We start from the raw sequence: 267971 nt of genomic DNA, 5'->3' as shown, positions 1-267971 counted from the left end.
GCCTGGGGGTCCGGCAGAGCGCGCTGTAGCGGCGGGGTGGGGGTGGGTCCTGGCCTGGGGGTCCGGCAGAGCGCGCTGTAGCGGCGGGGTGGGGGTGGGGGTGGGTCCTGGCCTGGGGGTCCGGCGGGGTGGGGGGAGGAAATGTCTATTGTCTAATGTCTTTTGTGTTGTTTGCTGTGTTTTTATTTTCTACTTGGTATCTTGTATTTTGTATTTATTAGTTAAGTTTTGGTCTGTATTTATTATTTCTTATTATCTTGTCATTATTATTATTATTATTATTATTATTATTATTATTATTATTATTATTATTATTATTATTATTATTATTATTGTTATTGTTGTTGTTGTTGTTGTTGTTGTTGTTGTTGATGTTGATGATGTGTTGTCAAAAGAAAATTGAAAATAGAAAATCTGATACAAAAATAAAAAAAAAACATTTAAAGCAGCACTATGGAAGATTAGCAGATAAGAGAAAACGGTGACAAAAAAGACATGTGTTCCATGACCTGCCCGACCAGAGAGGTGTGTATTGGCAGTTTCACTGTGTTTCATACGCTGCTGCTGGGAGGGTTTTCTCTAGTTCGGCCCGACTCCATGATGTAGCTTCCCGAGCAGCAATATTTTTTCATGAAAAAAGTTATATAATGCAGGTTTAAACCCGAAACATGGACATAACAGGACAACATGGAACAATACGTTTTCATATCAACTCTCTTTAAAACACATAAAACACACGCACCACATTTTAAATTTCAATCCACAGATTATACATCACTCACACTTGGGATTCTAATATTAACAGATGTTCTAAATGCTTTGGGGAACATCTCGTGTCTGCCTCTCTAACGTGTTCCTCCGCGCCCCCCCCCCCTCCCCTCCGCGCCCCCTGCCCTCCCCACTGTCCCCAGGCGCGTCAGTCCCTGGAGAAGGCCAAGACGGTGCTGGAGGAGGAGAGGCTCAACCTGTCCTCGGAGCTCAAGACGCTGCAGGGGGGCCGTGTGGAGAGCGAGAGGGGCCGCAAGAGGGCCGAGGGCCAGCTGCTGGAGCTCAGCGCCCGCCTGGCGCAGGCCGACCGGGAGAGGGAGGAGAGGGAGGAGCGGGTGCACAAGCTACAGGTGAGACGCGCGCCTGGCGCAGGCCGACCGGGAGCGGGAGGAGAGGGAGGAGCGGGTGCACAAGCTACAGGTGAGACGGGACGTGTGCGGGGATTCCTAGTGGTACCATGACATCGTAATGTCCTGAGCGGACACATGTATGTAGTATATTGGATGTAGCGTGTGTGTGTGTGTGTGTGTGTGTGTGTGTGTGTGTGTGTGTGTGTGTGTGTGTGTGTGTGTGTGTGTGGTGTGTGTGTGTGTGTGTGTGTGTGTGTGTGTGTGTGTGTGTGTGTGTGTGTGTGTGTGTGTGTGTGTGTGTGTGTGTGTGTGTGTGTGTGTGTGTGTGTGTGTGTGTGTGTTGCACTGTATGTGAGGTCCTGTTGTCCTTGTGCCATGTGTTTCAGTATATATATACGTTTATTGTCAAATAAAGTGATTGTTATGAATGTCTTCCTGTTTCCTCTCTCTTCCAGTGTGAGATTGAGTCCACCTCCAGCAACCTCACCTCTTCTGACTCCAAGTCTCTCCGCCTCACCAAGGAGGTCAGCGGTCTGGAGAGCCAACTGCATGACACACAGGTAACCACACACACACACACACACACACACACACACACACACACACACACGCACACGCACACACTCACACACACACAGCCATCTGTTCATGAGTTGTGGGGATATTCCATAGACTTACATGTATTCCCTAATTCCTTATCCTAACCATAACCATACATTTGGTCCCACCAATGGTAGGACAACATCGACACGCACATACACAAGTATGCACACACACACACACACACACACACACACACACACACACACACACACACTTCCATCCCCCTCTGTTACACATTGTCCTCTGTTCTGTCCCCCTCTCTCTCTCTCTCTCTCTCTCTCTCTCTCAGGAAATGCTGCAGGATGAGACTCGTCAGAAGCTGGCTCTGAGCTCCAGGGTGCGTTCTCTGGAGGAGGAGAGGAACGGACTGATGGAGAGAGTGGAGGAGGAGGAGGAGAGGGCCAAGGAGCTGACCAGGCAGATCCAGACCCACACTCAGCAGGTAGACTAGAGAGAGTCCTTAACACTTTGAGTGTCGCACGTATCGCTTATCTATACCCCTAGATTGCCAGCTTGATAGTCGTTTCCACAGTCGTTTCACTATGTTTGCGAAGCTGTGTGTGTGTTCTGTATTATAGCTGTGGAGACATGGTGTGACAAACATTACTTGTAGTGCAACATGGGAATAATAGTTTGTTTCCACACGCTGTAGTTTGTAGTTTATTACACGCTAAACATCGCGCATTTCCAAGATAATACAGTATTTTTTCATAGATCGCGAAATAAAACGCGTTATGTGCAATAAGCCCAAACCGATCTGGTTGATCCCCTGAAACCCCAAATACTCCCAAAAGGTATATGACATGTATATATGTACCTTCACAAAATCATCAGGGGGGGGGGGGTCGTTTTAACTCAAAACTGTGATCGTGTTTGCCGAGCATGTTTTTCGTCCGGTGAAACACAGAACTGTGATCGTTAGAAAAACACGTTTCAGATTCAGTAAAATAGACATAGAATGTACCTTACCTTAGCCAGAAGGTATTCCAAGAAGAAGAATTCCAAGTGATCGCATCGCCATCACGATTACCAGTGTTATGTCTATACACGCTTCGATGGTGAAATACGCTTAGGCAAGGAATTTCGAGGCGATCAATGTGAATTTCTGTTCAAGCGGGAGGAGCCACTACCAAGGGGGGGGGGGGGCTGTGTATCAACCCCAACCATTGCAGTTCAGACACGGACGATACTGCCACCTGGTGATAGATCGGCATTGCAGTTCTAGTGTATGTGAATGTGCCGCAGTGATGCAGATCGCTCCGGGCAAGTAAAAAGATCAAACAATCCAAAAACGTAATATCTCGTTTTTGGCACTCAGCGCTTGTCGAGCAAACACGTGATTTTCCGTTTTTGGCACAGAATGTGTTAAAGGTGAAAGGGGTGTCGACATTCACAAAATACTTCTCTAAATCTACGCTTTATATGGATCAGTACTCTTTGGCTGATACTTAATGTTTAGGATTCAGAATTGGTATGGGCAGGGGGAAGAGTGGTCTCCTTCCTACATCGCCTTCTACTTTGTTCTGTGTTCCAGGGAATGTATCCATCCATGTTGTATACTAAGTAATAATAAGTGTGGTGGAACCGAACTCATCAATTATGTCGTAGACGGATCATCATGATCAATAATAGGTTTTTATAGTGAAACTATATACAAAGTGCATATTGTAGATTTAATGAGCTTGGGCTAAGAGGAGTGCTCCCATGTGGCCGGCTGGGAGACACTGAGGGGGAGAAGGGGACGCCTAAATATTAAAGGCAACCAACTTGCGTCTAGCCACGGCGACGCGGCAGCAGCAGAGCGGAGCGGCAGCATTATGTAGCAGTAATCCCCCCTCTTTTAACATCGACAACTAGCTCAACTGGTAGCGCCGCCTTGCTGTGGATCCTGCGGTCAGTTTTTTTTTTTTTTTTTTTTACGTGCATTCTTTCGCCGGTTAAGTTTAGGCAGGTTAACTTTAAGCATTGTTTCGGAGTTGGTTAAGGTTAGAAGGGTTAAGTTTAGGCGCTGTTAAGGAGCTGGTTAAGGTTAGAGTTTGTCTTAGAGAATGGCAATAGAATGCAGCCTATTTCCGCGCTGCAGCTCTCTCGCGCTGCCGCGGTCACATGGGCGTAGTGGCCAATCAGAGAAACGCTAAACACAAGTTGGTTGCCTAAAATATTCACGCGAAGGGGACACCTAGCTTTAGAGAGGGGCGGGGCCGTAGCCCCTTGGCTCGCACCAAGGTGTGCGATATAAGCTGTTGTTTTGGGGCAACCAGAAGGGATTCCTCATCACAAGCCCCTCCTTCCCTCCGTCCCTTCTCCCTCCAGCTGGCCGAGTTGCGCAAGCAGTCGGAGGAGGTGAACGCAGCCGTGGAGGCCGGGGAGGAGACGCGCAGGAGGCTCCAGAGGGAGCTGGACCAGGCCGTGCAGAGGGAGCGACAGAAGGAGGAGGAGAGGGAGCGGGTGGAGAGGCAGAGGGAGAGGCTCCGGGAGGAGATCGAGGACATGACCCTGGCCCTGCAGAGAGAGAGGCAGAACTGCGCCGCCCTGGAGAAGAGGCAGAAGAAGTTTGACCAGGTGAGCGTCCAGGTTAAAGGCCCCTATCCGTAATCCAAAATGCAACAAAAAAAGAAATGGGAATGGAGACATGTTCTCGTTCTCTTGTTGATTGACTGAGCTCTTGATACAAGGACTCGCACTGTACAAGAGGTACGCACGTTTTTAGATGTCTTCGCTGCATTTTAGATTGTTTGCATACATTGGTGCAATCTTCCCCGCCATCGAAATGAGCAACGATCTGCCCTTGAGCAAGTCACTCAAGCGAAAAAAAAAATCCTCCCTTCGTGACCCCTGACCTCTAACCCTTGCCCACTCCACCTCAGTGCCTGGCGGAGGAGAAGGCGGTGAGCGCCCGGCTGGCGGAGGAGAGGGACCGAGCGGAGGCCGACAGCAGGGAGAAGGAGACCCGCTCTCTGGCGCTGGCACGAGCCCTGCAGGTGAGCCGCACCGCTACTCCAGGGGTTCCCAAACTTTTCAGGCCGGGACCCAGAAAATAAGGCGTCAGAGAGCCGCGGCCCAATGCACATCGTCTGGCTTTTTTTTTTCTTTTTTTTTTGCCAGGCGACCGATTTTTTTAAGCCAGATATCACTTCAATCCCATTAAGTTAGTTCAAGTTAGTTATTCATTTATATGTGCTATTTATGAGAGGGCTAACTTGTTGCAAAATAATAATGATAATAATAATAGCCTCATTAAAATACTATACTGCTTCGGTTGTTTTCAGCGTTTTATGTGCATAATCTGTTATTTAGTTTGAAATGTTCGTTGAAATAAGTAGATTTTTCGTTTTTGTTTATTTATTAAGTTAATATAAAACCATATACCGGTAGTCACATTTTAGAATACAATATAATAGAATTTTAGAATACAACTAGAAACACTGTCCTGGCCTGCTTCTAAGTTCAGTGGCCTGACAAACATTTTTATTTTTATTTTTTATTTTTTTAAATCATCTCGCGGCCCTCCCGTGGCTGCTCCCCGACTTTGGGAACCACTGCTCTACTCTACGCTCTCGGTTAACGTCATATAAAGTATCCTAATCTCTGCTGTTCCAATCAGGCTGTGCCCATTGGCCCTGAGCTTGTGTTTGTCCAGCATCAGTTCTGGAATTCATCTGATGATAACAGTGTGGTTGTGTTGCTGTGTGTGTAGGAGGCCCAGGACCAGAGGGAGGAGTTGGAGAGGGCCAACAAGCAGCTACGTCTGGACATGGAACAGCTAGTCAACCAACAGGATGACGTCGGCAAGAGTGTAGGAATCTCCACTTTTCTCTCTCTCTCTCTCTCTATTCCTCTCCCTCTTGTTGTTTTCTCCGTCTCCGTCCTTCTGTCGTCCCCGTGTTGTTCACCCTCTCGTCTCCTCGTGCCCGTCGCCAGGTGCACGAGCTGGAGCGCTCCCGGAGGGCCCTGGAGACGGAGGCCCAGAATCTGCGAACTCAGACCCAGGAGCTGGAGGAGGAGCTGGGGGAGGCGGAGAACTCCCGGCTGAGGCTGGAGGTGACCCTGCAGGCCCTCCGGGCTCAGTTCGAGCGGGAGATCAGCGCTAAGGAGGAGAAGGGAGAGGAGAAGAGGAGATCCCTCAGCAAACAGGTACAGGAGGGAGGGACGAGGGCCTAGGTTCACGTCAATGTTCTGGATACCAGCGGTCTTACATGGGATAATGTGTCTATATGCATTCTCATGCACATAAGGAAATGGAATATTGGGAGTATTACTATGGAAACGCGGACCATAAAACCCAACAGTAGACGGTAGACGCTATAAGGTGTTTACATGCCTTAACATCCTGGCTAGTATCTGCACATCCCAGCAATGGTTTCTCCAAGTCAGGATATGAGCTTATCCTGGTTATTATAAACAGAATATGGTGTTTAGATGCTAAATTTTGCATATGGAATTATCTTGAGTATCCCAAATAATATTGGAATATTAATGTGCATGTAAACACACCCCCCCCCCAGGTGAGGGAGTTGGAGGGCCAGCTGGAGGAGGAGAAGACTCAGCGCTCTCAGGCCCTGGTCATCAAGAAGCAACTGGAGGTGGAGCTACAGGAGGCGGAGGCCCAGGTGGAGGCAGCCAATCGTGGCAGGGAGGAGGGGATCAGGCAGCTACGGAGGTTACAGGTAAGCGGGAAAACCCCAGCTCTCTCTCTCTCTCTCTCTCTCTCTCTCTCTCTCTCTCTCTCTCTCTCTCTCCAGTGATCATCTGTTCAAGTCTACATGCTGTATTCTAAAAGTAGGATATATGGTACAAAGGGGCGTGGCCTCTCCCTGGCGTCTCGAAGGGGAGGCGGGAGAACCCCATCAGCTGTCTTGTGTCTCGGCGTTAGCGGGAACGTTTGAGAGACTTGGTCTGCAGGTCGGGAAGTGTTGGTCCGGACGACGCTGGCCGTTTAGACTCCGAGCCCACTTTCTTCATTCATGTCCACTGACTTCATTCTAAAACGTGTGCCCGTGTGTCTCAGACTCAGATGAAGGATGTCCTCCGTGAGCTGGACGAGAGCAAGTTGGCTCGTGACGAGGTGGTGGCCCAGTCCAAAGACAGCGAGAAGCGCCTGCAGACCCTGGAGGCTGAACTGGTGCAGCTCACTGAGTGTGTGTGTGTGTGTGTGTGTGTGTGTGTGTGTGTGTGTGTGTGTGTGTGTGTGTGTGTGTGTGTGTGTGTGTGTGTGTGTGTGTGTGTGTGTGTGTGTGTGTGTGTGTGTGTGTGTGTGTGTGTGTGTGTGTGTGTGTGTGTGTGTGTGTGTGTGTGTGTGTGTGTGTGTGTGTGTGTGTGTGTGTGTGTGTGTGTGTGTGTGTGTGTGTGTGTGTGTGTGTCAGGGCGGCTGACCCCTATTAGTCGAATAGTCGACTAATCGATCGAAAGGAGCCGTAGTCGACTGCCAACCTCTTAGTCGAATAAAAAAAATTTTTTTAAATGATTATTATTATTATTTATTTTTTTATCATTCTTTCCAAAAGAAAAGAGGCCTAGAAGCGTGGCTAACGCTAATGGCACGCATACCAGAGGCTAACTGCCTACGAAAACAGGCACAGAGGCACTGAAAGAGGATTTCACCCGTCTAATGAACACACTAGACTAGACAAATATCAAGATGTATCCATCAGTGGACCAATTGCATGCTTTTGCAGAGGACAAGAAGCCTTCCATCAGACATTAAGCACCCCCCCACAGCCCAAATATACTTTTTTTTTTTCAATACTTTTTTTTTCATAGTCGACTAATAGTCGACTGTCTGCTAATTTTGGCCAATCATAGTCGACTATCCAAATCCTTAGTCGGGGACAGCCCTAGTGTGTCTGTGTCTGTGATAATGTCTTACACATCGGTAGAGATACCTGATGAAGGTCGGGTGACTGAAATGTAGTACTCAATCAAACCGAGCATGAGTCAAGTCTTCAAGACGTTACTCTTTTGACGCACACCTGTCCAAGACATACAGCTGTGTGGTGTTTGCCATTGTGTGAACCTCTACTATGGTATTGCTCCTCTCTGTCTGTAGGAGCTGTCTGTGTCTGAGAGACTGAGGAGACAAGCGCAGCAGGAGAGAGACGAGGTGGCTGACGAGATGGTCAACAGCAGCTCCGGAAAGTCAGTATCTCCACTTGCTGCGGACTTCCTGTGTGCTGTGTCTGTGTGTATTGAGGTTACTAATGGTGTGTGTGTGTGTGTGTGTGTGTGTGTGTGTGTGTGTGTGTGTGTGTGTGTGTGTGTGTACTGCCTCCTCTCCTTCCTCCCTCCTCTCCTTCCTCCCTCCCTCCTCTCCTTCATCCCTCCTCTCCTTCCTCCCTCCTCTCCTTCCTCCTTCCTCCCTTCTCTCCTTCCTCCCTCCTCTCCTTCCTCCCTCCTCTCCTTCCTCCCTCCTCTCCTCCCTCCCTCCTCTCCTTCATCCCTCCTCTCCTCCCTCCCTCCTCTCCTTCATCCCTCCTCTCCTTCCTCCCTTCTCTCCTTCCTCCTTCCTCTCCTTCCTCCCTCCTCTCCTTCCTCCCTCCCTCCTCCCCTTCCTCCCTCCTCTCCTCCCTCCCTCCTCTCCTTCATCCCTCCTCTCCTTCCTCCCTCCTCTCCTTCCTCCCTCCTCTCCTTCCTCCCTCCTCCCCTTCCTCCCTCCTCTCCTTCCTCCCTCCCTCCTCCCCTTCCTCCCTACTCTCCTCCTCCCCTTCCTCCCTCCTCTCCTCCCTCCCTCCTCTCCTTCATCCCTCCTCTCCTTCCTCCCTCCTCTCCTTCCTCCCTCCTCTCCTTCCTCCCTTCTCTCCTTCCTCCCTTCTCTCCTTCCTCCCTCCTCTCCTTCCTCCCTCCTCTCCTTCCTCCCTCCCTCCTCTCCTCCCTCCCTCCTCTCCTCTCCTCCCTCCCTCCCTCCTCTCCTTCATCCCTCCTCTCCTTCCTCCTTCCTCCCTTCTCTCCTTCCTCCCTCCTCTCCTTCCTCCCTCCTCTCCTTCCTCCCTCCCTCCTCTCCTCCCTCCCTCCTCTCCTTCATCCCTCCTCTCCTTCCTCCCTTCTCTCCTTCCTCCCTCCTCTCCTTCCTCCCTCCTCTCCTTCCTCCCTCCCTCCTCCCCTTCCTCCCTCCTCTCCTCCCTCCCTCCTCTCCTTCATCCCTCCTCTCCTTCCTCCCTCCTCTCCTTCCTCCCTCCTCTCCTTCCTCCCTCCTCCCCTTCCTCCCTCTTCTTTCTTCCTCCTTCCTCCCTCCTCTCCTTCCTCCCTCCCTGTGTGTGTGTGTGTGTGTGTGTGTGTGTGTGTGTGTGTGTGTGTGTGTGTGTGTGTGTGTGTTCTCAGGTCAGCACTGTGTGAGGAGAAGCGCAGGTTGGATGCCCGGGTCACTCAGCTGGAGGAGGAGTTGGAGGAGGAACAGACTAACTCTGAACTGATGGCAGAGAGACAGAGGAAGACGGCTCTGCAGGTACACACACACATAGATATCTATAGAACACTAGATAGCTTAAGGCGGAGTCACCAGCGTCACTGAACCACCGCCATCTTGCTCCAGTTAGCCTTGAGTGAGAGTGAGTGAGCTGCACAGACAAAAATACTCATAACTCGCTGAAATATTGACGGATTTACAAACGGGTTGGTTTGCTATAAACATCAAAGATGTAGTTATGATACTGCATACTTATAAATAAAAAAAATTAAATGTTTTTTTTTACAAACCGCTTGAATCATAGCCACGTTAATAATGCTTGTAATAAACCAAACCGTTTGTAAATCCGTCAATATTTCAGCGAGTTATGAGTATTTTTGTCTGTGCAGCTCACTCACTCTCACTCAAGGCTAACTGGAGCAAGATGGCGGCGGTTCAGTGACGTCGCTCTCCATTGGCCGGCAGCGCGGGCAAGCTATCTAGTGTTCTATAGATATCTATGCACACACACAAATACTTACATTTGTAGTACATAGACTATACTGTATATCTGGTTTTATCTCTCCTCTATTCTATCACTGTCTTCTAACACCTCAACACACACACACACACACACTATACTCTCACAGCTGACCCTGTGTTGTTTATCCAAGGTGGAGACAATGACGGTGCAGCTGCAGGGAGAGCGCACTCTGGGCCAGAAGGCGGAGGGCCAGCGGGAGCTGCTGGAGAGGCAGAACAAGGACCTGAAGAGCAGGCTGGGGGAGATGGAGGGAGCCGTCAGGGGCAAACACAGGCTCAGTGTCGCCGCCCTGGAGGCCAAGATAGACTCCATGGAGGAGCAACTGGAGCAGGAGAGACAGTGAGGGACACACACAGACACACACACACACACACACTCACTCACACACACACATGCACACATTCTGGCCCACCCAGTCACACACAAGTGTGTGCGTACACACACACACACACACACAAGCACACACACAGTATTTCTAGCTTCTTACATTTCTCAGCAGAATATGACACGTATCACACGCATGCATTATTATGCCATTTGGTGAATGCTTTTTATCCAAACCACCGTAGTAGTAGCAGGAGTAGATACAGCTTTAGCATTGGATGACCCCCAGAGGGAACCCCTTCACACTGGCAGCGTTATTTAGTGCCACGCCTACTCATTGAGCTACATATGACCACACAGTCCACAGATACTATGCTTATCCTCTCTCTCTCTCTCTCTCTCTCTCTCTCTCTCTCTCTCTCTCTCTCTCAGGGAGCGAGCAATGGCCAACAAACTAGTGCGGAAGACAGAGAAGAAACTAAAGGAGGTGATGATGCAGGCGGAGGACGAGAGGAGACATGCAGACCAGTACAGAGAACAGGTCGGTAAAGACCAAGACATGTTGACCTGTATAGAACAGACCAGTACAGAGAACAGGTCGGTAAAGACCAAGACATGTTGACCTGTATAGAACAGGATTTACACTCCACTTCAAAGGTCACTTCAATAAATGATGTGCTTTAGGTCAGAGACCTTCATCAGAGTGAAGTTCTCTTCTTTAGTGACTGTGTTCTGCTTCCAGGACCATGTCCCTTTCACGTGTATGATCTCAAGATTTAGAAAATAGACAATAGAAATTTGAAGCAAAACATTCAGTAAAAACGTCCTCCATACTTGAAAGCCGGCCGGCTTGTCACGTCGCCTCCCTCATTATAGAGTGCCATACAATATACCTTCACACAGTAGAGAAAAGTAAAACATACATACACATACTAGTGTACATAGCCTCGCCCTCCACACATAAATATACAGGCTCAATGGCCTGATCAAAGTCTGTCAGACAATATTAACCCTATTAAAACAAGTATGCGTTTGATATGGTGTGTGCAGTTCTGTTTAAAGAAAGAACTAATTAAAGAAATAGGAGTTGACGGGAATGGCTGAGTCTATGAGTTTAACCAATAGGCGTTTCTCTACATGGTTTTTGAAAGAGGATAGGCTGGCAAAACCAGTGGGAATGGAATGACAAAGTATTGGGACCCTGTTAGAGATCCCTAATTAGGCATTCAATGTTCTAGTCCTAGGAAGATGGAGTTTGAAGCGATTTCTCCTGGCTGGGACAATTGAGATTTTTGTTTGAAAATAGGGCGCAGGATCCTTTAAAAAAAGCCTATGAAGAAACAGAGCAATCTGTTTGTTTATTTAAAACACAATTAAGAATGGCCCAATTTGCTAAATGAGGAGCTGTGTGATCCCTGTATCCTGCACAAAATACTGTTCTGATAAATAGTTCTGTAGACAGGGAATCGTTTGCAGTTTTGTATGATGGGTACAATATTGCAGTCACTAATAAATTGGTAAATCATGGACATAATACAAACATAGTGTTGTGTTATGATTCAGCAAATATCTAACATAGCCAGTTATCCCTATTGGATCTACCTACCTAAATGTTTATTGTAAGTGATTTGTAGTGCTGAATTTCCCTCAGGATCACTTCTACTTCTATTAAGATTTTTGCAATTTTATTTGAGATTATTTATTTGAGCCTTCCAAGTAAGCTTGTCATCTATTTTTAATCCGAGGTATCAAGGACTTGTTTGGTTTGGCTTTTGGTTGTTGTCTTTGAAGGTAATTTTGTTTCCTTGAAATTCAGTTTTAGCCATTTTAATATTTTGACACTATTCCTTATTTACAATTGATGCGAGTTTAGTTTACCCAGGTCTCAGTGTGAATAAAATATACTTGTGTCATCTGCAAATAATAATTTTGATATTAAGTGGGATCATTTATGTAAATAAAAAAAACAGGGGACCAAGAATGGATTCTTGTGGTACACCACATTTGATATTGAGAGGAGCAGAATGAATTAACATGCTGACTTCGATCACTAAGAAGTTTTGAATTTTGATAACTGAACATTCTGTCTTTCCTTACTACTGGCCATTGAAAGCTATTGGGTGGTAAAAGTCTAACAGAGAATTTTGAGAAAACATTGCAAAAACGTTCTGCTTTTTCGGGTGTGCTTTAGTCTATCAAGGTCAACCTGTCATACAAGGGGTAGTGGCATAGGATTCAGGTGCAGACAAACGAGGCAGGTGGACGGTGTTTAATAACAAAAATATAAAGTTGAGAGGAAAAAATACAGAGAACAGAAACGCACTGGAGAGACAAAAGAGACAAAAAAAAGACTAGACTTCCTAAGGATTCTTACATGTAACCATTGGCATGAAACATAAAACACCTACCAGGAGACACTGAACATAGACAATGGACCAGCACAGAGAACAAGAAACAAGGAACTGAAATACACAGGAGCAAATGACAAACAAGAAACACCTGCGATGATTACAACTAGAGACACATGGGAGGGGAAACAGACTGACAAAGAACTACAGGAAACGGACAAATAATGACAAGGGGAGAGGCAGAGCAAGGGAGAACAGTCCGTGGACAGGCAGGAAGGGCAGAACATTACACAACTTATATTTAAGCATTACATCACGCGCAGGAGTGGTTTGTGAACAATAAACCATGCCTAGGGGTGGTCGTTAGTTAGGCATGGTTTATTTTTCACAAATCACGACTGCAAGTGGTGTAATGCTTTTATACAACTGCCACATTCATCCAACCTTATTGCTATACAATAAACACACATTAATCGAAGATTTATTGAAAAAACCATCCGCCAGAAAAAGTAGTTCCCAAAAAAGAAAAAAATAGAAATTGCCTCCATGTGGAAGCAGCTCGGAAGTGCATCCAACTGTTCTCAGTAGGACATCCAACCAACTAACACATCCAACTGCCTTTCAACTAAGACATCCAACCAACTAACACATCCAACTGCCTTTCAACTAAGACATCCAACCAACTAACACATCCAACTGCCTTTCAACTAAGACATCCAACCAACTAACACATCCAACTTTTCTTTAGTTTTTAATTATGAAGTTAGTGGTTGTTATTGGAATGATTGATTGAGCTAGTCTTCCTTCCACACAGAAAGACAACAGAAAACACAAAACATAACAACATGAGATACATATGACAATCACAATTAACAATGATAATCTAAAAACAGTAAAACATTGTAGACATCATTATCAACATCAGAATATTTTGCTCACATATTTAAGTAGTGCATTCTCAGGTGGTATTTGAAAGACACTTTACTATTCAATTTACTTATGTTCAGTGGGCAGTTATTCCAATGATTGATGGCAGGATAAACAACAGTCCTCTTTAAAGCATTTGATTTTGGACGTGGTAACATAATCTGTCCATCATCAGCTGACCTAGTAAAATAAGAATGAACCTGACTGCATCTGACAATTTGTTTGTATAAGAAAACAGGTTGAGATGAAAAGACAGTGTTCCTGAAAAATGTAACTGTTGAAAACCAGCCTATTCTCTACCGTTAACCATGAGAGTTGCCGGTGCATTTGGTTTTTAGTGCCTTTGAGGTGCTTTGGTACCATGAGGTGCAAGCATAGTCATAGTACCCTTGAATGAGTGCTCCTGTCAGAGTCTTCAGGGTATTCAGGCCGTCTGGAATGTTAAGTGTCACCACACCTATCCATTGACGGTCGGCCGACCCCAGCCCCCCCACACACACACAGGTACACAGGGAAAAAAATAAAGGCTAAAAATAAATTTATTTAAATAAATAAAAATAATGTGTCGACTGGTCTGGGAAGGCACAGCCTGCCCCAGCCTTACACACCCTATGTCTCCGCTCTCCGCTCCCTCTACAAAGTCGAACGGCGGAGTGATGTGATTCGGTTGTGGGCGGGTCCTGGGACCAGGAGCGTGGATTGTGAAGGATAAATACGTGTAAATGGACTGTTTCAGCCAATCAGAATCGAGAAATTTGCATGCCGTTGTATAACAGCACATACCGTCATGTGAACCCAACATGCAGCTATAATTGTGCGTCAGGGCGCAAAGAGAGTGTTGAAAAGATCACCCCCAAACGAGTGATTTATCCTGCTCAATCCTAATCCTAATCCAAACCCAGCATCTGCAAGTGAGAGGGGCGGATATGGGGGGGGTTATCCCCCCCCCCCCCCCCCCCCAGCCCCAAAATATAATCCATCATCTACTGGAGAGATATTGACTCCCCTCCCAAAACACCATCGTCGATAATCTTGCTCAGATTTAATCTCGCTGGTCCTGATCCTGATCGGTCCTCCTGTTTGTGGAGTAATCTCACTCTCTCTCTCTCTCTCTCCCTCTATTCACCCCTTCTCCTTCTCTTCCCTTGTTTTCTTCCCGTCCACTTCCTCCTCAACCCCCACTCCACCCGACCTGACCTCCGCCCTACCCGCATTGTTTTCCCAAATCCTTCTCCATCCACTTTTTCCTCTCCATCGACCGACCATCCTTACTACCCCCCCTTCCCCTCTCTCTTTCTCTCTCTCTCTCTCTCCCTCCTCTCCACCCACCACCTCCCCTGCCAGTTGGACAAGTCTATGGGCCGTCTGAGGCAGCTGAAGAGGCAGCTGGAGGAGGTGGAGGAGGAGAACTCTCGCTCCAACGCCCAGAGGAGGAAACTCCAGAGGGAGCTGGAGGAGATGAGCGATGGCAGCCAGAGCATGACGAGGGAGATCACCGCCCTGCGCAGCCAGCTCAGGTACGTGCGTGTGCGTGCGTGTGTGTGTGTGTGTGTGTGTGTGTGTGTGTGTGTGTGTGTGTGTGTGTGTGTGTGTGTGTGTGTTAGTGATGGGCACAGTTATTTGAATATTCGCCTATTGGAAATGACCGGTATTAAATCAATTTAACAAATAGGATTTCGTTTCTTTATTTATTTGACTACTGTCGTGATTATGATTGTTTGTTTCCTCGCCTTCAGGCTACATTATGAGTGTGTTAACCACGTTTTTAAATAGAATATTCAAATATATGTCTTCAAATGCCCATCTGTTTGTGTGTCTGTCTGTGTGTGTGTGTGTGTGTGTGTGTGTCTGTCTGTCTGTCTGTCTGTCTGTCTGTCTGTCTGTCTGTCTGTCTGTCTGTCTGTCTGTCTGTCTGTCTGTCTGTCTGTCTGTCTGTCTGTCTGTCTGTCTGTGTTTGTATCTGTGTTGTCATGCTTGCGTGACATACGTGAATCAGGTGAGAGTTGGAAAAGAGAGCTATCGGTCCTCAGTTGTCATGTTTTGATTTGACCCCCATTAACATTATGTTTGTTTGACGTTTTGTTTGTGTTTGTGTTTTGTTTTGTTGCGTCCGTTTGTGTGTCTGTCTCACACTGACACCCTGTGTCCATCTGTCTGTCTGCCTCACATCACCACTCAGCATCCCAGACTGGAGGCCGGAGAAGTAGGTCACTGTGTGTGTGTGTGTGTGTGTGTGTGTGTGTGTGTGTGTGTGTGTGTGTGTGTGTGTGTGTGTGTGTGTGTGTGTGTGTGTGTGTGTGTGTGTGTGTGTGTGTGTGTGTGTGTGTGTGTGTGTGTGTGTGTGTGTGTGTGTGTGTGTGTGTGTGTGTGTGTGTGTGTGTGTGTGTGTGTGTGTGTGTGTGTGTGTGTGTGTGTGTGTGTGTGTGTGTGTGCGCGTGCGCATGTATGCGTACGTACGTGTGTGTGTGTGTGTATGTACAGTATGTACGTACGTGTGTGTATGTACAGTATGTACGTATGTACATACGTGTGTGTGTACGTATGTATGTATGAGTGTGTGTGTGTGTGTGTGTCCACACATGCACATGTGTTTTGCTGGCTTTCCTCTTGCTTGTCTTGCTGTGTGATTCATCACTAGCTTGGTTCAGTAACACATGTTAATACTGTAGTTTCTTTGTGTAGACTAGACAACAGTGATGTCCCATAAGTCGTCGTTTGTTTCACCACCTCAAAGCGCTATTCAGATCTTGTCCTCAAGAGGCCAGTATTGTGCTGTCTTCTGCTCTTATTTGGTTGATTGATTATGTGATGAAGTTAGAGAGAGTAATGAAGCATACCTTCCTGCCCTGGAGAGAAACCACTGCTTCTCTTCTCATCTGTCCAGGTTGGAGAGACAGGCCTGTCTGCCTCACTCCCATCATTTAATTTCATTTGTATTTGTTCCGTTCACGGCAATGCACAGCTGCACAAAAGCACAACAGCATAATTTCTTAATACCTCCCAATTTGCACATTCCAAGAGTGAAAAAGGAGCAGGGAGAAGAAAATAGTATTTTGCCTGCCTCTTACTCAAAACAATAAATAAACAATAGAAATAGATTACACATATTACAATTGCACATATTTAACAAGCAATACGTACAATAACATGACAAAGAAAGAAATTTGTCATAGGGAAAGCTATTACCCATCAACTTCATAAAGTCTAATTGTTTTTTCTTTATACATTTTCTTGAACTGAAAGATATTCCTACAACTCTTTAAATCATTCTGTAGAGAATTCCACAGTTTTATGCCGCATACTGAAATACACATCTGCTTTAAAGTAGTCTGTGCATACCGATGCTTAAAATTCCTCACTCCATTATGAGAGTATTGTTCTCCACCCGTGTAGGGTACTGGGCACGCTTAAACGAGCACAGGCTCTATGACATCGCAGGCGGGGCAGAGTGTGTGCAGCTTGGTGAGAATATCAACCACTAGAGCAGCAAAGGGATGATATGTTTCATTACTCTTTAAAAGAACACGACAGCATTTTGGGAAATTACCTTATCGTCTTCTCCAGAGAGAGACAAGAAGATAGATACCAGTTTCCTCTCTGTGCGTTCAGTAGAAAGCTATCTGGCTGCACGTTAGCCTAGCTTAGCACAATGAATGGAAGCGGACAGTGCCGGTTAGCCTAGGCATTGTCCAACTAACACCTCTCCCGAAGGCTACCCGTCACTGTCCGCCTCCATTCATTGTGCTAAGCTAGGCTAACGTGCAGCCCAGATAGCTTTCTACTGAACGCGCACAGAGAGGAAACTGGTATCTATCTTCTTGTCTCTCTCTGGCGAAGAAGGTAAGCTAATTTCCCAAAATGTTGGCGTGTTCCTTTAATGAAATAGTTGATTTCCTTCTTTAGTTTTAGATTGCATCCCATGGGGTCCTTTCCACTGAAGCTTAATTCCCGCACACGCTGCACACGCTGGGTACTAGCAACAACCAGGACGTAACACGCACTCTCCCTTTTCCAGGCGCGCTCCGTTGCCCCTGGCGATGCGTGGACGCAGAGCCCTGGTGGACGACCTCTCGTTGGAGAACTCTGACTCGGAGGAGCCCCCCGCCTCGCCGACGCCCTCCACTGGGCCCCCAGGGACGCCCTCCTCAGAACACAGCATGGAGCCTCCGCCACCCTACAGCCTCAACAACACCGAGTGACCCTCAAGACGGACACACGCACACAGAAACACACACACACACACACACACATACACGGACACACACACACATACACACACACACACACATACATGCCCTCTCACAGCTTCACCCATTTCGAGGCAAAGGAGTGGCGGATGCATACAGTACATACTATATAGTACATGAAAACAGACGGATATATATACCTTCACATAGATGTACACAGTGTTGAGGATACACACATCAAACACAAACACACACAAAACTGACCGCTTAAACCCAGTCCAGTCTTTACGATATTGCCCACTTTTTACAAGACGGGGCAGAGAACACGCACATATTTACACCAACCAATACCAAGAGAAGATAAGAAGACAACAGCTGGAAGTGGCATTTAGTCTCAGAGGAGAGTGAAGTAGAGCAAAACGCATAGACTGTAAAATTCTATGTAATGTAATAGTTCTGGGAAGAAAAACGACATCCCCCAGAATTCCACGGGGGGGGGAGCTAACCACATCAGCAGAGCCGACCTCTTATTTCACGATGCTGTACAACGCTTTAAAAAGAAACGGCAGATAACCATGCAGCTGCCAAACCTCTTAGGAGCTATTTCAATATTAAGCCATGTTTAACTCTTAGAGGAGGACCATTAGAATTTGTACAATCTACCTAATTCCACAAAGGGCTGCTGGAAGAGAGCATGAAAGGGTTAAAGACAATCTTCATTCAGGAGAGGTCATTGAGCAAGACGAGAGTGTGTCTCACACGCACGTGGTGCAGGAGGGTCTTGCCCCGTGCGTCTTACTCAAGTGTGTGAAAGACAATGGACCTGTCTCAAAACCCTGCCCCTTTTCTTGATCCTCCAATCACAACTGTCGCTTACCTCGGACAAACTTGGTTTGTCCGAGGTAAGCGGCAGTTGTGATTGGAGGATCAAGAAAAGAGGGCAGGGTTTGAGACAGGTCCATTGAACATCTTTGTATTTTGGTAAGTTTAAAAGAAAATCACCATCAATTTCTGAGGTTTCTCTCACTCACGTGTGTGAATTTGAAGCAATGCAACTTACAAATGTGATTGGGATCAAAAATGAAAGAAAATATTTTAAGAAATACTTCCGATTTTAGTGAGAGAGAGAGAGAGCGAGAGAGAGAGAGCAGGAAAAGAGTAATCTTGATATTGTATACGCAACTAAGATGAAGCCAGCATCAACTTTTGTTTTTGTTTTTTATTTTAGAAAATGGTTTGATGGGAAGCATTACTCTAACCTTAGATTAGTGTCGATGGGCAACTTGTTGCCTCCCATTCCCATGACATAGAAATTAACTTTCCATATCATGTGTCATAATGATAATAATGACACCAACCGTTATATCAATTTCATACATAATCATTGCAAAAAGCAAATGAAAAAGCAGCCTACAGTCAGGCTTGAGCTCGTCACTGGTTCATCTAACTGACCTCTTTCAATAGATTAGATCCAGAATATAGCTAGCTATTACAATAGATAGTATTAGATAGTTTCTTTAAAGTCTTAACATATTGCTTCTTGACTACGGGCGGCTGAATTGATGTAACTAATATCAATCTGAATATGAGTATAACCTTAAGTTATTGATCACTGGTTGTTGTTATTTTCTTTTGTATGATTCTGTCTTGTAGGCAAACATGTGGTTACCACTGGTATTGATGTTGGGCTGGGCCTCAAATATTATAGTCTTGACGGCGTGAATCTGACGCCATCAGGTCCTCAAGGTGGTAGACCTGAGTGTAGTTCAAACCATTGTTACCTGGTCAGCCGTGCGGCCTTCGGACCTGAGAGCTGTATTTCCCAGACCCTGTCTGAATGGCCGGTGGATGACTATATTTATCTGGTTTTAGGTCATTATTGATGTGGAACAGAGATGTTTGCTGTATAATTTTTATTTTATCGTATTGTTTTGGGAGGGGAAGAGTATTAATTGAAGAATAAGAAGTGTATGGAGACAGGTTTGCATCATGATGAAACAACTTTTAACGCTAGCTAGAAATAACCCATGGAGAACTTCCGTATGTCACTGTACGGTTTGACACAAAGCAGAAGGCGTTATGAAAGTGGATACATTTTGTCTTGAGATTTTTTTAACATATGCATCACTTTTTTGTTGTTGTTGTTGTGATCAAGCATATTGTACATTGTAATAATGATTTTTATTGATTAACCGTGTAAAATATTAATCAAAAAAAGCTTTTGTTTTTAACCAAATGGTGGGCGTATGGATGAGAAAAGGGACTTAAAATGTGTAGTAGACTAGTAGATTAGTACAGTGTAGTGTAGAGGACCGGAGTAGAGACTGGTTTGATTTTCCGCTAACTTCCAGAGACGGTCTGGAGAAATGTGCTGGGAGGCACGGAAAATTCCGTTTCTACTCACACTTCCTCCATAGAAGATTTTAGAACAACTGAGCATGAGGCTGGCAGTTATTTCAAATAGTAGTAGTATTTTAGACTAGGAGGGGCATTGGAGGCAATGAGGGAAGAATTGTCCAAAAAGACTTTTTTTTCATGAAACGAGTGACAAGCAGATCGCTGATATGGAATGTTCTTTTTTTTCTTCTCAATTCAAGCTCAAAAGAAAACATAAGATTTGAGTGATGTGTCCACGCACAGGTATTTGGTTCAGTGCTGCCCATATTCACTGATCGAACCTTGTAATTTTTAGAGTTTTAGAATATAGACTATTTTCTTTTTAAAAACCTGGCCTTGTAGATTGTTTCCCTTTGGAGAAAATCATCTTCATTTCCATTGCATGTTTTTATTTCTCATTTGACAACGAAATATGTTTATTTTTTATTCCCACTAGCACCTGTTATGCCTGACACAGTTTTAATTCAGGGGGGGGATAATGTGATGTTTTATAGACACAAGATATACAGGAACAACGTCTTAATAAGCCGGGACAGTATGCTGCTCACGTTTCTAAAAACATTACATGTAGAGTAGTTCTGCTTTTTTAGTTCTAAGGGGGAATGAAGCTGATGAAACAAAAGGTTGTGTTGCTCAGATCACAGTGGTGTTTGTAGAATTGTTCTTGAGGAGAGGTTCCGTTCTGGAAATATCTTGGGCACAGATTATGCTTTTGGTTTATATACCATTGGTTATATACAGAAACCTGTAGTGTTCGGAAATCAGGGTTGTCTGTTGTTATTAAAATGGTTATCTTTGTTTCGCTCCCTCTTAGATCCATTACAGTACATACAAGTATTGTAGAAATAAGTATGTGGTACTCAATTGGCCTATCAAGCTCCGCCCTCTTTTATTTATCCTCCAATCACAACTGCTGCTTCGCTTGGACAATTGGAGGATCAAGAATAGAGGGCGAGGCTTGAGATAGGTCAATTGAGCAGCATTGCAAGATATTATTGGCACAGAGGAAAACTGAAAGAGAGTAAGCCTGTGTACCTACAACACAGATGAAACTGAAAGACAGTAAGCCTGTGTACTTTACAGTACAACAATTAAGTGCTCTGGCTTAATATCCATTGTGTCTCCATATTCTTTTTTTTAGACATATTGTGCTACTCTTTCTTTTGCCAAGCCAGGTTCATTGTGATTCAATGTCTAGTAACAGATGAATGAAGAAAGTTTACAGTGAGGGATAATTGGGTTAAGAATGAGTTTGTATTTGACTACTGAACAACGACATATATTTTATTCCCTTTGAAAGCTCTTTATGTATTTTTTTTTCTTTCGTTCTTTTGGCTGTATATGTAAAGGATTCTGTCCGAAGGTTTTTTTTTTGTTTTAGTTTTTTTGTTGTTTCTGTGTAAATGCTGCACTTTACGCACCACCAGAGGGCACCAGACGCACCCAGGCAGACATCATGGGTACATTGCATCGTCTCTGCCAAGTTAAGAGAGCTCCGTGACATGGACGAGTGACTGTCAGCTGAGCTGGTATCACAATCGGGATACATTGTCTTAATGTCTTATCACTTAACTGTTTTCTCCGTTTTTAGATGACAAAACGCCATGTCCCTTGTCTAAATATGGTGTTCAGGACGACACGTCACAGTAGGTCATAGAAGTCATGAGGCGAATGGAATAAACTGCTGGAACGACAACTGATCTTTCCGTCTGTAGCGAGAGAAACGCCTGGTGCTTCTTCAAAGGTGTTTTTATTTCTTTATTTTTATTTTTTTCTTGCTCTGTTTATGGCTACTGTGGAACTTGAAAACATTGGAAATGTGTTGTTTATTAGCCTTTTTTTGTTTGTTTTATGATGCTGTAATTATAAAACATCTGACTGGGGTTAACTTTAATATATGTCGTTGGTTTTGATCTCTGTGTGTTCGGTTTTTTTGTTTTAGAAGAGGGACACCCACAGCGCACATACACAAACTGCATTTTTCATTGTTTATTTAAATAATGAATATTTAACAGCAATATCAACTATAATATTTCACTTTAACAGGAAACCACTGTATAGTTACTTCACACAACTTTTTAAACAAACACAGCCTTTTTTCACAGCTTGAGTGGCAGACAGCCTCTTTAAAACAAACACTGTCCAGAATCTAGGTTCAATAAATAAGACAAAAAAAATGCCCCCTCTCTAGCACTCCCGTGACAAGCTGTCCTCGAGGATGTCTGTGAACAACCAATCATCCTCAAGGGGCGGGGTTAGTACGGGATGGCGGTGAGGGTTCTGAGTAGGGGCGGAGAAAGACTGAGCCACACCCTCGAATGGTGTACACTTTTGATTACCTCCACCTAACAGCATAAAGGAAGTCTTGTGTTGAGGACACTGGCATGTATTGGAGTCATAATGGCAACTCGTGGAGGTGGAGAGGAGGTTTGGGCAGATGTCTACACCTTGGAATGACTTCAAGCAGGTGACCTCTGTCTCTCTTGCTTGTCTACTTTCATTCACCACCACACCCTGTGAGAACCTCTGGTCACTCACAAAGTTGTCTATAGTCGATCCCTGATACTCAGAACATCCATATTCCTGAGAATATCCGTGCCCATACCCATATACTCCTTTCCCACAGTCCTGATGTTGCACCTCAGATCTACAATTACTGCTACTGCTGTGGATCTCCATATTTTCCATAAAGCTCTCTGATTGGTCCAGACATGTGATGTCATCAGTGTGCGCATTACCACCCATTCCCCCAGCAACACCCTGACAATCCTCCCAAATGCTTTCAAAGTAGGCCTCAGCATCCATGCAGCCTCCGAAGTCCCCATCATCAACGTCAGACTCCAACAGAGCCATCATATCCACCTGCTGGCTCTCTGCCATGTCAGCCCTGTTGTTCCTGGTCTGTGTACAAACTGAGACATCTGTGAACATCTGGATCGCAAAGTCACAGGAATCGAGAGACAATGGAGAGAGCTCTGGGGAGTCCGGGTTCTGACTGAGCTGAATAATGTCTGGGTTTGAGTCGTGGTTGAATTGTGTGTTGTGTTTCTCTTTGATGCTTTCAATCCAGCTGTATAGACCCTGTTCTGCCAGGGTGTCCTTTGCTTTAACTGGCCTTTCATCACTGATGCACCTCGTCTGAGAGAGCTCCCCCCTGTGGTAAAAGTCTGTCTGTTCTGATGAGCTCAGTGATATGAATTCAACCAGACTGTGTCTTCTGCCCCTCTCCCGGGTCTGTTGGTATGTTCCCCCGTCCTGGTTGTTAATTCTAGAAGCGAAGGTATTGTTCAGGTCCATGTGTGATATCGGGTCAGACTTACAAAGGTCTCCTGGGTCTGGCTGCTTCCTTTTACACACCTGGGTTTTGTGTGAGCCAGGGGAGAGGCCAGGCTTTGACACTGTGGTCATTTCTGTATCGCTGATTGTCGTTTGAGCTTCCTCAGAGGTGCCGTCTGATTGGTTGGGTGTCTCTGGCTCATGCAGTGGTAAAGAGGGGTGTTTTTTCACATCCTCCGTTGAGAAAAGAACAGACGCAATCCGGTGGTTTGCTGCCTCTATCTCCGCAAACTTCCTGTGGAGAGAGACAGGTGGGAGAGTGGTCAGATAAGATGACATCTTGGAACAACAGCAGTCCACTCCCCTTTAGTATTTGTTTCCTTTACAGAGACAGTAGGAAGGCTGAGAGGAAGACAGAGTAGGGGAGACATGGGAGATACAGCTCTTTATTGAGGCAGTTGGAAAGCTGAGGGGAAGACAGTAGGGGAGACACAGGAGAGAAGGTTCTTTATTGAGAAGGAAGGACGGCTGAGAGGAAGACAAGAGTAGGGGAGACACAGGAGAAAATGTTCTTTATTGAGACAGTAGGAAGGCTGGGGGGAAGACAGAGTAGGGGAGACACAGGAGAGAAGGTTCCTTATTGAGGCGGTTGGAAAGCTAAGAGGAAGACAGTAGGGGAGACACCGGAGAGAAGGTTCTGGGGGGATTTATTCAGGGGTACTTATGGTTCCTGAGGCTGGGGTCTTAACCACTACACCACCTTTGGGCATGAACAACAGCATGCTGTAGCATCTAAAGGCTTTAATAAGAACAACATGTTGGCAGAGATAGATAGACAGGTAGGTAGGTAGGTAGATACATAACAGCGCAGCAAGCGTTGCACATGCAAGGTGCCAACCTGCTCATCGGGAGGAATTAGGGGTTAAGTGTCTTGCTCAAGGACACATCGACACGCTGCCCGGGAGGAGCGGGAATCGAACCGGGAATCTCCGGATTGCCAGACGACTGCTCTACCTCCCGAGCCACTGTCGCCCCCATAGATAGATAGATAGATAGATAGATAGATAGATAGATAGATAGATAGATAGATAGATAGATAGATAGATAGATAGATAGATAGATAGATAGATAGATAGATAGATAGATAGATAGATAGATAGATAGATAGATAGATAGATAGATAGATAGATAGATAGATAGATAGATAGATAGATAGATAGATAGATAGATAGATAGATAGATAGATAGATAGATAGATAGATAGATAGACAGACAGACAGGCAGGCAGGCAGGCAGGCAGACAGACAGACAGACAGATAGATAGATAGATAGATAGATAGATAGATAGATAGATAGATAGATAGATAGATAGATAGATAGATAGATAGATAGATAGATAGATAGATAGATAGATAGATAGATACCTACACACCTTTGGATCATGTTGTGCAGAAAGCGCCGGTGATTGACCCGCCGCTTTGATGGCCGTTTTTTTCGGGGCTTCTGAAGCGTCCTCATCATGTGACCTGCAGCTGATGTTACAAAGGTGAAGAGGTCGCGACCCCAGGGCACACCTCGCTCCAGCTCAAGTTCAAGGACCGCGGAGCCGGACGGTCGCATTATGGCTGGGAAGAGAGAAGACGAGAGCTGAGAAGAAGATTAACTGAGAGTAAGACTGAAGGTGAAAGAGGAGGTAAGGAGGTAGGATTTAGGGAAGAGTTGATGGTGAGGGAAGGTGTTAGGAAAAGATAGAGCAAATTAGGAATTAGGGAGGTAGACACGTAAGGACCACCATTAAAGGACTTTAAACGGCACACAGGTATGGAGACTTTGACTAACTAATTCATGTTCCCCTCTCATTAATGTCGATTTAGATTTTTCTTTTATTAATTCAGGTTTGGTCATGGTTTCAGCAATGTGCTTTTAGTACAAAGTAGATTTCAGCCAGAGAGTTATAACGATATGTAGAACTAATTTTAACCCAAAATGCCACTGAAGCCCTTTGGGCTCCAAGCTCTGACATTACACAGAGTGATGCGACCATGAATCATAGCAAATTAATCTCATTCTGATCTATACAAATCACTGTGAACATAAAAAAAGAGAAAACAACGGACCCTTCAAACATAAACTTGACGGTAACCCAAGTGATTAAAGATGAATGGAGATGAGCACAAACAAGTCCCTCTGTTGAACATATATAGCTATATCTGTCCTAAGAAGTGCATCACATCAACAGGCAGGTGAGAGAAGCATTTTCAAAAGTAATTATTATAGGACACACATAAATTACCAATAGCAATAGAATCATTCAGAGCTGTAACAGGTGTGAAGATACCCATGTTATTTCTGGACATCCTATCAGAACCATATAACTATAATACAGAATATCATCAGTGTTGTGTTTTATCTCTTGAATTTTATAATATGTCTTGTGCCCTTATGTGTATGGTCTCTCTTCGTTGCCGTGCAGTGTACTACAATTAGCCCCTGGGGCAAAAACAAATAGACTTCTCTTATCATTGAATAAATAAATAAATAGGAACCCTGAGTATGATCTGCTACCCCTAATTACATGTAATTTTACACAAAGAACAGAAAAACATGCTTACCTTTATGTTGCTTTGGCTGCTGCGTATCAGTCTGCAAACTACAATGAGGATTCAGCTTGAGGCAGATAGACTAGTATACAGAAAGAGGAGTGGTTTTTGATTGTAATTGTGTGTGTGCGTGTGTGCGTATATATGCATGCATGTGTATGTGTGTGTGTGTGTGTGTGCGCGCACGCACATGTGTGCACTAAGTTAAATGGCATAAACATTCAATGCAAATTCATAAATTCCCTTTTCTGGGAAATTGAATAGGATCCAATTTGACAAACTGAGAGTGGGATTGTGAAGGAGTGAGAAGCTATGTGAGAGACATTGAAAAGAAAATGGCAATTATCTGAGGAGTCAAGCGCTTGTGACGGTGGGGCCACATGTCCCCATTGTGTGACACACTGAAGGCAGCTCTTTAAGTAAAGGTACACAACAAAAGCACCAGTTGAGGCGGTTAACAAGCCCTTAATTGATCAACTTAGACTCTTGGCCCTAATTATCACATTCTCAGATCGAAGAGCAACAGTAGCACGGTTGCTAGTGTCTGTAATTGCCCTTTTCAATTCGGTCACGCCTTCCAAGTACAGAATTTTAAATGTCTATGGCAGCGAGAGGGGGCTGATTGGGTGAATAGGTTTCTTCACAAAACTGAGAGAGAGAGAGAGAGAGAGAGAGAGAGAGAGAGAGAGAGAGAGAGAGCGGATACAGCATGCAATCGAATTAACCAATTAAATTGGGTGAGCATAGTGACACCAATTATACACACCAAGGGAGCCTGTTTGTGACTATGAATGTGATTTGACTTGAGATGGTCTAATATATTTGATGTTATACATGATCCTTTTTAATTGTCATGTTGCTTTGTTTACTTTTTGTCAATCGTTGACTGTGAATAGTGACCCTCTTCTGATGTGAACCAGCGTTCTGCTCTCCACACTCGTATGTAAGCACAAGGCTTAGTAAACCAAGCTCCATGTTGGAAGAGAAGGAGCCAGAGGGGAGCAGCATGGCAGCTATTTATAGTTACACCACATGTGTCTCAGGCCAAAGGGGTCAGCGTCCTACTCTACTCTCTGCTCTCACATTTGCACTTATTGGGGCACATTTTCTTTGGTAAGTGACAACAACAATATTAACAACAACAACAACAACCATCTTTCACATGTTTCACAGGCAAAGGGAGAAAATACTAAAGTGAAAATTCATATTTGCTTAGAAATATTGGCTATAGCTTACATTAAGACTATAATCTTCTCTATGTCTAAATGGCTAAACTCAGAAATACGGCGTCATGTGTGTAATGTGTTCATTAATACTGGAGCTTCGTACAATTATGCTGGCCTACGGCCAGGCAGGACCAGGGCAATAGAAATGACCCATTGCTCTCACTCCACTGTTTCTTTTAAACCAGCAAATGCCTTGTGTGTCACTTTGATCACATGTGGGCCTTTCTCATACTCCTCATCAGGGAGCTGATAAAGCCTTATCACACATTCTCTCCGAGACGGTGGAAGAACTTTGACCGGCCGAGAAGGCCTCCCTCTCCTCTGGATTTGACTCTCACCGGCTGACTGAATTTCACTCATCCCCCTCCTCATCCCCCTCCTCATCGTCATCCGGAACCAATCAGAATAGAGCTTGTGTCTCAGCTACTTTGATCATTTAAGAAGTGAAGGAGAAGAGCTGGGTCTAAAGGTAGGTTTGACATATTTTTTTACTTGAAGCACTGGATTAGAGCAGAATATCACAACTGCTGTATTATAATTTCCTATATTTACCTATATAACATACAACATAGCTGAGTACACTATATGCATTCCTACCATCATTTATCATCTCATTGGTTTCACTTTAATTTTTTTTTATCTTTCCCCTCATATCATAGATGCAACACATAAATTCTATTGTATGAAATCCCCAACCTTTCTCCTCCTGAACAGTGACACCTTGTGGCTGAAGTCAACGGTATTCTGTGGTCTACAACAAGTAACACTGATGCTTTGTTTCCCTAATTGCTCAGCTGTCCTACAATGAGTCGAGTCTGGGCCTTGGTCAAGGCTCACCCATACATCAGTAATGTGGCAGGATACACAACGCTGTTCGCGTCCGCTGACCTCATACAGCAGAGCATGCTGGGAGGGAAACCTGCTAAAGACTCCAAATCAGGGGACTCACAGCAGCCCTATAACAGAGCGGGTATTGACTGGTCCCAGACGGCCCGTGTGGCGCTCGTTGGGTTCTGTTTCCATGCCAACTTCAACTACCAGTGGCTGAGGGTGCTGGAGAGGTTGCTGCCAGGGGGAGGAGTCAAGAGGATATCTGGGAAAGTTGTTCTGGATCAGCTGGTTGGAGCTCCTGCCACAATCAGTGCCTTTTTCATAGGTGAGTGCTACAAAGTGTATTCAGACCTATACTATAATAACAGTACATACTTTTTACAATTCCATACTACATTGCAGGGTTTAGATTCCATTTTACTCTCAGTGAGACATAACAGTGTTGCTGTGTTTGGCTGGATGTTCATTATGTCCATCTTTCAGGTCTAAGCCTGCTAGAAAACAGAGAGGACCCACTGGAAGAGTGGAGGCAGTCATTTTGGACCTCATACAAGGTACACACTTTTTTTTTTTATCCACTTTTTTCTCCCATTTTCTATATTTTCTCCCATCCCAATTTCGTATCATCCAATTCAACCCTCCCCTGTCACGAACGCTGTTTCTTGCCTCCCACAAGCCGGCTGCAATGTGGACTAAGTCATACATAGCACAAGTCCCCTCCGGTACTTGAGGTAACAGCAGTCGCATCTTTTCACCTGCGCGGCTCGATCTCTCAGTGGCGAGGAGTAACGCGTGGGAGGCTCACGCTGCCCCCGACACTTCCTGATTCTACTGCGCAGGCGCACCAACCGACCTGTAGGAGTCGCTGTCCACAACGCCCGATCCCCACCCATCAGTTTCCCACCCCCTAGTACGGCCAATGTGTATTAGTATGAACGACCAGCTAAACTGAAAGCAATGTGGAGCGCTGGGCTCGAACAGGCGAGCCCAGCGTCTCCGCATTCGTGGCGAGCGCCTTGCCCACTACGCCACGTAGCCGCCCATACAAGGTACACACTTGTCACAGGTACAGTAAAAGTGGAACAGTCACTAGGTACTAGCAGGCACTCCGCACTCAGCAACTGTCCTCCGACAGCCTCGAACCGTGAACCTTCCGCTCACCAGCACCACGTCACGTGACCATGTATGTTAAACACCTCGGCCTTGTCCATTCAGCCACATGAAAAGGATCCAATTCAGGTGGTGAAGTGGAGGGTATTTAACTTAGGAGTGAGTTTACACCGAGGGGCTGCCATCACAAGGTTACAACCCTGTTACACTCAGCCCTCTACACTCACTCCACACTCCACACCGCCCCCAGCTGGAGAGCTGGGCTCAACCATACTATCCGGGTCATGGCACCACTTGTAACGGTGGTCACTATAGGTACTAGCAGGCACTTCGCCCTGAGCACCTGTCCACCGATAGCCCCGATCCGCGAACCTTCCGCTCACCAGCACCATATATGACCATGTATGTTAAACACCACGGCCTTATCCATTCAGCCACATGAAAAGGATCCAATTCAGGTGGCAAGGTGGAGGGTATTTAATTTGTGTGTGAGTTTACAGCAAGGGGATGCCATTGCAAGGTTTTAACCTTGTTACAGTAGTACTATACACATTGTTAAACAAAACAATAAATCATTAAATCATGTCTCTATCTTCCTCTCTGTCTGGCAGACTGGAGTGGTCTATTGGTCAACAATGCAGGTAAAACAATCTTTCAAATCCCATTATCATATAGGGGTCATTTTATGTGATTGTGTAAAGCAGAGAGAATTTCCACTCTAAAATTGAAGAGTATAATATATATATACGTATACACACACACACACACACACACACACACACACACACACACACACACACACACACACACACACACACACACACACACACACACACACACACTACAGGAGGCTACATGCATTTCGGACTCCTCCTTAACTGTATACAAGTACTCTTATGTAAGTATTATTCTGTGTAAACACAAGTGCATATGGGTGTTTTATTTCATTTTCATTGTGGAATGAGTGTGTAGACCAGCCTACATGCAACTTGTACTTTGCATTTCAAGTGATTCTGGTTGGTCCACCTTATAAACGTTCCCACTTTTCTCAGGCGGTGAATTTTTCCCTGGTTCCCCCAGTGGCACGGACAGCTTTTGTGGGAGGCATCTCTCTCGGGTGGACTGTCTTCCTATGCCATTTCAGACAGTGGCAGGGACACAGTGACACAGGACCCTCATCTCAATGACGCAAGCCTGAACTGGATCAATAAAGAATAGATTGTCTTTTGTCTTGTGTATTTCATTTGAAAATATTCTGGAAAATAATCTGATCTAATTATAATATCTAGATATCAGGACAAAATCATGCCTACGGGTTCATGTCATTATCCTGTTTTGGGAAACTGGAGGAGGTGACAAGGGATGTTGGGACACTTTAATAAGAATGTCCATAGGTTTCTAAACTTTGGTTTGGGGCCCAAAATGGGTCCTGAGACAATCACTGGTGGGTCTTCACATTTTTATATTATTAATATTATTATTATTATTCCAAGATTCAATTTACAATAAAACAAATATATAAATCTAAACTCGTCCATAAAAAAAATAAAAAGGTTTTGTTCTTTTCAATTTGCAAATAGGTAAATTATATTTACCCATAAGTATGACAATATTATGTAATTCTGAAGATTGTGGAAGTATGGATGGATCTTCAAAATGAGTAGATCCGAGCAAAAAAGACAAAATCCTGGTTGGGTCTATTGTTGACTGTTGTTACGCGTTTATTTCACTAGGGGCAGTCGCCTAAATGGAGGATACTATCATTTGACCCCAGCATGGAAGTGCACGCTAAGTAACCAATCAGAGACTCGTGATTGTGGAGATGTTTTTATCGCGAGACGACGGCTCTTCCTGTTCCCTTTTCGCCCTGAGTCCAAGATGGTAGGTGAAGCTAAACCAAATTGTATACACGCTAGTGAAACTATCCAAGGCCATCCTCTCGTATAGTTTCACAATTTCAACCATTAAACAACGTAGTCACTGTCGATATCGTTTGCTTGAAAATCACATCATAATTTTGTCTTATTTTACCATCTTGATACATATTATACCCCACTGCCGTCGGCATCGGTCGTCTCGCGCCGCCAGAGTGCGGATAGACTAATTAAATGTGATACTATTTCTTCTTCTATCTGAATAAACAATAACTGCATTTAAAAACATGTTTATGGTGTTACCAGTCATTACATACGAGTTATTCACCCTCGTCGGCGTGTGTGTGTGTACGAGTGCTGCTCTCTAAGCCAAAGCATACCGTTCTGTCAACGTGTGAATCGGATCATGTTGGTTAAAGACAAGTTTGATGTTCTTTCATCTGTTAAGTGTCGTCGGCGATAGTCTCGTCTGTCTTAGCCTTGTTTGATATTGTTTATTTGTATCGTTAGCTGTTAGCTTGCGCGCCCAGTGTTGGATAGCATCAAAGTTATTATTATTACGTACTGTAGTTGACTTCGTTGCCACCAGAGCGAGTATGACGTTTGATTGAAGTCCAGTTGAACTTGGCCGACACTGTACTGATGATGCGACATGTTTTGCAAACCAGGGAGTCGACATCAGACACAACAAGGACCGCAAGGTCCACAGGAAGGAGCCAAAGAGCCAGGACATCTACCTGAGGCTCCTGGTCAAGGTAAGTCCAGTTCAGCTGCCTCACGCACCTCTTTAGACTAATGGTTTGTCATGGCATTGATTGATTGAAAACTGTATTAACAGATTGCAGAATGGGTACAGTAGTAGTACAGTTCAATACATACAATTGTTAAGGGGATGCAGACCAGAGAGAGACTTTGGTCTTGTTTACATCAGGGTCCCCCATTTTCAATTAATCGTAACATATATGACATACAGTCTGCTACATCTATGCATTAAAAAAAATTCAGGAGTCTTCTGCAACCAAATTCTGCAATTCCTTATGGACATGTGAAAAAAATTACACACTATCCCTTCCCCACAGCTGTACAGGTTCCTGGCCCGTCGCTCCACTGCTCCCTTCAACAAGGTGGTCCTCAGAAGGCTCTTCATGAGCCGGACCCACAGGCCTCCCCTCTCCATCTCTCGCTTGGTGAGTCTCGTAACGTTTCCTCTCCTACCCTCGGTATTATAATTAAGTCGGTATCCCCCATTGTGCTACATCAAACACTGAGTGTAAAGCCCTTCCAAACAGACAGCAAAACTGTACGATGTTATTAGACTGTGCCGTGGCAGAATTTGGGACTTAATAACATCCATACATGTGCTGCCCTTTCAAAAAAGCACTTTCTTTGTCTGGTCAGGGCACAGTGCTGCTGTCGGGTGATGATTTAACTATGATCTGTGTGCTGCATTGTTTTTTTGAATTACTAATTAGATGTGTGAAAGTTGTACAGGTCAGAGCATTGGTGCACATGCAGAATCTGGACAGGGACTCTGCTTGTATTTTGTAATGCAGTTGTCATGGTGCTACTCCATTCAAAATGTTCTGTTCTCCCCTTTCAAAAAAGCACTTGCTTTCTCTGGTCAGTTACTGGGCAAGTTGTCGTAGAAAGGAATAGCGAGATCATCATTGTGGGTGAGATGGCGGCGACTTACTATGGCTGACTAATCTCAATCAGTGATGGGACAGATTAATCTGCTGGTGATATCTAGACTGAGCTCAGATCTCTGTCGTCTCTACTGAGTAGTAGGGCTGGGCGATATGGCCTAAATATGATATCACGATATTTTCTGACCTTTCGGCGATACACGATACACATCACGATGTTTTTCCTTTTTTCCCCAAACAATTCATTATGAGGCTTACCAAGACAGTATTTGAGTTTGCAAGCGAACATTAAAGACAAAAGACTCATGCATTTAGCATTTTTATATTAGATTTAGATGATTGGATTCTTATATTATATATTTAGCATTTTAGCCTTTCGTTTTTTAGATTATATATTAGATTTAGATTATTAGATTACATATTGTAACTATTTATTTATTTACATGTATGTAATGTATACATTTATTATTTGAACGGCTTAAGGCTATATCTGTACTTGATGTTTGTTTGTTGTGTTGCATACTTGAAATAAACTTCAATCAAATCAAACCCCCCCCTTAAAAACAAAAACCTGTGTTTAAACTAGCCATCTATAAAACATCATGCTAAAACTGAAACAAATGTCCTACTCCCCAAACATGACTCGGTTATCCAATAGTGCTGCTGCTTTTTATTTTGTTAAAATCTTTTAGTTAATAAGACTAAAAGACTACAATATATATGACTACAAGGGCCAGAAGCCGACTTCATGACGGCTTCCTGTCCTCTCATTCCATTTCCGGTTTTCTGGTTAACGTTACATTTTCAACAACAGATTGCTGCTAATTAAACACTTCATGGAAACGGAGTAATGTTAACGTTATGTCGAGTTCATACGTGTAGTGTAGTATGAACTCGACATAACGTTAACATTACTGTGTCCACTGTTGCGTCGCAGATAGATGGTACACCGTTAGCTCTGTAGCTAATCCGCTCATGGACTAACTTACCGATAGCAGTACTGTTAACGTCGGAGCTTACTCCTGGGTTTCAGGGGGCATCCCTAGCACCGAGCCACCGCCTCTCTGTCTCTGGCTAGGTGTGTGCGTGTAGATGACGTACATTTGGGCAAGTGTGTGTGTGACTGACTTTTTTTTTTCCTGCGAGAGGGAGAGTCGAGAGGGAGAGGAAAGCATTTAGCACTGCGCTTGTAAGGTCGCTTTCACATATAGTTTTGGTGGACTCTGCGGTTCTGGTGGTGAAGTTGCAACATTGTTGCATTCTTCATTTGGTTCGCCTGCGTTCACATAGCAATCTGTCAGGCGCACCGAACTATCTGAACAATGTTACGCGGTCGAAAAGGGCGCTTGTCTATTGGACAGTGGAAATGTGTGTGTGGCTGCGAGCCCGTGTGTGCGTGCGTGTGTGGACTGCAAGCCCTCCAGATCAGCGGAGGCGAGTATTGACGTGGCATTGATCCAATGCCGTGCGCCTCGGTAATAATAATAAGCCGCGTTTTTTCTTCCTTCTTCCCAAGATGCACAGTTAGATAGATATAGATGGATACCGTACTTTTCGCACTATAAGCCGCAGCAGCTAAATTGAATGATGTGTACATATATAAGCCGCACTAGACTATAAGCCGCAGGTGTTTTTTTTAATGTTTAATTACCATATGTAATTAGCATTGGGACACAATACTGTCTGACAAATAACAAGAATTAACTCATTTACAAGTTGTATTAAGTTTAGCAAATAAGGGAACAGATAAATAACATTTCAATGCAGTCAAAATCTATATTTTGATTTTTACATTTTCGGGTTTGGTCACGTCGAGTCACATATAAGCCGCACCGTTATATAAGCCGCAGGGTCGAAAAATGGGGGGGAAAAGCCGCGGCTTATAGTCCGAAAAGTACGGTAGATAGATAGAGATAGATGCAGTGTGCTTGTTTTGCAGTGAGTGCTGCGAGCAGTGGTAATAATAATCACTTCCTATACTTGGTTCGCGTTTGGTCCGATGAAGCGAACCGAGACCGACGTTTTCAGGCGGACCAGAGTTCGCCTGCTTGGTCCGCAGACCGAGTTCGACGCGCATTCACACAAACGGCCCCTGTGTGAAAGCGACCTAAGTCTCATCTCAGCCGCGGCGGCCTCTAACGCGAGGGCAAAAATCACGATATCCACGATACGTTAAAAAAAATTATCGTTAATGAACTGTACCCGATATTTATATAATATCGTCATATCGCCCAGCTCTACTGAGTAGTGTTCAGTGAACCAGTCATGTATTTAAAGGAACACGCCAACATTATGGGAAATGTGCTCTCTGTGCGTTCAGTGGAAAGCTATCCGGCTGCACAGATTAATGGCAGTGGATACGGACCAGTAGCCTACCTTAAAACTCTGTGTGTTTTGGGCCAACAGCTAGGCTGGCTGGTCCGTATCTGCTTCAGATCACACCAAACCCCAATGATATTCATATCAGGATAATTGCCTGGATTTCCCCCTGTTAACATAGATCTGTTCACGTGTGCAAAATGATGAATAATCCAACTGTACAATGTTTTTAGACTCTGCCTTGACAGAAGTTGGGACTTGATAACATGCATAAGTTGGGCATAACTGAGGTGAAATGACAAGATGGTACAGATCAGGGTTCGAAATTAACGGGGGCTCGGGGCAAAATGCCCTTGAAAATGGACAAAATGCCCCCGAAATTCAGTTAAGGGGGGCAGAAAATGCCCCCGACAGTTTACTAATTATATATATAATTATATATATGATCTACAGTGCGAGCATTTCCCTTGTATTTGCCCCTAATATTAATAATATGTGTGTGTGCGCCACCCGGAAAAATTATTTACTCGAGACGAGTGACGATTACAAAACAGCTCCGCTGTTATAATAGTCCCACATTACACAAGGCGCATAAACGTCCAATCACAGTAGCGCCCGAAAACAAAGTCACGGTACCGGCTTAGGCAAGTTATACATTCAGAATCAGACAACGCAAAAAAATCAGCCAGCCATGAAGCCCATTCATTTTTATTTTGAGCAAAAGAGAGACGAGGAGAAAGAGAGGAATCCGGCTGACATGGCTTTTGAAGTGATATTCGCACGTGTTTTTGCGGGTCCAGTCCCCACGGTATGTTGACAGAATTCGCAAAACACCTTATCGACTGAAGCATAAAAGTCATTAGGATACTGCTCTGCTCTGAATTTAGGGCTTAGTGGGGAATTTCTTCCGACGTTAACGTTAACGACGCACCGAAGCAGCTAGACCATTTCTCCGTGTTGTGTGTAACACGCAGCGGTCCCCGCCTCCTCCCTCCTTGCAACAAACGTTCCACCCAAAAACGGAATTTCTATTTCATAATGAATTAAATAATTGTATAAAGAATTTTCAATGTTCTGTCATCTAATAATATATTCCATTACCTTTCCTATCTGTATCAAAGTCAAACTGTTGGTATCATAACAACACTACAACATACAAAAGCAGCTTGACAACCGATATCCTTTGCGTTTGATTGATTGAAAACTTTATTAACAGATTGCAGAATGGGTACAATACAGTACAGCTCAATACACACAAGTTAAGGGGATGCAGACCAGAGAAAGACTTTCGTCTTGTTTACATCAGGGTCCCCCATTTTCAATTCATAGTGTGCACACGCACAGTATAATGCATGAGATAAATAGTTAATAAACTCTGTGTTACTTGAACAATTTTCACTGTGCTCCTAAATTTCTTTGTGTGCTCCTAAATTTTTATTTAGATTTTATTTATTAACATTTTATTTAGGAGCACATGTGCTCCTTGGGAAAAAGGTTAGCGTAGAGCCCTATATATGGAGACATTAACATTACATTATCAAACATAGGGACGAAGACTGTAAAAAAAAGTGTCAACAATGTTTTATAATCCTTATGTTAATTTTCATCATAAAAATGCAGTGCCCCCGAAATACAAAAAAAAGCCCCCGAAAATCAATTAAGGGGGGCAAAAAAAGCCCTTGAAAAAAAATGTTAATTTCTAACCCTGGTACAGATAGAGACTCTATTCACTAGCTGGATCAAACTAAACAAATGACTTCCTACTCTCTCCCTTTTAAAATGTAACTCAGTGTTATATGTTTACCATCAGACTAATTTTGCTTTGTGACATTTAGAATTTATAATAGTCTTTCAGTCAGATGTGTCTTTCTTTGGATGTGTGAGCTGATGATTGTCTATGTAGTTGCGATGCTGAGGAACATGACCTAATTGTGTCAATAGAATTATCATGACTCCTCACACACCAACCAATATGTCACAATGCCACAGCTGTTATTTCATGATAATCACCGGTTTAGTCACCGGTGTTTGCTGACCAGGATGTCAGTGATTGAAGACGGGTTATATTAATGGAGTACAGTGTCATTCATTACATCCCTACAGTGAATTTGTCACCCCTAACGCTAGGGTCCCGTTATTGACCACAAACTCACTCATGCTCGCTAATTTCCTTCACGTTTAGGGGGTGGGTGGTCCATCAGTTCAAATGGAAAAAGAAAAATCATTGCTGATGCTGCACATGTGACATAACATCTGCTCTCGGATTTGTGTTCACTCTTGCAAGGGGGGAGAAAGGTGAAAAAGTTGGAACTCGTTGATGAATAAAAACAAAAGCAAAGCAACAGTGAGACTAGGGGTGGGACAATACATCGATCCAGATCGATATATCGATCTATTATCAATAATCAAATAGGATCGACGCAACGTAAAAAGATCGATTCATATTGCGATACTCTTATTTTGAAAATCCCTGCGAGTCATATCCGCCGGCGCCCAGTATTGTGAAACTCCGTGTAGACATTACAGCAGTGTTTGCGTCTGCTGTAAAGCACTACAGAGCGTCTATTTTGCGAGCCGATATAAGTCTGTGCAGTTTTTTCCCCGCAACGGGTCAAATGCATATAACAGGCGTTGCATCGTCGCCATTCCTTTCTGCCAACGTCGCGTTAAATATCTAAATTAACGTCGCGTTGGCTGCTTAAAAGCTAAGCAGCTAACCGTGAGAGAGAACAGGAGAGTGGAGGGGGGACTTGGAAGGAGGAGGGGTGGGGGCTGTGGGGGACTGTGTCTGTGTGTGTCTGTGTGTGTGTGTTAAAGCTCAATATATAAAAACAAAAGTGAACAGGAGGTCTATTTGTATTAAAAACAATAGATTGTTTTTCATTTAAATGTCTGGAAGAGCTCAAAAATAAATACATCAATTGATATTTCAGTAGCCTTTTTTTAGTTGATCTAAATGTGACTGATTGTGTTAAATGGGCACATAATATCGCCTCATCGATCGCAGGCACCTGAATTGAATCGTATCGTATCGTGGCAGACTTTGTGATATCGGCAAATATCGTATCGTTGTTAGGGGTGGGACGATACATCGATCCAGATCGATACATCGATGTAATTATCAACGATCGAATCGGATCGATGCGATGTAATAAGATCGATTCATATCGATACTCTTATTTTGAAAATCCTGTGGCGAGTCTCATAACTGATTGTGTTAAATGGGCATATGATATCATCTCATATCGATCGCAGGCACCTGAATCTAATCGTATCGTATTGTATCGTGAGAGACTTTGTGATATCGGCAAATATCCTATCGTTGTCCAAAGAATCGATATCGTATCGTATCATGATGAAACTGGTGATTCCCACCCCTAATCGTTGTCCAAAGAATCGATATCGTATCGTATCGTGATGAAACTGATGATTCCCACCCCTAAGTGAGACCCTAGCAAAACTGATCACTGGAATTTTGTCGGCAGTCCATCCTTCTTAACATGGTTGTTTGTCCGAGGTAAGCGACAGTTGTGATTGGAGGATCAAGAAAAGGGGCAGGGTTTGCGATAGGTCCATTGAGATGCCAGCCTTCAGTCTGACTCTGCTCATTTCCCTGCCGAACAGATTCGCAAGATGAAACTGGCTGGTCGTGAGAACAGAACCGCTGTGATCGTGGGAACTGTCACTGATGATGTTAGGATTCAGGACATCCCCAAGCTCAAGGTAAAGGATGTGTATAGAGTTGCTTGACTCATTAATTTCATAGCGCATTTCATTCATTCTTGAAATAACAAGCAAATTCTATACCACTAAACCACGCAACCAATTGGAATCAGGGAAATTGTCTTAATCCACTATTCATTCATTTGAAATTGTGTAAGCAATGCTGCCTCAATGAAGTGACTGATTGATTGAACATTTTATTAACAGATTGCAGAATGGGTACAGTACAGCTCAACACACAATTGTTAACGCTATCAGTGCCGGCCTTGTTTTCCTTCTTACCCCCTTGAATGCCATCATCCACTTCAATTTTAGCGTTAAAAACGCATAATCTATGTTTTAAATTATGGCATATGTGTCTAATCTGCCCGTCGCTTATCAATGACTTGTTTGCAGTCAACATTGTCGAAATGGATTGTTTTTTAATCTGTTCATATCCTTTTTATAGCATTTTGAAAAGCTATCGTTCTCTCAAATGTCTGGAAAATTGAAAGATTCCCCCATAAACGGCATTTATTGGAATATTCTCGAATACACTAGACACTAGGGCTGTCTTAAATACTTCGAAGCTTCGTTCGATGCGCATGGGCTTCGAATATGAAAATAAAATTCGATTGTGTAAAAAAAGAAAAATAGATTTTTTTTAATTTTTTTTTTTTTTTGCAAAATCAACTCTGCCTCTCTTTGTTAATTACAACAAGCAATGCTGTTATTTAAGATGAGGTCGGACTCAGCACTGACAGATTTGTGTTCATTGTGCTGCTTTTATAAAGCCTCAAATGATGGCTTACAATATTTCATGGAAGCAAAGTGTTTAGTTTGTCTAAGATTTAAAAAGGTTTAAACTTTACAGCACTGACAAAGTTGACAAGTCCCACAAATTTTTTTTCTTTTTCGAAGCTTCGAATTAAAATTGAATCTCGGCCCCAAAGCTTCGAATTCCAAAGAAAATCGAAGAGGTCAGCCCTAGACACGTTGTCATTTGTCGGCCTATTTATATCGTTTTCAAATAAACGCTAGATTATCGATAGTATATGTGTACTTATGCACGCTATAGAAGCGGGCTGAAAAATCTATTCTCATTTCCTCAACATCATACACGTCACACACGGCACATGCTGATATCTCAGTGAATACAGCTCTGATTATCCTAAAACTGGTAACATAGACTCCTTACCTTAGATCAGATGTTCTCCAAAAAGATTATTCCAATTCCTGATCGCCATTCCAAATATCGATCGCGTTTATTGATTGATTATTGGCTGCTGTAAATATATATTCCACGCTGCTTTCCAACTCGCGATCACTTCCATGTTCATCAGACGGCTTGCCAGCGCTCCACCTCCACAGATCCAGCAGTATAATCAAATGGCCTACAGTTACACAGGGATAGACGATAGGGGGCGGTATTTTCCCATATGAGCTCCTAGAGGGTCTGCTGTACCAACGGGAGACTCTGTTGATGAAATATGAATTCCCCCATTTTCAATTCATCATAACATATGACAAATGACATGCATGACATACAGATAGACAGTACTGCTACATCTATACATTTATGACCTACCAGATTTACAAATACAGTACTGTTTGTGATACAAAGAGTTTAAAAAAAAAAAGAGTATATACATTGACGAAGAAACTACATTGGAGGAGGTGGGGTGAGGGGCGGGGGAACTGTACATTGGAGGTAGGTAGATGGGGGGGGGGGGGGGGGGGGGTGTAACTGTACATTGGATTATCGACGAAACCTTACTTGGTTCCAAGAAGAGGGTCTCGTGTATTACTGGGTTAGGACAGTGGCGAGGCTTTGTAATGTCCGTGGGCAGGATTTCAGTTCAACACCATCATACTGGATATTAAGACTATGTAAAGTTCTTGTCTTTTGTCCTTCAGGTGTAAAGTTATTGTCCTGTCTTTTGTCCTTCAAGGTGTGCGCTCTGAAGGTGACAGACGGTGCCCGCCGCAGGATCCTCAAGTCAGGAGGCCAGGTCATGACCTTTGACCAGCTGGCTCTGGCTGCCCCCAAAGGACAGGGCACAGTGCTGCTGTCAGGTGATGATTTAACTATGATCTGTGTGCTGCATTGATTTTAGAATTACTAATTAGATGTGTACTACAGTGAAAGATGTACAGGTCAGAGCATTGATGCACATGCAGAATCTGGACAGGGACTCTGCTTGTATTTTGTAATGCAGTTGTCATGGTGCTACTCCATTCAAAATGTTCTGTTCTCTCCTTTCAAAAAAGCACTTGCTTTCTCTGGTCAGTGACTGGGCAAGTTGTCGTAGAAAGGAATAGCGAGATCATCACTGTGGGTGAGATGGCGGCGACTTACTATGGCTGACTAATCTCAATCAGTGATGGGACAGATTAATCTGCTGGTGAAATCTAGACTGAGCTCAGATCTGTGAACCAGCTAAAGAAATAGCATTTTCTTCTTGCCCATTTGTTTGTCATCCGATAGTGAAGACTAATTGCTAAATGTATGCATTTTCAATTTTTAACATACATCACGAGTAAGGACTGGTAGTGTGGCTGGGATTGATGGTTCTAAAAAAGTCAGCTTTTGTTTAGATGCCCTAATCTAAAAACGCATTGCTGTTCTGGGAATTGTATGGGAACAGAGTAGAAGAATAAACTCTTAAAGCCAAGATCGACTTCTATGTGGACTGCTGTGGCTCATCTTTCTCGCCGTGGCTTTCGGCGCTAGCTATGCTACCCTGTAACCCTTGGCGAAGCATTGGCGCCACTTATAAAGTTTGCTTTATTTCAACATTTTTCACACTGCTCAGCCATTTCCATGTAGCAGGGAGCTGAGGGTAAACTAAACACTGCATTTAGGAAGGACTTGAGTACTCCAGGGCTGTACGCTAAGCTTTTTCACTAGGCACAGTTGCCGATCACTGTTATTTAGATCTATTGCTATTATATTTGTGCCTGTCGCTTATCAATGACTTGTTTGCAGTCAACGTTGTCGAAACGGATTGTTTTTTAATCGGTTCATTTTCGTTTTATAGCATTTTGAAAAGCCCTCGTTTTTCAGGAAATGTAGATTCCGTGATAAAAGACATTTACTGGAATATTCTAGCATACACAAACGCGTTGTAATTTTTTGGCCTATTTATGAATTGTTTTCAAATTAACACTAGATTATCGATAGTATGTGTACTTATGTACGCTATAGAGGCGGGCTGAAAAATCGATTCTCTCATTTCCTAATCAGCGATCACAGCCACACACGCATAGGGCAAACGCTCATATCTCTGTGAAAACAGCTCTGATTATTTTAAGACTGGTAAAATAAATTCCTTACCTGAGATCAGATGTTATCAAAAAATATTATTCCAATTCCTGATCGCCATTCCAAATATCGATCACGCTTATTGATTACAGTGTTGGGTCCTGTAAATACATAATCCACGCGTTTTCCGGGCCGCCTATAGCTTATTCCCACCGGAAGAGTGCTGCCGAGTGCTTCCGCGTTTTCCCTGATTGGCTGCGACACGCCCCGCGGCAGCCGCAGAGCGGAGTGGCAGAGCTTGCGGCATTATGTAGCCGTAATCCCTGATGTTTTTCATTCGACGCTTAGCTCAACTGGCAGCGCTGCGGTCCGTTGGTGACAAGTTCGAATCCCTTCAATTTTTTGTTTTTGTTTTTAGCGTGCATTCTTTCGCCGGTTAAGTTTAGGCATGTTAACTTTAAGCATTGTTTCGGAGTTGGTTATGGTTATGGTTAGGCATTGTTTCGGAGTTGGTTATGGTTAGAAGGGTTAAGTTTAGGCGCTGTTAAGGAGCTGGTTAAGGTTAGAGTTTGTCTTAGAGAATGGCAATAGACAGCCTATTTCCGCGCTGCAGCGCGAGGCAATAGACAGCCTATTTCCGCGCTGCAGCTCTCTCGCGCTGCCGTGGTCACATGGGCGTCATGGCCAATCAGAGAAAATGCGGAAGCACGCGACGCACTCTTCCGCTGGGAATAAGCTACACGCTTCCGGGCCGGCGAGCACAATCAATCCTTCAGTTGGCTTGACGGAAAAGTAAAATGAGCAAACTGGCCACCCCCCCTACATCAGTGTAAAGTAATGGGGTGCAGTACCACAGGGAGAGACGATAGGGGGCGGTATCTTCCCAATTGAGACTCTGCAGCACTAACCCGAGGCTCGATTGATGAAATATGAATTCAAATCGCCAATAATATATATAAAAAAAAAAAAAAAAAAGCTATATAGCGTCAGTGGCATTCAAAGGTCGGCATGAACTAACGACAAAACGCGTCCGTGGCACTCAATGTGTCAATATTCCATATTTATACCGTCTAGTTGCTTGCTTCTGACCACCTCCCTCAGCGAGTGCACACACACATGTACTGTATACAGTACGTGTCAAATGAATCGTTCCAGCAAAGTAGGCTTTGTCAAGACTGAACGACTGTGCGCTTGTTAAGAGCATGCATTAAAGCATTCCGTCTCCAGACGGATTTCCGTCAATTTGATTGGGGAGATCCGTCCATTTGATTCGCAGTCTGACGGAAGTATTTGCATGATTTGTAGATGCATACAGATTGAAACAAAATTGAGCCAATCAGAGGCGCCAAATATGGAAAAGGGCTTTTTTTTCCTATCGCGCCAAGCAGTCATCATCACTCAGCGACTCCAGAGACGGGTCGCCTTTTTTGCAGCCTCACGCGTCAACTGCTTGTTTACCAACGTCACAGCCACCACGCTGCTTGCACTCGCTGCTATATACCGATTAGCTAACGTTAGCTTAATAGCGTCTGTTAAATGGAAGGAGTAAGCCGGCCACTAAAAAGAGAACCCACCGCGGGGTTCTCAGATGAAAAGGATCAGCCGGACCACCTAACAAAAAGTTTCGAGAGGAGAGGACGTTTGAAGAGACTGGCTAGGCAGCGCTACTGGGGGCTGTAGTGGTGAGTTAACTTGTTCCGTGTGCCGCAACGATGTCAAAAAGAAAAACAGAAACAACACGTTTGTCATTGTCGTGTTACTTCACAGTACAATATGTGAGTCCCCTGCTGTGGTTGTGAGTATACGTTTATTAGCTTAACTCCGTAGCAACATCACACAGGTGTATCTGTAGACCGTCTCCTCCCCACCGTATATATTCTCTCTGTCAGGATCTATGGGTAACATTACTGTATATTTGCATATCGTATATGTCACAAATGTAACAGTACTATATACCTGTAGTATGTCCCTATGCCATAAATGTCATGATGTCAATGGCATGCATGTCATAAATGTCACTGAATTGAAAATGGGGGACCCTGATGTAAACAAGACAAACGTCTTTCTCTGGTCTGCATCCCCTTAACAATTGTGTGTATTGAGCCATACTGTATTGTACCCATTCTGCAATCGGTTAAATATTGATTGATTGTTATAACGGATTGCAGAATGGGTACAATACAGTACAGCTCAATACACACAATTGTCAAGGGGTTGCAGACCAGAGAAAGACTTTCCTCTTTACATCAGGGTCCCCCATTTTCAATTCATCATAACATATATGACATACATGACATACAGATAGATAATACTGCTACATCTATACATTTATGACGTACCAGATTTACACAGTATTGTTTGTGATACAATAAGAGTCTAAAAAAGAGAGCATATACATTTGACGAAGAAACTGTACATTGGAGGAGGTTGGGTGGAGGGGGGGGGGACTGTACATTGGAGGTGGTTGGGGAGGGAAGGGTTGGGTAGGCGGGGTGGGGGGGTAACTGTACATTGGATTATCGACGAAACCGAAACAAGTAGGCTCCCTTAAAACGCCAACGCTATTAAAAAGAAATACAGTGGAGGTTAAAATAAGAATATGACTTGGCCTGAAAAAAATTTCAGTCAGGAGATTTTTTTTTGCTTTAATCCCTGTAAGAGCCAATCGTGCAGTAGGTTGGAAAATACCGGTTAAGCAGCCACTCATCTGGCTCGGCAAATAGATCTAGAGTCTGAATATCTCCGCATAAAAGCCTGGCTGGCAGTGCGCATGGTACAGTGCGTGCTCCAAGTCAGACTGGATGGCATATCCATCCATCTTTCTCTCTCAAATCCATTCTGAGAATGGAATGCAGTGCCCGCGACGCGGGTCAAAGTCAGTTGTTTTATTTTTACTGTTTGCATACGAGGTCGTCCGCAAATGTTCTTGATAACAATCTAGTGGTCCGCATAAACAAGAAGTTTGGGAACCACTGATATAGACTATCTCTAAATATGTGTTCTATATGCGTATGGCCTGGGCGGCCAGAGCATCCAACTGTCCTAACAGCAATATATAATCCATTTCAGACAGAACGTTATAATAATTATTATTGAAAAGTTCTGGATTTTTTAAGTCGTATTTGGGGGCAATTGACCAATGGTAGGCTTATTACCTCCACAATGGGGGAGCAGGCAAAGGATCACAAAATTCCAACAAACGGGTTCTAAATAAGTAATCAAAGAAGGAGAAGAGAACAGGGTTTGAATTTGGGAGAGGAAACAAAGATGGAAGGTGGATTAGTAACTTTTTAAGTAAACAAGCTTTCACTATTACTTAAACCAGTGGTTCCCAAAGTCGGGGTCGCGACCCAAAGGTGGGCCGCGAGCAGACACGGGAGGGCCGCGAGATGATTTAAAATCCATTTTTTTTTTTTTTTTGTCAGGCCACTGAACTTAGAAGCAGGCCAGGACAGTGTTTCTAGTTGTATTCTAAAATTCTATTCTATTGTATTCTAAAATGTGACTATATGGTTTCAGGGTGTCCGCGGATCCTTAAAAAGTCTTAAAAGGTCTTAAATTTGTTTATCAATTATTAAGGCCTTAGTTTGTCTTAAAATGAAAACAACCGAAGCAACAATAGTATTTTAATGAGGCTATTATTATTATTATTATTATTTTGCAACAAATTAGCCCTCTCATAAATAGCACATATAAATGAATAACTAACTTGAACTAACTTAATAGGATTGAAGTGATATTTGGCTTAAAAAATCGGTCACCTGGGAAAAAAATTTAATAAAATGAAGCCTGACTATGTGCATTGGGCCGCGGCTCTCTGACGCCTTATTCTCTGGGTCCCGGCCTGAAAAGTTTGGGAACCCCTGACTTAAACGATCATTTGAGTGATTGCGTAACAGTTGAGTGCCAAGAGAAACGTTCCTTGAAATCTAGCCTTTTTAGAAGGTTCCATAAACTGCTGTCAGATTAATAGAATTGTCTTGGGGGACTTGCTATTCATTCTCGTTCCAGCATGTAATGGCGTTTGCAACCTGCTTTTTATATAAAACAAACAGTGTCTGGGTAAACTTTCTGCAGACTTGGGCATCGTGTGTCAGTTTACACATTGGTTCCTCAGATCCGACAGCTTTAACGCTTGACTCTTAATTGAATGTGGCTAAACTAAATAAAACACTAGGGAAGCTGATTACTTTTTCATCCTTTTGGGTTTATTTCTTAAATGGCTTTTATTTTTGTCCTTCAAATTTTCTTGATGTCTAGAGCTTCAAACGTTTCATACGCCAGAGTGTGCACTGTCAGCAATACATACTCCTACCTGCCCCTCACAATTTCATGTGGACACAATGGCTTCAGACAGCAATTCAATTTAATGATACAGGAGGAGCCAAAACTGTGTCTGTCTGACTGAGCCTGACTGCTGAGTGACACAGCCTGTACAACTGTAACTAGACCACCTAAATAGACTAATAGAATATTAAACTAGGAAATTACCATAATATGTGCTCTTTAAATTAACTGATCTCCCATTTTTTCCCCTCCAGGACCCCGCAAGGGCAGAGAGGTGTACAGGCACTTTGGAAAAGCCCCTGGAACCCCCCACAGCCACACCAAGTAAGTGTCGAGCTTTAACTTAACTACTCCATTCAAAATGTTCTGTTCTCCCCTTTCAAAAAAGCACTTGCTTTGTCTGGTCAGTGAGTGACTGGGTGAGTTGTCGTAGAAAGGAATAGCGATCATCACTGTGGGTGAGATTGTGGCGACTTACTATGGCTGACTAATCTCAATCAGTGATGGGACAGATGAATCTGCTGGTGAAATCTAGACTGTGAGGCTGTGAGCTCAGATCTCTGTTGTCTCTACAGCGTAGTGTTCATTGAACCAGTTGTGTATTTAAATGTGCGTTCAGTGGAAAGCTATCCGGCTGCACAGATCAATGGCAGTGGATACGGACCAGTAGCCTACCTTAAAACTCTGTGTGTTTGGCCAACAGCTAGGCTGGCTGGTCCGTATCTGCTTCCATTCATTTGTAGGAGAAGTATTGTAAACTATTAGACTAACCTTAGAGCTCTGACGGATCACGCCAAACCTAAATGAAATTCATATCAAGATTCAACAGGTTTATTTGTCACATACATACCAGGGCATACAGTGAAATGGGGGTGGTCATGCCCGCATCGATTGTGCAATAATACAATAATAAAATAAAAGGATAATCGCCTGGATTCCCCCCTCCCGTTAACATAGATCTTTGTCTAGCACAGTCTCTGGAGCGTAACCGAAAGAAGCATTTTGTATAAAAGTATTCTGTACTTCTGTATGACAACCAGAGCATGTGAGCGGCGCGGGGAGTGGAGCGGGTGGTTTTGAAGTGAGCGGCGGAGTGGGTTTTAAAATGGGTCGGTGCGACTTCCGGAGCAAGAGTTCTCCTCCGCTCCGGGCCGCTCACAGTGGTTTAAAGGGGAACTATTTTACTATTTCTTTCACTATTTGGGCACTTTTACACAATTCCTGTGAGTTTATGGAACACATCTGTAATTATAATTTTTTTTAATTCATTGTTTTGTATTTCTAATCAAGTCCTCAAAAACAGCATTTTTCTACCTCAAGATCTCGAGCCGTTTTGAGGCTGGGCTCCTAAACCACTGTGTGGCCTGATGGCATCTGCCACATTATTATGCAGCTGAGTCTCTCTGACATCACAAATCGGCACATTTTCAGATGACTCAGTTCAGTGAGGGTGAATATTGTGAGAGGAGAATAGGAAGAATGCGCCAATATGAGAATTAGAGACATAGATCATATTAATATAAGTCCACATAGCTAGGAAACAATGCTAAACACTGAAAAAGGCCATTTATAAGATAGTTCCCCTTTAACACTGATGTAATATACATGTAGTACAATGCCAAAGCAACAGGTGGCGATGTACAAACATGAAGGCCATTTTCAACCAATGAGAAGGGTGAACAGTCACTCGCATCCTGCTAGACCAAAGTATATTCCACCGTTGTTGTTGTTAGCTTACATGCTAACGTGAATGGCAGCGACCATAGCATTGTGGCTAGGCTAGCTACCATCGCTTAGTAGAGCTAGTTGAATGGATATTACGTTATTTAACATTGCAGAATGGGTACAATTACAATACGGCTCAATACAAACAATTGTTAAGGGGCCCAGGGGGTGTAGACTGTTGTAGTTTGGTCAAATCAAGCTAATTTACATCGAGCTGTGGAGCGGGGAGCACTTGATTCGTAAATGAAGGTGAGCTAGCGGAGAGCGACTTGGGGGCGGGGTCAACATGAGCGATTAGCGGAGCGGAACAAGCCGTCTAGAGCGAAGAGCGGATTTCTCGCCCGCGCCGATCCGCTCACATGCTCTGATGACAACTAATAAAAACTTGAAACATGCAAAATGATGAATAATCAAATTGCTGTTCGACACATTGAACTGCATGATAATGTAAAGCATGTGAAACCATGACTGTTCAAATAACACCCCCTCAGATATCAAGATCTAATTTTGAGAGAAGTTAACATAATTGTGCGTGCAATGATATGATTTAAGTTCATCACAATATGATAATATTGATCACCAAACTTAAGCTAAACCCTCATTGGTGATAACTAATACTAAGATGACATAAATAAAAAAGAAATCTGTTCTCATCCAATGGATTATATTACAATATTTACCGCTGCAGTATAATTTTTTTATGCAAACTATATATATATATAAATAAAAAAACATAATTGATAGTGGTATTGTATACATACCTTTCCATATATCCATTACTAATAAAATACCCAGCCCCTTTGATGAACATTGTTGCTCAGCTGATAGAGTTGTGCCCTTCCTGATGGCTTGTCGTACAGAACTTGTAAGTCGCTTTGGATAAAAGCGTCAGCTAAATGACTAAATGTAAATGTAAATGTAAGCCCCCTTTATGGTGTTGAATTGTGGTTCTAACGTTTTGCAGTGGCAATAATAATCATTTTGGAGTTGAGCTAATGGTAGTAAATTGTGTGGGCATGTCATGCTAATTCACTTTAGAAATTATATTTTAGAAGCTTGACTGTGAAGAATGGAACTAACTAATGAAACTTAGCCTCCACAGATTAAGCCATTGATTAATGTCAACCTAGATGATTTTATATTGTATACAGATTGTAGTTTATGTCTTGGGTTTATCTTCATGTAAATTTTGCACCTAATTTATCGTCTCTTCTTTCCAGGCCCTACATCCGCTCCAAGGGAAGGAAATTCGAAATGGCTCGTGGTCGCAGGGCCAGCCGTGGTTACAAGAACTAGTGTCTGTCTTTTTCCCCCATGCAATCAGATGGAAATAAAGATTGGCTGTACAAAATCAATGTATTTTGTTTTCTTTTCATTATCTGCTAATACTGTTCCAGATAACTAATGTATAGCATGGAAGGTATTGATGAGGTGATTAGCTCAATATTGGAATAGAAGACACTGATTTACAGAAGGGGAAAGGGCCAATAACTCAAAGGGATCAAAATAAAACTACCTTCCACATGCTCCCTCACTTAAAGAACCAGTGGTTAATTCAGTCAGCAAAAGCTTGTTATGGAATGTTAATGTTGGGAGTCTTTTTTCTGCTTAAGATGTACAGTATAATTATGTTATAACTTGTGCACCCGCTCTGAGCACAGCCAACTCTGTATGTTGAGTGGCATGGCCCTCTGTTCATTGACAGGAGATGTTAAATTAGTATAATACATGAAGCTTTCAAATGTAAACAAATTAATAGGACCAGTGTGATTAATTGCTCTCGGAGATTAATATTGGCTAACTGCTAGTAGGTGTTATCAGTTGCTATGTTTTTGAACCACTAACTAAATTGGAGCAAAGTTCAATTACTTGTTTGTGGACTATCTAGCTGATATCCTTTACAACTGATGGCCCATCTAGCTGATATCCTTTACAACTGATGGGCTAATCGGTGTAACCCAGGTAGATAATGCAATCTATTCAGGGAAACCAATAAAGATATCTGAAATTGGTTGATTATGATATCCAGGGGGATGGTGATCTAATTTCACATCAACTAAAATACGAGATTGAAAAACAATTCTACTGAATATTTAATTAATCAGCTATTCGGTATGCAGACGTTCCTGTTTGGCATTCCTACAAGTTTGCAGACGACACCACTGTCGGCAACAATGACGAGACGTGTACAGAGGAGGTCCAGTACCTAGCTCAGTGGTGTGCTAATAACCTGGCCCTCGACACCAAAAAAAAACGAAGGAGATTGTGGTGGACTTCAGGAAAAATAAAACGCCATGCACAGCCCCATCCACATCAATGGAGAGGAGCTTGAGTGGGTCTGTAGTTTCAAATTCCTGGCAGTCCACATCTCTTGAGGACGGTGACCTGTCCTGGACCACCACCACCTCGACCCTGGTCAAGAAGGCCCACAAACGAGCGCCTCTTTTTCCTGAGGAAGTTGGCCAAACTCCACCTACCCCCTCCTGTGCTAGCAAACTTTTATCGCTGTCCAACGCATCACCAAGACCCCCCCCCCCCCCATATCATCAATCTATGAGAAGCGGTGCTCACGGAGAGCACGGAACATCATCAAAGACGCTTCTCGCCCCAACCATGGACTTCACCCGCCTGCGGGGTACTCTGGGGCACGCTACCACAGCCTCCCAGGCAGAACCAACAGGACCACGAATAGTTTCTGCCCCTCAGCTGTCAGACTTCGGAATCAAAACTACTTAGCCACTGCACCTCACTCTATACCTGTGTATATAGCCATATTTTATGTAGACTTTATTTGAATTATTATTTTGTATTCTCACCATTGCACTTTACTGTACAGTTTTATTTATGTCTTATATTGCAACTGACTGTCGATTGTCACATCCTGGTTGGACGTACACAATCTTGTTGCACTGTCTTGTACTGTGTAATGACAATAAAGTGAATCTAATCTAATCTACATTTGACGCACAGTTAGTGTGTCAAGTGATCCTCTGTCAATGATTTGGAGAAAGTAGATGTTAGATAATACGACGGCCCGGAAGAAAATACTTACATTTATTTTTAGGTTGTGGGGAGTGTTTAAGGTTAGCGTTATTATGGATTGGTTTATAAACTACTTTTAAAGTTAAAATGAAGACTACTTGAGATTTTGCAGTTTTGGCCAAACACCGATTACCACATCCGATCTAGCATCAACCACCATTGGAGAATGTCGGTGGGTGTTGTTGCAATGTTTTCCTTATAGTCATTGGACTTCCTCTCCGCCGCTCAAACTCCCGTGGTCCCGCCCCCTGGCCTCAGACACTTCCTGAGCGCAGCAGAGCTGTTCGGAGAGGGACCAGGGGCAGCCAGCCAGCAAAATGAGGTAATTTAAACTTTTCCGTCTTGTCTTTTGACCGCGTTGTTAGATAAGCAACATTTTCACCTTCTTTGGCTCAGCCTTTTGTTAAAATAAATGCCAACAGATGGTTAGATATTTGAGTAGGAAACGGGGGCTCCGTAACACTAAGTTACTCCACCACACGTTTTACAATCAAAGCCAGAAGAGATCACAGTTGGAATGAACGTTGTAACCACCGGCTGGTTAGCTTGTGGTCGGAATCAAATCTGAGGTAAAAACACGCGGAACCAGTTTTGTTTTATTGATAGATATATCTGGCTTCATCAAAACTTCTCCGAAGATAAAGTTTGAAAAGCTTAATCATATAGCGACCGTTAAATCAGGGACTACTACTGGAGCTAGCTCTGTGCTAACTGGTGTCCGTTAGCAGCGACAACTACAGTGACGTTAGTTAGCTTAACGTTTACCAAGTGATCTGCTCGACGTGACAGTTTACTAGCTGATCAACAGACTGTATTACAGCAAACAGTTGGCAAGGAGGACTGAGAACGTTAGTTAACTCTAGTTACACTAGCTATTCGGTGGCTTGGGTCCGGACGGAATGGTCATCGTTGTGGTTAAAGGTTGACTTGTCAACAAGCTAACGTTAGCTGGCTGAGTGGTTTTGATTGATTAATTGAAAACTTTATTAACAGATTGCAGAATGGGTACAGTACAGCTCAATACATACAATTGTTAAGGGGATGCAGACCAGAGAAAGACTTTCGTCTTGTTTACATCAGGGTCCCCCATTTTCAATTCATCGTAACATATATGACATACAGATAGACAGTACTGCTACATCTATACATTTATGACATACCAGATTTGCAATTACAGTACTGTTTGTGATACAAAAAGAGCCCAGAAAAAGAGAGTATATACATTTGACGTAGAAACTGTACATTGGATTGGGTAGGTGGGGGTGGGGGGGGACTGTACATTGGAGGTGGTTGGGTGGGGGGGGGGGGGGGGGGGGGGGGGTTGGGTAGGACGGAGTGGGGGGGGGGGGGGGGCACTGTACAACTGTACAAACAAAACTGTACATTGGATTATTGACGAGACCATATTTGGTAATTTACTGTACATTGGAGGGGGTTGTGTTCAGACATTTACAGGGGCCAGTTTCGAGTTGCAGTCTCCCTTAGGTGTTTTTTTTAGAGTGTTTTTGAAAGTGGGTAGTGATTCACATTCCTTTACAGCTTTGGGTAGGGCATTCCACATTGATGTGGCATAATTGCGAAACGTGTTTAGTCCCTTGTTTGAGCCGAATCTGGGTTTAACATGATTTGTGGAGCTCCCTCTGGTGTTGTGATCGTGGTATTCACTGACCTTTTGGGAAGTATTTTGACATGTACATGGGTACCTTGGTCGTGTAGTGTATCTTGTAGACCAGGTCCATTGCAAGTTGCTGTACTCTGTCGTCTACTCTAAGCCATCCTAGGTTGTCAAAGTGGGCAGGGGTGAGGTGGGTTCTAGGAGTAAGGTCAAGCAGTAGTCTGACCAGTTTGTTTTGAGATGTTTGTAATTTTGTTTTTAGCGCCTTTGAGGTGCTTTGGTACCATGAGGTGCAAGCATAGTCGTAGTACCCTTGAATGAGTGCTCCTGCTAGAGTCTTCAGGGTATTCTTGTTTACCAGTGAGGAGATCCGGTACAAGAATCGAGTTCGTTGGTTGACTTTTTTTTATTACATTGGATGCCATTTTGTCACAGGAAAGATTTGCCTCTAGGATGGAACCCAGGTAGGTAATATCTTCTTTCCTTGTGACAATATTGTCACCCACTGTAACTGAGAAGCCGTCGGTCTTGCTGAGTTTGTTATTTGAACCGAAGAGAATGGACTCTGTTTTGCCCATGTGTAATGATAGTTTATCAGCGAGCCATATGCAGATTTTGCCTAGTTCTGAGCTGAGGGTTTTTTCAACCTGTAACTTGTTCTTGTCAGAGACCAGCAGGGCTGAGTCGTCCGCAAACAGGAACAAGTTGCAGTCACAAGCTGACGACATGTCATTTGCATAAATTAGGAACAGTAGCGGACCTAGTATGCTTCCTTGTGGAACACCACAGCTTACTGTGAGGGGGGGGGATAGGGTACCGTTTACCTCCACCATCTGCTCTCTCCCCTCCAGGTAGGATTGCATCCAGCTCACTGATAGACTATCAAAACCAATTGCTTTTAGCTTGTCAATCAGAATGGTGTGATTGACAGTGTCGAAGGCCTTTTGTAGGTCCAGCATGACCATGCCGCAGTATTTGCCCGCGTCCACCTCTTGTTTGATGTGGTCGTTTAAATAGAGAAGGCATGTGTCAGTGGAGTGGGATGTTCTGAAGCCAGATTGGAATTCGTAGATTCGATTTTTTTCCGCAAGGTATTTTTCGACCTGTTCGTATAAAAATTTTTCCATGACTTTCGAGATGGAGGTAAGGATAGAAACAGGGCGGTAGTTGCCTGGGTCTAATTTACTGCCTTTTTTGTGCAGAGGGGTCACTCGCAATTTTGAAGTCCTTGGGGACGTGTCCCTGTTTTATGGAGAGGTTTATTATGTGTGTGATGACTGGGGTGATGGCGGCTGCTGAGTCTCTGAGGAATTTGGAGGGGATGTTGTCATGGCCAGAGGCCTTGTTGGGTTGGAGGGCGCTCAGTTTTTTGAGTACCTCATCTGTTGTTACCATTTCCAGTTTGAAGTCGTCTTTGTGGACCCCTAGGTTCTTGTAGTATGCTGTAGTATGGTAACTGTAACTGCAGGAGTGTCATAGTGTAATTCTAGTTAGCTGCAGCGGTGATGTCATAATAGAACCGGGTATAACAGGCTAGAATGCCCTGGAACATTGTGATGTCATAATAGATCGCCCATAGTGTATAAATAGGGATTCCCTATAAGGTTCGTTCCTTCACTTCTCCACCATCTTCAGACAAGCCACATCGACACCAGAGCTCCATAACTGTCCTCTCATATTGCATGCAGTCAACAAGGTACGTTTGGGGCCGTAATGCGCTTGTAGTTAAGTTCATTGGGTTAACAACCACCCTTGCAACGAATAAATTGTATGTATGTTGTTATGGTTTGATCCGTGATTGATTGTATTTCATGTATGTTTTCACAGTTTTACGGTTCGGAATAAAGATGTTCTCTTCGAACGGAAATAAAGCCAATCAGTAAACATCAAAGACGAGTTGCTTCATCATTGCAAGAGAGACAGTTACAGTAAAACTTGTATGCACCACGATGACCGTGCAATTCTAGACCATCGAACATCCACAACCTTCCGGAACATTCTAGAACCTCGAACATCCACAACCTTCATGTTAATGTCAACTAGTAGAAGTGAAGTTGAGTCCGTTAGATAGGTTAACTCGTAGACAAGTTGTCTGCTTCTTGTGGGCTAAGCTAGTAGTGGTCATTGTTGTGTTTTCAGTTCCACCCACCGAAAATGTGCCTAAAATATTCCCCAGTCACTATGAATTGAAAATGAGGGACTCTGATGTAAACAAGACGAAAGTCTCTCTCTGGTCTGCATCCCCTTAACAATTGTGTGTATTGAGCCGTACTGTATTGTACCTATTCTGCAATCTGTTTAATAAAGTTTTCAATCAATCAGTCACTCATTGTGTTTGAGACTAAAGCAGCCCTGACTGACATTACTGCTCTGTGTCCCGCCCTGCTGCGCCTCAAGGACGCGAGGTGTAACAATGGGCATGAGAGAGAGAGAGAGGGGGCTGTTTCGTTTATCAAACCTGGACATCGGTCAACTTAGTATTGATTTCGCCTGCAGCACTGCACCTTACATAATGTTTCCTGGCTAGTATTATTATCCCTTGCTCGGGTCTTGCATCCAAAGTTGGTAACTTACCACCACATGACATTACAATTTGACACTAGTTGGAAGTCGCATGTAGACATTTTTAGTCGAGTAACAAATTACATTGCAAAATTGTGCCGAGCATCTAGTCATTTACACACCAGCCTATTAGCAGTCAAATTTAATAATGATTACATGGAAACTGAGGGGGTGTGTGGGTGGGTCGGGGTGTTGGTTGGTGTAGTGGCAGGCTGGTGCTGCATGGGAAACAAAAAGTAGTTTTTTATTTTATTTTTTATTGTAGGCCTGGTTAGTTTTATTTGTCACATACACACAATGTACAAGTACAGTGGTAGGGAATTGCCTCCCTGTGCACATGCTCCCAGACTGTGGACATATAGTATGGAATAATTCTAATAAACAACAAAACTCTTTCATAAAAAAAAAAAAAAAACTCAAAGTGGAGAACATTTCAAGACTAAAATCGAGATCAGTATGGCAATAGTTTAGAGTAAATGTGCATTATGTTCAATTGAGTAATGTGTAAATTAACATGGATGTATCGACAGTCGGGCGGCTACGTGGCGTAGTGGGCAAGGCACTCGCCACGAAATGCTGGAGACGCTGGGCTCGTCAGTTCGAGCCCAGCGCTCCACATTTGCTTTCAGTTTAGCTGGTCGTCCACAGTAATACACATTGGCCGTATTACTGGGAGGGAAACTGAAGGGTGGGGATCGGGCGTTGTGGACAGCGACTCCTACAGGTCGGTTGGTGCGCCTGCGCAGTAGAATCAGGAAGTGTCGGGGGCAGCGTGAGCCTCCTCGCCACTGAGAGATCGAGCTGCGCAGGTGAAAAGATGCGTCTACTGTTACCTCAAGTACCGGAGGGGACTTGTGCTATGTATGACTTAGTCCACATTGCAGCCGGCTTGTGGGAGGCAAGAAACAGCGTCCGTGACAGGGGAGGGTTGAATTGGATGATACGAAAATTGGGATGGGAGAAAATATAGAAAATGGGAGAAAAAATGGATGTATCGACAGTCATTCAGTAATTATACAGCCAGGTACTAGTCAGTCCCTATTTAGTGGCTTGAGCTTATCTGTGTCGCCTTATGCTGCGGTAGCGATTGTTCCAAGGCCTAACAAAATTAATAGTTGGTTTCCGGTTGCCGACCGACCCTGCCGATTTAGGTGCGACCCAATATATTTTATGAGTTTAAAAAAAAAAACATAAAAAAAAAAACCTTTTTTTTAATAAAGTTTCATATAAATCTTAGTCAAACATTTAGTATTATGGATATTAAACATGCTGGCAGAGTACATGCATCCATGTTGTTGTGAACATTTTAATTAAATAAAGAAATTCCCTATCCATAGTCGCCGTGGGAAAGAATAAAATAAGAAAATAAAATAAATTCCCTACCTACCTACCCATGGCCAAACTGACAACCAACAGGAAACCAACAATATATTTTACTTTGCCCAATTGTAACCATCTCTATAATCACAATTCTTGTGGGATCGCAAACCTCTCTGGACAAAACCTGAACGATATGGCCAACCTATCATAATCATATCAACATATAATATTGCAATATATTTCTTAGTTTTCATGATATTGGACTATTTCGTTTTCCTGTACAAATTACAATGTGATATGACTTTCTTTCATGTCGTTATCTTAAAGGAAAACTCCAACATTTTGGGAAATTAGCTTATTTAATATCTTCCCTGGAGTTAGACAAGAAGATGCATACCTTTTTCTTCTCTGTGCATGCAGTAGGCTTAGGGAACGCCTGCACCGTTAGCGTAGCTTTAGCTTAGCTTCATCACTGGAAGTGGGGCAGTCCTTTACCCTGAAGTTCCCTACAGTCACGAAATACACTCCAACTACAACTCCAAAACGTTCCTGTAAACATGTTGTGACCTGTGTATTTACCACGTGGAGAAATAAAAAATAATTGAATTCGACATTTACGTTTTCTAAGCAAATATACTCTGAACAATTTTTTGCCGAACCACTCCTCTCTGGGCGCAGTGATTTCACGCAACGCAGTACTACTTTCTAACGTGACGCCAGTGTTTGTTTACATTTTCATAATATTTCATTCAAAGGATCCGAACCGATTGAAGTTTATGGATACCATGCCTTCAAATCCTCTTACCTTGACGAACGAACCTAAACTAACGTTACAACTAACCTAAAGTTAGTTGGGCGGTCAGGTGGCGTAGCGGAGATTGCGTTCGTCACCAACGCTGGGTTCGCGTGTTCGAATCCAGCTCCCGGCGTTGTCACCAGCTTGGCTGGCCGTTCACACTAATACAATTGGTAGTATTAGGGGGTGGGGAAAGCTGGCGGGTGGGTCCTTGGCGTTGTGGACAGCGACCCCTACAGTTCGGTCGGGGCGCCTGCTCAGCGAGGGGAGGATCTGGAGAGCGGTAGTGCGGCCTCCCACACGTTACACTCTCCCAGTGAGAATCTGCGCGGCCAGGCTGGCTGCCGGCTGGCTGCACATGCGTCGGAGGAAAGCATGTGACAGTCTCCGGCCTCTCGGACCAACAGTAGGGGAAAGTGCGCAACAACCGGGAGGGGGGTTGGGAATTGGCATAACGACTAACAGTGGGATGGGAGAAAAATCGGAAAAAAGGAGGGGGGGAAAGATTAAAAAAAAAACGAAAGTTAGTTTAGGTTCGTGTTAACGTTAGATAATGTACAAAATAAACGTATTTCCGGTGCTTTAGACGTCGCTCTTTTATTTTGAAACCCCCCGACCGGAAGTATAGTAGATGCTTCGTTGTCTGCTTTAGTGTCCGGTTCTGTGTTTGTTGGTTTTCGTTAGCTAGCAGCATTTCAACACCAGCCATGGGAATACTGTTTTCTAAATTGTGGAGGCTTTTAATCATCAAGGTAAGAGGATTTGAAGGCATGGTATCCATAAACTTCAATCAGTTCGGATCCTTTGAATGAAATGAAAATGTAAACAAACACTGGCGTCACGTTAGAAAGTAGTACTGCGTTGCGTGAAATCACTGCGCCCAGAGAGGAGTGGTTCAGCAAAAAATTGTTCAGAGTATATTTGCTTAGAAAATGTAAATGTCGAATTCAATTATTTTTTATTTCTCCACGTGGTAAATACACAGGTCACAACATGTTTACAGGAACGTTTTGGAGTTGTATTTAGAGTGTATTTCGTGACTGTAGGGAACTTCAGGGTAAAGGACTGCCCCACTTCCAGTGATGAAGCTAAGCTACGCTAACGGTGTTGGCGTTCCCTAAGCCTACTGCATGCACAGAGAAGAAAAAGGTATGTATCTTATTGTCTAACTCAAGGGAAGATGTTAACACATTGGCGGCCACTGGGATGAGTCTAATATCACTAGAGACGACCAGCTTTTGTAAACTGACTTGGGGCTGTTTGTAGAGCTAAATCTAGGGCTGGGCGATATAACGATAATGATAAATATCGCGATATATTTTAATAATCGATATCGAGAAAAAAAATCGTTTTTTTTTTTTTTTTTATACCTGCAACAGGGCAGTTTTAAAACCAGAGACAGTGGACAGACTTGTCTTTCTTGCCTGCAACTTAAAGTAATGGCTTTGCTTGTCCAAATGACAATACTGACCAAATTCAGATTTCTTTTTCTCTTGTCCATTTATTTTGTTTGCTTTCTAATTTAAAATACATTTTGAAACCGTCTGTACACAGTAGGCTATGTGTGCTAGCAGAACTAGACTCCAGTCACGAGTCACAGTCCACCAAAAAAGCGCCAAAAGATCGAAAATAAACTAGCAGAGCCAGAACTGTTCAACTCCTCTGGAGCCACAGCCAGCAGAGAAGCCGGTTTACTTTAGCTTTTAAACCAGCTGCAGCCTGAGAACTGGAGTGTGAGGGGATGTAACACTAAAGATGGCGGCAATGACAAAGAATTGCTGCAAAATAAACATACATCTGTTGTTTAAAAAAAAAAAAAAAAAAAATTATACTTATAACTAGGGCTGGGCGATAAAACGATAACGATAACTATCGCAATAAATTATTTCCTCGAAATAAACATGAAACGTGGTCGCAAAGTTTCGATATATCGATTTCCAAGCTTGGCTCCGTTCAGCCTCGGCTCAGCACACTCACTCACAACAACCAGCGTTACGTGATGACGTGACGTGCATACGCACAACAGCTAACAACCAATCAGTGAAGGAGATGGCCTAGAGCGAACGAGATCCGGAAGGAGACCCAGAGGTACTAGGACTCACTCAACAACAAGGCTTGCTAGGCTAATTAGCTTGCACGGCGTTGTTTTATATAATTACGTGCCGAGTATGTGTGTGTTTTGAATTCTGAGGCCACGTTTAAGTAGTGTGGGGTATACAGTGGACGTCGTTTCAATATATTGTGGCGGAAGAGTATTTTAGTGTAATATTTAGCACATTGTCATGGAATACACCACTTATAAACAACAGGCTAGCTAGGCTAATTAGCTTGCACGGCGTTGTTTTATATATTTACGTGCCGAGTATGTGTGTGTTTTGAATTCTGAGGCCACGTTTAAGGGTGGGGTATACAGTGGACGTCGTTTCAATATATTGTGGCGGAAGAGTTTTAGTGTCATATTTATTGTCATGAGATGCTCCGCTTGTCGGCTACTGTTAACGTGCGCGGACTGATGACGACATCAACTCGACTTGAGACATTCGCAGCAGCATAAGAAGTTAATTAAACTTGACAGACATTATATCGACGATAATTATCGATATCGAATTATATGAAAATAATTTTATAATTTTATCGCAATAACGTTTTTGGTCATATCGCCCAGCCCTACTTATAACAATTCGATAATTATCGATATCGAGAAATCAAATAAAATTATCATATAGTTATCGCGATATGATTTTTTTTCCATATCGCCCAGCCCTAGCTAAATCTATACTTTATAGTATTGCTATCTGTCCATTCTCATTGTCAATTGAGTCCATAAACCGTCCCTTCAAAATGGCGTAAAGAAAAAAAAATCATCAATACGTTCTCATTTTATAGCGCCGTGAATATAAGCGTTATACGGCATTTGGTCTAGTATATTTCCCGGAAGGCTAGATAAAGGGCTAATAGCTACTAACGTTATATCCAATGGCATTTCCGTTATACATAAGCTACAGTTAAAACTCAAACTGCATATGATCGGCATGATCCTCAAGCATGTATTCATGAAAGGGGGGGCGAGGGACGTTGTTTCTTATTATTGATTACCAATAACCGTGTTCGTCTAAGTAGCCACATACGCTGATCGTATCGTATCATAACAAGGCTCGATCGGGCTGTAATTTACGTGAAAAAGATCTTACCATGAGCCGGTTGGATCCCCCTGAGCATTTCCCCGTTATCGATCGCCATCTGGTAGATCGATATGTCCATTGGCTGATGATAAATCCCCTTATTGCATAGTGAAATCCACGATCCAAAACGTAATCCAAGCTACAGGCTGCACATCCAGAATCCAGCTAACTGAAAACTCCATTGAAAGTAAAAAAAAAAAGAATGCTCCGTTCAGCCACAGGGCACACTGCATTATCGCCCCTAAGAGGATCTGGCCTGTATTGCACTTTGGCGAATTCAAAGAGTAGGGTACATCTGCAGTGCAGCTCGGCGACCTTGAATAGGTTATTAAAATGGAATAAAAGCCAAAATAACTTGCCACAGATATATCCGTGCTTCTGTCCACAACGGGTGGAATCGAAACACGTATATATCCGTTGTTCGTCCCCAATGTGTTAAATAAGCTAATTTCCCAAAATGTTGGAGTTTTCCTTTAACGCAATTGTCATGGTGTTATTTTAAATTGTCTATTTTCTTTTCCTCTTTTTTTTTTATAACGATGCAAGGAAAACGATTTTGATTATCTTGACATAGGGAAAATGTAACGCCGTACACAAAAAAGAACACTACAAAATGAAGAAAACAACATTCCAAAAAAGGCAACATTCCTGCTAGAGAAACATGACTCGTACAGTAGAGAAACATGACTTGTACAGTAGAGAAACATGACTCGTACAGTAGAGAAACATGACTCGTACAGTAGAGAAACATGACTTGTACAATGGCCATTTACAACAATGGTCTAATGACGAAGTCCTCATTAAGGCCCAGTATGCCCTGCATCAGCATTTCCACTAGAAAATATTTGGTGCCGGTTCAAGTGTCCAGGGAGATTTGAATGTCTCGGACAAATGGGATAAATTCTGGTAAAATATTATCTGTGTTTAATATTAAGCTTATTGCAATAACGTTATACCTGTCCTGATGCTCCATTTTTAATAATTAACATTACATTTCCTTCACTCTGTCTGAACTCTTTCCACTCGTGGAACGGCATATTTCTTGAGAAAAAAGTGTTTTGGTCCAGCCAGGTTCTAAGTGTTTTGGACTTCTGTTTCAGCTGCAAAAACCAACACTTTTACTGGACATGCGTTACTTGGTAACCAAATAAAAATAAGAATGAATAATTTTCACAGGGCATTATGACCAGAGATTTAAATATCAACAGATTTTCTTCTGGTAAAAAAAACAGGAATTACCGGATAACGGAAACCCTGCCCAGTGTATGTATCCAGACAATAGTTCACATTTAGGAGCATAGTTAATGCCCCCCCCCCTCATCCATAGTTAATGGATGTTTTATTACCTCAATCTCCATGTATCTTGAGTGTGGAAGTGTCGTGTTTTACGTAGGAAAAATGTACAGACACGGCACTAGGTCACATTATTTCTAATGGTACTGCAGTGTTCAGTGATTGTAAAATGTCATACCTTTGCACAGATATACCCTCATATTCTATAATACATATCCCAGCCATACAATGATGTCAGCAAGCTTTCATTTCCATCATCATGTGGTGTCTTGACTATTGAGCAAGGATTTTGGAGGATGTGTGATTCTGAGTCACTGCATTTCACAAAGACATGGCTGAAGCCAAGGATATACATCACCTTCTTGCTTGCCTCATCATCCAACCACAATCCCTTCTGATCATGAGTATAAAACCCTACTTCTGTTTCTAATTGTGATGCGAGACTGAGACACGCAACCTTTTCAACAGTTAAAATCAAGTGCCGCCTGGGAGGCACATAATGAGTCCATATAAGATATTCCTTTATTGATCCCCATGGGGAAGTTCAGGTTTCATGTTTGACCATCCTGCCCACTCTGTGACACACCATGTCATAGATGCTAAGCTAATTGACCTATCTCAAAATCCTGCCCTATTTTTTCTTTTTCTTCCAATCGGACAGCAACAGTTTTGATTGGAGGATCAAGAAAAGAGTTTGCGTCTGAGCCGCCACTAGGGGCAGAGTGACTAAACCGTGAGTGAAGAACACTCATAGAGGAGCCTTGTGGCTCTAATAAGAGAGAATAAAAACCGTTGTTAAATTTTGGGACTAATAAGTTATTGATTGTCCTTTTCTTCCTCTTCTATCCAGGAACAAACACCAATGGGAAGGAACATGAGACATGACTCTTTGAACTTTGAACTCAAGACACTAACATGACATAACACAAGACGTCGCCTGGAAGCGTCTCTTTGTTGTTTTTTTTGTTTGTTTTATTTTTGTTTGTCTAGTCCTCTGTCCGTCCCACGTAGTGTCCATTCCTGATAACGGAGGACAAATCAGGCCTATAGGATTATTAGGCTATTATTTGTTTTGATGAAACTAATCTCACTGTTCAGAGGACTGGAGCTCACAGCCACTCATCTCTTCTTCTGCATGTCATTGAAGTTGAGGATAAACATCAATGGAGGTGTCTGAGAATTTGTGGCATTAGTGGTATTCTGACCAGCACTTGACGCACACTATTCCACAGCGATCTTGTGCTTAAGTGAAATTGCTTTAGCCTCCTTGTCCAAGCAAGGTGTGTTTATTTTTTTCCCTTTTCTTTTTGTCTTATTCATACTTCATTAATTTTCAGATGCAACTTAAACTGTTTTAAATTGTGCCCTCTTTTGATTTGATTTATTTAAATAGTTTTTGTTGACGTTAAGTATCCTAGTTGTCTTAAGTGTAAGCTAGCTGCACTATATTATCGATCATCACAACCAGTGGTTTTGAACTGTAATTTAAACACATCTTTATTTGTTCTTTTTACAATCTTTGTCTCAAACACTTATGTTTCAATGGCCTGTCTAATACTGGACAAGGTGAAATGTTGAGGTGTGTCTCTATGATGGGATATTTTGTAGTTCTGTTTATCCATTATTTGTTAATTGCCGGTGCTGAGGAACTATATGAGCCGGCAGTATTTTAGAGCAAGTTTTGATTAGATGAGTTTTGTACCTCAGACAAGTCTCACCCCTACTGAGTTGACACTCTAACAGAAGCACCTTCATCTGGAAGATGGACTACTACTAAAATTGACAGATGGATTAAAAAACCCTGAACCTGATTTGTTGTTTGTCATTGTCTCTTGAAATCGAGCACTGAAGAGGAAGAATGATTTCGATGGGGGTTTCAGGGATAGACATTTCAGACTGATGCAAAAGACACATTTTGGGCATCCAAGCAAACCGCGAGGAGCTGCCTAATTCCATCGTCCCTGAGTCTCCAGTCGTGTGAAACACACACTAGCCGTCCACTTGTTAAAAACAAATATCTGTCTTCGTTCCTTCACCCACGAAAACCTTGTCCCGTCCCAAGCAGCGGGGATGCGAACCCCAGACCCTCCCATGCCTTCCCCAGCCGAGGCCCTCCTTCACGCACAGTTTGCAGGCTGGGGAACGGGCAGTAACGGCAACGGTAACAGCTGTCCCAACAGCCCCGGGGGTCCGGGGGGGCTCTCTCCAGCCGCCTCCCCCACCCCGTCTCCGGCCTCCAACTATGCCCTGACTCTCACCCACACCCACATACACGTCCAGCGCTTGTCGCCACGCTCTGGGAAGGAGGCTCGTCTCCTGCTGCCCCTGACAGAGCTGGCGGGCTGCAGCTGCCCTCGTTCCCCCGCTCCCCCCCTCTTGGTGCTGTACTGGTATCCCCCCGGAAAGAGGCGGAAAGGGGTGTCTCGACGGAGGCAGGTGAGGGCCTACCTGGCAGAGAGCCGTGCCGAGGCCGAGCGGTGGTCCATAGCCGTGCAGTGTCTGCTCAGAGGGGTGACCGTCACCGCCGACACAGGTGAGTACGTCCGTGTGTCGCATGTTAATGTCTTCTTGACTAATAGTGCTGTTAACTGTGCTTACATTTGCGCTTGCTTTTTGATATTCTCTTTCTGCATTCAGCCGATGTTGTTCACAGCATTTCGTTAAAATGAACGATATTTGTAATGTTAGGCCAGAAGAGGAAGGTGCAGGCTGTGTCTTTTGCTGAAGCCTAATGGCAATTTTAAGGATTCACTCCTACAGTCAATTGGCTTAGTTTGTCTCCATACAAATTAATGTCTTTTTATTTGTTTTTGTTATGTGTGCACTGTGCAGCCAATCTTGGGTAATTTGTACATTGGCCAAGACCTAAACGGCACACATGTTTGACACAGGTTCACGTGTTCTTCTGTTAAACTATTATATCTCACAGTAGAGTCACTGGGGATGTTTGGATTTTCTAGTACAAGATTTAACGGGGATTAATACTAATAATTACACCCTAATTGGCTGTGAGATTTATTTTAGCCCCCTAGTCAGAATTTGGGTTTGTTTTGAGCGAATGGATTATTATCTCTAATGCGTTTCTTTCCTCTCTCACACTCTTATCTGTCCTGCACACACATGGTCTGTATCGTTGGTGTCAAATGTAGAGTCCGAGAGGGTGGGTCTGCAGCAGCTTCCCACCCCTCCCATCACACCCTATTCCCCAGAACCCCCCCCCCCCCCCCCCCCATAAACCAAACGGATACTGTAGCAAGGCCAGTGTTTACCCTCCGTCTACGTCCGTCACCACTACCCCACATGCTGTACATAATATATCACCAACTGTCCCTGCATCTCCATGTTCATCGTCTTCCTGTCTCTTCCTTCCCCTCCTTAAAAGAAATTGTTTATAGACGAAATCGTTACCGCCCCCTCTCTACTCCACCATTAGGACTGTGGGCAATGTACTGACATCTATTTATATATAGTGATACATTTTTTGTCGCATTGTGGGACGTTAAATGAACGACAAAGTAAATATGAAGTCCCGATTTCTTACAAAAATTACTTGAGTGTTCATTGTCGTGCTGTATATCGCACGCTTCCCGCTGTGACGGACCATATCGCCATCCCTCTGTCACCCCCGTCGCCCCCACCATCACGTCTCCTTGCCTTCCCCTATATCCGTTCATATCAGTAATTTTCCCCCTTTCTTCTGCCCCCCCTTTCTTCTGTCCTTTGTCTTTCCTTATCCAGTCCTGCCAGCCCCCCGTCCCCCTGTCTCCCTTCTCATTAGTTGTGTCTGCCTCGTTCACACTCTGATGCAGTCTCTCTCTCTCCTGTTTTCCACAGTTTTGTCAGATTACTCTCTCGTGTCTATCTCTCGTGTCTGTCTCCTCTATCTCTCGTGTCTGTCTCCTCTATCTCGTGTCTGTCTCTATCTCTCGTGTCTGTCTCCTCTATCTCTCGTGTCTGTCTCCTCTATCTCGTGTCTGTCTCTATCTCTCGTGTCTGTCTCCTCTATCTCTCGTGTCTGTCTCCTATCTCTCGTGTCTGTCTCTTATCTCTCGTGTCTGTCTCCTCTATCTCGTGTCTGTCTCTATCTCTCGTGTCTGTCTCCTCTATCTCTCGTGTCTGTCTCTATCTCTCGTGTCTGTCTCCTCTATCTCTCGTGTCTGTCTCCTCTATCTCTCGTGTCTGTCTCCTCTATCTCTCGTGTCTGTCTCCTCTATCTCGTGTCTGTCTCTATCTCTCGTGTCTGTCTCCTCTATCTCTCGTGTCTGTCTCCTCTATCTCGTGTCTGTCTCTATCTCTCGTGTCTGTCTCCTCTATCTCTCGTGTCTGTCTCCTCTCTATCTCTCGTGTCTGTCTCCTCTATCTCTCGTGTCTGTCTCCTCTATCTCGTGTCTGTCTCTATCTCTCGTGTCTGTCTGTCTCTATCTCGTGTCTGTCTCTATCTCGTGTCTGTCTCCTCTATCTCTCGTGTCTGTCTCCTCTATCTCTCGTGTCTGTCTCCTCTATCTCTCGTGTCTGTCTCCTCTATCTCTCGTGTCTGTCTCCTCTATCTCTCGTGTCTGTCTCCTCTATCTCTCGTGTCGGTCTCCTCTATCTCTCGTGTCTGTCTCCTCTATCTCTCGTGTCTGTCTCCTCTATCTCTCGTGTCTGTCTCCTCTATCTCTCGTGTCTGTCTCCTCTATCTCTCGTGTCTGTCTCCTCTATCTCTCGTGTCTGTCTCCTCTATCTCTCGTGTCTGTCTCCTCTATCTCGTGTCTCCTCTATCTCTCGTGTCTGTCTCCTCTATCTCTCGTGTCTGTCTCCTCTATCTCTCGTGTCTGTCTCCTCTATCTCTCGTGTCTGTCTCCTCTCTATCTCTCGTGTCTGTCTCCTCTATCTCTCGTGTCTGTCTCCTCTATCTCTCGTGTCTGTCTCTATCTCTCGTGTCTGTCTCCTCTATCTCTCGTGTCTGTCTCCTCTATCTCTCGTGTCTGTCTCCTCTATCTCTCGTGTCTGTCTCCTCTCTATCTCTCGTGTCTGTCTCCTCTATCTCTCGTGTCTGTCTCTATCTCTCGTGTCTGTCTCCTCTATCTCTCGTGTCTGTCTCCTCTATCTCTCGTGTCTGTCTCCTCTATCTCTCGTGTCTGTCTCCTCTATCTCTCGTGTCTGTCTCCTCTATCTCTCGTGTCTGTCTCTATCTCTCGTGTCTGTCTCCTCTATCTCTCGTGTCTGTCTCTATCTCTCGTGTCTGTCTCCTCTATCTCTCGTGTCTGTCTCTATCTCTCGTGTCTGTCTCCTCTATCTCTCGTGTCTGTCTCTATCTCTCGTGTCTGTCTCCTCTATCTCTCGTGTCTGTCTCCTCTATCTCTCGTGTCTGTCTCCTCTATCTCTCGTGTCTGTCTCCTCTATCTCTCGTGTCTGTCTCTATCTCTCGTGTCTGTCTCCTCTATCTCTCGTGTCTGTCTCCTCTATCTCTCGTGTCTGTCTCCTCTATCTCTCGTGTCTGTCTCTATCTCTCGTGTCTGTCTCTATCTCTCGTGTCTGTCTCCTCTATCTCTCGTGTCTGTCTCCTCTCTATCTCTCGTGTCTGTCTCCTCTATCTCTCGTGTCTGTCTCCTCTATCTCTCGTGTCTGTCTCCTCTCTATCTCTCGTGTGTCTCCTCTATCTCTCGTGTCTGTCTCTTATCTCTCGTGTCGGTCTCCTCTATCTCTCGTGTCTGTCTCCTCTATCTCTCGTGTCTGTCTCCTCTATCTCTCGTGTCTGTCTCCTCTCTATCTCTCGTGTGTCTCCTCTATCTCTCGTGTCTGTCTCTTATCTCTCGTGTCTGTCTCCACTCTATCTCGCATGTATGTTCCCTCTCTGGCTCTTGTGTCTCTCCCCTCTTTCTCTTGTGTCTGTCCCCTCGTTCTGTTTTCTTTCCCCCCACTGTCTCACATCTGTCCCCCTCTCTCGTGTCTGTCCCCTCCCTGTCTCATGTTTGTCTCCCTGTTTCTTCTGTCTCTCTCGTGTGTGTCCCCTCTCTCGTGTCTGTCCCCTCTGTTTCCCATGTATTTTCCTTGTTTCCTCTCTGGCTCTTGTGTCTCTCCCATCTTTATCTTCTGTCTGTCCCATTTCTCTCTCTTGTGTCTGTCCCCTCTCCGTTTTCTTTCCCCCCACTGTCACGTCTGTCCACCTCATGTCTGTCCCCTCTCTGTCTCATGTTTGTCCCCCTCTCTGTCTCATGTTTGTCCCCCTCTCTGTCTCATGTTTGTCCCCCCCCTCTCTCTCATGTTTGTCCCCCTCTCTGTCTCATGTTTGTCCCCCTCTCTGTCTCATGTCTGTCCCCTCCTCTCTCTCATGTTTGTCCCCCCCTCTCTCTCCTGTTTGTCCCCCCCTCTCTCTCCTGTTTGTCCCCCCCTCTCTCTCATGTTTGTCCTGTTTGTCCCCCCCTCTCTCTCATGTTTGGCCCCCCCTCTCTCTCATGTTTGTCCCCTCTCTGTCTGTCCTTTCTGTCTCGTAACACACTGTGCTACTTAGGGATGCACCGATATGAAAATTGGCCACCGATTGTTCAACTAACACTATCGGCCGATACCGATATTTGTATATTTGTATATAAGTTTTTTTTTTTTTTTTTTTTTTAATGAAACTACTGTATATTTGTATGTGTATGTTTGTATTTGTAGGCCTCTTTACTTACTTAAAAAAAAGGAAACATCAAGAAATATGTTTATGGTATTAATTCCACCATGCCATGTAGCACTATTTCTCTCCCAGTATCGTCTGGCGGCCTGCAGATGGATACTATTCTCTCAACCAGAGCTCTCAGCCAATGCAATAGAACCATTTTGTTTGACAGTCGATTCGGCCAATTACGCCACACCGCTAGCACCCACCTCCTGCTGTTCTTACCACCAATCGGCAAGCGTTTATTCATTTTCTACTTTCGGGCATGCCGCCATTGATCTGCTTGCGACTCGAGAGCACAACAAACTTAACGTAGCTAATACCTTAGCTGCCCGGCCCGCCGACCAGCGCTCCACAGCATGACCAAATGAGACATAATGATTTTACTGCAACAAATGTTATAATAAAACAAAGCCTTTCTATACATTTGTCTGGTTGAAAACTTTATTAACATTGCAGAATGGGTAGTTTGGTACGGAATGAGCAACGGAATGGAACTGAGCTATGAACGGAATAATGCCTTGCTTACTTGCTGTGTTCGGGTAAATAATATGCTGATGTTATATTGAACGTGTAACACTAACTATATAACGTTATTAACTAACTAGCTACCGTACCGGGAGCTCACGTTGATGCCTGGATGGTGCTAACTAACTAGCTACCGTACCGGGAGCTCACGTTGATGCCTGGATGGTGCTAACTAACTAGCTACCGTACCGGGAGCTCACGTTGATGCCTGGATGGCGCTAACTAACTAGTAGTGGGTAGTTGGGTACGGAATGAGCAACGGAATGGAACTGAGCTATGAACGGACTCGGAGTAATGCCTTGCTGCTATGGGTAATAATAATATGCTGATGTTATTGTCCGTGTAACACTAACTATATAACGTTAATGCCACAAAACGAATGCCTTGTTAATCATAAGTAGTAACTTTGATGCAGTAGCTTGTGTGTGTGTGTGGGGGACGGCGGGCGTTGTGCAGGTAGGTCGCGAGTGAACTTTTTTTTTTTTGCCTTTTGACGCTACACAAATTGATGGTTATTTATTGGCGACTGCTATCGGCACATTTGAGCTTATCGGCCGATAGGCCGATTGCAGTCAACAAGGCACTTATCGGCCGATACCGATACCTGACCGATATATCGGTGCACCCCTAGTGCTACTGGATAGATGGGCCTTGTGCTGGGTGTGAAGTTTAGGACGTTTAGGCTACTGCGTACCGCTCTGTCCACACAGCTTACTTCACCTGTTTAGGCTGCTGCGTACCGCTCTGTCCACACAGCTTACTTCACCTGTTTAGGCTGCTTAACGCTCTGTCCACACAGCTTACTTCACCTGTTTAGGCTGCTTAACGCTCTGTCCACACAGCTTACTTCACCTGTTTAGGCTGCTGCTTAACGCTCTGTCCACACAGCTTACTTCACCTGTTTAGGCTGCTGCGTAATGCTCTGTCCACACAGCTTACTTCACCTGTTTAGGCTGCGTAATGCTCTGTCCACACAGCTTACTTCACCTGTTTAGGCTGCTGTGTAATGCTCTGTCCACACAGCTTACTTCACCTGTTTAGGCTGCTTAACGCTCTGTCCACACAGCTTACTTCACCTGTTTAGGCTGCTGTTTAACGCTCTGTCCACACAGCTTACTTCACCTGTTTAGGCTGCTTAACGCTCTGTCCACACAGCTTACTTCACCTGTTTAGGCTGCTGCTTAACGCTCTGTCCACACAGCTTACTTCACCTGTTTAGGCTGCTGCTTAACGCTCTGTCCACACGGCTTACTTCACCTGTTTAGGCTGCTGCTTAACGCTCTGTCCACACAGCTTACTTCACCTGTTTAGGCTGCTTAACGCTCTGTCCACACAGCTTACTTCACCTGTTTAGGCTGCTGCTTAACGCTCTGTCCACACAGCTTACTTCACCTGTTTAGGCTGTGTAACGCTCTGTCCACACAGCTTACTTCACCTGTTTAGGCTGTTTAACGCTCTGTCCACACAGCTTACTTCACCTGTTTAGGCTGCTGCTTAACGCTCTGTCCACACAGCTTACTTCACCTGTTTAGGCTGCGTAACGCTCTGTCCACACAGCTTACTTCACCTGTTTAGGCTGCTGTTTAACGCTCTGTCCACACAGCTTACTTCACCTGTTTAGGCTGCTTAACGCTCTGTCCACACAGCTTACTTCACCTGTTTAGGCTGCTGCTTAACGCTCTGTCCACACAGCTTACTTCACCTGTTTAGGCTGCTGCTTAACGCTCTGTCCACACAGCTTACTTCACCTGTTTAGGCTGCTGCTTAACGCTCTGTCCACACAGCTTACTTCACCTGTTTAGGCTGCTTAACGCTCTGTCCACACAGCTTACTTCACCTGTTTAGGCTGCTGCTTAACGCTCTGTCCACACAGCTTACTTCACCTGTTTAGGCTGTGTAACGCTCTGTCCACACAGCTTACTTCACCTGTTTAGGCTGTTTAACGCTCTGTCCACACAGCTTACTTCACCTGTTTAGGCTGCTGCTTAACGCTCTGTCCACACAGCTTACTTCACCTGTTTAGGCTGCGTAACGCTCTGTCCACACAGCTTACTTCACCTGTTTAGGCTGCTGTTTAACGCTCTGTCCACACAGCTTACTTCACCTGTTTAGGCTGCTTAACGCTCTGTCCACACAGCTTACTTCACCTGTTTAGGCTGCGTAATGCTCTGTCCACACAGCTTACTTCACCTGTTTAGGCTGTTTAACGCTCTGTCCACACAGCTTACTTCACCTGTTTAGGCTGCTGTTTAACGCTCTGTCCACACAGCTTACTTCACCTGTTTAGGCTGCTGCTTAACGCTCTGTCCACACAGCTTACTTCACCTGTTTAGGCTGTGTAACGCTCTGTCCACACAGCTTACTTCACCTGTTTAGGCTGCTGCGTAACGCTCTGTCCACACAGCTTACTTCACCTGTTTAGGCTGCTTAACGCTCTGTCCACACAGCTTACTTCACCTGTTTAGGCTGCTTAACGCTCTGTCCACACAGCTTACTTCACCTGTTTAGGCTGCTTAACGCTCTGTCCACACAGCTTACTTCACCTGTTTAGGCTGCTTAACGCTCTGTCCACACAGCTTACTTCACCTGTTTAGGCTGCGTAACGCTCTGTCCACACGGCTTACTTCACCTGTTTAGGCTGCGTAACGCTCTGTCCACACAGCTTACTTCACCTGTTTAGGCTGCGTAACGCTCTGTCCACACAGCTTACTTCACCTGTTTAGGCTGCTGTTTAACGCTCTGTCCACACAGCTTACTTCACCTGTTTAGGCTGCTGCTTAACGCTCTGTCCACACAGCTTACTTCACCTGTTTAGGCTGCTGCTTAACGCTCTGTCCACACAGCTTACTTCACCTGTTTAGGCTGCTGCTTAACGCTCTGTCCACACAGCTTACTTCACCTGTTTAGGCTGCTGCTTAACGCTCTGTCCACACAGCTTACTTCACCTGTTTAGGCTGCTTAACGCTCTGTCCACACAGCTTACTTCACCTGTTTAGGCTGCTGCTTAACGCTCTGTCCACACAGCTTACTTCACCTGTTTAGGCTGCGTAACGCTCTGTCCACACAGCTTACTTCACCTGTTTAAGCTGCTGTTTAACGCTCTGTCCACACAGCTTACTTCACCTGTTTAGGCTGCTTAACGCTCTGTCCACACAGCTTACTTCACCTGTTTAGGCTGCGTAATGCTCTGTCCACACAGCTTACTTCACCTGTTTAGGCTGCTTAACGCTCTGTCCACACAGCTTACTTCACCTGTTTAGGCTGTTTAACGCTCTGTCCACACAGCTTACTTCACCTGTTTAGGCTGCTGTTTAACGCTCTGTCCACACAGCTTACTTCACCTGTTTAGGCTGCTGCTTAACGCTCTGTCCACACAGCTTACTTCACCTGTTTAGGCTGTGTAACGCTCTGTCCACACAGCTTACTTCACCTGTTTAGGCTGTTTAACGCTCTGTCCACACAGCTTACTTCACCTGTTTAGGCTGCTGCGTAACGCTCTGTCCACACAGCTTACTTCACCTGTTTAGGCTGCTTAACGCTCTGTCCACACAGCTTACTTCACCTGTTTAGGCTGCTTAACGCTCTGTCCACACAGCTTACTTCACCTGTTTAGGCTGCTTAACGCTCTGTCCACACAGCTTACTTCACCTGTTTAGGCTGCTTAACGCTCTGTCCACACAGCTTACTTCACCTGTTTAGGCTGCGTAACGCTCTGTCCACACGGCTTACTTCACCTGTTTAGGCTGCGTAACGCTCTGTCCACACAGCTTACTTCACCTGTTTAGGCTGCGTAACGCTCTGTCCACACAGCTTACTCCACCTGTTTAGGCTGCTTAACGCTCTGTCCACACAGCTTACTTCACCTGTTTAGGCTGCTGCTTAACGCTCTGTCCACACAGCTTACTTCACCTGTTTAGGCTGCGTAACGCTCTGTCCACACAGCTTACTTCACCTGTTTAGGCTGCTTAACGCTCTGTCCACACAGCTTACTTCACCTGTTTAGGCTGCGTAACGCTCTGTCCACACAGCTTACTTTACCTGTTTAGGCTGCGTAACGCTCTGTCCACACAGCTTACTTTACCTGTTTAGGCTGCTTAACGCTCTGTCCACACAGCTTACTTCACCTGTTTAGGCTGCGTAATGCTCTGTCCACACAGCTTACTTTACCTGTTTAGGCTGCTGCTTAACGCTCTGTCCACACAGCTTACTTCACCTGTTTAGGCTGCGTAACGCTCTGTCCACACAGCTTACTTCACCTGTTTAGGCTGCGTAACGCTCTGTCCACACAGCTTACTTCACCTGTTTAGGCTGCGTAACGCTCTGTCCACACAGCTTACTTCACCTGTTTAGGCTGCGTAACGCTCTGTCCACACAGCTTACTTCACCTGTTTAGGCTGCGTAACGCTCTGTCCACACAGCTTACTTTACCTGTTTAGGCTGCTGCTTAACGCTCTGTCCACACAGCTTACTTCACCTGTTTAGGCTGCTTAACGCTCTGTCCACACAGCTTACTTTACCTGTTTAGGCTGCTGCTTAACGCTCTGTCCACACAGCTTACTTCACCTGTTTAGGCTGCGTAACGCTCTGTCCACACAGCTTACTTTACCTGTTTAGGCTGCTTAACGCTCTGTCCACACAGCTTACTTCACCTGTTTAGGCTGCGTAATGCTCTGTCCACACAGCTTACTTTACCTGTTTAGGCTGCTGCTTAACGCTCTGTCCACACAGCTTACTTCACCTGTTTAGGCTGCGTAACGCTATGTCCACACAGCTTACTTCACCTGTTTAGGCTGCGTAACGCTCTGTCCACACAGCTTACTTCACCTGTTTAGGCTGCGTAACGCTCTGTCCACACAGCTTACTTCACCTGTTTAGGCTGCGTAACGCTCTGTCCACACAGCTTACTTCACCTGTTTAGGCTGCTTAACGCTCTGTCCACACAGCTTACTTTACCTGTTTAGGCTGCTGCTTAACGCTCTGTCCACACAGCTTACTTCACCTGTTTAGGCTGCGTAACGCTCTGTCCACACAGCTTACTTCACCTGTTTAGGCTGCGTAACGCTCTGTCCACACAGCTTACTTCACCTGTTTAGGCTGTTTAACGCTCTGTCCACACAGCTTACTTTACCTGTTTAGGCTGCTGCTTAACGCTCTGTCCACACAGCTTACTTCACCTGTTTAGGCTGCTTAACGCTCTGTCCACACAGCTTACTTCACCTGTTTAGGCTGCGTAACGCTCTGTCCACACAGCTTACTTCACCTGTTTAGGCTGCGTAACGCTCTGTCCACACAGCTTACTTCACCTGTTTAGGCTGCTTAACGCTCTGTCCACACAGCTTACTTTACCTGTTTAGGCTGTTTAACGCTCTGTCCACACAGCTTACTTTACCTGTTTAGGCTGCGTAACGCTCTGTCCACACAGCTTACTTCACCTGTGTGTGTGAACGGCTACGTCGCTGAACTGCTGCGGCTCTGCGCATGTTGTGTTCCACTCAGTCAGATGTCATCACTGCTGCGGTGCTGCTACTGCCGGCCCCATCTCTCTACACTGAGTTTGCCCATCAATTAATAGAATGTTTCATGTCATCCATCCTTTTTTTTTTTTTATCCACTTTTTCTCCCATTTTTCTATATTTTTCTCCCATCCCAATTTCGTATCATCCAATTCAACCCTCCCCTGTCATGAACGCTGTTTCTTGCCTCCCACAAGCCGGCTGCAATGTGGACTAAGTCATACATAGCACAAGTCCCCTCCGGTACTTGAGGTAACAGCAGTCGCATCTTTTCACCTGCGCAGCTCGATCTCTCAGTGTCGAGGAGTAACGCGTGGGAGGCTCACGCTGCCCCCGACACTTCCTGATTCTACTGCGCAGGCGCACCAACCGACCTGTAGGAGACGCTGTCCACAACGCCCGATCACCACCCATCAGTTTCCCTCCCCGTAATACGGCCAATGTGTATTACTGCGGACGACCAGCTAAACTGAAAACAATGTGGAGAGCTGGATTCGAACACGCGAACCCAGCGTCTCCACATTGGTGGCGAGTGCCTTGCCCACTACACCACCTAGCCGCCCTCATGTCATCCATCCTTAATGAGCGGTCTGAAAAGTGAAGTTGTAACCAGAAAGCAGCCACGTTATTTGAGTTTTTCCCTCGTTCAGAGCAAGAGAGGGGGAGAGGAATGGAAAACGACTGCCCTTCACCTGATGTTCTATTAACTTATTAACATGATACAATCATAGCTTACATTTCTAGTACACATGTAGTCCCCACTTTCTCCTTTGATAACACACAATGTTATCTGTGACATAATCTACAGATAAAGACATTGAAGCTATAGCGAAAGGTGTCAAGAGAACCGCGTGCGTCGCGCAGAAGAAATAGGCTCCAGTGCCAAAAGTCTAGATGACACGCTGCCGCAGTGTGGCTTGAGCTGTGTGGCTGCTCTAATCTGTTAACACTTTCAGTGCCACCAGGGGGCGCACGACTTGGTGCTTGAATGCCACCATCCACTTCAATGTTAACGTTAATATCGCCTAATCTATGTTTTAAATTATGTGTCTAATCTGCCAGTCGCTTATCAAAGAATCATTTTCCAGTCAGTGCTGTCGAGGCAGATTGGTTTTTTATCGCTTCATTTCCGTTTGAGAGCATTTTGAAAAGCACCCGTTTTGAGGTAAAAAAAAAACAGCCCATTCTGGGCCATTCTGTGATAATCGTCTTTTACTGGAATATTCCAGAACGTTGATATTTGTCGGCCTATTTATGAATCGTTTTCAAATAAACGCTAGATGATCAATATTATACGTACACGCACGCCCATTCGAGCCGCGCGCTGATAATAGCCGTTTTCATTTCCTCATGGATTTTACAGTGAAACCGATAGAGCACATTTCACAAAACAGCTTATATCTTCATCAAAACGAGTCTGATTATCCTAACACTGATAACATAGATTCCTTACCTGACATCAGATGGTATCCAACTGGTATATTCCAATTCCTGATCACCATTAGAAAAAATCGATAAGTGTATAGATCTAACGTGTATACAGTAGAACTCATGATTCCGCGGGGCTCAGAGGATCCATAATGAACTCTGGTAACCCCGGCTGCATCAGTGGACTGGAAAATGTGGAGTACAGGATTTTTTCCCCCATCCATTTTCATTGAGTCCATTCCAAAATCCCTGATGTCATCTGGGAGACGATAGGGGGCGCTTTTTTCCACATCTGATCGCCGGCGGCTCTTGGGTAGGCTAGGGTAGGCTTGCGTGATGCAATATGATTTCAGATCGCTTAAAAAAAAAGTTCTTTCAACGTAACTGTTATAAATCCGAGAAAACTCCTGAGTGGCAATCAAAGTGTTAACATGGGTGCTGAAGTGAAAAGCAAAGTTCTGCGGCATACGCTGCTCAGGTAGGCGTTGTGTCCTGGGTCTAATTCTTGGTTTTTCGTAGTCATCTAACCCCCTACCTGCATCTGCACATCGGTAATATACCAAAAAGAAGGCATCCTAGTGCTAGACAGCAGTTTCTTTCTCCTATAGTGTCATACCTGTGTAGATGAAGGACAGTATAGAAATTAGTAGGGCAGGCTTTCTTTGTGCCCTTGGTTTTCTGTTGCTGTACAATGCTGTACCTCTGGTTGATTGGGTACAGGATGATTCACCTCTGTACACAACAAACCCTTTAAGATTCCCTGTGATTGGGCGGCTGATTGGCGCAGTGGGCAAGGCGCTTGCCTCTAACGCAGGAGACGCTGGGTTCAAGCCCAGCTCTCGGCGTTGCTACCGGCCGGTCGTTCATACTAACACAATTGGCAAGTGTTAAGAGGGTGTGAAAGCCGGTGGGTAGGGATTGGACGTTGTGGACAGCGACTCCTACAGGTCTGTTTGGTGACGCCGGTGCGGCGGAAGCAGTAAGTAGCGGGGGCAGCGTGAGCCTCCCACGTGTTACTCCTCGCCACAGAGAGTTCGAGCTGCTGCGGTGAAAAGATGCGACAGGCTGCCTCCTCGTGTACCGGAGGGGACACGTGATGCAAGGCTTCTGTCCTCACTACAACCGACATGTTGGGGAGGGAAGAATTGTATAATACGAAATTGGGATGGGAAAAAAATTGAAAATGGGGAGAAAAAGTGGATTTAAAAAAAAGAAATCCCTGTGATCAGGGTTCCTACAGGGTCTTAAAAAGTTCTAAATGTTACTTGTGATGTCTGTTTTTTTTCCTATGCCTCGGGAATTGAGTGCAGTGCCTTTTTTTTATTATATATATTTATTTTTTTATAGTATTTTCAGCTTTTTTGGTCAACGCAGGACCTTTTGGCCACACAGGACCGACAGAGGAGAGAGGGTGAAACGGGAGGGGAAGACATATGGCCACCGGGTCGGGGAATCGAACCCGGGGCGACCGATTCGCGACTCAGCGCGCTATGTGGTGTGCTACTGGGGCGCCCTGCGTGCAGTGCCTTTTTGTATTTTTCCACAAAAGTTCTATCAGAATTCCAAATGTTGTGCAGAATACTCAAGAGCAGCGATGTTGTGCAGAATACTCAAGAGCAGCGATGTTGTGCAGAATACTCAGTGTTGTGCAGAATACTCAGTGTTGTGCAGAATACTCAACAGCAACAATGTTGTGCAGAATACTCAACGGCAACAATGTTGTGCAGAATACTCAACAGCAACAGTGTTGTGCAGAATACTCAACAGCAACAATGTTGTGCAGAATACTCAACAGCAACAATGTTGTGCAGAATACTCAACAGCAACAATGTTGTGCAGAATACTCAACAGCAACAATGTTGTGCAGAATGAATTAGTTCCCAAGGAGTGGAAATTAAACCATTTTAATGGTTCGATGCACTCAAGATCCAGGGCTCTGCAACACTGTACTGATGATAGCTTAGCTGACGTCCCAGTGGGCTTGTTTGCCAGACCAGTGCAGTAAAGTAACCACTAATTGAGTCCTATTTACTGCCTGAAGTTACGTTATGTGTTTTCTAATGGAGATTTTGTTTTGTTGTTTTTCTGCCTCTTCAATTTCCAGAATTTTCCAGAAGTCTGCTACCTCGTCCCCGTCGGCTGCTGCTATTGGTCAACCCCTTCAGTGGTAGGGGCCAGGCTATGCAGTGGTGTCAGACTCACATCCTGCCAATGATCAGAGAGGCTAACATCAGCTATAACTTGATACAGACAGGTAACATGCATCAGAATAACCACTGGTCTACATAGTATTTGTGTATACTGTAGACATGTAGTGTATTATAGTCTACTACTGTTTTATCATAATTTTGCACTGTACGTGAGTACCTGTCGGCCTTGTACCACGTGTGCCAATATTTACTATATCATTGACATATGTTAATATGTCTCTGTGCTTATAAAACCAGGACATCTTCATTGTTATTTGGCAACTAAAGTAACTTATGATACTGCCATGGCCTTCACTCAGACAGATCATTAGGTCCCATTAAAAACAAGTGTTTGTGTGCCGTTCTCTCCTCAGAGCGCCAGAACCACGCCAGGGAGCTCATCAAAGAGGTGTCTCTCCCAGAGTGGGACGGCATCGTCATCATCTCTGGAGACGGCCTGTTGCATGAGGTGAGTCGTGAGACCTGCCGCTGATCTAGGACCAGCTGCATGAGGACAGTCATGAGACCTGACGCTGATCTAGGACCAGCTGCATGAGGACAGTCATGAGACCTGACGCTGATCTAGGACCAGCTGCATGAGGACAGTCATGAGACCTGACGCTGATCTAGGACCAGCTGCATGAGGACAGTCATGAGACCTGACGCTGATCTAGGACCAGCTGCATGAGGACAGTCATGAGACCTGACGCTGATCTAGGACCAGCTGCATGAGGACAGTCATGAGACCTGATGCCGATTATGCTGCATTTGTGTGGATTCAGGCAGACGGAATGATTTTAGTGGATGAGAATACCAGTAACTGTAGACTGCATTGCTGTTCAAATGTTTTAACTCTTCGCTGTCCTCCGCAGCGGAATTTACTACCAGATGTTACGTGACTACAATGTACCTGAAGAAACCGTGTTACCAATTAGAAGCTGATCATTTTGGTGCAACAACACATGGATTTATAATATGATCAGAGCCTGAAATCTTACTGAGATTTTGCTATGAAAAAAAGCTGACATAAGACAGCCGATAAACAGCTGAGCAGAATACCAGGAAATATATGGAAAGTCTGTTATGCTATATTATTAACTAGCATTAGCGGATAACGAGCCTTCTTGAAGAGCAAAGTCACCGTTAGCTAGCTTGCTGGTAAACAATACCAACACCATAGCAACATGCCTTTCTCTTGTCCTGTTTTTAATTTCTCTTTCCCACACCATCCTAAAAGTGCCATTACTGCCTGAATGGCACTGAATGCATTATGCTGAGCCAATCGGGTCTCAGATCAGCACTCCACTTGAAGATCAATCAATCAAATCAATCAAGCAAATTGATTTGTATAGCACATTTAAACATGACACTTGTCAACCAAAGTGCTTCACAGTGAGTCGCATAGCAAGAAAAGAAAGTACTCAAGTATAAAATAAATAGAAAATATAAACAACCAAACGGAACAACACGTCAAAACAAACGATGCTTGATGAATACATGCCTTGACTGCTGTTGAAAATGAGTGTATACAACACTTTGGGTAAAGAGACACTTGTTGTCGGCGTCGCTCTCTTTTTATAGCTCGAGTATAGTATGCAGTAAAGCCAGACGGATCAATCGGACAATATGAATTGCCCAATATGAGCAATATATTTGTATCACTGTGTTGTCGTTGCCCCCAGACACGGCAACCAAAGAATTCCTATCAGGCAATAATATCGCCCTATAATTTAGGGATGGGCAAAACCCACAAGATTACTATTCGATAGTCACTGGGAACTATTCGATTACTAAGCGAAATGTATAATTTAACGAATATTTGAAAATCGATGCCCATCCCTACTATATAAATCAAGAGTTTCATAAGCATAATTTCTTTGTAGTTCTGGACGTATAGCTGCCTATACGAGCGCTCCATCCAGTAATGTGACTTTAATCCCATCAACATCACTGTGTGCCCTCTGGGAACCATCAACTAGGCTTGTCAGATTTGCTCGTAAACACAGAGGTGATTTCATCATCACGTGTCTTCTGTGTATTCGTACACACGCTATTTAGATGCATGCCTTTGGGGCTGAGGCTGTGTTAATGAGGGCAATGGAGTGATCGCAACACAGAGGCTTAATTTTCTGCAGTTAAACCGTCTGTTGGAAGATTTGAGTAAATGTCAGATGTTGGGTAAAAAGTGACTGCCCAGCTATGCATTAGAAAGATTAACCCTAGACCAACTAAGTAGGCTGTGCCAGACGTAATTGGAAGTAATTTAAAATGTGTGCACTGGTATCTTTTTTTTTTTTTTTTTTTTTTTGTCTTTTCCCCCCTCCATTTTCCTCCGATTTTCTCCCATCCCAATGTTAGTCGTATGCCAATTCCCAGTCCCTTCCTGGTCGCTGCGCACTTACCCCCCACAGTCAGATCATCTGGGAGAGTGGAGGCTACCACGTGCTTCCTCCGACACACGTCCAGCCAATCACCGCTTCTTTTCACCTGGCAGCGCGGATTCTCATCGAGAGGGCGTAGCGTGTGGGAGGACCACACTATCCCCCTCACGTCCAATCCGCGCTTAGCAGGCGCCCCGACCGAACTGTAGGAGTCGCTGTTTACAACGACCCGGACCCACCCCGCCAGCTTCTCCCACCCTCTAATACAGCCAATTGTATTAGTGCAGACGGCCAGCCAAGCTGGTGACAACCCCGGAGCTGTGAGCTGGATTCGAACAGGCGAATCCAGCTCACAGCTCCGGGGCTGGTGACGAGCGCAATCTCCGCTCGGCCACCTAACCACTGGTATCTATTTCTATATAAAGACATTGTTGGAGATCTTCCCCCTTATATCACTTCATGATTGGACTTGGCCGTATCATTACTCGCTCCAATGATCGACTTACAGAGTTTACACTGAACTTGGGAACTCTGCTTTTAGCCTCTGTGCCCACGACACGCCAGTCTTTTACCCTCTGTGCCCCCGACACGCCTCTGTGCCCCCGACACGCCATAGTCTTTTAGCCTCTGTGCCCCCGACACGCCATAGTCTTTTAGCCTCTGTGCCCCCGACACGCCTCTGTGCCCCCGACACGCCTCTGTGCCCCCGACACGCCTCTGTGCCCCCGACACGCCATAGTCTTTTAGCCTCTGTGCCCCCGACACGCCATAGTCTTTTAGCCTCTGTGCCCCCGACACGCCATAGTCTTTTAGCCTCTGTGCCCCCGACACGCCATAGTCTTTTAGCCTCTGTGCCCCCGACACGCCTCTGTGCCCCCGACACGCCATAGTCTTTTAGCCTCTGTGCCCCCGACACGCCTCTGTGCCCCCGACACGCCATAGTCTTTTAGCCTCTGTGCCCCCGACACGCCTCTGTGCCCCCGACACGCCATAGTCTTTTAGCCTCTGTGCCCCCGACACGCCTCTGTGCCCCCGACACGCCATAGTCTTTTAGCCTCTGTGCCCCCGACACGCCTCTGTGCCCCCGACACGCCTCTGTGCCCCCGACACGCCTCTGTGCCCCCGACACGCCTCTGTGCCCCCGACACGCCTCTGTGCCCCCGACACGCCTCTGTGCCCCCGACACGCCTCTGTGCCCCCGACACGCCTCTGTGCCCCCGACACGCCTCTGTGCCCCCGACACGCCATAGTCTTTTAGCCTCTGTGCCCCCGACACGCCTCTGTGCCCCCGACACGCCTCTGTGCCCCCGACACGCCTCTGTGCCCCCGACACGCCTCTGTGCCCCCGACACGCCATAGTCTTTTAGCCTCTGTGCCCCCGACACGCCATAGTCTTTTAGCCTCTGTGCCCCCGACACGCCATAGTCTTTTAGCCTCTGTGCCCCCGACACGCCTCTGTGCCCCCGACACGCCTCTGTGCCCCCGACACGCCTCTGTGCCCCCGACACGCCTCTGTGCCCCCGACACGCCATAGTCTTTTAGCCTCTGTGCCCCCGACACGCCATAGTCTTTTAGCCTCTGTGCCCCCGACACGCCATAGTCTTTTAGCCTCTGTGCCCCCGACACGCCTCTGTGCCCCCGACACGCCTCTGTGCCCCCGACACGCCTCTGTGCCCCCGACACGCCTCTGTGCCCCCGACACGCCATAGTCTTTTAGCCTCTGTGCCCCCGACACGCCTCTGTGCCCCCGACACGCCATAGTCTTTTAGCCTCTGTGCCCCCGACACGCCTCTGTGCCCCCGACACGCCTCTGTGCCCCCGACACGCCTCTGTGCCCCCGACACGCCTCTGTGCCCCCGACACGCCTCTGTGCCCCCGACACGCCATAGTCTTTTAGCCTCTGTGCCCCCGACACGCCTCTGTGCCCCCGACACGCCTCTGTGCCCCCGACACGCCTCTGTGCCCCCGACACGCCTCTGTGCCCCCGACACGCCTCTGTGCCCCCGACACGCCTCTGTGCCCCCGACACGCCATAGTCTTGCAATGTATCTTAAAACTCAATACTTTAGTATCCTAATATTTCACCAGTCTGCAGTTGTTTTTAATAGTTTGACTGTATTTCTCAACATCATTTGAAAAGAAAGTATCTGCAGATATATCCAACATTTTAAGGATATTTAAACATAGTTTTAGCCCGTTTACTAATCGGCTCACTTATTACATTAACCTCCGATCCTTTTCCTGAGCGTAGCTTAGCTTTTTTTATTTATTAATTAATGTTATTTATATATACTGTGTGTATATATATATATATATATATATATATATATATATATAATGTGAACATTATGGTTATAATCCATAGAATTACAGCGAAGGAACCTACAGAAAATGATCTCCTGGTCATGCTAACAAATTGGTTGCTCTTTAGAATTAATTGAATTAAATATATATATTATTTTTATAATTTTTCATATTTATATTAGATGGGTTTGCAATTATTTCTGCTTATGATACAATAAAAGGTTTATGTTTCTATCAGTATATGACATGGTAAATAGTAAATACATCCTGTGCAAATAACTCCTATATTTCCATTTTATCCCTGTTAATTCCAATATTCCCGTTAATTCCCATGGAAAGTTTCCACCTTTGAATATTCCCGAAACTTTACAACCCTAGGTTCATCACCATACCAGTAAACTTCCAAATATAGAAATCGGTATCTGAGCCAAAGAGATTTGATCAGTCTAGTATGAATGGCTTAATGTGTATTGATTAATGCATCTGTCTGAATGTCTTTTATGGCTTTCAGGTCATAAATGGCCTGATGGAGCGCTCTGACTGGGAACAAGCAATAAAAACGCCTGTGGGCATTTTACCCTGCGGCTCTGGCAATGCCCTCGCTGGCTCTATCAACCACCACGCAGGGTAAGTCTTTTTCCTCTTTCTCCTCTGAAAAGGTCATAGTTTATCTTACCAGGGTGTGCGTCTCTGAGCTGAGTCATCTCTTGATCTCGGCTCGTGATACGTTTCTCAATGTGGGTCTAGATAAACACTCATTAAGTTCTGTGACGACATGAGGTTCTAATCTGGCGTAACCTTAGGACTTGAGCGCTTTCATTTCCCGAAATTAGTTCTTATCCCCATCGTATCTCTGCACCAGCTTTTCTGCTGAATCATTGGACCTAATTGTGTAACAGGGCTCTCCTTTTCTATGCCCTTTTATGTCCTACCGCTCTCTGAAATGGGAAGCTTTTAGATAGTATTGTGTTGTTTTATTCAACTGAAATGGGAAGTGTTTAGATAGTATTGGCTAGGGTCGCACGATACACCGATACTAGGTGTCTCTATACCCGGCCGTTAAAAACGTTCCAGTATTATTAGTATTAATCCTTTTGGAATAATAGCCCGATGCCATATTTTTCGATGAGTTGAGTGGATGCATGATGCATGACTGGAGCAGTTCGTGTGTGAGAGTGCAGACTTTGCATAGTGGGCATGTCAACTATCAGCTGAACACTCGCCAAAGCAGTTTTCCATATTGTCTGTTTGTGATTCTGCTTAAAGCCAGGACTCGATGGTGTGAGTGCTTCACTTGCATTTGTGATATTTAGGAGCACGAAAATTATACTAAAGATTATATCAAGCTGACAGTTCGATGACCTAAACTAACGTTGGCTACTAATGTCAACCAAGCTGGTTCCAAAACAGTTCAACTAATCCTGGAGCCGCTCACAGTGGAGTTAAGTTTCGTTTTCCAATAGTGAGGATAATCTTATCACCTGTGCTGGCACAAGCACTAACATAGCACACGCACACTCCCACTTCCGATCCGTGCAATAATATTCACAGGGGTATATATATTGTCATTTGAAACAAATTACCAATGCATTCTCCCGTGGGATTATGCCCCCCTCCCCGCAGCGAAATTAATTAGTCTCCCTCTCTATGTCTCTCTCTGTCTGCCAGTGCAGACTGTGGGTGACTGTCACTCAAAGCGCTTTGTGAGTATGGGCGGAGCCCAGCCCAAAACAGCTTGAAATCTTGAAGTGGAAAAATGCTGATTTAGAGTACTTGATTAGAAATACAAAACAATGAATTTTTTTTTACAGATGTGTACAATTGCCCAAATAAATAGTGAAAGAAATTGTAAAACAGTTCCCCATAAGTTTCTACAGTGTTAAAATATAACAATTATTTTATAAATGTTCCATGTTCTGTCATTTAATATTATATTCCGTTACTTTTCCTGATGTTTTAGGTTTTTGCCGTGGTATTGATTTAAAACCGGTATCACGATACTTAGGCTGGTATCGGTATCAAAGCCAAATTTTGGTATTGTGACACTAGTATTGGGTTTATTCAACTGAAATGGGAATCTTTTAGATAGTATTGATCATAGTGGGAACAGGGTGGAAAGGAACCCAACCTGAGCATGATATAAGAGACACTGTAGAGACTTGGGGTTCGATTTCTGTTGTCAGCGGTACCTCCGAACACAATGGTAGTGTTTGCTGGGAATCCACTGGGAAGCCGGTGAGTTATTAGTCCTGGTCATTGCAATAGCGACTCCTACTGGTCAGTCTGCCTGCCTGTTCAGCAGAGAGGGGGTCTGGAGGAGATGGCGTGAATCTCCACACGCATTATGCTCTCCCTGTGAAACTCTTTGCTGTCTGGGGAGGCATATGGTAGTCTACACAGTCCCCAGACCGACAGTAGGGCAGCGCAACGACCAGAAGGGAATTGGCATAATGACCAAATTGGGGGATGGGAAAAGAAATAGAAAGGCAAAAAAAAATCTAACAAAGGGTGGACAAGTAATTTTTTCTTCCTCCCAACAAAAAGGAAAATGGTGTTCTCTGTCATGACCTAGATATCTATATATCTCTAAATGGATGACTCTGTCTTGACCAGTTGTGTGTAGCCTTCTCTTTATCTTTATTGACAGGTGATGCGGAATCATTTAACCAGATTATTGACTGAGGCGGTCTTTGATTAAGGATATAATTGACTGACAGAATGACATGTTACAACATGGAGAGACCTATCTTACAGCAATGGAGCCCTAGCCTAGATCTCTAAAGAATGGCGAGCTAACAAAGTTATTTATACATGATGGTAGATTGACAGACTATAAGAGAATGACGTAGAAGGCTCTGTACATAAGTTGTAGGCTATGTGTGTTGTGTCTATAATGGGGAGAGGTTATATGTGTGTGTGTGTGTGTGTTGGTAAATTTCCCTGTCAACAGGAGATGTTTTTTTTTCCAAAGACATTAAATATCTAGAGAGTAGTTTCCATCTACACAGTAGACCCAATGTGGCCTCACGACTAGCGTGCCAAGTTCACTTGTTTTCTACCCAGAATACAACATTGCTTCTTCCTCGTTAGAGATTGAACGGTGGTTGAAATAACGGAAATTTAACATTTGACTGCCACTTAGTAGAAAGAGTGATGGGGATCAATCGCCTCATTATAGAATAAATCTGGAACCTTTTAGGTGTGAGAACAGCCGGTCGACCTATCTCAAACCCTGCCCTCTTTTCTTGACCGACCAATCACAACTGTTGTCTGAGGGTGAGAGGGTGGGGCTTGAGATTCCTTCTAAGCTGAGGGTCAGTATCCATCATAAGTGCTCACTCTTCCCATCCGTGTTTTTTCCCCACTTCTCTCTCAGCTATGATATGTGCCTTCGAGAGCCCCTCCTCCTGAACTGCAGCTTTCTGCTCTGTCGAGGCGGGGTCCGTCCCATGGACCTGGTCTCCGTGACAACAAGCCCCGCCCCCTCCCACAATGGCCGTACCTCTGGTCCCAGAAGACTGTTCTCCTTCCTCTCCGTTGCCTGGGGGTTTGTGTCTGATGTAGACATCGAGAGTGAGAGGTAGGTGCATGAGAGGCAGTACCCGCTGTCCACTTGTTACTTGGTGTAGAGGCAGTACCCGCTGTCCACTTGTTACTTGGTGTAGAGGCAGTACCCGCTGTCCACTTGTTACTTGGTGCATGAGAGGCAGTACCCGCTGTCCACTTGTTACTTGGTGTAGAGGCAGTACCCGCTGTCCACTTGTTACTTGGTGCATGAGAGGCAGTACCCGCTGTCCACTTGTTACTTGGTGTAGAGGCAGTACCCGCTGTCCACTTGTTACTTGGTGCATGAGAGGCAGTACCCGCTGTCCACTTGTTACTTGGTGTAGAGGCAGTACCCGCTGTCCACTTGTTACTTGGTGTAGAGGCAGTACCCGCTGTCCACTTGTTACTTGGTGTAGAGGCAGTACCCGCTGTCCACTTGTTACTTGGTGTAGAGGCAGTACCCGCTGTCCACTTGTTACTTGGTGTAGAGGCAGTACCCGCTGTCCACTTGTTACTTGGTGTAGAGGCAGTACCCACTGTCCACTTGTTACTTGGTGCATGAGAGGCAGTACCCGCTGTCCACTTGTTACTTGGTGCATGAGAGGCAGTACCCGCTGTCCACTTGTTACTTGGTGTAGAGGCAGTACCCACTGTCCACTTGTTACTTGGTGCATGAGAGGCAGTACCCGCTGTCCACTTGTTACTTGGTGTAGAGGCAGTACCCACTGTCCACTTGGTGTAGAGGCAGTACCCGCTGTCCACTTGTTACTTGGTGTAGAGGCAGTACCCGCTGTCCACTTGTTACTTGGTGCATTAGAGGCAGTACCCGCTGTCCACTTGTTACTTGGTGTAGAGGCAGTACCCACTGTCCACTTGTTACTTGGTGCATGAGAGGCAGTACCCGCTGTCCACTTGTTACTTGGTGTAGAGGCAGTACCCACTGTCCACTTGTTACTTGGTGTAGAGGCAGTACCCGCTGTCCACTTGTTACTTGGTGTAGAGGCAGTACCCGCTGTCCACTTGTTACTTGGTGTAGAGGCAGTACCCACTGTCCACTTGTTACTTGGTGTAGAGGCAGTACCCGCTGTCCACTTGTTACTTGGTGTAGAGGCAGTACCCGCTGTCCACTTGTTACTTGGTGCATTAGAGGCAGTACCCACTGTCCACTTGTTACTTGGTGTAGAGGCAGTACCCGCTGTCCACTTGTTACTTGGTGTAGAGGCAGTACCCGCTGTCCACTTGTTACTTGGTGTAGAGGCAGTACCCGCTGTCCACTTGTTACTTGGTGCATGAGAGGCAGTACCCGCTGTCCACTTGTTACTTGGTGTAGAGGCAGTACCCGCTGTCCACTTGTTACTTGGTGCATGAGAGGCAGTACCCGCTGTCCACTTGTTACTTGGTGTAGAGGCAGTACCCGCTGTCCACTTGTTACTTGGTGCATTAGAGGCAGTACCCGCTGTCCACTTGTTACTTGGTGTAGAGGCAGTACCCGCTGTCCACTTGTTACTTGGTGTAGAGGCAGTACCCACTGTCCACTTGTTACTTGGTGTAGAGGCAGTACCCACTGTCCACTTGTTACTTGGTGTAGAGGCAGTACCCGCTGTCCACTTGTTACTTGGTGCATGAGAGGCAGTACCCACTGTCCACTTGTTACTTGGTGCATTAGAGGCAGTACCCACTGTCCACTTGTTACTTGGTGCATGAGAGGCAGTACCCGCTGTCCACTTGTTACTTGGTGTAGAGGCAGTACCCACTGTCCACTTGTTACTTGGTGTAGAGGCAGTACCCGCTGTCCACTTGTTACTTGGTGCATGAGAGGCAGTACCCACTGTCCACTTGTTACTTGGTGTAGAGGCAGTACCCGCTGTCCACTTGTTACTTGGTGTAGAGGCAGTACCCGCTGTCCACTTGTTACTTGGTGTAGAGGCAGTACCCGCTGTCCACTTGTTACTTGGTGTAGAGGCAGTACCCGCTGTCCACTTGTTACTTGGTGTAGAGGCAGTACCTGCTGTCCACTTGTTACTTTGTGTAGAGGCAGTACCCGCTGTCCACTTGTTACTTGGTGTAGAGGCAGTACCCACTGTCCACTTGTTACTTGGTGCATGAGAGGCAGTACCCGCTGTCCACTTGTTACTTGGTGTAGAGGCAGTACCTGCTGTCCACTTGTTACTTTGTGTAGAGGCAGTACCCACTGTCCACTTGTTACTTGGTGTAGAGGCAGTACCCACTGTCCACTTGTTACTTGGTGTAGAGGCAGTACCCGCTGTCCACTTGTTACTTGGTGTAGAGGCAGTACCCACTGTCCACTTGTTACTTGGTGTAGAGGCAGTACCCGCTGTCCACTTGTTACTTGGTGTAGAGGCAGTACCCGCTGTCCACTTGTTACTTGGTGTAGAGGCAGTACCCACTGTCCACTTGTTACTTGGTGCATGAGAGGCAGTACCCGCTGTCCACTTGTTACTTGGTGTAGAGGCAGTACCCGCTGTCCACTTGTTACTTGGTGTAGAGGCAGTACCCACTGTCCACTTGTTACTTGGTGTAGAGGCAGTACCCGCTGTCCACTTGTTACTTGGTGCATTAGAGGCAGTACCCGCTGTCCACTTGTTACTTGGTGTAGAGGCAGTACCCGCTGTCCACTTGTTACTTGGTGCATTAGAGGCAGTACCCGCTGTCCACTTGTTACTTGGTGTAGAGGCAGTACCCACTGTCCACTTGTTACTTGGTGCATTAGAGGCAGTACCCGCTGTCCACTTGTTACTTGGTGCATTAGAGGCAGTACCCGCTGTCCACTTGTTACTTGGTGTAGAGGCAGTACCCACTGTCCACTTGTTACTTGGTGTAGAGGCAGTACCCGCTGTCCACTTGTTACTTGGTGTAGAGGCAGTACCCGCTGTCCACTTGTTACTTGGTGTAGAGGCAGTACCCGCTGTCCACTTGTTACTTGGTGTAGAGGCAGTACCCGCTGTCCACTTGTTACTTGGTGCATGAGAGGCAGTACCCACTGTCCACTTGTTACTCGTAGGAACATCAGTACTTCATCCTCATTCATTCAACAGCGGTGGGCCACCGCATCAAGACCACTACTGCTAGAGAGAAATGGGAAATTTACAAATGTAGTGCTACAGCCTGCACCAGAACCACAATTAGAATGCATTGCAGACTTCTGTTCCAGCCTATAGCATAAACGCACCTTATTGCACGGGTCACATGTAATGCTGATGACGAAGCCATTTCATTGTTATCCTCATGATCAGAGATGGTGACTGACCTGCTGTCCACTGAACTTCTCCTGTTCCAGATATCGTGGCCTGGGCTCTGCGCGCTTCACCCTGGGAACCCTGGTGCGCATAGCCTCCCTCCGCTCCTACAAAGGTCGCCTGTCCTACCTGCCCCCCTCGGCTCCCACCGTCACCTCGCCGGACTCCTCCCCCCCCCCGCCCAGGAGGCCGCTCTCCCGCAGCATCACGGAGGGCCTCGACGCCTTCTGCCGAACCCCCATCCACCGCACCAGCTCCGACATGGGCATCAGCGAGCAGAGGAGCCTACGTAAAAGCGACCGGGAGAGGGAACGAGAGCTGGAGAGGCAGAAGGAGAGGGAGAGGAGAAGGGAGAGGGCCCGGGGAGGAGGCACCGGGGTAGTGAGGGCCAGCAGTCTAGCGGAGGACAGGGAGAGGGAGATGGAGCTTGAGGGGGAGGTCGAGATGGAAGGAGAGGAGGAGAGGTCGGGCACGAGTTCCGAGTCGAATGAGAGGCTAGCGGGGACCAAGGAGGAAAGGGAAGATGAGGGAAGAGTGGAGCAAGACTCCAGTGAGATGGAGGAGGAAGAGAGGGGGAAAGATGGAGAGAGCAGCTGTGGTTCTGTAGAGAGGGTGGTGCAGGCCAGAGAGCAGGGGGGCGAGAGCCAGGGGGTAGACGTGGGCAGAGAGGCTGATGAGGAGCCAGATGATTGTTGCACCTACCCAGAAAACCTTCAAGAAGCTAGACCGGCACTGAGGAAGAACTCTGCCCCCTCGAGCCAGATAGCAAACGACCTCTTGAACCAGACCCTGAACCGAGAGGCTGACCCGGTGTCCACAGAGTCCTACGGGGTGGAGGACATGGATCTGAACGGGACCTACTTCCAGAGGGAGCCCTACCAAATGGACATTGCCCGCGAACGAGCCCTCACCATCTCCTCTCCTTTCCGCCACTCTCCCTTCTCCTACAAGCCCAAGTCCCTGGACCAAAACCAGAATGCCTCCCGCCCCAGACCCCTCTCCCTCCTCCAGCACTCCCATTCCAACTCTCTCCCTCCCAAACTCCCCTCCCTCTCTCTCTCTCTTTCGCCCACACCTCCGTCCTCCCCTTCGTGTTCCTCCCCCCACTCCTCGTCCTACCTCGTCCCGCGGCCCAACACCCCCAACTCCGCCTCTCCCTCGCCCTCTTTCCGCACGCCGCCGTCCTTCAACTTTGACATTGCCGATCCAGCCGGAGCCAAGACCCGTCCTTTTGTCTCGCTGCCTTTCCAGTCCCCCAGCGATGACCTGCTGCCCCCACTGGACCAGCCCCTCCCCACCCGTGACTGGGTCACCATTGAGGGGGACTTTGTCTTGGTCCTAGCCCTCTACCAGACCCACCTGGGCGCTGACCTTCACGCTGCCCCCCAGGCCCGGTTTGACGACGGCCTCATCCACCTGACCTTTGTCCGGGCGGGCATCTCCAGGGCCACCCTGCTCAGGCTGTTCTTCGCCATGGAGAGGGGCACCCATCATTCCCTTAGCTCTCCGTACGTGAGCCATGTTTCATGCAGGGCCTTCAGACTGCAGCCTCTGTCCACACGGGGAACACTGACGGTGGACGGTGAACTGGTGCCCTACGGGCCTCTACAGGCACAGGTGAGCCACGGGACAGATGTTGTTTGGCACTCGCTGTACTAGTCCTGCAGAACTATCCTACCGTGTGTGGTCCTCCTAGTTTGTATCTCGGCACCAACATAGCTAAGGTTAGGGGTTTGATTCCCGCGAGGACCACTCATTCTAAAAGTACATATTCTCATGGTACTGATGTCTGTTTGCCATTTAATTAAGTCACGGATAACTGATCTGTGAAGCCAAGCAAAAATGTATATCTTCCAATCCATGCAGATCTTGGCTCGTGTCAGGCTGTTAAATAACCGTGGTGTGTGATATCTGTCTCTGTGTGGGGGGGGGGGGGGGGGGGGGAAGAAATGTTAGACATGCTCCGAAGGATTCAAACACATCAGGCTGTTGTGTTGAAGAGCCTAACTAGTTTGTCGGGGTTATATAACCAGAAGGCTGTAGTGTAGGTCACTGTTACATGGTGCTGCCTCCGCCTCCCTGTCAGCAGATCAAGGCTGCGTCTTTAGTTTATACTTTGTCTAAATCTCTTTACAAAAAAAAAAAAATAGATATTGGGTACATATAGCTGATGTATGTTTTCTGTACAAAGTGTTAATGCCTGTGGTTTGACGTCAATTGTAAACCCATCAGTGGTATTAATTTAGTTTTCTGTTCAATAATCCCCTACAGGTCCACCCCTCCATGGCCCGGCTCATCGTTGGCGACTCTGGGGTGAAGATTACCAGATTCTGACATGGGATTTGTTGAGGCGATGACGAGCAGATACAGCTGCACTCTCCTGAATTACGTAATCTCTGTCGCCATCTATATAATTCAGAGGGAAAGAGGGGGGGGGGGGGGAACAACCTCTGAGAAATAGCCTGGATTGCAGTAACTGCTTCTCTGGGGTTTAGTAAAAAAGGGATCACGCACGGAGCCACGCGTCGGGCGCCGCATGACTGTAAGGATTAATATAGCGAATTGAAAATGCGCGCCTCGTTGCACAGCTGTTGGATTACGCTCCGTTTACCCTGAGAAGCGTGAAGACGGCACAGCCTGGGATAACACGAGGGGAAACAACCGAATGTTTGTTTTGTTCCTTTTTGTTTATTTTTTACAGACGGTGCATGTGTTGGATGTATACATTGTAGTATGCATGCATGCAAGAGAAGCACTACCTGAAATTCTGCCTTATAACGAGAGAGAAGGAACAGAATCAAATCCAAGACTAAAGCTGTTGGACAAGAATGTTCAAAAGAACAAAGTTTATAGGGCCCCCCCCCCCCCCCCCCATACACACGTGCCCCATCCCCCAGTCCGTCCGTTTAACAGAACCTCCGTCCTTGGTATGAACGCCTTATCCGCCACTGGACTTTTGCCCTTTTTTCTTACTTGCATAAGGCGTCTAAATCTCCTTACTCAGCAAATCTCCAGCCACGTATCTCGAGTGTCCGTCCGCCATACAGAAATACCATAGAGATACCGTAGAACCCTCTCACACCATTCTATTCTCGAGTATGCATCAGTAGACAGAAGATGGGGGGGTGGGGGGTATAAGTAAACCCTAAAGACTTTTTCTCATTGAAAATGCCAGTCATTTTAGAACAACACTGAAAGATTTTTTTCACGGGTATTGCAGTAGTAAGATCAGTGGAACTGTTGAGCAGTGTCCATTAAGGATGTTTTTCTTTGCATAATCTGCCTGTTTTTCTTAGCAAATGGATGCATGATGATGTTAATGTCAATGATATCAGACTATTAATTTTACAAAATGTTGGACACAAAATTGCTTGAACAAAGCAAGCTTCTTTGTCAGTGGTTTTTGATGGTGAGTTTTGAAGAAATCCACACTATTACCCCTCAACACTAGTAACACCATTTTCTTTTCCAGAAATGGTCACTTCCTTGTGAGAATCTGCCTTGAAAAGTGTAATCGGAAGATTTATTTTAATATATATACCTCTATTGTTGTAAATTAAGCCAGTCTTACGAAGTATTTTAGTGGATTTGGAACGGAACGGAAAATCAGAACATCGGACTTGAGTTGTAGATTTTAGATGGACCTAAACAACAATAACAAACCAGAGCCAGTTGCAGAAAATAGATAGCTAAATAGCTATTATTGGACAAGATAAAAAAATACCACAACAAAGCCCCAATCCAGGATGTTCTGAGTTTATCAATGGTGGGCATTGATGAAGCTGCCAAGACGCCCTCTGGGCTTTTCAAGGAGTCTGCGATGCAACGAGCACAGCATTCCTCTCCTGTTATCACAGGTAGCCTGCTGTAATGCGGATTCCTTCTAGCCACTACCTTCCTGTCTTTGGCAAAACCATACCACTGCCCTGGTGAACGTTGACTACTCGTATGACTCTCGTATTGAGCGGCTAAAAGCCGCCAATGAAGAAAATACTGGTGTAAGAACGGCTACATCTAGCTAGCTACGCTGTGCTAACGTTAGTTGGTTAGGATAGTAATGGCTAGAAGGCATCCACATTACAGCCGGCTGCCTCTGACCACAGAAGAACAACACTTTCATGTTGTTGACGGGCCTACGGCCATGTCCAGACGAAACCGATTTCGGTCGTGTCGGTCAAAGTATTTGATCATATGCACCTTTTATCCACACGGAACTGCGTTCTGGCAGCCTGAAGACGCTATTTTCTGAAACCGGCTTTCAGAGTGCGCAATTCTGAAGACTCTCCCCTTGCGTCGCCATCTTTACAAGCGATACGAGTCTTTTCCTGAACCGTTGACGCGATAGCTCACCTCTCCCTTACCCCGTGTGTGCAAACTCCCACATCACAACAACAATGGCATCGTACAGAGTGCATAAGTTGAGTGGCAGCGTGCTGCAACACCAATACTAATACTAGACTGAAAAACGGCTGAGTACATCTCCTGTTCTGAGACAGACACAAACACACACACTGGAGAGAGGGGAGGATGCAATACACGATACTAGCTAGAGATTAGCATCACATAGCTGGCCTTTTTCTGAAAACCCAAGTAGTAGCCAAGCACATATTGTTCCATAGCATATGCCTTCAGTTGATCATGACAAATCCTCTCTTACCTTGATGATTAAAAAGCCTCCATAATTTAGGAAATAGTATTCCCATGGCTGGTGTTGAGCTGTAGCCAGCCAGCTAGCGTTGATTCAAAATGCTATCAACATTGAATAGCTAACCAACTAAATACAATAGACAGTGGTATCTTGAGGTAACGTTAAATACAGACAACGTTTGCTAGTCGAAATGACTGGATACAGGGACAAGTTAAACATCAATCAATTACTTTAATACAACACAGGTAGTTTGAGCCGCAGTCTCTCTCTCTCTCCACTCCTTTGGAAACTAATGTTATGTTAGCTCAAAATCACAGAACCGGACGATAACGGACAACGATAACACTTCCGGACGGGATTTTCTAAATAAAAGAGCGACGTCTAAAACAGGAAATACATTTATTTTGTAAATTTGTGGCACACACTTAATTCTTGAGACGTTTTCGTTTTTACGGAAACCTTTTTTTAAATGAAAACGAAAAATATCAAAATCGTTTTCGTCTGGACAAGGCACAGACTCTTGTAGAAACCTAAATTACATCACTGCAGGTTTCATGAATGCCTGCCATTATGGATAGAAACTGTAGATTTATTTTAAGTGGTAGGACTTTTAAGATCCCACCATCGCTGATGGTTCAAGCAATGTTTACAAATGAATAGAAACGCAAGCATTTGCAGCTTAATATGTATTCTTATTCTACACTCAGTTTTAGTTCATAAAACTATTTTTAGTCACATACTGTTAAACCTTGTAGCAAGAACTCAATCAATCTATTTGAGAGTGAAGATTTCAAACCAGTAAACTTAACATCAACAGAACCAGAAGTGGGCTGATCTATATTTCAGTCCAGATTGGACCTTCAACTTAAAACATGACCCATGATCTCTTTGAAATCTTAAAAAGGCCCAATCAGTGATCCAAACATAATCAAATGGGGGCCCCACCACCAGTAAAACAAAAGGCCATGCAGATGATTTTTTTTACATCGTTAATGTTTATAAACACAGGAGCAACACAGACCTGTATTCAGATTCACAACGGGTTAAGAAAGTTCCATCTACTGATCAAACTCCTCAAGAATGTGTGTGAATATACTCCACATTGATATTGACCCCCCCCCCCCCCCCCCCCCCAAAAGAAATCATGGATTGGAGCTTTAAAGACTGGTTCCAAATAATGACATGCTCTCAAGCGAAAAACACGACGACCCCACAAGGAGAAATGGTGTGAACTTTGACACGTTGAATGATTGAATTCAGGATCATAGAATTACTACCTATGGTCAAAACAAAGGATAAGTAGGGAATTATTTCTTATGAGCATGTATCAATCGGTAACACAATGTTTGGAACGCCTAGAACGCCTAGACCTATTTTACAGAGTGCCCCTCGTGGGCTAACATATCGATCATGTCTGGACCAATCGATGCCCCTGTGTTCTTTGCCATCAGATTTTGGCTATTGATCCTAAACTGGCCATTAGAAGCCAGTACAAAATGCCTTGTTCGCCAGACTAGTACCTGAACACTATGTTGCTGTGCGCTCAGGCTCTGCCCTCTTTTCTAGATCCTCCAATCACAACTGTTTCTTTTGGAGGATCAAGAAGATTGGGCGGAGCTTTGAGATGGGTTATTTAAACAGAGAATTACGAATCTGGGTCAGTATATTTAGAAAATGCAAGTTTCTTTATACATTTTGAATTGAATTATTACAAAAACTGTTTACTCTAAATTTTAAGAGATTAGTCATGACAATGGGAACCTGCTGCTGGACCTTTTGGTTGTCTATGGCCACCGTTTGGACCACAATGTTTTAGAGCAATTTGATATGACAATGTTGGGGTGTAACCCCTTTAATTGATAATGCCAGTAAGATGTGTTGTCTATAGTTGACTGCCTGTAATGAAATTGTAATTACTAAAATGAAAAAATATATAATATACATATATAATGTACAGTTCATAGTTATATATGGTTTTGAATAAATTTAACTCTGAAAGTTTGAGCAAAGTCTCTACTCTGCTTTCGTCTTTGTTTTTGAATGAAAACACCAACATGTTTCCTTCTGTATATCCGAGTGTGACATTTCCTTTTCCTTTATGATTTCAAAAACGGAAAATAGCTCTTTATCAACAACATTCTTTAGATATGTAATACCATTGTTTAACATGGGCCTGGATGTGTGTACACTGACCTGTTTGTCTGCTGTTTGACCTGTACACACTGGTTACAATGCCTTGTTTTAAGTTATAGGAACATACTTATCATTTCATTGAGCTGTAATTAACACAACACAAGGATTCAATGTCTCCGATGACATCACTGGTGGCCATATTCAAACTAATTTACTCTCAACTTGTCAAATTAAATGAAAGTGCAAAACTTCAAGAGTTTTGAATGTAGGGCGGCTAAGTGGCGCAGTGGGCAAGGCGCTCACCACTAACGCAGTAGATGCTGGGTTCGAGCCCAGCTCTCTGCGTTGCTTCCGGCTTGGCTGGTCGTTCATACTAATACAATTGGCAGTATTAGGGGGTGGGAAAGCCGGTGGGTGGGGATCGGACGTTGTGGACAGCGACTCCTACAGGTCGGTTGGTGCGCCTGTACAGCAGAATCAGGAAGCAACGGGGGCAGCGTGAGCCTCCCACGTGTTACTCCTCGCCACTGAGATCGCGCTGTGCAGGTGAAAAGATGTGACTGCTGCCTCCTCCTGATGCAAGGCTTGGTCCACATTGCAGCCGACCAGTGGGAGGCATGGTCTAACAACGTTCGAGACAGGGAAGGGTAGAATTGGATAATACGAAATTGGAATGGGAGAAAAAATAGAAAAATGGGGAGAAAAAGTAGATAAAAAAAATAGTTTTGAATGTGATTTTATGTGCAAAATAAATTAGCATTTTTTTTTCTTGTTTGTGAAGTGACCCTTTAACATCATTGTCTCATGTTTCACCAATACACACTGATCAACCTGTCATTGTCTCCTGTTTCACTAGTACACTGATCAATCTGTCATTGTCTGCTGTTTCACCAGTACACTGATCAACCTGTCATTGTCTCCTGTTTCACTAGTACACTGATCAACCTGTCATTGTCTCATGTTTCACCAATACACACTGATCAACCTGTCATTGTCTCCTGTTTCACTAGTACACTGATCAACCTGTCATTGTCTCCTGTTTCACTAGTACACTGATCAACCTGTCATTGTCTCCTGTTTCACTAGTACACTGATCAACCTGTCATTGTCTCCTGTTTCACTTGTACACACTGATCAATCTGTCATTGTCTGCTGTTTCACCAGTACACATTGGTTACCCTGTTGTCTCCTGGGTCAATCCGTTGCAATATAAAGAACTTCCATGACATCTTACTATTATTGCCCATTAGACCATCATATCTTTCCTTCCTTCTCTTGGCATTTTAACACATCTCACCAAAAACAAAGGAGAGTGAGAGACGGGAATAGCTTGCCCTTGTCGACCGGATCGACCAATCATGTACGTGGACAGATCTTCATGATCAATATAAATGTAAGTCAGACGAATAAAACACAAGTTGTGTGAGTGAATGTGTCAAATATGAGGAACAAATTGTAAACAACAATGTGGAACGCCCTACCCACAGCTGTAAAGGAATGTGAATCACTACCCACCTTCAAAACCTCTCTAAAAGAGCACCTACGGGAGACTGCAATCCGAAACTGGCCCCTGTAAATGTCCAAACCCAACCCCCTCCAATGTACAGTTCCCCCCACCCCGCCTACCCAACCCAACCCCCCACCCACCCAACCACCTCCAATGTACAGTTTCCCTACCCAACCGCCAATGTACAGTTTCTTCCCCCTCAAATGTATATACTCTCTTTTTTAGACTCTTCTTGTATCAAAAACAGTACTGTATTTGTAAATCTGGTATGTCATAAATGTATAGATGTAGCAGTACTGTCTATCTGTATATCTATATGTTATGATGAATTGAAAATGGGGGACCCTGATGTAAACAAGACGAAAGTCTTTCTCTGGTCTGCATCCCCTTAACAATTGTGTGTATTGAGCTGTACTGTATTGTACCCATTCTGCAATCTGTTAAAAAAAATTCAATCAAGCATTTCACTGTATGCTTGTATGCCGTGACAAATAAAACTCTTGACTTGAATCAGTCTGGCCACCGGAAGCACATCACCGGGAAAGGGGGGGGGGGGTGATATAATAGTCTTGTAGGCTATCTGGAATGTGGAGGGGGGAACATGGCATTCCAAGGGTGGGGGTCATGAGGGCCATTTGTCTTAATCAAAGGAATGGAGTAGCAGAGTGGTTCTTTCACACTCGCTCACTCTGAATCATCCTCATGCAATCTACATTTGCCATCATCCGTGGTCTAATGTGGCCTGTGGTATGTGGCTAAGTAAGTTGGTAGACTCGCCCACTAATCATTTTGAAAGGAGCTAAGGAACCATACTGTAGCAACCTACCCTTTGTTCTCCCTGGATGTTACAAAATAGTGGTCGGCACCTAGCTAGTGCAGTACCTGCACTTCTTGGTGTATCTGATGGAATTTGGGGTCAGAAGGTGAGAGATACATCTGTGATGACATGGAATTAAAGCAACCAGAACCCCCCTTGCAAACATGTGAAGGACGGAGCTTAATAAATACAAATATCTTGAATCTTACAGTATTAGAACACTCATGTAAAGCAGCCCAGTGTCAGTGCTTTGCCTTCAAAATAAGTGTTACAATTGTTTTGACAAAATCTTTAGCATTTGCACTCATCCCAGCACATGCTTCACATATCACACATTATCTCTGTAGGAACCAAATAACGTTTAGATAAAGATACTACAATTGTCAATATGTATTTATGATAGTTATTATTATTATTATAGCTGTATGTGTCTCCACTTCAGCAGGGTCACGGTTAGAAAAATATCGGCATTTCGTTGCTGTTTCATCTTAGAAGTAATTTATTAACCTAACCCTAACATTAACCTCACTGGAAACAAAAATATGTTGTATGATAATCGATTTTATTATAATGCATTTGAACGAAATGCGGATGGCTTCTAGCCACGACCCTGTGGCTTCAGCAGAGCACCAGAACAAAAGCTCGTCGTCACTTCCGGCATCGCCACCTCCTTTGTCCGTGGCCCACTTTCCACACGCAGGCTTGTTGTTTATTTATTTCCATCTAATTTTGAGGATATATTACACATATATCCACATTTCTCGCGTATTGAATGACAGTCGACTCCGAAATATTTATGCCTAAAAGCAAAGCGCCGAAAATGGATGAGCTGGACTACAGTAAGTATTATTGCCAACAACAGGCTCCTGTTGCAGCCGCTAACGTTAGCTGTGTCGTCTGTGTGTGTGGCTCCGTTTATTTGCTGAAATTAGATTCGTCATTCCGCGAAACGGACACATCAATTGAGATAAAAATTTATGTAATTGTGATATGGTTTGTTTTAGAAGTGTAGCCATGTAGCTGTGGCTTCGATGTAGGAAAACATGCATGTTGTTGTTGCACGTAACGCGTTGGCTAACGTTACTAGTCGGCTCATCGATGGTCCAGGTTCCAGGGAGTAGTCTGTGTGGAGGTTTGTGATGCCGGTGTTTGCTCTGTTTGGTTACCCTTTTATTATGGTGTAAATAATGTGACACATCCAGAGAACCACTGTAGCTGCTACTTGCTCTGCACGTCATGTCAAAAGACATGCGGTCCACCTATTAAATGAAGAACGCAGAGCAGACTAACTAAACGCTTAGATCTACATTGGTTCCTTCATGTGGGCGGGGTTGATGTTGAAGTGCAGCTGGCATTTTGCAGAGTAAACACAGTCGTCTGGGTTTTTTGGTTGGGCAGTCTGATTGATTGAAAACTTTATTAACAGATTGCAGAATGGGTACAGTACAGTACCAGAGAGACTTTCGTCTTGTTTACATCAGGGTCCCCCATTTTCAATTCATCATAACATATAATGACATACATGACATACAGATAGACAGTACTGCTACATCTATACATTTATGACATACCAGATTTACAAATATACAGTATTGTTTTTGATACAAGAAGAGTCTAAAAAAGTATATACATTTGAGGGGGAAGAAACTGTACATTGGAGGTGGGGGGGGGGGGGGGCTGTACATTGTGGGTACGCGGGGTGGGGGTAACTGTACATTGTATTATCGACGAAACCTTACTTGGTCCAAGAAGAGGGTCTCGTGTATTACTGGTTTAGGACATTTACTGTACATTGGAGGGGGTTGGGTTAGGACATTTACAGGGGCCAGTTTCGAATTGCAGTCTCCCGTAGGTGCTCCCTGAGAGTGGTTTTAAAAGTGGGTAGTGATTCACATTCCTTTACAGCTTTGGGTAGTGTGTTCCACATTGATGTGGCATAATTGCGAAATGTGTTTAGTCCCTTGTTTGAGCCGAATCTGGGTTTAACATGATTTGTGGAGCTCCCTCTGGTCTTGTGGTTGTGGTATTCACTGACCCTTTGGAAGTATTTTGACATGACAACCTTAGGCTATGGTTAGACTAGTGTATTCCTGGCGTTTTTTTATACGTTTTTGACGACGTTTCATGTCCTATCTACACAGAAATGCGTTTTTTGGCGTTTTTTTGTGGATACGGCTGAAACGCAAAATTGTGTTTGCGTTTGGAGATACGCAAAAAAAACGCTTCGACATCAGCGTGTAGTCAGCACGGAGCAGTTGTTGCGAAAACGCCCATGCGCAGTAGATACCATCTGCGTGCCCTTCCTGTGTACAGTGTGTGTGTTTGGGACAGAGCTCCGTGTCCCAAATAGCTTCAGCTACCATGTGTTGTCAAGTTATTGTTATAAGGACCCCAGTCCAAGCTACAACAGTCTGCATTCCCTTAACAATTGTTTGTATTGAGCCGTATTGTATTGTACCCATATGCAATATGTTAAATAAAGTTTACATCCATTCATTCTGCTAGCATTACCGATTGCATGAGCAGCTGGCTAACGTGAGCTATCAGGATTCAGACCCTGTTAGCTCAGAGTTCCTCTTTCAACTTAAGAAGCATTAAACAAAATGGCCCAGTCATCTATTCACCTTTGTTTAATACACACAGCGTTGTCTCTAATGTTATCTAACTACTGATAGCTCGCGATATCATCAGTTTTGATGCTGGCTAAGTAGCGTGAGCTAACGTTAGCTTCTAGCCACAATGCTATATTGTTATAATGGCATACTCCATTGACGTTAGCATGCAGCTAACAATGCTACAATGCTACCGATTGTTTTTTAGCCTAAACTATCCGCTCTTAGTGGTCACTTGTGTTGATGTTAGTTTTGTTTCATCAACAAATGACAGGCAGAACACACAGTGAATGTATCCGTTTTGTTTATTGCACTTTTATTAGGCTTTGCTGGAAAATTATTGCTGCATTGAGTAAAGCAAGATGGTGGCGCGGCATAGGCGCCTGCCTTATTGACATTTTCTTTTGCTGGAGCTTCCACCAGGAAGTGTATTGGCACATTCGTTCTGATTGGTTGAAATTGCCTTCATGTTTGCCACCTACTGCCACCTACTGCTTTGGCAGTGTACTACATCAGTGTGCTTGGCTGACAAAAACGAAAGTTTTTGCTTTTTTAGCGCCTTTGTTTCAAGTTCAAGTTTCAAGTTTCTTTGAGGTGCTTTGGTACCCGGAGGTGCAAGCATAGTCGTAGTACCCTTGAATGAGTGCTCCTGCCAGAGTCTTCAGGGTATTCTTGTTTACCAGAGCAGAGAGGAGATCCGGTACAAGAATCTAGTTCGTTGGTTGATTTTTTTTATTACTACATTGGATGCCATTTTGTCACAGGAAAGATTTGCCTCTAGGACAGGGCTATACGCTAAGCTTTTTCACTAGGGGCACACTTGTTTTAAAAAATTTTAAATAACAATTTTACCGTCCATTATAGTGCAAAGAAATATGTTCCTCCTGCCTCATTACTGTGGTCCTTTTATTTAACATTTAAGTGCGTTTGTTTTCGGGTTTGTATCTTTTATAATGAGAAACTGAGTGTGTAAATCACTAATAGAACAAAAACAACAAACTGTGTGTGTGTGTGTGTGCGCGCGCTTGTGTAGTGCTCCTTGAATGAGATCATCACAACACACACGCACACCATTGCATTAACCCTTTAATCGACAATGACGTGTTTAGACGTCATTCCTCGCCATGCGTAATCTGCCAATGACGTCGTACAGCGTCTTTGAGATCAATATTTCAAAAATCTGTCATGGCAATCATATTTCACCCACGGAGACTTGACGGGTGCTGTAGAGCTCCTCTCAACTCTCCAACGGTGCAAGACCGCCATCTGGTGGCCGATCGGCGAGGTGCCAAAACCGGAAGTGAGCGGCCAGAAGTGGTGCTCACCCATATTTCGTCCGGCCACTCGCTATCGCTCGCGGGACTCCAGCTTGATACACTGGATAGCGATCCGTTGCCAATAACTCGATAAACAACATGATTTGGACGTATATAGTATTATACAACCTGGAACTGGACCAACTAGATCGACATCCCATAATAGCGAACTTTCTGCTCCACGCTGATCGCCCAACGCTACGAGGAAGCTGCGGTGTGTTTCAGCGTGTTTGATTATTATTATACATACAAACTGCTCCGATCAACATATACCCATACTACATAAATGATTTAACGTCGGCCACGGACTTATAAACCCCCCCCCCCCTCCGGTCACCAGCAGATGATGAGGCATGAAGTTTAGGACCTTGTACAATTGAAATTTTTAATCTGACGTCAATCGGTATCAAACTACATTTGATGATCTAATATATGTATTTATGTCTATAACTCACGTTCTATGGAATGCTGCAGAAAACGATAAAAACATATTTATACTTTAGACCATATTTTATAGTAGGGATGGGAATTGATAGGATTTTATCGATACGATTCCATTATCGATTCTGCTTATCGATTCGATTCTTTATCGATTCTCTTATCGATACCTGATCAATTTATAATTTAAATAAATAAATTGGAAATGCAACAGAACTAAGCTGGTTAGAATAACAACATGCAACTTGACATTTCTGATTGTCATTTATTGTTGAGCCCCCATGTCAGGGGCGACAGTGGCTCGGGAGGTAGAGCAGTCGTCTGGCAATCCGGAGGTTCCCGGTTCGATTCCCGCTCCTCCCGGGCAGCGTGTCGATGTGTCCTTGAGCAAGACACTTAACCCCTAACTGCTCCCGATGAGCAGGTTGGCACCTTGCATGGTTGCCTCCACCGTCGTTGTGTGAATGTGTGAGTGAATGGGTAAAATGTAAGGAACAAATTGTAAAGCGCTTTGGATAAAAGCGCTATATAAAAATGCAGCCATTTACCATGTCAGAAAAATACAAAAACTGTAAAAAATAAAACATTAACTATTGCCTACACTTAAATAAAATAATGTATTTGAGATTCTCTTAAAATGTATTTATTTTTTTATTCTTAAACTAATTTAATCTATTGAATAACAGGTCGTTATTCCTCTGACTTCTGTCTCACACACACACACACACACACACACACACACACACACACACACACACACACACACACACACTGTTGTTGAGCTTATAGGACTAGATATTACAATCCCTTAGATAATCAGCACTTTTTTGAATGGGGTAGAGGTAAAAGCTTCACTGGGGTCTTCAGGTGGGCACCCTCCTTCATTGGTGTTTCGTTGACAGGCCCACGACACCTCCGAAGGGCTCAACGGCAACACCTGGCGTCCCAGGTGTGCCCCCCTCTGCTTTTACCCCTCGATGCTCTTCTTTCAGCTCCAAAGAAGGTTGCAAGTGACTTGGTTCCAAGTTCTCTGATGTGCTTGAATTACTTTCAGCCGGGGTACTGATGCTCGGTGGACTGTGGGTTAAATCCTGCCGCTGAGCTTCACTCGCCTGACTTGACCTTTCTCTCAGAAGATAATGGTCAATGCGAGATCCCGGCCTCACTTTCTTCAAGCACTTCATCCGGCCTTGATGTATTCGTAGGCCTCTGATGGATGTTACCTTGGACCAGCCACAGCTACATACTCTGTGCTCCTGTCCTTCAGTTGATGTGCCGATTATCTGGTTCGTCGTCGTTCCAGGGTCAGTTACCGGGTGGTCAGCCGATGAGTCATCTTCCGCCCCCGCTCTCGCAGACTCTAGGGGTGTTTTTCTCTTTAGACTTTTCGTAGCAATGAGGGGTGGCTTTTGTGCACTTAATTAAGCGACAGAGCCTGCCATCATGGATAGCTAGTCCATGACAGCCCCGTTGGGGTCTTTCCTTCCTGTCAGCTGTCTTTCCAAGCCGTCACATGGTCTTTCCCTTGTTGTCAGCTGCACTTTCACAGCAGTCACTGGATTTCTCCAGTTTATCAGTTGAGCTTATAGGACTAGATATTACAATCCCTTAGATAATCAGCACTTTTTTGAATGGGGTAGAGGTAAAAGCTTCACTGGGGTCTTCAGGTGGGCACCCTCCTTCATTGGTGTTTCGTTGACAGGCCCACGACACCTCCGAAGGGCTCAACGGCAACACCTGGCGTCCCAGGTGTGCCCCCCTCTGCTTTTACCCCTCGATGCTCTTCTTTCAGCTCCAAAGAAGGTTGCAAGTGACTTGGTTCCAAGTTCTCTGATGTGCTTGAATTACTTTCAGCCGGGGTACTGATGCTCGGTGGACTGTGGGTTAAATCCTGCCGCTGAGCTTCACTCGCCTGACTTGACCTTTCTCTCAGAAGATAATGGTCAATGCGAGATCCCGGCCTCACTTTCTTCAAGCACTTCATCCGGCCTTGATGTATTCGTAGGCCTCTGATGGATGTTACCTTGGACCAGCCACAGCTACATACTCTGTGCTCCTGTCCTTCAGTTGATGTGCCGATTATCTGGTTCGTCGTCGTTCCAGGGTCAGTTACCGGGTGGTCAGCCGATGAGTCATCTTCCGCCCCCGCTCTCGCAGACTCTAGGGGTGTTTTTCTCTTTAGACTTTTCGTAGCAATGAGGGGTGGCTTTTGTGCACTTAATTAAGCGACGGAGCCTGCCATCATGGATAGCTAGTCCATGACAGCCCCGTTGGGGTCTTTCCTTCCTGTCAGCTGTCTTTCCAAGCCGTCACATGGTCTTTCCCTTGTTGTCAGCTGCACTTTCACAGCAGTCACTGGATTTCTCCAGTTTATCAGTTGAGCTTATAGGACTAGATATTACAATCCCTTAGATAATCAGCACTTTTTTGAATGGGGTAGAGGTAAAAGCTTCACTGGGGTCTTCAGGTGGGCACCCTCCTTCATTGGTGTTTCGTTGACAGGCCCACGACACCTCCGAAGGGCTCAACGGCAACACCTGGCGTCCCAGGTGTGCCCCCCTCTGCTTTTACCCCTCGATGCTCTTCTTTCAGCTCCAAAGAAGGTTGCAAGTGACTTGGTTCCAAGTTCTCTGATGTGCTTGAATTACTTTCAGCCGGGGTACTGATGCTCGGTGGACTGTGGGTTAAATCCTGCCGCTGAGCTTCACTCGCCTGACTTGACCTTTCTCTCAGAAGATAATGGTCAATGCGAGATCCCGGCCTCACTTTCTTCAAGCACTTCATCCGGCCGTGATGTATTCGTAGGCCTCTGATGGATGTTACCTTGGACCAGCCACAGCTACATACTCTGTGCTCCTGTCCTTCAGTTGATGTGCCGATTATCTGGTTCGTCGTCGTTCCAGGGTCAGTTACCGGGTGGTCAGCCGATGAGTCATCTTCCGCCCCCGCTCTCGCAGACTCTAGGGGTGTTTTTCTCTTTAGACTTTTCGTAGCAATGAGGGGTGGCTTTTGTGCACTTAATTAAGCGACGGAGCCTGCCATCATGGATAGCTAGTCCATGACAGCCCCGTTGGGGTCTTTCCTTCCTGTCAGCTGTCTTTCCAAGCCGTCACATGGTCTTTCCCTTGTTGTCAGCTGCACTTTCACAGCAGTCACTGGATTTCTCCAGTTTATCAGTTGACACACACACACACACACACACACACACACACACACACACAGAGCTCCCTCCCCGGGCCCCTGTCCTGTAAGGTATTGGCTTGTGTTGCTACACGGACACATTTGTATGTTGCACCATGGTACTTCCTGTCTGACAGACTCAGAGTAGAGACTTAGTAAACAAACACTCCGGCTCTTATTATATGTGAACTAAAGAGTACAAGGTTTACACAACAGTCCCCACCCGCTAGGGCTGGGCGATAAAACGATAACGATAACTATCGCAATAAATTATTTCCTCGAAATAAACATGAAACGTGGTCGAAAAGTTTCGATATATCGATTTTCCAAGCTTGGATATGAGCACACGCACTAACAACCAATCGGTGAAGGAGATGGCCGATAGAGGAAGGAGACCCGGAAGGAGGTAGGACTCGGTAAACAAGGCTGGCTATGGCTAATTAGCTTGCACGCCGCTATTTCACAGGTTACCTGCCGAGTTGGTGTGTGTTTTGAATTCTGAGGGTAACTGTTATAGTAGTGTGGGGTATACGGTGGACGTCGTTGCAATGAATTGGGCAGAACAGAGTATTTTAGGGTCATTTTTTAGTACATTGTCATGAAATACTCCGCTTGGAAACGAGGCTGGCTATGGCTAATTAGCTTGCACGCCGCTATTTCACAGGTTACCTGCCGAGTTGGTGTGTGTTTTGAATTCTGAGGGTAACTGTTATAGTAGTGTGGGGTATACGGTGGACGTCGTTGCAATGAATTGGGCGGAACAGAGTATTTTAGGGTCATTTTTTAGTACATTGTCATGAAATACTCCGCTTGGAAACGGGGCTGGCTATGGCTAATTAGCTTGCACGCCGCTATTTCACAGGTTACCTGCCGAGTTGGTGTGTGTTTTGAATTCTGAGGGTAACTGTTATAGTAGTGTGGGGTATACGGTGGACGTCGTTGCAATGAATTGGGCGGAACAGAGTATTTTAGGGTCATTTTTGAGTCATGAGATACTCCGCTTGAGATACTCCGCTCTGCTAACGTGCGCGGACTGATGACGACATCAATTCGACTCTCGAGACATTCACAGCAGCAAAACAAGTGAGCCCGCGTATCGGCGCCGGGCATAATAAGTTAATTAAACTTGACAGACATTATATCGACGATAATTATCGATATCGAGTTATATGAAAATAATTTTATAATTTTATCGCGATAACGTTTTTGGTCATATCGCCCAGCCCTACCACCCGCTGTTTTATTGTATTTGTACCTGTACTATCCGCTGTCAGCTGTTTATCTCTCTTTGTGAGCTTGATTAAATAGCGTTAGCTCACGTTAGCTAGCGATAGCTCCGTGGCTAATTTTAGCTCACCCTAAACTAAATCAATGACTAGGTTCTAAACCGTTCTAAAGCATTCAAGTAGTTTTCACTGCACATAGAAGTAGCCAAACAGCGGGAGCATTTCGGGAGCATATTACCAAAACCCAGGCAATTTCGAGCCCTTAATGAATCAAATAGAGTCTGCCATGGCTACATGCTAACGCTAACATTATTGCGCAACTAGGAAAAACCTGGCAGCGATAAGGGAATCGAAAGTCACGGGAGCCACACGGTTCCAGGCATCGGCCAATTAGGAACCGGTTTTCGATTCCCATCCCTAGTTACTAGGCTTGAGTAAATTGTAATGAACCAAAGGAGAATATCAATTATATTTAAAAGATATTTTGTATCTTTGACTGTGAATAACACCATGCTAAAATTTACCAGACCTGAAAAATCTAAGCAAATGTATAAAGGGAAGATGATTAAACAGGTTTTGTAGATACAGTACTGAATTCTGCCATCTTTTTTATAATGTAAATTTCTCCACCATTTTTCATCATATTGCAACACTGTTTTTTGCTAGATGTTCACAGAAAGGTAGAGAAACTAACTGCATTCTGTTTTATGGCAATAACGTTCAGGGTTGTGGGAGATAATCCCAAAAAAGAAGAGAAATAAAAAAGTTAATCCAGAAGTCTGATGATTGACAGGGGCTGGTGTGAGCTGGGTAGGGTCATTTTTCTTTTTTTTTTCTACTTTTTTCTCCCATTTTCTATTTTTCTCCCATTCCAATTTCGTATCGTCCAATTCTACCCTCCCCTGTCTCGAACGTTGTTAGGCCATGCCTCCCACAAGCCGGCTGCAATGTGGACTAAGCCTTACATCACGTGTCCCCTCCGGTACTCGAGGAAGCAGCAGCCGCATCTTTTCACCTGCACAGCACAATCTCTCAGCGTCGGGGGTCTGCGTTTGGAGGGCACGCCGCCCCCGTCGCTTCCTGATTCTGCTGCGCCGGCGCACCAACCGACCTGTAGGAGTCACTGTCCACAACGTCCGATCCCCACCCATCAGCTTCCCACCCCCTAATACTGCCAATTGTATTAGTATGAACGACCAGCCAAGCTGATAGCAATGCGGAGAGCTAGGCTCGAACCCAGCGTCTCCTGCATTGGTGGTGAGCGCCTTGCCCACTGCACCACCTAGCCGCCCGGTAGGGTCGTTTTTCGAAATTCGAGAGGCCAGAGTCTCTTTCAAAAGACTACACTCACTTTTGGCTGCTCCACTTCCTCCTGTCAATATGCGCCGGTTTCCGACTCAATGCCCTGAGATTTCTATAATCTTATATTTCACTAATAACAGTTAAAATCATTGGTAAACAAACATGATGCTGAAAATATACACTTTTACTGTATATTTCGGGCATAAGAGGTTAAACCCTGTGACGTGAGGCCCAAATTAAAAAGACATTAGCAACTTCAGAGGGTGGGACATATAAACACATTTACTATCAAATAGCATTGTGAGGCTGAACAACAGGACCAATTGACTATACATGTGCTTAAAAAAAATTAAATAAACATTTACAGACTTTTATTTTTTTAAATGGCTAAACATGATTTTGTAATTTTGCAACCGTGGGTCTCACAGGGTACTTTTAACCCCGTGAGGCCCAAATAAAAAAGACATTAGCAACTTCAGAGGCCAGAGGGTGAGACCTATAAACACATGAAGGGTGCCGTGACTGAAAAAAAAGGTTGAGAAACGCTGGTATATGGTGTGGCTCTTTGTGGTACCACTCACTACCACAGTAATTTTTGTGGCTCTTAATCTCTGACTGGTTGGCCACCCCTGCTCTAGAACCTTGGCTCTTCACTCACTGGGCCAAATGCAGTAGAACCATGGCTCTTCACTTACTGGGCCTGGTTATTTCCACCTTTCACCAAGACTGAAATCACCCCAATTTCTGTGACTTTCTGAGAATGTCAGGATTTTAGAGAATGCTTCAGTAGATGTCCTGCGGCAAAATATGTCATTGATTTTTGTTGGCGGTGTATGGAGTGACCACACACTGCTTTTCAGGTGGATTAACCCCGACAACGGCAGCAGTGCTGTAGGAATGTCAGTTTTAGGGCTGGGCGATATGGCCAAAAAAATTATATCACAATAACGATATCATAGCACTCGATATAGCAAATTATTGATATTGTTATAAGTATTAAAAAAAAAAAAAAAAAACATCTTTAATTTTTTTTAACAGATGTATGTTTATTTTGCAGCAATTCTTTGTCGTTGCCGCCATCTTTAAAGATTTATTTTTTAGCATTTATTGCTTTTCATGGTCAGACATGACCGATAGATGAGGAGAGGATGAACGGGAGAAGAGGCGGGGAAGACATGCGACAAATGTCACCGGGAGCGGGACGTGAACCCGGGACGGCCGCGTAGGTGTGCGATGCACTAACGTGGTGCGCCACGAGGGCGCCCCTGTTGTCGCCATCTTTAGTGTTACATCCCCTCACACTCCAGTTCTCAGGCTGCAGCTGGTTTGAAAGCGAAAGTAAACAAGCTTCTCTGCTGGCTGTGGCTCCAGGGGAGTTGAACAGTTCTGGCTCTGCTAGTTTCTTTTCTATCTTTTGGCCCTTTTTTGGTGGACAAACCACAGCACATGTGCACCGTGACTCGTGACTGGAGACTAGCTCTGCTAGCACACATAGCCTACTGTGTACAGACGGTTTCAAACTATTTTAAATTAGAAAGTAAACCAAAGAGAAAAATAAATCTCAATTTGGTCAGTATTTTCACTCATTTGGACAAGCAAAGCCATTACTTTAAGTTTCAGGCAAGAAAGACAAGTCTGTCCACTGTCTCTGGTTTTAAAACTGCCCTGTTGCAGGTCAAAAAAATAAAATATATTGATTTTTCTTTTCTTTCGATATCTATTATTAAAATATATCGTGATAATTATTGTTTTATCGCCCAGCCCTAGTCAGTTTCTCTAATATCTTAATAAATTATTGCATCGTAGCTACAACTCTTATTATTCTGTCAACACTCGCATGCGTATGTTTCCCTCTCCTTTGTCTCTACTGAGTGCATGGAAGTGTTGAGGTCTTATTCGTGGACCATATCACAACTCAATAAATGGGCTGGCTGGGTAAACGCTCTAGTCTAGTACTTGTAGCTAGGTTGCTGTGACAGTGACATGCATCATCAACCTCCCTGTGTTTCCATTTGACTACACAAACTGAATGAGCAAATCAGGGACAGGTCTGTGAGTGGGAGAGAAGGACAAAGGCAGGGAGTGATTTAGAAGAAGCTCAACTATGGTTGATACAACATTGATTATTACAATGATTATCACTCACTGCTCAGTGTTGCTTCATGCTGCAGAAAACGGAAAGCAACGTTGAAGCAGCTCACTCCACCTTTGCTTTCTTCACCTGCACATAGCTGTACCTCATCTTGTTATTTATGTATTCATGGTAGTTATTTCCAAGTATTGACTCGTTCTGTCCCTTTCCCCTCTCCCCCTGTGACTTCCCACCACAGTTAGGACAGCCGAAACCCATCCAATATTTCGCCGTCGACTAAAGACACACTTCTTCAACCATTATCTAAAAAAATTTATAATAAATAAATGATTACCCTAACTAACCTTACCGTCATGCACTTGTCCTAATATACTAACCTACACTCACTGTAGCACTCAACACTTTGATGAACATTGTTACTCAGCTGATAAAGTTGTTCCCTTCCTGATGACTTGTCATGCAGAACTTGTAAGTCGCTTTGGATAACAGCGTCGGCTAAATGACAATGTGAATGTAAATGTGACTGTCTGCAGGGTAGGACTGAACATGATTTTGAATTAAAATGAATATTGCAATAAAGTAAAGCAATATTAATGTTGCAACGGCTGCAATGTGGACTTAATGTGTGCAATGTGGAAAATTATATATATATTGTAGTGCCCGGAGGAAAGAGGAATAAACGGAGGTAACGTAATGCTTGTTTAATGTACAAAGCCACGTCAGTCAACACAGAACAACAGCACATGTAATCGCCAGCACAGTAATGAATGACAACAGCGAGTGCCACCGCAATAGATGTCCCCTCTGGCCACGGTGCCAGATTAGTAGTTCCCTCCCACTACACAACATAGTCAGAGGAGAACACGAACCAATAATGTAGTCACTACAATATATATATAGTATACACATTATATACATGCAGCGAATTAGTGAGTTGTGGCAATGAGAAGTCTTTTGTTTGGCAGATGCTTCCCTTAAGCCCAGCAGTACTATATGTAAAGGCTAATGCCCGACAAGCTTACATTAGGCCTAACAAAATTAATAGTTGGTTTCAGGTTGCCGACCGACCCTGCCGATTTAGGTGCGACCCAATATATTTTATGAGTTTAAAAAAAAAAATATTAAAAAAAAAAAAACATTTTTTTTTTTTTTTTTTTTTAGAATAAAGTTTCATGGAAATCTTAGTCAAACATTTAGTATTATGGATATTAAACATGCTGGCAGAGTACATGCATCCATGTTGTTGTGAACATTTTAATTAAATAAAGAAATTCCCTATCCATAGTCGCCGTGGGAAAGAATAAAATAAAAAAATAAAATAAAATAAATTCCCTACCTACCCATGGCCAAACTGACAACCAACCTGAAACCAACTATTAATTTTGTTAGGCCTTAACATATTTTAATGGTGAGGTGAAGGCGTGAACCGTCCGATGCAAAGCAAGTTCATTAGAATATGTTTTTATTTTATTTTTCCCCCTCCTTCTTTTTTCCGATTTTCCTCCCATCCCACTGTTAGTCGTTATGCCAATTCCCAACCCCCTTCCTGGTTGTTGCGCACTTTCCCCTACTGTTGGTCCGAGAGGCCGGACACTGTCACATGCTTTCCTCCGACGCATGTGCAGCCAGCCGGCAGCCAGCCTGGCAGCGCAGACTCTCACTGGGAGAGTGTAACGTGTGGGAGGCCACACTACCTCTCACCAAATCCTACCTACGCTGAGCAGGCGCCCCGACCGAACTGTAGGGGTCGCTGTCCACAATGCCCAGGACCCACCCACGGCTCCCCTCCCCTAACTCAGCCAAACGAGTTAGTATAGCGATCAGCCCGAGCCAAGGCAATGCTGACTCTCCGGGAGTCGAGACTGCAGCCTCTTGCATTGGTGATGAGCACAATCTCCGCTACGCCACCTGACCGACCGCCCATTAGAATATGTTAAAGGGGACCTGCATTGCTATTCCTAGCACTATTTGGGCAACTTCACACAATTCCTGTGTCTATTGAACACATCTGTAAGTTTTTTCTTTTTTAAATGCATTGTTTTATATTTCTTATCAAGTACTCAAAAGCACCATTTTCCAGCCTCAGGATTTCAGGCTATTTTTGGATGGGCTCCGGCTCCGCCCATACTAGCAGAATGAGTGACAGCCACCCACCAAATAGTTCTGGCCATACTACTCTACTAACGCCAAAGTGAACCTAATACACAAACAAATATGGCTCAAGCATACTTTTTCGATACAATACAATCCACAAAGGGATGACACCGAAGCAGGTACCCATGCCATACGATTTTGGGAAAACAAATGCCCGGAAGATTAAGATTGCTCTCCCAATCCGTCTAACACACACACACACGCATGGCACTTGTACTAACGATGTTAGTTAGGAACATAATCATTAATTCACAATACACACAAGTAGGTCTACATATATACAACAAAGCACAGAGCTAAGAACGTTAGCTAAGCTAGCTTGCTCTCTCAGTCCGTCTAACAAACACACACACACGCTCGCACACACACACACAGTGCTTGCACTAACGTTAGACTGTCTTGGCGCACACACACGGAAGAGTACCGTAATACACAAACGGATGAATGAACGAGGTCCTACTGCTAATTAACTAATTACGATGTACTGTATGTACTTACTGATTCGATGCTTTCTTTCTATCTCAAAGCCTTACAGGCTTCTACTTTAGCAACAGCCAGGAAATCACGGAAGCATAAAGTCCCTCGTCTTTGCAAAAATCCAAAAACGAACTTGGTCCATTGCTGGCAAAGCACGACATCCTCAGGAAAAATTTGCAAATATGTAGCAGCTTTGCAGCCAGGAACAGCACATGGCCTGCGTGTTTTGCTCATATTATTTACGTTAGGCTAAGTCACTGCACTTTGGTCTGCTCTAGGTAGATTGTGGGCGGGCATTGGCTCCAACCACAGAGCCAATCGGATCACTATCCGCTTCCCCAGCGCCACGTGACGTCACCATGCAAGTCAAATCAGACCGACCTGATTAAATGGAGCAGGAAATGAATGACCTGAATGACGGCAATCCGCCAATATGGTATTTAGAGACACAGACACATTGATACTAACTCCTATTACTATAATACAATGCTAGAATGCTAGACACTGAAAATGCATGTCACCTTTAATGTACAGCTCAAAGGGCATTATCCCCTTTATACCACGGCCGAAGGCCAGAGATAAAATATAAAATAAAAGTAAGGAGCATTTATTCATGTTTCCATGTGTTTTGCTTTCAACTACACTTTGTTTGCCGTTCACGTAGAGCTACGTTTCTGTGGCCCAGCGGTTGAGTGCCGGAAACGTAGATCTAGGTTTTTGTCTCGTTTTTCCTTTTATTCGCTATTGCCGTTCATAATCCATCGAGGCAACTTGTGCATTCTGTACTGAATGTGTCTTGAGATCGCAGATGGTCAATACCGCGGCCTAACGCCTTGCGGCCGCAAATCGGACTTATTCCAAAAAGAATATTCCAACTGTCTGATCGCGATTTCCAGTATTGATGTCTATCTGGTCCCGGACATAATGTGGCACAACTTATCCATCAAGGGGCATTGGACGCGTTTCCAAGTGATCGTGTGAACCGCTAGACATGCCTGAACCAAAATTATGCGCCCGGAGGGGTTTAGATGTAACACAAGTGTCCAATTATCTAGCAGTCTCAGTCAATGAGTCAACTAGATGTCCCCCTTGGAAGGGTGTGGGCGAAATGACTTATACTCAAACCATTGAAACAATTCGGACTTTATAAGAATGTTCGTTTATTTGGACATTGATGTCCAGCATCCAATTCATCCTTGTTGTAATAATCACCAGGTGGTCAATTAAACAAGTGGTTAGCTTGTAGCTGATAGTTAGTAGCAGCTTACATCCAAGCATTAGTGGATAATGTTAGTAGAGGTCGATATGGTATTTGGTAATGTTCAACCAAGTCGACTTGATAATAGTTCGTTGATGGTTAGGTTGCAATTTAGCAACCGCCGGTACTTGATAGTGTAGCCAGACGTTTAGCCAGGTAACAGTTAGCCAGACGTTAGTCAGTCTGCATGTAGTTAGTCTATAGTCACAGGGCTGTACGCTAAGCTTTTTCACTAGGGGCACACTTGCCCCTAAATGAGAAATTTAGGGGCAAAGAATATTTTTTAGGGGCACATTTTTAAATAACTATTTTACCATTATAGTAGGGCTGGGCGATATGGCCTCTAAATGATATTGCGATATTTTTTGGCCATATCACGATACACAATATATATCGCAATATTTTGACATTTCCTAAAGCACTTAAAATGCTTGATTTAACCCTTTGATGCATACAGGCACGCCAATATGATGATTATAATAAGTCCCTGCAACATATGTTTGCATTATTAAACCATGAAGATGCTTTAAAAAATAATTTAATGAAAATGTACTAAGAGTAGTCTACTGACACACTAATAAAAAAATGTATTTACATCTAAGACTATTTATATAAAAACTCTTGGGTGCCCTTTTTTTGCACAGTACTGTGTTTTCTATCCACTTTAGCCAAACACACACACACACACACATATATATATATATATATATACTACTGTGAGAAAATAATAATTACACACAAAGGGATAATGGCTTATAGCAGACTTAATGATTTTAGAATATTTCAGATAATGAAATTAAATGTTTATCATCAACTATCCAGTTAGTATTTATACTGTCTGTAACGTTTGGCTACTTTAAATCATTGAATGTAGAGAGAGAGCGAGAGAGAGAGAGGGGGCGAGAACGCACAAGAGAGCCAGCCCCCCCCCCCCCCGGGTTTTGTTCTAGGTTCGCGTTTTGATCGTCTAAGCTGCCGTAGGTGATGACGTCACACTCGAATGTAAACAGGAAGAGTCAAACACGGAGATGGAAAGTGGATGATATACAGAAACGAATAACTAATAAATATGAAGTTATGTTTAAACTTCTGTTGTCAAGCGTTGTCACTTGTCAATATAACCCACCCCCTTTCCTCACTTTTCCACCGTCCCTGCTTCACTCGGGACCACCAGCTAACGTTAGCCTAAAGCTCCGCCGTCCCTGCTTCACTCGGGACCACCAGCTAACGTTAGCCCATTGCTCGTGTCAATTAAATTGCATGTTATTAAATGTCCGCGCTGGTCTGTCTAATGAAATTACAACCGCAACATTATGTCGCCTGTACAGCCCTGGTTGTAGGCTAATGTTAGTGTAGTGAAATGCGAATGAAGGGGTGAAATCACTATTCGCAAGCTTGCGAGTAGATATAATTTTTCATTCGCACCGGCCAAATTAGGGGGCAATTTGCGACGATCTCGTCGCAGCGTACAGGCCTGAGTCAGCATGTACATTCAGTCAGCGTTTAGTCAGTCAGCATACAATCAGACGTTAGTCAGTCTGCATGTAGTTAGTCTATAGTCAGCATGTACATTCAATCAGCATTTAGTCAGTCAGCATACAATCAGACGTTAGTCAGATTATTTACCTATACAAAGGAAAGGAAATAAACGGCATTAATTAGTAACTAGATATATGAATTAAAGAGAAATGCGGATATTAACACTTTGATTGCCTAAGGCTAAATTCATGATATACCTCCCTTGCCAGCTCTATTTGTCTATGGAGAAGTTCCCCTTCTTTGCAGGGCTATAACTTTTTAAATTCTATTGCTAGATTGCCATTATTAGGGCCCATTCAAGGTCCTATATGTATTGTTCATTGTGTAGCAACGTTAAACTTTTTCATTCACATATTCATAGTAAAATATGGTCTAAAGTATAAGTATGTTTTCATCTCTTTCTGCAGCTTTCTCCAGAACGTGATTTATAGCCCCAAATGCATTATATTGATGATGAAATACAGTTTGGTAGGAATCTGTGCGAGATAAAAAATTTCAATTGGACGTACTTCTAGAAGTTTCTACGTATCATCTGATGATGACCGGATGGGCGGGGGATCGTTTATAATTCCGTGGGCAGCGTTATATCATTCATCTAGTGTGGGTGATATGATCATCAGAGCAGTTTATATCGAACACGTTCAAAAATAACGCTGAATCTTACCGTATCTTCCTCGCGCCGTTGGACGATGAGCGTGGAACTGAAATATTCCTATTATGGGATGTAGAAATACGCGATCTATTTCCAGGTTGTATAATAGTATATACGTCCAAATCATGTTGTTTATCGAGTTATTGGCAACGGATCACTATGTATTGTGTCGAGATCGAGTCCCGCGACCTATAGAGAGTGCCCGGAAGTAATATGGACGATCAGCACTTCATCCACATGACTTCCTGTTTGGCGCTTCTGCCGATCGGCCACCAGATGGCGCTCTTGAACCGCTAAAGGGTTGAGAGGAGGCCAGCACTGTGTCTCAGGGCTGCGGAGGAAAAATATGATTTCGATCACAGATTTTTGAAATATTGATATTAAAGACGAGTTACGGCGTCCTCGGCAACTTGAGCATGGCGGGGAAGGACGCCTAAACACGTTTTCGGCACTTAAAGTGTTAACGGTGCATACAATGCAACGTACCGTTGGCCAGTCAAGAGTTCGCCCACGGGGCTTTTCACTTTACAGTCTAGGCTCAGAGTGTCACTTAAATAGCGCGACGCGCCGGCGCAGAGACAGCTTACCTGCTCAGAGTCGCAATACGTTCTCCAAAGTGCGTCCACTAGGCGGCACCAGATAATAATTAACTCATGCAATAAATGTATGCAATAAATGTTACTCATGATAATAATGAAGGATAATTGTTCTGAAGGTCCAGATTAACACGTTTATTATTTTGTATAACTTATATATTGTTTATAGAAGATATATATCTTTACGTCATCTGTTTGCCTAACAGTATTCTTCATTTCGCTTGTTGTAGGCCCCATCCTTGACGCTGTAGGCGCCAGAGGCGCGCCCCCTAGACATGTTTTCTAGACATGTTCAGACATGTTCAGACAAGCCCAGAGCAAGCGCATTGATTCTGTACAGGTGAACAGGCTGAGCCCAACAGGGAACCAGATAGAGTATATTGTGTAGACGGTGCAAGCAGCAGCAGCAGCAGCAGTAGCATAACAGGAAAACTAACAGAGCAAGAGTGAAAGACGTCTGGTACAGTTGTACACAGACCGATAGCAGTGTATCGTTATAGAGAGCTAATGGCTACTTAGATACAACTATAATATTGTCGAGCCATTATTGGCACAGTATAGTGAATTGTGTAAGCGAAGTAACGTGGAGAGACCTATAGTTAAACCCAGCGACGTTTGGATATAACTACTCATTGGAGACCGTCTGCGGGTTAGCTTCACGTACAAACGAAGCTAACTAGCTACCATCTATGCCAACAGGCTTTTGGATTAATAGCTATTAACCCTGCCATCGGGCGCTAGGAATACAAGGACCGGTTCCGTACGAGACCCCTTCTTCCAGCGACGACAGGATTATCCGACCAGTCTACAGTTTCTCTGGAGCAGGAGCTCTAGAGAGAACCAACCGTCTCCAGCCACCTTCTTGCTTTTCCCTGTATCGCCTCGTTTCGTCTCACTCCCTTCAGAGCTCCACCGGTCGAGTATCCGTAGTCTAGGAACCATTCGTTACCGTTGACTTTGTTGCACTGACATTCTATTATTAAAGGAGAACCGTGATAACTAATATGTATGTTTGCTATTAACATTAAACATGCTGCTTATTCAAATTGTAACCCTGTCCCCGCGCAGTCAATTGAGTGTCCGCCATTTTGTCTAACTGTACTGTCTGGCTATTAATATTCTTTAGTAGTGGTTTAATCTAACATATCTCAATACAGTCAGGGTTGTGTAGCCCCTTAGCTACAATAATAATGATAAATATATTGGGAAAAACGTCGGATAATTCTCCAACAAGCGTTCTCGATACTGCCGCCTAGCAGGTTTTGGCCAGTACTGCACTTTTTGGGTCTCTAGATGGCTTTCACTTGTAGCATATAGGTCCGTGAGTGTAATATTGATATTAACTCATTCCCCGCCGGGAATTAGACGGAGCCCGTCATAGCACTGCCATGCTTTAAAAGATAGGTGTGCGTCCAGGGCACGAAATTAACTTTTTGACTCACCGGCCAGTGGTGGGTAGATGGGAAAATTCTACCCGCCAAGCATATTTCTTACCGGCCAAAAAAAAATATGCATTTTTGTGTCACATATATACATTTTTTTCAGTACATTTCAAGTAGATAAGCTATTACGTTGAAGAATAGACACTTGAAGAGGCCAGAGTTAAATTTGTACTCTCTCTCTCTCTCTCTCTCTCTCTGAACTGAAGTGACTTCTCGCTATCTGCAAACAGCTCCACTGTCTGTGTGTATACTTAGTAGCCTCCAGATGCAGCCAGGATTCTCCGGCAATGCAGCTGGACCCTATTGGTATACTGTGCTTTGGTCAAATCACATTCAGCATGCCCTCAGCTCGAATACGCATCGAATCAATGTTATAAGACATTGATATCAGGAGCTATCTGTAGCTACTGCTAGCCGGCTAGATAACGTTAAGACAACGCCTCAGTGAACTATTTAGTTTACTGGGACATATAGAGCTAACTAGGGATGCCCCGATCACGTTTTTTGCCACCAATACCGATCACCGATCGTCTTGAGCCATATCGGCTGATACCGATCCGATACCGATCGTTTTTGATTAATAAAAAAATATATATATATTTTATATATATATATATATATATTTTTTTTTAATATATATATATTATATAATTAGACTTGTAGTTGTATTATCTGCGAGACAACGCCACCACACAACAAGTCAAAATGCTCGCTATCTCCATTGTCTGTGTGTATACTCTGCTTTGATCAAATCACATTTGGCTCTGCAGATTTACCCTAGGCTCTGCAGATATACCCTACTCCCTCAGCTATCCCTGTTTGTGTCTGCGATGCAAGCCGGGGCTCGAATACGCATCAAATGAGTGTTATAAGACATTGATATCAGGAGCTGTCTGTAGCTACTGCTAGCCGGAAATATAACGTTAAGACAACGCCTCAGTGAACTATTTAGTTGAATGGGACATTTCGTTTTGAACAGTGAGCTAAGCTAACGTGAGCTAACAGAGGTATCATACACTAGTACGACTATTGCTGGAGCATTTGTTGATATCAGGAGCTATCAGTAGCTAGCCGGCTAGATACCGTTCGGTTAGACAATGCCTCATCTAGAGCCATATGAAATCCGTTTTATTATTTTCCAAATTCCATTTAATCTTTTCCCAAATTCCATTTTTTCCGTTTTAATATTTCAGAATTCTGTATTTTGCTTTTTATGCTCATTTTACCATCAGAAATAGTGTCTAATAAGTGGGAATGAATAAATGTCCACAATTGAATAAGATATAACAGTCCATTTAATGTTTTTAAGTGCTGCAACTCAGAAATACAGTTCAATTTTACACAATATTTTTCAATTAATATTGTGACAAAATAAAAATACATATTTCAAGTGTAAACAATAGATACAGCTAGCTACTACTGACATTATCACAATGACAATGTCAGTAACCTAGCTATATCTATTATATTGTGATGAAATATAGTAATGCATAATTTAGGCACCTTTAGTTTATTTCGTTTATAAAGGACAGTGTATAATGGCAATCGTTTGCATTAAACAAATGGATGGGTGCACTAGATTTAGCAAGAAGCTATCATTTCCATCTATAGTCCTATGTACTGTAACGTTTCATAGCTATTTAAGTTTATTTAGATTATAAAGGGCAGTGTATAATGACAATCGTTTGCATTAAACAAATGGATGGGTGCACCAGATTTAGCTAGAACTTCTAGAAGCTATCATTTCCATCTATAGTCCTATAACGTTACATAGCTATTTAAGTGTATTTAGTTTATAAAGGGCAGTGTATAATGACAATCGTTTGCATTAAACAAATGGATGGGTGCACTAGATTTAGCTAGAAGCTATCATGTATTCATGTCCTAACGTTATAGCTATTTAATCACAATAGTGTCGCAAGTGTTTTTGCGGGTCCAGTCCACGGAACGTTGACAGAATTAGCAAAACACCTTATCACCGGAGGCATAAAAGTCATTAGGATACTGTTCTGCTCTGAATTGAGGGCTTATTGTGGAATTGTTTAGCTTCTTGACTATGTTAACACTGAAACAGCCAGACGCTTGAGCACCGCGGCTGTGTTGTGTGTAACACGCTGTAGCGTCCCCGCCTCCCCGGTCGCGTGTGCACCAAACGTTCCACCCAAAAACGAAATTTCAGTCCAGATTAGGCCAAATTCTGCAATATTCCACGTTTTGCAGTTGATTCCATTTTTATTTGTTAATTCCGCGATTCCGTCCGCGATTCCGTGAACGCGGATTTCATATGGCTCTAGCCTCATCATGTATTAAACTAAAAGTGAATAGTTGACTGGGTCATTTTGTAATGGTAGCTAACGTTAGCTCATGGAGGTCTCGTCCCACTAGACTAGACTAGACCCGTGTTTACATGCGTGCGGGAGGGGCTGGAGGAGGAGCAGACGCGCAGCACTGTGTGCAGCTCCCGGTGTCTGAGACAGAACTCAGCGAGTGAGATCGGTTTTGACGATCGGCGAAAAGAAAGCATTATCACCGATCGCATATTTATACTGATTATCGGCCGATAACGATCGGTGGCCGATCGATCGGGGCATCCCTAGAGCTAACGTGAGCTAACGTTGCCTACCGAGAGAACGGAGGTATTATGCACTCGACTATTGCTGGAGCATTTGTTGTATTGTATTAAACTAAAAATGAATAGTTGACTGGGTCATTGTTTAAACAGTAACGTTAGCTCACGGAGGTCCGCACTAGACTAGAGCAGACTGCCTCTGTGTTGATACGAGCAGAAGCACGGACTGGGGCGGATATGACTCGTTGCCACGTTTTTTTTCAAAATAAGAGTATCATATGAACCGAACGTTGCTAACTGCCGGAGCCATCGATATTATGACTGGAGCTGCGCTTGGGGCGGAAATGAGACCCGCACAGGATTTTCAAAATAAGAGTATCGATATGAACTACACGCCAGGTGGCGAGCAGACCTCTCATCTCAGTGTCACTCGCCAAACCAAAAATCTGCCCGCCAATGGCGGGTGGCGGGCTCCAATTTCTTGCCCTGAGTGCGTCACCTTGTTTGTAGAGCTATAACTATTCTATATTATAGCTATGGATACAATACTATGGCCCATTTGACATCACCTATCTATTGTTCAATATGTGAAAAAGTAAATTTTTCCATCCATACGTTACCGTGTTATACCGTGGTGAATATAAGTATCGTTATAGCGTGGTCTGGGGTAATTCCCGAAAGGCTGTGTTATAGCCTCATACGTGAATCCTACTCTAAGCGATGCCGTTTCTTGCCTGTACACGCTATTATTCGCAAATCAAATCTATATCATAGGCATTATGTTCCATCATGAATGCATGAAAGGGGGGGGGGGGGGTCGTTTGACTCGTTTCTGATTATTTGATTGGTAGGGATGCCCCGATCACATTTTGCCACCGATCGTCGTGAGCCATATCGGCCGATACCGATCCGATACCGATCGTTTTTGATTAAAAAAGAAATTAAAAATTATTTTATATTTTTTTTTTCTTTTTTTTTATAAAATATATATATTATATAATTAGACTTGTACTTGTATTATCTGCGAGACATCGCCACCACGCAACAAGCTCCACTGTCTGTGTGTACTCTAGTAGCCTCCAGCTACGGCCAGGATTCTCCGGAGCTGCAGCTAGACCCTATACTCGAGTAGCCTGCAGCTACGGCCAGGATTCTCCGGAGGTGCAGCTGGACCCTATTGATCATATTCAACAACATGCCCTCAGCTCGAATACGCATCGAATGAGTGTTATAAAACATTGATATCAGGAGTAGGGATGGGAATTGATAGGATTTTATCGATACGATTCCATTATCGATTCTGCTTATCGATTCGATTCTTTATCGATTCTCTTATCGATACCTGATCAATTTATAATTTAAATAAATAAATTGGAAATGCAACAGAACTAAGCTGGTTAGAATAACAACATGCAACTTGACATTTCTGATTGTCATTTATTGTTGAGCCCCCATGTCAGGGGCGACAGTGGCTCGGGAGGTAGAGCAGTCGTCTGGCAATCCGGAGGTTCCCGGTTCGATTCCCGCTCCTCCCGGGCAGCGTGTCGATGTGTCCTTGAGCAAGACACTTAACCCCTAACTGCTCCCGATGAGCAGGTTGGCACCTTGCATGGTTGCCTGCGCCGTCGTTGTGTGAATGTGTGAGTGATTGGGTAAAATGTAAGGAACAAATTGTAAAGCGCTTTGGATAAAAGCGCTATATAAAAAAGCAGCCATTTACCATGTCAGAAAAATACAAAAACTGTAAAAAATAAAACATTAACTATAGCCTACACTTAAATAAAATAATGTATTTGAGATTCTCTTAAAATGTATTTATTTTTTTATTCTTAAACTAATTTAATCTATTGAATAACAGTCGTTATTCCTGACTTCTGTCTCACACACACACACACACACACAGACACACAGACACACAGAGCTCCCTCCCCGGGCCCCTGTCCTGTAGGTATTGGCTTGTGTTGCTACACGGACACATTTGTATGTTGCACCATGGTACTTCCTGTCTGACGGACTCAGAGTAGAGACTTAGTAAATAAACAATCCGGCTCTTATTATATGTGAACTAAAGAGTACAATGTTTACACAACAGTCCCCACCCGCTGTTTTATTGTATTTGTACCTGTACTATCCGCTGTCAGCTGTTTATCTCTCTTTGTGAGCTTGATTAAATAGCGTTAGCTCACGTTAGCTAGCGATAGCTCCGCGGCTAATTTTAGCTCACCCTAAACTAAATCAATGACTTTGTTCTAAAGCATTCAAGTAGTTTTCACTGCACATAGAAGTAGCCAAACAGCGGGAGCATTTCGGGAGCATATGACCAAAAGCCAGGCAATTTCGAGCCCTTAAGGAATCAAATAGAGTCTGCCATGGCTACATGCTAACGCGCGCAACTGTAGGAAAAACCTGGCAGCGTTAAGGGAATCGAAAGTCACAGGAGCTATCTGTGGCTACTGCTGGCCGGCTATATAACGTTGATACAGCGCCTCTGTGAACTATTTAGTTCAGTGGGACATTTCGTTTTGAACAGTGAGCTGGCGTCAGCTAACATGAGCTAGCTGAGGTATCATACACGTCTCTACTAGAGTTTGCTGGAGCGTTTGTTGATGTCAGGAGCTATCGGTAGCTGGCCGGCTAGATACCGTTCGGTTAGACAATGCCTCATCATGTATTGGACTGGAAGTGAATGGTTGACTGGGTCATTTTGTAACGGTAGCTAACGTTAGCTAAGGGAGACGCCGTCCTCCCGGCTCCCGTCCCACTAGACTAGACTACTAGACCCGTGTTTACATGCGCGCGGGAGGGGCTGGAGGGAGGAGCAGACGCCGCACAGCTCCCGGTGTCTGAGACCGAACTCAGCGAGACGAGCGAGTGAGATCGGGTTTGACGATCGGCGAAAATAAAGCATTATCACAGATCACCGATCGCATATTTATACTGATTATCGGCTGATAACGATCGGTGGCCGATCGATCGGGGCATCCCTATTGATTGGCAGTAATGGCATTCGTATTGAACACTAAAAACGCTGATCAGCTGGATCGGTATAAAAGCATTGCAGGATCAAGCTAAAATTGACGTCAGATAGTCCTTACCTGTGATCGGGAGTATTCCAAAAATAATATTCCAATTTGATCGCCATCTGGTACATCCAATGTCCATTTGGTCCACGGCATAACCCACCACAACATATGGATCGGGGATATTTGACGCGCTTCAATGGAACCGCTCCATCCGCCCGACAAGGAAAAGTGAAACCGGATGGGTGCTCGATACCGCCGTCTAGCTGGATGCGGCCGGTATTGCACTTTGGCAAACTCAGACTCATTCCCTATGGTAACACGAAGGTCCCTGAATGAATAATGAATACAAATATAAAAAATAAAAAAAACGATCAAATAAAGAGTATACTCGTTGTTGCCGTTCAAGCGTCAGCTCCCAATAACGAGTAAACTCGTTGTTGGCGGGGAATGAGTTAAGATCGAATAAAAGAAAAAAACGATCTAAAAACGGATATATACGTTTATGGCGCTGAAACGTTGGCGAGCAAACACGTATATATATATATATATATATATATAACACGTGAACGTGTTAACATATTGAATAAACAATATTGTTACCCCCATATCCTTATGTCTCTTTATAAATAAGAACCGGAAATTAGTTGGTTTATTCACTGTGTCCATGGAAACAACAACAATGAAAAGACTGAACTAATAGTCCATTTACTTTTTTGATAACTATATCACTGCATAACTCATAAATGTTCAGACAAGCTTAATATTTGGTTATTTGTGATACTCTCTAATATACATCCAATTCAAAGTTATAGTCTCATTTTCTTTCAAACTAATTTGGTCATGGATGTCCAGATTTGGTACAGACTTTTACTCTCTTCGGCAGAGTTGTTTAGCAGGCTCTGATGTACAGGCCTGTCCCTACAAACCAGAATTGAGTATTGACTAGGGATGCTCCGATATTTATATCGGATATCGGCCCTGATATGACTAAAATAGCTGGATCGGGTATCGGAAGAAAAAAATATATATATATTGGATTTATTTTTTTAAATATATATATTCTTTTAATAATATAATATTATAATAAATACAATAATAAATAACAATTCAGTACATTTATATCCGTCTTAATTTGTTACATTTTGTTTCACTAAGTTAGGAAAGTAATGTTTTAAGTCAAGCCTGATGTTACCTTGCACAAAAGAATGATCCCAGTCTCTTCCACACAGTGAGGCATACAGTTTATTAATTGAACAATGGGTATCGGATCGGTACTCGGTATTGGCCGATACCCAAAGCCCAGGTATCGGTATCGGGACTGAAAAGTTGGATCTGTGCATCCCTAGTATTGACCCAGGCCATGGTATTAGGGCGAATGTTAAGAGATTGAGCAGTAGAATGTTCAGCGGAAAATATTTTCACACTCAAATACTGTAGAGCTATGGGAAGTGTAATGTAGATTTAAAGATGATGTAGGCTAGACTTAATTAAACCAACAAAAAAAACGTGGGCTATTTCTCAGCCAAAATAAGCCTACAAAGTATTTTTGTCAGTGTTGATATTGTGCAGCCCAATTGCAGGTCTGTCATAACTGTTTTCTACCGCAATTAGTTGTTTTAGATTGAATGTTTTTTAGTTTTCTGGGTCTCGGTGTGAATCGGCAGCAGCAGTAATGACTCTATTCTTCCCCTCTTCCTGCGCTGCAGTCCCTGTAGACCTGAGCCCAGAAGAGCGCTCCGAGCTGGAGGACATCCGTAGGAGGAAGGGCGCTCTGCTGCAGGAGATCCAGAGGCTCCGAGATGAACTACGAGAGGCCATTTTAGAGGTGGAGGGCCTGGAGACCAGCACAGAGGGCAGGTGAGCAGGAGACCACGTTGCATTTGCATGTTTAGATAAGAGGGTTGAAGGGCCTGGAGACTGGCACAAAGGGCAGGTGAGAGAGGGAGCACGCTGCATTTGCATGTTTAAATTAGACGTGGAGGCCTGGAGACAAACACGGATGGCAGGTGAGAGAGATCACGCTGCATTTGCATGTTTAAATAAAGGGATGATAATGATAGGGCTGACCTTAGATTATTTTTTTGGAATTCGAAGCTTCAGGGCCGAGATTCGATTTTAATTCGAAGCTTCGAAATAAAAAAGTACCGGTATATATTTATTTATTTTGATTTAAAAAAAATATATATATATGTTGTGGGACTTGTACAGCACTTTGTTCAACTTTGTCAGTGCTGTAAAGTTTAAACCTTTTTAAATCTTAGACAAACAAAACACTTTGCTTTCATGAAATATTGTAAGCTGTCATTTGAGGCTTTATGAAAAGTAGCACAATGAACACAAATCTGTCAGTGCTGAGTCCGACCTCATCTTAAATAACGAACAGCATTGCTTGTTGTAGTTAACACACAATGGCGCCCGACCACGGAGATCTCCGTGTTTCGATTCCACCCGTTGTGGACAGAAGCACGGATATATCCGTGGCAAGTTGTTATTGCTTTTATTCCATTTTAATAACCTATTCAAGGTCGCCGAGCGGCACTGCAGATTTACCCTACTCTTTGAATTCGCCAACGTGCAATACCGGCCAGATCCTCAGGGGCGCTATCGCGATAATAGAGTGTTCCCTGTGGCAGAAGTTGTCTTTTTTTTTTTATTATTATCTCTAATGTAGTTTTCTACTCATCTGAAGCGATAGCTATTGTCTGTTGCACGGATACGTTTTGAATTGCGGATTTCACTATGCAATAAGGGGATTTATCATCAGCCAATGGACATATCGATCTACCAGATGGCGATCGATAATGGGGAAATGCTCGGGGGGATCTAACCGGCTCATGGTAAGATCTTTTTCACGTAGATTACAGCCCGATTACGAGCCTTGTTATGATACGATACGATCAGCGTATGTGGCTACTTAGACGAACACGGTTATTGGTAATCAATAATAGGAAACGACGTCCCCCGCCCCCCCCCCCCCTTTCATGCATACATGCTTGAGGATCGTGCCGATCATATGCAGTTTGAGTTTTAACTGTAGCATCTGTATAACGGAAATGCCATTGGATATAACGTTAGTAACTATTAGCCCTTTATCTCGCCTCCCAGGAAATATACTAGACCAGTGGTTCTCAAACTGTGGTACGCGTACCACTAGTGGTACTTGGTGGTACTGCTGGTGGTACTTGAAAACATTTACAAAAAAGCACAATTTTTTTTTCTTTTTTTTTACTTTTTTTTTTTTATTATTATTTTTTAAACATAACATCAAATTAGACACACAGGCATTAATAGTAAACATCCAGTACAATTTTTTTTTGCAGTCAGGCCACTGAACTTAGAAGCAGGCCAGGCCAGTGTTTCTGGTTACGGTGGCGCGATAGTTAGATAACCTAAGTGGGGAACAACCAGGAGATCACTGTGACAGAGAGTAATGCAGTCTAAACAGTCATACTACATCTTTAATTCAACTTCAGCCCTGATCATAACCATTTATTTTTAGATTTTTTGTAATGTCAGATAAAAAATCTGACATTACAAAAAATCCATCAAAATCTGTGTTGCTGCTAATCATTGACACATGCCTAGCCTGTAACAATCCCCCACAGAAAAATGTACTTTGCATTTGATATATTGAAAATATTTTACTTTTTGTGTTTTTTTTAACAATAATTTGTGATGCCATCACACAAACTGGCATTTAAAGGGTAAACATTAAAAATGTATTAAATATGTTTTTTTTTTTTTTTTTTTATTTTTAATCCACTTTTTCTCCCATTTTTCTATATTTTCTCCCATCCCAATTTCGTATCATCCAATTCAACCCTCCCCTGTCACGAACGCTGTTTCTTGCCTCCCACAAGCCGGCTGCAATGTGGACTAAGTCATACATAGCACAAGTCCCCTCCGGTACTTGAGGTAACAGCAGTCGCATCTTTTCACCTGCGCAGCTCGATCTCTCAGTGTCGAGGAGTAACGCGTGGGAGGCTCACGCTGCCCCCGACACTTCCTGATTCTACTGCGCAGGCGCACCAACCGACTTGTAGGAGTCGCTTGTTCACAACGTTCGATCCCCACCCTTCAGTTTTCCCTCCCCGTAATACGGCCAATGTGTATTAGAGAGAGAGAGAGAGAGAGAGAGAGAGAGAGAGAGAGAGAGAGAGAGAGAGAGAGAGAGAGAGAGAGAGAGAGAGAGAGAGAGAGAGAGAGAGAGAGAGAGAGAGAGAGAGAGAGAGAGAGAGAGAGAGAGAGAGAGAGAGAGAGAGAGAGAGAGAGAGAGAGAGAGAGAGAGAGAGAGAGAGAGAGAGAGAGAGAGAGAGAGAGAGAGAGAGAGAGAGAGTACATTTGCTGAAATACAGTTGTTCTTAATTTTCTCACTTGCTATGTGAGAATGTTAGTTATTATGTTCTCAATGCCCCTTGCATTGTATGAGTTGTGTGGAAGAGTTTGCTAGTTCTAGTGCTATCCCTTTGTACATTGTGGCTGTGTCTGACAAAAGTTAACAATACATAATGGTATTAGGAATACATTTGCCTCCTGCGTGAACTGCGCATAGCTGAATAGACTGTATTTTAACGCCGGTCATATGGTGGTACTTGGAGAGCCAGCTACGTTCTCAGGTGGTACTTGATGTAAAAAGTTTGAGAACCACTGTACTAGACCAAATGCCGTATAACGCTTATATTCACGGCGCTATAAAATGAGAACGTATTGATGAAAAAATTCTTTCTTTAATCCATTTTGAAGGGACGGTGTATGGTCCCAATTGACAATGAGAATGGACAGATAGCAATACTATAAAGTATAGATTTAGCTCTACAAACAGCCCCACGTCTGTTTACATTTGCCGGTCCTCTAGAGATTTATTAGACTCATTCCAATGGCCCCGAATGTGTTAACAAAGAGAGGCAGAGTTGATTTAGCAAAAAAATATATATATATATTCATTTTATTTTGTATTTTTGAATAATCAAATTTTATTTTCATATTCGAATCCCATGCCCATCAAACGAAGCTTCGAAGTATTTAAGACAGCCCTAGATAATGAAATGTGCTGCCGCAGAGATCATAAACACCATAGGGTCCGTGTTACTTGTTACTGATGTCACTGCTGCAGGCTCTTGTGAAATGAACCACATTTGTACCTGAATAAACAATTTGTTCTATTGCTGTCCTATATTCTAAATGTTCCCTTCCCTCTATGCCTCCCAAAATGTTGGTATTATTGATAGAGGTGTAAAGATTCAATCCAGTTTTCGGTTAGATTCCTAATTGATTATTGGGCAACAATTCGGTGCATCATAAAATCACTTGGGCCACGGTTCGGTTTGATTCGATTTAATTTAGCAAAACAACGCGTATGAAAATGTGGCAAGATGGATTCAGCAATAATTAAATGTATGCAACTAAAACCTCACACCAAGTTATTAATTCACAATGTTGTATTAAAACAATGAAATCAAATGGATGAACACAACATTGGATTAGACAAGTTTACTGATTGATGCAGCTAGATTGCATTGATTAATTTCTACACCCCTAAATGGAGAGTCATGTGTTTTGAGCACTGTTTTGATCCATTTCTCACATCTTTGCAGTAAAACTCTACAGAAAAGCAGACATGTGGCTATGGGAAGGAAGAAGTTCAACATGGACCCTAAGAAGGTAACAATGCTTAAAGAGTAAAGAAGTAGCTCTACATTTCGACAGCCATCACTGATGCAGAGTGGTCAGTAACATGGGTCTCCCAGTCCCTCCACTCTGCAGTAAACAGAAAATAAATCTTTCTGGTATCCCTTCCCACTTCATCCAATCAGGAGAGAGAACCCTAGATATTTTAACTTTTTTCAAGAAATGTGCTTACTGCACTGGTAGACTATTTTACTTGTTTCAAGGATATATTTGCTTGAAACTAGTTTTTATTTCTTATTTTTGTCAGACCATTTCTGCAGTGTGGAGTTCTCTCTCCTGATTGCATAAAGTGGGAATGGGATACCAGAACATCTGTTTTCTGTTTACTGCAGAACGGAGGCACTGGGAGACCCATGTTACTAGCAAGACGATCTATATCAGTGATGGCTGTAGAGCTATTATTTGAACATGTACTGTATACCACTTATTTTAACAAATTAAGATGCCACTTACAGCACCTTTAATTCTTATGTTGCTATTTATTTATTCATTCCTTGCTATCATTGACACCCCCCATTCTTGCTATCATTGACACCCCTCCCCACACACTCTTTGTAGGGCATAGTGTTTCTAGTGGAGAATGAGTTGCTCAGACACACTTCAGAGGACGTTTCCCAGTTCCTCTACAAAGGAGAAGGCCTCAACAAGACTGCTATTGGAGACTACCTCGGAGAGAGGTACTGAGTCTCTTTATCTATTTCTTCATCTTTCTGACATACTTCTATATATAGTATTATATGTTATCATTTAATATATTGTTATATATTTCCTGATTCTGTTTCTCCGCTCCTGCAGAGATGACTTCAACCTCAAAGTGCTGCAGGCCTTCGTTGACCTCCATGAGTTCACTGACCTCAACCTAGTCCAGGCCCTCAGGTACACTGTGTCCACTGTTTCCACATCCTGTGTCATGCAAAGAAAAATCCCTGGCATCCTTTTTTATATTTTTTTTATTTGCAAGACTTGAGGAAAGCAATATTAAAACTGCCAACATCTCATTGACTTATATCAAGCCCGCCCTCTTTTCTTGATCCTCCAATCACAACTGACGCTTTCCCTCCCACAGGCAGTTCCTGTGGAGTTTCCGTCTGCCTGGTGAAGCCCAGAAGATAGACAGGATGATGGAGGCCTTTGCTCAGAGATACTGTCACTGCAATCCTGGCGTCTTCCAGAGCACGGGTAATGTAGAGCTAGAGACCCATATGTACAGCAGATGGCTTGAAATAGGCCCGAGCCAGGCTATTTTATTATTCAGGTTCTGGGGTGAGCCTTTATTGTTGGAACTGTCCTAGTCTTTCAACCGCCTTGTCTTCATTATGTGCCTTGTGTTTGGGCTACGCCCATATGAGATCTGGCCTATATTTATGGCTCATGTTACTGACTTTGGGATTGAACTAAAACCACATTTTACAAATCTACACAACAAATCTAAAAATGCTTTTAACTTTTAAACAAATAAGAACATTTGTTCTGTCTCATCAGAATATATAGCCATGTTCTATCAGAGCAAAAACAAGGAATGGCATTTTAACATCCTAGTGGCTTAAACATTTATTTTGCTGTTGTGAGGAATTCTACTAGTGCTTTATCAGCAGCACTTTTTCCAATAACAACATACTGTAAAAGACTAATGGCGGACAATGTTTATCGGCTGACCTATATCTGTCTAGCCCCAACTGGTAAACACAGACAGACAAACTGATAGACAGACAGACGGCGCATTGCAAACATCTCCCAGTGGGCACCGAACACCACTTCAGTACTGCGGCACTCTTGTTGCATGTGTCCGACATTCCTAACGTCCTCCCGTCTCTGCCACTCCCAGACACGTGCTACGTGCTGTCGTTCGCCATCATCATGCTGAACACCAGCCTCCACAACCCCAACGTGAGGGACAAGCCAGGCCTGGATCGCTTCATATCCATGAACAGAGGCATCAACGAGGGCGGAGACTTGCCGGAGGATCTGCTTAGGGTACGTGGAAGGATGCCGTTCTCTTTTATTGAGACGTAAGACGACACCTACTGGCTCTTTCTAGGTGCAGCTGTTGAGTGTGTGGATGATGAAAGTGTTGCTGCAGCTTGGATGTTCACTCAGTGGCCACTTTATTACGTCGGGAGTGTGCTGCTGTAGCCGGTCTCACCTCATGGTTCAAAGTGGTGTGCATTCAGAGGTGCTCTTGTGCACACCACTGGTGTCATTTAAGATTAAACTGGACTTTGAAGAAGTCTTTATTCATTGCACACATTGCAACGTAGTCATGCAGCGATACACACGCATGCATTTATTTGTTGTTTTTATTTCGCCAATTACATTTTGTCTCTGCGCTTGACCCTCCCAGTCGTCCTTCCCCCCCAAGGGCAGCCGGGAGCAGACATGGGTTGCAGCGTGGGGCAGCACCCGGGGACCAATCCAAGTGCTCCTGTCCGTCTTCGTCAGGGACACGACGGCGTTGCCGTTAGCGATCTGTTCTGCATGATTTTCCATTGGGTTTTTATCTATTCTTCTGGAGGGGAAACCCTTGCGAGCACAGCGGAGAACATGCAAACTCCACACAGAAAGGCCCGGGAGATACCCCACCTGGGTACCTGGCAACCTGGTCCCCAAGCAGGCATCGAACCCAGGACCTTCTTGCTGTGAGGCGACAGTGTTAACCAATACACTACACCACCGTGCTGCCTTTACGTGTGGTTATTTGAGTTACTGTTGCCTTCCTGTCAGCTTGAACCAGTCTGTTCTCCTCTGACCTCTCATTAAACTGCTGAACTCCTGGGATTAGGCTTGGGCAGTATAATTTTTTTTCACACCGTCATACCTTGATGACATAATACCCCGGTATATGACGGTATGACTTTCATTTTCATCAGCGGGGGGGGGGGGAGCGGAGCTAAGTTAAGTTAACAATATACTCGTTATCACCATACATAACGCTTATATTGAAACACGTTGACATTAGGGCCGTTCTTTCAACCTAAAAGTGCACTCTCTTCAACCTCGAGCCTAAATTCCTTAGCAACCCGTGTTACCAAGTGTAAACAAACGCGCTGTAAACAAACCAGCGCGCACATACGATTTCGATACACGCAGATATGAAACGAGTCATACGGAGCGTATAACAGAGGCTGACATTAGAGCAATATGACTCACAAACTCATGACAGTAGTACACAACTACACAGACGCACAAAATGTATTCTGCATTAATAATAATCAAAACCCAGCTTAAGCCATTAAACCAATGTAGTGAATCGCGAAGCCAATACGCACACACACAGTCGAACTGGAACGCTTTACCAAATATACACTACCACCAGCATTCATATCTCATACGTTCATCTTCCAATCGCTTAACCATAACATAACTTACTTACCGGGCGGTACCCAAACAACGTGTCCCTGAGTCCACATTCATGCACGAATCAATTTCAAAACGTTAGAAAAACGCTCCGTTTCCCGATTCCTCAATCATCCAATGTCTGGAAGTGGGCCCATGGTTAATAAACGGTCCATAACCGCATTCTATAGAAGAATAAGTCTTTATTTATCGTGCAGATTAACACATGCAAGATGAAAGACCCAACGGAACATGCGCGTTGCGTCACCTGCTCAGCTGTGCTCTGCTCTGACTGAGAGAGGGAAAGACAGACTGCCCTGCCCTCTGCTGGCGCGTGCTGTGCACTACAGAGTTGGCGCAGTCTGTGACGTCACGGTATTGAAAATCATACCGTCGGTATTTCGAAATACCCTGGTATACCGTAATACCGTCATACCGCCCAAGCCTACCGGGGATCTTCACGCACAACGGTCTCTAGAGTTTACAGAGAATGGTGTGGGAAAACAAAAAACACCCAGTGAGTGGCAGTTCTGTGGGCAAAAACGTCTCGTTAATGAGGGATGTCAGAGGTGAGCAGCCAGACTGGTCAAGCTGACAGGAAGGGTAAAGATGCTGTAAGTGGTATGGCTTTGTTCAAATAAATGTTAAATAGCTCTACATTCCAACAGCCATCACTGATATAGAGTGTTTGGTCAGTAACATGGGTCTCCCAGTCCCTCCGCTCTGCAGTAAACGCAAAATACAATTTCTGGTATCCTGTTCCCACCTTATCCAATCAGGTGAGTGAACTCCACACTGCAAAAATAAGAAATAAAAACTTGTTTTATGGAAATGTGTAAAATTATCTACCAGTGCAGTAAGCTAATTTGGCTTGGCAAGAGTTCTCTCTCCTGATTGGATAAAGTGGGAATGGATACAAGGAAATGTATTACCTGTTTACTGCAGAATGGAGGGACTGGGAGACTCATGTTACTGACCAAACACTGTCAGTGATGGCTGTTGGAACACTTATTTTAACAAAGCCACACCACTTGCAGCATCTTTACCCTTCCTGTCAGCTTGAACCAGTCTGGCCGCACACCTCTGACAGCTCTCATTTCGCCCACAGAACTGCCACTCACTGAGTGTTTTTAGTTTTTCCACACCATTCTCTGTAAACTCTAGAGACTTGTGCGTGAATATCCCTGGGCCCTCATTATCAATAATGCATAGAAAGTGTTCTACTTTAGTTCCTACGCACGGAATTTAGAAGATCAGGATTTATCAAACGTGCGTACACAGGTCGTACGCACACATGCACAATACCAATTGTTCTTACCGTCTATGCTCATGCGCGATTCTGAGTATTTGCATACAGAACCGCCCCTAATTAACCATATATGTTCATTAAACACCCCCATGGGAACATGCTGTTTGTGGAATGTGGAATAATGGCTTAGCAAACTAATATGAGAAACTTCACTGAGAGCGAGATCGATCATGGAGGTCATCTAACCAACAAATTGACTGTAGAAAGCATTTCGTTGTAAACAATCTTATTTGGAAACATGACACACAAAATAATAGTATTTAGCTTTTTATTTTAAACAATATTTAATCGTATGCTTTTAAATATTTGTGCGCCGGGAGCCAAGGGTGTTGAATCATAATCAGAATCAGAAAGGTCTTTATTTGCCAAGTAGCTTTCACATACAAGGAGTTTGCTTTGGTCGTTTTTGGTGCGACATTAGCGGACAGACATTAACACATTCAGCGCCAGAGGTTGAGTATGGCCGTGTGTGCCAGCGCTTTAATGAATGGGGATACATGCAGGTGTTTGCAGTGCTAAAACTATATTAAATATCATAGCTATGGATATAAAACTATTGCCCATTTGACATCGAGTATCTATCGTTCAATTTGTGAAAAAGAAAAAAAAAATGTCATCCATACATTCCCGTTTTATACCGTGGTGAATATGAGTATAGTTTGAGTAATTCTGTGTAATCCCAGGAAACGCCGCTATGCAGCGTTTAGTGCATTTCACTAGAAACCGTGCCGTTCCTCGCCTGGATCAACAATCAATCTGAAATCAACGCTATATTATCGGTATTATGTTTCATCATGCATGCATGAAAGGGTGCAAGATTGATACCATAGCCCTTACCTTGACTAGGATGTACTGCAAAAAGAATATTCCAATTATCTGATCGCCATTCCAAGTATTGATGTCGATCGTGTTGCCAAGATAATCCACCAAAGAACATGAACGGGCGGTGCTTGATTCTCCTCAATCCATGCGTTATAAACATTACTCCTGCCCGACTAGGAAAACCCGGACCAGACTTTTTAGATAGACGGACAGACCAAGCTAGAGAGTTTCCAAGGATGTGCAATACCGGCCGCAAGGCGTTAGGCGGCGGTATTGGATGTTTGCGATCTCAGACCCATTCAGGACCGCCTGCACAGGCAGGATGGATTATGAATGGAAATAGCCAATAAAAGATACAGAAACGAGAATCTTCATTTCTGGCACTGAACCGTTGGGCCACAGACACGAGAATTCTCGTGAACGGCACTGGATGTGTTAATTGTAATAATACAATAAAGAGGTGGAGTAAGATAAGTGAAATATGAACTAAGTTGAGCATAATATAATTATGAAATAAAATATAGGCCAGGGCTGTACAACTGTAAATAAAGAGGTTGAATAATATTAAATGGGATATAAACTCAATTATATATGGCACAATAGAATCTGAGAACTTTTTTTTTATCCACTTTTTGTCCTTATTTTTCTATTTTCTCCCATCCCAATTTCGTGTTTCCAATTCTCCCCTCTCCTGTCTTGAACGTTGCTCGACTATGCCCCCACTGGTTTGTTGTAGGGAGGATAGAAGCCTTGCATCACGTGTCCCCTCCGGTACATGAGGAGGCAGCCTGTCACACCTTTTCACCTCCCAGTGTGGACTCTCAGTGGCGAGGTGTAACGCATGGGAGGCTCACACTACTCCCGCTACTTCCTGTCTCTGCTGTGCAGGCGTCCCCCAACCGACCTGTAGGAGTCGCTGTCCACAACGTCCAAATCCCCACCCATCGACTTCCACCCTCTAACTCAGCCAATGCCAATTGAGTTAGTATGACGGCTGGCCCAAGCCGGAGGCAATGCTGACACCCGGAGTCGAGACCGGAGTCTCTTGCATTGGTGACGAGCGCAATCTCCGCTGTGCCACCCAGCTGCCCTAGAATCTGAGAATTTACAATAAAGATAAAATAGGAAGGGGGGGGGGGTGTCAGTGGGTCCCGAACCTTGTTGATGAGGCTCACTGCAGAGGGGAAGAAACTGTTCTTGTGGCGTGAGGTTTTGGCCCTGATGGACCAAGGTGGAGTCGGGCATGCTCAGCTGGCAGAGCTTGTCCTGTAGCAGGGCCGGGATTACTGTATTGAAAGCGGAGCTGAAATCCACAAACAGGATCCTGGTTCCTGCAGAGTTCAGGGCCCTCATTTATCAATGGTGCGTACGCACAGATATGTGCGTAAACCTTGCGTACGATCATTTCTAAGCAAAGTGTGGGACTTATCAATTTGAACGTGTGCTTGAGATTGTGCGTATATCTACGCACAGCTCAGACCGTGCGTAAATGGCCGCCCAGCGGTAGAATAATAAGACTGCAGCATGAGACAGACTTTCATGCATTAGTTTCAACACTGACGTGTTCTGTATGACCCGTAATTCATTATAGTTAATTGTAAAATAGCGACATTAGTGTAATTATTGTCAAACCCTATAAATAGCATTTGGAATAGGTATTTCCGAATGAATTCAGCCTGGTTCATAGCGTTATTATAGGAATACTCAGGGTTAGAAATAATAAAAAAAGAAATCAAGGGCTTTTTTTGCCCCCCTTAATTGATTTTCGGGGGCTTTTTTGTATTTTGGGGGCACTGAATTTTTATGATAAACGGTAGGGGTGGGACGGTTCACAAAATGGACGGTTCGGTTCGTATCACGGTTTTGGGGTCACGGTTTTCGGTTCGGTTCGATATACGTTAATTTTTATTAAAAAAGAATTTAACACTCAAATCTAAACATGCTTCTCATTTATTAAAAAAAATAAAAAGGTTTACAGTGTTACAGTCTTAAATAATGTTTGGCACACAAAGACCGAACTGACTGAAAAATATAGGCTACATTTGTCAAAGTATTAACTTAGTGCAAACAAACAATATGCTCAGCCAGCACTAGACTTTCCTTTCTTTAATATAAACACAAAAAAACAATGTCAACTATGTTTAAATTCCCTGATTGTCGGTTCTTAATGGAAAGATTCGTTTTCTGCTTGAAATTATTATGTATCTGTCTACATTTATTTAGACCGAACATTATTTAAATATTGAGTGCAACTGTGGTGGATTACGTAATTCGGTGAGTTGGAACTATCTATGGGATGGCGCAGGTCCCCACGGACATTTTAGCGTGTGGCACCTTCAGCTCCGGTCACGTTAGGAGGAGTTCATAACATCAACAAGCAGCACGAAAGTGGCAATAGTCCCGGTTGGAGTTAGTAAAACACAGTTGTATGTTAGCCTTCTTGGATGTTGAATAAACGCCTATCATTGTCTTTAAACTAGATCTGGGCATAGATAATTTTTTTTAATCTAGATTAATCTACCTGCAATCCTGGAATTAATCTAGATTAATCTAGATTAAAATGGCTCAAAAAGAAAAAATCTGCCGAAGGCGTTCAAAATAGGTGTGTTCTACCCAAATAATGACCAGAGGAGGAGATTTATCCTCTCCTCTTCATCTGAGGAGTCACTAGCTGTTCTATCTCCTTGTTCAACAGCATGAACATGTCTCTTCTTTTTGTAATTTCTTGTAGTTTGTAGTTTCTTTTAAAACCAGATTTATCGTAATTTTCTGTGCCCTTCCTTTGATGCCATTAACATTGTTACACTGATATTGACAGCTCTCTCCAGTGTCAAATCACTCTCTGTCAGTAGTTTCTTCTGTGAACCTTCATTTCTTAATCCACACACACACACACCTGTCTCTCAATGTGTCATTTAGTGAATCTCTAAATTCACAATGCTGCTGACTGGTTGCTCACACACAGACTGCTGCAGAAGCAGGTTTCTCAACAAATTCAGTGCAAGCTCAGTGTAACAGTTGCATGAATGAATGAATGAAAACGTTATTTAACAGATTGCAGAATGGGTACAATACAGTACGGCTCAATACATACAATTTTTTTTTTATCCACTTTTTCTCCCATTTTCTATATTTTCTCCCATCCCAATTTCGTATCATCCAATTCAACCCTCCCCTGTCACGAACGCTGTTTCTTGCCTCCCACAAGCCGGCTGCAATGTGGACTAAGTCATACATAGCACAAGTCCCCTCCGGTACTTGAGGTAACAGCAGTCGCATCTTTTCACCTGCGCAGCTCGATCTCTCAGTGGCGAGGAGTAACGCGTGGGAGGCTCACGCTGCCCCCGACACTTCCTGATTCTACTGCGCACCAACCGACCTGTAGGAGTCGCTGTCCACAACGCCCGATCCCCACCCATCAGTTTCCCACCCCCTAATACGGCCAATGTGTATTAGTATGAACGACCAGCTAAACTGAAAGCAATGTGGAGCGCTGGGCTCGAACAGGCGAGCCCAGCGTCTCCGCATTCGTGGCGAGCGCCTTGCCCACTACGCCACGTAGCCGCCCAATACATACAATTGTTAAGGGGATGCAGACCAGAGAAAGACGTTTGTCTTGTTTACATCAGGGTCCCCCATTTTCATTTATTTGCTCCACATTGTCATTAGCCCCTTTCGTGACTGTGATGCACTGAGTGAATCCACAGTCACTTGCTCCTCAATGGGAAACCAACCTAGATTTACCATGAAGGACTGGTTCTGGCCGAACCGTTCGTTATACAAGTATCACAGAGAAATTACAAAGGTACTCACAGTTGCATGAGGGTTTCGGACAGAGATACGGGATGGTGCGCATGCGCTGTGATCACCCAACGGCGGAAATAATGCCGTTTTGAGCAGTTTATAAAGATTATTTAAAATGTTTATTAGCAACGCAGAGCTTTCAAACCATCCCGTATCTCTGTCCGAAACCCTCATGCAACTGTGAGCACCTTTGAAACGTCTCTGTGATTCTTGTATAACGAACGGTTCAGCCAGAACCAGTCCTTCATGGTAAATCTAGGTTGGTTTCCTATTGAGGAGCAAGTGACTGTGGATTCACTCCGTGCATCACAGTCACGAAAGGGGCTACATTGTCATCAAACGGTCCAATATTTCCAATAACCCAAGCCATTTCTGTTGTAAACACTCACAATAGTCCAGTCGATCCTTCCTTTAGTGTGTAAAGTGGATTTCGTCCTCTTGTAGATGTTTCCCAGTGCCGCCCGTATCAACGTGAGCTAACATGCTAACGTTAATAATGTAAACAAAGCTTGCAACGGACTTCTTCTTTCTTGCATTGCGCAGATTCAGACGTCCTCATCGCCGAATTGTGTTATATCCTGAGGACTTCTTAACCTCACCTGTATAACAATGATTACCGGACCACTACTTTAGTTTAACACATTATTCTGACTACAGCTACAGTAGTGCAATCACTTCCTGGTACCACAGCTGGGAACTACGGCAAGTATTTAAGGACAATACAGACCCAACGTTGAGAAAAAGATTAACGGCGTCAATTATATTATCGCGCGATACTAGTCTCGCGATAACGCAGCACTTTAACGCCGTTAACGGCCCAGCTCTACTTTAAACACTCCGCCTCTCAGACTCCCATTCCTCCTCTGCTAGCTAGTAGCTATGGTAACATTTCGTTGACCGTATTAGCTGGGGCTAGTGCTACCATAGTTAAAACGTGCGTTGTGTTGTACAAACTGCTAACACTATGGCAAGATGTGTGTAGGCCTATGTAATGTTAAGGCTATGTTTTTAAAGTCGTAATGAAGATTGATTTATATTGTGCTTGCCATTTTTACACAAACTGACTAGCACCTGGCTGCAGTGCTGCTGCTGGTGCAGCCAGTGCTCACCTCTCCCGGCTCCGCCAAATGATTTTTTTTATTTGCGCGTCATCTGAACCGTACAATACACAGACACTCCATTACCGGATAAATATATATATATAATTAGTAAACTGTCGGGGGCATTTTGTGCCCCCCTTAACTGATTTTCGAGGGCATTTTGTCCATTTTCAAGGGCATTAATGCCCCAAGCCCCCGTTAATTTCGAACCCTGGGAATACTTCTCGCGGTATGCGCTGAGATGTTTACAGAGATATAGGGCAGTCTATTTGCAGAGAGAGAACATACCGCTACCAGAGACACATTCTCCTTGATTTGTACCGCAATTTGGGACCCAAATTGGAGCGTGGAACAAAACGCAGTGTTGGATGTTGTAATTTCCCCAACCCCCAACTACATACAATATCAATAATAACAGCAGACAGAGAGAGGATTTTACGCCAGGTTACCCAACATCATAGGAGCAATAGACTGTACCCGTGTAGCTTTCAAAGTTCCATCAATAAACAAATCCAGTTATGTGAACGGGATTCCACTCGGTCAATGTACAGATAATCTGCAATGCGCATTTTGGCTGATAATGTCGTTGCCGGTGGCCGGAGTCTCATTCAGGCCTAATTGTATTTAATTCAATTGTAATGTTATTAGTGGGGTATCTGTAATTAAAACATCACTTAAATGCAGATCGGGATTATCCACTGAAGCCATAATGACCAAAATCACGGGCTCAGGCGCGCACAATAGGCAGAGTTGGCCTGCTGAAAGCAGCAATTCAGTCAAGAGGATCAGACAGCCGTTTTACCCTTTACCCCAAGTCTACCCTTGCAAGGTCTTAATCTAACTTGAAAAAACCTCAACGAAAAAAGTTTGCAGTATATGTATGGTATATGGAAAATGCAAGCGAAGAATAGTGGTTACGAGTTTGTATTCTCCATTGGGTTGACAGTGTGCTTCAGCGTCATTACAGCTTAATGTCGGGTCAGCTTTTATTTCTGTCAATGTGCTGGTTCTGTAGCAGGACTGGGTCAGTCAACATCCTTGGCACCGAAGATAGTCTGCACGCTCCCTCCTTCTCAGCTAGACCTCCGTGATCAATCTCGCTCTGAAGTTTCTCATAGTTCGCTCGGCTTAGTCCATTATATCCCATGGGGGTGTGTCATTACCATATATGGATAATCATGCACGAGCATAGACTGTAAGAACAATGGTATTTATCAACACTGAGTGTGCGTACTACCTGTGCACGCACGGTTGATAAATCCCAATTTTTCTGTGCGTAGAGACATTCTAAATTCCGTGCGTAGGAATGAAAATGGAACACTTTCTACGCATTATTGATAAATGAGGGCCCAGGTGCTGGAGGACAAAGTGGAGTACCATATTGACAGCGTCGTCTACAGACCTGTTGGCTCTGTAGGCGAACTGCAGGGGGTCCATGAGAGGGTCTGTGATAGATTTGAGGTGTGTAAGCACAAGGCGCTCAAAAGACTTCATCACCACAGAGGTCAGGGCGACGGGTCTGTAGTATTTTAGGCCATGTCCAGACGAAACCGATTTTGGTCGTATCAGTCAAAGTATTTGATCGTATCGTATGCACCTTTCATCCACAGTCCACACTGAACTGCGTTCTGGCAGCCTGAAGACGCTACTTTCTGAGACCGGCTCCCAGAGTGCGCAATTCTGAAGACGCCCCCCTTGCGTCACCATCTTTACAAGCGATACGAGTCTTTTCCTGAACCGATGACGCGATAGCCCACCTCTCCCTTACCCCGCATGTGCAAACTCAGCAACATCACAACCACCGTCGACAACAGATTGACATCTCCCTTACAGTGTTACAGAAGCTATTGAGCTTGATCAGGCTTTTACAGCTAAATGTACTTTTTCTGAAAACCCAAGTAGTAGCCAAGCACATACTGTTCCATAGCATACGCCTTCAGTTGATCATGACAAATCCTCTCTTACCTTGACGATTTAAAAAGCCTCCATTCACTAAATAGTATTCCCATGGCTGGTGTTGAGCTGTAGCCAGCCAGCTAGCGTTGATGCTATGCTATCAACATTAGCTAAATAGCTAACCAACTAAATACAATAGACAGTGGTATCCTGAGGTAACGTTAAATACAGACAACTTTTGCTACAATTACAGTGGTATCCTGAGGTAACGTTAAATACAGACAGCGTTTGCTAGTCGAAAGGACTGGACACAGACAAGTTAAACATCAATCAATTAATTTAATACAACACAGGTAGTTTGAGCTGCCTCCGACCGCACCACGGGGCTATTATATTATATACAGCTTTGAGCACTCTCTCTCTCCTGCCGATTAAAATCAGCAGCTCTTCCTCCTCCTCTTCGTGTAGCTGCATTTGTGCCGCGGTGTGTCTCTGGAAACTAGCGTCAGCTCAAAAGCACATAACCGGACCACACAAGTTATCGAAAACAACGACAACACTTCCGGTTGGGGGTTTTCAAAATAAAAGGGCGACGTCTAAAACAGGAAAGACATTTATTTCGTAAATTTGTGGCACGCACTTATTTCTTGAGACGTTTTCGTTTTTACAGAAACCTTTTTTTAAATGAAAACGAAAAAGATCTAAATTGTTTTCGTCTGGACATGGCCTTAGTCCACTGGGCCTTGGCTTTTTGGGGACAGGGATTATGGTGGATTATGGTGACTGACGCAGTCCTACAGAACCAGCACATTGACAGAAATAAATGACCAGCTGACCCGACATTTGCACTGTAATGACTGAAATGAATGCGTTACTGAAGCAACCCAATGGAGAATAAAAACTCGCAACCACTATTTTGCGTTTGAGTCAAACTGCTGTATGATCCTCTTGACTGAAGGACTACAGCCCCCTCAGCATCGACGGGGCACCGGTTGAGAGAGTCAACAGCTTTAAGTACCTCGGAGCCTACATATCCGAGGACTTGACATGGACCACACACATTGACAGTGTTGTGAAGAAGGCACGACAACGCCTCTACTTCCTCAGGCGCCTAAGGAAGTTCCAAGTCAGTCAGAAGATCCTTAAGAACTTCTACTCATGTACAATTGAGAGCATCTTGACCGGCAACATCACCTCCTGGTTTGGGAATAGCACTGCACAAGACCGAAGCAGACTACAAAGAGTGACACGTTCAGCCGAACGCACAATTGGAGGGGGGCTCCCCACCCTCCAGAACATTTACAACAAGCGTTGCACGGGCAAGGCTAAGAGAATCATTAAAGACTCCAGTCACCCGAACAACTGCCTCTTTGAACTGCTGCGGTCAGGCAAGCGATACCGGAGTCTCAAGGCGAGCACAGAAAGACTCAGAAGAAGCTTCTATCCCCAGGCCATCAGGCTGCTAAACGAACAATGAATGAACACTACACAACAACAACCACCAAACGCACATAGCACACACATCCACACGCACACACTCACTTTAAACAAACACACTGTAGCACCCACTCCACACACTTTATAGCACACACCCACTTTAAACAAACACACTGTAGCACCCACTCCCCACACTTTATATTTATTGATGAAGGATTGCACTACAACTCGTACACCTTACTGTAAATTGTACCTAAAATTGTACCTCATCCCATTTCTGCTTTGCACTAGATAGTACTGTACATTAGTACACTGCATAGTAGGGCTGCAACTAATGACTAATTTGGTAGTCGACTAATCTGCCGATTATTTTTTCGATTAGTCGACTAATCGAAAACCAATGTAAACAACAACAAACAAACGAAGGATTTTTTTTTTTTATTTTTTTTTTAACACTTTGGTTGCCTAAGGTTAAATTAATGATATACCATAGATTGCCAGCGCTATTTGTCTATGGAGAAAGTCCCCTTCTTTGCAGGGCTATAACTTTTTAAATTCTATTGCTACATTGCCATTATTAGGGCCCATTCAAAGTCCTATATGTATTGTTCATTGTGTAGCAACGTTAAACTTTTTCATTCACATATTCATAGTAAAGTATGGTCTAATGTATAAGTATGTTTTCATCTCTTTCTGCAGCTTTCTCCAGAACGTGATATATAGCCCCAAATGCATTATATTGATGATGAAATACAGTTTGATGGCAATCAGCGCGATATAAAAAATTCCAACTAGACGTACTTCTAGAAGTTACTACACGTCATCTGATGTTGACCGGATGGGCGAGGGGGCGTTTATAATTCCGTGGGCAGCGTTATACCAATCATCTAATGTGGGTCAAATGTTGATAATATCAGTTATTATCGAAGACGGTAACGTTACACGCTGAAACTCACCCCAGTCTCCGCGCGCCGTTGGGCGATCATCGTCGAGTAGAAATTTTATCATTATGGGATATATTATTACCCGGTCCATCTCCAGCTTGTATAATGGTATATACGTCCAAATCATGTTGTTCATCGAGTTATTGGCAATCGATCGCTATGTAGAGTGACGAGCTAGAGTCACGGGACATGTACCGAGTGGCCGGAAGCAATACGGACGTCTAGCAAAACCTCTAATGCGCTTCCTGTTAAGCGCTTGCGCCGATCGGCCACCAGATGGCGCTCCTGAACCGCCAGAGAGCTCAGTGGGTCCTGCTGGTGGATCTCAGGCCAGCGGAGGGACATTATGAATCCGATCGCAGATTTTTGAAATATTGATATAAAGACGACGTACAGCGTCCCCCGGCAACTTTAGCATGGCCAGCAAAGACGTCTAAAGACGGCTCCCGGCAGTCAAAGTGTTAATTACCTATCTTTGTGAAAGTGGCTTCTCAGCTCTGGTCCAGCTGAAGACAGAGCAGAGGAACAGATTGGACATTGAGCATGACCTCAGAGTTGCTTGTCTACCATCACCCCAGACTTTGAGACTCTTGTCAGGACCAAACAACAACATCATAACATGATGATCCCATAGCAAATTAAAATAATGACTCATGAAACATTTGAATTTGGATCTTTAAGCCACTTTAAATGAAAATGTATTTGAAGAACAATACAGCAATCACTCGTAACAAGATAAATAAATTAAATAATACAAATTAAAGTGGAAGTGTACTTTAAATAACTTTTGTTTGTGAGAGGAGTCCGTGTGTGTGTGTATGTGTGTGTGTCTTACTCTGATCGCTGTGTGAGTGAGAGGAGTGTGTGTACTGTGTAATTTGTGTGTGTGTCTTACTCTGATCGCTGTGTGAGTGAGAGGTGTGTACTGTGTAATTTGTGTATGTGTGTCTTACTCTGATCGCTGTGTGTGAGTGAGAGGAGTGTGAATGTGTGTGTGTCTTACTCTGATTGCTGTGTGTGAGAGAGAGGAGTGTGAATGTGTGTGTGTCTTACTCTGATCGCTGTGTGTGAGTGAGAGGAGTGTGTATGTGTGTGTGTCTTACTCTGATCGCTGTGTGTGAGTGAGAGGAGTGTGTATGTGTGTGTCTTACTCTGATCGCTGTGTGTGAGTGAGAGGAGTACGTGTGTAATGTATTGTGTGTCTAGTCTGATCATCATCTCCTGCAGGGGAACAATGTTTTCAATGTCCAAAATTTGCTATGGGATCATCATGTTATGATGTTGTCTGGAACCCTGAGAAGCCACTCTCACAAAGATAGGTAGTGCACAAAAAAAAAAAAAAAAAAAAAAAAAATTAAATAAATAAAGTTTTTTTTTTATTTTTTGTTTTTTTTAATGACTAATCGACGCAACAATTTCTCGTCAACGATTTTTTATAATCGACGTCGTCGATTATGTCGACTAATCGTTGCAGCCCTACTGCATAGTATTGTATATTATATGGTAACTCAGAACATTGTACATATCTCTATACCGAACACTGTGACCTCATTTTTCTTCTTCTAAATTACATGCTATATTATGTTATTTGATACTATCTTGTCTAGCACAGTCTCTGGAGCGTAACAGTAAGAAGCATTTTGTATGAAAGTATTCTGTACTTCTGTATGACAACTATTAAAGAACTTGAACTTGAACTTGAATTGCTGCAGCGTTTGGATGTGGGTGTTCAATATCACGCTGGACCGTGCCGGTGGCCAAAGATCCCAGGGTGGAGAGGACTTGAATGTGTACGGGGGATGGAATTTGTGCGTTTTGTTCCACGCTCCAATTTGGGTCCCAAATTGCGCTACAAATCAAGGAGAATGTGTCTCGGGTGGCGGACTCTTAATACTTTAAACTGCCCTATCTTGCACACTCCCCGCGGAGCGCACCCCGTGAGAAGTATTCCGATAACGCAAGATAAACCATGCTGCATTCATTCGGAAAGACTTATTCCAAATGCTATTTATAGGGTTTGACAATAATTACACTCATGTCTCTATTTTACAATGAACTATAATTAATTATGAGCAATGTTCCCCCTAAGGTGCGCCCGTGCGCGCGCACACATGGCAAAACGCTCCCGCGCACATCTGAAATCTGTCGCGCACAGAAACGTTTGTGTAAAATATGCATGTAGTTAAATTGACTGGCGTGTTGCACCGAATACTACGGTAACCTATTGCATGTGACGTTACCAAGAGAAGCCTCGCTTTCAGTGCTTTGTGGGCGGCGCTACTGCGCGCTCACACAGACACACACACAACAGAGCAGGAAGCGGACAGATCTGACCAGCATCGCTGCCGCTGGCTCCTCATAATGCAAACGCGAAAATGTACATTACAGATTAACTGCAGAGAAAATTCCCAATTTATCGTCCCAGTCGAGACTAATTGGAAGCGGAGTGCAACGCATGCAAAGCTTGACCATATGTTTCTGTGTCTAATAAAAGTGGTGGCGATCTCAAAGCTCACATGGACACAGAAAAACATTACAAACAAAGCAGTGCGAGGCAAGAGTTTGATGGCAAAGTTGACCGAATTGATTGAAGCATGCAGCTATACAGAGAGAAAGAAAATAATTGAAAACTATTTTGATGCCTCAAAATTATGTTTTGGTTTGATAAGATGCTTGTTATGATACAATCATTCTAAGGATTATGTGTGTAATAAATTAGTTTAGTACACTAATTGCAACAAATCTGAAACTGCATAGTGCACTTTTAAATTAGTATCTTTGTGAGGTTACTGTTTTATAATTTACATTACATTGAAAAGATACAAAGATATATTTTTTAAGCTGGATTTTCTAATACAGAAGAGGTATTATTTAGAACATTACTTCATATTTTTCTTGTTATTTATTTTGTCCAGTAAGACTTGAAAATATATATTATTTTGTCATAGGTTGATTGTTATTTTCTTGAGATTTGTCAGATAGATTACTTTAGGCATTGTTGTGGCTGAAGGTTGTTTAACACAGCAGGAGACGATATTTCCAATTGTAACAAGTAGGTAATTTATTTAAGAAAAGAAGTTCTTAACAGCAGAAGCTATGGTTCGAGCAGAGGATCACCACAGCTTGAACAAAGAACACTCTAACTCTCAATCCCTCTGCTCGTCCCCTAAATCCCCTCTCAGTCCTGCCCCCCCATGACAGATATGATGACGTATCATATCATGTCAGATCTGACATGACGTACACTAAGATGATACGTAGATTTAACATCGGAGAGAGATAAGAACATTAAGAACATGAAGAGAGATAAACAAGATATGATGTACACACACGATATGATGTAAAACATTTAAGAACATTGAAGAGAGAGTGAGATGTGTGTGTGTGTGTGTATGTGTGTGTGTGTCTGTGTGTGTGTGCGTCTGCGTACAGACGTATGTGTATTGTATGTGTGTATTGTGTCACAGGGAATGTGTGTGTGTGTGTGTGTCGGTGTGTATGTCTGTGCGACTGTGTGTGTGTGCTGTGCCTGTGTGTGTGTGCTGTGTATGTGTGTGTCCGTGTGTCTGTGTGTGTGTGCTGTGCCTGTGTGTGTGTGCTGTGTATGTATGAAAGAGAGAAAAGAACAAGATATGAAAGCGATACGATGTACGAGATTACCAGCACACAACGTGCCGTACTGAAATGTCCATCTGTCCAAGTTGTTTTAAGAACGTCAGCCAGACCGTCTTTCAGCACTGCTAGTTGACCTATATTAAACTAGTCCACCCCATACACATTTTCCCCAACAGCATAATACAGCATGTTGAGTAACTTTGGTTATAGAGAGATATTATTTTGTTATATAAAATAATATAAACAATAATTTTATATCCATACAGAGGAGGCCATACTTTAAATATATTATAATGATAAGGCATCTTTGAGTAAACTTTGAGTATCATTAAGTATCTTGAGGCTGAAGGCAGTGTCTTCTTTAAAAAATAAATCACAATATGGTCACCCTTGAAGTCGCATTATAATTCACTTAATAAAATAATGACGAGTCAGCCTCCTAAAAAGACAAAAGTTAGTGACACGACTCACACCGCCCCCGCCAAAGTAAGGACTTTGCTCTGTATCGTCAATCAATGGTCAAATAAATATTTGATTAAGGAATATAATATGCCTTTTTGTATTATTTCTCGGTGTATCAGCAAAATGTGTATATTTTTATGTTAGACATTGAGGGAAATTAAGATTCTCAGATTTTTTACAAACCGCCGCTTATCAACTAACCGGTTAATCGGCAGGTGATTTATGTTGCTCAGTACTTGCTGATGTCTGCTCAGGAGGTTTGAGTGTTTGCTCAGACCGAAAAAAAAAATTAGAGGGAACATTGATTATGAGTCATACCGAACACGTCGGTGTTGAAACTCAGTGGGGCCCAACCAGTCGATCGCGATCGACAGGTAGATCGCGGGCTGATTTCAAGTAGATCTTGATTAATAAAATGAGATTATATTTTTTTGCTAAATCAACTCTGCCTCTCTTTGTTAACTACAACAAGCAATGCTGTTTGTTATTTAAGATGAGGTCGGACTCGGCACTGACAGATTTGTGTTCATTATGCTGCTTTTATAAAGCCTCAAATGACTGCTTACAATATACAATTTTGGCTGGTAGCTCTCGGGCTAGGTGGTAAATAAAAAAGTAGATCTTGGTTCAAAAAAGGTTGTGTACACACCTCTTGTCGTCTGACTCTGCGTTTTCTGTATTCCAGAATCTCTATGAAAGCATTAAGAATGAGCCTTTCAAGATCCCTGAAGACGATGGCAACGACCTGACGCACACTTTCTTCAACCCCGACAGAGAGGGCTGGCTTCTCAAGCTGGGTGAGAGGATGCCGGCCGGCAGGGTGGCGTGGTGGAAGGGGGTGTGGGTGTACCAATGTTCCGCTGAACTAATCACCGTAATGGGTTCAAAGTGTGCCGTATTTAACCACAGAACGTTACTGATGTACAGTATGTCCGTTGATGTTTCAAGTAGGGCTGACCCGGAAGCTTCGATCGCTGCCATGGTAATCGATGTCAAAATCAACTATTCTAATGCTTCGTTTTATAATAATCCAACATTCATTTTGAAAATCAGTTCTTCTTAGACATGGACAACTTTCAGAAAACTGATACTAAATGGTAAATGGCTGCATTTATATAGCGCTTTTATCCAAAACGCTTTACAATTTCTTCCTCACATTCACCAATTCACTCAGCCATTCACACACCGATGGTGGAGGTAACCATGCAAGGTGCCAACCTGCTCATCAGGAGCAATTAGGGGTAAAGTGTCTTGCTCAAGGACACATCAACACGCTGCCAGGAGGAGCGGGAATCGAACCGGGAACCTTCCGATTACCAGACGACCGCTCTACCTCCTGAGCCACTATCGCCCCCTATCTAACACAATGCATTGAAACCTTCACATGGAGGAAGAATGAAGTTTTGATTATTCCATGGCAATTACTACTGAAGCTTCGAAGCCCAATCAGGACAGCCCTAGTCATAAACTACGTTAAAAGTTTAGCTCGATTGAGGAAAAAAAATATATAGTATCAGAAGCACTATGCAATATTAACGGTGAACTGTTGATACATACTTTGCGGTACTGTACTCCGTTCTCTCTTGTGGCTTTTCTGCTGTGAAGTGCCGTCCCCTCCCCCTCTCTCCAAGGTGTACATTTAAGACCATAATAGACTGGCGATGTGTTAACGCTGAGGATGTTTCCACAGCCTTGACGCATCGGCAGCATATCGTGGTATTTAGAGACGGCCACACTGTAGCACGCCGGTGAATCAAGAGACCGGTTCAGTACCTCACTCTCTTTTGCATCACGGCAACACGTCTACAGAGCTGGTCGTTCTCTCTCTCGCACGGCAGGGGCCTGTGATTCTGTTTTTGTCACTAATATCATCTCCCTCCTTCCCTCTCCTTTTCCCCTTTCCTCTTTATCTCTCTCTCTCTCTCTCTTTCTCTCTCCTCCTGTCCTCCGAATCCTCTGGTCCCTGTTTCTGCTTCTCCCTGCGATTTCCACACTCTGCCGCTGCCGCTTGTTTCTCAGGAGGTATGTACCGGCAGAGCGCCTTACCGTTAGCCATGTTGACCCTGATCTACTGTGTAAACGTGTAGAGATGGGTTCCTCGTTCTCCTCCCTCTCTCTCCAGTCTCTCTCTCACCGACGCTCGTCTTGTGTTTCAGGGGGACGGGTGAAAACCTGGAAGCGACGATGGTTCATTCTCACAGACAACTGCCTCTACTACTTTGAATACACCACAGTGAGTCTTTGAATACACCACAGTGGGTCTTTGAATACACCAAAGTGAGTCTTTGAATACACCACAGTGGGTCTTTGAATACACCAAAGTGAGTCTTTGAATACACCACAGTGGGTCTTTGAATACACCACAGTGAGTCTTTGAATACACCACAGTGAGTCTTTGAATACACCACAGTGAGTCTTTGAATACACCACAGTGAGTCTTTGAATACACCACATTGAGTCTTTGAATACACCACAGTGAGTCTTTGAATACACCACAGTGAGTCTTTGAATACACCACAGTGAGTCTTTGAATACACCAAAGTGAGTCTTTGAATACACCACAGTGAAGGCTTGATCCACAAAGAATGGATTGCACAGAGCAAGTTGCACCCTTACTTACAATTCATTATGAATTGAAAATGGGGGACCCTGATGTAAACGAGACGAAAGTCTTTCTCTGGTCTGCATCCCCTTAACAATTGTGTGTATTGAGCCGTACTGTATTGTACCCATTCTGCAATCTGTTAATAAAATTTTCATTCAATCAATCACTGTGCAGATTGATTGATTGAATACAACATACAACTGTGTTTTACTAACTCCAACCGGGACCAGGGAGCGAAATTAACTTTTTGACTCACCGGCCAGTGGCGGGTAGATGGGAAGAGTCTACCCGCCAAGCATATTTCTTACCTGCCAAAGAATTTTTGATTAAAAAAAATATATATATATATTTTATATAAAAAATTTTTTTTTAAATAAAATATATATTATATAATCATACTTGTAGTTGTATTATCTGCGAGACATCGCCACCACGCAATAAGTCAAAATGCTTGCTATCTGCAAACAGCTCCACTGTCTGTGTGTGTATACTTGAGTAGCCTCCAGCTCCAGCAAGGATTCTCCGGCCCTGCAGCTAGACCCTATATTCAGCTAGACCCTACATTCAGCATGCAAGGATTCTCCGGCGATGCAGCTGGACCCAATTTTAACGTTACGGTTATTTGGTCAAATCACATTCAACATGCCCTCAGCTAGAATACGCATTCAATCAATGTTATAAGACATTGATATCAGGAGCTATCTGTAGCTACTGCTAGCCCGGTAGATAACGTTAAGACAATTTAGTTTACTGGGACAGATCGATCTAAGTGAGCTAGCTAACGCGAGCTAGCTAACGAGGGAACGGAGGTATTATGCAGCTCATGGAGGTCCGATCTAGACTAGAGCAGACTGCTACCATTCTGAGAGCTTAACGTTAGCACTAGAGCTGCGGGCGAGCTGCTACCATTCTGAGAGCTTAATGTTAGCACTAGATGCTGCCGGCGAGCTGCTACCATTCTGAGAGCTTAACGTTAGCAGTGGCACTAGAGCTGCGGGCCGCTCTGTGTTGATACGAGCAGAAGCCAATAGTATCCCGCTGCAGGGCTGGGCGGATATGACTCGTTGCCACGTTTTTTTTCAAAATAAGAATATCATACGAACCGAATGCTGCTAACTGCCGGCGCCATCGATATTATGACTCTAGCTGCGCTTGGGCCGGAAATGAGACCCGCACAGATTTTCAAAATAAGAGTATAGTTATGAACTACACGTCCACACGCCACACGGCGGGCAGGGCTCTCAGTGGCAAGCGCCAAAGGTAAAAACTGAGCGCCCCTGGCGGGCGGCGGGCTTTAATTTCGCCCCCTGACCGGGACTATTGCCGCTTTTCCACTCCATGTTATGAACTCCTAATGTTACCGGAGCTGAAGGTCCGTCGCGCAAAAATGTCCCTGCGGACCCCCCAACCCATGGATAGTTCCACCACAGTTGCACTCAATATTTAAATAATGTTAGTCTAAATAAATGTAGACAGATAATGTACGTATTTTAAAAATAGAATGAACAGAGCAGTATTGTTTTGAAACAGTACAGTGTGTGTGTTAGTTTGATGTATGCTGCAATTTATATTGATGGCCTTCTAATTTGTTTATTTATTTATTTTAAATAACAGACACTTTTCCCTTTGATAAGAAATCCAGCCATATTCCTTTCATTGTATTTCAAATACTGCACTTTAATTTCAAGCCAAAAACGAATCTTTCCATTAACACTTTCAGTGCCAGCAGGGGGCGCACGATTTAGTGCTTGAATGCCCACCATCCACTACAATGTTAGCGTTAATAACGCCTAATCTATGTTTTAAATTATGGCTATGTGTCTAATCTGCCCGTCGCTTATCAATGACTCGTTTTCCAGTCAACATTGTCAAAGCAGATTGTTTTTCTATCGGTGAATTTTCGTTTTATAGCATTTTGAAAAGCCCTCGTTTTCAAGGAAAATAAAAAGATTCCATGATAAACGCCCTGTACTGGAATATTCTAGAATACACAAAAACGTTGTAATTTTTCGGCCTATTTATGAATCGTTTTCAAATAAACGCTAGATTATCGATAGTATGTGTGTACGTATGCACGCTGGGGCCGTACCTCATTTCCTCAACATCACACACACACACACACACACACATAGGGGACACGTTGATATCTCAGCGAATACAACTCTGATTATTCCAAGACTGGTAAAATAGATTCCTTACCTCAGATCAGATGTTCTCCAAAAAGATCATTCCAATTCCTGATCGCCATTCCAAAAATCGATCACTACTGTCTACTATCGATTGGCTACTGTGAATATATATTCCAGGCTGATTCCCGTCCCGCGATCACTTCCATGTTGAGCAGACTGTTTGCCAGCTCAGGGAGCCAGCTGGCCCCGCCTCTACATATCACTGATCCCAGGTCAGTCTAAGCGACTGACGTGCAGTTTTCAGGGATAGACGATAGGGGGCGCTTTTTCCATTCTGAGCTGCTGATGGGGCTGGTGTACCAACTAGTGCACTGCAACCTTGCCCAGGCCCGACGGGGCCCGGCCCGGCGGGTTCGGGCTGGGTAGGGCTTTTTTTTTAATAAATAATTCGGGCTCGGCCGGGCCTGGGCACCGCCGTTTTTATTTTTTTTATTTATTTATTGCGTTTTTTTCTTTTTTTTTCATATAACTAGGGTTATAGGATAACCTTCGTTTTAAGATTCGCTTTCTCTTTTGCGCCAGAGAAACATTTGGATGTAATTACTGCAGCGCGCAGGGAGAACTCAGGGGACAAGTTCAACTCGATTGGTTGTGTTGGAATATAGCCAGTTGGCGAACGTTTTAATTTGTTCTTGGGATGTATGTAGCCGGTTTTGTTAACGGTGTTCAACGCGTTGCTGACGTCTGGTGAGTGATGTTATTATTTGCTGGGTCTCGACTCGCTACCTGTTTTGTTGTGATTTTCATTACGTTGCTCTGCTCGAAATCTGATTTCTGTTTTCTGTTTGTTTGTTTGACTGAGTAGGCTATTGTGTGTCGTGTGTGTGTGTGTCAAAGAAGATTCTATAGCCTTCAATACGTTTTACGAGGCTGATGTGCGAGTCAGAGATATAAGCGAGCACTGGGAGAGACGGCATTGCGAAACAGGCTATGTAAATGCTTCTTAGTTTTGTTTATTTATTACGTTCATATAAAACCGTGTTTCGAATATTTAAAACAAATACAAATTTTTTTATATTTTAATAATAATAATAATAATAAATTTTGTCAGGTTTTCACGTGGGCTAGGGCTTAAAATATTATTTACAGTCAGGCTTATTTTCGGGCAGGGCCTGAAGTTCACGGGCTCGGGCAGGGCTCGGGCTTTATTTCAAGGCCCTTGCAGACCACTAGTACCAACGGGAGACTCTGTTGATGAAATATGAATTCAGATCGCTAATAAAAAAATAAACCGATAATTAGCGTCGTGGGCATTCAGGCATTGGGCTGATAAAACGTCATATCACGTCGTGGGCACTGAAAGTGTTAAGAACTGACAATCAGGGAATTTAAACATTGTTGACATTGTTTATATAAAGTCTAGTGCTGGCTGAGCATATTGTTTGTTTGCACGAAGTTAATACTTTGACAAATGTAGCCTATATTTTTCAGTCAGTTCGGTCTTTGTGTGCCACACATTTTTTTATAAATGAGAAGCCTGTTTAGATTTGAGTGTTACATTTAAATTTTTTATAAAAAACAACGTATATCGAACCGAACCCAAAACCGTGACCCCAAAACCGTGATACGAACCGCACCGTCCATTTTGTGAACCGTTCCACCCCTAGTGATAAGTGGATTCCACTAAAACGCTATTATCGCGTCTTTTCCTGGGATTACTAAGAATCACAAACTATCCTCATATTCAAAACGGTATAAAACGGAAATGTATGGATGAAAAAACAATCTTTTTTTTGTATGTTGACCAGAAGCAACTCACTGACAATCGACAGTGTTATTAGACCCATAGCTATAATATAAGATATATTTTAAGCACTCGCAAATTTCGCAGTCTCCCCATTGATTAAAGCGATGGCGTTCTAGCCAGAAGGTAGACGGCGACCCCTGGCGCTGGATGAGTTAATTTGTATTTTCATGACACATTGCGTCCTTTGTTTTTGTCACTATCTTTCGTCATTGCATAATGTTCGTCATGTCCTATTCCAATTCTATTTTTTACCACCTCGTTTCACCCGTTGTGCCTCCTCTGTGGATAGCAAACTGTGTTTCAGCACTATTTGTGCCGGCTTAGCGTCAGAAAAAGCCGCGCAAACCCTTTGTGGATTTGGCCCCCAGTCTTTGAATACACCACAGAGTCTTTGAATACATCAGTGAGTCTTTGAATACACCACAGTGAGTCTTTAAATACACGTACAGTGCGGGCGCCCCAGTGGCGAACCACATAGCGTGCTCAGCCGCGACACGGCCGACCCGGGTTCGATTCCCGAACCCGTCGTTATTTGCCGAATGTCTTCCCCCCACTCTGTCTCCCATTCCTCATCTGTCTCTCACTACTGGACTGCCCAGTAGAAATAAAAGCGATAAAAACGCCAAAATATAAAATAAAATACACGTACAGTGGGTCTTTGCTTCGCTGTGTCGTCTGTGACAGGCTTTGACAGCAACACTGTCGATGCTGCTGCATCCGATACATTAAAGTTGAAAAAGAGACTGAGGGATGGGGGACCCCCCCCCCCCCCCCCGTCAGGATATAGAGTAATGTATTGATGTTGGAGTGTTAACACAGTGGGGCCAGTGTGGTGCGTAATGTATTATCTTTCATCTGTCGCTTCCCTCCATAGGACAAGGAGCCACGAGGTATTATTCCCTTGGAGAACCTTAGCATCCGTGAAGTTGAAGACCCAAGGAAACCGGTGAGTCCACATTCCCTCCTGAACACACCTGAACATTATGGTTGATTATGTACATCTGATGGCTTCCTGCAGGGGAGTCATCAACTAGTTCAAGTTAGTTGATGAAAAATTGTCTAACTAGTTGACAACACAGCTAATAGTTGCTCTCCTTGGGCTGCGTGGTCTAACTGGTTGACAACACAGCTAATAGTTGCTGTCCTTGGGCTGCGTGGTCTAACTGGTTGACTGCATGGCTAGTCGACTACTCTGCCCGCTCCCTGCTGTGTATGTAATGATGTTCATCAGAGGTTTCTTGCCTCTTCTCTCCACCAGAACTGCTTCGAGCTGTACCTCCCCAACAACCGCGGTCAGCTGATTAAGGCATGCAAGACTGAGGCGGACGGTAGAGTGGTGGAGGGGAACCATATGGTGTACCGTATCTCCGCCCCCACCCCCGAGGAGAAGGACGAGTGGATCCACAGCATCACGTATGTAGGAGGTGGAGGAGGAGGGAGGGCAGGCTGGATCCACAGCATCACGTATGTAGGAGGTGAAGGAGGAGGGAGGGCAGGCTGGATCCACAGCATCACGTATGTAGGAGGTGGAGGAGGAGGGAGGGCAGGCTGGATCCACAGCATCACATATGTAGGAGGTGGAGGAGGAGGGAGGGCAGGCTGGATCCACAGCATCACATATGTAGGAGGTGGAGGAGGAGGGAGGGCAGGCTGGATCCACAGCATCAAGTATGTAGGAGGTGGAGGAGGAGGGAGGGCAGGCTGGATCCACATCATCACATATGTAGGAGGTGGAGGAGGAGGGAGGGCAGGCTAGATCCACAGCATCAAGTATGTAGGAGGTGGAGGAGGAGGGAGGGCAGGCTGGATCCACATCATCACATATGTAGGAGGTGGAGGAGGAGGGAGGGCAGGCTGGATCCACAGCATCAAGTATGTAGGAGGTGGAGGAGGAGGGAGGGCAGGCTGGATCCACATCATCACATATGTAGGAGGTGGAGGAGGAGGGAGGGCAGGCTGGATCCACAGCATCAAGTATGTAGGAGGTGGAGGAGGAGAGAGGGCAGGCTGGATCCACATCATCAAGTATGTAGGAGGTGGAGGAGGAGAGAGGGCAGGCTGGATCCACATCATCACATATGTAGGAGGTGGAGGAGGAGGGAGGGCAGGCTGGATCCACAGCATCACATATGTAGGAGGTGGAGGAGGAGGGAGGGCAGGCTGGATCCACAGCATCAAGTATGTAGGAGGTGGAGGAGGAGGGAGGGCAGGCTGGATCCACAGCATCAAGTATGTAGGAGGTGGAGGAGGAGGGAGGGCAGGCTGGATCCACATCATCACATATGTAGGAGGTGGAGGAGGAGGGAGGGCAGGCTGGATCCACAGCATTAACACTTTGAGTGCCACGGACGCGTTTTGTCGTTAGTTCATGCCGCCAGTGGAGTGCCACCAACGACATATAGCGTTTGTTTGTCGTATTTTTTTATTTATTAGCGATTTGAATTCATATTTCATCAATCGAGCCACACGCTAGTGTTGCAGACTCTCTCTGAGCTCAATTGGGAAAATACCGCCCCCTATCGTCTCTCCCTGTGTAACTGCACCCCATTGGTTTAGACTGAGGGGAGAGTGTTGAATACTATGTACTGGGGCAGAGGGTTGAATACTATGTACTGGGGCAGAGGGTTGAATACTATGTACTGGGGCAGAGTGTTGAATACTATGTACTGGGGCAGAGGGTTGAATACTATGTACTGGGGCAGAGGGTTGAATACTATGTACTGGAGCAGAGGGTTGAATACTATGTACTGGGGCAGAGGCTTGAATACTATGTACTGGGGCAGAGGCTTGAATACTATGTACTGGGGCAGAGGGTTGAATACTATGTACTGGGGCAGAGGGTTGAATACTATGTACTGGGGCAGAGGGTTGAATACTATGTACTGGGGCAGAGGGTTGAATACTATGTACTGGGGCAGAGGGTTGAATACTATGTACTGGGGCAGAGGGTTGAATACTATGTACTGGAGCAGAGGCTTGAATACTATGTACTGGAGCAGAGGCTTGAATACTATGTACTGGGGCAGAGGGTTGAATACTATTAATTTGCGTCAGGAAACAGATGGGGGGGGGGGGGGGGGGGGGGTCCAGCCTCCTCATGTTACTTCTCCGGCAAGGCATCTGAAGAGACCCAAGTTGATCGTCGTACATATTTACAGTACCCTGCGCTGAATCAATAAACGCGATCGATATTTGGAATGGCGATCAGGATTTGGAATAATCTTTTTGGATAACATCTTATCTGAGGAAAGCAATTTATTTTACCAGTCTTGGGGTAATCGGATCTGTTTTGACCTATATATCAGCGTGTGCCCCATGTGTGTGTGCGTTGATCAGGAAATGAGAGAATAGATTTTTCAGATCGCTTCTATCGCGTGCATAAGTACACATATACTATCGATAATCTAGCGTTTATTTGAAAACGATTAATAAATAAACGTTTTTTGTGTATGCCAGAATATTCCAGTAAAGGGCGTTTATCACGGAATCTATATATTTTCCTGAAAAACGAGGGCTTTTCAAAACGCTATAAAACGGAAATGAACCGAATAAAAAAAAAAAAAAAAATAAAAAAAAATATCCGTCTCGACAATGTTGACTGCAAACAAGTAATTGATAAACGACGGGCAGATTAGACACATAGCCATCATTTTAAACAGATTATGCGTTCACAACGCTATCATTGAAGTGGGTGGTGGCATTCAACGGGGGTAAGGGAGGAGGAGGGAGGGTAACCTTGGATTGCATGTATACAGTATCACAAATAACCAAATATTAAGCTTGTCTGAACATTTAACCGGCTTATCTATTCTGCATAGAGAAACCATACCTTTATCGTTGTTTCCATGGACACGGTGAATAAACAAGGCAGCACAGACGCCGTGAAGTGAAATTATTAAACTTTTTGCAACTCATTTTTCGCTTCTTATTTATGAAGTTGACTAACGTTCTTCCCCTATCCCTCCTCTCCAGTTCTGCCGTCAGTGTTGATCCCTTCTATGAAATGCTCGCGGCCAGGAAGAAGCGTATATCCCTGAAGAAGAACAAAGAAGAGCAACCGTAGATCTTTCCCTTTATTCATCCTCTGTTCCCATCCCTCTCTTTCTCTCTCACTCTCATTTCTCATTCCGACACGGGACATCCTGTTTTTTATTTTCACCCAATCCTTCTATTTTACCTATATCAAACCCGGCCCTCTTTCGAGGGAAGCAACAGTTGTCATTGGAGGATCAAGAAAAGAGGGCGGTGCTTGATATAGGTCAATCGATTCCCCCTCTTTCCCTGTCCTCTCTCTGATGCGAGGCCTCCTTGCTATCCTGTTTATGAGACTTTTGAAAAAGGCACATTCAGAGTGAAGAACTCAAACACTGTGGCTGCCTCTACTACCTTGCTTCTTAACACGACCGCTGCAATACAACCTGACTCACTACAACCAGAGCACACTCTTCCAACCACCTCCTCTCACCACATTCCTCTCTCTCTCCCCCTCTCTCTCTCTCTCTCTCTCATTTGACATTGAAGTGAACTGTGAAATTGTGTGTCTTATTCAGGGTAGCAAGCGCGGCTCCAGTATTCATAAAGAAAAAATGCAATCTTCTTTTTGTCACGTTCACAGATGGCATCTGAATAGTCTAAAGACTTTGTTTCCTGAGATAACGGGATAGGCTGAAATCCCTATTGGAATCCTTGCTAAATTAATTAGCTTTCAGCAGTCGGCAGAGATTTGGGAATCCATTGAAGTAAACGATGCAGACTAAAAGAGCTTGAGGCTATTAAGATGATACCATCATTTTCTACACTACTCTTTATGGCATGGCTACAGTTTAGAATGTCTATATTGGCATTGATAAAAGTCACATGTACCTAAATACTGTAACCATTCTGTGAGAAATGTCACTGTTCATTGCTGTTCATATTTGCTTACAGTTTGTGTAGCCGCCTAGTTAGGTCTTAATTGAAGTATCCACTGCCCTCTCTCTCAAGGCAAATCTCGATTGCCGTACACATAATTGGCTGATACAGGAGATGAGCAAACCTCTAGTTTTTGGAGCTAGCCGCTTGCCCCGGCTTATAGAGAAAAACCCTGTCTCTTAGGAACCTTTCTGAGCAATAGTCTTGAGTCGTATCATTCTGGGTGACTTGTTATATTCCCTGTTTGATAACAGTGTCTTGCAGGGTCGTCCTCATGTCCTCTGAGTGAATATCATGGCACACGATGTAAACCGTCACGTGAACACCGGCATCTTTCTCACTATACTCGCTACTCTCTTTTTTAGACGCTAAACTTAAACCCAGGTCTATTACGCTACAGTGGGTTTCAAGAAGAAGTTACAATGGCAGCTTATTACAATGTATACTTTTCTTTTGTAAATAGATGTTAGCATAATTAGTTTACAACACACATAGAAACAATTTAATTTATTGTTCTTGTTTTTCTTTCGTTTTTTTTTATTTGTTAAAATCAGGTTTTTGTACAAGCTAGTAGCGCTACTGTAGGACTGCATGTTGAAGAATTGAGGCATCATCCATAGGTACTTGAGTATTGGGTGCATTGATTTGAGAAGTGTTAGTGTTCCCTGTTGATTCTATAAAATGACTCAGACTTGAGCTGAGGTTGGACTTGCGCTCAGCCATCGATCATATAATCCTACTAGCTTTCATTTTGATTTGGAGACGTTTGAGATATTTTCTCAGTGGGTAAGGGTCGGTTTTGTACCCCTGATTTACCCTAATATAAATGTAGAGGTTCTTGAGTGAGAACGGGCTCAGTGAAATGCAAAAGTCTATTGTTTAAAGTTTAAATTGTAGAAATGATTTAAAGAAAAGTTAAACAATGGTAAAGGCAGTAGGACTGCCACCATACACTACGACTTAAAAGGAAGTCGATTTCGAAGTGAAAATGCAACAAAACAAGGAACACTAATAAATCTTTCATTTATTATGTGCTAGTTAAATTATTCAATTGTATTGAATGAGTAACGTGTTAAAGATGAGTCTAAGCCTGACCTGCCCTTTTAGACATTTGATCATTAGCTTGTCATTGAACTGACTATTCTAGATTAAAGTAGGGAAGATAGTAGCGCTAGAGTAATTGTCTACTGCACTTTATCGATTTTTTTCTTTAGCGTTTTGCAGGCTTTACAAGTGCTGTTCTTTTGATTGACAATACTAACACTGTTTAGTGCCCTCTATTGGTGGTCAGACAGTACTGCTGTGTCCTCGAGGGTTATGCTGTAAACCGTAGAGACATGTAAATTCTGTTGCCAGCAACATAGATGAGAGATTCTGACCAAAATACTGGATTTGGTAGGCTTAATATTCACCCGATTATACCACATGTCTTTTCTCCATTGTGATGGCAAACCTTAGAGGCAGACCTTTCTCTTATTCTGATGGTGTTTTAATGTTGGAGGCAGATGGTAAAGTTCCTTGTAGTTACAGATCTAGGATTGCCTTCTACTCTTCCATTGCTTACCAAAAACATCACGGGGAAAAAAGAAAAAAACACTAAACCGATGAAGTCCTAACTTCATATACTACTATGACAATAGTGAACTAGTGCTCAAACGCTGCTTTGGCACATTACATGGACACTGTGTGGGCCTACACTTACTGGGTATTCTTGAAGTGCAAAGTTGCCAAAAATAAATAGTTGGGACATCACACCTTTACAGTATAAAGAGACGGGCCTCCTTGATGAAGACAGAAACTGGGCCTGTATATTTCTGACTCCACAACCCTACCACCAACTCTTCCAGACATTTTGTTTTATTTTGTATTTATTTATTTTTATTTACTGCAAGGTAAAGATGGATAGGTCATCTGTAAATGTAGCAAAAATGAAAACCACGGTACAAGGGTGCCAGTAAAATACTGTGTAACAATAAAAAGTGAATTGAGATGACTGATTGGTGTACATGGTTCTTATTTGTCAAAAGTGGTCAACAGAACTAGCCTAACTTTACATTGGGTTGTTTCATAGAACTAGCCTACCTTTACATTGGGTTGTGTGTTTCTTCAAACTAGCCTACCTTTACATTGGGTTGTTTCATAAAACTAACCTACCTTTACATTGGGTTGTGTTTCATAGAACAAGCCTACCATTTACATTGGGTTGTTTCATAAAACTAACCTACCTTTACATTGGGTTGTGTTTCATAGAACTAGCCTACCTTTACATTGGGTTGTGTTTCATAGAACAAGCCTACCATTTACATTGGGTTGTTTCATAGAACTAGCCTACCTTTACATTGGGTTGTGTGTTTCTTAAAACTAGCCAACCTTTACATTGGGTTGTGTTTCTATCTGCTCACCACACCCCTCCAGTAGCACTAAAATATAGTTGTGTGCTTATTGTCGGTCAATTCAGTGATTGATTCACATTGGCTGCTGTTCTTTGTATCTGTAGTCTACTATTTTGATACAGTGGCCTGGCTGATGCACAAAGTCATATTGTTTATTACATGACTATCCATGGTCACAATGCCGTGGTGATGGAGGGGATACTGGAGTGTTTTTATTTGCGGAAATCGGTTGGGAGTAGTTAAGTTCAAATATCACAATGTGCTCGGCTCGCAATTTGGACGCTGCCAGCACCTCACCAGAGACGAGAATGTTTGTTATATTACCAGAAAGCACGCTGAAGAAGGGCATTTTTACTGAAACATCTGTCTGCCAATAAAAAGTTGAATTGGCCTTCTGTCTTGGACTAGTAGCTTAACTAAGCATGGCATCCTCCTGTGCAGCAGTGAACCACCTGGGTCCTCGTGTCGGGAAGAGATTACGCTGTGATTGCAACAGACTGGGATTATAGTCCTTAATCCAATCAGTGATGAGGAGAGAGGTCAGACCTCTGCTCACTGAGCTGTGTCTGATTCCTATAGAAAACCTATGGAGATGTGGAGGAACCACAGCAACACTTGTATCTTAGTTTAAAAAAATAGTTAATTTACAGTGTCAAATATTTCTTCAGATTCCCTTCAAAATCCTTTTTGGTATATGTAAGGGATAATGTATAGCTACGAGGTCATTGTCGCAAAATAATTGACCGACACGTAGTTTAAAATACCGAGCCACTTCGGCGAGGTGTTTTAAACGTCAGTGAAGGTCAATTATTTTGCGACAATGACCGAGTAAAGCTATACATTATCCCGCTTATTACATGGCTAACTTACTAACAATATACCTAATTCATTTGACAAATCGCAGTTGTTCTGTGGCTCTGTCAGCCCAAATAAAGTGATTATTATTATCGCGGGCAGCCTCTGTTCTGGCTCCGCTGTAAATAATCTACACACACTCCGCTGTCAGTGCAGACACGGCAGGTGTGTCTGATTTGCTGCACTGATGTGGGCTTGATTGCGAACAGCTGCGCACATCGGTCATTATTGTCCCACAGCGGTCATTATTGAAAAATAATGACCGCTGTCGGGGGGCTATTGACCAATCACAAGCAAGCATTTCGGCGAATGTGAAAACGCCATGTAATAACAAGAAATAATGGCAATGTACAAGTTTTAGCCTGGCTAATGTAATGAGCTATTTCAGTTTTTATTTACAAGTATAAATATGCAGTCAAGGCCAGATTAGTCGGGACATTTTTCAAATCCACAATACAATACAGTAAACGACACACTTTCAATCAAACACAAGTACATGAAGCTAATGTAGTGAAAATAACTTTAAAAAGTATAGGAATTCCTACATTCCATAAACAATTAGTTGTAAGTATATACTTACAGTATAGGTAGGTTAATGGTTATTTAAAATTAAACATGTATTTTGTATTGAATTGTAGATCTGGTAACACTACAGTATGTTACTAGGGGTGCATGTAGTGTTTCCCAGCAGTCTGTAAAACATGTCCGTACGAACCACGGTCATAGTCAGGCCTTCATAGAGTAAAACAGTGAATGGAAATTAAATAAATTAATCAAGTCTAAGTTAATAATATTAATAATTAGGAAAAAGGGTGATGGATATGATTTCTTTGGTAAATTAGCTGTATATCTTCCATGGAATTCCTTTTAAAAAAGAACCCAAAACAATCTTATTTCACGACACGCATCTATTTGATAACCAAACCTATTTGTTAACCACTTCAAACCTAGCAAACCGAGCAAAACGATGCCACTTCACCACGTGGAGGAGAGCGCCCACACGAGGCCTGCTAATGTCATTAATAGACAAATAGCTACAGTGACGGTCTTATTAACAGTATGACAATATGTCATATTTAATGTTGTGCGCTTCAACTAAAACATTAAATTGGGGAAAAAAACTAAGTCCATATAAAAATAAAAATATAAACACATTTCACGCTTTAGCTGCAACCAGCTGCTCTATATCTATAGGTCAGTCGGTCGGGCCACAAAACTCTCTTAGCAGCCACAGGTTTCATCCTAGGAGGCTGAGATTTGGCATGGAGGTCAAGTGTTTGTGTGTGCATGCGAGTGTGTGTGCGTGGGGCGTGGTGATGGGAGTGGCCTATCACAAAAAGGTTTGCAGCTATATCGCGAATTCACGCTTATTATTCCATAAAATGTCTCTGGAGTTAAAAGGAAGGCATTCTTTTGGAGTTGGACAAGGAGCAGGTGCATCGGTGGGATCACTCCACGCTGAAGCCCCCCCCGTAGGGACGGCCCACTGGGAGTCACATAAAGGGGACATTTGTCGAGTTTGTATCCCTTTTATTGATGTCGTCTACGACTCCTTCGTGCTCTTCGCGGGTCAACCTCCTCAGTGGCAGGGGTCGAAGGGATATTTTGTTACACCTCCGTGAAGCTCCACCTCCGTCTCTGACCAGGCGATGACGTCGCCGCTGAGGTGGCTGCTGCAGGAGGCCAAGCTGGACACCTCGCTGGCACTGAGGACATGCGACCACATCTGCACATCCGAGATCTCTCCCACGAAAGACTGCGTGGCGTCGAAACGACCTCCCAGAGTGTCCTGGAGATGACAAGAGGTGCAGGGTAAAGTCCACTTACTCAACGTTGTGGCCTTCACTTACATACAGCCCAGTAGATAATGGGAGGAGATCATGGTCAAAAGGCCTGTGGTTGATTCTCGCATCAATTCAACATTGATTCTGAGAGAGAGCTTATTTTACTCTTAAAGGGGCACTTAAAACTGCTGATTTATTTTGTACATAATCTCACACACGTACACAAATTCGAAACTGTTTTGCACACATTCATTTAGTTTGACAGTTATTTCAAGTAAATTAGTTTGAATTAGGCCACCGGTGATGTCATTGGGGACATTGAATCCTTGTGTTGTGTTAATTACAGCTCAATGGTAGCAGTCCCTATAAGACAAGGTGTTGCTATTTAATTTACATAATGTCATGGTGCTGTAATTAACACAACACAAGGATTCAATGTCCCCGATGACTGGTATTGCCATATTGAAACTATATTGAAACTCATTTACCCAATAATAGTCTAACTATAAATATGAGTGTGTGGGAAACTGTTTAGAGTTTTTGGACGTGTGAGATTTTGTGCAAAATAAAGTTGAAGACCTCCCCCATTTTCAATTCATCGTAACATTTATCACATATATGACATACAGATACTGCTACATCTATACATTTATGACATACCAGATTTGCAAATACAGTACTGTTTGTGATACGAAAAGAGTCCAGAAAAAAAGTATATACATTTGACGTAGTAACTGTACATTGGGGGGGGGGTACTGTACATTGGAGGTGGTTGGGTAGGAGTGGGGGGGAGGTTGGGTAGGAGGGGTGGGTGGGGGACACTGTACAACTGTACAAGCAAAACTGTACATTGGAATATTGACAAGACCATACTTGGTAATTTACTGTACATTGGAGGGGGTTGTGTTCGGACATTTACAGGGGCCAGTTTCGAATTGCAGTCTCCCGTAGGTGTTTTTTGAGAGTGTTTTTGAAAGTGGGTAGCGATTCACATTCCTTTACAGCTGTGCGTAGGGCGTTCCACATTGATGTGGCATAATTGCGAAACGTGTTTAGTCCCTTGTTTGAGCCGAATCTGGGTTTAACATGATTTGTGGAGCTCCCTCTGGTGTTGTGATCGTGGTATTCACTGACCTTTGGGAAGTATTTTGACATGTACATGGGTACCTTGGTCGTGTATTGTATCTTGTAGACCAGGCCCATTGCAAGTTGCTGTACTCTGTCGTCTACTCTAAGCCATCCTAGGTTGTCAAAGTGGGCAGGGGTGAGGTGGGTTCTAGGAGTAAGGTCAAGTAGTAGTCTGACCAGTTTGTTTTGAGATGTTTGTAATTTTGTTTTTAGCGCCTTTGAGGTGCTTTGGTACCATGAGGTGCACGCATAGTCGTAGTACCCTTGAATGAGTGCTCCTGCCAGAGTCTTCAGGGTATTCTTGTTTACCAGAGAGGAGATCCGGTACAAGAATCTAGTTCGTTGGTTGACCTTTTTTATTACATTTGGATGCCATTTTGTCACAGGAAAGATTTGCCTCTAGGATGGAACCCAGGTATGTAATATCTTCTTTCCTTGTGACAATATTGTCACCCACTGTAACTGAGAAGCCGTCGGTCTTGCTGAGTTTGTTATTTGAACCGAAGAGAATGGACTCTGTTTTGCCCATGTGTAATGATAGTTTATCAGCGAGCCATATGCAGATTTTGCCTAGTTCTGAGCTGAGGGTTTTTTCAACCTGTAAATGTAAACGGGAAGACACGGTGGAGACTGGATGCTGATATAAAATAAAACAAATAACCAATAAATATGAAGTTATATTTGAACCTCTGTTGTCAAGCCTTGTCAATATAACCCACCCCCTTTTCTCACGAATGGATGGTGTTGTAGAGTTCGCTTTTGAGCGTTTCCCAGGGCTAACGCTAGTTAGCTTAGCCTAGTACTAGTCTAGTATAGCCACTGTAGCACTTATTTTTCAGCAAATAACGTGCAATAAACAAAACGGATACATTCACTGTGTTCTGCCTCTCATTTGTTGATGAAACAAAACTAACATCAACGAACACCAAAAGCGGCGCTGATTTTGTTAGCTTACATGCTAACGTGAATGGAATATGCCAGTATAATAGTATAGCATTGTGGCAAACGCTAAGCTTAGCCTGTTCGACCACGGCTGACTGGTTGGGCACCACTGGTCTAATAGAAATAAATGCATTTGAACATTGTCCAGTTGTTGCCGTGTGTTTTTATCTGCCCAAAATTCAAGCAAGCATGAAGCATGACAGTAACGACGCTGTGTGTGTCAGCACGTTGATACAGAAGCCTCCCGTGTTTTGGTACAAGCTTGTACACCACGCCCCCCGCTCCCACCGGCGCGCACTCGAAACCACCTATTTCAAGCGTCCCAGGTTCACCGCCCCCGGGGACGAATCAGCGGGGGGCGGGGACGGGGGTGAGCGTTCCCACTCAGACAGACACACCCCTTTTTGGGCGCGACCCGGCGCTGATTCGGCCCCGAGTAGTCAGTGAGAAAGGCCCCTCACACACCGATGGCAGAGGCAACCATGCAAGGTGCCAACCTGCACATCGGGAGCAATTAGGGGTTAAGTGTCTTGCTCAAGGACACTTCAACGCACTGTGGGAATCGAACCGAGAACCTCCGGATTACCAGACGACTGCTCTACCTCCTGAGCCACTGTCGGCCCCCAGTAGTGTGTTAGTAGCAGTCTAAGCATGACGACAACTCCCTCCGTCTGTACCTGTTCCTGTCCCAGGATGAAGACCCCGCCAGGTTTGATGGGGTGCCAGGACGACAGGTTCTCCCCAGACCCCCGCCGTACCCCGTCCTGGTAGGCCTCCCACTGCCCGTCCCTGGTCGACCACGACACGCACACATGGTGCCACTTTCCATCGTCCAGAGACAGGGGCAGCGTCACCGCCTGGAGGAGACAGGGTGGAGAGAACGGTGAGGCTCCTTCCAGGGTAAACATACATAGAATAGAAATACTTTATTTATCCAGAGGGAAATTCAGCACTACAGATCGCTCACAGTAAACGGTAAACATGTAGGTAGTCGGAAACAAAAGTCACTAATAAGAATAAAGAATAAAATATGGTTCGGGATATACATTCTGTTTTTTTTTTTTTCACTTTTTCTCCTACATTTACATTGTCATTTAGCTCAACGCTTTTATCCAAAGCGACTTACAAGTTCTGTACGACAAGTCATCAGGAAGGGCACAACTCTTATCAGCTGAGTAACAATGTTCATCAAAGTGTTGAGTGCTACAGTGTAGGTTAGTTTATTAGGACAAGTGCATGACGGTAAGGTTAGTTAGGGTTAGATATATTTTTTTAATTTTTTTTTAATTTCAGATAATGGTTGAAGAAGTGCGTCTTTAGTCGACGGCGAAAGATTGGACGGGTTTCGGCTGTTCTAACTCGGGTGGGTAGTTCATTCCACCATTGTGGGGCAAGGACTGAGAATAGGCAGCTTCTCCTTGATGACCCTCCCGGAGCTCGGATAGGAGTAGGTCTGAGGCGGCCAGAAGATGCAGAGCGTAGGGGTCTTGAGGGTGTGTAGTTGGAGACCATTGACCGGAGGTAGGCGGGAGCAGTTCCCTTTGCCGCACGGTATGCTAGGTCGAGGGCCTTGAAGCGGATTTGTGCAGCAATGGGGAGCCAGTGCAGGTCCCTAAGAAGTGGGGTGACATGGGCCGACTTCGGTAGGTTTGAGATCAGGCGGGCCGCTGTGTTCTGAATGAGTTGAAGAGGCTTGGTGGCAGTGGCCGGGAGGCCAGCGAGCAGTGTGTTGCAGTAGTCTCCTCCTGTTTTTCTGTGTTTTTCTCCCATCCCAATTTAGTCGTTATGTCAATTCCCCCCTCCCCTTCCTGGTCGTTGCTCGCATGTGCCCCCCACTGGTCGGTCTAGGGAGCCCTGAAGTCTATCAGATGCTTCCTCATTGGCGAGGTGTAACGTGTGGGAGGTCACACTACCCTCGCCATCTCCCTCCCTCGCTGTGCAGGCGCCCTGACCGACCTGTAGGAGTCGCTGTTTACAACGACCAGAATACCACCCCACCGGCTTCCCTCCCGCTGACTCTGCCAATTGAGCCAGTATGACGGCCGGCCAAGCCGGAGGCAACGCTGACAGCCGGATTCGATACCAGTGTCTCTCGCGTTTGTGACGAGCGCTTAGTCCGCTGCACCACCCAGCCGCCTCGGGATATACATTCTAAAATATAGAGCCAAAAATATACAGTAAGTGTACAGTACTAAGTGTAAACTTACTGTATATCTCTGATTCTCTGTACATACTGACATTAGAGACTGCACTAAGCATGGCTGCCCTGCCCCCATGGTTGAAGCCATACAAATGTGTCTATCTATCCCACAATGCAAAGCATCTAGCGTTAACCATTGCTACCAAACATTAGAGCTGCTATGTCAGCTACCAAATGTTACAGCCAACACTAGTACAGTAGTTAACGTTAGCTGCAATATGTAAGCTGACGTTAGCTCAAATTTTTGGTAGCTAATGTTGACGCTAACACTAACTACAGTAACAGCAAAAGAGGATGTGTTAAATGCTGGGTAGATTAGGATAACTGAGGGACATCATCAATGGGAGCAGCCATACTGAATACAGTCCCCCATTAGATCCACTCTTGGTGGACTAGTCAGTCCTTAGGGTTGTGTCGAATAAGACTTTTTTAGTTCACTTTTCTTTTAGTTGATTTCGATTTTTGTTTGTTGTTTGTTTTTCCTTCTGAATGAATTATTTCCTGTAAAATAATAACCACTCATCTAGCATCACAATCTCAAACATCTGCTTTTGTCTTTTAATGAACCCAAAGAGGTAATTCAGCAGGATTGTTGGATTCATTTGCAGAAGGTCGATGCAGAAAATGCACTTTTACAGATCAGTCAACAGAATATATGGACTCCTGGAAGACCAGTCTTCAAGCTAAAAGAGATCCAAATAAACAAAAATACTAGGAGTATTGGTCAATTAAGAACTTCAGTCAAGGACAGCCCCTACTGGCACATTTCATCTGAGAAGTTATAAACTCAGTATGTCTACTCTCTACCTGCTGCTGCTCATTCATCTCACCCATCAGCCAGAGACTGAATGTGGCATGCTGGCCAATATAGTGGACATACACTTAAATGGTAAATGGCTGCATTTGTATAGCACTTTTATCCAAAGCGCTTTACAATTTGTTCCTCACATTTTACCCATTCACTCACACATTCACACACCGACGGCGGAGGCGACCATGCAAGGTGCCAACGTGCTCATCGGGACCAATTAGGGGTTAAGTGTCTTGCTCAAGGACACTTCGAGAATCGAACCGGGAACCTCTGGATTACCAGACGACTGCTCTACCTCCCCGAGCCACTGTTGCCCCTTACTTAGGAAGTAGCTCAGTGGTTCTACTGTACCACTCACCCCTATTATAAACCCATCCCTCTTAATGACGTGACACATGGAAGGTGTGGAAGCAGCTTAGACGGCAGGTGGAGGGAGAGTCTTAGAGCTCAGTCACAACCACCGTCAGTCGGGGCTTAATCAAACACTACAGCAGCTCTACGCTGTATGTTAAGCTTTCTCTCGCTTACCTTGTCATCTATCAAGAGCTCCACAGGGTTGTTCCCCCACTCGATGAGCACCAGTTCATTGGCCTGTCCAGGCACAGAGTAGGAGAAAGGTGTCCCCAGGCCAGCCCCTGCACCTCCTTTGATCCACATACACAGGGTCAAGGCAAAGATCTCATGAAGCAGAGTCCTCTTCACCTTCCCATACATGTAGTTTGTTCTCATGGGGAAGCCGATCTGGAAGGCATCGGGACTCTTCTTCAGTTTCTTCCTGCGGGAACCTGTTAAAAAGGGCAATGTCATAATTTCAGTTTTGAATAGGATATTCAGCACCTCATGATCACTTACTATCAGTGCCTGTGTGCACTAGTGTGACTGTAGCAGCAGATCAGTGTAGACTAGAGCAGGGGTTCCCAAACTTTTCAGGCCGGGACCCAGAAAATAAGGCGTCAGAGAGCCGCGGCCCAATGCACATCGGCAGGCTTTTTTTTTTATTTTCTTTTTTTTGCCAGGCGACCGATTTTTTTAGCCAAATATCACTTCAATCCTATTAAGTTAGTTCAATTTAGTTATTCATTTATATGTGCTATTTATGAGAGGGCTAACTTGTTGCAAAATAATAATGATAATAATAATAGCCTCATTAAAATACTATTGTTGCTTCGGTTGTTTTCAGCGTTTTATGTGCATAATCTGTTATTTAGTTTGAAATGTTCGTTGAAATAAGTAGATTTTTCGTTTTTGTTTATTTATTAAGTTAATATAAAACCATATAGTCACATTTTAGAATACAACTAGAAACACTGTCTGGCCTGCTTCTAAGTTCAGTGACCTGACATAAACATTTTTTTTCTTTTTTTTTTCTTTTTTTAAATCATCTCGCGGCCCACCTTTGGGTCGCGACCCCGACTTTGGGAACCACTGGACTGGAGTAGACTGCCTGTGTGCACTAGTAGCAGCAGATCGGTGTAGACTAGAGAGTAGACTGCCTGTGTGCACTAGTAGCAGCAGATCAGTGTAGACTAGAGAGTAGACTGCCTGTGTGCACTAGTAGCAGCAGATCAGTGTAGACTAGAGAGTAGACTGCCTGTGTGCACTAGTAGCAGCAGATCAGTGTAGACTAGAGAGTAGACTGCCTGTGTGCACTAGTAGCAGCAGATCGGTGTAGACTAGAGAGTAGACTGCCTGTGTGCACTAGTAGCAGCAGATCAGTGTAGACTAGAGAGTAGACTGCCTGTGTGCACTAGTAGCAGCAGATCAGTGTAGACTAGAGAGTAGACTGCCTGTGTGCACTAGTAGCAGCAGATCAGTGTAGACTAGAGAGTAGACTGCCTGTGTGCACTAGTAGCAGCAGATCAGTGTAGACTAGAGAGTAGACTGCCTGTGTGCACTAGTAGCAGCAGATCGGTGTAGACTAGAGAGTAGACTGCCTGTGTGCACTAGTAGCAGCAGATCTGTGTAGACTAGAGAGTAGACTGCCTGTGTGCACTAGTAGCAGCAGATCAGTGTAGACTGGAGAGTAGACTGCCTGTGTGCACTAGTAGCAGCAGATCAGTGTAGACTAGAGAGTAGACTGCCTGTGTGCACTAGTAGCAGCAGATCGGTGTAGACTAGAGAGTAGACTGCCTGTGTGCACTAGTAGCAGCAGATCGGTGTAGACTAGAGAGTAGACTGCCTGTGTGCACTAGTAGCAGCAGATCAGTGTAGACTAGAGAGTAGACTGCCTGTGTGCACTAGTAGCAGCAGATCAGTGTAGACTAGAGAGTAGACTGCCTGTGTGCACTAGTAGCAGCAGATCAGTGTAGACTAGAGAGTAGACTGCCTGTGTGCACTAGTAGCAGCAGATCGGTGTAGACTAGAGAGTAGACTGCCTGTGTGCACTAGTAGCAGCAGATCGGTGTAGACTAGAGAGTAGACTGCCTGTGTGCACTAGTAGCAGCAGATCGGTGTAGACTAGAGAGTAGACTGCCTGTGTGCACTAGTAGCAGCAGATCAGTGTAGACTGGAGAGTAGACTGCCTGTGTGCACTAGTAGCAGCAGATCAGTGTAGACTAGAGAGTAGACTGCCTGTGTGCACTAGTAGCAGCAGATCAGTGTAGACTAGAGAGTAGACTGCCTGTGTGCACTAGTAGCAGCAGATCGGTGTAGACTGGAGAGTAGACTGCCTGTGTGCACTAGTAGCAGCAGATCGGTGTAGACTAGAGAGTAGACTGCCTGTGTGCACTAGTAGCAGCAGATCAGTGTAGACTAGAGAGTAGACTGCCTGTGTGCACTAGTAGCAGCAGATCGGTGTAGACTAGAGAGTAGACTGCCTGTGTGCACTAGTAGCAGCAGATCGGTGTAGACTAGAGAGTAGACTGCCTGTGTGCACTAGTAGCAGCAGATCAGTGTAGACTAGAGAGTAGACTGCCTGTGTGCACTAGTAGCAGCAGATCAGTGTAGACTGGAGAGTAGACTGCCTGTGTGCACTAGTAGCAGCAGATCGGTGTAGACTAGAGAGTAGACTGCCTGTGTGCACTAGTAGCAGCAGATCAGTGTAGACTAGAGAGTAGACTGCCTGTGTACCTGTGAGGTGCAGCTGATTCAGCATCGACTCCAGCTTGGTGCTGGCGTGCAGCCCTGAAGTCAGGTATCCTGCACGTGGAAGGTAACCATGGCTATCTGCTTCGTTATTGTTGTCATGGTGATTGTCGCCATGGTCACCGTCGCCATGGTCACCGCCATTATCGTGGCCGTCACTGTCATGGCGGCTGTCGTCGTGATGGTCACTACGGTTCCTGTCGTCATGGTGGCCGTCGTCGTGTCCGTTGTCACGGTGATCATCATGGTCATTTGGGTGTCTGTCGTCACTATCGTCATCATGGTGGTCATCGTCGTCGTCAGCATCGTCGTCGTCGTCGTCGTCGTCGTCATGGGGACCGCTGTCGTCGTGGTCACGGGGACCGGGGCTGCTGAGGGCGGCGGTGTGATGCAGCTGTTGCTCCAGAGTGTCGATCTTCCTCTGAAGCAGCTCCTTCAGAGTGCTGGAGTAGGTGGTGGATGTGTTCCTCTTCTGCTGAACCAACGAGACGGATGACAACATCATGATATTATACGTTCCCTACTTTATTATGGAACTATTCATCTTTCCTCTCGGGGGCAAGACTATGTGGTAAAACCCACCTTATTGTATCTGCTTCTTGCCCATTTATTCATGTACTGTATGTGTCTTCCTGTATCTGCCTCTGTCTGTCTGTCTGTCTGTCTGTCTGTCTGTCTGTCTGTCTGTCTGTCTCTTCCCTCCAGGTAATCCTGCCCTGGTTACCAGCCATCGGTGAAGATCACCATAATCGACACTGATCTCAGACCTGGACCCCCCCCCCCCCCCCCCCCCCCTGGCACCTGTCTCTTCTCACAGTCCCGAGAGCCGGGAGAGATGAATAGAGATTAAGGTTAATAATAGATGAATGGGTAAATAGGTTGATGTATTTAATTAAATACGCAGAGTGATATATTTGGCGGAAACGATGTATGAACAGAAAGCTAGACCCGGTCGAAGTCCACCATAAATTGTGCCAAATCCATTTAACACAAGTTACTGGACCCATTAACCTTGTGCTCTATATCCCTGGGCCCACCAGCTCAGGCAGTGACATCATGTCCGCTCCCGTTTTGTGCTACTGCCCCATATCCTGTCAACCTGCCAGAAACAGGAAGGGGACCTAGAGACCAAGTGTCTCTCTTGCCCATAGATATATATAAAGACTTGATGACGCAAGGCGGAGTCTCCCGCGTAGTTCACCGGCGGCCATCTTGCTACAGTTAACTACTGCTCATTCAAATTTTGGAAAGGAGCGCGCTCATCAATGTGACTCATCGAGGAAGGGGCGGAGCAGCGGCTGGCGCGAGCTCTGGGGAGACCCAGAAAAACGTTCGAAGCTTTTTTTTTTCTTTTTTCAAAGCGGTCCGCCTGAAAAAAAGCCTTTGAGTGGACACGTAGCCTAAGGTGAGTGATCTGCACAAACAAAAATACTCTTAACTCGCTGAAATCTTGACTGATTTACAAACGGTTTGGTTTATTACAAACGTTATTAACGTGGCTATGATTGTTGCTTGGAAGAATTTTTATTTATTTTCATATGAAAGTCCATTATAAGTATGCAGTATGATAACTACATCTCGTAGTTATGCAATTATGCCACATCAATTATGCCACATCAATGTGGAACACCCTACCCAAAGCTGTAAAGGAATGTGAATCACTACCCACTTTGAAAAACACTCTCAAAGAACACCTACGGGAGACTGCAATTCGAAACTGGCCCATGTAAATGTCCGAACACAACCCCCAACAATGTACAGTAAATTACCAAGTATGGTTGTCAATATTCCAATGTACAGTTTTGCTTGTACAGTTGTACAGTGTTCCCCCCACACCCCTCCTGCCCAACCCCCCCACCCAACCACCTCCAATATACAGCCCCCACCCACCCCACCTACCCAACCCCCCCCCAATGTACAGTTTCTACGTCAAATGTATATACTCTTTTCTGGACTCTTTTTGTATCACAAACAGTACTGTATTTGCAAATCTGGTATGTCATAAATGTATAGATGTAGCAGTACTGTATATCTGTATGTCATGTATGTCATATATGTCCTGATGAATTGAAAATGGGGGACCCTGATGTAAACAAGACGAAAGTCTTTCTCTGGTCTGCATCCCCTTAACAATTGTGTGTATTGAGCTGTACTGTATTGTACCCATTCTGCAATTCAATCAATCAATCTCTGACGTTTTTAACAAACCAAACGGTTGAAAATTGAGCAAGCTATGGTTATTTCAATAGTACATGCACTATAGACATTCATGTTATGAGTGGGCAACATTGTGGCAACGTCGGTCTCCGTTGGCCAGCCGCGCGGGTGAGTCATCTAGTCTTTATATATATATCTATGCTCTTGCCTACAGTACAGTAAGAAGAAGAGAAGAAGTCATTAACAATCCTTTTGGAGAATTGTTTTAGGACCAATGGGTCAGAACGGAATACATACTCATGTGCAAACGGAATATGACTGATACTTTGAGCTCCGAGCCTTCACATTTAGCCTTTATCCTATTTTCATACTAGCGCTTGTTTCCCTATGCTTTCTCTTTTGTTGATTTGAGCTCTATTCTATTTAAATCTTGAAAATAATTTCTTATGCACCCCAGTTGCTATTGCATGTACATATTTGTGTTTTATTACATGTATATGTACATACATACCAACTATTTCGCCTGTTTTATTCTCCACCCATCGATCATCCATAGCAACACTACTATCACCGACATCCCTTGAACGGCCTTTCTAAGGTTTTTCTCCTCCACATTGCGTGTGGTGCTTTTTTCCTATTGCCAGGTTTTTAGTGAGTTTTTCCTTACCTTCGCTGTGGTATGTCTGGGAGTGTTGCATTTCTTTACCGGTATTTAACATTTATTTTGGATTTCATGGTGGGTTTTTTGTTCTTGATTTATTATGTTTCTTCTGTGTTTAAAGAAGACTTGTCCGGCCCATGGGGACATTAACTGTGATTGCGGGCTTTACAAATAAATTTGATTTGATTTGAGCAGTAGGCCACACAGTGTGTCACCCAACTCCAATTGTAATGCCAGTACCTTGATGAAGGGCCTTGGCAGGAGTATACCTAACATGAGGTAATACGTCATGAATATGTCTTGGGTGCTGTGCTTTTGGGCTCCAGCTGCTGTGTTTATTTGATCAAACAGTGCTCTGACACCAGCATGGCTACATCAACTGAAGGAAAAGCCATTCATGGACATACTGTGTAGACCTGTCATGTTTCAGTTATATTGTACCCTTTGTTAACTCATTATCTTTTTCTTTCCTTTTCTGTAGCATTCTCTCTTTTCTCTTTTTTATTCCCCCCTCTCAGTTCAACAGACTTCACTAGCTCCTCACCTGAAGGTTCTCCAGCCTGTCCTTCAGCGCCTGCAGCATCCTCTCCGTCTGCTCCGGCGATGATGTCACGTCCCCTGGTGTCGCGTATTTATCCTTCCCCGGGATTTTGCTGTGACCTCCGTCTGACCCGTGGTAGTTCGGTGATTCCGGTATCTGACCCTGTTGGTTGCCATAGTGCCCGTTGTCAGGGTAAGCGGGGTGACTGCCCACCAGCCCGCCGTGATGGGAGGGCGAGCCGCGGTGGTCGTCGTGCACGCTCACGCTCCGTCCCAAGCCCTCGCACAGGGTGAGCTTGGCGGTCAACTCCCTGATGGTCTCCCTCTGGTCCAGGATGGTCTCCTTCTGCTGGACCAGGCTCTCCCTTAGATGGAGAATGGTGGCTTTGGCCTCCTCCGTCATCCCCCACCAGCCGTTTTTAGGAGGCACCCCTGGTGGGCCGTGGTGCCCTGGCCCGCCGGGCCCTGACCCCCCCACACCCGGCCCTCCGGGGGGAAAGCAGGCTGGGTCGGCATCCGCGGGGATGGGTGTGCACACGAAACGTGGGTGGGCTCCGTAGTCGTAGTCGGACCCCGGTATGGCACTGGTAGACACAGGGTAGAGGAGGAGCGATGATATAGAGAGAAGGAGGGCAGGGAGGGAGGAGCCGGGAAGGTGTAGAGGTAGAGAGGTCCTCATGTTCCTCACACCTGTGATGTTATGTTGATCCTTCTTGTTGTAACTATACCGTTGAAGATAACAAATAAGACTAGAACCAGATTTCCCACCACTCAGTGAACACAGATCACTTGGGGGGGGGGGGGTTACAGTTTCTGGGTTGAAGGTTTTATCCTCCTTGGTTGTGTGAGAGAATGCACATTGTTATCCTATAGGAGTGCTGTTGTCTCTCTCATCCTTAGTGCAGCTGGAGAGTGGAACAGACCCTGTAAATGAAACAGCAGAGGTTAGATAAATGTGTCGCAGTGGTGACTTTCCTAAATTCCTACATTCCTAAACATTCACGACCCAGTGAGCGGATGCCTACCTGACCAGTAACCTTAGCATGTGTCATGGTAATGTACCCTGTATACCTATAGCCAAGGATTGGCACACTTGCCCCAGTGACATGTGGACCAGATTTCACTACTTTACACAGTCAAGTGAACCTCAGTCTATTTTCTGTTTAATTAATAGCAGTATTGATCGGTAGAGTGTAGGCAGTAGATTGCTCCGTGTGGAGCCCTCCAGGGGATTAACTGACTCATTAATTGGCTTTGGGGATTAATACAGGGATTGCCCTGGAACAGGACCGGCCCGTTTTTAATGGATATATACTGTGTTTAATGTAATGGAGACTCGATTATATTCAAATAGACTTTAGGATTCTATCATACATAGCTTCTCCTGTTAGATGTCCTGTGCTTTCAGTTCTCCCATGGACATTTTGTCCATGTATCAGTAACACCCCCTGGCTGGCTAGTCTTTTGACCTTAGTGTCTCTCTAGTCTAGTGTAATGAGATATCTCTAATCACAGGAACATGTCTTTCATGGTACATACTGGCAATCTAAAATGGCAGACATGTAATGCGCAGCTAAAACCCAGTGCTTCTATCGTACTCTCTCTATATGCAATTTGCATACCGCCCCAACAGGTCCACGGAGGACGCCATAGCCCATGTGCTGCACACAGCAGCATCACACCTGGACAAGAGGAAGGGGAACTATGTGAGAATGCTATTCATCGACTACAGCTCGGCATTCAATACCATAGTCCCCTCCAAACTCATAGCCAAGCTCAGGGACCTGGGCTTGAACTATGACCTCTGCCAGTGGGTCTTGGACTTCCTGACGGGCAGACCCCAGGTGGTGAGAGCAGGCAACTGCACCTCCTCATCCATCACCCTCAACATAGGGGCCCCCCAGGGCTGTGTTCTGAGTCCCCTCCTCTACTCCCTGTACACACACGACTGTGTGGCTCAGCGGAGTAGCAACACAATCATCAAATTTGCTGACGACACAGTGGTGGTGGGCCTGATCTCTGCAAACGACGAGAGGGCCTACCTGGAAGAGGTCAAGGTCCTGGCGGGATGGTGCCAGGAAAACAGCCTCTCCCTGAACGTCAGCAAAACAAAGGAGATGATTGTGGACTTCAGGAGGTCGGGGGTCAAGGACTACAGCCCCCTCAGCATCGACGGGGCACCGGTTGAGAGAGTGAACAGCTTTAAGTACCTCGGAGCCTACATATCCGAGGACTTGACATGGACCACACACATTGACAGTGTTGTGAAGAAGGCACGACAACGCCTCTACTTCCTCAGGCGCCTAAGGAAGTTCCAAGTCAGTCAGAAGATCCTTAAGAACTTCTACTCATGTACAATAGAGAGCATCCTGACTGGCAACATCACCTCCTGGTTTGGGAATAGCACTGCACAAGACCGAAGCAGACTACAAAGAGTGACACGTTCAGCCGAACGCACAATTGGAGGGGGGCTCCCCACCCTCCAGAACATTTACAACAAGCGGTGCAGGGGCAAGGCTAAGAGAATCATTAAGGACTCCAGTCACCCGAACAACTGCCTCTTTGAACTGCTGCGGTCAGGCAAGCGATACCGGAGTCTCAAGGCGAGCACAGAAAGACTCAGAAGAAGCTTCTATCCCCAGGCCATCAGGCCGCTCAACGAACAATGAACACTATGCAACAACCATCAAACGCACACAGCACACACATCCACACGCACACACTCACTTTAAACAAACACACTGTAGCACCCACTCCCCACACTTTATATTTATATTTATTGATAAAGGATTGCACTACAACTCGTACACCTTACTGTAAATTGTACCTAAATTGTACCTTATCCCATTTCTGCTTTGCACTATATAGTATTGTATATTAGTACACTGCATAGTATTGTATATTAAATGGTAACGCAGTTACGTCTATTCTGCATCGAACATTGTACATATGTCTATACTGAACACTGTGACCTCATTTTCTACTTCTAATTTACATGCTAATGTAACCCAGGGTTACTATTCATAACTATCATAGGAACATAAATAGTTAATGCTAGTAGATGAGAACTTTCTAGAACGTAAAACAGGCTAGAACCAGCGTATGATGTCATGATAGAAGGTTCTGGAACCTTTGTGATGTCATCCTATGATGTCATATAGAACATTCCGGAACATCTTGGTTTCCTATAAAAACAGCTAGCTCTTCAACAGCCAGCTCTCTTTCCGCCTCGACCTCCGAACCAGCAACATTGACCAGACGGACCGGACTAACCAACCGACTGGAAGCAGCAAGTCTCAACCAGCATCCCGGAGCAGTCCAGACCATAGATATATATAGAACACTAGATAGCTTGCCCGCGCTGCCGGCCAATGGAGAGCGACGTCACTGAACCGCCGCCATCTTGCTCCAGTTAGCCTCGAGTGAGAGTGAGTGAGCTGCACAGACAAAAATACTCATAACTCGCTGAAATATTGACGGATATACAAACGGTTTGGTTTATTACAAGCATTAACGTGGCTATGATTCAAGCGGTTTGTAAAAAAAACATCTTTAAAAATTCTTTTTTATAAGTATGCAGTATCATAACTACATATTTGATGTTTATAGCAAACCAACCCGTTTGTAAATCTGTCAATATTTCAGCGAGTTATGAGTATTTTTGTCTGTGCAGCTCACTCACTCTCACTCGAGGCTAACTGGAGCAAGATGGCGGCGGTTCAGTGACACTGGTGACTCCGCCTTAAGCTATCTAGTGTTCTATAGATATCTATGGTCCAGACCACCCATCACCAAGTGTGCCTAGCTGGATCGATACCCGATGGCGAGCCAACCCCGGAACATTTGATATACCTCCAGACTAATGCCAGCCTGATGCTCAACTATTGCTCAACTAACAGTCCGGTAGGATTGAACTGAACGAGACTACAAGGACTTCCAAGGGAGTCGATCCCGTTCATCTTGTGTTATTTTGATATTGTATTTTGTATTTGATTTAACTTGATATATGGATACAGATATTCTCCTATAAGAATTAGAGGGTAAATGCTTAACCACTGTATGATGTCATAATAGAACCTTCTAGAACATAGAACCTTCTAGACCGTTTGTGGTGATGTCATAATAGAACATTCTAGATGACATATCGATTATAGCTGAATCACTTCCTGTTTGTGGTGATGTCATAATAGAACATTCTAGATGACATATCGATTATAGCTGAATCACTTCCTGTAAAGAAAAAGGGTTTAAAGGGCCAATTCACCTAATAAGGTAATTGCATTCCCTGATAAACTAATATAGAGTTACCGATGATAACCTCAGAGACGTCTGAACGAACCCCAATGTGTTGATCCAATCGACCTAGGCCTTGATATCGACCTAACCCTCCCGCAAGGAGAGGTTACTGACCTAACCTAAAAGGGATACTTCAAAGCTTAATTTGTACTTTACGTATGTATGTATTATTACTGTTTATCTAGCGCGCTTTTAATTAAAACACCGGTTATTGTTATAACTCTGCCTCTGGTCTACTATTCTTCTAATTGTGCATATTACTCCTCGTCCCATTCGAACCTAGAACTGTGCCCGTGGCAAACCGCTGTTAGTGTTATTAACACAAGTGCTACACTATACTATGTTATTTGATACTTATCTTGTCTAGCACAGTCTCTGGAGCGTAACAGTAAGAAGCATTTTGTATAAAAGTAATCTGTACTTCTGTATGACAACTATTAAAGAAACTTGAAACTTGAACTTGAAACTATAGTTGTGTGTGTGTGTGTGTGTGCGTGTGTGTGTGTGAGAGAGAGATTGCAGTTCTCTGTGTTTGCGTGCACACGTGTGTTTTGTATGCATGCATTTGTGTACTTGTGGGTGTGCACGATACATAATGTGTTACAATCAGTCTATTCCAAGAAAAATGCAATATTCAATAAAAAAAGATAAGTGCACATGCCATATTTAAAATTCTCCCTCTCCTGCTGCCAAGCCATTTTAAAAACCATTCACTGAGTTGCAAGATGAGATTGAGAACAGGTAGGCCTACCTTTTTCTAAATTGAGAGGCATTTAGCAGAATAAATGTAGTTCCTCCCGATCCCTGTGTTGCAGGTAAATTACCTCACTTAGCTTGTCCTTTATATATTTAAAATCAAACGATGACTGAGGTAAAGGTTCAGAATGTTGCCCTTTGAACTGTATTAGAACAATGGCATTCAATGTGTCAATGCTCCCAATTTCAAAACAATAAATTGGCTGTCAGAAGCTATAATTATTTATGTACATCACTCAGATGTCAACTGTAGATTGAATTCAGGGGTCCAAAACAGAGACCTAGTCCCTTCAATTAATCTGAATGGGATTTAATGAAATAGGGGACTCTCTATGTTCAAGCACGGTACGAGTTAAGTGGTTTGACTTATAGATGACATTCAAGTCCAGTCCCTGAGGTTTTAAAGATCGCTCTCCTGTCACTATATGTGAAAATCTTAGATATTTTTACACATCTCACCTTTTTTCAGATCTCAATTTAACCTGAGCAGATTTATTTATTTATTTTTGTATTTAACCAATACTTTTCTTTCCTCATTCAAACCTTGCAACCCATGCTACCTCCCACATTGAACCACATTGTCTCTGCGGTTCTCGTTGAGCCCAGTGATTCCCAAGGCTTAGTGGAGTAACAGATGGCAGAGGTACAGAAGTGTCGCAACCTAAATGAGAAGTGCATGGGCTTCCTCAACTGTATGCGTGTTCTCATCCAGGAGTCCTTCGTTTAGACCTGCTGAGATGTTGAACCATCCAGGCACCATTTATGGCTACAGGCTGCATTAAAGATATGATTATCCCCTGAATTAAAAGCTCTTAAGACACAGTTATTTGTGATTGGAAAACAAGCTGACTCTAACAAACTATAGCACTCACAATTAGTAAACAAAGGTGAAAAAACAAAAGCTTAGCGGATAGATGGTAGCTAACATTTACTGTAGTTCTGTATTTTATATTGAAGGAACAAAAAATCAGCTGCAACATAATTATCTTGGGGAAAAGAAGGTGTTGCCAATCATTTTCCTTTGGTATACCTCAATACGACAAAAGGTTGATGGCTGATTGGTTGATGAATTATGTATTCACCTTTCTATGCCCTTTAGTGTCTCTCTCAACCAAAGATTAATATCCTGCTGACTGAATTGACTCTCACATGACATGTAGCCTATATTGAGCCAAAACGTTCTTCGTGGCCATGTGTTGCAGGAAACTATTTTATCCCACCTTTTTTGATATACCTACAGATGATCTAGTCAATTCATTGTATAAAATATATTTCCCCACATGATCTAAGTTGGATTACTATTTCTCAGTACAAGGTGTAGGCCTATGTATTTTCAAAATATTTACTGTTTGTGTTTTGAGAAATAATAGTCAAACCTAAATTGCTCATCTAGTTGGGAAGTCTGTTTTACACAGCTATATTCTCGTTTATTTCTATTCACAGTAAATTGACATCAGTGTCCACATGTGTATTAAGACACATTTCGCATAGTAGCAGCAGTTGTCCTAATGCTCTTGTTCTTCTCAGAGAGTGGAACACGGTGCCTGTTTGCAACACTGCGATAGTGAACAGGAACCTGAAACACAATCCAAGGTGATGGAAACATCAGCCTCACAAGCACCAGCATGCATTGTTGTAGGACTCGGAGGACTATGAGCGGTACATTCTCTTGGTCACCTACTGAGTGTTGAGTTCACCTCAAAAGATAATGCAGAAAGAAACCTTTATCTTTGCCTCCACGTTGAACTATTTCAAAACAATGATAACAACGAAAAGGTCCAAAGTTATCTGGTTACTACTTTGACGTTTGACTGTAGCCTATATGGATATCCTCCCAAGCTTCAATAAATACAGTCCACAGGGCTGAAGTTAATTGAACTGAACTGAACAGAACCGAAAATCAGTGTACATACCTTGGGATGTCTGTGTGGAGGTCCTGGAAGGTACCCGTGCCCCACCTTGCAGAGCAGTAGTAAAGTTAGTCCACCTCAGGCACTGCTCAGAGTGTGAGAGATTTAATCCAGGGTGGGGGGTATTAACTCATCTCCCTCTATCCCTCCATCTCCATCTCTCTCCACCTCTCCACCCCTCCCTCCTTTTTCCCCCTTGGTTAACGCCTACTCCTTTCACAGTCTGGCTGGCTTTGTTGGTGTTTCCTCTTTGGCACTGGTTATTCAGTCGTCCTGGCGGTTTAACTTTTTCCTGTATATTGTATTAGTCTATAGTAGTCTTTATTCAGTATTCCTGAGCCCTTTTACATGCATATAATCTTTCCTCTCATTGGCGTGAACTCACCACACACACACACGCACGCACACACACACACACACACAGTTCACCTAGATCTTAACATGGGGATAATTGGTCTAATTAATTCCCAATGGCAGATGGCCATTCATTCATATTGAGGTCACAGGAACTCCTACCATAGGGCCTACACACAAACAATGGAAGCAGCCAAATCAACCTGTTGATTACAGAGTCAGACAGCTAGAGTGCTGGTGCCATGTTTAACACCAGATTATGGGTTCAGACACATTAACATGTGCCACATATTTAACATGTCTCCTTTTGAGTCTCTGGACCAGCTCTCCTGCCTCTTCTGCCAGGGGGCTTTAGCCGGCCAGCAAAGACATGCTGACATCACAACACTGACCACACACACACACACACACACACACACACACACACACACACACACACACACACACACACACACACACACACACACACACACACACACACACACACACATCTGAGAGTTGTCGACCTCCTTCCTTGGATACTTATCAATTCTTATGTATACATCTTAATGATAGATCAGGGTGCAACGTTTCAAAACAATAGTGATTTCATTTGAATTCTGTTTCCTTTTAGGCAAACGTTAAACGCATCATAATATCTTGAACACAGTTCAGTTCGATTAAATTCTATTAGGTTGATTTTGGTGCTTTTCCAAATTAGTATGTGATGGGGCTAATTCATGAGCAATAGTTTAGTATACATACGCAATAAAAAATGAACGCTAAGATATTAGGTCACACTTACATTCATGTCGGTTCCAATTTGACAGATCTTTGCAGTTGGATCTTCTTATATTGATGCTATACACAATGCGTTAATTATTTTAACGTTATTATTTTTTTAAGTTTTACACCCCTGACAGGGATACATATTCCACATGGATGTAACCGTTTGTTGTCTGTATTTTATTTATTTGATTACATTACATTTCTATTTACTTTGACCTTTTAAGCATTTAACCAGCACTCTGTTCAGTATCTGCTCCAGTAGGTCAAATGCCCGAAGCCTTCAGTTCCGTGGAGCGGCGAGGTCACTCTCTGTGGGATTGAGTACAGTAGGTGACGCCCTGAGACGACAGAGCTGTGGTCATGAGACACCGGCGGCTGCTTGTCCTCCTTTCATTACATCGGAATTAGTGCATGTCGCTTTTAAGTGGGTCTCTATTTGGAGCGTTGTTATGACCTTGAACTGTTTGTTGTATGTTTCATTTACATGCTTTTATCCAAAGCGACTTACAAGTTCTGTACGACAAGTCAGCAGGAAGGGTACAACTCTTTCAGCTGAGTAACAATTTGTTCATCAAACAGTGCTGAAACTTGGGTGCTGCAGTGTTGAGTGCATAGACATAAGATATTAGAATAGTAGGAGGAGTGCATGGTAGTATACAGTAAGAAGGTTAATGTTTGCGGCTGGGTGGCGCAGCGGAGATTGTGCCCGTCACCAATGCAAGAGACTCCGGTCTCGAATCCCGGTGTCGGCATTGCCTCCAGCTTGGGCCGGCCGTCATACTGGCTCAATTGGCAGAGGTAGCGGGTGGAAGTCGATGGGTGGATTGGACGTTGTGGACAGCGACTCCTACAGGTCGGTTGGGGGACGCCTGCACAACAGAGACAGGAAGTAGCGGGGGTAGTGTGAGCCTCCCACGCGTTACTCCTCGCCACAGAGTCCGCGCTTTCTGGTGAAACGAGGAGACACGCTGCCTCCTTGTGTACCGGAGGGGACACGTGATGCAAGGCTTCTATCCTCCCTATGACGACCAGTGGGAGGCATAGTCGAGCAACGTTCAAGACGGGTAAGAGGTAAGCGACAGTTGTGATTGGAGGATCAAGAAAAGAGGGCAGGGTTTGAGATAGGTCTATTGGAAATACGAAATTGGGATGGGAGAAAAATAGAAAATAAGGAGAGAAAAAAGTGGATACAAAAAAAAGAAGGTTAATGTTTTTTCTTTCATTTTTTTTTTATTTTAAATATTGATTGAAGAAGTGTGTTTTCACATTATGTTATTCCTGTGTCCCAGAACAGTCCAGTGGATATTTAGGAACAGCCACTCTCTCATAAAGCTAGGAATTGGAGAGAGAATTCCCAAATTTGTGTAAATCTGGGACTGCCACTTCACCATTATGTTTGTGTGAATGACTGAATTCTTAAAAAAGGGTGGCACCCCCCTTTTAGGCTTGGGGGGGGGGGGTATCACATATCAACCAAGATAAGTCAACCAGGCAACTCCTGTTTATTTACATCCATTAGTATTAGTGCTGTTGTATTCCAATATGTGTAATGCATTGGAGGCAGATGGCTGCTGTGTTTATGATCTGTCTGGCTCTGCCAACTGGTACCATGTATGCCACAGCACCATGTAATAATTAGATATTATCTCATCTCCTCAGATTAGCAGGATGGAAACAGCTTGGTCGGCTTTTCTCATCTCTAGCACACTATATACTCATGCCTCCTCAGTGTAGCCTACCACAGCTACTGCACTGTCAACCAGACAGCAGGTGTTATACAGCCAAGTCTAAAGATGTATACTGAGGCCGAGGTGCTTAGATGTGATTAACTATTTTATGTTTTTATTTTTTTTAACTTACTTTGAGTATTTTTGGGGGAATGTGAATGAATACAACCATTCATTGTATCTTCAATGTTGAATATACATTTTTTTATTTCCTTTATTATTATTTTTTAAATTAATTAATTCGTTTTTTTTATTCTTATTTGTATTATATTACTAATTACATTCTGTATCTGTATTCTGTTGCAGCTGTGGCAAATATCTAGTGAGTATCTTTGCCGTAAACTCATATTTTCATATGCAAATTAGTTTTGTGGCAAACCTCTGGCGACATTTAAGAAAGCAAATAAAGAAGGGAAATTCAAGGGACGTGGGAAACAATGGGAAACGGCTGACAAAACAGCTGGTGGTGATGATGTCACTGCAAATTTAAATGAAAAGCAAACTATTTGCTAATGACAACTGTCTTCATGTGACAAATTATTCTAATATGAGAATTATGTTGAGCAATAAAGACATTTCTGTAAAGAGCCAATATCAAGCGCAAATCTGTAATGGCTGCAACCACGTACACAAACACTTGACCTCCATGCCAAATCTCAGCCTCCTATAGGGGAGAAAACTGTCCGCTAGAAGCAGGGACACTGGGTCTCATTCTCCAATGGATTTACGACAAGAAATTTGCTCTCAGGTTGATTTGAGACATATTAGGGCCGAGATTCCCCAAACGTCCCTAAGATTGGATTCGGCCGTGGCTGAGAGCAGGATTTATGAGTGCTGAGGAGCACACTTAACTTGACAGACTGTGTGCTCCATGTTCTTAATGGCTTTATTTGGGAGGAATCATAGTGATTCCTTCATGTCAACCCTACAGACCTCCTTGGAATTAATGACTTAATCATAATTAAAATAAATATGACAATATTTGTACGATAAGAAATTACGCATTTGATGTCGGAAAAATAAATAATATGGATTCATCTGATCACAGGGCAGCTGGATTAACCATATCTGAACCAGTTATTTTGGACAAATGTATAATTACTTTAATTACTCGGATATTCAAACACAATTATGCAATTATTGTGAAATGATTGAAAATAATAATTATGTAATGCCTTCTGTGGAATTTGTATTTCTTATTTGTTACATATCAGTTTTATTGATTAATTATACATTTGAAAGAATGCAGGTTATAGCCAACATGCAATATATCCCATTGATTGGTACAATGGGACAGACATTTGTTTGATATAGCTATAACGTGCATTCCTTCAAATATATCATTAATCAATAAAACAGATATTGAAATACACTATGTAGCCTACTACACCAACACTGCAAATGATAGTGGATAAATAAGAACTAAAGCTAATCGCGTGGAAATAGATTGCATTAATATTCCATAAGTCTTGTGTGCGCCATACACAGTATAGCCTACGTGTCTAATGAATGAACAGTAGGCTTATATTATTCTAATTGTTTCATTAGGATTTAGTAGATACTATATATGCTCTGCCCTATACGTACAGTAAGTACAGTACACATATTAAGGCCGACTGCATGGTGGATTGTACTACGGGCAGCACAGTATCTGTGCTGCTCTCCTAATAAAACAAGTCATTAGAATAATATAAGCCTATACTGCGTTCATTCATTACGCACGTAGGCTATACAGTACTGCGCGTGCGTGTGTTGCGGCAGGTGCACCATGAGCTGTATTATATATGATGACAATTAGGGATGCTCGATATTGGCTTTTTTACCTATACCGATATTGTCCAACTCTTAATTTCCGATACCGATATCAACCGATATCACATTTTAATGCCGATATCGGCCGATAATATCGGACATCATTTCTATAGAAATGTAAAAAAAAAAAAAAAATTGAAAACCGATACAGATATTTTCCGATATCACATTTTAATGCCGATATCGGCCGATAATATCGGTAGGCCGATAATATCGGACATCCCTAATGACAATACATTAATCTAATCTCATTTTGATCGGTCGCAAAGCGCTTCCGCATATCGGCCACCATTTTCACACGGCTGCATCATCAGTTGCATTTTTTTTATTTTTTTTTTTTGTTATCTTTTTCCCCCTCCATTTTCCTCCGATTTTCTCCCATCCCAATGTTAGTCGTATGCCAATTCCCAATCCCTTCCTGGTCGCTGCGCACTTACCCCCCACAGTCGGTCTGGGAGAGTGGAGGCTACCACGTGCTTCCTCCGACACACGTCCAGCCAATCACCGCTTCTTTTCACCTGGCAGCGCGGATTCTCATTGAGAGGGCGTAGCGTGTGGAAGGATCACACTATCCCACTCAGGTCCTATCCGCGCTTAGCAGGCGCCCCGACCGAACTGTAGGAGTCGCTGTTTACAACGACCCGGACCCACCCCTCCAGCTTCTCCCACCCTCTAATACTGCCAATTGTATTAGTGTGAACGGCCAGCCAAGCTGGTGACAACCCCGGAGCTGTGAGCTGGACTCGAACAGGCGAATCGAGCCGCTCCGGGGTTTGGTGACGAACACAATCTCCGTTACGCCACCTGACCGCCCATCATCAGTTGCATTCTAATGAGCTGGACAGGTGTGTCTAACTATTGACTTTTTGCGATTTCATTTGCACACTGCCCTATTGGCTGCCTTATAAGGAGCTTCGGAGGCATGGTTTGTATGCAAATGACCTGGACGGGGACGCGTGTTCACGTTTCAGAATGGTGACATTCCTCAACGCCCGGATTTTTCAGCTGTGATCATTTGCGCCACTTAAAGGGGAACTATCTTATAAATGGCCTTTTCCAGTGTTTAGCATTGTTTTCTAGCTATGTGGGTTTATATTAATGGGGTCTATGTCTCTAATTCTCATTTTGGCGCATTCTTCCAATTCACATCTCACAATATTCTCCCTCACTGAACTGAGTCATCTGAAACTTAGCGTATCTTGGATGTTATGGGATATTGTGGATATCCTGAAGAAGAAGGTTCTCAGTCAACCGAGGTTCAGTTAATAACAAGGTTTATTAACCAAACAGATAGAAATGTACAAATAGTAGTTAGAGAGAATGGCTGAGGGACTCGGGAGAGTCCTTTATAGTGAAAAAGGGGGAGGAGGGGGGGACCCATTTGATAGGTCAAATGGGTGTGGGGGGAGGACACAGGATAGGGGAGAAAGGGGAGGGGAATGTCTTTACATGAGAGAGTTGGGGAATCATTATATTATTCCACAGTTACTCACTTTTCTCTTCATAATGTGGGTGAGATTAATATATATAATATACCAGGATCATTTGGAACAGGTAAAATATTGAAAAGTGAATATACATGGTAAAATAATGGGATCGATGTAACCCATCGGTTATCAGATACTGAATGAAATAGAAAACAATAAAAATAATGAAAATTTGGCCAATGTGATCTGTTGGTTTACCGGATTATTGAATGAAATCATTTTAAAACCTTGACCTAGTGGTTGGCATAACAGTTTAAAATAGAATTATTTACATACATGATTCATGACATGATTGACTGGATTGAGGTCTGTGTGTTATTTTGATATCAGATGTGGGAATAGATATCACCCTTTTCTTTTATTAATAATGGTCTGATTTAGCCACTCAAATACCTATATCAATGAGTGGTCCTCAACTCTGATATCAAACAACAAATAACATAATCATTAGAAGCTATAGCTGTGTATCTTGGCCTACCTCCAGTCGCTCACGTCGTGAATCAGACATTTAGGTGTCATCTATGTGTCTTCATCATAATATCAATGGGAGTTAACATCATTAATACTCAACCAATTAAACACATAAGATCATGGTCGCACACATACATATTAATAAACTAATTGAACACATGTGGTCCCTGTCTCTGTGTGGTGCATAGGGTAAAACACAAAATCGTGTGCATAATTATCAGGGACACGATTTATAAATAGGCATTAACCTGGTGGCTAATGTATAAAAAAAACATTTAACCGTTAACCTAGTGGTTTATATAAAACTGATATAAAAGGTGATTATGATAACCGTTATGCATTGTTCTAGTATATTGTTGTGGTGCATATTGTCATTGGTCGAAACAAAACTTGGTGTCTTGGAACAACCAACTGGTTCTATAAAATTAATAAGAAATACATAACAAGGTGGACAATGTATGTTAGGCGTTTCTCTTGGTCTATGGGTCTCTGATGATGTCCGTCTTCTTGACGATGATTGTGGGGTGGCCGTCCACGGGGACGCTGCAGATTCCCCTCCCGGAGCCTGTGTTGCTCTCCATCTGCCGCTGTGCTCACGCTTGGCCTTCATCAGGCCCAGAGACATGGCGGTATGGTGTTCTTGAACGTGCTGTGTTGGTCGGTCCCCCGCTCTCCGTCATCGTGGTACCACTTGGTGGAGGGCGAGGGTTTGCCGGTGTAGTGGCCCGTCAGTAGGACGCTCTCTCTCACACGGATGGTAATCTTGTCATGGATGTCCACCTTGATGGTCGGGGGCTCCAGCTCCTTTCTATAGGTGATGAGTTTTGGCTGCCGGGGTGAGGCTGCATGTCGTCCTTTCTGTCTCTGCTCTCCTTCCTTTGGGGACGTCTGTGTCGTGTGGGCTGGGTTGGATGGCGGCTCTCCCCCGGCTCCTTGGCGGTGTCCTTCGTGGTCCTCTGTTGCCGTGGGTCGCCCTGGTCTCTGGGTTGTGTTCCTCCTTGTCTGGTTCCGCCGTCGTTCATGGTTCAGGTCAATCACGTGTCACTCCTCTATGATCTGAGGATGATAAAATGTGCCTTAGAAACGTCTTCACATAAATGATTCAACGCCTTTCTGCTAAAGAGGAAAATCATTTAGGGTTACTTCAATTCATTGTAAATAAAATCACTTAATTGAAATAGGGATTGCAAGCCAATTGCATTAGCAGTGAGTCCTTATGCCAAGAAGGTTAGATCACTATAATTAATCAGATCTTGTATCTAGCTAGATCTTACAGCAATTAGGCTTTAAATAAAATTGTAATTGACTGGCCAAAGTCTTGAATCAGTCAAAATAGCTCTTTATCTTTATAGTCTGTGATGTTAAATTGAAGTTGACCTTACCTCAGGATGGTGAGCGAATTTTCATACTTACCTATCCTCCTTGAGTCTCTTATTTGCCTTATCATCAGTGGGAAGATGTTTTGGGTTTCCTCACATGTCTCTCTGTGTCACGATATTAGCATAGAGAAGAAATACAATTTTTTTTTTCTTATTTTTAAACATACACATAAACATAACAACATAAAATTAGATATACAAGCATTAATTAACAGTACACATCCAATGAAATCACCATTTAAATAAATGTATTATACGAGATATACACCTAATACTTGCTATCTAATACCCTACACACATATGCTCTCGCTCGCTCCCCCCCCCGGACCCCCACTTGGATAATCCATCCATTATCATTCGCTCCTAACCAGGCACTACAATTCATATGCTAGCTTTTATTCTCTCCACCACTTCTAACCACATTGCAATTTTGGATTCACTGACACCTAAAATTCTTGCTGTAGATATTTCTAGATAAATCACATCAAGATATGTAAGAATCCAAACCTTCCGGCAAATTTTTTCTGGTTGAAACCATCGTGATGCTATCAGCTTTTTAGCCTCTGTGATACCAGATAAAACTAATCTCTTTAGCTGTATAGGGACTGCAAACTCAAAAACATCATTCAACAGCAATACAGAGGGGTGTACAGGTATATTCAGAATTAAGAAATTTGATAATTGCTGGGACACTTCTTTCCAGAATATCTTAACTGGTGGGCAATCCCAGTACATGTGCATAAATGTACCCTCATCCCCATTTGTACATAAGGAGCATCTGGAGTCTTGTTTAAGTCCCATTCTGTTCAATCTTATAGGAGTCAGGTATGTCCTATGAATATAGTTAAGATTGATTTGTTGATGGTCCGGGTTACGTGATGCAAGTCGAACGAAGAAATACAAATCTATAGGCAGCCAGTTAATTTTGCATGAAAAACAATCATTCATTTTCTCATCTAATAATAATGGATTCAATTTGTACCGCACTTTATATTCGTGACAATCTCAGAGTGCTACAGGAGATATAGACAAAAGTTAAATGAATAAAACAATTTAAAATGAATAAAACAATTAAAAAGACTAACAACCAGTGAAATGGAAGAACCTAAGAGTAAAATAAAATAAAAATAATAATAAAATGAATAGAAGTAAAAATAAAAGTAAAAGAGAAATTCAGGCAAAAGCCTTGTTAAAAAGAAATGTTTTAGGCCCCTTTTAAAAGCCTTGACGGATTGTGGTGCTCTCAGGTGGATGGGGAGAGCATTCCAAAGTCTGGGTGCGGCAGAGCAGAAGGCGCGATCGCCCATGGTGTGCAGCTTAGTCCTGGGGGCTTTGAGGAGGTAGGCTGTGCCGGAGCGGAGGGAACGTGAGGAGGACTGGGGGGTGAGGAGTTCCTTGAGATAGGCAGGGGCACCACCGTGTACACACTGGTGAGTGAGGAGGGACACCTTGTACTCAATTCTGTGTTCCACAGGGAGCCAGTGAAGGGATCTGAGGGTGGGGGTGATGTGATCATATTTGCGCACCCTCAGGATCCTAGCAGCGACATTCTGGATGGTTTGCAGTTTTTTAATGCTTTTACTAGGGATCCCGATGAGGAGTGCATTGCAATAGTCCAGCCTGGAGGAAACAAAAGCGTGGACGAGTTTCTCGGAATCTGCCAGGGTGAGTGAGGGGCGGAGTTTAGTGATGTTTCGGAGGTGAAAGAAAGAGGTCTTGCAGAGGTGTTTGATGTGTGTTTCATATGTGAGGTGGGGGTCCATTTTCATGCCCAAGTTGGTGACAAGGGTGGAGAGGGGAATGTCCTGACCGGAGAAGGAGATGGTGGTGATGGTGGTTGACCGGACCTGGTGTGGGGTACCGATCAGCATGGCTTGTGTTTTGGAACTGTTGACCTGGAGAAACCTGTGGTTCATCCACGCCTTAGTCTCCTCCAGGCAAACGGTCAGTGTGGGGGGTGATGAAGGTGATGATGGTGTGATCAGTGTAGCAGTGGAATGACACACCGTGCCGGCCGATGATGCGGCCGAGGGGGAGCATGTACAGGGTGAACAGCAGGGGGCCGAGGACGGATCCCTGGGGGACACCGCAGGTGACAGGGTGGTTGGAGGATGTTGCGCCTCCAAGGGAGACACACTCAGTCCGACCAGCCAAGAGGGACTGGAATAAGCCAAGGGCTAGGTCGCGGAGTCCGACATTGGAGTGGAGACAGTCCAGTAGGATGGGATGATCCACCGTGTCGAAGGCTGCCGATAGGTCGAGAAGGACCAGAATGGATGGGGTTCCAGCATCCGCCGCCATCAGTAGGTCGTTGGTTACCCTGACCAGGGCTGTCTCTGTACTGTGCGCGGAGCGGAACCCAGACTGGAACTTCTCGAAGATGTTGTTGTCTCTGAGGTGTGCTTGGAGCTGCTTCGCAACTACCTTCTCCAGCACCTTGTAGAGGAACGGGAGGTTGGAGATGGGCCGGTAGTTGACGAGGGCCTCTGGGTCCAGGGTGGGTTTCTTCAGGAGGGGGGTGATGATGGCAGTTTTGAGGGCAGGCGGAATGTGGCCAGCCTGCAAGCAGAGGTTGATGGTGCTGGTCATGAGGGGACCAATAGTGCGGATGTTGGCTTTCACCAGGGCTGTGGGGAGGGGATCCAGAGCACACGTGGATCTACTCTTAAGTAGCATTAATTCAATTATTCTATAATATGTCATGTGCATTTTTGCAACTGATAAAAATAAATCTAACCCTAACTAACCTTAATGTCATGCACTTGTCCTAATAAACTATCCTACACTGTAGCACTCGACACTTTGATGAACATTGTTACTCAGCTGATAGAGTTGTGCCCTTCCTGATGTCCTGTCACATAGAACCTGTAAGTCGCTTTGGATAAAAGCGTCAGCTAAATGACCAATGTAAATGTACACCTTGTACATGTTGATAATCATTGTGTACCCCTTGGCAGTTTGATATTTGCAGTCATGGAAAGTATTTGAAATAGCAAGGAGTTATTGGTTATAAGCAGAGAATAGAAGGAGGAGATAGTATGTTACGTTGTTTTCATCATTGATCTTTCATCTCGGGCACTTCTACTTTGTTTGGTTCTATTCAGAATTCATATCTCTAATTTGTGTGCCTTCTTGAAAAGAGAGCGATGAAAACAACTGGTTAGTTATTCTGTTAGTATGGGAATTAGGTAGACTTTCATGACTGCAACATCATCACCTGTGTCTAATTCATGTTAAATAAATGAACAAGGGTATGTTCATTTTAAAACATTGCATTCCTGCTATACTAAGTTGAGTTTCTAGGTGTGGTCAGAGTCCTCTCTGCTATTTGCATTGTCTTTCAGCTCCAAATCGTCCTCAGCTGATTTTTGTGTTCAAATGTAGATTATTTTGGGGTCTCAATTTACATGACTGCAGCTGGTCTCACTCTGTGTCCTGTCTGTGTTCAGATACAAATCATTGGAGTTTCAGTCTTTTGTGATACAATTTGGGTGTCTGCACTGCTCTGCATCTCGCCTCAGAGCCAAATCTGTCTGCCTCTTCGGTTCCTGCAAACATAAAACATGTTAATTTCCCACTTGTCTTTTATTGTCCTCTGGGTGAATTCTCTTTGACTGTCTGTGTGCTCAACATACAATACATATCTTATCACTGTTACTGTGGAAAAGAGGCATGATTTGTCCTCATCTAAACATTATATGCAATTATTTATTATCTCCAAAGAAAGGTTCAGGCCACTGAACTTAGAAGCAGGCCAGGACAGTGTTTCTAGTTGTATTCTAAAATTCTATTCTATTGTATTCTAAAATGTGACTATATGGTTTTATATTAACTTAATATACTTCAGTATATTAACTTCCTGCTTCAGCAAAGCAAGCTGCTTTTACTGTCGCTCCGCTCCGCTGCTTTTGCCTATCGCTATTATAATGAATTATTACAGCCCTTTCAACTTTAATTACTCTGTACGTTAACTCCCAATTCCTATGGTACTTCTCCAGAACTGTGAATCTTCTTATCTATTCAGATTTTTTACCACAGTCGAAAGGAGTAGCAAGATTCTCCGTGGGAGGAATAGCGAGCCGTCTTATCAGCCACACACAAAGGACTATGTCGGAAGGCAAGGATATTTATGAAAGACGAGGAAGGTTTTCCTTGTTATTTTGAGTTTTAACGAGACGGAAGACGACAGTGTGAGTAATAGCACAGCTCCAGGGCAACGGAACTGCCCCGTGCCACCATCACCACCACCACCACCACCATCACCACCACCACCACCATCATCATCATCATCACCACCACCACCACCAGCTAAGTACCTAGCTTAGCTTCAGCTTAGCCTAACCTGAAAAGAAATAAAGGAAGATGCCGGGACTCGGCTCTCCCACAGAATGTACTAATTGCTTGGAGATGAGAAAGAGGATTGTAGAGCTGGAGGCTCGGGTTTCTACCCTGTACCAAATACAGCAGGATGAGCAACTCATTGACTCTATTTATGAAGCTACTACAAATATAGCCAACAATACCATGATTGAGAACTGGCCTTTGCTAGTAACTACAGAACAGCACCACCCAAAAGACGGTCCTTGGCACAACCAAGGAGCTAGACCAAAGCAGTGGATCACCGACAAGGATAAAAGGAGAAATAAACGATCCAGGACCTCACCCCCGGTACCGCCAGGAAATAGTTTCAACCTACTCTCGGAAACACGCATATCAACACCCAAGGCAAAGAGACATAGAAGCGTAGCTAACAACGCTAACGAAGAAAACAGCGAGCGTAACGGAGCTCACGCTAACGACGCTAATAGCAAGAATACCGGAGCTCACGCTAACACTAGCGAAGCAAACAGCTGGCATGCCGGAGCTCACGCTAATGCTAGCGAAGCACACGCTAACGACGAGACGACGAGGAAAACAGAGCCACTAGCGACACGGCTGGCAAACACGACCCAGACCGAGCGAACGGCTAACAGCGAAGAGACTATCATGCGCCGAGAACGTCGCGGTAGCCAACGCCGAAGGTACGGGACCAGCGTTAACATGAAGGCTAACGAGGCTTCACCAAGGCCACAGGACTGTGGAAAGAACCAGCAGACTAGGCCTAGCCCAAAAACAAACGGCCCCAAAACTGTTGGAAAGAAAAATGCTAACCTCACACAGAAAATAGACTGCATACTGATTGGAGATTCCATAACAAGGTATGTGGAGATGGCAAACACAGAAAATATCTGTCTAGACAATACAACTGTGAAAGAGCTAGCCGAAAAACTTCCAACACTAATCAGACCAGGAATAACAAAAATTGTCATTCACTCTGGATCGTTTGACATCCTGCGAAAGAAGACTGGCACAGAGACTTTGAAAGACGATTTCACACGTTTAATGAACACACTAGACAAACATCAGTCTGTGTACACAAACACTGATGTGTCCATCAGTGGACCAATTGCATGCTTTCGCAGAGGACAGGAAGCATTCAGTCGACTCCTAAATTTTAATTCATGGTTAGGGGCTGCATGTCTCGTACACGGCTTGAAATTCATTGACAACTTCAATGTTTTCTGGAATAACCCAGAACGTTTTCAAAGAAATGGCTTCTTCCCAAATCGCTTAGGTTCAAAGCTCCTATCAGCAAACATGCGTCATGCCTTGATGGCCTCCAAGAATATTAAGCTCACACCAGCACGAGAGATAGTCATGAAGGACACAATCTCACCACGAAGTACAGCACAAGACGTCCCATCCCCGTCCCCCCCCCCCATATCACACAAGGCCATCTCGTCTGATCAAATGTCCCCGAAAGCACAGTGCAGTCAGTACGGTACAGTATAGCACAATTACCATGCCATCTCTAAAAACATACAAGTAATCATAACTAGCCAATGGCATGGTGAAAAATATACGCCACCAATGCGTTTACCTGCTATTAACCTCAGGGCCATCACGGTCAAACCAAAGCAGACCTCCTCTAAAGAAGTCCAACAAATAAAATTAGCTTTCCTAAATGTCAGATCACTGAATAATAAAACATTCTTAGTAAATGATCTGATTAAAGAAAATAACTTAGATTGCATCTGCCTAGTAGAGACATGGCTAAATAATGACACAGCTACATCAATAATGATAGAAGCTTGTCCACCAGACTATAACTTTTTTCAAATACCCAGAAAAAATAAAAGGGGCGGAGGAGTTGCAGCAATCTTCTCCTCAAAACTCTTGTTTAGAATCACAGAACTAGGCGAGTTCATGTCAATGGAATATCTTGCCATTGAACTAAAAACAGAATCAACTATTATTGTCACAATATACCGCCCGCCTAGACACTCACCAATATTTATACAGGAGCTCTCTGAACTGATCTCACTATGTGTTACCGGATATGATAAGGTGATCCTAAATGGAGACCTGAACATCCATTTTAATAAGAAAACAGACTCCAAAACTATGGAACTAAAAAATCTACTGGATAGCTTTGACCTAATACAGCATATAACAAATGCAACTCACCGGCTTGGGAATACACTAGACTTAGTTATAACAACAACTGGGCTAAGCATAACAAATATCTCAATAACTGAATTACCTCTCTCCGACCATCACTGTATATTTTTTGATACTCAAATAACCCTTACTAAAACAAAAAAAGAAATCATAGTTAAAAAGAGGCTCCTAAACGACAAAGCTGAATCAAAGTTCATTGATCTTATCAGACTACATGAACCACACAATCATGACAGCTCTCTAAATGAAATGGTAGAAAATCTCAATGATGCAATGTCATCTATATTAAATTCTGTCGCCCCATTAAAAACGAAAAAGAAGAAAACTAGAGCCTCGCCCTGGTTAAACTATAATACGGTCAACAAAGAAAAAAGGAAATGTCGTGCAGCGGAGCGAAAATGGAGAAAAACAAAAACCACCATATGCTGTGATATATACAAAGATGCTTTAACTGCTTATAATAAAACCATCCGCTTAGCAAGGAAAGATTACTTCTCTAAAATCATTACAGAAAATGCTGGAAACTCCAGAATCCTCTTTTCCACTATTAATGTACTACTCAACACTGCCCCTACACCTCCTCAGTCATCAACGGTTAAGTGTGAAGAACTTGCACTATTCTTTAACAACAAAATAACCTTGATCAGGGCCAGCATTACTCATGATGGAAATAAAGTTGATTGCGGCAAACCGTGCAATGTAACCATGAGAAGTTTCACATGCATCACATTAGATGTACTCTGCAAAACTGTCTCAGAATGTAACTCCTCCACCTCAGACATTGACCCTATACCTACAGCTTTCTTCAAACGGGTATTTAATAGTGTTTCAAGCCCTGTGCTAGATATCATAAACACTTCCCTTAGGACTGGTATTTTCCCGGATGCCTTTAAAACAGCAGTTGTAAAGCCATTACTAAAAAAACCTAACTTGGATAGTAATGAAATGGCAAATTATCGTCCAATATCCAACCTACCATTCATTAGTAAAGTACTTGAAAAGATAGTTTCAGTTCAAATAAATTCCTTTCTTGAAGAAAACAACATCTTAGAAGAATTTCAGTCAGGATTCAGAAAATATCACAGCACTGAAACTGCCCTCACCAAAATAATCAGTGACCTCAGACTAAACTCTGACGAGAATAAGATCTCCATCCTTATCCTGTTGGATCTCAGTGCAGCATTTGATACAATCGATCATGATATTCTAATCGATCGTCTTGAAAACCATGTCGGTTTCTCAGACCATGTGCTGGGCTGGTTTAAAACATACATCAGAGGGAGGAAATTCTATGTTAAACTAGGAGATCACATGTCTGATATATACGACAACAACTATGGAGTTGCACAAGGGAGTTGCTTAGGTCCTTTACTCTTCTCCCTTTACATGTTACCGCTAGGTGATATCATCAGAGAACATAATGTAGATTTCCATAGCTATGCGGATGATACACAACTGTACATATCTGCTGAACCAAATGATACAGCGATTAGCTCCATTACAGACTGCTTACTGTCAATAAATAAATGGATGAGTAAGAACTTCCTGAAACTAAACGAGAACAAAACTGAAATTCTAATTATCGGCTCCAAAACTAAAAAAGAAACATTAATAAAGAACCTGGGGGGACTAACCCCTTGGATCAAATCTGAGGTCACTAGTCTTGGGGTTATCATAGATTCAGAACTGAACTTCAATTCTCATATTAGCAAAGTGACGAAAACATCGTTCTTCCATCTCAGAAATATAGCAAAAGTACGACCATTTATTAATCAGAACGATGCTGAGAAGCTAATTCATGCATTCATATCTAGCCGGTTAGACTACTGTAATGCACTTTTCACAGGTCTCCCTAAGAAAACCACAGAGAGGCTTCAGCTAATCCAAAACTCTGCAGCCCGACTGCTAACTAGAACCAAAAGGAGAGAGCACATTAGTCCAGTCCTAGCCGCTTTACACTGGCTTCCCGTAACATTTAGAATTGACTTTAAGGTCCTTCTCCTTACATACAAAGCTCTAAATGGACAGGGACCTAGCTACATCGCCAACACTCTAATAAATTACACACCAGCAAGAACACTGCGATCATCAGCTGCTGGACTACTAGAGGCTCCCAGAAGCAGTCAAAAGAGGATCGGTAATGCAGCCTTTATCAACTATGCCCCAAAACTATGGAACAAACTACCCCAAAACATCAGGGAAGCCAACTCGCTAGACATCTTTAAAAGACAGCTTAAAACCTATCTCTTTGCTCAGGCATTTCACTGATAGTTATCTGCTACCACCTAGTGGCAAGAGGAAACATCAGGGATATCCTGACACAACTTGTATTTATTCTTACCCTGCCTACTCTTTTACACTGCCTATCAAATTCATGTGTCGGTTATTGCACTTTTTACTTCTTACTGATGACTATTTTTAAACTGAATCATTTTAAACTATTCTTATTTATTGCTAGATCCAAATGTGAAACACTGCGGGTTGTGACGCACACACACACAGTCACACACACACAGTCACACACACACACACACACAATCACACACAAACACACACACACACCGACATACACACATACACACACACACACACACAGACACACACACCGACATACATACACACACACACACACACACACACAGTCACACACAGACACACACACACCGAGTTGTAGTAGCGTTGTAGTTGTAGATCTAGGTTAACTGTGTCCTGGTAGATCTAGGTTAACTGTGTCCTGGGGTAGAGTAGTAGTAGATCTAGGTTAACTGTGTCCTGGAGTGGTAGTTGTAGAGTAGATCTAGGTTAACTGTGTCCTGGAGTAGAGTAGTAGTAGTTGTAGCGTTGTAGTTGTAGATCTAGGTTAACTGTGTCCTGGTAGTTGTAGAGTAGTAGTAGCTGTACACACACACACACAGTCACACACAGACACACACACACCAAGTTGTAGTAGCGTTGTAGTTGTAGATCTAGGTTAACTGTGTCCTGGTAGATCTAGGTTAACTGTGTCCTGGGGTAGAGTAGTAGTAGATCTAGGTTAACTGTGTCCTGGAGTGGTAGTTGTAGAGTAGATCTAGGTTAACTGTGTCCTGGAGTAGAGTAGTAGTAGTTGTAGCGTTGTAGTTGTAGATCTAGGTTAACTGTGTCCTGGTAGTTGTAGAGTAGTAGTAGCTGTAGTAGTAGTAGATCTAGGTTAACTGTGTCCTGGAGTGGTAGTTGTAGAGTAGAGTAGATCTAGGTTAACTGTGTCCTGGAGTGGTAGTTGTAGAGTAGTAGTAGCTGAAGTACAACCACACACACACACACAACACAATAAACACACATACACACTAAACAACGATGCATACAGGATTATTTATGACTATTTTTAAACTGAATCATTTTATTCTTATTATTTGCTAGATCCAAATGTGAAACACTGTGATTATTTGTTCATGAACTACAGGAGTATTACTGAATAGAGAGCCTATTAAGATGCTAGATCCTAATGTGAAACACTGTGATTTGCCATATCTTGCTATGCTCGCTCATGCCTGTATTTTTTATGTCCGTTCTATTTTATAATTTTTTTGACTATTTTTAAACTGAATCATTTTAAACTATTTTTACTATTTGTGTTACTGAAAACTGTAAGCGGAGAGCCTATTGGGATGCTAGATCCTAATGTGAAACACTGTGATTCTCTATCTTTTTATGCTCGCTTATGCCTGTATTTTTTACTGTTGTGAAGCACTTTGAACTGCAACCTCTGTATGAAAAGTGCTATACAAATAAAGTTATTATTATTATTATTAATAAATAAACAAAAACGAAAAATCTACTTATTTCAACGAACATTTCAAACTAAATAACAGATTATGCACATAAAACGCTGAAAACAACCGAAGCAACAATAGTATTTTAATGAGGCTATTATTATTATCATCATTATTATTTTGCAACAAGTTAGCCCTCTCATAAATAGCACATATAAATGAATAACTAACTTGAACTAACTTAATAGGATTGAAGTGATATTTGGCTTAAAAAATCGGTCGCCTGGCAAAAAAAAAAAAAAAAGCCTGACGATGTGCATTGGGCCGCGGCTCTCTGACGCCTTATTTTCTGGGCCCCGGCCTGAAAAGTTTGGGAACCCCTGGTCTAATCTACTGTTGCAGAATACGTTATATTTGATGCATGCTTCTCTATGGTGCTCCGTATCAAAACAGAGATGTGGGAGTTAAAACATACACTGTTTTAAAATAGAAATGATTTGTTGGATAGTTGTAATTCACAGTAACTGATATTATTTGTGTCATGCATCATCAAGGTTTGTTTCATACTCACATAGTCATAGTTGTGTTCAGTTATTGAATACCCTTATAACTTACCCCCTTTTGTGTTTATGTGTATCTTCAATCGAATAGTGGTCCTTGAGGCTGTAACACGCTACGTGTCGTCAATGCAATGCTCGGCTCGTTTCTCCAGTGGTCTGGGACAATGCAACTTTGGAAAAACTCTTTTGCATCTCGCTACAGTAACACGATACGTTCTAATAGCAGCGTGTACATACACATACAAATAAAACAGATACTACACATGGATTTCATATACCCTCGGCCTCGGGCATATTAAACTTCATGTTAGCCCATGGATAGCTTCATATCAAAATCATAACTTCATGGCGCACACCGTATGACGTCATCGCTCTAAGCGACGTTCATGTGTTCTCATTCACCTCGGAAATAACGCTTTGCAATCCAGTGCAAAAAGTGCTTTCACGCGAGCTCTCAATAGCCTGGAATTCACCTAAACCAGCGTTTTGTAACCGAATGAACGAGCCTGTGCATCATATGCGATTCCATGTGAAACGTAAACAAACAGACAAGAAAAACGCGATATCAGACTGTTTTTATCTTAATAAAGCAACGCGACAGGTTCTATAATACTGTGCACATACAAACGAAACGTAAACAGACAAACAAACAATAATACATAAAAGATAACGTGTGTGTATACTTGGTCTGTATTGGATTGCTGTTCAGTTTAATCGACCAGCCTCATGCTGCGATAAGGCTTGGATACCCTTGATCTACCTATACATCGTCATTAGGTATAACGACCGAACCTGAACTTCGAAATTTAACAGCGATATATTGTAAATGTAATACACCATTTAATCAAACTCACGGTCTCTTCAACACACGCGACTAATGTCCCGTTTAATGTAGGACACGTCCTACCGGGACGTCCCGTAGTCAGCTACCCGCATATCTGTAAGGTTAATGGTTTATCTAATCCGAATACATCGTTTTCAGTAAGTTAATGACCGCAGGTCTAGTCAGTGTGAACTTGGAATTAATACAACGATACCCGGGGCAAATCCTATAATGATTCGATCAGCTCTCGGTCCTACTTCCCGCCTATTGCAGAAGAATCACAGAACAGATTCCAACCAAGTAACGTTTCCAAGAATATCACTAACACGCCATACGTATAATAATAAGTCGTCCTCTTACCAACAGTATATATCTCCTAAGTCAGCCAGTCCCTGGTCACAACATATTAGTTCAGTTAGTACCCTCTTGGTCTTAACTAGGAAATCTACATTCCCTATGTGCACATACTTTTAGCTAGTCTCTGGTTAAAACTCAGTCAGGGTATAGTACAACTTTGACCCAGTACGTATTTTAGCTAGTGTCTATAACACTCAGTCTGGGAACAGGTACCATTAACCCAGCAAATCTTTCCTTCACACCTGAGGAAGACCGGGGTACACGCGTTCCCCCGTAGCAATTCTCAATACAGATCAGATTGTTATGGTTTGTAACCGACCCCAATCGCACAACACAAGACAGGTATGAGAGTAAGCCAAAACAGGGCATTTATTTATTACATAACAAAAAGCGGCACAGTCCCTTTAAGGGAAAACACAAAAACACTAGAGTCAAAGAAATATGGAAAGTGCGGCACTGTGCCTTTAAGAGGCGAACAGGCTAAGGGACTAAGGCTAAGGGACAGGGCCAGGGCTAAATGTCAAGGACCAGGACCAGGGGCACTGGAGAGGGGGACAGGGACAGAGGCCCGGAGAGGCGGGCTGGAGACAGGGACAGAGAACAGGGTTAAGGCCTTGGACAGGGCGAGGGCCAGAGCTGCTTACAGGGATGAGGACAGGGTTCCGACGGCGGAGGCCTGGCACGGGAACAGGGGCCCGACGGCGAAGGCCTGGCACGGGGACAGGGGCCCGACGGCGGAGGCCTGGTATGGAGACAGGGGCCCGACAGCGGAGGCCGGGGGGAAGAGGCGCCATCCTCCCGTGGAAATAGGGAGCGATGACGCGCCGGCTTGACGTCTGGAGTGGGAACACTGGAAAACCTCCCGTAGAGAATTAGAGAGCGAAGACGGTGTCCCACTCCAGGCACGGAGATCCTCTTCCTCCTCCTCGGGTGCTGCAGACGGGCAGCGCAGAACAAAGGGGTCCCAGGGGACCGGGGCGAAGAGACGCATCCTCCCGTGGAAATAGGGAGCGATGCGCGCCGGCTTGACATCTGGAGTGGGAACACCACTCCAGGCCTGGCACGGAGATCCTCCTCGGATGCTGCAGACGGGCAGCGCAGAACATAGGGGTCCCAGGGGACCGGGGCGAAGAGACGCATCCTCCCGTGGAAATAGGGAGCGATGCGCGCCGGCTTGACGTCTGGAGTGGGAACACTGGAAAACCTCCCGTAGAGAATTAGAGAGTGAAGACGGTGTCCCACTCCAGGCAAACGGCGACAGGTGGTGATGGCTGGCACGTCGTCTCACGCCGGAGACGCGGCAGGAGATGGTAACGTACAGGATGGTAACGTACAGAACTCCATGAACACAGAGTGAACATAGATACAGAGTCCAGAACACAGAACGACCCGCCAAGGACTGGAGGGGAGTCTGCAACCTATGTACTCTCCCGAGGTGATTGCAAACTCCCAACAGGTGCGTGAAGGTAGAGGAACAGAATGTCCAAGGGTGGGGGCTGGTGAAGAGTAGGAGGCAGGCAAAAGTTCTCACAAGGGTGGGGGCTGGTGAAGAGTAGGAGGCAGGGAAAATGCTCGCAAGGGTGGGGGCTGGTGAGGTGAGGAGACAGGGAATAAAGGTCCAGGAAACAGGCGAATCCTCACACAGATATATTAATGCACATTACTCTCACTCAGCCATGATCTCAATATTGACAACATACCGTAACATTCACCTGGCACAGAAAAGCGGGAAGGTTTTAATTCCTTGCCATACATTTTGGTCGACCATCTATATACTCACTTTTCTCTGTATAGATGAAACCACACGGCAGGGCCAGGACGCAAAGAGTCCGTCACAAGTTCGTAGACGCCAATTGTGGGATATTGTGGATATCCTGAAGAAGAAGGTTCTCAGTCAACCGAGGTTCAGTTAATAACAAGGTTTATTAACCAAACAGATAGAAATGTACAAATAGTAGTTAGAGAGAATGGCTGAGGGGCTCTCCCCAGGTGGTCAGCTGAATGACCCAGGTAGAGAGACCTGGGCCCTCATTTATCAATCATTACATCATTTATGTATGTATGTGAATGAATGTTGGTGGTGGTCGGAGGGGCCGTAGGCGTTGATTATTCGCCACGCTTCCGTGAGTCTGCCTCAGGGCAGCTCTGGCTGCAATTGTAGCTTACCACCACCGGTATGACTGTGTATGAACGAATAATGGACTCTGTGAAGCGCTCTGGGTCAGTGAAGAGCGCTATATAAATCCAAGTCATTATTATTATTATTATTAACGTGAAGTACGCACAGATATGTGCGTAACCCGTGCGTACGATCATTTCTAAGCAAAGTGTGGGATTTATCAATTTGAACTTGTGCTTGACTTTGTGCGTATATTTAAGCACAGGTCGGACCATGCGTAGTTGGCGCCCGGTGGTAGAATATTTTTACAACGCGGAAATAAGCACTGACTGCGCTCCGCGTAACTCAACTCGTTATTATTTTGCGCATATATTGCAGAAATACGGGAACGTTTTGATTATATTTAAAAAGGCTTTGCCATTGTTAAACGTAATAAGTGGAACCCCGAAGCTGTAAGCAGAATACAAGTCATATGAACACCCACGATATAAACGCATTGCAACGAGAACAGACGGAGGTTATTTGTTGAGTGTATGTGTATACAAAACCCTTGCAATAAATGTGTCTTAAATGAATGAAAAGCATACATGCTCTGGACACAGAGCATATATCGTGTGGGTGATATCATGACTTGTATTCTGTGTCAAAGCCTAAATCAAAACATCCCCGTATTTCTGCAATCTATGTGCAAAATAATAACGAGTTGAGTTCTAACAAAGAACGTATTACATGCTGGTAGGCTGATAGAGTAAACTATATGAATATGAATATGATATGATATAAAGGTATACTGGTCCGTCCGTGAGGATATCGAGGACTCGAGTTGGGGGACCCTGATGTAAACAAGACAAAAGTCTTTCTCTGGTCTGCATCCCCTTAACAATTGTGTGTATTGAGCCGTACTGTATTGTACCCATTCTGCAATCTGTTAAATAAAGTTTTCATTCATTCATTCATTCAGCCATTAAATGCAATTTGAGAATATAGGCTAAAGCGACGGCCTATAGCCTATACATATTATTTAATGTTTTCATAAGCGTAAAGATACAACAGCTAGATTAATGATAATGATCAAGTTAGTTTACTGTATGCAGGCTTCACAGGGCTGTGTTATTATATGCGCAAGTTACTGTTGCATAATGTAGGCTATGGGCTGGCTGCTATTATATGTACTTCATATAGGCTGCCTAATACCAACAACAAAATAGATTGTATCATATGCCTCTACACACATCATATTATATCTTGGTTCGGCAGCGCCTCTGTGAACAATCTCTCAGAGTTTGCTCCATCAGTAATCAGTAATGTGAACGGGATTCCACTTGGTCAATGTACAGATAATCTGCGATGCGCATTTTGGCTGATAATGTGCCGGTGGCCGGAGTCTCATTCATATTCACTTAAATGCAGATCATAGTTATCCACTGAAGCCATATGACTCTGACCAGAACGGGCTCATGACGAGCGCACATAATAGGCATTAGAGCGCAGAGTTGTCTGTGAACTTGGCAACTTCATTGGATTTATTTATTCTCTAAAAATATCTATAATCATACGATTAAATATTGTTTAAAATAAAACGCTAAATACTATTATTCTGTGTGTCATGTTTCCAAATAAGATTGGTCACAACGGGAAATGCTGTATACGTTCAATTTGTTGGTTGGACCTCGGTGATCAATCTCGCTCTCAGTGAAGTCTCTCAGAGTTCGCTCGGGTTAGTCCACTTTTCCACATTTCATGGGGGTGTTCCATTACCGTATATGGTTAATCGGGGCGGTTCTGGTATGCAAATACTTAAAACAGTGCACAAGCTCAAACGTAGGATCAAAGTCATATTTATCAAGACAGGTGTGCGTAGGACCTGTGTACGCACGTGTGATAAGTCCCGTTTTTTTTGTGCGTGCACACATTCTAAATTCTGTGCTTACGTATGAAAATAGAATACTTTCTGAGAAAAATTGATAAATGAGGGCCCTGGATTGTTGTCGGGAGAGTCCTTTATAGTGAAAAAGGGGGAGGAGGGGGGGACCCATTTGATAGGTCAAATGGGTGTGGGGGGGGACACAGGATAGGGGAGAAAGGGGAGGGGAATGTCTTTACATGAGAGAGTTGGGGAATCATTATATTATTCCACAATGTCCAACAATTCTCATCTGCATAATAACGCCCCCTCTATGGTTGTAGCACAACCATTCGCTCAACAACAGAGCGAGTGTAAATACAGACACTTCCTCAAACGGGTTGACGTGCGAGAGCTTCTCTCTCTCGGGGAAACACACGCATTTACACACAACCTCCCGACCGCGCGCGGGGCAGGACCTTCTCCACTCGCATATCACTGTCTCCACTCGCATAGCATGCTCCCTACGCGCGCCCGTATTCCGATCCGTGCAATAATATTCACAGAGGTATATATTGTCATTTGAAACAAGTTACCAATGCATTGTCCCGTGGGATTATGCCCCCCCCCCGTGGTGAAATTAATTAGTATCCCCCTCAATCTCTCTATATCTCTCTCTGTCTGCCAGCCCAAAACAGCTTGAAATCTTGAAGTGGAAAAATGCTGCTCTAGAGTACTTGATTAGAAATACAAAACAATGATTTATTTATTTTTTTAAACTTACAGATGTGTTCCATAGACTCACAGGAATTGTGTAAAATTGCCCAAATAGTGAAAGGAATAGTAAGATAGTTCCCCTTTAAGACATCTTCCCCACGCGTTGGGGAATCAGAGTGAACTTGTTGTCGATTCTGTCTCAGTTGGTTCCAAGATGGTTGCCCTAAGAGAAGTCTTTGGAAAATATTGGAGAATGAGACCCACTGTTATTATCGAAAACGTGTCGTGTACGTGGCCACGATCATGGTCCTCACATGTCCTCAATAACACAATGTAGGATAATAATAGTATTCAAATAGGAATAGAGTCAAATGACTTGCTCACTCAGAGGGTCCAGATAATAAGGTTTATTAACCAGATCAAATCAAATCAATACAACAATAGAGAGTATGGCTGGAGATCTTACCTAAACAGACCAGCTCCGTCAGTCAGGTAAAAAGATCTCGTTCCCCAGTTGGGGGAGCAGTTAAGTAACAGGTGAACAATGGGGGGAGTGGGGGAAGGGGAGGGGAGGAAGGGGGCGTAGTTCATACATATATTCCACAGTTGGGTCCTTTTCTCTTTTATAATGTGGCTGGGACAAGTATTCTCAGATGTATGACTGGAATAGGTAAGGTCAGCATAACATGAGATAATAAATGAGATAAAATAGTAAAATTATAAACTTGTTGTGACCTATTTCGGTCATAGGGTCAATAAATGAAAAGAAATATAAAATAGTAAACACATGAGATACACAATTTAAAGGAATGAATAAATGAGATAATTTGGTGAAATATAAAATAAACAATTAAAGGAATGAAAGTAAATATAAAATGAATTAATAAATGAGATAGAATATGGTGAAATATAAAATAAACAAAGTAAATATAAAATGAATGTAATATAAAATACACAATTAAAGATAAAATGAGTTATTATTTGAATGTCAGTATTTATACAGTGTGGGTTAAGATCTATGTGTATTTTTAGGGTTGTGAATATCGCCCCTTTTACTTTTTACTTGATGGCAACACCTTTTACTTTAGTATATACACTGTCATCTGGCTATGACCATCAGGTCAATGGTAAAATATAAAAGCATTTAAAGGTTGGCAAACAGATATAAACGTGAATGAAAGAAATGAAAAGAAATATAAAATTAATTAAAATAGTAAACAATGAGATAAAATGGTAAAATATACATCATTTAAAGGTTGGATAAAGAAATGAAAAGAAATATAAAATGAATTAGAATAGTAAACAATGAGATAAAACGGTAAAAACATGAATGGAATAGGACTTAGTGCAAATATGACCATCAGCTCAGTGAATGACACAATTTACAGGAATGTTAAAGAGAAATATAAAATAAATTAAAATAGTAAACAATGAGATAAAACGGTAAAATATACATCATTTAAAGGTTGGATAAAGAAATGAAAAGAAATATAAAATGAATTAGAATAGTAAACAATGAGATAAAACGGTAAAAACATGAATGGAATAGGACTTAATGCAAATATGACCATCAGCTCAGTGAATGACACAATTTACAGGAATGTTAAAGAGAAATATAAAATGAATTAAAATAGTAAACATTAGAGGTTCTGCATTGTGGATTCTAGTGCGTATCTGTGGAAGTATGGTGCAAGGGGGTTGGTGGGTTCGTTTTGCGTTTCTTCTCTCATGGTCGTGGCGATCATCATGGTTATCGGGGGGGGTTGGCTTGTGCAGAGTACTTTTGTGATGTATCCAACTCCGAATTTTATAGTATGCACACACACTACTAGGATAACAAATATTATTATTGCATACATAATGTACCGAACTACCACTGCTCCTATTGTACCAAGTTTCTCGGTCATCCAATCGGTCATGGTATACGTTGGCGGGATGTGTGCGGCTCTGGAGATGTTGTGCAGGTGTTCAATGATGCTTGGTATAGTCATGTTGTCGTTTGCAGGTATGTAGACACAGCATTCTTGACCGATTAGTTTACATGTTCCTCCAGTACTAGATAGCAGGAAGTCCAGTGCTGCTCTGTTCTGCAATGTCATCAATCTGATTGATGTCAGTTCGTTGCTGACGAGTGACAGTCCTTCAGCATCTGTGTTGGCTAAGTCTTCTATCAGTGTGGATAGGTCTGCGATTTGATCTAGGGCTGACATCACACCATAGGAGGGGATTAGTGCTCTGAAAAAGTCGCATTTCTTGCAGGCCCGGTCATGTGTGTGGAAGTGATTTGCGTGGCGTGTCTTTCTAGTCAGTGGGTGTTGTGGTAGGGTCGGTGTCACTCTCATGGCTGGCACTAAATATCCTAATGCACATGTGCCTTTCCATCCGGGTGGAAGGGACGGGTAAGCTTGTGCGCCACATATCCAGTAGGTCCCAGGCGGTGCTGGTGTTGTCGTTCGTTGGGTGGTGGGGGTTTCTTTGGTTGTGGGTTTCAGTGGTGTCTTTACAGGGTGGATGTTGTCCCAGGGTGGTGTTAATCTTTGTTGGCGGATGGGGTAGATATTGTCTCTGGTCCGGGGGGATATCGTTCTTCGTTTGCGGGTCGCCTGGGGCACTTCACAATGTTCCAACACCCCGACATTCTTTCCCCAACCCTTTTGAGATACACATTCTGTAAACTTCACTGGGGTAATAGAAACTGGTATTCCATTTGTATCATGACTTTGTCGAATCTTCATGTTTGATTTTGTGCAGCTTTCAGCTGTCCCTGTGGACTTGTTTAGAGAGGCTTTGTGGCATTCTGTTAGTGGGAGGCCCATTAATGGAAAACCATCTTCGGTAGAATGGGGTATTAAGCCGCATACATAGCAATTTGATTGGTTAGCAAAATGTGCGACTGCTTGGCTTAGCTTTAAATATAGGTTGTTGCGGTGACTGTTAACATATCTTTTGGTGCGTTCAACTGCTTTCCCCTTACCGCCCTTAAACCCATTGATCCATGATTGAGGTTCGTCCAGTGTCGCCCACACAATGCATCCCGCTATGCCACATGCGATGATTAAGCAGTTCCAGTTGGTGGTCATTTTTCCTATTGTTATTGGTCTCATGGTAGATTTGCCCTTTTGCAGTGGGATGCGTGGATCCAGGATGCTTTTCCGTCGCACTTTACTGCCGTGTCCGTTACTAGCAGCACCTGAAATGGACCAGACCATCTGGGGTTTAGTTTACTTTTTCTTTTGAACACCATTATATATACATAGTCACCTGGGTTCAATCCATGACATGGTGTTGTTGGTGGTTGTGGTTGTGCCTGCCTCACTAAGGGGTGGAGCCTCTTCATCTGGGCACACAAAGCTTTGTAATAGTTAATAGCAATTTCGTCTGCTAGCAATAACTGGACTTGTGATAACGGGGGAAGCATTGTGGTTGGTGTCGACATTGGACGTCCAAATAATATCTCGTGAGGTGACAATCCTGTTCCTCTGTTTGGCATTGATCTCATTTGCATTAATACTAAGGGGAGGGCGTCGGGCCATTTAAGGCCTGTCTCTGTACATGTCTTAGCTAGACGGTTCTTGATGGTTGAGTTTTGTCTTTCTACCGCACCTGCACTTTCAGGGTGGTAGGGTGTGTGCAGGTGTATTTTCATGCCTAATGCGGTAGATAAGTTGTTTATCAGTTGTGCTGTAAAGTGCGTACCTCTGTCTGAATTTATGGAGTGTGGACACCCGAATCTTGGAATTATTTCTCTGACTAATACCTTAGCTACTGCTTGAGCGTCGTTGCGTCTGCATGGGAAGACTTCGACCCATTTAGAGAACATATCTACTAAGACTAGCGCGTACTGGTATCCCATGCTTTTTTCTAATTGGATGAAATCCATTTGGATGTTAACAAATGGTCCCCAAGGTGGTGGGTGGGCGCCACGTCTAGTCTTTATAGCTTTACCTATATTGTGTTGATTGCATACAACACATCTTGAGCAGTATTGGTGAGCTAAACTGGTGATACCTGGCGCGTGCCACTGTGAAGTGATACTGCCCACCATTGCGAATTTTGACACGTGGCTAAGTCCATGTGCTAATCTTACTAACAGGGGGAGGAGTTGTTTTGGAGCTACAACTCTACCGTCAGCATGTTTCCACATGCCGTCTGGCATTTTGGAACAACCTGCTGACGTCCATACTGGCCACTCAGATGTCGCCTCTGCCTGTAATGAAACGACATGATCAAAAGTGGGAGTATTATCATTGGCGATTGTGATAGCCATTTGTTTTACCAACAGGGAGGGGACGGTCGCTGCCCTTTTGGCACAGTGATCCGCTCTGGCGTTTCCCTTTGCAACCAGAGAAGGAGAAGAAGAATGTGCAACACATTTTACAACAGCCAATAGCTTAGGAAGTAAACACGCCTCTAGTAGGTTAGTGACTAATACAGCATGTTTGATGGGAATGCCTGATGTCTTAATGAACCCTCTGTGTTTCCATATTAATCCCACATTGTGCACTACATTGAACGCATAACTTGAGTCGGTGAAAATTGTAGCAGACTTACCCCTGGCCAACACGCACGCTCTCGTCAAAGCGAAGATCTCCGCTGCCTGTGCTGAACAATTATTAGGTAGTTTTGCACTTTCAATCATCACATGGTCATCAACAACAGCGTATCCAGCATTCAAATCACATCCATTAGTGTGTCTTGACGCGCTACCGTCAACATAATATACTAGATCACTGTTAACTAGTGGTGTTTGTTGTAAGTCGGCTCTGGGTGAGGTGACAGCTGAGATTGTATCAATACAGTTATGTGACATTTCGTTATCCTCATATAGGGGAACAAAATTTGCTGGGTTTATTGGCGGTGCACGTTTTATGGTCAAGTTTGGGTTTGCCAATAGGATCGCTGTGTATGTAGTGTGTCTGGATGCTGATAAGTGTTGTGTAGCTGCGTTTTGTAAAATAATACACACAGAATGTGGGACGTAGACTGTTACTGGATGTTCTAGAGTAATGTTGGCGCTTCTCGATACGCAGAACGCGGCTGCAGCAACTGACCGTAGACACGGAGCATACCCCAAGGCTACACTATCAAGTCTTTGTGAATAGTATGCTATTGGTCTCATCTTGTCGCAATTTCTCTGGGCTAGGATCCCTGTCGCGTAGCCTTCTCTTTCTGCGGCAAAAAGTGAGAATTCCATACTGTAGTCTGGCATGCCAAGGCCGGGCGCTGTGGTTAAAGCTTCTTTCATTGCTTGGAACGCAAGTTGTAGTGTCGGAGTCCATGCGATCTGTTTGGGTTGGTCAGATAACGTTAGTGCACGAAGAGGCTGGTCTAATGCGGCGTAGTTGAACACGTGTTGGCGACAAAAATTAGCTGCTCCCAAAAATGATAGCATTTCTGTCTTTGATTTTGGATTGGGGCAGTTTTGCAGAGCTTGTACTCGGGTGTGGGATATTACCCGTTTCGAACCGTCGAGTGTGTGTCCCAGGTATTTTACTCTGGTTTTGCAAAACTGTAGTTTTGGCAATGACGCTTTGTGTCCTTTGTTTGCAAGGGCAGTCAATAGTATGACAGAGTCTGTGTGGCATGCTGCTTCACTTGGGGATGACAACAATAGGTCATCTATGAACATTAACAGTGTACTTCCGCCGGGGAACTGTATATCTTTTAGGTCGTGGTGCAAAGCTTGACTATACAATGTTCCTGATTCTGTGTATCCTTGTGGTGCTCTCGTCCACGTCAGTTGTTTACCATTAAATTCGAAAGCGAAAAGATATTGTGAGTCGGCATGGATTGGGAAACTAAAATATGCACTGGATAAATCCACTACTGTGTAATGTGTTGTTGTTGTGGGGATTAATGCCATTACTGTAGATGAATCAGAAACCAATGGGGTGATGGGGATCACGCATTGATTTATGGCTCTCAAGTCTTGTATAAATCGCCAATCACGTTTGTTAGCCTTTATAATGGGACAAATTGGTGTGTTGCAAGGACTTTCGCAGTGTTTTAAAATGCCTTGTGATAGCAGTGATTCTATTACTGGTGTTATTCCATCGATGGCTTCCTGTTTCAGCGGATACTGCTCAAGTTTGGGAGGGGTACAATCTGGTTTCAGTGTGACTCTGTGGGGGACTGCAGATGTCATTAGCCCGACTTCAGTGGAGTGTGATGCCCACAGTTTATGGGGTACCTTAGACAATGAAGTTTCAGGAAGGAAAACAGCGTGTGGGGGCTCTGGTATGCATATCAATGGCCCTTCAATCATGAATGGGGGTGTGGCTATTATGTATCCATCTTTCAATCTAGTTAAATTCCACCCATTTTTCATCTTAACAGTGTGGGAGGTAGCTGTTCTTTTGTCTGTCTGTAGTCTCTTCATCATGGGGGACAAGTCCTGTTCTCCTTCCGCCGTGTCGAATGCGATTGCTATGTGTGGGGTATAATCAGAGTCATGAATTGCCACTCTTTGAACTTCTGATAAGATTACTGTGGCTGCAATGCCCTCATGGGAGATGTATATTTCTGAGAATGCTGGAAACAGTGTGGTCTTACCAATGGATGATTTTACCTTTTCTATATATACTTTTGGTACGTCTGTATCCCATTTGGACGCTGTTACGTGGTGTTCGGCCAGGAACTTCATCTGTAAACACCTCGCGTTCACTCCTGTGTCGGCTTCTGTTATTTCTTTCAATGCTGTGGAAACAAACTCATTGATAGGATCATTATTTAATTTCCATCTGTATTCTATCACATTTCCCACTCGTTGTGACATCATCTGTTGCATTTCAATTCTTTCTCCCTTCTCTGGTAGCTGTAAAAAGACTCCATCTTGTGAGCAGTAAATGTTAGCATTCATTTTACAAAGCAAATCTCGTCCACAAAGGTTAACTGCTGCTTTAGATGTTAATAACAAAGAGTGTTCAGTTGAAAAAGAATCGCTAGTTGATTCTATTTTAACTGGTATAGACAAAGGGATTGTCTGTGGGACACCGCTTATCCCGACTGTTAATACAGACTGTCCAGACAAGGGTAATGCCATTGTGCTCTCATCAATTGATGATTGTGTGGCCCCGGTGTCTATCATGAAAGTAACTTCTTTGTTATTTATCATTAAGTTAATTTTGGGTTCCTCTTCGGGATTTGCTGTTAATATTTGCATAACATTCTCCAGACAGATCTTTTTTTCCTGTTGGCACCTCTATGCGACATTCGTCGCCTCGTCTCCTTTGAACGGATCCGCCATAGTGTAATCTGCATATGGTGGGGCGCTAGGATGGGGTTTGTGGGGCCTGCGTGAGTCTCTTTGCATATATTCCCCTTTGTTCCCATTGTTTCTATTCTCCTTTGGACAATAGAACGCCACATGACCCTTTTGTTGGCAAATATGACATGTTACATGGGGACACTCCTGTATTCGGTGTCCTGGTTGATTGCAGTGGTAACATGTTTGTACCCCGTTCCTCTGTGGAGGCCCGTTTCGCGTGTTCCCACCCCCACCCCTTTGGTTGTTTCCCTGGGGGTAATAATTTCTAGCTGGATAGCAGTGTATTGTTTCCTCTTTTACCACCTCTGGTCGAGATACAAAGACTCCGATGTCTTTGATGACACGTTTCTTGTCGTGATGCTGTCGTTCTATATTGATGGCTGCGTTCTTAACGTTTGTAATAGGAGAGCTCTCCCAATCTAACTGGACGGCTTTCAAATGTTTTCCAACGTGTGGTAGGAGGCCGTTAACGAAATAGGATACCTGGATTGCGAGTCCCTCGTCTGCCGTTAATCCGCTGTTCGCGGCCCAAGCCGTTTTGAATTTACTGTAAAACGCATCGACTGTTTCAAACTCGTTTTGAACGCAAGCTGTGATATTTGACATGCATGCATTTCGCCTTGCCAAACCTTGTACCGCGGCTGTTATCGCAGTAATACACTGTTCTCTAGTATTGTTTTCACTCCAGGCATCACTGCTTGGAATAGCCATTTGCGTTGAGACGCTGTGATATTTATTTCCTAGACATCCCAACATTAGCTGTTTCATGTCCCTAGGGGTCGGGCTATAGCAATGGCATATTAAATCCAATTGTTCGATAAAACCCATTGGGTCTCTGTCGGGTTTGGGAAATTGTTCAACGAGTCCTTTTAATTCTGTCGGTGACCATGGTCGGTAAACTGTAGCGTTTACATTTTCGCCTAGTGGGACAATCCTCATAGGATATGTGCTGGTCGGTTTCTCGGATCTAGTGACCATTTGTGATGGTTCCGGATGTGTTTTAACCTTTTCTATTTTATCCGCTGGTGGTGACGGTGGTTGCACTGTTGGTGAACTGTCCTGTGTTCTAGCAGGTCTATTGTTCCTTGATGGTCCTGCTTCTACATTTCTCTTTCGTCTGGGTTCCTATCTAAAACCACATGTGCGTCTCTGTTAAACGTCACTCTTGTGGATATGTCATCGTCTGAATCGTCTTCTACCACGCTTGCGGTCAGGCTTGGATATAGGCCTTTAACATTTTTGATATTGGGCCTTGTGTTACTTTCTCTGTCTTTTCCGTTGTCAAGCGTTTTAGTTTGAGACTGCGTTATAATACTTTTTTCCGCCTCTTCTTTTAAACGTGTCATATTTCTCAAATCAATTTCACATTGCCACAAAACCAATGCATGTTCGATACGACTTTGTTTTCTCACGGTAAACGATCTGGCACGTTCACGGAAACTTTCGCGTACGCCTCTAAGTTTCCCATTATGAAAACACCCTAGGACTGGCCAGTTGTTTTTTGTCCATTTTGACCACAATCCCAAATATTTTACAGCTATAGGTCCATATTTTGTTAGCATGAAGTCGCACAGAGAGTTGCCGGTAACGTCATTTTTGCTTAGTGAACGCCCCATGATACCAGCTATATGCCCCGCGTTGCCCTCGATGTAACGTCCCTGATATGATCAGACTGGTAAACAGTGAGGAGGAAAGAGAGAGAGAGAAATAGACAGACAGAGATAGACAGACAAAAAAACTAGAACATATGCCCTATTTTTAGTTATAACTAAATAATTGTATATAAGGTGGAGACCAGACACTCAATCTTATATATTTGGTATCTTAATTATAACTTATTTTATATACTTGGTATCTTAATTATAGCTTATTAACTGTAGCAATCTATATTGTTCTAGAGAACCAATTTAGGTATTCATTCAAGTCAAAGTTAATTTTTCAGGTCTGATTCTAAGATATATGTATTTCAGTTGTATACTGCTATACCTAATTTAGATGTTGAATCCTTATACATATTATTCCAATTACTTTATGTATCGTTATCACTATGTAATTTATAGCGCCGTTATCATTACCTATCGTGAAACCGGAAGTGGAACCAAAACTACAATTCCCAACCGGAAATCACTACCGGAAATCACTTTCCTGGCTTCCTTGTATAACGTATAACGTATAACGTTAACTCAATGCTTTGCGATATCAGCCGGTTCGTTCTTAACTCAATAAACACCTCAGCGGGTTATAATACTGTGCACACACAAACAAGACTCAAACAGACAAACAAACGAAAATACATAAAAGTTAACGTGTGTATATACCTGGTCTGTATTGGATCGCTGTTCGTTTAATCGCCCAGCACCCTGCTGCGATAAGGCATATATACCCTTGATATACACTATACACCGTTATTAAAGCATAACGACCGAATCCTGAACTTCGAAATTTAATAGCGATATATTAGATTATATATACCTTTTAATCATAGTCTCGGTCCCTTCAACCAGCGATTAATGTCCCGTTAAATGTACATTTACGTACTGTCGAGGCACCGCCGGTTTTCCTTCCCGCTCTCTGTATGATTAATTGATTAATTCAATCCAAATATATCGTTTTCAGGAATGGAAGAGGTTGTGAGCTTATTTTAAGGTTGTATCTATGAATATATATCGTTACTCTGTTAAATCTAATTAGATTATAACAGCTTCTCGGTCCTAGCGTCCCGCCTCTTTGCCACAAGAATCATAGAATAGTTTCTAAGAGAGTCGCGTTTTCCAATGATATCACTCTAATAAGCTCACGTATCTTCCTTTGTTGACAACCTTACTGTGTGCCTTAGCTTTTGGTCGGCTCCGACTCGACCAGGAATAGCACTTCAACCTATAGCAAATCCTACCAGAACCTCCTGATATAGGACCGGAGTACACGCGTTTCCCCCGTAACGAATCCCAATACAGCCCAGATATTCAACACACTTTATTCTATTGTCCAGCCATAGTCTCGAATATTAAAACACACAGTAAATGCTCACCTTGTGTAGAGAGAAGTGGGGATCACACCAATGTGTTCCAGATACCGGCCGGCCTAAACTAATCCTTTTCTCTCTACACCTGAGAACAGATCAGTCTGCACAAAATTCGAAATTCGCGACGCCAAATTGTAGGATAATAATAGTATTCAAATAGGAATAGAGTCAAATGACTTGCTCACTCAGAGGGTCCAGATAATAAGGTTTATTAACCAGATCAAATCAAATCAATACAACAATAGAGAGTATGGCTGGAGATCTTACCTAAACAGACCAGCTCCGTCAGTCAGGTAAAAAGATCTCGTTCCCCAGTTGGGGGAGCAGTTAAGTAACAGGTGAACAATGGGGGGAGTGGGGGAAGGGGAGGGGAGGAAGGGGGCGTAGTTCATACATATATTCCACAACAACAAGAGGACGCGACCCCGGTCAGACGCCTCTGGTTTTAGCTCCGCAACGATGTACACACTTTTAGCTATTATGTTTGTTTTTTCTACTTTTTTATTTAAAGCAACACTGGCGGGTACGTCATACGACCGTCAGACACTTATGGACCTGAACCCCGGGCTCAAAGAGGAGTTTGGAGACACTTTTGACCTAGAATGGCCAGCAGAAATCAGACGGGAGAATGGCGGCAAGGAAAAGAACAAAGGCTACGGCAGGAGGAGACACAGAGGGAGACGTGGAGGTATTAGACTGAGACTAAAAAGAGCTGCTTACCGCCCAGCAATTCCATCCATTTTTCTGGCGAATGCCCGTTCGTTGGAGGGTAGGATGGATGACCTAAGGGCGAGGGTCCGGTTCCAACGGGAGATGAGAGACATCAACATGTGTCTCACGGAGACATGGCTCACGTCGGCGACTCCGGACAAAAGCATTTCTCCCTCGGACGCCTTCACAGTATTACGTGCAGATCGAACCGCTGCCTCAGGAAAGAGCATCGGCGGCGGGGTCTGCCTCCTCACGAACAATTCCTGGGTTAATCCCGAAGGGGTGCAAGTTCTCTCGAACTCGTGTTCCCCGGACATGGAGCACCTTTCTATCCTGTGTCGTCCGTTTCACCTCCCGAGGGAGTTCACCGCGGTCATCATGACCGCCGTATATATTCCCCCACACGCGAATACGGGCAAAGCGCTGGGAGAACTACACGATAACCTCAACAGACACCAGATCAAACATCCAGACGCAGCGATGGTAGTGGCCGGCGATTTCAACCAGGCAAACCTGAAGAAAGTGATGCCGTCCTTTTTTCAGCACATCGCTTGCTCCACCAGAGGGAAAAACACACTCGACCACTGTTATTCCCCGTTCAGAGCCGGCTACAAGGCAGTAGCCGCTCCGCCATTAACGGGGTCCTCAAGCTCGAGCGATCACGACTCCATATTGCTATTTCCGGCATATCAGCAAAGATCACGTGACGCCGTCGTGTCACGTGAGACAAAGAAGTGGACTGACGAATCAGAGGCCACGCTCCAGGACGTGTTTACAGATACGGATTGGGATATGTTCAAAGGAAGCGCCAGTGACGTCAGCGAGCTCGCAGACACAGTGGTGAGCTACATAATAACAATAGCTGATGGTATTGTCCCCAGGAAAACGGTGCGGGTTTTCCCAAACCAGAAACCGTGGGTGGACAGCACTATTAGAGCAGCTCTGAACTCTCGCACCACCGCCTACAACCTGGGTAGAGAGTCAGGAAACATGGAGGAGTATAAGGCTTCAGTCTATACTCTACGCAAGGCTGTTAAACTTGCTAAGAGGACATATGTTGACAAACTGGAGACACAAATGGCACAAAATGACACAAGAGGATTATGGCAGGGACTGAAGACAATAACTGACTATAAAGTCAGCGCCCCCTCAATGGGGAGCGACGACGCCTCCCTCGCGGACAAGCTCAACACCTTCTACGCTCGGTTTGGTGTAGACAGTGGCGCTGCTGGCTCTCCCGCTAGTGACGTCACTGGCGCGCCGGCTGTTGTGGAGGGGGGGGGGGCAACCGCGGGGGGGCGGGGACGCTCTCTTGTTGTCGGAACACAGTGTGAGAAGAGCATTTATGCAGGTGAACACCAGGAAGGCTGCTGGCCCAGATGGCATAACAGGACGCATACTCAAGTCCTGTGCCAACCAGCTGGCCCCAGTGTTCACCGCCATATTTAATCAATCCCTGGCGGAGTCAGTGGTGCCTGCCTGCTTCAAGATGTCTACCATCATCCCTGTACCGAAGAAACCCTCCCCAACATGTCCAAATGACTACAGACCGGTGGCACTCACCTCTGTGGTCATGAAATGTTTCGAGAGGCTGGTCAAGGACCACATTTGTGCCTCCCTCCCCAGTGATATGGACCCTATGCAATTTGCATACAGGACAAACAGGTCCACCGACGACACGGTCTCCCAGGTACTGCACAGCACCCTCTCACACCTTGACCGTCAGAAGGGGGGCTATGTGAGACTGTTGTTCATTGACTACAGCTCAGCGTTCAACACCATAGTCCCCACCAGACTGGTGGACAAGCTGATCGAGCTAGGTCTGAGCTCCGCCCTGAGCGCCTGGGTACTGGACTTTCTGAGCGAAAGACCCCAGGCGGTCAGGGTGGGGGGTCAGACCTCCAACACCATCACCCTGAGCATCGGGTCCCCCCAGGGCTGTGTTCTGAGCCCCCTGCTGTACTCACTCTACACACACGATTGTGTGGCCAAGTTCAGCTCCAACTCCATAGTGAAGTTCGCAGACGACACGGTGGTGGTGGGGCTGATCTCGGACAACGACGAGAAGGCCTACCGGGAGGAGGTTGAGGTACTGGAACGCTGGTGCCAGGACAACAGCCTGCTCCTGAACATTGGTAAAACCAAGGAGCTGATCGTGGATTATAGGAGAGGACAGCAGGAGATGCACACACCACTGATGATTAACGGGGCCACCGTGGACAGGGTGAGCAGCTTTAAGTACCTGGGGGTCCACATCTCAGAGGACCTGACATGGTCAACACACATAGACACAGTAGTAAAGAAGGCGAAACAGCGCCTCTACCACCTGAGACAGTTAAGGAAGTTCAGAGTATCGGGGAAGATACTCCAGTCCTTCTACTCAGGAGCTGTAGAGAGCATCCTGACCGGAAACATCACTGCCTGGTATGGAAACAGCACGGCACAGGACAAGAAGGCCCTACAGAGAGTGGTGCGCTCAGCCGAGCGTACCACGGGTATTGCACTACCCCCCCTGCAGGTTCTATACAACAAGAGGTGCAAATCCAGAGCCTGCAGGATAATGAAAGACCCTCACCACCCCAATAACAGCCTGTTCCAGCTGCTGAGGTCAGGCAGACGCCTGCGAACCCCAGCTACTAGGACAGAGCGGCTTAGGCTCAGCTTCTTCCCCCAGGCCATCAGAGCCCTGAACAATGAACATTGAGTGCTCAGAACATTGAACTATCCACACACAAGCACACATGAACACACACACGACACGCACGCTGTGCACGCTCACACACGAGCAGCCACTTAACACTTTAACATGAGCAGGCACACACTCATGTCGCACACACGCACACTTATGGCCAAAAGGAAAGGACACTTTAAATTAGAATAACAGGACAGTGTATTGCACTACCAAAGCTAACTAGCATGTCCCATATGCTCTGTAAATAACTATGTACAGATACCGAGATGTCACTCCATGTTACCTGTTACCTGTTCACTGCACAATGTTGTTTTTTTATTTTTTTATTCTATTATATGTTGTACCACTGTATTGCACATCGTTGCGGGCGAGACCACCCGCATTTCATTGTATACCTGTATGCCGTGACAATTAAAACTCTTGACTTGACTTGACTTGACAATATGTGAAGGGTAATTTCACATCCTCCCTCCCTCCTCCTCCTCCTCCTCCTCCTCCTCCTCCTCCTCCTCCTCCTCCTCCTCCCCCTTCTCTCTTTGTGAAGTCATGATTTCTGTTTAAAGACAGGGCACCCATTCATCTGGCCTGATAAGTTTGTCAAGGTCAGCGCCGGCTAGAAGCCCTTTTTGGAGTCTCCCAAGAATGCATCGAAGGAGGCGTCTCTATTCCACTGTGTTAAAACACATGACACTTTTGCTTTTTGTCACTTTCACTCTGACAGACCTGTGATACAGTATGCACTCTGACAGACTGAAAGTCCGTCCGTACGGGCGTACTATATATTATATTTTCTTTTCCAATAAACCTGTATTCATTTAACGTGAGTATTCCGGCTGTCTTTTATCTCCTGTTTCATTATTTCAGAATACCTGATTCGCAGTGTGACACTGTTTTAGGCTGCTGGATGTCCGTGGAGAACCTGGTGGTTTGCACGCTCATACGGCCAATCTGTATTTTACTTAAGCATCCCTGGAGACGTCAAAATCCACCACATTCTTGGTGTTTGAAGTGGTGATTCTAACTGATCCTGCCGGTGCAGACGGGCTCTCATCGCTCTACAACACAGCCACGTCTAGGACAGTGAGGAGTACTGAGGGTGAATTGTCTGTCTGCATTGGCTGGTCGGGCCGGCATTCCACGGGCATTACACACAGCGTCGCGGCGACTCCGGCGAGTTAGGTAAGCAGGAGTGGGGGGCCGTCTGAATGTAACTCTATCTGTGTTTAGTGCCGCGTAAAGCGAGGGATTCTTTCTGAATTCTCGAACCATCCGCGCATAAGAGCGCGAGGGATTCCGCGTCTGAATTCTCGAACCTGCCGCGTAAAGCGAGGGATATCAATGTATTGAAGGTTTCAATGTATTGGAATTCTCTAACCGTCCGCGCGTAAGAGCGCAAGGGATTCATTGTGAATTCTCGAAAACTGATCGTGATATATATATGTGTATTCGTGTATGACTGCAAAATAATGTACTGTGTTTAGTCCGCGCGTAAGAGCGCGAGGGATTCATTGTGAATTCTCAAACTGGTTGGGCTTTGGTCACTATCTGTGTTAAGCTTATTTTATATTGATTATGTGTGAGGATTGGCCCGTTGCCGAACGCACACTTCTAGGTCAAGTATCAATTACCATCACGCACCTGATGTGTGTTCTAATCAGCGCTCCAGAGGCTTCATATACTCGGACCTTCTGTCATTCGATGTCGGGTTGTTTTGAGTACTACTGCTTTGAATACTTCTGCTTCTGCCTGTTGTTCCCCCGTTGCTGTGCCTCGTCTACTTTCCCTCCAGGACATCTGTGGATTGCCGCTGGTGAAAACCTTGTCCCCCCGTTTGGAGCTGCGCCTCGTTTACCCGCTTTACGCTTTGGTGAGTTGGAACCAAACCCCTTTTTGGACTATTCTGTTTTGTGTGTTTTGAAGAACACTGAAGAGTTCCATTTTTGCTTGCACTAGACTCAGCTAAATTGTGTGTTAAAGGAGACACTGAAGATTATCATTTTGCTTGCACTGGACTCAGCTGAAGTGTGTTTAGAAGAGACACTGAAGATTATCATTTTTGTTTGCACTGACCCTCAGCTAAATTGTGTGTTGTGGAGAACACTGAAGATATCGTTTTGTTTGTTCTGGACTCAGCTAAGGGAGGAGGAAACCGCACTGCCTCTGTGTTATGTGGGACTGTTATTGATCTCTCTCTCCTTTTCCACCTCGAGTTGAAGCTGGGAGTATCTGCAGAGCCGCTACGGCGTCAGCGCCGATTCCCCACCTCTAGCACCAGGAGGATCTGCAGAGCCGCAGATAACTCTGCCGAAGGCAGTCTCCTTTTTTGTTTCGAAATTGTTACTTGACTCCTTTTTGACTCTGTAAATAAATACGCCCTAGATTTGGCTAACTCTGAACTACCTGTCTGTGCCGTGCGTTTGAGGTCGGTTTCAAACCCTAACATTATGTGACAATGCGATAAGTTCAATCCTGGTTGGGCTTTGGTCACTATCTGTGTTAAGCTTATTAGATATTGATTATGTATGTGATGTGTATATCTGTTGATGATGACTAATGGGGATCCTTGTAAACAAATGGTGTCTGAAAATACTGTGGTTCTCTAGAACGCTGGAGCCGCCGGGAGGGGGGGTTGATTTAACCGTTTGATTATCACTGCTCCATCTGTGTTAATTTTGGTCAACTGCTCTGTTTACTGTGGTCCGTGACAGGACTAGGGTTGACTTATCTGACATGAGATGGAAGTGACATGTGATAACTAAAAGTAGATTTCTTTCACAACTGTCTGTACCCACAATGAGAGTTCAAACTTTTCTTTTTGCTACCTCTTGAAAGACTGAAATGGGTTTAGGTGGCCTACATGTTAACTCTTTCCAATTACCTGTAGGTTACATGATTCCTATGATGAAAATAAATACTGTTTACTTCATAGTTAGGCCATAACTTTATTTTTAATATTTTTGTCTTTTTGAATCCAATAGAGGCCTTTCAAAGGTAATAGGCCTATCATGCTTTTCCAATGTTATACCTGCTCTGCCACTGCACAGCAGTTAGGCATATCTTTTTTGGGCCTCTATTCCAAGCACTTTTGAATATATAAGTGCTATTCAAATGTTCTAAATTCCATAGACACTGTCTTATACAGCTTATTGAGGCACTTGTCTTTCCGCCATCACAGCGTTTGTAATACCAGCGTCCTAAAGTTGGATTTGTCATTCCTTTTGATATTTGATTGCATGTTACAACTTGTAACCCCTGGTGGTCACTATTTCCACATGTTTCAACTTGGGCGACAGCTAAGGGCCCGCGTCCACTTGGCGCATATTTCTAGCTGAAACATGCTGGGAGTGCGCCGGCAGCGCTGGCATGAAGCGCATCTTGTAGATGACAGAAAGAAATCTACAGCCATGCCGCGGTTTTGCACATATTATAGCATATTTGAATAACTTTATTGTATATTAATTATATATATAGTTATTGCCTGACACCACAGTTCGCCCTTTGCTTTTTATTAGCTTTTTAGTAGTGTATTCGTGTAGTTATTATTATTGTTTTGTCGCGAATCTCAATGGTCTGTGGGAGACAGCCAGACAGGCAGGCAGCTCCGGTGTCAGGTTACAAACAGAGTGGTAGATATCAATGGCTGTGATTGGTTGTCTGAAAATGAGCTCAGCGCATCGCTCTGAAAGTTGAGAAAGTTTCAACCTTCGGTCGCACAAAAAAGCTGAAAAAAGAAGCCGACGGCAGCGCACTTCGTAGAGGCGGCCGCATGCGCTCCCTCCCCATTGGAATACATTGAAAACAGATGCGTGCGGTCAGAAATATGTGCCAGGTGGACCCGGGCCCTAACTGTAAACAGTTTTTTTTTCTTTGTTTCCAGCCAGTACAACTATGAGGGAGTCCCTACCTCCCTGTTGTATATCCAGACGTGTAACACACTGACCATGTTTGAAATTGTTTTTTTTTTTCCCCTTTGGCCGGCGAAATCATGCAACTCATTAACGCAACGCATGACATCCAAGATGCAGTACTAATCAATGCTGTGGAACTCAGATCTATGGAATGTGAGGGGGAGGATGGTACGTTTCTCTCAGCGCAGGAGAAAGAAGATAACGAATATGCACCAGGGCCCCATCCCCACAGCAGGGTGATTTCTGTCTTCCAGCTGGCACTCACTACAACATCTCTCTCTCTCCCACGTACACCTGTACCCCTCTCCTTTGTGGTTTCTCAGGGGGGGGTCCTCCGTCTCTGTGCCAAACCAATGCCCGCCGGCCCTACTGCTCCAGAGGGAGGAAGCTGAGCCCAGCTGACTCACTGCACCAGAGAGAGGCGGATGCAGCTGACCCCAGCTGACCATACTGCTCCAGAACTGAGAGGCAAAGACCATACCAGCCTGCTTCACTCTACAGCTACTGACCACCACCCAGCTATGGGACAGCAACCTTATCACTAGCCAAAGAAGATAAAGATCTAAGAGACAGTTCTAGCAATCAAAGCTGCCATTCACCAGCAGGCTTTTAACCGAACCTCCTTCATCAGAGGAAAAGACAGTTAGCTTGTTTCAGTTGTGAAACAAACCAAGAACAATGCGAAAGAAGAAGACCAACTAGGACGACCGGGAGAACCATCGGACTGGACCGGCGGGGGGGGGGGGGGGTGTTGGATGGCGGAGGGGAGGGGGACCTGCCACCTGAGATTCTACGAATGATAAGGCGAGTTAAAACACACACTACAGACAATATATACTGAACTTTGTTTGGAGTCTATTGCTGTCAAAATGAAGATGTTTGCAAATTGAGTATTGAGGGGTATTGGGATGATTTTGTTTTGATCACTATGATGGATTGGAATGTGGGGTCAAGGAGGCCCAGCCAAGCGTCATGTTTTGTTTTGTCACATGTAGGCCACATGTTATCTGTTCATGCTCGCTCTACTGAAATAGTTTTGTCGAAATGTGTTTGTTTTTTTAATACGTTTGTATAAGGACATGATTTTTTTCTGCAAGATACTGGTTTTTGTGTTTTGTGATTCTATCTTTCCAGCCTGGTGAAGAGCTTGGAGAAATATGTTTTCCACCTGGACACTGTGTATGAATCCACCTTTGACCACCCAGACTTGGACACTGTATTCTGAATCCATCGACCACCAGAGACAGTCACCTGTCAACTGGGACACCTGTCATCTGGTAGTATAGAATCCATGGTCTGATTCTGAGGATTGTGTGTAAGTCTTCTCACCACACAAGATACATTGAACATTTGCAAAGAGACACGAACGTCATAATGACGCATCGCTCATCAAGATGAGATGAGGGTGAGATTAGCGCCTCTCTCCGACAAGTGGCATGCCAACGCCCCTACGTCATCTAAGGGGTGATCGACTGTCGGGAGGATAACGACGCAAACAGTACCACGTTTTATTTATTTTTATTTTCTGTTTTTTCATTTGCTTTCATGATTTTCTTTTTGAGATTTTTAATTTGTAATTTTTCTTATGATTGTGCTTTTTTATTCTACCTAAGAATGCAACATTTTGCAATTACCTGCTTGGAATTATCGTCCTACTTAGCCAAGTATGATATTATGATGTATTGATTTATTGTTCTACCTAGTGCTTATAATGGTTGTTTTTTTATTCTACCTAAGACTACAACATTTTACAATTACCTGCTTAGAATTATTGTAACTGAGGGGTACAATTCCCTGACTGTATTAATCAAGTATTGATATCATTAAATCACTACCGTCTTGTACATTACTGGCCAATACCGTACAAAGGTATTTTAGATGACAACACTTCCACAATAACAGGTTTCCACTCAAATACTCGGTTAGAATATTTATTACATAAAAGGGATATTAGATTACATCACTTTGTCACTTTGGATGCGCTTATAAGGCAAAGAATGTGCAGGCAAATCAATAATGAATATTAAGTAATTAGATCTAGGGATATTCTGGGAAGGGGGAGTGTACTACCGGTTGTAAGCCAGCAGAGGGAGGCAAAGCTCTATGCAAGTCAATGGTTCACGGAGGCGATATCACCCCTGGAGCAGCGGGGAAAGCAGCCTGGTCCCAGGGTGCGCGTCGTGCAGGTGAAAGCCGTGGTGCCTCTGGTACGACAGAGATGGGCTTGAGTGATGTCCCCACGGGCACGTAGATCCCACAGCCGTGGGTGTAGACGGTTCTCTGCTTCCAGCAGCTTGGTGAAGAATGAAGAATAATAATCCTTGCCGGAAAGTGGCACTGCTGGCGGGGTGTAAATCCTCCGTGGTGCTGCTGGTCCGGTGTAAATCCTCCGGTTGGTCCGTGGTTCACAGTTGAACTTGACGTTACTCTATCCTATCTGCACGCGGCTATAAGTGCTCTATGTAGACGCACAATTACCCACTTCACGTGGTCTTTGACTCGTAATGAAGGTTTACTAATAAATAGCGAACGATACATTGAACAAATGTATTAGGATAACACGAGACTCTATCTTGGGGCAATGCGAGCCCTGCTCTGCCCACGTTGCGTAGTGGGTGAGACGTTGCTTGGATAACTGGAACTGAACGAGACTGAACGGGACAATGGACTAAGAGACTAAGAGAAAGTTCTACTTTACTTGCGCCATATATATATGCGCTGTGAACAAATAGTACCATTCGTATTTTGGTAGCCGTATTCATGGGCAGAAGCTGGGCATGTACAGACATATCTCGTCGGTACCTTTGAAGTCAGCTCTAGGGGGTAAGGCAGTGGCGCCAGGCGATCGCTTCCAATAGGAGAACGAATATTATGGTCTGTCCTGTAGACTAAAGGGACATTCAGTGTATATTGTACAAAGAATATACAAGGGATATCAAACGATATGCAAATATTATACATGGGATCTCAGGCAATAAATATATATATTCGGTTTAATCTGACCCTTTGTAACAGCCGCCCCCTAATTAGTCCCACCTAATTAGCTAAGCAGGGACAGATTAAGCCGCACTGTCCACTACTCAATGTCTGTGAGGGGTCGGGCAGTTCACAAAGTCAGGGGTCATGGTCGTCATTAGGCGAGTCGGGGAGCCTTGGCGACTCTATTAGCCTCGCCACGGGTCGGTTGTAGATCCGCCCTTGGCCGAGCACTTCTGCCACTCTGACCTTTCCGTCGGCACCAGTGGTCACTTTGCTTACGCGGCCGGCCGGCCACGCAGCTCGGGGTGGTGACTGGTCTATGGTCATGACGACTGGACGGGATGAAGGGGGGCTTAGGAGGAAGCGGGCCTGAGACTGCTTTGATCTGTGCTTGGCTGTGCTTTCTCCTCCTCCGTCTGTTTCTCTTGTTCGCTCTGTACCCCGTGTGAGGAGGGGCCGGTCCCGGCCGCCCCGTTAAGGAGTCGCTTGGGGTGCTGGGTTCGAGGTCAGCTACGTCTGAAGCGCAGCTGAGGGGGGTGGAGTTCCGAACTCCCTCTGGTACCCACGGCTCTCTCACGGGCCTCTCGCTTAATGTCAATAGCCTCTGCTGTACGGGGGAGAGGCCGGTGTCTTCTTCTGTCGCTCTGGAGTGGAGGCAGCTAGTGGCTGCTGTTCGGTTGAGAGATTTAGCGAGGGGGCCTTGTAGTGTCCACCCTAGGCGGGTCTCGACTGCTGCAGGACAGCCTCGGGTTCCGGTATGGACCCGGTCTATCGGGACGATGAGGTCTGCATGGTCGGAGCCTATCAGCAGGGTCGGGGTGGCGCCGTCTATGAGCGGGATAGGTAGTTGACTCAGGTGCACATATTTATCCATCAGCTGTGGGATGGGGTAGGTGTACTGTGATAGTCCTATTTCTTGGCTGGTGAAAGCATTTGTAATCCTATACCGTCGCTCTGGCTGCCCGCTTGCTGCGATAGTGAAGGAGACATTCTCGCCCTTTATCGTCTTTAAGTCTCTTCTTATTGTCCGAATCGTCATTTGGTTCTCGCTCCCCCGCAGTCCCAGCTGGGCCGCAGCGGACGCGAGCAGAAGGGTCTTCTCTGACCCGTCATCAAGGACGGCGTAAGTGTCCATGACTTTGTCCTCGTGGCTCAGGAGCACCCTGACCACTTTGAGGAGCACACGGGGGGTCCCGCTATGCTGGGGGTCTATGTGGAGCACTCCTGTCTCGGGTGGTGACGTAGACTCTATATGGCACGAGTCGCACCTTGACTCCCAGTGTCTGCCGTAGCAGTCGGGACACCAGGGAGCGGTCTGGTGGAACTTTGGTTCTGGTGCCACCGCCTCGGCATAGTACATCACCGCGACGGGCCCACTCGGTTGTCCTGGCTGACGCTTGTTGATGTCATGCAGGACCTCCAGGTGGGTGCCACCGCACCTGCTGCACTTCTTTTTCAAGCGGCACTCAGCTGCTAGGTGGCTGCGCGCGCAGCGGAAGCAGCGGCGGTGGTCCTTGACCCACTGGCTCACATCATCCGTGGTCAGCTTCTTGAAATCTTCGCACTGATAGAGCCGATGTTCTCCCTCACAGTACTGGCACTCAATCTTCCACTGGTCCTCTTTCGTCGAGGGGGTGTTGTGGTTCTGGTGCTGCGGTACTGATTCGGCTTGGTGCATAACAGTCACCGATCTTCGGCCATCATTTATTCTCCTGGGTCCCTCTCTGGAGCTTGGCGTGCTCCGCCCGAACGTATCCAGTCGTAAGCTGCTGACTTCTCTCGCCAGGAAGTCGGCCAAGTCTAGGAGGGATGGTTCTGGACCGTTAGGATCACGGTGGTCTCTCTGCCGCCTGAAGCGCTCTTGTCTTGCGGGTGGCAGCTTCTCCAAAATCCTCTCGACGTTAGAGTTGGCGTATAGCTCATGCATGCCCTTTTCCCGTTGCGCTCCCAGCATCCCTACCAGGGACTGCACTTTGATTGACAGGTCGTCTAATGAGCGATTGTCTGTTGCTGGGGGTAAGCGGTCAATATGCCTTATCTCTTCTATTACGTAATCCCATATACGTCCATATCTCTGGTCCAGCGCTGCTAGAGCCGCTGTGTATGGTGTCGAAGAGGTGGCATAGGCTAGCGCTATATTGTGCGCTCGCGGTACTTTCAGGTGCTTCAGTAATATTGCATACTTGTGGCGTTCATCAGCGACATCCACCATCATTGTCTCTAAGCACATCCGGAGCTCCGTGTACTGTGCTCGACTCTCATAGGCGAAGTCTGGAAATGACGGCGTGGCAATGTATGACGCCATGGATGACTGGCACATCGGTGAGCGTTGGGGAAGAGGCCTCCTAGGCGAGTCTCCTCTTGCGTGTCGTCTTGGGCTGGTACTTGGTGGGTACCGAAGGTCGGGTACCCAGGTGCTGTTCCTCGGGGCTGGCGGTGCGTCAAACTCACCCGTGAGTTGAGTCGGGGGTTTGTAGCGCAGGGCCTCGGGGCTGACTTCTGGGCTGTACTGGACCTCCTGGTCCTGAGTACGTTGCTGCTGGTCGGGGCTGTACTGGGCCTCCTGGGCCAGAGTACGTTGCTGCTGGTCGGCTTGCCACTCCTCCTCCTCCTCCTCCTCTCCCTCTGCTAGGACCTGGAGTCTTCTGTTCAGTCTCTCGGCGTGGTCCGGTTCTTCCCGGTTGCTAGGTCTCGTATGGACCGGCCGGGGAGGGGGTTCGGAGACGTGGACAGGATCCTCCTGTAGGCGGGGTCCCGGGTCGCTTCGTCGGGTAGGGGAATGTGTCCTAGACCCATGTCTTGACAATCTCTGGGAGCTCCGTGCGGAGTGAGGGGGTGTCGCCATGGCAACCAGTTTGTCCATCAGCTCCGCCTGCAGCCGGTCGCGCTCTGCCTCGCGCTGGGCATGGGCTGCGTCGCGCGCTGCTTCGCGCTGGGCATTGGCGGCGTCGCGCTCCGCATTGGCGCTGGCCTGGGCGGCGTCGCGCTGTGCGTTGGCGGCGTCGCGCTGGGCATTGGCGCTGGCATGGGCGGCGTGGAGCTGTGCATTTGCGACGTCGCGCTGTGCATTGGCAGCGGCGTGCTGTGCATCGGCGCGGCTTCTCTCAATGTTCTCTTCTGTCTGGAGGCGTCTGGTCTCCAGTCTTATGCGGTCGTCTTCACTCCTTTGTTGCGCCTGGAAGCGCTCTCGCTCGCCTGCAAAATGTTCGCGCTCGCGCGTCTGTTGCGCTTGAAGTCGATCGCGTTCGGTGGAGGCTGCCAGGGTGGCGATGAGTGCTTGCGCCAGCATCTTGTCCGCCTCGCTGGGGGAAGACGCCGTTCGGGGCGATCGGCTCCCGGCAGTACTTGTTGGAGATCCGTTCTCCTGTTGCGTACCGAGGAGATCCGTCTCCTGGGTGCGCGTCTCTTTAGGGTTGTCTTCCTCCCGGAGCTGATCGGGGGCTATTTCTTCGGTATTGTCTGGGGGTAAAGTCGTGTCAGTTCCCTCCTGGTCCCCACCGTGAGCTTGGTCAGTTACATTAGCACCCACTAGGGCCTCTGTGGTCGGGGTAACCTGGTTGTTAAGGTCAGACATAATTTTACTTTCTACTTTTTCCGCGTTTAACTTCCCTTTAAAGCTAGGTATTGGACTGACAGAGTATGCCTCTAGATAGGGAGGTGGCTGCCGTCTGCGCTGCGGGCGATCTAGCTTAGGAGAACCGTTTGTGGAGTGTTCGTCATCGGCCATGTCAATATTAATATTACATTAATATTACGCTAATTATTATCCGGCTATCGAAGGACCAATTGTAACTGAGGGGTACAATTCCCTGACTGTATTAATCAAGTATTGATATCATTAAATCACTACCGTCTTGTACATTACTGGCCAATACCGTACAAAGGTATTTTAGATGACAACACTTCCACAATAACAGGTTTCCACTCAAATACTCGGTTAGAATATTTATTACATAAAAGGGATATTAGATTACATCACTTTGTCACTTTGGATGCGCTTATAAGGCAAAGAATGTGCAGGCAAATCAATAATGAATATTAAGTAATTAGATCTAGGGATATTCTGGGAAGGGGGAGTGTACTACCGGTTGTAAGCCAGCAGAGGGAGGCAAAGCTCTATGCAAGTCAATGGTTCACGGAGGCGATATCACCCCTGGAGCAGCGGGGAAAGCAGCCTGGTCCCAGGGTGCGCGTCGTGCAGGTGAAAGCCGTGGTGCCTCTGGTACGACAGAGACGGGCTTGAGTGATGTCCCCACGGGCACGTAGATCCCACAGCCGTGGGTGTAGACGGTTCTCTGCTTCCAGCAGCTTGGTGAAGAATGAAGAATAATAATCCTTGCCGGAAAGTGGCACTGCTGGCGGGGTGTAAATCCTCCGTGGTGCTGCTGGTCCGGTGTAAATCCTCCAGTTGGTCCGTGGTTCACAGTTGAACTTGACGTTACTCTATCCTATCTGCACGCGGCTATAAGTGCTCTATGTAGACGCACAATTACCCACTTCACGTGGTCTTTGACTCGTAATGAAGGTTTACTAATAAATAGCGAACGATACATTGAACAAATGTATTAGGATAACACGAGACTCTATCTTGGGGCAATGCGAGCCCTGCTCTGCCCACGTTGCGTAGTGGGTGAGACGTTGCTTGGATAACTGGAACTGAACGAGACTGAACGGGACAATGGACTAAGAGACTAAGAGAAAGTTCTACTTTACTTGCGCCATATATATATGCGCTGTGAACAAATAGTACCATTCGTATTTTGGTAGCCGTATTCATGGGCAGAAGCTGGGCATGTACAGACATATCTCGTCGGTACCTTTGAAGTCAGCTCTAGGGGGTAAGGCAGTGGCGCCAGGGGATCGCTTCCAATAGGAGAACGAATATTATGGTCTGTCCTGTAGACTAAAGGGACATTCAGTGTATATTGTACAAAGAATATACAAGGGATATCAAACGATATGCAAATATTATACATGGGATCTCAGGCAATAAATATATATATTCGGTTTAATCTGACCCTTTGTAACAATTATCGTGCTACTTTCTGCCAGGTATGAAATTGTGATGTATTAATGTTGATTGATTTGATGTTCTGTATGGTGTCTTGAGACTGTGGTTTAGTGATATTGATGGTTGAAATTACCAGGATGTGCCAAAAATGGCACAAAGTGGGGAATGTGAAGGGTAATTTCACATCCTCCCTCCTCCTCCTCCTCCTCCTCCTCCTCCTCCTCCTCCTCCTCCCCCTTCTCTCTTTGTGAAGTCATGATTTCTGTTTAAAGACAGGGCACCCATTCATCTGGCCTGATAAGTTTGTCAAGGTCAGCGCCGGCTAGAAGCCCTTTTTGGAGCCTCCCAAGAATGCATCGAAGGAGGCGTCTCTATTCCACTGTGTTAAAACACATGACACTTTTGCTTTTTGTCACTTTCACTCTGACAGACCTGTGATACAGTATGCACTCTGACAGACTGAAAGTCCGTCCGTACGGGCGTACTATATATATATATTTTCTTTTCCAATAAACCTGTATTCATTTAACGTGAGTATTCCGGCTGTCTTTTATCGCCTGTTTCATTATTACAGAATACCTGATTCGCAGTGTGACACTGTTTTAGGCTGCTGGATGTCCGTGGAGAACCTGGTGGTTTGCACGCTCATAAGGCCAATCTGTATTTTACTTAAGCATCCCTGGAGACGTCAAAATCCACCACAAATATTAAATTATGCAACGCCTGTTATGCATCTGGCACTATAGTCAGTATCTCTTTCCTTTTCTCTTTGGCTTTATATGCTTCACAGCATTTATATAGCGTATCATAACGTTACCCCATGTAACCTTACTTAGTGGAGAACATTTTGGAAAGATGCCAGCTCTCGTTACCAAAAGGAATGCGCCTATTCGGTAGGGGTGTAAAGGTACACGTATCCGTACCGAACCGTTTCAGTACTGGACCTTAGGTTTAGTACGGCTGTGTACCGAACAAATACAAAGGTATTTTAACCACTAACGACCACAGGGGCTGTTTTTTTTCAGAATCTAATATAATTATTATTATACAAAAAGAATATTACAAGTCGATTATTAATTTCAATATAGAATATTCGTTGACAGCCCTACAAGTACAATTAGTTACTGCACACTACATCACCCCTGAATGGAACATGTAAAGCCAAACTTTCCCCCACTGTACCGAAAACCCATACCAAACCTTGACTTCAAAACCGATTCTTTGGTTTTAAACCAAACGAAAGAGGGGAGCCAGAGAACGTGAACCAAGTGACTTGTAAGCTGTGCGATAAACAAGTTGGGACTAAAGATGGAAACAATCCATCACGAATCTCTGCTCTCGTCTTAAAAATAAAGACTTACCATGGCAAGCGACCATTCCTCAATCATTGGGACTTTCACATGGGCAAACAAATATAAACACGAGGTCACCGGTGGCAAGACTGTACGAGTTACTATAGGTACATTGGGAAAATGGTTTCCATCCATGCAGTTGAAAAGGCCAGTTTCAACAAGGAAACTGGGAACAGGGTGGAAAGGAATCCCAACCTGAGCATGACATGAGGGCACCACCGTGTGAATATGTGACTCTGAACCACATCATGAAATAGTTCTTTCTCGGATGAATCTGCTGGATCATAAATCAAATCAAATCAAATTTATTTATAGGGCCCGACAACACACGTTAATGTCCCCATGGGCCGTACAGATCTTCTTTAAACAAGTCAAGAAGAAAACATAACAATAAGTCAAGAACAGAACAAGAACACCATAAGGTCCAAACATTTTTAGATGAATGCAAATAAATGAAAGAATGGCACAAAGTGGGGAATGTGAAGGGTAATTTCACATCCTCCCTCCCTCCTCCTCCTCCTCCTCCTCCTCCTCCTCCTCCTCCTCCCCCTTCTCTCTTTGTGAAGTCATGATTTCTGTTTAAAGACAGGGCACCCATTCATCTGGCCTGATAAGTTTGTCAAGGTCAGCGCCGGCTAGAAGCCCTTTTTGGAGCCTCCCAAGAATGCATCGAAGGAGGCGTCTCTATTCCACTGTGTTAAAACACATGACACTTTTGCTTTTTGTCACTTTCACTCTGACAGACCTGTGATACAGTATGCACTCTGACAGACTGAAAGGATGCCAAGGAAAGGATGCCATTCAGACCTCATGAGCTCGCCCCCTAACCTTTCTCAGCACTTCCACAGCAGCTCTCACGCTTCAAATGACTTCCAGGCAATATTTGAGTTTGATGTCATAGTGCTCTTTTATGATATGTTTCAATGGGATTTAAACATCTGCTGTGCACAAAATCACTGAGGTAACACGTTTCGCAATTATGCCACAGCCTTAAAAGTATGTGAATCCCTACCCTCCTTATAAACCGCTCTCAAAGAGCACCTACGGGAGGCTGAAATTAGAAACTGGCCCCAGTAAATGTCCAAACCTCCCGCCACCCACTCACCCAACCCCCTCCAATGTACAGTTTCTTCCCCCTCGAATGTATATATTTTCTTTTATGATCTCTGTCTCTTAGACAGTAGGCCTACTGTATATCTTGTATGTCATAAATGTCTGGATGTAACAGTACTGTATATCTGTATGTCATAAATGTCATGATGAATTGAAAATGGGGGACCCTGGTGTAAACAAGACGAAAGTCTTTCTCTGGTCTGCATTGAGCTGTACTGTATTGTACCCATTCTGCAATCTGTTAATAAAGTTGTCAATCAATCAATCAATCAATCAAAATATACAGGTCCTGTTGATGATAAACTGGATATATTCTCATGTGTTGAACTGGGTAACAATTTACATGAATCATCATAACACACTCACCTCTTATGTATTATGTTTTAATAGAAAAGTTAGTGTCATAACACTTCCGGGACTCTGTAGTCTAGGTTTTTATATACTCACTTCTTCCTTTGGCCACTTGTCATGCAACATGAATGTGTTATCACATTATTTCACAAGTGATGAATGCATTATGAGTCTCCAGTTAATGTAAATCACTACCATATATTGACACATCAGCGTGAGTGCAAGCTTTGACACACTAGCCTTCCGATACACGGTGTGCGACATGCACATTTGGACCTTGTCCTAGGAAAAATGTGGCGTTTACCACAAACAAGGGACCTGCTTCCTCTTCCGGAGAGACAATTGGCTCACACTAGTCGGTAGAGGGGTTCCCAAAGTGGGGGTCGGGGTGGGGGGGGGGAGGTCGCCAGATGATATAATTTTTTTATTATTTTTTTTTTATGCAGTCAGGCCACTGAACTTAGAAGCAGGACAGGCCAGTGTTTCTAGTTGCAGCAGCGCAATAGTTAGATAACCTAAGTGGGGAACAACCAGGAGATCACTGCAATTCACACAAGTTGGAGAACTATCTCTCTCTCTCTCTCTCTTGCTCTCACACACACACAAAGGGAGCCGCATGTGATTGGTGGAGGCGGGACCCTTACAAAAAACTGTTGTTGCTAATCATTGACACATGCTAGCCTGTAATAATCCCCCCCAGAAAAATCTACTTTGCATTTGATATATTGCAAATATATGCCATCACACACACTGGCATTTAAAGGGTTAGAATTATAAAATGAATATGTGGTGTTATGATCAGGGCTGAAGTTGAATAAAAGATTGTATTTTTTTCAATCTGACATTACAAAAAAACTGAAAATCCATCCAATCAGTGTTGTTGCTAATCATACTAGCCTGTTTTTTTAACAATAATTTGTGATGCCATCACAAACACTGGCATTTCAAGGGTACAAATAAAAAAATGCCTGCACCAGAATGCAGGAAATGAAGTCGTTGTAACAAAAAAATTCCTGGTGGGGGACCCCCTGCTTAAAAAGTGGCCTGACTGGGGCTATATTTTGCACTATATTTACATTTACATTTACATTTACATTTAGTCATTTAGCTGACGCTTTTATCCAAAGCGACTTACAAGTTCTGTGCGACAAGACAGCAAGAAGGGTATAACTCTATCAGCTGAGTAACAATGTTCATCAAAGTGTTGCGTGTTACAGTGTAGGTTAGTTTATTAGGACAAGTGCATGACATTAAAGTTAGTCGGGGTTCGATTTTTTTTTTTTTTTTTTTATCATTTCAGATAATGGTTGAAGAAGTGAGTCTTTAGTCGACGGCGAAAGATTGGACGGGATTCGGCTGTCCTAACTGGGATGGGTAGTTCATTCCACCATTGTGGGGCAAGGACTGAGAATAGGCGGCTTCTCTTTGATGACCCTCCGGGAGCTTGGATAGGAGTAGATCTGAGGCGGCCAGAAGATGCAGAGCGTAGGGGTCTTGAGGGTGTGTAGTTAGAGACCATTGACCGGAGGTAGGCGGGAGCGGTTCCCTTTGCCGCACGGTATGCTAGGTCAAGGGCCTTGAAGCGGATACGTGCAGCAATGGGGAGCCAGTGCAGGTCCCTAAGAAGTGGGGTGACATGGGCCGACTTCGGTAGGTTTGAGATCAGGCGGGCCGCTGCATTTTGAATGAGTTGAAGAGGCTTGGTGGCAGTGGCCGGGAGGCCAGCTAGCAGTGCGTTGCAGTAGTCGAGGCGGGAGATGACTGTTGATTGGACGAGGAGTTGGGTGGTTTCTTTTGTCAGGAAGGGGCGTATCCTTCTGACGTTGCTCAGGAGGAATCTGCAGGTTCTGGTTGTCGCTGCGATGTGAGCAGAGAAGTTCAACTGGTCGTCGAGGACAACACCAAGGTTCTTGGCGGTCGGCGACGCGGTCACAGCTGCATTCTCGACTGTGATGGAGAGGTCGGTCAGGGGGGAGGATTTGGCCGGCAGGTGGAGCAATTCTGTTTTGCTTAGGTTCAGTTTGAGGTGGTTGGTCGTCATCCAGGCAGAGATGTCGGACAGACAGGCCGAGATCCGCTCAGAGACGTGGATATCTGAGGGAGGGAAGGAGAGGAAGAGTTGAGTATCATCGGCATAACAATGATATGAGAAGCCATGAGACGTGATAATGTTACCCAGTGATTTAGTGTAGAGGGAGAAGAGAAGGGGTCCTAGGACCGAGCCCTGGGGGACACCCGTCCGGAGGGGGCGGGTGGCCGACAGAGTCCCTCTCCATGACACTTGGTAGGAGCGGTCATTGAGGTATGATGTCAGCCATGTCAGCGCAGATCCAGCCACTCCCATTCCTGCGAGGGCCGCGAGGAGGATCTGATGGTTGACTGTGTCGAAGGCTGCAGATAGATCTAGGAGAATCAGGACAGAGGAGAGGCCTTTCGCTTTTGCTAAGTGAAGTGCCTCTGTGACCGCAATGAGGGCCGTTTCTGTGGAGTGGCCAGTCCGGAAGCCAGACTGATTGGGGTCTAGGAGGTCATTCTGTAAGAGATAAGCAGTAAGTTGGTTGGATACAGCACGTTCAAGTGTTTTAGAACTTTCCTGGCCTGAATGATTTCCCCAGTCCGGCCCTGGTCAAAAGCCTCCAATGCTTATTAGTGTGTGTGCGTTTGAACGTTTGCATGTTTCAACCATACATTTCCATTTATAAAAAATAATAATAATAATAACTTTTTTTTCTTTTTTTACCTTCTATAATAGTGTGAATGAATGAATGAACACTTTATTTAACAGATTGCAGAATGGGTACAATACAGTACGGCTCAATACACACACATTTTAAGGGAATGCAGACCAGAGAAAGACGTTTGTCTTGTTTACATCAGGGTCCCCCATTTTCAATTCATAGTGACATTTATGACATACACAACATACATGACATTTATGGCATAGGGACATACATGACATACAGGTATTTAGTACTGTTACATTTGTGACATATATACAATATTCAAATATACAGTACTGTTACCCATAGATCCTGACAGAGTATTATACATATGATGGGGAGGGGACTGTACATTAGGAGGGGGTGGGTGGGTGGGAGAGAAATATACATACGGTGGGGAGAGAATATATACATACGGTGGGGAGGAGACTGTACATTTGGAGGGGGTGGGTGGGTGGGTGGGAGAGAAATATACATACGGCGGGGAGAGAATATATACATGCGGTGGGGAGGAGACTGTCTATTAGGAGGGGGTGGGGGGGTTTGGACATTTCCGGTGGCCAGTTTCGAATTGCAGCCTCCCGTAGGTGCTCTTTAAGAGCGGTTTTGAATGTGGGTAGGGATTCACATTCCTTTACAGCTTTGGGTAGGGCGTTCCACATTGATGTGGCATAATTGCTAAACGTGTTTAGTCCCTTGTTTGAGCCGAATCTGGGTTTAACATGATTTGTTGAGCTTCCTCTGGTGTTGTGGTCGTGGTATTCACTGACCTTTGGGAAGTATTTTGACATGTACATGGGTACCTTAGTCGTATAGTGTATCTTGTAGACCAGGCCCATTGCAAGTTGCTGTACTCTGTCGTCTACTCTAAGCCATCCTAGGTTGTCAAAGTGGGCAGGGGTGAGGTGGGTTTTAGGAGTAAGGTCAAGTAGAAGTCTGACCAGTTTGTTTTGTGATGTTTGTAATCTTGTTTTTAGTGCCTTTGAGGTGATTTGGTACCATGAGGTGCAAGCATAGTCGTAGTACCCTTGAATGAGTGCTCCTGCCAGAGTCTTCAGGGTATTCTTGTTTACCAGAGAGGAGCTCCGGTACAAGAATCTAGTTCGTTGTTTGACTTTTTTTATTACCTTGGATGCCATTTTGTCACAGGAAAGATTTGCCTCTAGGATGGAACCTAGGTATGTAATTTCATCTTTCCTTGTGACAATATTGTCACCCACTGTAACTGAGAAGCCGTCGGTTTTGCTGAGTTTGTTATTTGATCCGAAGAGAATGGACTCTGTTTTACCCAGGTGTAATGATAGTTTGTTATCAGCAAGCCAGGTGCAGATTCTGCCGAGTTCAGAGCTGAGGGTTTTTTCAACCTGTAACTTGTTCTTGTCAGAGACCAGCAGGGCTGAGTCGTCCGCGAACAAGAACAAGTTGCAGTCACAAGCTGACGACATGTCATTTGCATAAATTATGAACAGTAGCGGTCCTAGTATGCTTCCTTGTGGAACACCACAGCTCACTGTGAGGGGGGGATAGAGTACCGTTTACCTCCACCATCTGTTCTCTCCCCTCCAGGTCTCTGACGCCGTTATTTGGGGGTTGCGGCCTGAAAAGTTTGGGAACCCCTGGACTAGGCCTACTAAAAGACATTTAGAGAGATGGGCAGACGGTTCGGAGAGGAGGAGATCTGGGTGAGTCGTGCTTACGGTTAGTATAGGTCAGTGTGGGGCGAGTGCAACTGTCTGTCAATCTCCTTATCGTTACACGTAGTGTGCGTCAGTCAGGGCCTCGTAACGGAAGGAAGTGAGCAGAGACAGATTTGCGGCTCACGGCCAAAAGGGCAGGAGACCCCAGACACACAACCAGACCAAATGACCTAGACCCCCCTGCCCCCAGCTCAAGACCAGACTGGTTTGCTTGGGTTAACAATGGAACAGGTCTAATAATAAGAGATTACCTCTCTTATGTTCAGTCAGGGGACTGCTTGGTTTCATGAGTTCTGAGTAACGACACTAGAGCTTTCCTCAACTAAAGAATTTGTTTGTCAACTAGATAACTAACTATTCATTGTTTATATTGTACATATCTTGCAGTCCTGTTGTGTCTTTGTATATTGTGTCTTACATTTTTACTTTTGTTGTTTATATATTATTGTCTATATGTAGCCGGTACAACACTGTACCTGCCAAACACTTGGACCATGCCTTGAGTGGGAGTCGAGCCCCGGGCGTCCACACCGGGGCCAGCAACACAGACCGCTGTGCCCAGAAAGGATATCCTCTCTAAGCGCTCAGTCTGGATGCCTCAGGGGAGTGAGTTTTACTTCTATGTACCGTCGTCACACTATCGCGGTACATATACGTTACATATATATGTCTATATCTTTTTATATACACCGTGGAAATTATGGAAACGTAATTTAAACTTTCTGTATGTCTTGCACAATATAAAATTGACAATAAAGGTGACTTTGACTTTGACTAGGATTTTGTTAAAACTCATCAAATTGTTGATTTAATTTGGGCCAATACTTTTCCTACTTCTCTTCATAAACCTTTTATATTGCAAACGACTTGGGACTGAGTCTGATTCATAAGGCTTGCCACTATACTTCTAATCACCTTGAACCATCTGCTCCTCTTTTTAGGCAACTTAAAATACTATCAATCTTTGATATTAACGTATACCAGTCCAGATATGTATTTTTATGTTTAACTGCACTTTTAATTACGATTATTGCATGTACTCATCTGTGTTTCACGACACACTTGAGTGCATGCTTACCAACTGTTAGTCTGCAACACTACTATCACCGACATCTAAGAAGGGAGATCCCCCCTTGAATGGCCCTTCTAAGGTTTCTCTCCTCCACACTGCCTGTGGAGCATTTTTCCCTATTGTTAGGTCTTAGTGAGTTTTTCCTTACCTTCGCGTGGGGTATGTCTGGGAGTGCTTGCATTCTTTCATTTATTTGCATTTATTTTAAATTTGTTGGACCTTATGGTGTTCTTGTTCTGTTCTTGACTTATTGTTATGTTTCTTCTTGACTTGTTTAAAGAAGACGTGTACGGCCCATGGGGACATTAACGTGTGTTGTCGGGCCTTACAAATAAATTTGATTTGATTTGATATCCAACAAGGCAATCAAATAATATTCATCATCATTTCTTAACATTAGGTCAGTTCAGTATAAGATTTAGAGGTCCTACAATTTGGAATTCAAAACCCTCTATAATAAAAAATAAAAATTGCTCATCTATTTCATCACTCAAATCGAGGCTTGATACTTTGTTAAATGAATAGCTTCACTCTCATAAAACCATTAATGTCACTTTGTTTTACAGTTTCATGTTCATTTGTTTTCACTAATTATTAATGTTGTTTTTGTTATTATTATTATTATTAGTAGTATTACTTTGATTATTATTATTATTATTATTATTATCTTAATATTATGAAGGAAAAAAATTATGAACTTATTTCACTTTACTTTTGTTTGTTTTTTTAATCCGATGATTTAATTCATGAGTTGAGGCCCCGTATAGGCCCATCTGGGTCTCTTGCCTCTACTCAGCAATGTTTTTATTTTTACTGTTTTGCTGAAATGGTGCAAAAGAAAGAAAGAAAGAAAGAAAGAAAGAAAGAAAGAAAGAAAGAAAGAAAGAAAGAAAGAAAGAAAGAAAGAAAGAAAGAAAGAAAGAAAGAAAGAAATCAAATATGTAAAATTGTATTTCCCACATGCAATCATGCATGAGGGCTTATTTAAAGTGTGTGCTTACCAGTGATATTCTTGTATATAAAATGAAAAAAAAGGCATTGAAAACATCTATTCGGCTAATAAAATCTTAGTCGACTAAGACCCTGATGATCGGTTAGTCATCTTATCAACTAAGAGGGGGCAGCATTACTGTTCGGTACTTTTAATGAAGTGTTCTCTTTGTGTAGTGTACTGTAACAGTCTTTTATGGTTCTTGGGTATTTGTATTATAGCCTATGGTTCTCAACCTGGTGGTCAGGAGCCCCAAGGGGGTCGCAAGATGATTTTGGGGGGTCGTTAAAATGATCATGTTTATAATCTTTTGTGTAAGATGCTTTTTTTCCTTCTTAATAGTATATACATAAATAATGAATAGCCTATATTTGAAGTCTAAAGCCCTCCAACAATCATCAGTCAAGTTAAATAGCATGAAAAGAGGAAATAAAAAGCATTATTTTGTGTCAAAGTTCACCATTCTGTCTATGATTGACTGCATATGAGGCCATGAAACAAAAAGGCTGAGAACCACTAGCATAGTCTTGGCCTATATTGGAATATTTCTCTGTTTCAGCATTTTCAATACATCATTACTATAACATTTACATTTTGTCATTTAGCTGATGCTTTTATCCAAAGCAAGTTTTGTACAACAAGACACCACTGACTCACTACTGTGATTATGAGTTAAAGGACCATTTTGGACTTATTGTAAATCTGAATACTGATCTGTTTTATTCCAGTGTTTACAAACACCAATATAAACAAACCTTTTATAGCCACAAAATAAATCAAATAGAATTAAAGACTCCTGTTCGCGTCAATACTTTTACCAACTAACTTGCATTTTTCCGCGATCTGATTGGCCACTGACATTTCTGGTCATGTGACATCTGCGCCAATTGTGTGACGCCTGTTTCTATCACTGGTTAAGCTTAGGCACTCTTTCGAAGTTGGTTAAGGTTAGAGTTTGTCTTAGAGCAGGGCGATAGAACACCAGCCCTGATTCCAAACTCTAACCTTAACCAACTTCGAAAGAGTCGCCTAAGCTTAACCGGTGATATAACTAGCGTTAGGTAGTTTGCAGGCTGTTAGAGGTGGAAATAGGTGCAGAAACAGGCGTCACGCGATTGGCGCAGATGTCACATGACCAGAAACGTCAGTGGCCAATCAGATCGCAGAACGCGAACGCGGAACTGGAAGTTTGTTGGCTATATTTTTCTCCCATCCCAATTTCGTATCATCCAATTCAACCCTCCCCTGTCACGAACGCTGTTTCTTGCCTCCCACAAGCCGGCTGCAATGTGGACTAAGTCATACATAGCACAAGTCCTGTGAGGTTTTGTCCGCTGCTCACCTACTCTCTCTGTTCCTTTAAGCCTACTGTTAAGGAATTCCCTTCTCACTCACCTCACTAGCCCCCACCCTCGCGTTCGTTACTCTCGTTTGCTCTCAGCGGCCACACCTTGGACTACCTGTCATTGTGTGTTTGATTGGTCTTGTGCCGAACACACACTTTTAGTTTCAAGTATCAATTACCTTCACGCACCTGTGGTGCATTCTAATTAGTTCCCCTGTGGGCTTTAAGTACCTGGCTCTTCCCCTCTGTCCCTCGTCGGGTCGTGCCGTAACATGCCGTATCATTCGGTATCATATTCTCTATCACCAAGACTCCTTCGGGAGGTCTTCTGTCTGTTTATGCTGTTTTCATCTCCGGCGTGAGATGTGCTCCAGCCTTCGCCTCCTGTCGCCGTTGCCTGAGTGAGACACTGGACTGCGCTCTCGAAATCTTCCACGGGAGGTATCCCAGTGATCCACTTCAGACCTCCGCGCAGCAGACGTCCCGACGCACATCCAGACCTCCACGCAGCAGATGCGCTCTTCACTCCAGGCGCGCATCCAGACCTCCACGCAGCAGATGCGCTCTTCACTCCAGGCGCGCATCCAGACCTCCACGCAGCAGATGCGCTCTTCACTTCAGGCGCGCATCCAGACCTCCACGCAGCAGATGCGCTCTTCACTCCAGGCGCGCATCCAGACCTCCACGCAGCAGATGCGCTCTTCACTCCAGGTGTGCATCCAGACCTCCACGCAGCATATGCGCTCTTCACTCCAGGCGCGCATCCAGACCTCCACGCAGCAGATGCGCCCTCCGTACCGGCGCGTACTCTAAGCAAGTCGCGCACCACTCAGACCTCCGCTTGGACAACCCTTTCCCCGTGGCGACGCGCTCGCTCCGTTCTGTTCCAACGCTCTTTACGCACAGCGCCTGGGTGAGTTTTTATGACTGTCTTTGATCCTATCCGTTTTTCGTGTGTTGATATAACACTGAAGATATCCAGCTTTTTATTCAGACAGTCACTCACCCAGCGTTAGCCCTTTTTGGATTGTTTTCATTGGGATAATATTTTGGCCTTTACATCGCCTCACTGTGTGTTTTCACACCGAAGATATTTATCACGTGGTTTTGTGTTTGGGACGTTGACTCACTGTGTGTTTACACACCGAAGATATTCATCACGTGGATTTGTGTTTGGGACGTTTACTCACAGTGTGTATATACACCGAAGATTCTCTCACTTGGATAACTCTGTTTTTGGTTACAAGTCACCTCTCCTGTCACCTGCTCTGTTAAAAGACAAGCTAAAAGTAATTGGTTTTGATATAGTTTATCAGTGAGCTGGATGCAATCCGGAGAGAACAGATGGTAGAGGTAAACGCTAAATCGCTAAACGAACAATAATCACTATGCAACAACCATCAAATGCACACAGCACACACACCCACACGCACACACTCACTCAAACAACAACACACTGCAGCACCCACTCTCCACACTTTAGATCACACAAACACACTTACACTTTATATTTATTGATAAAGGATTTGCACTACAACTCGTACACCTACTGTGAATTGTACCTAAACTGCACCTCGTCCATTTATGCCTTGCACTATATAGTATTGTATATTAGTACACTGCACAGTATTGTATATTGTATGGTAACTACGTCTACGAACATTGTACATATGTCTAAACTGAACACTGTGACCTCTTTTTTACTTCTAATTTTTACTATGTTTTTATTTCATACTTACCTTGTCATGCACAGTCTCTGGAGCGCAACAGTAAGAAGCATTTTGTACAAAAGTATTCTGTACTTCTGTATGACAACTATTAAAGAAACTTGAAACTTGAAACTTGAACGGTACCCTACCCCCCCTCCCCTCCCAGTGAGCTGTGGTGTTCCACAAAGAAGCATACTAGGACCGTTACTGTTCCTAATTTATGCAAATTATGTTGTCAGTTTGGTATTAGTCATGTATTTAATTATTATTCAGATAAGGTTGCACAGGATTCCTTCAAATTACAACCAGTGGACATGGCTCTGGTAGTAAAAACGATCAATACCCTAGGCAAGGACAAAGCTACTGGAATAGACGGCTTACCAGTTAGGTTTATCAAAGACAGAGCAAACCAGATTAGTGAACATCTAACACATATCATCAACCTATCACTGAAACAGGGTATCGTACCCAACGACTTAAAATGTGCCAGAGTGGTTCCACTACACAAAAAAGGAGATAGGACAAACGAGGGAAACTATCGTCCAGTTTCTATTCTCAGCGTCATCTCCAAAGTTATTGAGAAGGTCATATTTAATCAAATATCAGATTTTCTTAAACAGACAGATCTTCTTTATCAATTCCAGTCTGGCTTTCGCCCTGCATGGGTATTCTACGGATGCTTGCCTGATTGATCTCACTGACCATATTCAAACCCAGATGGACTGTGGCAAACGAACTGGCATGGTTCTGATTGACCTGCAGAAAGCATTTTGATACTGTTGACCATCAGATCCTGCTTGAGAAGCTCAAAGCCTGTGGGATGGACGATGGGTCGGTGAGATGGTTCAGGTCGTACTTGACTGGGAGGACCCAGGTTGTGAACATAAATGGTGTCGCATCTTCATATAATGAAATAACATGTGGGGTGCCGCAAGGCAGCATCCTTGGTCCATTGCTCTTTTCATTATATTTTAATGACATGGTGTCTGCAGTATCCTGCAGACTCCTGCTGTATGCTGACGACTCAGCACTTCTAGTGTCTGGAGACGACACAGCAGAAATTCAAGCCGGTCTCAGTAGGGAGCTGGAAAGCCTTCACAAATGGTTAGTTGACAACAGATTATCGATTCACCTTGGAAAAACGGAGTCAATTCTATTCAGCTCAAAACATAAATTAAAGGAATGCTCCCGACTTGAGATCAGCTGTAATTGCTTCAGTGTCGAGTCTAGAGATTGTGTTAAATACCTAGGTGCAGACCTCGACCAAACACTCTCAGGGAAAACAATGGCCCTGAAGGTGATCAAAAAAGTTAACACAAGGGTGAAATTTTTGCACCGAAAAAAGAGGTTCTTATCACTGGAAACTATGAAATTGCTTGCCAACTGCATGATCCTCAGCCAATATGATTATGCATGTAGTACTGGTATAGTGGTGTTACAGTGGAAAGTAAACACAGGCTACAAACCAGCCAAAATAAGACCATACGATTGGTCCTAAATCTGCCACCTTGAACTTATTGAAGCGGCGGTTACACCTTTCGTTTCATTTTCGTTTCATTGTCATATGAGTTTCGCCGCAACGTCGCAGCCTCGAGTCACACTTTCGTTTTTGTCACCTGGGCACAGTGATGTAGTACACTGCCAAAGCAGTAGGTGGCAGTAGGTGGCGAACATGAAGGCAATTTCAACCAATCATAACTTGAATGTGCCAATACACTTCCTGGAAGCTCCAGCAAAGAAAATGTCAACAAGGCAGGCGCCTATGGGCGCCACCATCTTGCCTATTTACTCAATGCAGCAATTCTTTTTCAGCAAAGCCTAATAAAAGTGCAATAAACAAAACGGATACATTCACTGTGTGTTCTGCCTGTCATTTGTTGATGAAACAAAACTAACATCAACACAAGTGACCACCAAGAGCGGATAGTTTAGTCTAAAAAAAGATCGGTAGCTACAGTTAGCTGCATGCTAACGTCAATGGAATATGCCATTATAACAATATAGCATTGTGGCTAGAAGCTAATGTTAGCTCACGCTAGTTAGCCAGCACCAAACTGATGATATCGGGAGCTATCAATAGTTAGATAACATTAGAGACAACGCTGTGTGTATTAAACAAAGGTGAATAGATGACTGGGCCTTTTTGTTTAATGCTTGTTAAGTTGAAAGAGGAGCTTTGAGCTAACAGGGTCTGATAGCTAATGCTAGCTCATGTTAGCCAGTGGTAATGCTAGCAGAATGAATGGATGTAAACTTTATTTAACATATTGCATAATGGGTACAATACAATACGGCTCAATACAAACAATTGTTTTTTTTTTTTTTTTTTTATCAATTTTTTTTTATTATTATTCACATGAAACAAGACAACACATTAAACACAATCACAATACATAGAACTTCACAAGAAAATAACAAAAACAATAATAATACAGAATAACAATTTATACAGACAAAGAGAAAAGAAAACAGAGTTCAACCTTCTAATTTCTAAATCCAAGGGGTACTATCTAATAAATGGTCTTTCCCAGTGTTCAGCCCCGATTCCCGGCTGTGTGACCTTATATTAATAAAACGTACATCTCCAATTCACCACAAGGACCACTTTTTGAGAACACGACCCGAAAACAGAGCAATGAACCTTCATGAAAAAACAAAAACCTGTAGAGGTGTTCCATAGACTCACAGAGACCGTGTAAAAGTGACCAAACAGTGAAGAAATAGTTAAATAGCTGCCCCCCCATTAAATCCCCAGCTAAACTCAAGAGGACAAGACAAAAGACAAGACAGACAAAACATTTCCTCCTCCCCCTCCCAAGAGACCGCCGGACCCCCCCGATCAAGCACCCCAACCCCGCTCAGCCGCACACGGCGGTCCTTACCTTCTCAGCTGCTGCGAACCACAGGTCAATGCCAGCCTGTCCTACCCCAATCACCCGCGCCGTGGATATCTCAAGATAAATCACATCCAATAGTGTTAAGGACCAGTTAATCACTGTAAGCTTCTCAGGCTCCTTCCATCTCATTGCTATTAGCTTCTTCGCTGCTGTGACACCCGCTAGGACAACCCTTTTTAGTTGAACGGACGCAGGTAGTGTCGTTATATCGTTCAGGAGTAGCGTAACAGCTGTGAATGGGATAGTTAAGCCACACAGGTCTGAAAGTTTGTCCGTTATTGACCTCCAGAAGCGGGCCACTGGTGGGCAATCCCAATACATATGCATATAAGTGCCAGTGGCCTTTTGAGAGCACAAAGTGCACCGAGAGTCGGTTATCAGGCCCATAGCAAATAGCTTCCTAGGTGTAAGATAGGTCCTATGAATATAATTAAAATTAATTTGCTGGTGATTGGGGTTGTGGGAAGATAATGCCACATTTGCCCAAACATCATCCCAGACAAACCCTCTGGATGTCATCCTGTCCACTATGAGCCTGAGGAAGGGGTGTGGGTGCAAAGCTTGAGCCCACGGCACGCCATGCGCCCTCAGTGCTGACCTTAGTTGAAGGTAAAGAAAGAAGGACTCGCCGGGAAGATCATAAAATTCTCTTAAGTCCTGAAACGCACGGAGGCCGTTCTTATCATAAATATCCTCCAGAGTATGCACTCCCCTCCTTTGCCATTGAGGAATATTAACCGGCTTGTGCCCAACAAGTAATTGCTGGTTATTAAAAATTGGAGAGTCCAGGTGCCATGGGCATTTAACCCCACACGACCTCTGTACATTACGCCACGTTTGGATCACGTGAGTTATGATCGGTCCATACCTCAGCCGGCATTTCGAAATAGAGACAGTGGAGTACACTACATCCTGCAATCTTAGCGGTGAGACCGCCGCCGCTTCTAAGGAGCGCCACGATACAGCCTCTCCAGGGTCTAGCCAGCACATCAGAGGTCTCAGTGAAAAGGACCAGAAATAAAGCTTAAAATCAGGGATTGCGAGGCCCCCATCTTGTTTTCTACGTTGAGTAGTAGCCCTTTTGATTCTCTGGCGTTTGTTATTCCAGATAAACTTAGATACCATCGATTGTACCTTGCGCCAGTGGTCTATTGGAGGGGGCAGGGGGAGCATTGAGCTAACAAAATTTATCCTAGGCAGGGCGTTCATTTTGATTATGGAAGCCCGGGCTTGTAAGGAGTTAGGAAGGGACGACCACCTGTCTAGATCCTGGCGTATTTTATCATAAGTACCCGTGAAGTTGTACTTAGTAGTTTGATTCAGCGTGGGGAATATCTCTATGCCCAAGTATTTAAAATGGGGATATCAGCTGGTAGTCGTACCGCCTTGGCCAGCTCATTAAGAGGTAGGCAGGCTGATTTGTTCCAGTTAATCTTAAAGCCTGACATTTTACCAAAGTCGTCGATTATTCCCAATAATTTCGTGGCCGACCGGGAGGGGTCGTCCATAAAAATCAGCAGGTCATCCGCATAGAGAGCAATTTTGTGTGGAGTATTATTGACCATTATGGGGACGATGTCCTCCGATTGCCTAATAAATTGGGCCAAAGGTTCGAGGGAAAGCGCGAACAGTCCTGGGCTCAGAGGACAACCTTGTCTAGAAGATCTGGAGACTGGAAAGAGTGTGGAACAGTTTTTGCCTGTCAGTATCATCGCAGACGGCGAGGCATACAGGACTTTAATCATATGAATAAAACTCTTCCCAAGACCCATGACCTCAAGTACCTTCCACAGGTATGACCTCCTCCAATGTACAGTTTCTATGCCAAATGTATATACACTCTTTTTCTGGACACTTTTGTATCACAAACAGTACTGTATTTGCAAATCTGATATGTCATAAATGTATAGATGTAGCAGTACTGTCTATCTGTATGTCATGTATGTCATATATGTTATGATGAATTGAAAATGGGGGACCCTGATGTAAACAAGACGAAAGTCTTTCTCTGGTCTGCATCCCCTTAACAATTGTATGTACTGAGCTGTACTGTACTGTACCCATTCTGCAATCTGTTAATAAACTTTTCAATCAATCAATCAAACCACTCAAGTCTGTCAAACGCCTTCATGGCATCCAAAGACAGAACTGTGGACGGAGTTGTATTGTCCTTACTGTTATCGATTACATGCAACAGCCTCCTAAGATTATCTGCAGCCAGACGCCCCGGGATAAAACCAGTTTGATCGCAGTGTACCAATACCGTCATAAATCTCTGCAGGCGGCGGGCCAGCACCTTGGCAAACACTTTTAAATCGGCCCCGAGAAGACTCAAGGGCCTATAGCTACCACAATCATTGGGATCTTTGTCCTTCTTGAGAAGTAAGGAAATCAACGCCATGTTGACATCTCTTGAGAACTCCCCTTGCTCGATAGCATAATTGATCATATCGAGCATCAATGGACCCAGTTGGTCCCAAAAAGCTAAATACACCTCGGGTGGAATACCATCCCAGCCTGGTGCCTTGCCCCTCTGCATTTCAGCAATCGTCTCCCTCAACTCCATAAGAGTGATCGGTTTCCCCAGTTCCTTGGCCTCTTCCTCAGAAATGTGGGGTATCTCAAGCCCGCCAATGAACGATTCAAATTTAGAGTCGTCGAGATTAACCTCTGAGCTATATAACTGTGAGTAAAACTCTTTAAAAGTGTCGTTGATCTTTTTCGAATCAGTAGTGATTGTACCCTGTCGCGTCTTGATCGAGGGGATATCCGAGAAATGATCATTCGAGCGTATTTTCATTGCCAATAGATGGCTAGGCCTGGAGCCGTGAAAGTAGTAATTTTGCCTTGTCCTATGTATCAAGAACTCAGACTGTTGTTTAAGTATGGAGTTTATTTCCTTCTTGACTATCTTACGTTGTGTGTTTAGTCGTTCACTATAGTTAGTTTGCAAAGATGCGTATAGATCCGCATATAATGTTTCCAGTCCTTCTAGTTTTTTTGACCGGGATTTACGTAAGTTGGAGGCGAAAAGTGTGACATGACCCCTGATAAATCCTTTCAATGCGTTCCATAGGACCCTGGGGTCATCGACCGTGCCAACATTGATCTGCAAGAATTCAGCTAGTTTACTCCTGAACTCAGAGCAGAAATCATCGTTCTTTAATAAGGTTGAGTTAAAACGCCACCTGGGAGCTCTCGTGGAGAGCCTGCCAAAGGTTGCCACAAGGAAAATCCCCTTGTGGTCCGAGAGAGCCAGGGGAACCAATGAGACGTCGAAACTATCAAACAAATTAGGGGATGCGAATGCATAGTCTATTCGAGAGAAGGTTTTGTGTCTGGCAGACAGGTGAGAGTAATCCTTGAGGGTGGGATTGGATAAGCGCCATAGGTCTGCGAGCCCAGTGTCCTGGGCCCACATCCTGAGGGCATTAGAGGACTGTTTTTGGTCGCTTGTTTCAAAGGATCCGGACCTATCCATCTCCGCATCCCAGCACGCATTAAAATCGCCACCCACAATGAGAGCGTATCCAGTAAGTTCCAACATATTCTTCGTGATTGTATTATAGAACGCTGAATCAAATGTGTTAGGGGCATACAATGCTATTATTGCCATCTTCCTATGAGAGAACTCAACTTTTGCTATAGTAATCCTTCCCTCCGTGTCCGACCACACATCCAGGACTTTGATATCAAGGTTATGTCTTGTAACTATGACGACTCCTTTCATCTTATCATCGGCTGAGGATGAGGAGATAACGTGATATTGTCGATTTGCTAGCCTTGACACATCACCCACCAATAAATGCGTCTCACTAAGGAGAGCAATGTCAATATTTCTTCTCTTCAATAACCAAAGGACACTGGCACGCTTGTGTGGGGTGTTAAGACCTCCTGCGTTCCAAATTAAGATATTCAGTTTAGCCATGGTCGAGTTTGTCTAAATGCGTAGAGAACATACCAGTGCAGCCAGGCTGAGTACAGAGGCGCTGATCCAGGCGGGCCCAGACGGTCAATCCCAGGAGTTCAGAGGAGGAACAATTACACACATATAAGACAACAGCACATAAAACACATAAAAATACCACCCCAGTTACAACCCCCCCTCCTTCTACTCTAAACCCTAACCCACCCGTCCTATTATAAGCCCTCCTATACCCACTCTCCAATCCCCTCCCTATGCCCCATCCACTAAGGATGGTCATCTTCCTATCATTTCCCACTGGAGTCATGGATCCAATAAGACGCTCCCCACTCCGACCCCCCTCTAGATAAACCCCTGATTAGTCCACTAGTCCAATAAACACAAATAATAATAAAAAATAAAATTCAATAAAGATATCGGTCGAAAACCACCTGAGCCTTGGCCCTAACATGAGATAACCATAATGGAAAAATAGCCATTATTATATAATAACTCAACATCACACCTGCAACCATCTATTTACGAGTCTGCGCTTCAACGTCGCAATGTTATAGCACAAATGGATAAAGGAAAATTCAAAACAAAATTAAATTAAAGCATACCAGCCGATAGTCTAAGGCAGGATCGGGTCACAGGTAAATTGTGCAAAATTGTGCAAACAGATGTCATTTAAACAACGACAATAATAAGAAAGGGAAAAAAGGGGGTTATGGTCAAAGTGCACACCTGTAACAGCCCCTCTGATCAGGCACAACGGCTGAAATGACATAACCTATGTAAGAATAGAATTAAACACATTCATTAATCCGGGGATGGTAATAGGCAATACCTGACACAACCTGTTATCATATATTGTTTCAATAAAGATATCGGTCGAAAACCATTGTGAGCCTTGGCCCTAACATGAGATAACTATAATGGAAAAAAAAAATAGTCATTATTATATAACAACTCAACATCAACCCTGCAACCATCTATTTCCGAGTCTGCGCATCAACGTCGCAATGTTATAGCACAAATGGATAAAGGAAAATTCAAAACAAAATTAAATTAGAGCATACCAGCAGATAGTCTAAGGTAGGATCGGATCCCAGGTAAATTGTGCAAACAAATGTCATTTAAACAACGACAATAATAAGAAGGGGAAAAGGGGGTTATGGTCAAAGTGCACACCTGTAAGTGCCCCTCTGATCAGGCACCACGGCTGGAATGACATAACCTATGTAAGAATAGAATTAAACACATTCATTAACCCGGGGATGGTAAAAAGCAATACCTGACACAACCTGTTATCATATCTTGTTTATATATAAATTCAACCGATCTTCTCCTACCGGAGCCCAAAGCTCAAAACAGCCTGGATATAAAAATAAAAGCATACAAGAAGTTAGTTAAGGACCCGATCACCGTTGAATTGTGCGAACCGATTACACTTAAACAGCAACAACAACCAAAGTGCGTAAATATTAACGGGTCTCGAATGTCTCAGCGCAGACGATAGACGCAGCCCGCTAGCTAGCCCGAGGCTAGCGCGTAAGCTAGTGATGAATCCGGATAGCACGTTAGAGTCTGTTAAGCACATTGTTCAGCTAGCTCGCTAGCTTCCATAGAGGCGACGCACAAGTACGACCATGAGGTCAGCATTAGCAAGTAACAGAAGACATTGGGAAGCCCCGCTAGTTGGATGGGCAGTGGGCAGTTAGCATGTCTGGGCATGACAGCAAGTGTTGTGAATAGCCGGCCCTAACAATGTATTCAGGCCCACATCGCCAAGTGACTCACCCGATATAGTTATCAAGCTACAGTCTCGGGTATCCCCTCGAGATATTCCTTCGCTTTAGCCAACGACCAAAATGAACGCCGACCATCGACCTTATCCAACACAGATAATTTCGCGGGAGCGAAAAGCGTGGGCCTCAGGCCTAGTTTCCATAGCTTGGACAGGACCACTTTGTATTCGCCTCTCTGTGCTTGAACCTCCGGTGTAAAGTCTTCGAAAATGGCCACTTTGTGATCGCCAAGCCTTAGATTACCCCTTCTGGCACGAGCCGACCGCATGATGAGTTCCCTCTGCTGAAGCCTGTTCAGCTTGACTATGATGGGCCTCTGCTCCTTGTTCACGCCAGGCGTGGTCCTGCCCGCTCTGTAGGCCGACTCACAGACGGGAGGGGAGGGGAAGACGTCATTCCCCAGTATTTTTTGCAGCAATTCCGGCATGGTCTCAGAGAGACGGCCTTCCCCGTTGCCCTCCGGTACTCCAACAATCCTGATGTTGTAGCGTCTCTCCCGGGACTGTATTTCCACAATCACCGACTGTAGTTTGGTAACTTCAGCCTGCCTAGCCAGCAGGGAGGACTCGAGATCCGCCATCTTCACGTAATGATACCTCCGTCGTTAGCTCGGCTAGTTCGATAGCATTAGCTGAGGAGACAGCGTGCAGCGACTCCATCTTGTCTATCAGCGGGACGACCGCCAACCTTATTTCTTCTGATATCTCTCAATGAAGGTTAACACAAAAATCCGCCAGCACTTTCCTTTGTGTTTCAGCGAAGCGTGTCTCAGATTCTGCATGGAGCTTGGTCATGATCGAGAGCACAGCTTCGCTTATCTCACCGACACCGGGCGATGGTGCGGCCAGGCCCGGTGGTGGTTTGCTGGCTGGGGCGCTCATGGATCTGGTTTCCACCACCGACATCGCAGAAAGTCGAAAAAAGTCGACGACAGTAGTTGAAACACGACGACTTAGCAAGCAGACAAAAAACAAATAAAAATTAAATAAAGACTAATGGGGAGAAACGTATATTCTGCACGGTAGAAGGGAGCTCACGTGAAACACGTCTACTCCATGATCGCTCAGCTCCGCCCCCAATACAAACAATTGTTAAGGGGATGCAGACTGTTGTAGCTTGGACTGGGGTCCTTATAAGAATAACTTGACAACACATGGTAGCTGTAGCTATTTGGGACACAGGGACACGGAGCTGTTACTGGTACACACCCACACACACAAACTCTGTTGTCACCGGAGGGCACGCAGATGGTATCTGTGAGTATATCCACAGTCACAGAAACAGGGGTGTTGACAAGTGACTGTGGCATTACGGGCTGGTAAGTTAAACTCACTTCCTCATAACAGGGTTAATAGACGCATAGGTACGGTACATAGGAGTGGATTCACTTCTTAGTGCAGCGGCCTATGTTGTCGCCCGCGGCGCGGGAGCTCCCCTGTTCGACTCCCCCTCGGGACATAAGCATTTAACAACAACACAACGCAGACCAGTACGATCCGTCACACTTGTACCCCTTGTTTTTATATTTTTGTATAAATTGTATGTACTAAATAAAAATCAATCAATCAATCAATCAAAAGTCACAAGGAAAGATGAAATTACATACCTGGGTTCCATCCTAGAGGCAAATCTTTCCTGTGACAAGATGGCATCCAATGTAATAAAAAAATCAACCAACGAACAAGATTCTTGTACCGGATCTCCTCTCTGGTAAACAAGAATACCCTGAAGACTCTGGCAGGAGCACTCATTCAAGGGTACTACGACTATGCTTGCACCTCATGGTACCAAAGAACCTCAAAGGCACTAAAAACAAGATTACAAACATCACAAAACAAACTGGTCAGACTACTGCCCATTTTGACAACCTAGGATGGCTTAGAGTAGACAACAGAGTATAGCAACTTGCAATGGGCCTGGTCTACTAGTTTAGATGATTAGATTCTATTCTTATATCTGTATATCTGTATGTTGTACATGTCATAAATGTCATTATGAATTGAAAATTGGGGACCCTGATGTAAACAAGACAAAAGTATTTCTCTGGTCTGCATCCCCTTAACATAGCCGTACTATACGGTACCCATTCTGCAATCTGTTAATTAAAATGTTCAATCAATCAATCAACATTACCATGGCCCACAACCTGTTTCAGCCTTATGCTGGCCATGAGGTGATGTCACACCATCGCCATCTGTTGGGGAAAGCTTGTAACTACAGCACCAGTGCCTTATTCCAATGGTCCAGTACATGAAGATGGCTGCCTTTTGATTTGATCTGACGCGGTCCGGTCCTCCTCCTGGCCCATTCTCCAGGGCAAAATGCATACACTATCTGAACTTTTTCTGAAATCTTTGAACAGATGTTTAGATGCGTAAAGCTCTTCGATGAGTTATTATTATTATTATTATTATTATTATTATTATTATTATTATTATTATTATTATTATTATTATTATTATTATTATTATTATTATTATTATTATTATTATGAGGCTGCCATTATTATGCACATGGCCCATATTGCCAATCATGTAGTAATAGTCTTAGTAATAGTCTAATTGCAGCCCATATCTCCCTTGGCTGTGTGTGTGTGTGTGCATGTGTGTCGGGGGGGGGGGGGGTACCGCATTTGGCTCAATGGAAGATGTTTGGGACCTGGATTCGAATCTTGGTGGTAACAGTAACATAGGCTACTTTATAAAACTATATCTGTTTTTTTTTTTGCGTGAGGCTGGGGCACTATAATTTTTCATGTTTTCTGTATATTAAAGCATCGTTATATTCTGGCGAGGGCCCAGCCATGACGATCCCTGCGACGGTTGTTGCATTACGGTAAACCAAATGAACAGCTCCTGTTGTTGAGAATGAAGGAAGGAAGGAATGTGATAGAACGGTGTATGGGCCAGTGATAGGCCTAGCGGGGTCTGCTGTCTTTGGTTTAAAAAGTTCAAGTCATTATTCTCTCTACCGCTATTCAGCTGGGGTCCCGTTAGCTCATTGTTATTCTGCCCGAGTGAGTGAGAGAGGGAGAGGGAGGGAGGGAGAGAGAGAGGGGGGATAGCGAGCGAGAGAGTGAAAGAGAGAGTACATTGTCAGAGAAAGTGTGTGTGTGTGTGTGGTGTGGTGTGTGTGTGTGTGCGTGTGTGTGCGTGTGTGTGGTACGGCTGAGGTTTGTAACGGTACAGGGAGGTTGCCGCTGAGTCCGGAGGTTTGTTGGCCGGGGTTTGCGCGTGAAGGCATGCTGATAAGCGGCTCAATAATGAGGAGAGGTACCGATCGGCACCAAGTATTTGACCCCGATTCGTGTGAGTAAAGAGAAGAAGTGAGGTAGAGAGAGAGAGAGGGAGAGAGAGAGAGAGAGAGAGAGAGGGAGAGAGAGAGAGGGAGAACGAGGGCAGCGACAGGGGTGGAGGGGTGCAGAGATTTAGTGCAGTGGTGGATCATGAAACAACCCCCCACTAACGAAGGGGGAAAGCAATAGGAAGAAAAGAGGGGGTTCTAGTACTGTTCATTAAAAACGTCAAAGTCGCACAGGACCCGTTTCGTCTCCAACAATGAACTTAGAAAAAAGGTAAGTTTTTTCAGCTGTTTTATTTGTTTCTACTTTTTAAAATGAGTTGGAATCGAATTATCAACAGGTGGTGGACAACAGAAATAGTCAAAAAGTGGCGATGACTACTTTCCCCCCATGTAAGAGCCCGTGGCTTTGATTTATGATAACGTGTTTGATTTGATCCTTTCCAAAAGACTAATAACTATCCATTGTGTAAATAAATTGTTATCTGATGCTCATAGCTAAATTCTTCCAGTAATGGAGGATTACATTTTCTAAAATGGTGCTATTTTGTAAGCAATGTCTATTAAAATAGAACATATTTTCATATCGTTCATCATTTCACATACATTTTTCACATGGTAAAGATCTCATTTTGGAATGAAACCCTTCATTATACAGCAAAGCTACATAAATAGTCCATGTTTTGATGAAATGCCTAGGTGCTTTTACTGTTTTCATCTACTCAGTTGACATGTCATCAGCTTGTGACTGCAACTTGTTCTTGTTCGCGGACGACTCAGCCCTGCTGGTCTCTGACAAGAACAAGTTAACTTACAGGTTGAAAAAACCCTCAGCTCTGAACTCGGCAGAATCTGCACCTGGCTCGCTGATAACAAACTACCATTACACCTGGGTAAAACAGAGTCCATTCTCTTCGGATCAAATAACAAACTCGGCAAGACTAACGGCTTCTCAGTTACAGTGGGTGACAATATTGTCACAAGGAAAGATGAAATTACATACCTAGGTTCCATCTTAGAGGAAAATCTTTCCTGTGACAAAATGGCATCCAAGGTAATAAAAAAGGTCAACCAACGAACTCGATTCTTGTACCGGATCTCCTCTCTGGCAAACAAGAATACCCTGAAGACTCTAGCAGGAGCACTCATTCAAGGGTACTAGTACTACGACTATGCTTGCACCTCATGGTACCAAAGCACCTCAAAGGCGCTAAAAACAAGATTACAAACATCACAAAACAAACTGGTCAGACTTCTACTTGACCTTACCCCTAGAACCCACCTCACCCCTGCCCACTTTGACAACCTAGGATGGCTTAGAGTAGACGACAGAGTACAGCAACTTGCAATGGGCCTGGTCTACAAGATACACTACACGACCAAGGTACCCATGTACATGTCAAAATACTTCCCAAAGGTCAGTGAATACCACGACCACAACACCAGAGGAAGCTCAACAAATCATGTTAAACCCAGATTCGGCTCAAACAAGGGACTAAACACGTTTCGCAATTATGCCACATCAATGTGGAACGCCCTACCCAAAGCTGTAAAGCAGGGGTAGGCAACCCTAGGCACAAGTGCCTGCATAGGCACAGGGGGCAGCATAAAAAAAAAAATATATATATATATATATATATATATTTTTTTTTGAAATATTATAGTGAAATATTTTGCACTGTTGTCGCATTTATCTTGTTGAAATCCTCCCACAGGTTCTTTTTACTACCACATATTCAATTGAGACCCTTTATTTGTTTATTATTTCAATTTAGCTGGAAATACATTGCTACATCATTCAGTAACATTTGCAGAGCCTTATAACAAAAACATTATTACGGTCACCATTGTGACCAGTGGGATTAATCAACAAATTGTATTATTTATTTTTCTATTTCATTGAACATTGCACATGTTAAAAGCAATTTTTTTACTCAAAATGTGAGTATTACCAAGTCAACTTGTGTTCTTAAAACAATGACAATAAACATAGTTTTATTAGGTTGAAATAATGTGGTTGTGTACTTATTTTTCTGTTAACTTATTATGGATTGAAAACTGAAAACCTTAATGCACAGTAACTGAACTCAATATTTTTAAGTTCTGGTAACTTATTATTATTTATTTTTTTACAGTGTAGTCTTGCGATCAATCAAAACTTATTTACACAATATACCTCACATTCACCCTCCATTCGCATCCTGGTGTTCTCCTGGTGTTCTCCATTAGGCCTGTAGGTGGAGCTATGACAGCACACGTACAGTACACACACCGATGGTGTGTCATGTGTCCAAAAATGAATGGGCAAATGTGAGTGAAATGGTCGCACTGTATGCAGCTGTTTGTCTGCATTGCATTCCCCCCCCCCCCCCCCAACTCAGATTTAGGGTTGATACAACTAGAGCCATATGAAATCCGCGTTCACGGAATCGCGGACGGAATCGCGGAATTAACCAATAAAAATGGAATCAACTGCAAAACGTGGAATATTGCAGAATTTGGCCTAATCTGGACTGAAATTTCGTTTTTGGGTGGAACGTTTGGTGTACACGCGACCGGGGAGGCGGGGACGCTACAGCGTGTTACACACAACACAGCCGCGGTGCTCAAGCGTCTGGCTGCTTGTGTTAACATCGTCAAGAAGCTAAACTATTCCACAATAAGCCCTCAATTCAGAGCAGAACAGTATCCTAATGACTTTTATGCCTCCGGTGATAAGGTGTTTTGCTAATTCTGTCAACGTTCCGTGGACTGGACCCGCAAAAACACTTGCGACACTATTGTGATTAAATAGCTATAACGTTAGGACGTTTAGCTTCTAGCTAAATCTAGTGCACCCATCCATTTGTTTAATGCAAACGACTGCCCTTTATAAACTAAATACACTTAAATAGCTATGTAACGTTATAGGACTATCTATGGAAATGATAGCTTCTAGAAGTTCTAGCTAAATCTGGTGCACCCATCAATTTGTTTAATGCAAACGATTGTCATTATACACTGCCCTTTATAATCTAAATAAACTAAATAGCTATGAAACGTTACATTACATAGGACTATAGATGGAAATGATAGCTTCTTGCTAAATCTAGTGCACCCATCCATTTGTTTAATGCAAACTATTGTCATTATACACTGCCCTTTATAATCTAAATAAACTTAAATAGCTATGAAACGTTACAGTACATAGGACTATAGATGGAAATGATAGCTTCTTTAGCAGTTTGCATACCAGGCAAACATCGGGGTGGAGGATGCCATCATCTACATGCTCCACAGAGCGTACACGCACCTGGAAAAGCCGCGCAGCTCAGTGAGGATCATGTTCTTTGATTTCTCCAGCGCCTTCAACACCATCCAGCCGTCACTGCTAGCGGAGAAGCTCTCTGCGATGCAGCTGGAGAACGGCTTGGTGGCCTGGATCAAGGACTACCTCACTGAGAGGCCACAGTACGTCAGACTAAAGGACAGTCAGTCTGACGTACTGGTGAGCAACACCGGCGCCCCCCAGGGAACTGTGCTGTCACCCTTCCTCTTCACCCTCTACACCTCAGACTTCTGCCGCAACTCCAGCGGGTGCCACCTGCAGAAGTTCTCAGACGACTCCTCCATCGTAAGCTACATCACCGACGATGATGAGGAGGAGTACAGAGCCCTGGTGGAGAGCTTCGTGGGGTGGAGCGACAGCAACCACCTCCAACTCAACACCAGTAAGACCAAGGAGCTGGTGGTGGACTTCCGGAGGGGCAAGAAGAGGCCCCCCCCGATTCCCATCTCCATCCGAGGGGTGGATGTGGAGATGGTGGACTCATACAAGTTCCTTGGGGTACACCTGAACAATAAACTGGACTGGTCGGACAACACAGAGGCCCTCTACAGGAAGGGACAGAGCAGGCTGTTCTTCCTGAGGAGACTCAGGTCCTTCAATGTGTGCAACAAACTGCTGCAGTCTTTTTACCAGTCTGTTGTGGCCAGCATCCTCTTCTATGCTGTGGCATGCTGGGGAGGCTACATCAACTCAAGGGACACCAACAAGCTCAACAAGCTGGTGAGGAAGGCTAGCTCCGTGGTGGGAGTCGAGCTACCTAGACTTGAGGTGATGGTAGAGAGGGGGATGATAAGGAAGCTGGATGCCATCATGGAGAACCCCTACCACCCCCTCTACGACGAGCTAGTCAAGATGAGAAGCTCGTTCAGCCACAGACTCATCCCCCCCCGACACTCAACTAACCGCCTCGGACAGTCCTTCATACCAGCGGCCATCAGGCTCCACAACAGTGGGCAGCGACTAGCAGCCTCCAGGCCCCACAACAGGGGGCAGCGACAGCGACTGCTACCAGACATTGACCTGGGACTTATAGGAACCCAAGGGGGACAAAGTAGACTACCCTGGTACTTTGATTAATGTATACTCAGTAGATAGTAAATTATTATAACACCACCTCTTGCATACTGCACCTCATGTGACACTGTGAATAATGTGAATATTCCTCAGCTAGTCAGTTAGTAAATTATATTGACCATATTGATCAAATTGTTTACACTGCCTGTGTTGTCTTTTACTACCTGTATACTGTTTTGTTTTACTACCTGTACCCCTCCCCCCTCCCCCCATGCTGCTATGATGCCTGAATTTCCCCAAGGGGATCAATAAAGGAATATCTTATCTTATCTTATCTTATCTTATCTTCTTGCTAAATCTGGTGCACTCATCCATTTGTTTAATGCAAACGTTTGCCATTATACACTGTCCTTTATAAACGAAATAAACTAAACTAAAGGTGCCTAAATTATGCATTACTATATTTCATCACAATATAATAGATATAGCTAGGTTACTGACATTGTCATTGTGATAATGTCAGTAGTAGCTAGCTGTATCTATTGTTTACACTTGAAATATGTATTTTTATTTTGTCACAATATTAATTGAAAAATATTGTGTAAAATTGAACTGTATTTCTGAGTTGAAGCACTTAAAAACATTAAATGGACTGTTATATCTTATTCAATTGTGGACATTTATTCATTCCCACTTATTAGACACTATTTCTGATGGTAAAATGAGCATAAAAGGCAAAATACAGAATTCTGAAATATTAAAACGGAAAAAATGGAATTTGGGAAAAAATAAAATGGAATTTGGAAAATAATAAAAACGGATTTCATATGGCTCTAGATACAACCATCATAATAATATTGTTAATAATAACAATAATGATGTAATAATGTAAAAATTATCATTAAAAATACCTGATTATGAGAAGAAAAAAATTACGATGCATGGAATATTGTTGAGGCACACTAGTTACAACTATATTTCAAACAGGCACTCCATGTCAAAAAGGTTGCTGACCCCTGCTGTAAAGGAATGTGAATCCCTACCCACATTCAAAACCGCTCTTAAAGAACACCTACGGGGAGGCTGCAATTCGAAACTGGCCACCGTAAATGTCCAACCCCCCCCACCCCCACCCCCTCCTAATAGACAGCCTCCTCCCCACCGCATGTATATATTCTCTCCCCACCGTATGTATATTTCTCTCCCACCCACCCACCCCCTCCTAATGTACAGTCTCCTCCCCACCGTATGTATATATTCTCTCCCCACCGTATGCATATTTCTCTCCCACCCACCCACCCCCTCCTAATGTTCAGTCTCCTCCCCACCGTATGTATATACTCTGTCAGGATCTATGGGTAACAGTACTGTATATTTGAATATCGTATATGTCACAAATGTAACAGTACTAAATACCTGTATGTCATGTATGTTCCTATGCCATAAATGTCATGTATGTTGTGTATGTCATAAATGTCACTATGAATTGAAAATGGGGGACCCTGATGTAAACAAGACAAACGTCTTTCTCTGGTCTGCATTCCCTTAAAATGTGTGTGTATTGAGCCGTACTGTATTGTACCCATTCTGCAATCTGTTAAATAAAGTTTTCATTCATTCATTCATTCATTCATTCATTCATTCATTCATTCATTCATTCATTCATTCATTCATTCATTCATTCAATGATCTCAATGAGATAAGAAAGCATATGAATGTGATTGCATGAAATTAATGGGACTTCTTACTTTTTTCTTCACATAAAGGAACAGAAAACATTATTTCTAGCCTCAACCTAAACTTAGATAACCTTGGGGTCAAATCTGTGTGTACTTTAGACCAGTGATGCACTTAACGTGGGGTCCGGGGACCCCCAAGGGTCCTTGTGGAGGCTCCAGGGGGTCCCCAACAAAAATGTCATAATTTCACTATTTGATTCACTAGAAGTTAGTCCAATGAGAAAATATATAAGACTAACCACTCTAATCATAGGGTTCATACTCTCCAATGTCATCTCCCTACATACCGATACAGTTATGGAATTCAGGAATAAGTCGTATCTAACAACAAATATCTTCGCAGATGGGGGGTCCCTGAGACAGGCCCTAATCAAATGGGGTTTGGGGCAAATATTGATACCTAACGCCTATCAATGTTGTGCTCCTTGACACGAAAAAGGGTGAGAACCCCTGCTTTAGACAACGTCAACATCGCGTGTATGGCGTAGAATATGTCCACAGTGAAGCAGGACCTGGTTAAGACTGGCCCACCCTCCCTCTGCCTGAGCCTGTTGTACAGCAGATAGGCGATGGATGCTTCTCGGAGAAACTCATCCATCAGGCTGCATCAGGAGGGTGGCCTTAAAGAGCCAGGGTCTGGGAATGTTTTCTTTGTGTCATACACCATCACTTGATATGGGTCAAAGTTTTGTCAGTAATCTGGCTGTGATAACAAAGGAGGGCTGTACAGGGATACAGATCCTTTGGGCCTGGAGCGCCTCGCCTTGATCGTCCTCTCTACCAAGGAAACATTGTTGTCCTGTGTTTATTCAGTGGCCTGACACTTGTGCCTTGGATTGGAAAATGGCCATTGTTCTTATCTGGAATGGTAGAACTTGTCTGGTGCGTGCAGATAGTAAAAATATTTGGGTTGCCTTAATGCCATCAAGTGATAATGTAGGAATTGGCCATGGAGATAGAGGTGCGATCCATGTGATGTGGGCGCCAGACAAATAACTTGCCCTCGATCAAAACATAAGGCTATCTGCCTTCTGCTTAGATCAAAACACAAGGCTATTTGCCTTCTGCCTAGCTGTTATTGTATGAAGTGCAGTCTTGTCCTGATTGTTCCGTGGCGTTGAACTCAAACTCCCTCGCGATACAGTGCCTCATGTCTACTCACTGACTGAAGGTTCACACAGGGTCCTTTCAACCACTCAGACATCTTCTGTCTGTGTGTGTGTGTGTGTGTGTGTGTGTGTGTGTGTGTGTGTGTGTGTGTGTGTGTGCGCGCGTGCATGCGTGTGTGAACATACATGAGTGTGTACTTGTACAGTATGTTTGTGACCTATTTATACAGAATGTCATCATGCATTTGCTCATAAGACGATGATATAACTGAATGACTTGCATAGACATGCACTGTTTGACACAGTTTTTACCCCTTTGTTTTTTTTGTTCTGATGTTGTTATCATTTGAAGAGTGAAACGTTTTGTTGGGGTTCTGTGAGAGCCATAAAGGACACGTGACAGTGTACATGAAAGGAAATTAGACACAAATGTTTCCTCTATTTTCAGTATTAGAGGAGGGCGTCTTTATATTTGGATAAATGCACATTTCAGACATGTATAGTTATATATACTGTGGATAAATGCAAATATTGTAAGCATTCTGAAGCCCTTGTTCCTCTTTTCATGTGAAAGTCTAGCTGTTCTTTCTCTTATTGTCTTTCAGGGGGAAGTTTGAAAATCACTGTGTTTATACGTGATACATGATACTAGACATGATAATTGTGTCTTTGTTAATTTTGTGTGTGTGTGTCTGTTTTCTTAGGGGATTGCAGTCTGTTGTAAAGCCTAAGGCCCTGGCCTAGAGGAAGCGCAGTGGGTAACACACACATACACAGCGACATACAAGTGAGAGAGCAACCATGTCTCGCACCGAGGAGGTCAACAAGATGACAGAAAATGTGTATAAGGTATACAGCATGTCTGTCCGTTGTCCTCCCTGTCCGTCGTTTTGTCTTTCTGTCTTTCTGTATGTCTAGCCCCACACCAACAATGAAACTGTGTATGAACGTAGTCAGGCGAGTGCCCTAATTTTTTGCTCCTGTGGAAATAATCTGCCTCCTCTTGGCAGGGCTTTCAAACGAGTGTGTCTGTGTGCGGTCTCCGAAAAAGATGTGTGTGTGTGTGTTCTTGCACAGGGGATTCTGGACCAATTCAACCCCAGTCTGAAGAACTTTGTGGCCATGGGGAAACACTATGAGAAAGCACTGACAGGTTAGTGGAACACAAACCTCACTCCCAAGTACTGTAGTTGTAAGTGCCACTCAACTGCATTTCAATGAAGCACTGGTATTGCATAGTTTCAACAATAAAAGTAAAGGGATAGTTCGGATAGTAGTTTTGGACATTAAGTTGTATGAAATACTTGCCAGTAGTGTAGTCCATACAAAGCTATTAGCTTACTTACCAAGTTTCGTGGTTGGAGTTCTGAATCGGTTCTGAGCGAACCGGTAGGTTTTAGACGCAGAAACGGGGTCACGAAACCCAAACAGTTTGAATCCACATTACAACATGCAGGCAAAGGGTTACCCACCTCCAAAACAAAACCACGGTCCTCCAGAATTGTTACTTGTGAAACAACTCCAGAGTGTAGTAATGCATTGGCTTTTATCAAGGAAATAGTGCTGGAGGACGATGATTTTGTGTTAGAAATAAGTAACCTTGCATGTTGTGGTGTGGATTACAACTTCTTGGTTTCAAGACCTAGTATGCTTTCCGGTTTGTTCGGAAACTGTCTAGAACTACAACCACGGAACTTGGTAAGTTAAGATAATAGCTTTGCATCCACTATGGTACTGGCAAGTATTTCATACAACTTATGTCCAATAATCCAAACTATCCCTTTAATTTGATTGTTGAAACTGTGCAGTACCATGTCAAGTAGCAGACCCTTAGGTGTCAATGTAAGGTATCTTTAAACAATACTCAATTTACAGTTGTATTGATGAAGACATCATCTAGTCAAGTTGTGTCATTGCAGGGTTATCATAGTTTTGTATTATTATTATTATTATTATTATTATTGTTATTATTATATTATTATTATTATTATTATTATTATTATTATTATTATTATTATTATTATTATTATTATTATTATTATAATATTATTATTATTATTATTATTATTATTATTATTATTATTATTATTATTATTATTATTATTATTATTATTATTATTATTATTATTATATTATTATTATTATTATTATTATATTATTATTATTATTATTATTATATTATTATTTTAAATTCAGTTTAGTTTAAGTTACTTTCCAGATTGAGTTTGCTAGTTTCAGTTTAGTTTTTATTGTTTAAAATGGTTTTGTTTTAGTTTAGATTTCTTAATTTCAGTTTATTGAGTTTCAGTTTCATTATTTTAATTAAGAAAATTATTAAAATGTATACATTTATAAAATAAATATAAAATTGTCTTTATTTTTATTTCACTAAAACTAAAATGTATTTTTCCCACACCTTAGTTTTAGTTTAGTTTTTGTTAACTATAATAACCTTGATTGTAAAGGAATGTTTGCTAGTTTTGAACATCAGTGAGCAATGTGTGTTTGTGGTGAGTAACTTCAGGAAGGGCCAAGTCCAAACCTCAGTTTGGTAATGAACTGTAAATACTAGTGTACAGAGGACCATTATTAAAGGTATAATCTGTAATACCG

The 267971-nt window shown here is 44.0% G+C and overlaps 7 protein-coding genes across 8 annotated transcripts in view; 6 read left to right on the top strand and 1 right to left on the bottom strand.

Annotated features, from left to right (window-relative positions):
• The window catches only part of myh14 (myosin, heavy chain 14, non-muscle), a 107344-nt gene extending 85605 nt beyond the window's left edge, over positions 1-21739 (top strand). The window contains 17 exon segments of the mRNA XM_084336752.1: positions 522-525; positions 912-1118; positions 1574-1678; positions 2011-2163; positions 4035-4283; positions 4589-4702; positions 5419-5517; positions 5643-5855; positions 6227-6388; positions 6730-6858; positions 7768-7856; positions 9036-9159; positions 9774-9982; positions 10400-10508; positions 14587-14759; positions 15422-15445; positions 17258-21739. Of these exon segments, the coding sequence (XP_084192878.1) occupies positions 522-525; positions 912-1118; positions 1574-1678; positions 2011-2163; positions 4035-4283; positions 4589-4702; positions 5419-5517; positions 5643-5855; positions 6227-6388; positions 6730-6858; positions 7768-7856; positions 9036-9159; positions 9774-9982; positions 10400-10508; positions 14587-14759; positions 15422-15445; positions 17258-17441 (2347 nt within the window). The 3' untranslated portion in view covers positions 17442-21739.
• Positions 21740-27732: 5993 nt separating this feature from the next.
• On the top strand, positions 27733-30056 carry LOC311246601 (mpv17-like protein; the record flags this gene model as incomplete). The annotated part of the gene is made up of 4 exons (XM_084336751.1): positions 27733-28084; positions 28243-28313; positions 29481-29510; positions 29922-30056. The coding sequence occupies 4 exons, from the start codon at positions 27733-27735 to the stop codon at positions 30054-30056; spliced, it is 588 nt and encodes a 195-aa protein (XP_084192877.1).
• A 627-nt stretch (positions 30057-30683) lies between these two features.
• On the top strand, positions 30684-49042 carry rpl18 (ribosomal protein L18). The gene is made up of 7 exons (XM_084336400.1): positions 30684-30750; positions 31412-31498; positions 31823-31930; positions 38333-38431; positions 40363-40486; positions 46217-46286; positions 48908-49042. The coding sequence occupies exons 1-7, from the start codon at positions 30748-30750 to the stop codon at positions 48981-48983; spliced, it is 567 nt and encodes a 188-aa protein (XP_084192526.1). The 5' UTR covers positions 30684-30747; the 3' UTR covers positions 48984-49042.
• Positions 49043-50993: 1951 nt separating this feature from the next.
• Positions 50994-96448, top strand: sphk2 (sphingosine kinase 2). Of its 2 annotated transcripts, none has more exons than XM_084336890.1 (8): positions 50994-51051; positions 62348-64030; positions 77714-77863; positions 78173-78267; positions 82995-83110; positions 85860-86063; positions 89328-90903; positions 91558-96448. In XM_084336890.1, the coding sequence occupies exons 2-8, from the start codon at positions 63568-63570 to the stop codon at positions 91618-91620; spliced, it is 2667 nt and encodes an 888-aa protein (XP_084193016.1). In that variant the 5' UTR covers positions 50994-51051; positions 62348-63567; the 3' UTR covers positions 91621-96448. The 2 variants fall into 2 exon arrangements, with proteins under 2 accessions (XP_084193016.1, XP_084193017.1); XM_084336891.1 differs by lacking the exon at positions 50994-51051 and adding an exon at positions 51240-51298.
• Positions 96449-99079: 2631 nt separating this feature from the next.
• cyth2 (cytohesin 2) lies at positions 99080-162124 on the top strand. The gene is made up of 12 exons (XM_084336923.1): positions 99080-99230; positions 125974-126124; positions 129862-129928; positions 130514-130632; positions 130751-130831; positions 131022-131134; positions 131781-131929; positions 149363-149474; positions 150834-150910; positions 156093-156164; positions 156477-156631; positions 159191-162124. Exons 1-12 carry the CDS (start codon positions 99164-99166, stop codon positions 159279-159281), a joined length of 1254 nt encoding a protein of 417 aa, XP_084193049.1. The 5' UTR covers positions 99080-99163; the 3' UTR covers positions 159282-162124.
• A 2832-nt stretch (positions 162125-164956) lies between these two features.
• LOC311246600 (neuronal pentraxin-2) lies at positions 164957-177363 on the bottom strand (the record flags this gene model as incomplete). The annotated part of the gene is made up of 5 exons (XM_084336750.1): positions 164957-165166; positions 167909-168088; positions 170771-171027; positions 173312-173798; positions 176689-177363. The coding sequence occupies 5 exons, from the start codon at positions 177361-177363 to the stop codon at positions 164957-164959; spliced, it is 1809 nt and encodes a 602-aa protein (XP_084192876.1).
• An 80952-nt stretch (positions 177364-258315) lies between these two features.
• The window catches only part of LOC311246598 (BAR/IMD domain-containing adapter protein 2), a 19568-nt gene continuing 9912 nt past the window's right edge, over positions 258316-267971 (top strand). Inside the window, 3 exon segments of the mRNA XM_084336748.1 lie at positions 258316-258442; positions 266063-266207; positions 266436-266511. Coding sequence (XP_084192874.1) covers positions 266160-266207; positions 266436-266511 — 124 coding nt within the window. The 5' untranslated portion in view covers positions 258316-258442; positions 266063-266159.

Source organism: Notolepis coatsorum (genome assembly GCF_963971535.1).
Source record: "Notolepis coatsorum genome assembly, chromosome: 19".
NCBI classification, from domain to species: domain Eukaryota; kingdom Metazoa; phylum Chordata; class Actinopteri; order Aulopiformes; family Paralepididae; genus Notolepis; species Notolepis coatsorum.
This window is presented reverse-complemented; position numbering and strand designations above follow the sequence as displayed.

What these genes read in the sequence shown, in the direction of transcription:
- rpl18 (XM_084336400.1), top strand. An exon ending in ACCTGAGGCTCCTGGTCAAG is followed by an intron (nt 31,499 to 31,822) that starts GTAAGTCCAGTT and finishes CCTTCCCCACAG; the next exon opens with CTGTACAGGTTCCTGGCCCG. An exon ending in AGGACATCCCCAAGCTCAAG is followed by an intron (nt 38,432 to 40,362) that starts GTAAAGGATGTG and finishes TTGTCCTTCAAG; the next exon opens with GTGTGCGCTCTGAAGGTGAC.
- sphk2 (XM_084336890.1), top strand. Translation starts at nt 63,568, where the DNA reads ATGCGAACCCCAGACCCTCCCATGCCTTCCCCAGCCGAGGCCCTCCTT. An exon ending in GACCGTCACCGCCGACACAG is followed by an intron (nt 64,031 to 77,713) that starts GTGAGTACGTCC and finishes TTCAATTTCCAG; the next exon opens with AATTTTCCAGAAGTCTGCTA. An exon ending in ACGGGCCTCTACAGGCACAG is followed by an intron (nt 90,904 to 91,557) that starts GTGAGCCACGGG and finishes AATCCCCTACAG; the next exon opens with GTCCACCCCTCCATGGCCCG.
- cyth2 (XM_084336923.1), top strand. Translation starts at nt 99,164, where the DNA reads ATGACAGTCGACTCCGAAATATTTATGCCTAAAAGCAAAGCGCCGAAA. An exon ending in GGGCTGGCTTCTCAAGCTGG is followed by an intron (nt 149,475 to 150,833) that starts GTGAGAGGATGC and finishes CTTGTGTTTCAG; the next exon opens with GGGGACGGGTGAAAACCTGG. An exon ending in GAGTGGATCCACAGCATCAC is followed by an intron (nt 156,632 to 159,190) that starts GTATGTAGGAGG and finishes CCTCCTCTCCAG; the next exon opens with TTCTGCCGTCAGTGTTGATC.